At 46.4% G+C, this 273125-nt stretch overlaps 49 protein-coding genes across 58 annotated transcripts in view; 21 read left to right on the top strand and 28 right to left on the bottom strand.

The window, feature by feature from the left end:
• Window positions 1-593, bottom strand: part of LOC141737741 (retinoic acid-induced protein 3-like) — a 6815-nt gene extending 6222 nt beyond the window's left edge. Inside the window, exon 1 of the mRNA XM_074572692.1 lies at window positions 431-593. The gene's annotated coding sequence lies outside the window, so the exon portion shown is untranslated. The remainder of the gene's footprint in view (window positions 1-430) is intronic.
• An 18583-nt stretch (window positions 594-19176) lies between these two features.
• On the bottom strand, window positions 19177-27042 carry DDX47 (DEAD-box helicase 47). The gene is made up of 12 exons (XM_074576903.1): window positions 26926-27042; window positions 26126-26219; window positions 24999-25187; window positions 24248-24319; window positions 23592-23710; window positions 23000-23071; window positions 22758-22874; window positions 22446-22592; window positions 22001-22138; window positions 20557-20627; window positions 19881-20010; window positions 19177-19787 (listed from the first exon to the last, which is right to left on the bottom strand). The coding sequence occupies exons 1-12, from the start codon at window positions 27001-27003 to the stop codon at window positions 19668-19670; spliced, it is 1347 nt and encodes a 448-aa protein (XP_074433004.1). The 5' UTR covers window positions 27004-27042; the 3' UTR covers window positions 19177-19667.
• A 4692-nt stretch (window positions 27043-31734) lies between these two features.
• On the bottom strand, window positions 31735-36577 carry APOLD1 (apolipoprotein L domain containing 1). Its single transcript, XM_074576897.1, has 2 exons — window positions 36510-36577; window positions 31735-34364 (listed from the first exon to the last, which is right to left on the bottom strand). Exon 2 carries the CDS (start codon window positions 34357-34359, stop codon window positions 33619-33621), a length of 741 nt encoding a protein of 246 aa, XP_074432998.1. The 5' UTR covers window positions 34360-34364; window positions 36510-36577; the 3' UTR covers window positions 31735-33618.
• A 16433-nt stretch (window positions 36578-53010) lies between these two features.
• LOC141739479 (histone H1.11L-like) lies at window positions 53011-54319 on the top strand. The gene has a single exon (XM_074576829.1). The coding sequence runs from the start codon at window positions 53313-53315 to the stop codon at window positions 53973-53975; it is 663 nt and encodes a 220-aa protein (XP_074432930.1). The 5' UTR covers window positions 53011-53312; the 3' UTR covers window positions 53976-54319.
• Window positions 54320-54455: 136 nt separating this feature from the next.
• LOC141739495 (histone H2A-IV) lies at window positions 54456-55054 on the bottom strand. Its single transcript, XM_074576871.1, has one exon. It carries the CDS (start codon window positions 54964-54966, stop codon window positions 54577-54579), a length of 390 nt encoding a protein of 129 aa, XP_074432972.1. The 5' UTR covers window positions 54967-55054; the 3' UTR covers window positions 54456-54576.
• A 14-nt stretch (window positions 55055-55068) lies between these two features.
• On the top strand, window positions 55069-56000 carry LOC141739499 (histone H2B 5). The gene has a single exon (XM_074576884.1). It carries the CDS (start codon window positions 55305-55307, stop codon window positions 55683-55685), a length of 381 nt encoding a protein of 126 aa, XP_074432985.1. The 5' UTR covers window positions 55069-55304; the 3' UTR covers window positions 55686-56000.
• Window positions 56001-57472: 1472 nt separating this feature from the next.
• On the top strand, window positions 57473-58030 carry LOC141739484 (histone H3). The gene has a single exon (XM_074576843.1). It carries the CDS (start codon window positions 57507-57509, stop codon window positions 57915-57917), a length of 411 nt encoding a protein of 136 aa, XP_074432944.1. The 5' UTR covers window positions 57473-57506; the 3' UTR covers window positions 57918-58030.
• Window positions 58027-58837, bottom strand: LOC141739490 (histone H3). The gene has a single exon (XM_074576856.1). It carries the CDS (start codon window positions 58804-58806, stop codon window positions 58396-58398), a length of 411 nt encoding a protein of 136 aa, XP_074432957.1. The 5' UTR covers window positions 58807-58837; the 3' UTR covers window positions 58027-58395.
• Window positions 58838-60358: 1521 nt separating this feature from the next.
• Window positions 60359-61216, bottom strand: LOC141739471 (histone H2B 5). Its single transcript, XM_074576817.1, has one exon. It carries the CDS (start codon window positions 61006-61008, stop codon window positions 60628-60630), a length of 381 nt encoding a protein of 126 aa, XP_074432918.1. The 5' UTR covers window positions 61009-61216; the 3' UTR covers window positions 60359-60627.
• A 21-nt stretch (window positions 61217-61237) lies between these two features.
• Window positions 61238-62114, top strand: LOC141739466 (histone H2A-IV). The gene has a single exon (XM_074576805.1). It carries the CDS (start codon window positions 61366-61368, stop codon window positions 61753-61755), a length of 390 nt encoding a protein of 129 aa, XP_074432906.1. The 5' UTR covers window positions 61238-61365; the 3' UTR covers window positions 61756-62114.
• On the bottom strand, window positions 61831-63139 carry LOC141739460 (histone H1.11L-like). Its single transcript, XM_074576793.1, has one exon. It carries the CDS (start codon window positions 63137-63139, stop codon window positions 62453-62455), a length of 687 nt encoding a protein of 228 aa, XP_074432894.1. The 3' UTR covers window positions 61831-62452.
• Window positions 63140-72797: 9658 nt separating this feature from the next.
• On the bottom strand, window positions 72798-95056 carry LOC141739450 (histone H2B 1/2/3/4/6-like). Of its 4 annotated transcripts, none has more exons than XR_012585712.1 (3): window positions 94207-95056; window positions 91710-92022; window positions 90747-90963 (listed from the first exon to the last, which is right to left on the bottom strand). XR_012585712.1 is itself a non-coding variant. In XM_074576755.1 (2 exons), exons 1-2 carry the CDS (start codon window positions 94662-94664, stop codon window positions 73332-73334), a joined length of 483 nt encoding a protein of 160 aa, XP_074432856.1. In that variant the 5' UTR covers window positions 94665-95056; the 3' UTR covers window positions 72798-73331. The 4 variants fall into 4 exon arrangements, 2 of the variants coding, with proteins under 2 accessions (XP_074432856.1, XP_074432845.1); XR_012585711.1 differs by having other exon boundaries at window positions 91852-92022; XM_074576755.1 differs by lacking the exons at window positions 90747-90963; window positions 91710-92022 and adding an exon at window positions 72798-73356.
• Window positions 83018-83398, top strand: LOC141737740 (histone H2B 1/2/3/4/6). Its single transcript, XM_074572691.1, has one exon. It carries the CDS (start codon window positions 83018-83020, stop codon window positions 83396-83398), a length of 381 nt encoding a protein of 126 aa, XP_074428792.1.
• Window positions 83800-84814, bottom strand: LOC141737739 (histone H2B 1/2/3/4/6). The gene has a single exon (XM_074572690.1). The coding sequence runs from the start codon at window positions 84779-84781 to the stop codon at window positions 84401-84403; it is 381 nt and encodes a 126-aa protein (XP_074428791.1). The 5' UTR covers window positions 84782-84814; the 3' UTR covers window positions 83800-84400.
• Window positions 84962-85951, top strand: LOC141737738 (histone H2A-IV). The gene has a single exon (XM_074572689.1). The coding sequence runs from the start codon at window positions 85139-85141 to the stop codon at window positions 85526-85528; it is 390 nt and encodes a 129-aa protein (XP_074428790.1). The 5' UTR covers window positions 84962-85138; the 3' UTR covers window positions 85529-85951.
• On the top strand, window positions 92555-95509 carry LOC141739455 (histone H2A-IV). The gene has a single exon (XM_074576779.1). It carries the CDS (start codon window positions 94928-94930, stop codon window positions 95315-95317), a length of 390 nt encoding a protein of 129 aa, XP_074432880.1. The 5' UTR covers window positions 92555-94927; the 3' UTR covers window positions 95318-95509.
• On the bottom strand, window positions 95452-97012 carry LOC141739449 (histone H1.01). Its single transcript, XM_074576728.1, has one exon. The coding sequence runs from the start codon at window positions 96989-96991 to the stop codon at window positions 96332-96334; it is 660 nt and encodes a 219-aa protein (XP_074432829.1). The 5' UTR covers window positions 96992-97012; the 3' UTR covers window positions 95452-96331.
• Window positions 97013-105587: 8575 nt separating this feature from the next.
• Window positions 105588-106784, top strand: LOC141739448 (histone H4). Its single transcript, XM_074576712.1, has one exon. It carries the CDS (start codon window positions 105614-105616, stop codon window positions 105923-105925), a length of 312 nt encoding a protein of 103 aa, XP_074432813.1. The 5' UTR covers window positions 105588-105613; the 3' UTR covers window positions 105926-106784.
• Window positions 106785-107011: 227 nt separating this feature from the next.
• Window positions 107012-107442, bottom strand: LOC141739443 (histone H2A type 2-C). Its single transcript, XM_074576698.1, has one exon. The coding sequence runs from the start codon at window positions 107399-107401 to the stop codon at window positions 107012-107014; it is 390 nt and encodes a 129-aa protein (XP_074432799.1). The 5' UTR covers window positions 107402-107442.
• Window positions 107443-108153: 711 nt separating this feature from the next.
• On the bottom strand, window positions 108154-108985 carry LOC141739438 (histone H3). The gene has a single exon (XM_074576686.1). The coding sequence runs from the start codon at window positions 108983-108985 to the stop codon at window positions 108575-108577; it is 411 nt and encodes a 136-aa protein (XP_074432787.1). The 3' UTR covers window positions 108154-108574.
• A 1415-nt stretch (window positions 108986-110400) lies between these two features.
• On the top strand, window positions 110401-110801 carry LOC141737737 (histone H2A type 2-C). The gene has a single exon (XM_074572688.1). The coding sequence runs from the start codon at window positions 110412-110414 to the stop codon at window positions 110799-110801; it is 390 nt and encodes a 129-aa protein (XP_074428789.1). The 5' UTR covers window positions 110401-110411.
• A 225-nt stretch (window positions 110802-111026) lies between these two features.
• LOC141737736 (histone H4) lies at window positions 111027-112199 on the bottom strand. The gene has a single exon (XM_074572685.1). The coding sequence runs from the start codon at window positions 112197-112199 to the stop codon at window positions 111888-111890; it is 312 nt and encodes a 103-aa protein (XP_074428786.1). The 3' UTR covers window positions 111027-111887.
• A 10465-nt stretch (window positions 112200-122664) lies between these two features.
• LOC141737735 (histone H1.03-like) lies at window positions 122665-127461 on the top strand. Its single transcript, XM_074572684.1, has one exon. The coding sequence runs from the start codon at window positions 122665-122667 to the stop codon at window positions 123346-123348; it is 684 nt and encodes a 227-aa protein (XP_074428785.1). The 3' UTR covers window positions 123349-127461.
• A 4766-nt stretch (window positions 127462-132227) lies between these two features.
• Window positions 132228-133119, top strand: LOC141737734 (histone H4). Its single transcript, XM_074572683.1, has one exon. It carries the CDS (start codon window positions 132252-132254, stop codon window positions 132561-132563), a length of 312 nt encoding a protein of 103 aa, XP_074428784.1. The 5' UTR covers window positions 132228-132251; the 3' UTR covers window positions 132564-133119.
• A 1100-nt stretch (window positions 133120-134219) lies between these two features.
• LOC141737733 (histone H3) lies at window positions 134220-136243 on the top strand. The gene has a single exon (XM_074572682.1). It carries the CDS (start codon window positions 134281-134283, stop codon window positions 134689-134691), a length of 411 nt encoding a protein of 136 aa, XP_074428783.1. The 5' UTR covers window positions 134220-134280; the 3' UTR covers window positions 134692-136243.
• A 3188-nt stretch (window positions 136244-139431) lies between these two features.
• On the bottom strand, window positions 139432-139842 carry LOC141737732 (histone H3). Its single transcript, XM_074572681.1, has one exon. The coding sequence runs from the start codon at window positions 139840-139842 to the stop codon at window positions 139432-139434; it is 411 nt and encodes a 136-aa protein (XP_074428782.1).
• Window positions 139843-141111: 1269 nt separating this feature from the next.
• On the bottom strand, window positions 141112-141622 carry LOC141737731 (histone H4). The gene has a single exon (XM_074572680.1). The coding sequence runs from the start codon at window positions 141606-141608 to the stop codon at window positions 141297-141299; it is 312 nt and encodes a 103-aa protein (XP_074428781.1). The 5' UTR covers window positions 141609-141622; the 3' UTR covers window positions 141112-141296.
• Window positions 141623-153661: 12039 nt separating this feature from the next.
• On the top strand, window positions 153662-156344 carry LOC141737730 (histone H1.01-like). The gene has a single exon (XM_074572679.1). It carries the CDS (start codon window positions 155092-155094, stop codon window positions 155755-155757), a length of 666 nt encoding a protein of 221 aa, XP_074428780.1. The 5' UTR covers window positions 153662-155091; the 3' UTR covers window positions 155758-156344.
• A 434-nt stretch (window positions 156345-156778) lies between these two features.
• LOC141737729 (histone H2B 1/2/3/4/6) lies at window positions 156779-157586 on the bottom strand. The gene has a single exon (XM_074572677.1). It carries the CDS (start codon window positions 157531-157533, stop codon window positions 157153-157155), a length of 381 nt encoding a protein of 126 aa, XP_074428778.1. The 5' UTR covers window positions 157534-157586; the 3' UTR covers window positions 156779-157152.
• Window positions 157587-157814: 228 nt separating this feature from the next.
• LOC141737728 (histone H2A.J) lies at window positions 157815-161918 on the top strand. Its single transcript, XM_074572676.1, has one exon. It carries the CDS (start codon window positions 157865-157867, stop codon window positions 158252-158254), a length of 390 nt encoding a protein of 129 aa, XP_074428777.1. The 5' UTR covers window positions 157815-157864; the 3' UTR covers window positions 158255-161918.
• A 1881-nt stretch (window positions 161919-163799) lies between these two features.
• On the top strand, window positions 163800-164286 carry LOC141737727 (histone H4). The gene has a single exon (XM_074572675.1). It carries the CDS (start codon window positions 163800-163802, stop codon window positions 164109-164111), a length of 312 nt encoding a protein of 103 aa, XP_074428776.1. The 3' UTR covers window positions 164112-164286.
• A 379-nt stretch (window positions 164287-164665) lies between these two features.
• Window positions 164666-165082, top strand: LOC141737726 (histone H2B 7). The gene has a single exon (XM_074572674.1). The coding sequence runs from the start codon at window positions 164702-164704 to the stop codon at window positions 165080-165082; it is 381 nt and encodes a 126-aa protein (XP_074428775.1). The 5' UTR covers window positions 164666-164701.
• A 202-nt stretch (window positions 165083-165284) lies between these two features.
• LOC141737725 (histone H4) lies at window positions 165285-165740 on the bottom strand. Its single transcript, XM_074572673.1, has one exon. It carries the CDS (start codon window positions 165719-165721, stop codon window positions 165410-165412), a length of 312 nt encoding a protein of 103 aa, XP_074428774.1. The 5' UTR covers window positions 165722-165740; the 3' UTR covers window positions 165285-165409.
• Window positions 165741-170247: 4507 nt separating this feature from the next.
• Window positions 170248-177625, bottom strand: LOC141739432 (histone H3). Its single transcript, XM_074576655.1, has 2 exons — window positions 173925-177625; window positions 170248-170627 (listed from the first exon to the last, which is right to left on the bottom strand). The coding sequence occupies exon 1, from the start codon at window positions 177504-177506 to the stop codon at window positions 177096-177098; it is 411 nt and encodes a 136-aa protein (XP_074432756.1). The 5' UTR covers window positions 177507-177625; the 3' UTR covers window positions 170248-170627; window positions 173925-177095.
• A 100-nt stretch (window positions 177626-177725) lies between these two features.
• Window positions 177726-179249, bottom strand: LOC141739434 (histone H2B 8). The gene has a single exon (XM_074576671.1). It carries the CDS (start codon window positions 179212-179214, stop codon window positions 178834-178836), a length of 381 nt encoding a protein of 126 aa, XP_074432772.1. The 5' UTR covers window positions 179215-179249; the 3' UTR covers window positions 177726-178833.
• A 280-nt stretch (window positions 179250-179529) lies between these two features.
• On the top strand, window positions 179530-180042 carry LOC141737724 (histone H2A-IV). The gene has a single exon (XM_074572672.1). The coding sequence runs from the start codon at window positions 179584-179586 to the stop codon at window positions 179971-179973; it is 390 nt and encodes a 129-aa protein (XP_074428773.1). The 5' UTR covers window positions 179530-179583; the 3' UTR covers window positions 179974-180042.
• A 10310-nt stretch (window positions 180043-190352) lies between these two features.
• On the top strand, window positions 190353-191576 carry LOC141737723 (histone H4). The gene has a single exon (XM_074572670.1). The coding sequence runs from the start codon at window positions 190366-190368 to the stop codon at window positions 190675-190677; it is 312 nt and encodes a 103-aa protein (XP_074428771.1). The 5' UTR covers window positions 190353-190365; the 3' UTR covers window positions 190678-191576.
• A 53-nt stretch (window positions 191577-191629) lies between these two features.
• LOC141737722 (histone H3) lies at window positions 191630-192181 on the bottom strand. The gene has a single exon (XM_074572669.1). The coding sequence runs from the start codon at window positions 192169-192171 to the stop codon at window positions 191761-191763; it is 411 nt and encodes a 136-aa protein (XP_074428770.1). The 5' UTR covers window positions 192172-192181; the 3' UTR covers window positions 191630-191760.
• Window positions 192182-193070: 889 nt separating this feature from the next.
• On the top strand, window positions 193071-193612 carry LOC141739422 (histone H3). The gene has a single exon (XM_074576632.1). The coding sequence runs from the start codon at window positions 193071-193073 to the stop codon at window positions 193479-193481; it is 411 nt and encodes a 136-aa protein (XP_074432733.1). The 3' UTR covers window positions 193482-193612.
• Window positions 193613-193665: 53 nt separating this feature from the next.
• On the top strand, window positions 193666-200620 carry LOC141739417 (histone H2B 1/2/3/4/6-like). Its single transcript, XM_074576618.1, has 3 exons — window positions 193666-194155; window positions 196489-196627; window positions 198776-200620. Exon 3 carries the CDS (start codon window positions 198975-198977, stop codon window positions 199521-199523), a length of 549 nt encoding a protein of 182 aa, XP_074432719.1. The 5' UTR covers window positions 193666-194155; window positions 196489-196627; window positions 198776-198974; the 3' UTR covers window positions 199524-200620.
• LOC141739428 (histone H4) lies at window positions 194143-194889 on the bottom strand. Its single transcript, XM_074576646.1, has one exon. It carries the CDS (start codon window positions 194874-194876, stop codon window positions 194565-194567), a length of 312 nt encoding a protein of 103 aa, XP_074432747.1. The 5' UTR covers window positions 194877-194889; the 3' UTR covers window positions 194143-194564.
• Window positions 200621-200689: 69 nt separating the features above from the next.
• On the bottom strand, window positions 200690-203406 carry LOC141739415 (histone H1). The gene has a single exon (XM_074576604.1). The coding sequence runs from the start codon at window positions 201889-201891 to the stop codon at window positions 201085-201087; it is 807 nt and encodes a 268-aa protein (XP_074432705.1). The 5' UTR covers window positions 201892-203406; the 3' UTR covers window positions 200690-201084.
• Window positions 203407-203640: 234 nt separating this feature from the next.
• On the bottom strand, window positions 203641-204281 carry LOC141739407 (histone H2A type 2-C). The gene has a single exon (XM_074576591.1). It carries the CDS (start codon window positions 204262-204264, stop codon window positions 203875-203877), a length of 390 nt encoding a protein of 129 aa, XP_074432692.1. The 5' UTR covers window positions 204265-204281; the 3' UTR covers window positions 203641-203874.
• A 5089-nt stretch (window positions 204282-209370) lies between these two features.
• WBP11 (WW domain binding protein 11) lies at window positions 209371-222922 on the bottom strand. 2 transcript variants are annotated; one of them, XM_074576577.1, is made up of 13 exons: window positions 222629-222896; window positions 220852-220968; window positions 219985-220016; window positions 219300-219393; window positions 218727-218923; window positions 218086-218212; window positions 217700-217833; window positions 216163-216362; window positions 214375-214569; window positions 213645-213746; window positions 212430-212750; window positions 211133-211315; window positions 209371-210481 (listed from the first exon to the last, which is right to left on the bottom strand). In XM_074576577.1, exons 6-13 carry the CDS (start codon window positions 218122-218124, stop codon window positions 210048-210050), a joined length of 1608 nt encoding a protein of 535 aa, XP_074432678.1. In that variant the 5' UTR covers window positions 218125-218212; window positions 218727-218923; window positions 219300-219393; window positions 219985-220016; window positions 220852-220968; window positions 222629-222896; the 3' UTR covers window positions 209371-210047. The 2 variants fall into 2 exon arrangements, with proteins under 2 accessions (XP_074432678.1, XP_074432668.1); XM_074576567.1 differs by lacking the exon at window positions 218086-218212 and having other exon boundaries at window positions 222629-222922.
• Window positions 222923-226136: 3214 nt separating this feature from the next.
• Window positions 226137-228004, bottom strand: SMCO3 (single-pass membrane protein with coiled-coil domains 3). The gene has a single exon (XM_074576542.1). The coding sequence runs from the start codon at window positions 228002-228004 to the stop codon at window positions 227327-227329; it is 678 nt and encodes a 225-aa protein (XP_074432643.1). The 3' UTR covers window positions 226137-227326.
• ART4 (ADP-ribosyltransferase 4 (inactive) (Dombrock blood group)) lies at window positions 226137-243908 on the bottom strand. Of its 5 annotated transcripts, XM_074576505.1 has the most exons (7): window positions 238413-239643; window positions 236398-237124; window positions 235323-235604; window positions 230960-232981; window positions 230351-230643; window positions 229794-229848; window positions 226137-227976 (listed from the first exon to the last, which is right to left on the bottom strand). In XM_074576505.1, exons 1-3 carry the CDS (start codon window positions 238494-238496, stop codon window positions 235510-235512), a joined length of 906 nt encoding a protein of 301 aa, XP_074432606.1. In that variant the 5' UTR covers window positions 238497-239643; the 3' UTR covers window positions 226137-227976; window positions 229794-229848; window positions 230351-230643; window positions 230960-232981; window positions 235323-235509. The 5 variants fall into 5 exon arrangements, with proteins under 5 accessions (XP_074432606.1, XP_074432632.1, XP_074432597.1 ...); XM_074576531.1 differs by lacking the exons at window positions 230960-232981; window positions 238413-239643 and adding an exon at window positions 243839-243908 and having other exon boundaries at window positions 226137-228021; XM_074576496.1 differs by lacking the exon at window positions 230960-232981 and having other exon boundaries at window positions 226137-228021.
• On the top strand, window positions 230664-233556 carry C1H12orf60 (chromosome 1 C12orf60 homolog). Its single transcript, XM_074572527.1, has 2 exons — window positions 230664-230700; window positions 232739-233556. The coding sequence occupies exons 1-2, from the start codon at window positions 230664-230666 to the stop codon at window positions 233554-233556; spliced, it is 855 nt and encodes a 284-aa protein (XP_074428628.1).
• LOC141739394 (osteocalcin-like) lies at window positions 241115-248070 on the bottom strand. Its single transcript, XM_074576554.1, has 4 exons — window positions 247688-248070; window positions 245921-245956; window positions 243861-243930; window positions 241115-242270 (listed from the first exon to the last, which is right to left on the bottom strand). The coding sequence occupies exons 1-4, from the start codon at window positions 247752-247754 to the stop codon at window positions 242141-242143; spliced, it is 303 nt and encodes a 100-aa protein (XP_074432655.1). The 5' UTR covers window positions 247755-248070; the 3' UTR covers window positions 241115-242140.
• Window positions 248071-250594: 2524 nt separating this feature from the next.
• On the bottom strand, window positions 250595-257157 carry MGP (matrix Gla protein). 2 transcript variants are annotated; one of them, XM_074576483.1, is made up of 6 exons: window positions 256919-257157; window positions 256754-256826; window positions 253999-254149; window positions 253186-253221; window positions 251854-251929; window positions 250595-250970 (listed from the first exon to the last, which is right to left on the bottom strand). In XM_074576483.1, the coding sequence occupies exons 3-6, from the start codon at window positions 254057-254059 to the stop codon at window positions 250832-250834; spliced, it is 312 nt and encodes a 103-aa protein (XP_074432584.1). In that variant the 5' UTR covers window positions 254060-254149; window positions 256754-256826; window positions 256919-257157; the 3' UTR covers window positions 250595-250831. The 2 variants fall into 2 exon arrangements, with proteins under 2 accessions (XP_074432584.1, XP_074432578.1); XM_074576477.1 differs by lacking the exon at window positions 256919-257157 and having other exon boundaries at window positions 251854-251944.
• Between the last annotated feature and the right edge of the window lie 15968 nt (window positions 257158-273125).

The following is a 273125-nucleotide window of genomic DNA, read 5'->3' as shown; positions in this document are numbered from 1 at the left end:
CAGAAGCCGAATCTGCTCATCCAGCCCCTACAGAAGTCTCTGGGATTTCCAAGGGGCTCTGCAGTCTGTGCAAGGGCGCCTGTGCTGTGGTAACTTCACAGCTCACCCCAAATCACCGTTCTCGCTTCAGTGCTGAGTTTTCTCCCTCCAGCCTGAGCCTCCTCTCTCATTGATACCTGTGCATAAAATACACCCATCCAGCCACAAATCTCAAATAATTTCCCCGGAAAGTCTGCTGTAACGCCCCCAGCTCCAGCTGGCAATCCCAATGTTCGAGTCAAGGATGGGAGGCATTCTGTTCGCCGTGGCACCCCATGTCCCTGCTCTCCCACCCCCACAGCCTGCACGCCACGTGGTCCCGCACACCATCCTGCCCCAGACACAGAAGGCAGGTCTGCCCTGGATCCTGGAGGACATTGCCTTGAATTACCTTTTCGAGTCTCAGGGCACCGGTAACGCCGTCACCTCCGCCGCTTCTGCAACCCCGGCCGAGCAGCAGCAGCCCAGTTCTCGCCCTCCTTGGGAGCTTTAACAGCTGGAGGGCTGGGGAGGTGTGGCTGAGCACGCCTATTCCAGTTCCACCGCCTCTCCTCCCTCCTCTCGGACAGGACACGGCTATGAAAATATATGGGGGGGTGTGTGTGTGTGTCCCCCGCCAGGAAATGAAGTAAGGCCTCCCTGACGTCAGCGGGGCACTCACCTCTGCACCGGGGTGGAGATGGAGCCGCTGCCTGTCCCAGCCCTGGGAGCGGACCGAACGCTGCTCAGCCAAGCACCAGATAAGGTGCTCAGCCAAGCGCCAGATAAGGTGCTCCCCTGTCTGGCTCTTGGCACCCATGGGTGGGGACCGTGGCTATCAATAGCAGTGCGTCCCCTCCCTGCTTCCAAGCCTTTTGTCTCTTTTGAATGCTTTTATTGCCAGATAACTGCTCGGAAGGTGGGAGAGGAGGAGGCTGTGGGATGCAAATGGACCCAGGGCTCCTGGAGGGAGAACGGCTGCCAGCCCGGCTCCAGACACGGTTTCCTCGGGGCTCTTTTTGCTGGGTGCTGAGTCTGTGCTGAGGGGACAGGTCTGCTCCGCTCATCCCTTCCACCTGTGCCAGTGAGAGCCATGGGATCCTTTCCTGAAAAGGGCACTTTGCCTTTCCTGGTGTCCCGCTCAGCCCAGCCCTGCTCTCCGAAGGTGCAGTTCTGTCTGCTCGCGAGCACTGAGTCACTTTGTCCAAATTGCTGGCCCAAATGGTTAATGAATGAAGGCCATGACAAATTCCCCCTTGTTCTACATTGTGCCTCTGGCCTGACACACCTATCGGCGCAATCCCATCCAAAGCCCTGGGTATCTCCAACATGTTCATGACTTCATCTGTTGTTTTAAATATTACTCACTGGGAGTATTTTATTATTCTGATTAAGGAATTGGCATCAGGGCCTACCCACACTAAGCACTCGGTCCCTACACACAGCCCCATAACCTGGAAATCCCTCCCACCCTGTGGAGGTTGTGCTTCTTCCCAAAACTGGAGGAGCAGCTGTATGTGCCTGTGCTGAAGTTTAACTGCCCATGGTTGTCTCATCTGCATTAATTTTGTCTGTTTGTTTTAGGGTCCCTGGTTTATTTCTGGGTGCTGATCTCTTTTGACTGTCACATGTGGAGACAGCCACAAAACGCATCCAAGAGTCCTCTCCTGCACATTCCCTAGAAGTCCACGAGGGCCTCCAGGGACGAGTGGCTCACCAAGTGAAAGGCAATGCTCGGTCCAGTCACTGCGGGGTGGGCCATGCTGAGCCCTAGGACAGTCCCTCATGTTCTTCCTACTTTCATTTCAGCATAAAATCCTGAGGCTTCTTAGGAAAGGACATGCCAGGTTTCTTTGCATGAAATTAACCTTAACTTTAAAGTAGGTCCAGGGCATAAGGAACCAGCGAAGGAGGCAGCAGTTGTCAAAAATGAGAGTAGGAAAGAAGGAGTGATGGAGAGGACTTTAGCATCAGCTCAGAGGGACCCAACCTGTCTAGGAAGACATTCCAGGAAGGTTTCAAAGGTCACCGGTCATTGTCAGCCCATTTGCATCTTGTCAGAGCACATTATCAACTGCCAGCCATTTGCCTACATTTACACAGACACAGAAAAACCCATGGAAGACAGCACATCAAATTATATCAGGGGGAAAAAAGAAGAAAAGGTAAGAAGAGTAACAGTGATGTTTTACAGAATGACTGAGAAATCCCTGAGAGTCAGTCATCAAACACACCCTGTACTTTCAAAAGGCTAATAAATGGGCCTATGTTTAAAAAAAACATCTCAAGTGACTTAGGAGTCCAAGTGCTGCTGACTCATGGTAGGTAGCCTGAGAAATGGTGCCCACGGCCCTCATGCTGTGCCAAGGAGGATGGAGAAGCATTGCTGGGCTACATGGGCGAGTACAAACGGCACAACGATCACATCAGAAAGGTGAGATGACTGTCACCTTGCTTTAGGGATGGGATGCAATTTGGAGATAAAGGCACCTATATTTAGCTGTTAGATGTTTAGATGGTTATTACCTAAATGTGAGCTGGGTGTCTCAGCTCCCAAACAGCCAAAGGACTAGCCCGGCTGATTGGATGCAGATGCCTATTTCTGTGTGGACTGAAATGCTCCTAGGTGTGGTTGGCTGGATTGCCTGGGACCTCACCTTAGTTGCTTGCACATAGGCATATAGTGTCGTTTGAGATGCGACAGGGTATCCTGCTCAGCTTCCAGGGTCCACTCCAGGAGCAGATGGGTCTCCCATACTTCTTGTATCAGATCTGGCAGTCCTGTGCAGATGTTTTGGATACCCTCAGGCATCTCAAATCACCTTTGTAAGGGCAAATGGATTGAGCGCTGGATCTCCACTGGCTATTTCAGAGGTGAGATGCCCAGCTTATATGTAGGTACCTAGATGTAGATGTCCACCAGATGGTCTTCATTCAATCGACAAATAGTCCATTGAAGGTACTGTAGCTCAGCCACCTGTAGCTCAGCCACCTGTAACTCAGTCATCAGCACAGGGATGGCATACAGGACACAAGAGCTGTGGGAAACTACGCTTGTGGAGCATCATCTCACACTGAGTAACCCAAGGGATCTCAAATGGTCCTAAGCACCAGTCTGTGGGCAATTAAATTAACTCCTATGTGTCTACAGACCAGACTTCATCAGAGGCAGTCATCCGGATTCCCACCATAGTTGGTGGAAAGAGGCACCTCCATGGGAGTTTCAGTTGACCTGCTTCATGACAAACCAAATCACACCTGAGAGCATCTGTTCTCTCCAGCAGAGGTGAAGGGAGACAAGACAATGAATTCAGATGCAGATCTTTACACTTGTCAGCTGAACTACATAGCAAGTCTGCAAAATCATTTCAATGCAATCCAGTAGCAAAATACTGGTAACGTTGGAAGTTCCTTTGGGTGGGAGGCTGTTGGTAGCAAAACAGCTTGCTTTGGCCATACCGCAGCCCTCGGAAAGCAAGCCGGCTGCTGGTGAATGGGAAGGAGCGGTGGCTACAGCTGACAAGGAGAGGCAGGAATGGCAGCAGGGACCGATCCCTTCGGGCAGCAGGCACCCACACCTCCCCTTCCAGTCTGGGGGCAGCAGGACCAGGCGGAGGAGGAAGGCTGGCTTATCCCTCTGTGGTGGCTCTGCTCCTTTCCCTTTCTGGCCCTGCTCCCTCCTGTGGGGTGCCGATGCCCAATGCTGCCTGCGGTGCCCTGGGCCAGCCCTGCTCCACCAGCTTCGGTGTCACGGGGCTGAGCTGCCAGCAAAGGGCTGAGCACTGCAGCCGCTCTAAGCTCAGCCAGGTCTCTGGGAGAGAGCATGACTGGGAGGTTCAGGAACTGAGTTAGTATCTTTTATTAAGCCAAGTCATAAAGCAAGTAGATGCCTGGGGAGAATCGGTGCTTGGCGCTCTGGAATGTGTCTAAATAACATGTTTATTTTTGGTCGCTGATGTTGGCTGCGTCGTAAATATGCTTGTGTCATTCCTTCTGCTTAGCTACCTGTGCAGTACATTGACAACTCAAGAACAGCATCGTTCCCTGAAAAAATCCCTGCTGGCAGCACTTATCACAGTCATACTGAGCTAACATTACAGCAGTCTCCACCCTGTCCTGCCCCGCCCATTTTCTTCGTCTTTAAATCAGTTCAGGTATAAACATTACGACACCCTTGGAAACAGCCTGGCAGTGAGGTGACTGGTCTTCAGGTCAGACAGCCAGCTTGGAGCACCTCTGCCTTAGACAGGAGCGAAGACAGGGACAAGGGGTGACACTTCTGGAAAGGGACACGTGGCACCTCCGCATAACACTGGGTTTTTTCCATTTTTCTTGAGGGTCTTATCCCTGAATCCCCTGTCCTCTGGCTCTGAAAGCATATATGCAAGGATTACCAAAACCCCCATCGAAGAGTCACACCCTTTTCCTTTGGAAATGAAAAGTGTGGCACCAAAAAGTAAATGTTTTCTAAAAAAATTGTAAAAGAAACCCATACTGGTGTCCTTCAGAGCTGTCACTTGTCTCGGTAGCCATCCGCTCTTCCAGACTGCGTGCTCTGCTCCCAGCCATTTTCAGTCTCAGGAGCAAAATAAAAATTTCCAGTGCATAACAGTGATGTGCTGCTTTGCCAGAGAGTGTTGATTTCTGCCTCCTCTCAAAGAAGCTTCCTTCTTTAAATTAGTAGGTTTTGGCCAACCCCTTTCTCTTCCTGGCTCCTGAATACCCAGATTCCAGGTACAGGGCATTCATTTACTAGGAGGGGAAGAGATTTGGGCAAGAAAAGGGCAAGAAGACTTGTTAAAATATTGAAATCAGTGCTACTGAGTACGTCCTATAAACAGAGACTTTCAAACGTGTGAATTATCTGCCAGAGCATCACTAATTGGTGAGAAGACACTGCTTCTGGAAAAGTAATGGAAATGGACTGTTTGGCCCTCCACTAGGAACATAATGCTCTGCTGTGCTGCAGACAGGATCACTTCTTTATGCAATCCCAGGTACGGCCAGCCTAGTACCTGGAAACCAAGGTGGGGGGGGGGTGGCTCCTGGAGCACCTGATGAAACTGTGCCAAGTTCATGCCTTAGACTTGCTCCTATCCCACAGAGGCAGGTGTCACACGGTCTTTCGTACTCCACAAGTGTGGAAACTGGAGCAAGAACAGGCAGAAATAAGTGGAGAGCAGCTAAGAGCACCCGTGGCTGTGATCACTTTGGCTAGGAAGAGCCTTTTCATACAACATAACTGGTACTCTTGAAGGCTGTGAGCAAGTTAAAAAAAAAAAGTAATTAGATTTATCACCTCCTTTAGGACTTTCAACAGTATGCTGATAAACATTTTATTCACGCCAGCTGATGTAGTTTCCTGGAGGTATCCTGTGCCCAGCCACTTACCAGAGCAGCTAAGAAGGCTCCAGTCCTCACTTACAGCACTCATCTGCTTTTGTGCTGATGTGTTCCCAAAGCAGCAAGTTGCACTAATATGGACGAGTGTAGACAGACATTTGGGGAGAAGTGCATAAAACTCAGGAAACAAAGGATTTGAAAACATACCACCTGGTGAGGATGTTGCCTGATACCCCCAGAAAGGAAGACATGCCAAGGGAGATCCAGGAGAACTTGCATTTTCTCTCTCCCAGAAAGGATGATCCCAAGGCTGGGGAAATAAGTTAGGAGAGAGGGAATGCTGCATCTTTAGCTGGTGAAGCCTGACAGAGAGACTCTCAGCAAAGCACTCCAAGAGGAGTCAGCCTTTGCTTTCCTTGTGTGCTAGTCCTTGATTTGGTACCCTTGCCTGGCCCCTAATGGTGTTCCCTTCAGTATCCCTTCCCCACTGTGCCTGGAGTAGTTTTCCCTTTTCCCTCCTTTTTCCACTCCACACCGCGGGGTTGAGATGACTGGCTGGGATTCTCGCTGGGAGAGGATTAGGCCCTCTCTTGCACGGGTGGCTGTTGGCAATAGATGTTCTGAGGCAGCCAGCCTGCCCTGGAGCCTGAGGCTGACTTCTCCCGCCAGCAGTGCCTGGGGTAAGAGGCTCTGCTTCCCTGCAAGAAGCATTCCTGGGAATCAGGTTGCACACAAAAACTCCCTGCTCAACGATACAGAAAATTCTGCTTTACTGCTCCTGGATCAAACACCACCGCAATGACACAAAGCAAAGCTGAGATGCAGCATAAATCACTCCTCCCTTTTTGACTTCATCAGAAAAAAAAAAAAGCGTTGATAGATTTTCTTTTATTAGTTATCAACATGCTTCCTTCTGGTACAGATCTGTGTCCCCACACAGCCAGCATAAATGCTGGCATAGACTCAATATTGTCTGTCCTGGCTAAATTATCAAAAATGCGATTGTATTTACATGTTTAATCCTAATCAGACACATCCTATTGAGCGATATGGCTGTGCACAAATCTGCTATTGACTGCAGAACCATGGCCTGGGATCACCCAGCAGTTTTGGTCAGTGTGTGTTATCCAACCAAAGCTAATCATTAATCAACGCTTTGATTTTTCTTGAAGGAAATGGGCAGCAAGGGAGAAAAATATAAGAAACAATTGTAAGGTAAGGTCAAGTGATTGAATTCACAGCCTGTTGCTCCTGAACGTTTTCTTGCAGTTTAGAGCAGGTCCCCAGGGCAGGCAGTTCTTGATATCTGGGTGCCACAAATACCGGTGTCACCCCTTGCAGCTGGAGAGCTGCTCAGGAGCCATGTAGGTCCCTGGGAATCCCAGTCAGGCTTCAGGGAAATATAGCCAAGGAACATGATAACACACAAGGCTTAGGCTCTAGCCCTGATGAAGAATGTCTTACTGCAGCCCCGGGAGAAGGAGCTTCTCTTCTGTGCAATTTCATCTTCTGGGGTGTCAGGTGCTTGGCAGTAAAGCCCAGGCAGGTGGAGGTTGGGGCTTCTAGCATTGGCCTGCTCCATAGACGCAGCCATTTCCCAGCAGTCATGGGCATTGCAGTCTGCAGGTCCCTGTGATTTGAGGGGAGGTGGTTTGCATTCCTCTGTTCTTGAACTGGAGACTGCTGAAAGTGTCATGCCAGTGCTGACCTGGCAAAAATGACAGTGAGTTTTAGTTGCCAGATTATACATATAAATGGTTTATAAAGCCAGTTCCTCAGTTCTGCTTGCTAGTTCACCCTAGGTAAAGTTTGTTGCTTGACCATGGTTATATAGGACGACAAAACTCCTCAGGTGCCTTTCAGGGCAGCTCAAGGACTCCTATGTCAGCAATCATGAGGGGACCCCTAGCTCAACGCATACTGCAGTCCTTCCCCAGCTCAGCGTGTGTGTGCCAAAAAGGCTGATGCAGCCTTGCAAGTGCTCAGAGAGATGGGATGGGAGTAAAACAGAATGTGCATTTCATCAAGGCAGGGCTAGGGCCATGCTTTCAGCATGGACAATATGCCTTTTCACTCAAATCCTGAAGACTGCCCTCTCTTTAGCAACACGGGATCCAGGGGAATTGCTCTGCAGACAGCAACAACCTGGAAGCAGTTGGTTTCTGGCAGTGGTAGATGGCGTGCCCTGGGAGCCTGGAGGTCTGGTGCTCCTCAGGCATGCACAGGCAGCAGTGGGTCTCATCGTCTCAGGGGGAGTGCAGGTGGTAGCCCAGGACCATTATGCTAGGTGGAGGTTATGGAGCTGGTTGGGCAACAGAGCTTGGTATCCTCCATTTAAAAAGCCAGCAGATTTCTGGGCACCTGGCACAAGACAAGGCATGTAGGCCTTCTTCCACCACTTCTTCCATCATGTCGTACATTAATGGGAGTGGGTTGCTCTTCTAACTTTGAGGACAGCACAGGCACATAAGTATCCCCAGATACCGCCTCACTAGAGGCCCAGGACTGCAGTTCAGCTCTTCACTTCTGCCTCCAAAATCCTTTATTGAATGATTCTCCTGGTGCAACATTTGCCAGGAGTGATCAACAGTTGCATCAACATGAAGGTCTTTTGAATTTCATCCTGTCCTACCTGCTAATCACAACTGGTGCTCTATGAGATCTCCAACTTCCTAGTATCATCACTGACATTAAGCTCCCTGAGGGACATAGCAGTGTTCATCTGGTGCATGCCTGCTGCATCTGGTAGTTAAGCAGCATAAAAATCTATGACATAATGACACACATTCGAGTAGCCACACTTAGGGAAAACGAGGGGGAAACAGTTCTCTATTCTATCGGCTTAACTAAAGCAGAAATTTCAGTGGGTGTGTTTAAGAGGCCTGATAGCATTCCTGCTCCATCTGCTTGCGTCTGTAAAACGATGCCCCTTCTCTGCAGTTTCTACCTAATCTCGGTGGGCGCACAACCACACACAAACATGTGTACTTTTGCACAAGCACGCACACACAACAGCCCGTCCACACCCAGCCTCCCACGCTTTTGCCTCTGTTGTTGCAATATCTATTAAAACTAGATAAAAATGCAGGACTTGCAAGGTGTTAGGATGCTGTTGGTGGAAGCGGTAATCAGGCAGGTTGAGAGAGAGAGAGAAAGAGCGAGCACGATCCCAAGCCAGGAGCACCACTGAAAATAGTTTTCCGTGGAAAATTCACTGCAGGATGTTTAGCATGTGCTGCACTACGATAGGATCCTCTGCTTGCTTTGTGAAGCCAGACCTGAAAGATTTGCGTGCTTTAAATGCTGTCTAGTTTAGTGGCTGCACTTTGTAAAGATGAAGCACTTGAGGCCATAGATTTGAATCCTATCCAGAGATATTAAGTACTTGAAAGCTGAAGACCTAATGTAATCCATTTCATTATTCTCCCTTTAATTCTATCATGATAAAGAGTGGAAATCTCAAAGGGAGAGCTGACTGGACAATGCAGTCTGTGCATAAAATTCCTACTCTTAACTGTTTTGAGTCTTCTGATAAATGCAAAGAAAAAAAACCAACCTTGTTCAAATACACAGTCTTAAACACACTGTCGCGCACATACAGATGAACACATGCACATGCTCTTCCTCACTCCTTTAACCAAAAATCCATCATTCCATAGAAAGTTCAAACGGAAATTTTTGCTGATGATTCAGAGCAGCTGGCAGGACTCAAAGTGTCTCTTGATCCGCGGCTGGGATAGTTTCTCTGTCTCTCCTCACGCCTCCATTTTAACTCCTCTCCTGATTTCAGATAAGCCTGTGGGGATGTGCCATCTCACTTGACGGTCACTAAAGATATTGTAAACTCCCTGTGTTTGCAGGGATCTAAACAAGCAGCAATGCTGGGCTGGGTTAGAAAAGAGCATTACACTGCTGAATCCGAAGTAGAAGCTTCTGTACTCCAGGCGCTTCCAGCCTGGATGCTGTGCCTGGGGCTGGGAGGAGGCAAGGTCTGGACTAGACAGAAAATACAGCCTGTTGCCAAGTCTCTGGCCTTGATTATTTTTCTTCCAATCTTCTTGACAACCCAGGAGCTCCCCTAAGCCAGGGGGAAGAACATCTGTGCGCAGCCGTTGTTAGTAGCCAAATGGAGAGAACTTAGCTGGGAGGAAGGAGCTTCTGGCTTGCAGTATGGAGAGAAAGAGAGCATATACTTCAATTTGGACCAGTAATATCAACCTAAGGAACCCCTTTCTGGCCCTGCTGTGCTCCTTTCCTCCCATTTAACAGGCCCCTGGGTGGAAAGGATGAGCAAGCTCTCCCATGGGAGCCCCTGGGCTTCCTGCTGCTCTCCAGACTCAGCAGCCCTGGCTGTTTTCCTCAGTATACAAAAGTGACACCCCCTAAGTGACAGCCATAGCCCAGGGAAGGGTTTAGTGAAGGTTTATTTGCCAATTAACCTCTTCAGAAATGCAGACGCAGCTTCAGCTAATGGCATGAGCAAACCAGGGAAGTGGCAGAGATGAGGGACTGCTCTTGGTGTGTGCATGGTATGGCAAAGGGAAGCTTCAGCCTCCCTGCAGCAGCTTCTTCCCCTTTTCCAGGGTCGTTGCATTGCCCAGTATCCCTTCTTTGTTCATTATTAGCAAACTGCCATAACAGACATTCATTTGCAGTAACAAAATACGAACTGACACATGAGCAGCTGTCCTGAAAAGGCTGTAAAGTGCTTTTTCCAGGAATCCCTGGCTGCAGATGAGACCTTACCCCAGGGTAAAACCCAGCAGCTGTTGGTCACCAGACAGTGCTGCTGAATTTCAGCAAGCACATGATACTCCATCGCCAGGACCTGCAGGGAGATTCATTTAACCAGGCAGAAAATTCATTGCCTTTGTGCTTACATTTCAAAAAGCAAAAGTAATCACTATAAATTTTGGCTCTGACCTTCTCCCTGGCACACAACATGTCCCATCGTGCGTGAGATAAGATAAGGTATATTCTTGGGGAAAAAAAAGAAAGAAAAAGCCTATGCTGTATGTGAATGAAGAGATCCCACATATGCTATGGATTTTAGCAATATTATTGCCGACTCCAAGGGCTTTAGGAAGTTACAGGGCCATGATGTACACAGGGGTGAAGTTACCATGAAATCTTAAATTACATGGGGTTAATTCTGGCTTTTCCTCAGCCAGAACTGAACTCACACAGTAGATCTGAAGCTGTGTTGAACTGGAACCGAACTAAACCAACTTCAGTTCTTACCTGACAACCCAAATAAGAACTAAATCCAACCTATAATGATTCATCTGGCTGATCAGAGCGTGTTTTTACTAGAGGTAAAGGCAAAGAAAAGTGGCAATCCACGTACATCATTCTGCCAAACAAAACACATTCTGGATGTATTACATGACAGTCTGGCTTCTTTAGCAAACACAGCATCTGTGGCAGTCCTGTTCCAATTAAAGAAATGTCTGCTATTACATAACAGTTGATAATCCCCAATCTCCGGAGTGGTTAATCTAGATGTACACATGGTTAAAACCTCTGCTGGCCAATTGAAATCTGACTTTTTCTAACTACTCATTTATAATCATCAGACAGAGAAATGACACTGTTGAGTCTGTTACTGGTTAGGACATATCCTGACCTTCCAGGACAGCACAAAGTTTTGATAGGTTTGCTCTAAATCCAACCATCCTTCTCTTTACTCATCAAAGGGTTTTAAGACTAATATGATTAATGAGTTTAAAGAAGTTGTTGAATATAAATGAACCATCTCTTCCTAACAAGCAGTCCTACATTATTAAGCAACGAGAGACTTGCCCCAGAGACCCCAGCAGGATTTCCATTGCTTTTTACCATTTATCTCACCGCTTTGTGTCTTCTAGAGCATCTGTGAACACAGACCCCAGTCAACCCCTGAATGGCTGAGTTGGGATACGCCTGCAGGTGTGCAGTGGAAGGACCTCTGCTTGCATAGGGGTCATAGGAGCTTCCTCTGGCAAGAGGCTTCAAAGCAAAGAGGTGTCTCCTAAAACGCTATCAAGATGGGGAGAGCTATGTGGGAACTGCTGAGGCAGCTCACATCTCCCCCGCACCCTGAAAAACACAAAGAAAGCAGTGCTGGAAGCAACCAGCTTGGGCAGGCACCTGTCCATCAGTGGGGAGAAGAGCCTGCAGGACCACACTGCAGTGCAGCATGAACAGCAAAGCAAAGAACCAGCCCTGGGGCAGTTTAGGGACCTGGTTGCAGGCTGCTTGGTGGGACAAGGCTGGGGAGAAGTGAGCAGGGGAGAGTGCAGAAGGTGCTTAGAAAGGGGGATGCACATGTGAGACCACCTTGCTGAAGGCAGGGAGTCAGATAGGTAGGAATGGCTGAAGGTGGGGGGAGAAGATGGGAAGTCCAAAAAAAAAAAAAAAAAGCACCAAATAATGGAGGCTTAATAATGCAACACATTCTAGGGCATGCTGAGGAAATCTTGCTCAGGGAGGATCTCAGCAGAACTCAGCAGGCCTGTCCCAGGTGCAGGAGCAAAGCACAGGGTTGCCAGTTAATTATGTGAAGGGAGGCCTTGGCTGATGCTTCCAAAGGAATAAGTCAATCCACCCGGAGAGGCCTGAAGGCAGGGAGGGTGGCTGCACCCAGGCATTTGTGGGCGGAGGGGCTCCCCTACCCCAGGCCACGCGGGGAGATTCCCTCAGCCACAGGAGAGGTGGCTCCCCAGCTGCATGCCCCTGCAGGCACCACCGCCCCAAGATCTCCCTCACTTGAACGCTTCCAGGGGTTAGTGGTGTCCCTTGGTCAGCTTTATCTGATCAAATGATGGGAGTGGACTGGGTAATGATGCAAGCCTGCAGACAAGTGCAGGAGAGCAGAAAGATGTGAACTCTGCCTATCTGGGCAGCGAGATTTTGCTGACATGCTGAGAAGGCAGAATAACCTGCTCTGGTGTACCAGCACAGCCTTGCGTGTCAGACATGACATATATGACAGAAGCCCCTGGCTTCTGCCACGGGGCTCAGCCCATTGCCAGCTTCAGTCACAGAGAAAAGCCTTCCAGCTGAAGCAGGTGCTGGGGCACGGCACAGGCTCACAAGCTGCTTCCTTCTATCCAGGATTCATTTTAAGGCTCAGCATGGCTTCCAGCACAAAGTTACCTTACTTTAGCAAAACAGGCAGAAGTTTACATATTTGTCCTTGCCTCTGAGAAGGCCAGGGAGATGAGCATCCAGATCACAGAAGCCACTTCAAGGCAAGGTCACCCAGCCATGATTGGCTTCAGATCTCTACTTGTCAAAGTCTTTCCCCACCAAGAGAGAATACAGCTCCATGCAACTCATCATACAGCTTCCCCCACACCAGTCCTCATCTTTATCCCTACATCTTCACGTGTCAATAACTACTGCACAGACCTTTCCACAGACTTCAGCATATTTTTGGATGTTAACCCACAAGCTCTTTGAGGCAGAAAAGCAACTCCCCCGTGCATTTTCTGTGCTACCTGGGTAAATTGGTAATACGTGGTCCTGTACATCTCAGGTGATCGGGGAAGCAAAGGGCTGACATGGCTCACAAAGCTGAGCACTTCCACCAGGAGGCTGTCCCTGCTCAAGCAGGAGAGGCTAAAGAACGTGGCAAAGGGGGAGAGCTCTCAAAGTTTTTTATCCGTGTGTCCTGCTTGGCACAGGATAAGCAAACATTGCTGCTTCAGGGGCTCTCCCTTTCCAGGAAAGAACAGAGCAATTAGCTTTCCAAAGGGCTTGTTGTGTTTAAAAAAAAAAAAAAAAGAGAAAGAAAAGAAAGAAAGCCTTATTTGCTATGTGTGTAAGATACAAAGATAAAGACACTCACCAAAGATTTCATTGATACTATGCCCTCCAGCAAGCCGTCTTCCCATTGCAGGTTTATCAACAACAGAAGGCTAACGGGTCCCTGTACTAGCCACATCATCTTCTACATCTGCTGCTTCTACTGAATTCAAGAGCGCCACAACTGTCTGCTATAGGATTTTCAAAGGAACACAGCAGTCACATACTCAAAAACAGCTCATGCAAACGCAAGACCAAGACTAGGGACAGCAAATCCAGCAATTCCCCTTCCCTCAGCTTAACACAACCCTGGTGGAAAGGGAGAGTCCTCACTAATCACAAAGAGCTGCTCATCAGCCAGACCAAGTAGCAGCATCTGACCTGTGAAAGCAGCGCCGGCATTTTCAAAGAGGGGAGGTAGCCTGGCAGTCGGAGGATGGATCTTCAAAAAAGTCACCCTCTGAAATAGATAAAGGCAGCGCAACTGGCATAAAAGAAGTCATATCTGAGTGGGAGCCTTGAAAGGACTGAAGAGTCACAAAACACTAGCATGCTTTGCGAGGAAGGGCTCTCTTAAACTCAGCTGAGATGAGCAAACCTGGCTGCAGCCAGCCAGCTGAACGCCAGAAGAAGCGAGACTATCTCTAAATTTTATTTTAGAGAGAGCAGACTAGCAAATCCATTTCGGACATTTCTTCCATAGATCTTTTATAAACACATGTCACTATGTTATCTACTTCGGAGAGCATAGCCAATACTTCATTTGCATTTTTTAAAGTTCGCGTTTTTATCTAACCTTTTCTTGAAAACTGGAAAGGTGACTCCAAAATTCCTAGTTAACACTAAAGCCATCCTCACCAACACATGGAGAGAGCCTAAGCTAAGATACACATATGAGTTGAGTGTATCCAATGGAAAATAGTCCATAGCTCTGCAGAATTGTGCCTAGGCTCTGTCAAAGAAGTCTATTAGGCTGTATGCTTCATATTGTTGATTGTGTTTGGAGAAGACCAGTCCTTAACAACCAAAGAGAGCCTCTGGCATTCATAAAGATAAAGATTTAACACACCTGTAAGCGTGCACATGAGCAGCAGTAATAAGAAATCACTCACTAGTGGCAAATTTCTCATTCTGAATACATATTGAGGGAGAAGTAGTATTACTTTCCTGCTGATGATACATCAAGCACAGAAGCTGGCAAGGACAGATCAGGCTGGGTATCTCCCGTTATAAATTCCCTTCAACTCAGCTAAAATAAAGATGACCAAGTATATCCAATTACATGCTTGACTGGGGTACCTTAAGTTCTGTTGCTTTAAATAAAATTGAACGAGCCTCCACGCATTGTCTCCCAGGCTTGCTCCAGGGATCCTTTGCCCCCTTACATTGCTACTGCAGGAAAGAAGGTGCTTTTTTGACTCCAACTCTCATTCTGCAAAAAATGTTTTTTTCCTACATCAAAGCCAAGAAATTTAATTTTTTAGCCCTGTTCATGGGATGGAGCAGATGTAGAAGAAAAATTACACAAAGGAATTATTTTCTTCTGAAAAGCCAGCATTGTCCAAGCCATTCAACCTTATCATGCAACACTTCTCTACCTCACACAGATGACTTGCAGAGCAAGTTTTGCTATTTGCCTTTCTTTACACAGAGATGCACTTGTGGGTGAAAATCTTGAGGAGGATTAAAGGGGACTTAGATCAGCCCAAATGGGAAACACGTGCCAAAAAACCTGCCTTCCTTGACAATAGCAAAATAGGGAGGCAGAATTGATGGAAAGAAGTAGTCACTGTGAGAGGCCTGTCAACAGGGTTCTTTTTCTGCCTTTGCTAGGATTTGAATGAAAGACAAAACATTTCTGCACAGAAAGCCCCCATTGCATTTCCCTTTCCTCAGGAACTCTTAGCAATCACCAAGCCCAAGGGAAGGCAGGAACTTTTATCAGAGTCCTATCCCTATTTTAGGGAGAGGCAACAGAGAGCAGCCTGTACATCTCTGCAATTATGAGGATCCTCCAGCAGAGAAGGCAAAGATAAAAATAGTCATCTTCCCTTTGGGCACGCAAAATTACCCAGTGTTAACCTCCAGTAAACACAGCTTCAGGTTTCTAGATGCTGCAAAAGTGCTGACCCAGCTCCAAGGGCATCCACCCCTCCCTGAAGACCTACAGTGTCAACAGCTGAAGACTGCACAGTGCCACTGTCTCCTCTTGCACAACTGGGCATGACCTTGGCACAGTCCAACACGCATCCTACCATGAAACATGACATATACTGGATTAGAGAAAGTACTATTATCATCATTACAAGTTTTCATATCTGAAGCGTTCTCAGGAAGAGATACAGCACTGGAGGCATGGCTGTATTCATCCCTGTGCCAGAAAGCAAGCAACTATTCCCATTTCTTAGGTGCCAGAGGAATGAAACATCCTTAGCTCTCCCTTTTAAAATACTGTTATTCAGAAGGAGCTTTCATAGTCTGACCGGGGAAAAAAGCCACCTGAAGACTAAGAAAGTGTCCTGTAACTTTTTTTTTTTTTGGGGGGGGGGGGGGGGGGGAAGCTCAGGAGTTAACCACAAAGCTTGGAATTCTGTCAGAAACCCATATTTGGATTCTCCATGATTACACAGTGATAGTTCCCCCCACCCCCCAAATCTACTGGTAAGCGCATAAGCAAGAGCAGTAAGAATTCAGAATGACTACATGGACTACTACTGGCACCAAAGCTGGATTTTTACAGCATTCGCTCTGCAACATTTACAAGAATTAATTGCTCACTTGAATGTTTACAGAAGCTCCTTACATGCCATTGCAAGGAAACCACAAATTCATATTTATGTAACATCAAAATGCTTGATACACGCCTGTGTCTTTCGCAGGTCATGCAATTGATTTCATTCCTTCTTAAGTACTTCCAAGGGCTTTTATAAGTATGCTGGATATTTTCCTTCTTCACTGCTTGGCTAAAGTGGGAATGTTTACTAATTTCAGTCCTGCTTTGTAAACTAAGGCCCTCAAGATTCCAAATCACTTTGTACTCAGAGTTCCCTCCTAAATGGAGTCTCTTCTCAGCTCAAGTTAATGGTCTTGCTAGAAAGTCATCATATGTAACTCTTCCCCCTTGGTCATCACTACTTTTTTTTTTTTTTTGGAAGGTGGGCTGCCAGGTCCTCAGAACAGGCTGTGTTCCTCATGATTATTTTAAGCACACTTACGCTCAGGCTGCCACCACAGAAAACACCCAGGATTCCCCATCCTGGTTCCCAGCTGTGCTTTTCTGCCCACATGTTCCCTTGCAGTGCCTGGGCAGCAGGTGCATGGCACTGGGGAACCGAGATAGCCAAATCCATTTCAGACAGGTCGGTTCATCACAGGACCTGCTCTGGACCACTGTGTGGTTGCAGGGACTGCTACTTTTTGCAGCGATCCTCACTTATCACACTGACATCAATGTTTAATTTTACTCCTCCCCTCCAAAGGATTGTTCCACTTCTGCTAGCTCTGGAACACTTAAATGAAAGACACTATAACCCCATTTTTTACTGACCAAGATAGTCACCTATGCAGTATTAAAAAATCAAAACTCTAAAGCATTATTTAAAATATGTATTACAAGTATATAAACAATCACCTTCTCATTATGGACTTGGGCAGTGCAGAATTGTTTCAAACTGCAAACATCCCCCCGAACATCTTTCAGGAACACAGCTTTTGTTGAAACTTCACTTGAGTTTCAACCACAAAAAAAAAAAGTCAGGTTGTGTTAGTCCGATACTACCTTACAGTAGATTAACCCTCCACTTCAGCTCCCTGCTGTGCAAAGCCTGGAGAGGCGTGCTTCAGAACCGCCCCTCAAGAGTCCTCTTGACTGAACAAACACACTGGAATCAGTTCTTGTACGAAAGTATGCAGCCACACACATACCAGCGCTGGTATTTTCTGAACTGTGTTTTACCCAGAGAGAGACAGGTCTCACTCCATTCTTTTGCCCTCACGTTTCATCAGAACAGCTACGGATTTTGCTTTAGTCTGGCTGCAAATTCTGTTTTGACCAAATCCATCTTTAGACACTCCCTATTCCGCTTCAGTTATACAAACACCCTCCGACCTAGCCCTCATGGTGTAGTCACAGTAAGAAACTATTTCCTGCCCCCTCCAACCTGTTGAGATATTTTTAGTTGAAATTGAATGCACATACCTGTGGCAGGTGAGGCACCAGTGAGAATGTGGGTGTGGCGAGACCTTTGCTTTTCTAATGCCAAATGTTTCTACAGCTTGTCATTCCACATCAAGGGAGGTGGCCAGCTGTCTAGGAGTCACTCCTCTCAAGGTGGCTCTGCACCCTTTTACAAGGAGCAGCTCGACTTCTCTCTTCTGTTCCTCTTGCAACTGCAGAGGAAGAATAGAGAACCTTTGACCCCAGCAAGGGGCAAGACAGATCCGCCTGGCTGTTGCAGACTTCCACAAAGGAAATAATACATCAAGATGCTTAGATACTCCACCAATCCATTAAAGAAAGCCTCATACTACTTCCGAAAGGAATGACCATGCCCTACCTCCTCCAGCAGTAAAAACTGCCCTTCACAAGATTGGCTCAGAACTGACTCTGCATGCCACCCGTTACATAGCTGGGAATAACACTAAGTGGTTTTCCAGAGACCCAGGAGCCTCAGAGGGATTTAATCTTCATTTGCTGATAGCGGCACCAACCCTGTCCCACTTGTGAAGGGTAAGAGATTTTGTTCAAGCATCAGGAGGACAGAAAACCAGTTGCGAGAGTTCCCTTGCTCCGTGAGGAATAAGCATTTGCGTCTGCACCCATATGCTCACTCATTTTATTTTTTGATTTCTGGTGCATTCTCAGGCTGTTTCCTCTTACCTGTGGGGATCCCTACAAAAGGCCCCATAGAATGAACTTGTTACAGGGCTTCCACCCCAGCCTCTCTCCACTAGGACCATGGAAGACACACACTCTCTTCCTGCTTTGTAAGAATACTCTTCGCAGTCAACATACCCTTACTTATCTGCCGCTGATCTTACACTGCTTTAGAGCTATCAAACTTGAATGCAAGTATTCAGGGCATTTGAGTAAGTTGCTACAAAAAAAAAAAAACCAAACAAGGACAAAGCGAGAACACTGGCACTCTTCTCACACCAGACAGTATGTTTGTTCCTGATGAGAAGACAACAGAGCTGTTTTAAATAAAAAACATGTTCCCCATAGTTTTAACCATGCTGTATTTCTTGCAGTTTTGCAAAATGTGCTGCCCCAAACGGAAGTATAAGAGTATTCTGACAAGCATGCATGTTTATACTGGATTTATGTTGACACTATGAAGCAAGCGTTGTGCTTATCTTGACTACTTCCATTTAGATCTAAAAAGTAATCTTTTGAACATTGTTTTTCATTTTGCAGAAAATCTAGTCTATAAGTGGTTATAACGGACATTATATTTTCACATTCAGTGATCATGAAGAAGCTTCTCACCCTTCTCTGCCCACCAGCAGAAACGCCCAGTGTGAAAATTTTTTTGCCAATGGGAACTAGCACTAGCCTTCTGGTTTGATATGAAGGTAAGTACATTTACCCCATTCTTGCAAGACTCTACTTACACAGCACTGAACTCTGCCTAAAAAAGGGAAATAAATAGGGAAACACAGAAAGAGCCTGTTGGTATCCGTTTTTCTTCACCACCCAGCTCGTTGAGCTGCTTCCCTATGTAAATACCACCCTCTTGCGTTGGTTTGCAAGTACTACAAGAACTAGCCACAAAACCAAATGCAAACCAAACCCCAGACCTCCTTGAGCTTGCCAATCGTTACAGATTCCGGATAGAATTTCAGGTAGTGAATAACCTGATCCTGCTGAAACAGGTTCTCTCTGTGCTGGGCCACTCTTCAGCTGACACCTCTAAGGCACTCGTGTCACATCTGAATCGCTAAGATTGACCTAAGAAGAAAACCTTCTGGCAGAACCAATATTCAAAATGAGGAGACCAGGTCAGTGATAAGACAAGGAAAACCAGGTATCTTTAAAATTAAGCAAAATATATTTGGAGTTCTGCATGTCACATGGACGTAGTCACTAAGGCAAGGGCATCACAGCTGTGCTGTGGAAATTCAGTTGCTTCTTTTTAACTTTTTCCTCTCTTTCTTCTGATGGACCTATCTGACCCCAGATGCACTCAGTTTGGGTAGTGAGACAGGCTGCAGCACTGGGAAAGCTGCGCTCACACCGCACCTCTTTGTGAATGAGCAGGGCCAGACCACAGCTGCTTTCTGGTCCAGAGGTGATAGTCTCGTGTCTCTGAAAGGAAGACCGTTCTCATGGTACCACAATGGGCCAAGCTCGGTCTTTAACTGGTGAAGCAGAAGAGAGGAAGTCGCTTTCCAGGTGGACTGCCCAATTTCATAAGTAGTTAAAAAAAAATATCCACTGGAGATGGCTTGGTAGACTGTTTTTGTCGAGCTCAAGTAGCCATAAAGAGAAAAATAAAAAAGTCTGTCCGAATACTGAACTAGAAGGCTTTCCTTTTCTTCTTTTTCCCACCTGCCACCTTATTCCTGACACCAATAGCTTCTTCTGTATCATCATCATCATTCCGAGATCGCTTCTTCTCTCCCTGCTCCCGTAGCTCCTGCAATGCAATCAAGAGATTGACCCTGAGTTCTGGCAGATGAGGAAATTCAGACTGCAACAGCGAGTAGAGGGACAAAAAGCCAGCACCCACCATTCGAGCAAATCTCTGGGCCTCAGCCACACGCTCTGTCAGCATCATAACTTCTTCTTCTTGCATGGGGAATGCTGGCAGCTTCTTGCCAATCAGGTGTTCAATGCGCTGGAACAACTCTACATCATACCTGAGAAAAGCCAAGACACCAGCTTGAATCAGCCCTCCTGAGAGTGCTTCAAGCTGTCACCACCCACAGATATCATCCCTTATCTTCAGCCCACAGATATGGTTAGCTTGTGCTGATGGTCTCACAAGCAACTCTTAATTGCATCCGAATGATGCTATCGTCTGGGATGCCCTCACTGATTTATTCACCTCATCTCTGCTCAGAAGTATTTGGCAAAGACTTTTCTTTTTTTAGACAAATACTTCAGTACTTATAAAAAAAATTCCCACATTTACTTAACCTGCATCATATATTGTAAAAATATATGTATATTATACAATCAAGTTATAAACGCTTCTGCTCACTACATACCTGCTTCTAGAATTTATCCTAAGATCTTTCTCTCTCCCCACCCTGGAGCTTGAATTCTCTTCCCTTTAACTAAATAAATCCAAGCACCAACTCAAAATGAAAAGTAGTATTTTCTTCTCACCCAGGATAAGGTCAGATGTTTTCTGCTCTGAAACACAGCTGGGAAGAATAAGGCTGCCACTTTTTAACACTTACTGTGTGACAAAGGTGATAGATTTGCCAGATCTCCCAGCTCGAGCTGTTCTCCCAACACGATGAATGTAATCCTGAAAACAGTTTTCTTGATAAGCAATAAGATATGTGCACCAAACACAGAAGTTATGGGAAATTCACCCTTATTATTTTTCTTTAGAAAAGAACAAGAAAATAGTGAGAAAATACAGCTATGTGCAGCACTGGGATTTGAGAAGATACTGGCTTGTGGAGGCATGTATTTTAACATTTGAATGCTTCTCTTTCTAAAGGAGAAAACCACCTTCAATTATTGAAGGCTGCAGGATAAAAGCTGTGATACATGACTTTGCTAATGAACTACCACTTCCTTGTAAAGCTAATATTTAAAGCTTTGCCAATGCCTGCATTTTCAGTCTTGGAATCTAGCGCTCTCCATAGCCTGTCTTCCAGACAAACTCTCTGGCAAGTAGATTTAAGTTTGGCAAGCACAGCGAAAGGGAGGATGAATGAGAAAAATTTGGAAGCGTCTGATCTACTGAATGGCTTCTGTTTATATGGTTCTAGGCTGTTTTCCAGGTTTTATACTGCATTATGAAATTACAATACTCCCTTCTCCATGCAGTATCTGTAGAGAAAGAAAGCATCATGAGAAAGGATGTGTTCCATGACCTGGTTAGCCAAGAGGGAGGGAAGGGCACAAAAACTGTAACGATGTAATTCAAGCTGCTGCACCTTTTTTTTTTTTTTTAAACTTTCGTCCTTTTACAGTGTCAAAAGCAGTGTCATCAAAAGAACCACCATATTTCTTTCTGTTTGCAATGGGTAGTATTCTTTGATCATTATAAGGAACAACAGCAATTCCTGAAATGCATGTTAATGGTATGTTTTCTGAAACTAGGCTGGGAAACAAAGTCACACCCCTAAGATAATACTATACTTCCTATAAAGTAGAGAGTTAGTAACTCACTTTTTTCAGTTTGCTGTACTTTTGTGGTATGAAGGTGAAAGAGATTAAAGACATCTTTCTTGATCAAATCCTCATTGAACATAACCGGACAATTTTAACTTTTTTTTTTTTAAACACAGTTTAAAATGTGAACTCAGACCTGGATTACAGGAACAGAGATGACTACCTGAAACTAGCAATACCTTAAAACCATTTTCAAAGTCTAGAAATCCTTTAATGTAATATGACAAAACACATACTCTGAGCAGAAATACAAAGACACAGAATGTCCCTCACTTCCTCTCTTCACTTATGGGATCAGCTCTACAATCCAGATGAGGCCACCCAAACAGAGATAACAACTCAATTGCAGCGGCTGAACCACAGCTTTTGATCTACAGAAGTGTGAACTAGACTTCCAGTCAGCAGAACAGAGAAAAGGTGTCTTTGTTCCTTTGTCTAGCTTCACTATGCCTCCCAGTGACCAGAAGCTCTCAGCTGGCACACAGACTAGCTTACCTTAGAGTGCGTAGGAATATCAAAGTTTATCACCACATCTACATGTGGGATGTCCAGACCTCTGCTTGCAACATCAGTAGCCAGCAGAATAGAACGTGCCTTTGCCTTGAACTTGTTTAGAGCGCCCAAGCGTTTATTCTGGAAGAGAGGAGAACAAAAAGGGAATGAGAGAATAATGCTCATCATGGTTAATATGCTCTGGTTGAAATACTGGTACAGAAGAACTGGGGGAGAAACTATTCAAAAAAATCTCACTTCTCTAATTTCTTTCTGAACTATTACAGAATCAGTGGCAGTATTCATATTAGTTAAAGTTCTTAGGATCAGTCCTATCCACTGTTTGTGAAAAACTCCTCCTGCAAGGTAGTTGTGAGTCAGTATACTGCAGCCCACTTCCCAAGCAACAGGTCTCCTCTCTGCTCCATTCTGTGGGGTATGCCCTTACCTGACTCATCTGCCCATGGAGAGGAATGGCAGTGAACCCCAGGTTGCGAAGCAGTAGAGCAGTCCTCTGCGTATTGTTACACGTGCTACAGAATATCATGAAAGAGTTTCCAGCTAGTTCATTCAAGATATAAACCAGGTAGCTGTCCTGTAAAGAAATAGACAGAGAAAAAAAAGAAAAAAGAAGATATAATCACGTATGCCACATTGAAGAGTAAGTAAAAGCCAGAGAAGATGACAAGATATTGGGCAGACATGGGAACAGCAAGACAAGACACAATCAGATAAGGGAAGAAAACAGAAGTGGCATTACCTTGAATTTGGAGGGGATGAAAATGTAGTATTGCTGCAGTTTCTCAACTGTCTGATATTTGGAAGAAACAGCACATTTAACAGGATTCTTCAGAGCAGCACGTTGGAGTTTTTGAACCTGGGAAGATCAATGTAAGTTAGTACTAGATGGACAGAGATCTTGTCAGAAACCTGTATCATACGGTCTAGTCAACAATATAACCTGATGAAAGGAGAACTAAAGCAGAGTAACTCCGCTCTCACCTTCTTGGTCATGGTAGCAGAAAACAGGAATGTCTTTCTGTCTCGAGGAATCACTTTTAATATCTTATCCACCTGTAAAAATAGAAAGGAAATGGAAATGCTGAATACAACAGCAATCAAGACATAAGCCTCCTACAAATACAATGATCATCCAAATGAAGAGTAATACATGTGTGCAACTCAGACTCACAGTAGGACCACACTTCCCCTCTTCTACAAGGAAGGTGTAGGCTGATAGCTTGTTAACACTTAGGCAGTGAGAATACCAGAAGTCCAACAGCAGTGCAAATATAAGGCAATATTCCTACAGGAACGCGTGTGTGATCACATTCTACAGTAACTGCGTCAATGTCAGGTGCTCCAGAGAAACCAGTAGGTTTCAGAGATAAAATGCCTCCTACTGTCTTGCTAGTGCTCTGCAGAACTCTGCTAAATTCTACTGCCACCATAGACTTTTGTGCAATTATTAGATCTTAGTTACCATTTGCTATTAATTTCTACAGAACAGCTCAGTGTTTACTACGTGACCGTATGAAGCAATTTTAAAGGGACTAATCTGGTGTTCCAAACTCTTCTTTTACTAGATTCCTACCTCTGTCTCAAAATCCATGTTAAGGATCCGGTCAGCCTCATCCATCACTAGGAATTTCAGAGCTCGTAAGTTGAAGCCCTTTGTGTTCTCCAGATGGTCAACTAGACGGCCAGGGGTAGCTACCAACAAAATCATGACAGCAAATTTAGAATGAAAGCAAAGGAAAAGATCCAAAGAGACAAGAGTCATCCGTTACAGAAACTGGATTTTTTGCCCAAGAGAAGTAAAGGTAGATTGCTTTGTGGGAAGGATTCTTTCATAGGATATCTTCAGAGTGTTTTGAAATAAGACTAATGGAGTCAGACTCTCTGAACAATGCCCTCCTTTCCCCTCTCCCCCTAAACGAGACCACAGAATAGACTGTAGACGAGCTGTACTAAGAAGGATGAGATCAGCATTTTGAATACTTGAGCAGAATGAAAAACTAAGCCAAAAGTGGTCTTAGCAGGAATGCTTTGGAATGAGCTTGTAGCAGCCAGGCTACTGGCGTGTACTTTAGAAATATTAACAAGCCAGTACTCAGATCTCAGGATGAAAACAAATGAAGGATGTACTCTCACTTCTCCTTCAAATGCACAAAACTTTTTGGCACTCTTTCTTTGGACTGCTGCAGTTTGATAATATTCATACCCCATATCCCCAGTACATTAACTTACCAATTATAACATGGGGTTTCTTGGCTAAGGCCAGAGATTGAGACATCGTGTCAATTCCACCCACAATAACCGCTGCAGGACAAATAGAATATAATGAATCTCTCGGTGTAGCACCAGCCAGCCCCTGGCATCTTAGTGTTTCTTCCTACTCCCTGCCACCCACAACAACTTTGTGCAAATGAAAGGCTACTTATCTTTACAAGAATTCACTTTACTTTAGCACACCTGACTTTCTGAGGCCTCTTAAGCCATACGATTAAGTCCTTCCTGGCCCTGGGTATTTAACTTTCACAGCTGAAGAGCTACAGGCAGAATCTATTCCTTGCAGCTTAACTCAGCTGCAAAAATCCAGGAATCCTCAAAATACCCACAAAGCTTTTATGTTTGTAGCTAATATCTAAAGAACCAATATAGAGAGTCTGAAGGAAAAATTAAACTACATCATACTACATAGAGTGGAGTTCTGTTCAATTTCACTGGACACAAACTTACTATTGAGAAGATTCTCTTCTATTTCCATCTTTAACTTTTAGACATAAAATACAGAAGAGCTGCAGACTACTGCATGAGGAAAGACCATACAGTCTTTCTTTCCCAAAGCTGGTACCAGATCTCTGTCTTCAGGCAACACAAGTTTTCTCACCTTTTGTTCAACCCTCCATACAAATACTCTCTACTTCTTCCTTTGCAATTTAAAGCTAACAAACTTCAGTCTTCAGGAAAACTGCTTCAATATCACAAAGCTACTTACTAGTGTGGACACCAATGGAGGACCCAAGAGCTTCAAACTGCTCTGAGATTTGGAAGGCCAGCTCCCTTGTTGGTGTGAGGACAAGAGCAAATAATCGCTGAGGTGTTTCCAGCAGTGCTTGAAGAATTGGCAAAGCAAAGGCTCCTGTTTTTCCAGAGCCAGTTTCTGCCAGTCCAATGATATCTCTGCCTACAAGGAGCAGCAAGGAGGTCAAAAACTGTTACAAGTCTAGACCAGAGAAAGAAGCAGGCAACAGGGTAGAATTCATCAGTAGAATCCATTCTGACCTCCTAAATTGCTAAAGCTGAGAAGAACACGCTGCCAACAGGTTTTAAACTGGAGAAGACTTCTCAGGAATGCAATTTTACTTTTTCCCCCCCCCCCAAGAGAATCATGGAGTAAAAGAGTCTGACAACAGTTAAGTACTAGGACAGAGTAGACACTGAAAGTTTATTCCCTGTCACTACATTGTTCTGTTCCTGCTTCATGGTGTTTGCTTTTTTTTTTTAAAATAAAACCACAACCAAATATTCTAGAAGCAGAAACGTTTGACGATTCAGTGATTTATTTTCCTGTAATTCCAGGATGTTTACAGAAAGTCACTGTGGTTTGGTTATTACTCACTCCAGAAATCTAATTTCAAAAAATTGCCTGCTCACAGCAAAGCAGATTATACAAGCTTTGTAATCAATCAAGGCATCTCCAATTTCAGACACACAGCTATCTACCAGAAGAGTCACAGTCCTAAATCTATCAGAAGTTTCCTGTGTATTCCTGAGTATTTCAGAAGAAAATGGTTGATGCGAACTAGCAGCTCAAATGATTGACAATAATTCTATTTACCAGGAAGTGTCAGAACCACAGAACAATAGCGAACACTCAAGAACTTGTTTGTACCCATTTGAAAGTTTACACTTGCAGGCAGTGTTACAGAAGAAATTAGTATTCCAAACTCCACCTAGGAAGTACACAAGAATGAAAACAGACACTACTTCTAAACAGAGCTCTTCAACAATGAAGAAGTGAGAACACTCTCATCCCTGCCACTTACTTCTCACTCAGCAAAATTAATTCACATAGAGCTCCTAGGGCATCCCGATTCAGGATCACAGAAGCATACTGCTCACCTTGGAGAGCCACTGGAATAGCCTCAACTTGGATCTTTGTTGGAACCTTCCATCCTAACTGGTCACAAGCTTCACACAGGACATCTGTCACTCCCTGAACATTAGTGAAAAGAGAAAAGGGAAACAGACATCACCAAGGAGACCTAAATTAAATCATAGAGTTACGTTACATACATGCTGCAACACAGCCAAGCTTCTCTCTAGCAGTGACAAACCCCATCAGCCCCTCAACGGAACTACATAAAAAGTCAGGCTGCTCACAGAGATCCCCATCTCTGTCAAGTCACTTCATGGGTTTGTTCAAAACTGTTGGAGGTGAGTGTCATCAGTAAGAAACTAGTCATTTTTCCCTAGTTTACACAAGGAGCTTTCCACACACAGTCTCTCTTCCCCTCTGTGAGTATGCCATGAACATGGAAAAACACCTGGGCAAGGTAAGACAATTGGAAATACATGTAGCCGGCCGAGGAGCACAGATCGGGGCAGCAACGCCATCCTCACCGGGGCACAGGCCCAAAGCCCCCAGACCTCCCGCCCGGGCACAGCGCCGCGCCCGCCGAGGCCCACGTATCTGCCCCCCCCCCGCGCACCGGCGGCTCCGCCGGGCCTAGGGCCGCTTGCAGACGCGGAGAGCCGCAGCCCAGGGGCGAGCACGACGAGGCGGCGTGGGGCACGGCCTGGCACATGGCGCTGTGCGAGGAGCTGCCCTCCGGCCTGACATGCGGGGCGAGGGCAGGAGGGTGCTCCGCGGGGCGGGGGAGGGAACAGCGGGGCAAGAAGCGGTTCCAGCCCAGCCTCACCAGGTCCTTGAAACTCCGTGGCTCTTCCACCGCCGCCTCCGGCTCCACCGCCTGCCCTTCCTCCTCTCCTGCCGCCATTTTGGACTGCCCCCTTCTGAAGCAGCGCAGAGCATTGTGGGAGTTGCAGTCCGCCTCCCCTTGGGGTGTTATGGGATTTGTAGTTCGGAGGAACGAGCCAATCGGAGCGGGTGGGGCGGGGCTCGCGGGGCCTCGCGCGGCGGCCGTTGACCGGCGGGTAACGTGGAGGAGCCGACGTCGGCGGAGTTACTGTGTGTGTGGCAGCGTCCTGGCTCTGCATGTTGCGGGATGTCAGTTGTTTAGCGTAAATAATTAAGTTTTAATTAGAATAATTTATTTAGGATTATGATACGGCATTATTTGTGCTCTTTGCCTGGCTTCGCTTGGCATGAGTGGCTAGATTTGCTGAAGCCTTTAGGCCGCAATATTTTTCTTAGTAATTTTCCTAGCAGCCGGTACAGTGCTGTGTTTAGTCTTTTAGTATGGGAAAGATGTTGATAGCACGCTGATGTTTTGGTAGTGTTTTTCCCAAGCCTGGCGCTCTTCAGTTCTCCATGTTCTGCCAGCGAGGGCAGGTGCACAAGGAGCGTAAACCACAAGATAAGGAGGCTACAACCATCAGCTGAAACTGCAAATCAGCAAGATAAAGAGCCTGCCTGCCTGGACACGGAAACAAGAACCCAATAAGATGTTAGAAGACCCCAGACCAAAAGTCACCATTGGACTAAAAGACGCATGGACAGCGTGTGAAGAGCGTGTGAGGGCTGGGTGTATGGTTCACAAGGGTATAATTGCCCAGGATTTCTTTGTTCAGGGCCCCTCTCTTCAGAGGCATCCAGCCTGACCTGTCATTACTACCGTACCTTTAAATTAAATTAATTATTTTATAAAATCCAATGCCTGAGACTCTACTATGGGAAACTTACGGCCTTGCCTGAAGAAGGAGAAGGCATGCCTGAGGGAAAGTGTGTGTGTGTGTGACACCATGAATGGTGTGTGGGTGCTCGGGCAGTGGCTTCTCCTTTAACACTGTGCAAGGTTATTAAGCAGCACAGTGTGTCATTAAGCAGAAGGTGTTTCTTCTCAACATGTGCAAGGCATGTTTTCTTTAAACTTAATTGGGCTTATGCTTCTGCAAGGGGGGTGTTGTTTTATGTGGCAAGGGCTTTGCTTTTCTAAATTAGAAGCTGTGTGTGGATTTTCACTGAAGTCCAGAGAGGCCTCCAGGGAAGGGGGAGTTACCGATCTATAGCCACCTGTATTGGGGTAAGAGTATACTGAATTGGCTGCTTTAAAACCTGCCTGCTTGGCATTAACCACAAATGGCTAGGCCTCTGGCCTGCAGCTCAACATTTGCATTGCTTAGGCAGTGTGTGATGGTGTTCTGTATTCATAAATTCTACAGTTGTGAAAGAACAAGACAAAATGAGCTAGCCAGGCACAAGAATACAAGAATATATATGAACTTGCATATATAATACCTATAAAGAGCAAATTAACTTTTTCAGAAGTGTTGGCATGAAACATTTTGAATTACTAGGGAAGAGAAGAAAAAAAGAAAAGAAGTGTCATTGTTCTGCCTTGTTTTCCTGTTTATGGTAATTGCCAATGTGCAACTTTGAAGTGCCAGAAATACATAAAATAAACTGAACTGTGGGAACTCACAGCATGAAATGAGAGAAGAGAGGATGGGAATAGATGCAAACATTCCTCCAGCTCACTTGATTGCGGCTGTTGTGACTCAGGCAGGGAGCATGCAAGTGCAGAGTGAGAGGTGAAAATGGTGAAGGATTTAGTGTCTTTCCAGGGGAAAGCAGCATCAGAATACCATGTCATGATGGTAGTTCTGAGCTCGTTGGTTTCCATCTGGTCTGGGTATGGCCTCTCTGACCTGTAGTCCCACTGCTGATTGCAGCAGGGCAACCTTGCAGCTAGGTGAACATCCTTTGTTTTAGGGAAAAGGATGCTAATGTACCCAAGAGCTTGGGCTTTGAAAGGACAGCAGAGCTGACTGCAAAATGAAACTCGTGACTGCGTTTCTGAGCAGACCTCCCTCTCTCGTGCTCTTTGGGAAGCTCAGCTGGGTGTGCTCGCAGTGGAAATGCTGACGTACCTGAGCATCTGTCACTGGATTCCGAGCGTGCCATTTCCTCTGCTCCCAGAACAATGAGGAAAGTGAGAGGAAATCCGAACAAACTCTCTGCGTGACAGAGAAAGGAGAGGAAACCTGAAACAATTCACTGGGCAGCAGTGGAAATGAAACTGCTGCATCCCACTGTGCTCAGGAGCAATGATTTTAAAATAAATTAAAAAAAAAAAACAACAAAAAATCCTAACAAGAAACATCTAATGTAGGTACTACTTATGGCCATATGTTTCAAAAATTACAGCAGCCTGAGCCACGAGCTTGCTATATATCATTAGTGCTAAAGGTTAAGCCTGGCCAGTGCTTAGATGTGAACCCTTGTATGGGTCACTGGGATGCCTCAGGAAATGGAGCCAGGGACGTGATGGGAATTCACTGCTTGTGATTCTTTGTTGAACTCATTGTCCATATAATATGATAGGTGCTGTTTTGGTGGGGAGCAGGGTGGAGCAATTCTATTCTGGTGAAATTCCAGTTTGGGTAATTTGTCAGTAGATGTATTTGAATAAAAGTTCCCTCCTGTCTTAAACTGCTGTTGGAAGCACTCGTGTGATAAAACAAGCACCGCTTCTAAATGATGATTGCCTTTTTGTACTTTTCAGCACAGGACACTGCAGATTGTACTGGATTTAGAAATTTTCACTCCGTGGCTTTTAGACTTGGCTTCTGGCCAAAAATGTTCCTAGCCCTACTGCGTGTTGCATTCTCGGTCTTCCTTAGAGCTGGCAGGGTGGGAGCATCCACAGCAGATGAATTTTAGTGCAGGTATAATGCCCGCTATTTAATAGGGGATGCATAATAAGACAAGATGGACTGTGTGTATAGTAGGTCACAGTTAATGGTAAATGGTCTTGTCTACCCACTGGGATGCCCAGAGGTAGGCTATTGGGATCTGCTGACTCTGACAGTACGTGGGCTCCTTTGTCATAGACACCTTTTATTATGCTTTCAAAACATACTATGTGACTTTGTGTTAAAATTATGTTTATATTCCTGCTTCACCATTGAATCATTCCTCCCTGCAGCAGTTTCCATAAAAGAGGAGTAAAAATGGTATCAGGAGACAAGGCTTCATAACTGCCAGCCCAGGCTAAATGTCAAATCACACACATACCCTCCTCCCCCCGCTGTCTAGCTACCAAAGGAAAGGTTCCACCAGCACATCTATTACTTCGAAGGCTAAATAACATAACTACTAGCAAAAAAGCTGCTTATCAAAGATACTGCCCCCAAATGTTGCTTGTAACTCTAAGGGAGTCACAATATTGCAACTAAGCCAATACTAATACTAGGGTAGGTGCACCCTTGTGGCAGCCCAGGTCACTCGCTTCTGGTGCTTTCTTGATACCAGCTCTGGTGCTCATCTGACCCAGCAGTGAGCAGGAAGAAGTAGGAAACCAATCTTACTCACAAATATGATAAATTGCTGCCAGCACAGCTCCCAGAGCTGTCTCCCCAGTGTACCACATAAGACACAGTGCTGACTGCATGGGAGGAGAGAGGATGGCATACCTGGAGCTGGGTGGAGAGGACCTGACACCTCCTGCCCTGCCTGCTAGCTGCTAGATCAAGTGTAGCTGAGGTGTGAGGGCGCAGACTGAAGATTCACAGGACCACCTGGCTTAAAAGGTGTCCAAGAACACTGGGTGGGTTTTGGAGCAAAGTCACACAGCTCGTCTGTCTTGTGTAGGATTACAGATCTTCCAGCCTGTGGGCCTCACTCTCTGCCTGAGCCTCCCTTTGCGTTCCTGGCAAACAAACCCGGAGAGGGAAGTAGCTGAGACCTGGCCAGCAGAATGTGGTACCTTGCACTCAATCATACTCACACAGCAGCACTGTGCAACAACCCAAATCCTGACCTCAAGTGAAGGGTTAATCTAGGGAAAAACAGAACAGAAGCAGGGCTGGGTTTTTTTTTTTGCCTGTATGGCTGAAAATGGAAGCAAAAATTTCTAATTTGTCCCAGCTGCTGAAACTGGCTGTGATTGCAGTGCAGGACTGTTCTGAGCAGAGCAAATCAGCCCTTGTGAAGTTCTAGGCTATCAAATGCAGATCCTTCTGCCAGTGGGATTAGTCCATTCAGAGCTGTTGTTTTTCCTAGGTTGTTCCCTATGTGTGGACATGTGGACAAAGCTGCATTACTAGAAAACCGAGGAGGAGGTAGGAAAACTATATAGGTTGTATAATTTTCTCTGTGATGGTAAAACCAGCCATCTCAGAAGCATGGTGAAGTCGGAACTGATCTGGTAGAGTTAGCTGGTGATATGCTGGATATACTAAGAAAAATTTAGCATCGTGTCTGCCTTTGCATAGTTTGCAGTTCACACTCCAAAAACATGCTTACGTGCTCACATGAACGCACCTCAGTGTTTGCATGTCAGAGATCAGCATCTACAGTGTACGTGGACTAATTTGCACATCAGGGTATGCACTCACACAGGCATAAACGCATGCACTCATACAGAAATGCCAGCTGTCTGGCGTGGAGCTGATGACTTCACTTTTCATTCTCCCCTTTTGAACGCATCCAGCTGCTCCTATCGATTCCCTGGCTCCAGTGCCTGGAGCGTGAAATTGAGGAGGGTGAACCAAGGGGACAGGAATGTGATCACATGCAGGTGTGCAGAGAGACACTGACACAGAAGTGCTTCATATTAATTTAATCGAACCAACAGTGTACTTGTTTGTTTCTGGCAAACAGGCAAGGGCATTACAGGCATCTGAGTCACACTCTGAGGGACCAAAGCTTTTTTTCTTCTTATGTGTAAAAACAAATGTTGATGTCATTGAGAGGAAGAGACAAAAGGGACAAGGATTCAAGCTTTGTGAGATGTTTTGCCCTTCCTAAGATTTTGTTCAGCATTACAGAATTACAGAGTGGGTTTTCTGACCATTTTGATTCATGCCTCTGGAGGGAAGTTTCCCTTATCCACTGAGGCCTACTTGTGGAGGTGGAACTATCCTTGCATTAACTCCTCAAGTTGTCTCAAGCTAGTTTCCGGGGTCTCTTCCTTGTACCTCTTCAAGGTACCGACATGATCCCCATCATCACAGTTGCTTGAGTACTTTGCAATATTTGTCCCAGAAACATCCTTGTGAGGTAGGGAAGTGCTCCTATCCCCTATTTTTAAACAGAGAACTGGGGCACTGAGGGGTCAAAAATCACAAAGGGCATGGTTAGCAGAACAGTCACTTGAAACAGGGTCCCAGTCCTTCCTCCTGTTTTGTAAGTGCTCTGCCACTGAATCATCCTACTCCTCTGCACCCCTCTTGACTATTAGTACCAGTATGTATATATTGCCAATGTTAAGCTTACCCCGGGAAGCATTGCTAGGAGTATGTGTAGCTCTCTGTGAGTGCTGCCTCCACCCTCCTAGACAAACCACTGTGGGTCTCACAGGCTGCTTGACTGCACAGACAGCGGCACTTCCACCTCTTAGGTGTGCTCCCATCACAGCTGGGCTCCAGCTCAGACCAGTAACACCAACCTACTCTTCCCTCCCTGCTGCAAGAGATATAACTGCTTTCTTCCACCAGTGCCCTGAGGCAGGCTCCAGTCCCAGGGTCACTGACCTGTCCTTCTTCCTCTTTTGGTTCCTAAGATCTGTCACCAGTTGACTGTGTTTCACCTATTTTAAAACTCCTAGCATTCAGGCCATACTTGCCTTTTCCTACGGGGACTTGCCCTCCCTCACATCCAAAGAATGGGTAACTTTCTCCCACATGCCACAGACTTGCTTTGCCTCCAAGAACAACTGCTTTCCTTTGGAGCAGAGGCCTCCTTTTTAAAAGAAAAAAAAAATATATATATACATCTTTAAATACAGTATCAAAAGCTTAAAATAATCCTGTGTAAATAAATAGAATACAAACATCACAGTTCTCAGCCTGGAGAGGTTTCTTCAAAAGGGATAACAATTTCTGGCCCTGTTATTTCACCCTGGGATGATGAGCCATCTGTACAGTCTGACATATCTGGACGTGCTTCCTTCAACAGCCTTTCCAGATGTACCTTGGTAATGGGACTGTACTCTACTGGAAATTGGCAGCTGCTGGCTTTTTGAGGGTACCCCAGCCCTTTTACTACCCATAGATTCATAAGTCTTGATAGGATTCATAAGACCAGGACTGCAGGGATTCCATCAGCCTTCTCACCCGCTTCTTTTTGCTGCCTCGGGGAAGCAGAGCTCGGGGGAGGGCTGGGGAAACATGGGTCTGAGGAACAGCCACCTACCCCTGCCTTGAGGCTCTGGAATCTGCTGCTGTGTACACAGCAGTCCACATGTCTGTCACAACCTCCAACCTGAATCAGGTGGCTACTGGCAGTTGGCGGTGTGTGTGTCTGGAAGCTTTAGCTTCCTGTCAGGAAGGAGTTTGTGTTCAGATATAGACAAGGCACATGAGAGGTGTGTGCACCTGTGTGGATTAGCACTATCAATATTACAATAGCAACAGGTAGCAGTGCTAATGGTGACAATTAATAGTATAATGTCTCCAAGCCCGGTTTTAAGTATGGGTCAAACATTGTTTCAGCTGGATGGTCTCAGGATCTCAGCAGTGGTTTTAGCACTCACGTTGAGTCTCCTCGTGCGTGGGGAAACCTCTGTCCTGGACTCAAGAAGTTCACAGACTTCATCCATCGCCTTGGTGCAGGTCTCAAGGTTGGCAGCCAGCTTCTGGATTTTGGCCTTCAGGACAGCCTGGCTCACTTTTGTGACCTCCTTTGTGTATTCTGGCACGAGGAAGCTGTGGGAGCCGCAGAAGACCATGAAGCAGATGGAGTTGTACAGTGAGATGGAGGCCCTCTTCTCCGACTGGCGCAGTGTGGGGTCCCCTGGGCCCTGCCCCCGGCGGAGGAACTCCAGGCAGCCGAGGATTTCCCTCATCTGTTTCCGACAAGTTGTTGCAATTTCCTGCACCTTCCTCACCTCTCGGGAATTGCAGAGCACTAAGGAGAGATCAGAGGTGATGCTCACAGCCCCCCCTGCAGTGGCCAGACCCAGACCCACAGCTGATGCCAGGAGAGAGGCTCCCAGGGTTGCCGGGCTCAGGGATAGCCCCACGATGGCCGTGACTGCTCCTGCGGCGGTCAGGGTGCTCCCGCTGACATTGGCAATCAGGGACCTTTTGCGGAGCTTGTTGAGTTTACGAGCCGCCTTGTGAAGGTGAGCAATTTGTCCACGCAGCCTCCGTCTCTGATCCAGCAGCTCTATGTGGAAGTGGTGTGTAGGGTCTAGAGTTTGCGGAGGGGCAGCACCGTTTCTTTCCATGGCCTCTGTCCAGAAAAAGAAAAGGCTGGGTTGGGATTTATGTTAAAAAAGAACACAAGACATGCTCAGCCTGGACCACTGCTTCAGACGTGGCACCCAGCCAATATTTTTTTTTTTGCTTCACCCAGCTACATGAAAGGTTTGCTCTCTGCACACACATACACGCTCACGTACACACACATACACACACGTACACAGAGGAACTTTTTCAGACAGAGGAATTTCTAAAAGTTTTTCTTGTTCCCTGAGAAGACTAAAATATCTTAAGGGCTGGGGTCAGAGGTGCTGTTCTTATTACCTCTCTGAAGACACAAAACGTCCCTTTCAACCCTGGGGACAGAAATTCCCTTGAGATTGACTCAGTGCCCAGAGCAGTAATGCTGCCAGAACTGATGTATTTTCCCCACAATGGGATTCAGAGGATCTGCAACATTCAAGGGCATCTTTCACAGGAAAGGCGAGACTCTGAGGAGGTGAAAGCCACCCGTCCCAGGTTGCTATTTAGGGGTCATTTCCCATTAAAGGAGGACAGAGGGAAGCTGCTGAGGGGAGTCAAGGTCTGGCTTTTCCATCTAGGAGGTGAGAAGCTCATTGACGCCTCAGATGGGTATTGTGAACATCCTTCCTTTCTTTAAGCCTAAGCAGCTCAAGGTCCTGCAGCATTTTTTTCCTATTGTAACCTGGCGTCAGGGTCTGGACAAAGATGGGAAAAATTGTTCTGTGGTGCTTAGTCCAACCTGTGGTGGTAGATCCCCAGTGAGAGGGGCAGCGAGGCCCGTAGACCTTGTTTAAAAGGTACATCAGAAAAGCGAGCCCAGCTTCAGTACTCACTCCCTTAGGCATGGGGGAACAGAGGAAATACAGGGATCTGTGAATAGAAAAGGCTTGAAAACTGCTGTCTATGGCAACCTCCCTTGGCAAGATGGCAGGAGAGTGTCTTCCCTTCTAGAGGGTGAATCTTCAGGGTTTCAGTGTTAGGCAATCTGTTTGCTCTCTCTGTTCTTTGTCACAAGGGTAGAAAGAAAAGTTCCAATAAGCATTTGCAGGTTGCTCTAGGGGTGCAAAGTGCTTTGCAAAGGAAGCCAGCGTCCTTAACCCTGCTTACATATACAGCAACTGGAACAAGGGAGGTGAGAGGAGTGATGTAGCATCACCAGTTGTCTGGTGGGAGCAGAGCTTTTGTGCTCCACAACACTGCACTGTGCACAAGCCTGTGCTGCCTCTGCACCTGGCAAGGTCTGGCCACAGAGCTAAGAAGCTGTTTGCAGTCCATAATGGCCTCATAGCCAAAAGAAATCTCTGTAGCAGAAAGACCCTGTCCTAGGGCCAACTAAGCAAAACTATTCATTGCTGCAGGCACCTTTTCACTTCTAAGGCTTCTGTACTGTTTGAACTGGAGGTGCCTGGTCCCTCACATGGGCAAACTATACAGTTAGGATCCTTGGGGCTTTCATTCTGCAGAATCTCTGTGTTTTGGAAGGAGGAAAACTCCTGCCATAAAGAGTCTTTCCATCCTGAAGTGTGTAAGTAAATAATTATTACTGTAATTTTTTTTCCCTTCTACTTGTCCTAATACATCTCACACAGAATCCTTTAGGATCCACCCCTGTGCCCTTCAAAACAACGACCTCAGTCTCTCTTGGTATCATCGGGCCATTTGACCCACTTAGTACATTGTGCTTTTCTCAACTGGAGGCAGTGTCCTCTTATTTTTTACACTATAGTCAGAGATGAAGCTGAAAACACAAGGACTAACATGAAGCTGAACGGATACCAGCATTGAAATGAACAATGAGCATATCATCAACAACCGAACAACAGATCAATATGATGATTATTAAATATATCCATTCCTGTAGCCTCTTAACAATTTGTTCTGCAGATTTTCTCACTGAGAACAATCTCGGGTAATAACAGCAGCCATCTCACTGCAGTTAGTAGAACAGTCATTCAATATATAGCATAAAGCACACAGTGAGGCATGTCTTTTGAATGCACTTATTTATGCCAGCATAAAGGAAAATGAAACCAATTCCTGCTCTTAGAGAAAATTCTCCCCGGCAATAAAAGTATACATTAGTCCAAAACCTGCAAAAGCTTTCCTAATACAGTACTCAGAGACACTCCAAAAAATACTGGTTCAAACTTACCTTGAGTTTCCAGCCGACCTCCCCAAAGACAAATTTTGATCTGTTTCTGGAGGAGACCAATTTATAGCTCCTGTGGACCAATTGCTGCGGTGGGAATGCTTTGCCTCATACTGGGAGTTTGCCATTTCCTGCTCTCCCTTGTGCAGAAGGATGTGACACACTGGAAAGTGACCTGCGGGACAGCGAACACACATCATGTTCAGGAAACGATCCCTGCGAATGAACATTGTGTGTTCGCTTTTCCTGAAATGTAGGGGGAAAAGTTTTTTTTTTAAAATCTCAGCCTATTCCTGGTGCTGAGCTAGTGCAGTCATTCCCCCCAGGGAACAGTTGCCTTTCCTTTCCCTGAAATAGCAACTGACTTTACTCTCTGCTGGAGCCGCCAATTGCTTGGTGACTGAAGTTTCCCCCCACCACACGTCTAGAGCCAGTGGAGCACCAGCCAGCCAGTGTACTTACTTCATTCAAGGCCAGAATACTTTTAAAATCCCAGCTCTTTGGGACAATCGTGTGTGTGACTGGCTGGAGCACTGTGTGAGTGCTGGAGCGGTGCTCTGCTCCATAAAAGGGAAGGAGCTCCACAGCAAGACGATTGCTCTGAATTCCCATCCCTTCTCCTTCTGAGGAGATAAAACCATGCAGCTTCCTGCAAAAGGAGTGATCTCCCTATGGTTTTGCTCTGTTTCTTAACCATGGGCACTGTGATGGTTGAGAAACAACCATGTTGTTTTCCCAAGGTGCCTGCCCAGCAATCAATGGTCAGAAAGAAAGGTCATTGGGATCCCCTCCTTTGCTGCCTGCTGTTACCTGGCAGTTGTGCCCAAATACAGACGTGGCCAGAGGGAGGAGATGACGAAGGTGTTGGGGAGGAACAGCCTAAGTGACATTCCTGGCACTGCCCTTCACTCTGAGCCAGGGCCAGCGTTAGTCAAAGACAGATTCCTCGCATGGGTTCAGGAAAAAAGGATTTTTTCCCTAAGGCAGCCCACCTTAGACCAAAGTGGCATGTGCCCCTATTGACACAGGGCCTGTAGTGCCAGGGGCATCTGTTTTGAGCAGTTGTCCTTGAAGACGGAGCATTGGATGGTGGATTCTTACTCTTCAGGGCTTTTTGTTATCAGGGAACCTCAGATTATGCCCTAGTGTCCCCCTGGCCTGGCTAATCTGAAAGCTACTTAGCTGTCACTGAGTGGCGAGGCTTTACTGTTGAATGTGTGAGATGTGTAACCGTGCAAAAGCTGACCTTAGGAAGGGACAAGGACTGAGAGGCAGCAGGCAGGGAGAGGAGAAGGCTGGGATTATTAATTTCTATGGCAGCTTAGTTTTAGATCATCTTAAAATGACTGTGAAACAGTATGCCAAGTGTTTTTGGCAGGGGTGGACCTGCGTGAGATGGGACATGAACAAGTAAATAAATACCATTGAAGAGCTACTTCAACCTGTCACAGACCTGAAAAGAGAAAACATTGTTTTGAAGATGCTTAAACAAGCAATCTGAGTCTGTTACACTTTGTACATGTTGCACGTTAACAGGAAGGTGAGTTTTGACACTGAAGGAAACTGTGCTTTAGCCCTTCCCTTTGTTTTAGCAAACATGTGCTTGAATTTGAGCCCATTTGCCTTGGTGAAGGTTTGCAGTTGATAGACACAAGAGTTTTTTCCCACATTCCCGAAAAAGAATAGGCTTTTTTGTGCAACTGCATCTGCATTAGGACTTGTGCAAGCAGAGATATCCTTGTTGGGACAGTGAGTTTTGCTAAAAATGAATTAATGAAGAAAAGATAAAACAAAGTCTAGAATGCGCCTGAGAAGATGACACAGTTTTGGTTGCTCTTCTTCCTTTCCCAGCACCCTTCTTTCAACATACTCAGCTGCAAAATGTTGTCAGAAACCCCTGCGATGCTCAGTGCGTGGGTGAAGAGGTGATTAGAGTGCGGAAGAGAGAATCCATTTTTTTTTTTTTATAGTACTCCCTCACAGAGTTTCCTACACACTGAAAGACCTGCACTTCAAACAAGACAGATGTTGGTCTTAGCCTAGGGTGGTTTCTCACAGGGATCATCCCTGGGCTTCTTCACCATCTGAAGAGAATGTTTCCTCCTAACCGACCCCAGTGATGAGGTGTATACCCAGAAAGTAAGGGCTTCCCATGAGGAGCTACAGATGTCAAGTTGATTTTTAAAAAGAAATGTGTATTACAATAAGAAACATTATTTCTTAGGGAGTTGCCCTATGGCAGTATGTTGTGATTTGTTTTTGTCCCTGCTGACACTCACAAAAGCATCCCTTTGGTGAGGTTGCTGGTCTTCTCTCCCACCCATAATTAGAAAGACCGCTTCCAGCAAAGGTCAGTAGGTGGGAATTGGAGCAGGATGGGAGAGGAACGTCTTCTCTGAGCATGTCCCAGGAACTGAAAGGCTTTCACTGCTATTAGCACACCTGCCTAGATGTGAGCACATCTGCTAAGTCACCAAATAGGTCCCAGGGGCCTGCTTGGAGTGAGTCTTACCTACCAGGGATCTCAAGACTTGTTGGGTAGGTCTGACCTTCTCTGGGCAGTCCTGCAAGCTAGCAGAGGCCTCACCATCCTGCCAGCTGCATGTTTTCACCCAACCCCTCTGCTCTCTCTTCATTCTTGGCCTGTGAAGCGCTTGGGCTTGAGTATGGAACGGGCACAGCAGGTGTTTCACAACTACCCTGGCCAAAAATGGTCCCTCTGCTCCACCCTTTCCTGTCTAGCCACATCCTTTTGAAATGGGCAGAAGCCAGACCCATGCAAAATCTGCCCTGAAGGCATTTTATGGGAGCAGATGACCAGCAAGGGGAAGGAAGGACGTTTTATTGCCTCAGTTCGCTTCCTTCCAGTGGATTTTGGCAGAAAGGGCTGGTCTTTCTGCTCTGCTTCTCTCCAGATGAAGGGATATGTAGCAGAAGTGTTTATTCTGAAGCTGTTTGGAGCTATTGCAATGTAGCATGAGACTGTCTAACACTTGAAGCTGGATTTTCAAACATACGCTTCCCTTATTAGCATTATTTTGATCAAATAATTGAGTAAACTTGAGTAAGTTTACATTCAAATACAATCTTTTTAACAGGGGATTTCTGTCACACTTGGTACTTTCAACCTTAACTGCTGGATAGTGGAGCTAAAAGTTGTCCTTTTTTTTCTTTTCTTTTTCCTGTGGTTAACCGAATCAATGACATATTGCAACTCTTCACAGCAGGACATTCATTTAGATTCAGTGGGAACTTGAATAGGCCAAAACTAAAACAAATAAAGCAAATTAGATCAAAAAGAGCTGCATCAGCTTTTAGTAACCTCACCAGTAGATCCAAATTAACTTTTTGAAAGCGTTCCAGAATGGGACAGGCTGCTCTGGGCTGTGGTTACTCGTGTGTGTGGGACTTGGTATCATCCTGTATTTGCACAATGAAAATTTCCTGATCCTGGCTCTGTCCTTGTCACTAACCAAGGCCAGAAAGCTGTAGTGACTGTGTTCACTCCACATCCCCGTGCGTTTCCCTACCAGCTACCTGGGCAGTGGTTGGCCAATGCAATTTCAAATGTGCTAAAAAACCAGCTGCTCTGATATTAAACCAAGAATGTAAAAAAAACAAAACCAAAAAAATCACAAGATGATATGGGTTCTCAGTACATTGACATTGTCTGACTTAAATTTTGTGAAGAAAACTTAACTTTTTTTACTATTTTTATGAACTCTATTATTTTTTTAATATATGAATGAAAAAGAGTATGTTTTTAGAATTTGTGCTTTTATTTAGTCTTAATTCTTCTCTTCTGTCTTCAAATTAACCAGCTGTTCTATTGTACATCATTTGCAGCTAGTCAAGAGAGATATTTAATATCCATAACAATACCCAAGCATTTAATTGAAAAATAACTTAGATAAGAGAAAGTATAATCAAATTTAGGTATTGTAGATGAAGTGATTTGAATAGATTGAGGCTGCATTGCAGGTCTTCATGTTAATTCCATAGCAGTTTTACCAATGATGCTGACTTTGTGTTGGGAATATTCAGCTTGAAAACCTCAAATTTCATTAAGGGGGATATGACTTGTCCTGGAATGGTCACAGTCATGTGTCACTGTTGCATTCCTTCATCATAAAATAAGAGAGTTTATCCACAGTCCTGCTGCTACATTTGAAGAAGATAAACCAAAAGCTGAGAGGTTTGGACTGCGATGGAAGACCAAATTCTGGACTCCTCTAAATTTTTCAGGTCTCCTCTCAGGTTTTTTAAAACATTTGCAAGACATTTTTTTTTTGGGGGGGGGAGGTTGTTTTAAATCATTATTAATTACATATTGTTAAGCTTTTGCTAACAGGATTAAGATTCAGCAGGAAACATTCCATATAAAACATGCACTGTGAATAAAATAAAATAATGAAATTCATTACGCTGAAATTCAACCCTCCCATCTGGCACTGTAGAAACATGACAGACACACAAGGGCCTACAGAAGTCCAGGAGAAGTTAAAAACTGTTACCTTCAACTTCAGACAGGGATGCACCTCACCTAATTTCAGCTCTCTTCAGAGGTTCACATGCATCCAGTTTATTTGCTTTCCGAAGCTCCCTCTAGAGCCAGGAGAAGGAACAGCCATCCCCAAAGGCTGGTTCAGTCCACCTCTTTCAGGCACCTGCTCGGTAATATGTGATTTATTACAGACAGCAATTCTTTATCCCCCTCCAGCCCCGTTTGATGTCCCCCAGGCTCGTTAGGTTTATGTTCCAATTTCAAATGTCCTGTCCGACAGGGACTGCTCTGGGCCAGAGACGGTCCCTGTAACCCAGCACTTGGTGTCCTGCAGTGCTAGTAGGAGACGCCATTGTGGAAGAGTGCAGGTGGCAGTGGTACATCCCTGACGGACCCCTTCAATAACAGGCCCCTCTTGCCCACGGATTTATCTGGTGCCTTTTGACCCTGCTGATGCCAGCTGCCTCTGCTGCCTCCTGGGACGGTAAAGTCCAGAAGTTCCCAGTTATTCATGGCATAAAGTATTTTCTTTTACCTGCTTTCAGCTAGTGTACTCCTTTCATAGAGAGATCCTTATGCTAGCTGTGTGGGATCAGGGAAAGAAAAGTCCATGGGTTTGGTGATCCTGCCCTGCACGGTGCGTGGCATGTGGTTCCCCCTCATGCTCATGAGTGACAAGTTGTCAGTCACAATCTCAGGATTAGCAGAGGACATGTAAAAGCCAGACACGTACAGAAGAACACAGGGCTTTGCAGAGCTGCACTTGGGAATGTAAAGAAAGCACGTGATGGATAATATCACTGCATCACAGTCCTAATGGGTTCTTCTAGGTCCAGGGAGAGTTAAGATTCAGTTTTAAATGGCTGAACCCGCCCTGAAAAAAACAACCCAATCCAAATCATTATTATTTTTGTCAAGCCAGGACTCTTATTTTCAGGTCAGGTCTTCCATTCTTAAAATATGGTAGCTGCAAGGTGATTCATCTTGGTAACCCTCCAGGGTTGGGAAAAATAATCAGAAACCTTTTGTCCTATTGCCAGTGTGCTTAGAGGGAGGGAGGAAGGGAAATGCTTCCACACCAGATAGGTCTTTTTGTACCTTTGTTAGCATTAATATTAAGGCATAACCCAGTGTGAGGGCCTCAGACACTACTTATTACACATTCCCCAGACCTGATCAGAAAGAATAACTTTCAGCAATATAAAACTCTTCGAAGGGAAATTTATGAAGAGGGGGTGGTAGGCTCATGAAGGAGCTGAGAGCATCTTTCAGTCATAGTACCAAATCTGTTAATGGGAGATCTGGCAAGAGCAAGTCACCTTTTCCGTGAGGCCTGGGAGCCTGCGCTTCCAGAAGAGGGGAAGCTGGCCAGCTGCAGAGACAGGACATGATGGGGACGGGAGCTTGGCATTTCTCCCAGGCTCCTAGTTCAGATGTGTGCTGTGCCTGAGTGCTCTGCTGAAGCAATTTCATGAGACTACAGGGATGATCAGCAGATGCTCTTGGCCCGGGTGGATTCTGCCCACTTCCTGCACCCTCCCGAATAAATGATCAGGACATGGGAGGGAGGAAAGGAAACCTGGGAGAGAATGCCCTTCCCTGCATCTGCAGATACGCCCTGCACGATTAGCAGAAGCCATAAGGGCAGGGCATGGTTGAGTGACCCAGTGGTTTGCAAACACATGCAGTTTTAAAAAATATTTTCTAAAAGTGGCATCATTCTGGGAGGTACAAAGGCTTGGAGGGGTAGTAAACCTCTCTGGTAGTGTTTGATCAAAATGCAGCCCTTGAAAAGATCAGGTAACACATCTTTTTTACCAGTCTGGTAATACAAAAAAACACAGCCAACCCCGAAACCAAACAAAGTAAGCAAACAAACAAAAATGAAAAAAAAAAAAAGGTATTTCCTTAGCTATTATTTGATTTTGTCTAACCCACCTGAAACACAAGCAGTAAAGAGAGACATGGCTTTTGGGTCTAGCTGGGCTGGGCCTAGGACAAGACTTTTAGAGGATGGTTAAGCTGTTTGTATCTCCCCAGGTTGGATGGAGCCAAAATAAACCCTGTTGTCACTGAGGGCAACCCAGAACAGGTTCTACCTTACACTTTGCTTCTCACTGCTGGAAGATGCTCTGCAATGCTAGTAGGAGAGGAGTGGAGTGCAAGGCAGCTGGAAATTTCTGGGGTGAGATGAGGAGATTCTCCTCTGAAATACCCAAAAAAGTATTTTCAAGGAAGATTCTGTAAAAAAAACCATCTTATCAATAGGATTTCCTTTGAGCTCCATGACGTTTGGAACTCTGGGAAAAGGGAAACCCTAAGCTGCACCGGGGAAGAATTAGATTACCAAGGACCACTCTTCTGACTTGTGCTTACATCAGGATCATGGTCCATACAAGTACTATGCAGAAGAGAGGCTTGTATAGAAGACAATCTCCTCTTTATTTCCTCACAGGCTATATGTGCTTACATGTTTAGTTTAGCTGTTAAGATAGCTTTTCCCAGATTATTTTGTAGCCTGTCTCCTTGCCATATGAGCTCTTGCATTCAGTATCCCTACCCCGTTCCTGATTAAAGGACACGTCCGTGTGGTTTGGGAAGACTGCTCCAGAGGACGACCCTGGAGTAAGCTGCCAGACTGAAGTACGCCATTCCCACCTGCATACGGGGTCTTGTGGCTCATGCTTGCTCCACACCATTTACACAGAACCCTCTTCTACAACACATGTTCCTTGCAGTATCCCCAACAGGGCCCTTTTAGTACTCATCCGGGGTTCCCTTTGTGCACACTTACTAGATCCGCCATCCAGCTTTCCAGCCTAACTCCCTGTTTTGAGACATAGATGGGGAAAAACTGGGGCTAGAGGGCCAGAGAAGTTTCCCACTACTCTGGGGAAGGACATGAAGATGAGAAACTTCCTAGGGCACATGGGTGGCTCCTGGGATAAGCCAGAGAGGGATGCATTGTCATGGTCTGCTTCAGTACCTGTGTCACAGGAAAAGGAAGGAGAAAAGCTCTGGATGCAATGTGTAAGCTCCTGCGAAAGATGAAAACCAGAATGTCTGTGCTTGCCTCGTGCTGAAAAGCTCCCAGTATGCCTCTTGGGACCAGGGAGGGCGTTTTCACAACCTGGCTGAGCATAAGGTTTCAGCAGGAGTTGGGAACAGTTCTGTACTACAGAGCGCTTGCACAGGAGGGATGGACCTCATCTGGATCAAAAGAGAAATGGGCTTCTGGCTACGAGCATGCAGGAGGTTGTCAGTGAGCTTTTTAACTGAGGACTGGGGAAAGCTAACCAGTGGCGACATTTTTCAGGATGGTGTTCCCAAAGACAAGACATAGCAAATTCTGTAGCCTCTAGGGAAGGATATATCAGGGATAGTATAAAACAAGAGGGCTAGCATTCAAAGAGAAGGCCAGGAAACCAAATCAGTGCTGTGATTGTCTCAACATCAGGGTTTGAAGCCTGGGGAGCAAGACAGGAGCAATGGCACATTTTTTCTGATATGTTAGGCACTTTGGAAACCTTGAGCTTGTTAAAAAGAAGTTCAAAGGAACAGCTGGGGGGATTAAATCCTCACAGCTGAGTGGAGATGGCTGAAGTGACCTTGCTGGGAACATACTGGTAGGGCTACCACCCACCAAGAAAGGCCTGAAAAAGGGAAGGAGGCTGGTTCTGGTAACAGGAGGGAGGGTTGAGAGTAAGAAAGCTTAATTCAGAAAGCTGCCGGGTGTGTCTGAGTGAAAAATACAGAAAAGAACATAGACTCTAGCAGATTAAGCATAAAAATGTAACAGAGCTGTCCAAAAAGGGATTAGAAGATCATCTAGTTAAAAATTCAAAACTGGTACTAAATCCTCCAACTGTCACAGCAGCAGCAAAAGTCCTGCCTGAGAGCCTGTCAGACCATAGGACTCTTGGTCTATAAGCCTACTGGCTGTGACAGACACACTAGTGGCACTGTAATGAGGGTCAGAACAGCCTTTTCAATTATGTCAGCATAGTTTCAGCAAAGGGAGGTCCTGTCTTACGAACACCTTGGAGTTTTTTTTACAAGGTCAAGTAGTACGTGGAGAAGGGTGACCTGGTTGCTGTGGTCTGCCTATATTTCCAAAGGCTGTCGACAAAGCCTCTCTGAAAAAGCCTTAGAGAAAAGTCAACAGCAGCAGGATAAAAGGGGAAATCTCACATGGATAGTTATTTGATAGAAGATTGAAAAAAGCATAGGTAGGACTAAATAGAGGAAGGTCACCAGTGAGTTCTCCAGGAGTTTGCACTAGGATCTGTGCTTTTTAACAAGTTCCTAAATGGTATGGAAAAAGGGGTGAACAATGAGATGATGGGGTTTGCTGACAATATGACTGGTCAAAGCACTGGTGCAGTTGTTTGTTTAGATAAGCTTTTGTTCCAATGAATATCAACATAACTGCAATGTGATGTTGATTTCCACTATCCTCTCAGTCCATGTTTGCTCTTAGAGCTTAGCGGGGGGGATAATTAAAAAAGATCATTTGGAACCTTGACCCATAGATCACATAACTCTAACTGGAGCCTTTTATTGTTATCGGTGGTCCTAGACCTCATTCAAGCTGAGAATCTTTGCAATGGGTTAACATGAGAGGCAGCAGAGCTGCAGTGTGGAGGGCAGTCACTGGTCTGCCATTTGCTGCTGCTGCTGAGAGCAAGGGCACTTTTGCCTGGAGCATCCTCACCTCCAGACACCCCAGACCTCCTTAGACTGGTGCTGTGCACTGTGATAGTGCCATCAGATGGCCATGATCTTAGGGAAAGTTTCCTTCTTTATCTCCCAAACATTGCTCATACAGGCACCACTGCTCTCATCCGCGATGAACTTGGTGTTTGGCAGGGGATACTTAGCTGTTGGGATGGTCTTTATGTCCTTCTTGAATCAAGAAGCTGAGTTTGACAAACCTACTTTGAAGACGGGTTGTGGGCTCTGCCTTTAAGGACAAATTGTGTTCTTGATACCTAGATCAGATTTTAATACAAATCCATGACACTAAAATAATGCATGCTAATATCTCTTGGAGTATCCTAGGGCTCCCCTCTGGGCTGGGTATTATTTGGTATTTGCAGCACGTCAGAGATTGAGTGACTGTACAGATCAGATGGCAACATTTTGTACTGAACTGGTAGAGCTCTAGAAAAATGTTTTTATGCTTGAAGCAGCTCCTTAGCGTGGTAGTAGGCATTGGTAATCAGGCTGCCTACTTCTCACCACCTTCTATATTCAGGAAGGACACGGTGGCTGACACATTTCCTGATATACACTCAAAAATCACATCAGTTTGGATACAGGACCTCTGATTACCAATATGAAGACAACTCATACTTTTTCTTTGTCTTCTGCAGCAACCTCAACAAAGCCTGTTATTACCTGATATGTGGGGAAACAGGGGTACGGAGGAAGCTGGTGATTTGCTTATTGCCTCGTGGCCAGAACCAAATGGTGAATGTAGGTGGCCTCAGTTTGAGGAGAGCGTTTGCTCCCTGAGGCTACCTTGTGACCTAGCACAGCTTAGTTTTGGCACCTTGAATACATCCATGTCAGTTTTGGCATCCTGAATACATACATGATGGGACAGCGGTCCCATCACTTCCATATTCAGAAAAAAAAAAAAAAGAAAGAAACTTTGTCCCAGGGGCCTTACAAGGGAAAGATTCCTCAAATTCCCTTGTCCTGAGCCTCTTCAAGACCGGAGGGTGAGACTTTCACATTTTTAAGTGTATATCATACTTCTTATTCTAGACAGTTTGAGGTGAGGTATACTAATTCAGCCTTCAAGGCCACAGCATTCTTTTCTTTATATTTCTTGGAAAAGAAAAGGCAGCAGTAGGCCAACAGGAATCTTTCCCTTATAAGGCCCCTGGGACAAAATTTCATTTTTTTCTGAATATGGAAGTGATGGGACAGCTGTCATAGGAATTCTCATTTGAATACATGCCAGCAATAAGGCAAGAATATCGCTTCATGCAGGTAATTTTTAAAAACCTCTTAGAAGCTGTTCACCAGTTCAAAACTAGTGGAGAAGTCTAGTGGAAAAGGAATGAGAGACACGGATGTATTCAGGGTCCCAAAACTAAGCACTTTACATAACACACCTTACATATGCTCAAAAAGAAGGTGGCAAAACAACCCACCAGAAGTATCCCTCCTCCTCCAGCTCTTCCCCAAAGACGTCTGCTTGCCCAGCTCCATGCAGCTCCCCTGTTTTCACAGGTGCACTGATGCCAGCAGCTATTTTTGCACTCAGCAAAAATAAGCTGGACCTCTGTGTCCATCCACTCCTTTCCTTTGCAGACTCTGCATCCCAGTGGCCTCTAGGAAAAGTGCAGGGAACGCTATCTTCCATCCCTGCCCTCCAGCAACAGAGGGAGAGGGACCGATCTCTTTTCCCTCAGGGACGTTTGTCCACCCGTGCTGAGCCACTGTGAGCTTCTTTTTGTGAGGTGGCAGCTTGTCTCCCTGGCTTCTCTGCAGAAAGCGGAGGGGTTGCAGGTTGTATTTGGGCACCGTGGGTCACTGGTGGTGGAATACGGGAAGTGAGGAGAGTCAAAGCTATCAATTAGTAAAGGAGGAACAAAACTAGTAATTCAGGATCTTTCCATGGAGGCTGCAGAGGTGCCTAAATGCAGTGAGTGCTCTTCTGCAAACAGGTCTTTTCCCAAGCCATGGGTCACAGCACTTGAGACGTGAAACAGGTCCCAAAGGCAGCTCTTAAGGGTCTAGATTAAACAGAGAACAGCTAATGTGCTTGGCTGCTTATAGCAACTAAAGGCGGTTATCTTCTTCTTGGCCAGGGTGGGCATCAGTGGGGAGCAGATGAGCCCCAAGGGCTGCACGCCAGCCAGAAGTTGGAGATCAGCTGCCTTAGAGGAAACAAAACTGGCTGAGGCACCACTGTGAGGTGAGTGTCATGGTTCAGAGTGGGACAGGAAAGGACGGGAGTACCCACCCACAGGTAGTAGGGAGACCTGTACATTGCCACCCAGACCAAAACTGTGGGTCAGCATTTTCTCCAGATCACAGCTAAAAGGTGAAAAAAAGGGCTCTTTCTACTGGGCCCTTTTGGGTTTTGTGCCTGTGCTAGAGAGGATGGAAATGCTGTTATCTAGAAGGACAATTTCACAACTGAAGCTGGCTCCTGATAGTCCAAAACCTCTTGAGATGTTTCCCTGTGAGGGTCAAAGAAATGAACGTGAGAGGGTGAGTCTGATCCAACTGACCCCTGTGAGTCCTATACAAGGTCAGCCAAGCCATTCCCACATTTTGATGTGTTTGATGACAAAAGAGGTGGGAATCACTAAACTGAGGTGCAGGAACTGTTGTTCTTAGACATCTTGAACCTAAAGCTGAAGGTGACCTAAAGGTGACTATATCCAATATCAATGATAAGTGCAAGTGGCAGTAGAGTTTTGTTATAACTGAAATCTACTTCTCTGTCCACTAGGACTGTAATCAAACACTTGTGTGCAACTTGGCCAGAATTGCTTTTTGTTTGTGTGGATCTAGAGGGATGCTGAAGCAGTAGCTTTGAGACCCTTTTATAATCCCTGCTACACCAAGGAGGGGACCTGTCAGGGCACCACCAGCCCTGCTTGTCCCTGCCCAGCATCTCCTGGGGTTCCCCCCACCCCGCCCAGGTGCCAGGACCTCATTTCAGGCCCCCAGGGCTGTCCGTCCCTGCCCCGAGTGATGCCACAGCAGGGCCGGTCTCCAGCTCCCCACAGCCCTGCCCTGCCTGGCCATGGCCCCACCGCACCAGGGAGGTGTCCGATACCCAGCACTGGGGTTGTGTATGATCCCAGATCCCTTCACCAAGCCTGATCCTGACCCCACCTGCAGATGGACATCCTGGTCTGGCCTGTGTGTGTACGGGAAGAGGGAGCTGAGGTTTGTGACAAATTAAAAGTTAAAATGAGCAAAGTCACTGAATTTCGAACAGGTTTTTGGTTTTTCCCCTGTGAAATTAGATGAATCATCTCTGAACTGTTTTTTCTCCTGACAGGAAATGGTGATAATTAGTATGTATAGCTGGGCCTCGGCAGGAGGAGGGTGGAAAACCTGAACGAGACAAAAATTGGAGGATCCAAGTAACTGCATCTTTAAGAAATGTGGATAAGTGACTCTCAGTTCTCCCATTTGCAAAATGGGGATGGGCTTTAAGTGTTTGGGAAAGGTGTGGCAATATGAAATGAATAAATGCAGTGCAGTTAGATACTGATGTGGAAAAGTCATGAGGAAGGGGAGGAAAAGGAGCAAACAGTTTTCAGGAAGAATTATGCTCCGTATGTGTAGAAACAACTGAACACTGAACCTCTGTGAGGTGCTCTTCCTAGGACTTGTAATGTCAGCTATGGTGGCCACTATGCTTTGTCACCTAGTGCCAGGTTAAGTGTCAGAAAAGAGACATGCAAAATAGGAAAATTACCCTAAACTTGCAAAAATTGCTTGCTGTCTTGCAGGGATTAAGTTTGGATTACTATGTATTTTTTCAAGTTAGTAGGTTGTCGTGGTTTTGGCCGGATTGGCCAATCAGAACAACAGATGCCCCCCCTCCGCAGAGAGGAGAGGAAGAGATAAGGAGATTTACGAGTTTAGAAAAAGAACTAAACTACTTTAATGAAAATAATAATAAATAAGAAAATAGTAAATAATAATAGAATAATACAAATTAAAGAATAAAAAAGTATACAATATATACAAAACCGTATCCAGCTCCCAGGATGACGATCGCATCACCAGCAGACACAGGGAAAGTCCCAGACTGGAGTCAGCGATGGACAGGAGCTGAATTCTGGAACGAGAGTCAGGAATGCTCAGATCGGGATCAAAGGCAGATGAACAGCCAGGGTCCTCCTCAGACGTTGGCCATTGAAGAAAACGCGAGCCAGCGCAGCCTTGCCCCTTTGATCCCTCAGCTTTTATACTGAGCGTGATGCAGATGGGATGGAATACCCTGTTGGTCAGTTTTGGGTCACCTGTCCCGTCCGCTCCTCCCTGCAGGTGGGACCCCTCTACGCTTCTCTGCTTCCAACCCTCTAACAGGGCAAACAGCGAAGTTATCTGACCTCGGTTGTTATAGCAATAAACATAAGCAAGAGCCTCTGTGCATACCATCCCTTGGTATAATCAGGTCTTATCACTCTGAGAATGAACAGTTTCTGAACAATATGCCGTTAATTTCAGGCTTTAGTCAGTTAGAAGAGGCCCAGCTAAAAAGTAAAATTACAAATCAGAAAATTGGTTCTGTTTTACCTCAAACCAGGACATAGGCATATGTTACTGATTATGACAATCTATACTTTTCATGCTGGCTGGGAAGTGCTCTGAGGAGACTTTCAGATCCAGCCCTGCAGCCTGAGCTGGCTCACATCAATAGCAGCAGTAAAAAACTTTCTGTAGGATTTTCTGGCAGATCTTTTTTACTCTACCAGTATCTCTGACCACACCAACAGAGCATCTAGAGGCCAAGTATGAAATACCACTGAGATCCTGTTGTTCTTGATGGTTCACCTCTCCTAAGGTGAGGCAGCAAAGTTTGCTGTAATTGTGATGGCAAATGTGTAAGAGGGAGGGAGAATCTCTCCCAGTGAGTGTCCTCCCTATCTGCTCCTTTTGTGTGTCTGCATTGCAGGGAAACATACACTTCTTCCATGTATCCTAGTTAAGCTTCATCATGGCTAGACTAATGACCTCTGGTGCGTAACTGCAGGCTTTTTGTGCTGCTAATTACACAAATAATAGCAGTATTTGGGAGAGGAGGACGAAACACGGTCCTTATGTATTCACTACTGAATGAGGTGACACTGGATTCAGCTCTCCTTGTATGCCTTGATTTTCCTCTGGTACTTCTGCATCCTCCCCCTAATACACATGGTCTGACTGCTTGTTTGTGAGATGGTCATGAGAATATAGTGCCTTCTTAACAATAAGAGAAGGGAATAATGGAGAAAACACATGAGTGGAAAATCAAATATGTAAAAGCATTTAAAATGACTACAAAAAAATAGCTTCAAGTTGCAAAAGGGCCATTTGACATTTGATGGAGATTGATAGCCTCAAAAGTGGAGTAAGGCAAGGACTACAACAGTGCGCTGCAGTGTTGCTCTGGCACATACTGAGAGGCTTTTCCTCTGCAGATGGTTGGTGTTGCAGTTATCACTGCTATACAGGATTTAGATATACATCTGTATTCCATATAACTATGTGCGTGCAATGAAAACGGTCCTGAGAATATCAAATTACAGACTGGAGGAAAACGCGCTATTGTGATGCATATTACTCTTGCAAAATAAGCATTGTGGAGAATGGGGGGAATTGGTTTATGGTGAGATAGAAAGGCCTCTGTCTCAACCCCAGTATTGACATTTCAATGTGAGAAGAGCTGGTGAGTATAAAAAGATGCAGCTTACAGGCACTGTAATAAGTTTAGTTTTTAAAGGATACCAGCACTTTTACCAAACCTAGGTGGGTTGGAGCAGACATACGGTCATCCATCTGACTTCAGGAAACTTTAGGAGATGTTAAGAATTTCACTACTCAGTTCTTTATGCCCCCTGTTATTATGTGAAGTAAATCTGTCTTACAGTCCGGTTGTCTTGCATTTGTAAAATTCATAATGAACTCTATGAACCATCCCGCTCCCAACACAGCTTGGATAGCCCAGATACAGATTTGGTGAATTTGCCATCTTATTTGCCCTCCCAGCCTCAGGGATAGCTTCTCAGCTATGAGACCACAATGATGAGGAAGAGTTAGAAAGAAAACATAAGTGGGAGAGAAGAATATGTTTATTTTCCTGAAGTCCTTTTTACCATAAGGATACAAGAAAAGGTCAAACTGCCTATGCAAATATTTAAACAATGGGACTTTGTGAATTAATTGAAGATGAAGAGTCACCCAGAATCTTCAAGAGGTTCATTTTCCTTCTCTGTAGTGGAATGAGAGAGGGGAGTGAGGTGATATTTTTGCACTCGCAGCTCCTGCATTTCATTGAAATAGTGAAGTTGATCATCTGGTCAGCACTGTATGTAAACTACGCAAGTGCAGTTTGTATACATGAGGTGGGAATGCAACAGTATGACAGTGCTAAACTGGGTGATGGCTATTAAACTTCAGATTAAATAAATTAGGAACTCCTGCTAGAGACACAAAAATATATGCAATGTTTTAGCTAATAAGGTGGTATGCATGCTAATAGGGTAGTCACCACATAGTGGACAGAGCTTTGCATCATCTTGTGTTGCAGCCAAAGGTTTTATGTAGAGAAGCTGCTGTGACTTGATCTGTAACCTGGCAAAAGAGCAGCAAACAAAAATTGCGATTTGTCTTCCTAGCTGGGCATCAAAATATGAATAAAATGATGCTTTCACATCTCTTGCAGACTCAGTCTGCCAAATTTTTTCCATGTTACTGAATCATACCAACAGATTTTACAGAAATAGCACTGTGTGCTTTATTTAGAGTATGGTCTGTTTCTGTATGCCTTCCAAGACTTCCATGAAGCTCAGTGATTCGACGCAAACCTTCTCATCTTCGGTCTTCATGCCCCAATTTGTTCCATCAACATCAGAGAGCGTTTTGCTGTGTTAACAACAGCAGAGAGTTGCAGAGAAAGTAGCCCGTTCTGAGGTAAATAAAGTATATGCTGTCTATTATTTCACATGTAGCCTCTGGAAACTTTAGCTTTGGAAGTAAGGGGGGGGGAAAAAATCCCCTATTGAGTGTTTCGCAGTAGCCAGAGGTACAAACATCGCTAAGAGAAGTGGAGGCATGGCTTCTGGGAGTTTGTGCTACCTGAGACTCTTTGAAACCATTTTTTTTTAAAGAATGAGATTCTAACTCTTCGCTTTCTTCTCTAATGTGAAGAAGACCCTCTGAAGATTAACACTGCATTTCCCGTCTCACATTAACTGTAAAGGAGAATTCCTAATTCACAAAGAAAAACAAAACTTTCACTCTCTCCAGGTCTGTTGGCTTCCAGGACTCGGGATTTATCGTCCCCTCTCTGCCCAAACTCCCCTCTTTTCGCGACAAGGCACGGACAGGCGACAACAGGGACTCACACGGCCTCCCAGGCGCAGAAAAAGGGCAATTTCATGGAAGATAAAGTAGCCAAAAACCCCTTTTATCCCCCCAGAAGAAACACAAGCCGGAGCGCGGATCGCCAGGAGGGGGCGGGGGCGGGGCGGGGCGGGCGCCACCAATCAGCGCGGGCCGCGCTGCTATAAATAGGAGCGCCGCCAGCACCACCGCCCAGAGCGTCCCGCGTCGCCATGGCCGAGACAGCCCCAGCTGCAGCGCCTGCCGCAGCCGCCCCGGCCCCCGCCGCTAAGAAGCCGAAGAAAGCGGCGGGCGGCTCCAAAGCCCGCAAACCCGCCGGCCCCAGCGTCACCGAGCTGATCACCAAGGCCGTCTCCGCCTCCAAGGAGCGCAAGGGGCTCTCTCTCGCCGCGCTCAAGAAGGCGCTGGCTGCCGGTGGCTACGATGTGGAGAAGAACAACAGCCGCATCAAGCTAGGGCTCAAGAGTCTTGTCAGCAAGGGCACCTTGGTGCAGACTAAGGGTATTGGTGCATCTGGGTCTTTCCGCCTCAGTAAGAAGCCCGGAGAAATGAAGGAAAAAGCCCCCAAGAAACGGGCAGCTGTGGTCAAGTCCAAGAAGCCGGCAGCCAAGAAGCCCGCCAGCACTGCCAAGAAGCCCAAGAAAGCGGTGACAGCGAAGAAGAGCCCCAAGAAAGTTAAGAAGCCGGCGGCTGCTGCTGCCAAGAAAGCAGCCAAGAGCCCCAAGAAGGTGATCAAGGCGGCGAAGCCCAAGAAGGCGGCGGCAGCAGCGAAGAGCCCGGCCAAAGCGAAGGCGGTGAAGCCCAAAGCAACCAAGCCCAAGGCGGCCAAGCCGAAAGCGGCCAAGGCAAAGAAGGCGGCGCTTAAGAAGAAGTGAACCCGTGTGGGAGAAAACTTTTCGTCCGCACTTAAACCCAACGGCTCTTTTAAGAGCCACCCACTTTCTCTTGAAAGAGCTGAAACGCTGTGGCTGCCACCCGTTCTGGGGAAGCGGGCAAAGGGGAGGTGGTCATGGGACTGGCGGTCTGCTGGCGAGAGCGCTTTTGGTTCGTGTGCAGGCAGAAGAGGGTCAGAGCAGCGAAGTTGGGAGGTGCTGTTGTGCCTCCGCTCACCGGGGAGAGCAGAGCCGGGCGCTGGAGGCGTTGGGAAGCTCCAAGTGCGCAGGGATTGGCTGCGGCTTCGGAAGGGCGGAGCTACGGGTTCTCGGGAACCCTGTCGGCACCGCCCAGCTCCGCCCCGGAGCGGCGCAGAGACACAATGTTGGGTCGGGGCTGTGTGGAAGAGGCTGCGTCTTCCCCACTGAAGTGCAGATGTTCCACGGCTGGCTTCAGCCGATCTTTTTAAAAGGCACTGATGCTTCTTGTTAATTTTATTTTGTGAAATTCAAGCTCCTTTTCTGAGTTCGTTGGTGGCTCTGAAAAGAGCCTTTGGGTTTCTGTGGGAAAGGGCTTCCCTGGCGCTGTTCTTCGTCAGTGCATTCACTTGGCTTTAGCCTTGTGGCTGTCGGTCTTCTTGGGCAGCAGCACGGCCTGGATGTTGGGCAGCACCCCGCCCTGCGCGATCGTCACCTTGCCCAGCAGCTTGTTGAGCTCCTCGTCGTTGCGGATGGCCAGCTGCAGGTGGCGGGGGATGATGCGCGTCTTCTTGTTGTCGCGGGCCGCGTTGCCCGCCAGCTCCAGGATCTCGGCCGTCAGGTACTCCAGCACGGCCGCCAGGTACACCGGCGCGCCGGCGCCCACCCGCTCCGCGTAGTTGCCCTTGCGCAGCAGACGGTGCACGCGGCCCACGGGGAACTGCAGCCCGGCCCGCGACGAGCGCGACTTGGCCTTGGCCCGCGCCTTCCCGCCCTGCTTCCCGCGGCCGGACATGTCGCAGCGACTCACTGAACCAAGAGTTAGAGCCGTAGAACAAATGGAATGAGCTCCGCCACTCGGGCTTATATCCCTTCTCAGCGAAAGGCGCGAATTTCGATAGGCTGAGAAGGGAACATTGCGAAGGCAGCCAATGGAAACGCGGATCGAGTTCTAACCAATGACGATGAAGTACGGAGAGCTAGCTGCGTAAAACAATCCCTCAGCCAATAAAAGTTCAGGCTAAAAGAATCCGTAATTTGCATACGCTGCCTATAAAAGTAGTGCGCTGAGGCTGAGTTTGCATCCGCGTTAGTGGGTTTCTTCGGAGTTAGTGTGGTTAAAGATTGATTAAAATGCCTGAGCCGGCCAAGTCCGCTCCCGCGCCCAAGAAGGGCTCCAAGAAAGCGGTGACCAAGACGCAGAAGAAGGGCGACAAGAAGCGGCGTAAGAGCCGCAAGGAGAGCTACTCCATCTACGTGTACAAGGTGCTGAAGCAGGTGCACCCCGACACGGGCATCTCGTCCAAGGCCATGGGCATCATGAACTCCTTCGTCAACGACATCTTCGAGCGCATCGCCGGCGAGGCCTCGCGCCTGGCGCACTACAACAAGCGCTCTACCATCACCTCGCGGGAGATCCAGACGGCCGTGCGGCTCCTGCTGCCCGGCGAGCTGGCCAAGCACGCCGTCTCCGAGGGCACCAAGGCCGTCACCAAGTACACCAGCTCCAAGTAAGCTGCTGCTGTGCCCTGTGCCAGACCTGCTCGACCCAAAGGCTCTTTTAAGAGCCACCCACCTTCTCAGTAAAAGAGCTGATGCTGCGGTGATTTGTACGTAGCTTAGGTTCATTTTGGAAAAAGAGGAATAACTGTGTGACAGTGCTGTCTGTTTTAAGAAATGCGGAATATGTGGGTGTTCACGGTAAACGGTGTTCTCCGAGTCTGCCTTGCTGGAGCAGGGAACGCTTGCGATTCACTCTAGTTACCCCGGGAACCGGCTTCACTTCCGCGTACAGTTGCGGGTGTGGGGGGTGGAGAGGGGGCATTAAACAATAACCGAACGGTGTAGGTGTTCTCTTTAAATGCCCGAAACAAGCATATTGCCGATAGGCGATACTTGCTCTCTTTCCCCGTGAGGCACTTAAGCGGAATGGGGAACATCGAAAGCACGGACGGTTCAGGAGGACCGTCTGCCTTTGGTTTTCTTAATCAGCAAAAAGCTCCAGGCTCGATCCCCCCCACCCACACCGCTAGCGTTCTCGCGGGCGACTGGAAGAAGCAAAGCAGATCGCTTCACGGCGTTCTCGACCCTCAGCCGCGCAGCCCTGCCTGTGTGCCCGAGCGCGATCTAACCCGCAGCGCTCTTCCGCGGCTCTCGCCCTCTTTCTGCCTGCACCGCTCTGTTCCCCCGCGTCCCGAAAATCCTGCAGCCGAGCAGCCCGCGGGAGCAGGGGCGGGCCGGGGCAGCGGGAGAGGCACCACTGCCGGGCTCGAACCGACCTGAGTGAGGACTGCATGGCGCGCGGCCCTGCGCGGCGCTGCTCCCGAGAGGGCGGGGATTGGTCGCGGTGGCGCTCGCGGCTCCGACCCCGTCCCCGCTCCGCCGAGGAGCGACGGGCCTTAAACCGGGGCGGGGGAGCAGCCGGGAAACGTTCGCGCGCCTACCGCGTTCCTGCTCCGGCTCTGAACCGAGCGCCGTTACCGAGTGTGAGGAAATGGCGAGTGCTGGGGAGAGACGGAGGCTGCCGACAGAGGAGGTTCGGCCAGCAGACCCGATGCTTCAGGTTTTGGGGGCGGGTTGGGAAGAGCATGCTAGAATCGTCTGGGTCGGAATGAACCTTTAAAGGTCGTCCAGTCCAACATCCCCTGCAAGTAGCGGGGATAGGGTCAACTAGATCAGATTGCTCAGAGCCCCGTCCAACCTGACCTTGAATATCTCCAGGGATGGGGCATCTACCACCTCTCTGGGCAACTTGTTCCAGTGTTTCACCACTCTCAGCGTAAAACACTTCTTTGTGGTATCTGGTCTAAATCTACCCTCTTCTAGTTTAAAACCATTACCCTTTCGCAACAAGCCCCGCAAAAAAGTTTGCCCCCATCTTTACTACAAGTCCCTTAAAAAGCCAAGGCCGAGACAGTGGACAGAAAGGGGCTCCTACACCAGCCACCTACGGTAGTTCCTGCCACCTCCCCGCCGCCGAAACCGGTTTTTCTGGGGACAGTCCACGCATATGCCTCCTTAGACCCCGGGGGAGCCTGTGCTAAAGCGGCCTAGAGAGTCGGAAAAGAGCAAGCGGCCGTGGCGGAGCCGGCCGTGGAGGGAGGGGGACGGTCGAGCCCGGTCGGCGGGTCCGGAAACGGCGGGGGCGGGGCGGCGAAGGGGCGGGTTTCCCGCCGGCGAGGCGCGCGCTTTTCGAATGCTGTTGTCGCCCAATGGCAGCCGGCCTCCAGCGGGCGGCCAATCGGCGGGCGGCTGCGGCTATAAATAGCGGCGCGGCAGAGCCGCTGCCACGGCCCGTTTTTTCTAGAGCGAGAGGGTAGTGGTGAGTGTGGAGCGATGGCGCGTACGAAGCAGACAGCGCGTAAGTCGACAGGCGGGAAGGCGCCCCGCAAGCAGCTGGCCACCAAGGCGGCCCGCAAGAGCGCGCCGGCCACGGGCGGCGTGAAGAAGCCGCACCGCTACCGGCCCGGCACGGTGGCGCTGCGCGAGATCCGGCGCTACCAGAAGTCGACGGAGCTGCTGATCCGCAAGCTGCCCTTCCAGCGCCTGGTGCGCGAGATCGCGCAGGACTTCAAGACCGACCTGCGCTTCCAGAGCTCGGCCGTCATGGCGCTGCAGGAGGCCAGCGAGGCCTACCTGGTGGGGCTCTTCGAGGACACCAACCTCTGCGCCATCCACGCCAAGCGTGTCACCATCATGCCCAAGGACATCCAGCTGGCCCGACGCATCCGCGGAGAGCGCGCCTGAGGCTCCTCCCCCCCCCCCCCCAACCCAAAGGCTCTTTTAAGAGCCACCACATGCGCAATAAAGGAGCTGTTAAAAGCTTTTCTTCTGACTTCAAAAAATAGTAATAAAAGTAATCATGCCTTTTTAAAGTTTCATTTCGTATAGTTTAATATAAGTGGTCTTTCTAGTTTTACTTCATTACCCCATTCCCTTAAAAAAGCAAATTCAGCTTTAAATCCTGTTACATCACTGCATGCTAGTTTTATGCAACTGAATATGGGGAACCCCGAGTGACGTTTTTTTGGTTTTATTGGATATGGTAAATAGCATTAATTTATATATTGATAAATTCGATACGACACAACACGCAACTTCACCTAATTTCAACAGTGTTACAGCTCCTTTTATTGTTCATGTAGTGGCTCTTAAAAGAGCCTTTGGGTCTGTGTGGGCCCCCTCGGTGTCTACCAGAAGTGGGGAAAGAGTGGCAGCAAGAGCCTCAGGCGCGCTCTCCGCGGATGCGTCGGGCCAGCTGGATGTCCTTGGGCATGATGGTGACACGCTTGGCGTGGATGGCGCAGAGGTTGGTGTCCTCGAAGAGCCCCACCAGGTAGGCCTCGCTGGCCTCCTGCAGCGCCATGACGGCCGAGCTCTGGAAGCGCAGGTCGGTCTTGAAGTCCTGCGCGATCTCGCGCACCAGGCGCTGGAAGGGCAGCTTGCGGATCAGCAGCTCCGTCGACTTCTGGTAGCGCCGGATCTCGCGCAGCGCCACCGTGCCGGGCCGGTAGCGGTGCGGCTTCTTCACGCCGCCCGTGGCCGGCGCGCTCTTGCGGGCCGCCTTGGTAGCCAGCTGCTTGCGGGGCGCCTTCCCGCCTGTCGACTTACGCGCTGTCTGCTTCGTACGCGCCATCGCTCCACACTCACCACTACCCTCTCGCTCTAGAAAAAACGGGCCGTGGCAGCGGCTCTGCCGCGCCGCTATTTATAGCCGCAGCCGCCCGCCGATTGGCCGCCCGCTGGAGGCCGGCTGCCATTGGGCGACAACAGCATTCGAAAAGCGCGCGCCTCGCCGGCGGGAAACCCGCCCCTTCGCCGCCCCGCCCCCGCCGTTTCCGGACCCGCCGACCGGGCTCGACCGTCCCCCTCCCTCCACGGCCGGCTCCGCCACGGCCGCTTGCTCTTTTCCGACTCTCTAGGCCGCTTTAGCACAGGCTCCCCCGGGGTCTAAGGAGGCATATGCGTGGACTGTCCCCAGAAAAACCGGTTTCGGCGGCGGGGAGGTGGCAGGAACTACCGTAGGTGGCTGGTGTAGGAGCCCCTTTCTGTCCACTGTCTCGGCCTTGGCTTTTTAAGGGACTTGTAGTAAAGATGGGGGCAAACTTTTTTGCGGGGCTTGTTGCGAAAGGGTAATGGTTTTAAACTAGAAGAGGGTAGATTTAGACCAGATACCACAAAGAAGTGTTTTACGCTGAGAGTGGTGAAACACTGGAACAAGTTGCCCAGAGAGGTGGTAGATGCCCCATCCCTGGAGATATTCAAGGTCAGGTTGGACGGGGCTCTGAGCAATCTGATCTAGTTGACCCTATCCCCGCTACTTGCAGGGGATGTTGGACTGGACGACCTTTAAAGGTTCATTCCGACCCAGACGATTCTAGCATGCTCTTCCCAACCCGCCCCCAAAACCTGAAGCATCGGGTCTGCTGGCCGAACCTCCTCTGTCGGCAGCCTCCGTCTCTCCCCAGCACTCGCCATTTCCTCACACTCGGTAACGGCGCTCGGTTCAGAGCCGGAGCAGGAACGCGGTAGGCGCGCGAACGTTTCCCGGCTGCTCCCCCGCCCCGGTTTAAGGCCCGTCGCTCCTCGGCGGAGCGGGGACGGGGTCGGAGCCGCGAGCGCCACCGCGACCAATCCCCGCCCTCTCGGGAGCAGCGCCGCGCAGGGCCGCGCGCCATGCAGTCCTCACTCAGGTCGGTTCGAGCCCGGCAGTGGTGCCTCTCCCGCTGCCCCGGCCCGCCCCTGCTCCCGCGGGCTGCTCGGCTGCAGGATTTTCGGGACGCGGGGGAACAGAGCGGTGCAGGCAGAAAGAGGGCGAGAGCCGCGGAAGAGCGCTGCGGGTTAGATCGCGCTCGGGCGCACAGGCAGGGCTGCGCGGCTGAGGGTCGAGAACGCCGTGAAGCGATCTGCTTTGCTTCTTCCAGTCGCCCGCGAGAACGCTAGCGGTGTGGGTGGGGAGGATCGAGCCTGGAGCTTTTTGCTGATTAAGAAAACCAAAGGCAGACGGTCCTCCTGAACCGTCCGTGCTTTCGATGTTCCCCATTCCGCTTAAGTGCCTCACGGGGAAAGAGAGCAAGTATCGCCTATCGGCAATATGCTTGTTTCGGGCATTTAAAGAGAACACCTACACCGTTCGGTTATTGTTTAATGCCCCCTCTCCACCCCCCACACCCGCAACTGTACGCGGAAGTGAAGCCGGTTCCCGGGGTAACTAGAGTGAATCGCAAGCGTTCCCTGCTCCAGCAAGGCAGACTCGGAGAACACCGTTTACCGTGAACACCCACATATTCCGCATTTCTTAAAACAGACAGCACTGTCACACAGTTATTCCTCTTTTTCCAAAATGAACCTAAGCTACGTACAAGTCACCGCAACATCAGCTCTTTTACTGAGAAGGTGGGTGGCTCTTAAAAGAGCCTTTGGGTCGAGCAGGTCTGGCACAGGGCACAGCAGCAGCTTACTTGGAGCTGGTGTACTTGGTGACGGCCTTGGTGCCCTCGGAGACGGCGTGCTTGGCCAGCTCGCCGGGCAGCAGGAGCCGCACGGCCGTCTGGATCTCCCGCGAGGTGATGGTGGAGCGCTTGTTGTAGTGCGCCAGGCGCGAGGCCTCGCCAGCGATGCGCTCGAAGATGTCGTTGACGAAGGAGTTCATGATGCCCATGGCCTTGGACGAGATGCCCGTGTCGGGGTGCACCTGCTTCAGCACCTTGTACACGTAGATGGAGTAGCTTTCCTTACGGCTCTTACGCCGCTTCTTGTCACCTTTTTTCTGCGTCTTGGTCACCGCTTTCTTGGAGCCCTTCTTGGGCGCGGGAGCGGACTTGGCCGGCTCAGGCATCGCAGCAAACGCAAGTGCCTCAGCCACCCACACAGAGCGTTCACCAACCACCGGTAACGCCGCTGCCCCCGGGAGCTTCTTTTATAGCGTCACTGTGCAAAGCAGCCTCTCCACAGTGTCGCATCGCCATTGGCTGGAAGTTCTATCTTAGATAGTCGCGCCGCGCTGAGCTTTGCTATTGGACACCTCTCGATTCGCGCTCCCATTGGCTGCCGAAACAACGCTTTCTTCACAGCCTATCAGCGCACGCGCCGCCGCTCCACCCGAGCAGTATATAAATGGCCGGAGGGAGCGGCCGGGAGCGCATCTACTGCCTGCAGAGCTGTTGCGTGTCTTGTTTGGCTGAGTCGCTGCGACATGTCCGGCCGCGGGAAGCAGGGCGGGAAGGCGCGGGCCAAGGCCAAGTCGCGCTCGTCGCGGGCCGGGCTGCAGTTCCCCGTGGGCCGCGTGCACCGTCTGCTGCGCAAGGGCAACTACGCGGAGCGGGTGGGCGCCGGCGCGCCGGTGTACCTGGCGGCCGTGCTGGAGTACCTGACGGCCGAGATCCTGGAGCTGGCGGGCAACGCGGCCCGCGACAACAAGAAGACGCGCATCATCCCCCGCCACCTGCAGCTGGCCATCCGCAACGACGAGGAGCTCAACAAGCTGCTGGGCAAGGTGACGATCGCGCAGGGCGGGGTGTTGCCCAACATCCAGGCCGTGCTGCTGCCCAAGAAGACCGACAGCCACAAGGCTAAAGCCAAGTGAATGCACTGACGAAGAACAGCGCCAGGGAAACCCTTTCGCACAGAAACCCAAAGGCTCTTTTCAGAGCCACCCACTAGATCACTGAAGAGCTGAATTACTTTAAGCGTGCTCGTAAGCCTTTAGGAAACTGGGATTGTATTGTGTGTTATCCTAAACCAACAGTCTTACGTTAACTATTTTGCCATCTATACGTTATAGTTTTTTTTAAAGCATGTCTTTGGTGGGCAGGGGAGATTTATTTTTTGATGTTCGAGTGAGTCGTCTTAGATGCTGACGTGTTTCACGGTGTTATTATAGCCGAAAATAATAAAAGTTTTTACTATCTGGTAGCCACGGAAAACCGTCCCCTCCGCTTCCCCTCCCGCGTAGCTGCACACATGGATGGGGAAAGGAAAGCGTTAAATACCAGCTACAAGGCTGTGTTTAAACAACAAAGGAATTGCAAGTCCCTAAGTACTTAACTGTCTCAAAAGAGTGAAGCATCTCCCCGTTACTGCAGCATCCAGGGCTGTTCCTGAAGTTCTTCCCTGTCACAGCGCCTACTGAATAGATTTTGAAAACTATAAAGCCTTTCCAGCATTTACCCAGAACTTAAAATGACAACATCCTTATTTCAGCTCTTTTTGAGAGAAAGTGGGTGGCTCTTAAAAGAGCCGTTGGGTTTAAGTGCGGAGCAAAAGTTTTCTCCAACAGAGGCTTACTTTTTCTTGGGCGCCGCCTTCTTTGCCTTGGCCGCTTTCGGCTTAGCCGCCTTGGGCTTTGCTGCTTTAGGCTTCACCGCCTTCGCTTTGGCCGGGCTCTTCGCTGCTGCTGCCGCCTTCTTGGGCTTCGCAGCCTTTGTCGCCTTCTTAGGGCTCTTGGCTGCTTTCTTGGCAGCAGCAGCCGCCGGCTTCTTAACTTTCTTGGGGCTCTTCTTTGCTGTCACCGCTTTCTTGGGCTTCTTGGCAGCACTGGTGGGCTTCTTAGCCGCCGGCTTCTTGGGCTTGGCCACAGCTGTCCGCTTCTTGGGGGCTTTTTCCTTCACTTCTCCGGGCTTCTTGTTGAGGCGGAAGGATCCAGAGGCGCCGGTGCCCTTGGTCTGCACCAGCGTGCCCTTACTGACGAGGCTCTTGAGCCCCAGCTTGATGCGGCTGTTGTTCTTCTCCACATCGTAGCCGCCGGCAGCCAGCGCCTTCTTGAGCGCGGCGAGGGAGAGCCCCTTGCGCTCCTTGGAGGCGGAGACGGCCTTGGTGATCAGCTCGGTGACGCTGGGGCCGGCAGGTTTGCGGGCTTTGGAGCCGCCCGCCGCTTTCTTCGGCTTCTTGGCGGCAGCCTTAGCGGCGGGGGCCGGGGCAGTGGCGGCAGCACCTGCCTCAGCAGCCGGGGCGGGAGCTGTCTCGGACATGTCGCTGCTGCTCGATCGGAGCACTACGGCTACCGTGGCGGCGCCCCCATTTATAGTAGCTCGCGGGCGCTGATTGGTGCGTTGCCGAGCCCGCCCCGCCCTCTCCCGGCGGTTCCGCCGCGCTCTGCCTCTCGGATTGTGTTTCTTCCGCCTCAAAAAAGTGTTTTTTTCGTAAAAAAAAAGTCACCGCGGCATCCCGTTTCTTAGCGATGTTGCTGGGGAGAGAGGATATTTTTGTCTTGCGGCGTTTCTTTCAGCTGGGGGTTGAAATGATTTTCAAGGCGGCCAATAATCCCTGGGTTTGGGGATTGCACGCAGAGCTGGACAGTGAGATTTTGATTTTTCCTTTTGAATTAAAAATTTGCTTCTGACAGAACTGTCACAGTGACAGCGGATTCATGCTTCTGAGACGGTTTTTCATGAAGTTAGCGCAAAACGGAGGTGATGTCGAGACATTTTCTTAGCGTAAATTAGCTTTGAAAAGAAGCAAGTAACACAAAGTAGCCACTCAGCTCTGTATCTGGGTTATGATTTGTCTTCCGTAATACGGCTTTATCTCTTAAAAATAAGGAAACCTTTGGACATAGTGCCCTATTTAGCTCTACTCGGAGCTATTAAAAAGTAAAAGAAAGACGGTTTTCACTAGAAACGTTAATGTGAACAAACATCTCTCTCAAATCATCAGGTACCTTCAACATCTCGTAAGAACATAGAGAAGTTCTTTTACTGTTTCCCTCAGTTTTCTGCGCCCTTGTGTCAATACTTTGATGAACTATATTCCCATATATTTCTCAAAAATACTTATTTTGACTAAGCCCAACAGGTAAACACATTCATTTGTATCTTCTTATTTCGAGATAGTATTTATTTTAGTGCTTACTTTCACACTGTACTTCAGGCATTTTGTCCACCAGAATCAGCAGTTGTGCAAAAAAAAACCTAATCAAAATATCATATGCACGTTTTATTTATGAAAAACAGAGGTAATGATGCAGGCATTTCTTTAATAAAATGATATAATTTAAATATATTTTATTTACATTGAAGTAAATATAATTTCTTTAATAAAATTATATAAATCAAGTGGCTTAATCAAACAATTATGTCCTCAGAACTGCTGAGATAAACTAGGGCACAGTTTTTTCCAACCCATGAGTTTTCTGATGTGGCCTAAACTGAACACACAAAAAAATCATTTTTTCTTGGGATAAGTTGGACAGAGGAGTGTCATGTCATTCAAAAATATGTAGTACAATGTGGGAAAGGAGACCCTGGTGATTATTTCACATATGTTTGGAAATGCAGTCATTTGGCTTCTTTCACTTTTTATTTTGATAATATAATATCACGCACCATCTTGTGGAGTTTTGGCAGTGGGGGGGGTGTCAGTTTTAAAAGGATGTCAGCAGTGCTGGTTTAATATGACTAAGGTGTACCTGAAGTGTGAGAAACTACCAAAAGATGTAATAGCATTCCAGAGGGGCTTCTGTCTACAGAAGACAAACAGCAGAATAAATCACATGCAAGAATATAAAACCAGAAGATCATGTGGATTTGGAGCTACCATCTGTACTGATGCTTTATTTTATGGTAGATTCACAAGCTGACTGAACTGTAGATTGTGGGTTATGAACTACATTGTCACAGAAGTTAAGCTGTTGGGACAGCCACATACCATTGAGGAGAAATTTCTGGGAGTTAGTTCTGTAGCACACATATTTCCTTCAAATTCTGCGTCTGACTCCCTTCTATTCACTCCTATCAGAATCAGTCCACTGTTAGCTTTAACTCTACATTTTTTTGCTCCTCTGCAAATATATTTTCCTAGGTTTAGACTAGGTCTCTATCCTTCTTCCAAACACCTGCTGTAGCAGCACAATCCTGGAGCAATCTATACACTCTCCAAAAAGCTCCTTTTTCTGGCTCTACAATATTTTGACCATATATCTGGACTTTGTGGTTTTTTGCAGTCATAGACAGTTTTAGGGTCAGCAAAGGAAGAAATGGAATGAGATCTTGCAAATGTTATCAGGTGGAGGAGAGGAAGAAAAAAATAATTTTGCAAGTGCCCTCTAGTTGCTTTAATTTAATGGACAATCTTATTTTTTTAAAAAAATTATTTATTTTAAATATTATCTTAACCTTTTTTTTCTGATAGAAAGCTTTGTAAAATGATATATTCAGTAAAAGACAGACTTACTTCCACCTCTTATTTTTCCCTGAATATAATAGCCAATCAAACAGAATATTTAATAAAATAAAAAATATTTTTTGAAAGGTAGAAGGTAGTACTCCCAGTGGACTGTGATATTTGGATGTGACAGAAATTTCTCAAGACTTCAGAAATACGAGGACTCATTTTTCTGCTACTCTGATGTTGGATAAATACTTTCGTGAAGGTCCTTTTGAGCCTAAGTGACGGTAGAATCATAGAACAGTTTGGATCAGAAGGGACATACAGAGATCAGCGAGTCCAGCCTCATTGCCAGGGGAAGGGACATCTACCACTAGATCAGGTTGCTCAAAGCCCCGACCAACCTGACCTTGAACACTTCCAATGATGGAGAATCCACAACTTATCTGGGAAACCTGTTCCTGTGTCCCACCACCCTCATTGTAAAAGATTTCTTCCGTATGTCCCATCTAAATCTACCCTCTTTCAGTTTAAACTGCTGCCTCTTGTCCTGTCTCTACAGGCCTTGGTGAAAAATCTCCATCTTTTTTATAAGTCCCCTTTACATACTGAAAGACCACAATAGGGTCTCACCGCATCATTCTCTTCTCCAGGCTGAACAATCCCAAGTCTCTCTGTCTTTCTTCATGGGAGAGGTGTTCCAGCCCTCTGATCATTTTTGTGGTCCTGCTATGGACTCACTCCAACAGGTCCATGTCTTCGTTGTGCTGGGGACCCTAGATCTGTCTGCAATACTACAGGTGGGGTCTCATGAGAGCAGAGCAAAGAGGGAGAATCAACTCTCTCAACCTGCTGGCTATGCTTCTTTTGATGCAGCCCAGGATATACTTGGCTTTCTGGGCTGCAAGTGCGTATTGCCAGCTCATATCCAATTTTTCATTCATCGGTATCCCGAAGTCCTTCTCAGCAGAACTGCTCTTAATTTAGTCATCCCCCAGCCTGTACTGATATTGGAGATGGCCCAAACCCAGGTGCAGGACCTTGCATTTGGCCTTGTTGAACTTCATGGTGCTCACATGGGCCTACTCCTCAAGCCTTTCAAAGTCCCTCTAGATGGCATCCTTTCCCTCAGGCATGTCAACTGCACCACTCAGTTTGGTGTCATCTGCAAACTTGCTGAGCATATACTCAGATAGTCCTTCTATCTATGTCCTTAATGAAGGTTTTAAACAGTATCGGTCCCAGCACTGACCCCTGACGGTCACTACTTGTTACTGGTTTCCACTTGGACATTGAGTTGTGAGCTGTACCTCTTTGGTTGCAGCCATCCAGCCAATTAATTATCAATTTTATAGTCCATCCATCAAATTCATACGTCCCCTCAGTCACCTTTCTGTCTTCCATATGCTTCAACATAGCTTCCAGGATCTTACCAGGCACCGAGGTAAGGCTGACTGGTCAGAAGTCCCCAGGACCCTCCTTTTTATCCTTTTTTTAAAAAATACTTGTGATATTCTCTTTTCTTCGGTCACTGGGGATTTCACCTGACTGCTGCGACTTTTCAAATATGATAGAGTATGGCTTAGCATCTACGTCTGCCAGTTCCCTTGGGACCCCAGGCTGCATCTTTCTAAGTCCCACATACTTGTGTATGTTCATGTTCCTCAGATGGTGTCAAATACGATTTTTCCTATGGTGGGAGGGACTTTGTTCCCCCAGTCCCTGCCTTCAGGTTCAAGGACTTGAGAGATGTGGGTAGAGAGACTAGCAGTGAAAACTAAGGCAAAAAATTTGTTGAATACCTCAGCCTTCTCCATGTCGATTGTCACCAGTTCTCCTGTCTTATTTGTTGGGGGGTTCATTTTCTTTAGTCCTCCCTTTCTGATCAACGTACCTGCAGAAGCCCTTCTTATTATTCTTCACATCCCTTGCCAACTTCAGGTCCAGACGTGCCTTATTTTTCCTGATCCAATCCCTAGACACCTGGACAGCATCCCTATATTCTTCCCAGGATGCATGTCCCTGCTTCCACTGCCTGTGCATTTCCTTCTTGCCCTTCAGTTCGACCGGAATATCCTTACTCAGCCATGTTGGTTTCCCACCTTCCTTGCCTGATTTCTTACATGTGGGAAAATAAACTTTATTCTAACCAAAATTGTTTAGCAGAGAATTACCTGTAAATGAGGTGTACCAAAATTGTTTAAGACTCCAACAGCATTAGAGGAAATTAATGCTGCATGACTGAAGAATTCTTAAGCTTTAGAAACGATGATTCAAAATGTGCACAATCATGCACCGATAAGACGAGGGCTCTCAACCTATACAGGAGATGAACCGTGAAATGGCATCTCAGCCCATAGGAAGAGTCCTCGACCACAGACCTGCTGCTCTGAGGACCATCTCTAAATGGCTCTTACCAGGGGGTCTGTTTTATACCCTATTCAAATCTGATCTGTGGTCATATATGGTCGTGTAGCCCCTGCATTGGCTGGAGACCCCAGCTTCCTCAACTTTCAACCACAATGTGTATGTGCTGACCACCACCATGTGGGAGTAACAGGAACTGTGTTTTCATGGGCTTTTGCCAGTTCTTTGTTAGGCCTTTAGCAGATCTTTGTCAGGGCAGGTGCATCTCCCACACAATCTATCCCTTGACCTCACGGTCACAATTTGCCTGGTTTCCTGGAAGCAGTGGCAGAGTCATCTCTTGCCTCCAAAGTTGAAAGAGAGAGCAGTTTTGCTGAGTCTTAATGTTCACTGTGGATCATCATTTCTCAATTATTTTTCTATGGTTCTACTGGGATATCAATTGCATGAACAGGTTCTAAGGAAGCATATCTCACAACCAACACAGATCTTACTATTGCACGTTTAATACAATTTATCATAATACATATTACAACTATCATAACTACAATAATTTTTAAAGATTGAAGGAGGCTGGTTAGCCACACAGAAAGAGAAAATCCAAACATGTCAAAAACTTTCCCAAACCAGTTCTTTCCTAGCTCACCAACGATCGCTTCTGAATCTCTGGCTACCTTATCCATCTTGTTGATTTGGTCTTGAAGCAGCATTGATAACGTTCAAGATGCAGATTCAGTGCTCCTCTGCCAGCAGATTCAGGACTCTGCATATGCTTTTCTCTTTTAACAGCATCAAGTCTAATATGGCTTGGTTTTGAATGATCATCTTACTAGTATGTTGTAATTGATCACTTAAAAGCTCCAGACTATCAGAAGTGGCATTGGCTAAAGCCGATAGCTCTAGGCCTATTTCCAAAATGGCTTGTTGGTTTTGTACCGGGGCAATTCCTACTCCAAATAATAATTCCATCCACCACCCAATTCATGCTGGGACTTCTTGCCATCCCTTCCATAAATTGCATAGTCTAGGATCCCACCACTTGCGTGACATGGGCCCTTCTGGATAAATGGGGCAGAAGGAGAGCGCGGCCAGTGTAACAGGTTGGCCCAGGCATAGTTGAATATAATCCAGAATATAAGTGGCCATCGGAGCATGCCCATACTAAATCAAGGGGTGCATGGACGGTGGATGTTTGGCATGAACCTGGTATGGTAGTAAGAGGAGGACAATAACCTTTCTTACTACAGTCTAAGACAGAGGGTTGTGAATAACTGGTATTACTGCACAAACAGCCCTGTATCAGAGCTTTCTTAACAGAACAGTATAACCATGGCAATGGCATCCTTTTAATATTTTTGCATCTGATTTCTACTTGGCAGTTCCAGAGAGGAGATTTCCTCATGGGAGGTCTCTTATCCTTTTCCCTGTCCCAAGTAAGCATATAGGTATATATGGCCCACGTGCAGTTTAGAGGTCAATCGAACGAGTTTTGATTACATGCGCTGGGACACTCATTGTTATCCCTTTCAGGGTGTTTAATACACCATGAGGCTTTTAATGGTTTTGTATATTGTAGGAAATGATCATCAGTGCTCCATTGAGTATTATATTCGATAGTTCCCCATAGAATATTGGGTCATGGTCAACATTGAAGAAGGCCGACTGTATCCTGGGCTGCATCAAGAGAAGCGTGGCCAGCAGATCAAGACAGGTGATCCTCCACCTCTACTGCACTCTGGTGAGACCCCACCTTGAGTACTACATCCATCTTTGGAGTCCTCAGCACAAGAAGGACATGGACCTGTTGGAGATGGTTCAGAGGAGGGCCACAAAGATGATCAGAGGGCTGGAGCACCTCTCCTATGAAGAGAGGTTGAGAGAGCTGGGTTTGTCCAGCCTGGAGAAGAGAAGGCTCCAGGGAGACCTTATAGCAGCCTTACAGTATCTGAAGGGTGCCTACAAGAAAGATGGAGAGGGACTTTTTACAGGGTCATGTAGTGATAGGATGAAGGGTAATGGCTTCAAACTGGAAGAGGGTAGACTTGGATTATATATCAGGCAGACATTTTTCACCATGAGGGTGATGAGACACTGGCCTAGGTTGCCCAGAGAAGTTGTGGATGCCCCGTCCCGGGAAGCGTTCAAGGCCAGGCTGGATGGGGATTTGGGCAACCTGGTCTAGTGTGAAGTGTCCCAGCCCATGGCAGGGGGGTTGGAACTAGATGATCTTTAAGGTCCCTTCCAACCTAAATCATTCTATGATTCTATGATTCTATGGTTGAGTACCCTTTACAATCCACCCCATGGCCACATTGGTGGACAGTAAAAGTGTAATTACAGTTTGCATCCCATACATAGATAGTATTTATCATGTCGGATGACCAGTTAACTATGTATCTTCCGGATCCCTCACTCTTCCAGCTATAGCTATTATACTGTTCCCATGTAAGTTCAAGAACCAGACATATGTTAACCTCCTGCATAAAGACTGGCAAAGAGTCTCCTGCTGCCTTGGGTGTGGGTAGACAAACTGTTACAATGGGCAAATCCCACTATCATTTTTGTTATCATATTGTCATCCAGGTCCTGGTCATTTCTGTTGGTTACTGTCACCTTTGCCAGTATGAGCACCAAGGTGGTCTGCTTTTTCATTGTCCTGTAAGAAAACACAGAACTGGCCTCTGGTTTTGAAACCGGGCTTCAGGGTTAGAATTCAGGGATTACCTACTGAGCACTAATATGGTGAGTTTTTCGTTTCCCTTCCAGGGCTTCCCGGGCATATGAGACCCTTGGTTTTGCCAGGGTCATGTGTCAATGCCAATAGAAGGTAGTTTCACCATGACAGGTTGGCCTACGCATATCCTCAATAGGAACTGGCCCTTTTGATCATCAACTATTGGGAGCATTGCCTGTCAATGGTTCTGCAGGACAAAATGCTCAAATCTTTGGGCTTCCATAATTTCCCCACTGGTTATTAACAGTAAAGACTGCTTGTGGCAATTGTATGTTCTAGTTATGGTATGAGACATCAGCATGTCTTTTAATCAAACCTTTGGCTCACTCAACTATACCATTAACCTGGGGATAATATGGTGTGTGAAACACCCATTTGATAGCTTCTCCCATACACAGTCTTACACCACTATCGCTGTGAAATGCGACCTGTTGTCACTTTGAATGCACTCAGGAAGGGGTAAAATTTAAACCACTAAACCACTTTCTTAGTGCTTAGACTGTCTGATCTCTGGTGGACGTGCTAACAGCTGATGGGACACTTTTCTGTTGCACCTATCACACCTATTACGTTTATAGCTTTCTCGATGGTTTAATCCCCATCTCAGCAGCGTGTTGCTTATTTAAAACACTAATTTGGGCCCCTGTATCAATTAAAAAATCTGAAGTTATTCCCTTTACGCCCACAGTGATATGTATATAAGGTTCCCTATCAGTGGACCATTGACAGGGATTCACCATGCAGAGTAGGCAGCCCGAACCCCAACCCCCGGTTTCCAGTTTTTTAACTCCTTCAGTTCCCTTCGCAGGGACGCGAAAGGTTAAGAAGTTTCCCTTCCTGAGGGGGCAAGGTTGACGGCCCTTTTGTTCCCTAGTTTTCACCACTAGCACTTACACCAGTTTCCGGATGTGAACGGTGGGCTGTCCGCGCAGCATTGTTCGGGGTATTCCCTTAGTGCTAATGCTTTTCGCCGAAGACTACTTCTTTCTAAATCGCGCTCATAAATCACAATATTGTGTAGCGTCCCCGCCCAAGTCAAAACGTGCGGGGGAACGGGGGGGGGGGGGTGGGGAGCGGGAGGCGGAGGGCGGGCGCTTCTGTGGGTCTTTCCAATAGCGCTCAGTGGGTCTCTGAATCGTTTATCTCGGGGATTGAACGTGTGTTTCCAAAGCACCCGTCAATCCCCTAATAAGAAGTTAAAGGTGGCTGGAGTCCACCGCTGCAGCCATCGGTATCCCTTGGTGCCTTCTTTCATACAGTGCTTGAATTCCAGAGGCTTTTCCCATTCCTTCCGCTAGCTCCGACAATCTTTTTACGCAGAGAGTAATAGGCGCCACCCTAATTTGGGGTCCGCACCCCCAGCCTCGGCATCACTCAACAGAATCCCACCACCCCCGGTTAAAGAAACTCTCCGCAAATATTCCTTTTCCCTCTCTCCAGGTTTTTGCGGGAATTTAGCTTACTATTCACGGCGCTGGGGTCCCGCCCAGGGGGCGGTACGGAGGGTGGTGCGGGTATTCCCGCCATGCGGCCCCCTACCCCTCTCTGTTTTAATAAGAGGTTGCAATTTCTTTTTCTCCAGTTCCTCCATTTCCTCAGAACTATTTTCGTCAGCGTCTCCCCAGATGTCCCTATCCTTGGGGCCTGTGCCCTCAATTAATTTTCGGCTTTAGATAATACCGGGGGGTCTTTCCGCTTGTGTTAGCATGATCTCAATTTTTTGTTCTAAATGAAATGTCCGCTCTCTTTCTCTTTTCAATTACGCTTTTAAACAAACTATTTCTAATTGCATCTTTAAATTATCCTTCTCTAACATTCCGGAATATTTATAATGATCTTGCCCTGGAATTTAACAGGCATCCAGGGTGGCATACATAGTCCTTTTATCTCTGCCATCTCAATTATTTCCGCGGCACCGTTCTACTCTTTTTACTGCCGCCTCCGGACCAAACCACTTCTCCTTTGCCCAGGGGATACCTGGGGGAGGACTAGAACCATGGCTCTGTAATAATTCCTCTAGGGACATTATCCTGCCAACTATGCAAATTTAATGTCGCAGACATTCACAAAATCAAGTTTAGACATGTCGTAAATTCAAAATAAACTTTATTCTAACAAAATTGCTTAGCAGAGAACTAACTGGAAATGAGGTGTATCAAAATCGTTTAACACTCCGACAACATTCGTAAACCACAGGTTCAGAATGTATGAGGAAATTAATACTGCACGACCTAAGAATTCATAAGCTTTAGAAACGATGATTCAAAATGTGCACAATCACACACTGAGAGTATGTGCACTCCTGCGTGTACAGGAGGTGAACCGTGGAATGGCATCCCAGCCCACCGGTAGAGTCACTGACCGCAGCCCCGCTGTCCCAAAGAGAACCATCTCTAAACGGCCTCTCGAGGGAGCTCCGTTTATACCCTATTCGAATATGATCTGTCATGTAGCCACCCCAATAGTCTGCCGACGACATCAACTTCTTTACCTTTCGACAAAAATGCATATGTGGTAGCCACCACCGAGCGGACGTAACAATAGTCGTCACAGGAAGTTTTCGTGGGCTTTTGCCAGGTTTTTATTAGGTCTCTATCAGATCTTTATCGGGGAGGGTGCATCTGCCACATCCACCCACTAGTGTCTTAAATATCTGAAAGTCCACTCTATTAAAATTCAAGGTCTTGATTTTACTTTTTGCCTGGCCCATATCCATCACGTTCATGATGGGCCTGGACCCAGGCTGCAGCCCAGGCTGACAGCAACCTTGACCTCTCTACTTAGTTTATTTGTGTTGGTGAGCAACAGGTCCAGTAGTGCTTCTTCTCTGGTTGGGCTGGCTTTTGTCTGGGTTAAAAAATTATCCTCAACGTGCACCAGGATTCTCCTGGACCAGTTACAGCTTGCTGTGCTGCTTTTCCATCAGTTGTCAGGTTCATTGAAGTCCCACAGCAGGATCAGGGCCTGCAAGCGTGATGCTTCCTGTAGTTGAGGTAAGAAAGCTTCATCAACCCCCTCCCCTCGATCGAGTAGCCTGTAGTAAATACCAACCATTAGGTTTCCCATGTTGGCTTGGCCTCTAATTTTTAGCTATAAACTCTCAAGTGTTAATCACTCTTTTTCAAAGGAGAGTCTGTGCAATCAATTCTTTTTTCTTTTTTTTTGAGATAGAGGGTAACCCACATAAACATACCCCTCTCCTTCCTTGATTGTCCCTTCTGAAATATTTATACTCATCGATTACAACATTCCAGTCTTGTGATTCATCCCACCAAGTGAACTACGACTGTGCTGGACTTTTACTGTTTGCGCAGGAGGATGTATAGAAGCAGCCATCTCACAGATGCAGCTGAGGAGGCAGGACTACAGCATCCTTAGGCATACTTCAAACAGGGTGATCAAGGTCATGCATTAAGGCTGTAGCTGAGAAGCCCCATTAACATGTTTTTCACCTTGGGCTGCATAAGGCTGCATGGCATCTGCAATATTTTCTCAAGCAAGTAGCTCTTCCTGATGCCTGTGCTGCTGAACATTCACACTTTGTATACGTGACCCAGTGAAATTCATTCTGACTTATGGGTGTTCCGGACACATAAGAAACATAAATGAAGTCACAGAGTCACTCAAGGCAATTGAAATCTGCTCTTGATGTAATTGCAGACTTTGGATGATCTGGGAGATAGGGAGATATCTTTTTGTCTGTGGATGATGGATTTTATTTAAGAACTGATTTATCATGGTGTCCTACATCATAACACATCGTTACACAAGTAAGAAAACTTCATGTCTCGATAGGGAAGGGGTTACAGCTGCATACTATTGGGTCTCCAGCAAAGGACTCTTCCCCATGATAAAAGTGTTTTGTATTCATATAGATTTAAAATCCCCAGATAGATCATTAATTTCTTAAATTAAGAAATCCATGACCAGAGGTATGTAGGCATTAGGCAGAAAATGCAGTTGTTATAAGGGGATCCATAGCTACAGTTTTCTTAGTTTTTCTTAAAGTTATCTCCCTGCAAAAATATTCAGATTTTTTAAAAAGATCCATTTTTGTTCAAAGCAAGAGAGAAATAGCTCCTTGATCATTTCAGACCACAGTTATCTGTTACTTCCAAACTCAGTTAAGGGATAATTCCAAGAATCAGTTCAGATCAAGCAATCAGCAATCAGTCAGTGAAATTGTAAAGTTTCTTGTTCAGTATTTAGTGTTGATATAAATACAATATGTATGAAAATGTTATTGTACTGGATGATTTATACGTGTATAATAATGGTTTAATAAAAAAACCTAATTTTTCCAGAAGTGAATGTGAACTCAGTGATAAAGTAGCCAGTCATCACTCTTCCTTTCTCCTTAACCCATTCCTTTAATAAGCTGGGAGGGTCAGACGGTACACAGAAAACATGATGTGTCTGGAAAATGTGTCCACAAGCTAGAGAAAAGAAGGCTGTGTAGAATGGAAACTCTGGGTCTAGGCCAACCACAGAGATGTTCAGTACATTCCTTGTTTGACTTGGTACAGCACAAAACCACAATTCAACACCACAAATCAGGAATTGGGACATTTGATGAGGCAGGGAAGAGGTGGATGCTACATGTTCAGTAAAGACAGGTATTGCTTGCATGATGTAAGGGAGGAATGGTCCTTCCCTAGGAGAAGGGGTGAGGATGAGAGAATGCTAGTATATAGCAACTTCCAGGGAATAACTTCCTGGGAACAAGAGGAATAATGAACAGGAGGCACATTAAGATGGGTTCAGTGGATAGGAAGAAGGACAGGAGAAGAAAAGAGGAAGGAAAGACAAAACAGGCCGATGGCCACTACTATTGACATGTACGATACTTTGCAGCCAATATTCATAGAAGTAGAAGCAATATCAAACTGTGTCATTCCAAGTCAGCAATAGGTCATCTTTAAGCAAACCAAGGGGAGCCTGCATCAGGCTATTATCCCAGCATCAGGTATCTGAGAAAATGATGGCATATTGAGCTAGAAAAAGTTAACTGTGCAGGATCAACAGGGAAGGCTGCTGTCTCAGGAACTACTTGGAAGTGTCTGAATTTTTACTTCAATCCTCATATCTGTGCTACCATCACTAACACGCTAGATGGGGGCAGATGTGTAAGTGATGGCTATTTGAAAGGGGAGGAGATTCTGCATTAAGTCTAATTTAACTTCAGTAAATACCTTCCTTGGTGGTCAAACAAGTTAAAAAAAGTTTGTGGGGGACCAGCAGGAGGGGGCTGCCCCATAAGGGCAGGTATGCTGGGAGATGAGTGGGGACAGCGGGGCAGGCAGGGCCCACACATGGCGAATGAGTCAGGGATGGTGGCAGTGACTAGGGACAGCCACAGCCCTGGATCACTGGGCAAGTCCGAGGGGACGAGGCTGGGACGAGGTCAACCCAAAAAAAGCACAGCCAGTGGAATCAGGGATGTACAGACAACAGCGTGTAAGGTAACGCCTGAGCCTAAATGCGACCCCAAAGCCAAGAAGTGGAGGGCAAGATCCTGAAAAATCCTCAAACAAGTGACCTTCAAGTCTGCCAAAGGGAAAGGGTGAAAGAAGGTCCTAACAACAATAAGCATGTTTTCCTTATGGGAACAGAGTCCGATTGGATGCAGAAGTTCAAGCAGAACTGAAATGAAATCTGCCTGTACACAGTTGATGCAATGAACGAAAGCATTTTTGTTCTGCAATGCCGGCGCACAGTGGGATTTTCCATCGCATGGAACCGATGCCCAGAACCCCCCTTCCAAACGTCAGTCTGTGTTCTTCCATAAGATCTAAAACCGCACAAAAAGTTAGGAGAGGGACAGGCTGGCCAAATATCTCTGTGGGCTGTTCCTGCGGGAAAGACTGTGCTTTACAATAACAAAAGGTTGCTAAAGCTCCTGTCTTCAGATGTGCAAATTTTTTTCTTTATCTTAGATACTTTTCCATTTCCTTTGACATCGGGTTTGTGGATCCACCCTGAGCAATGAGTTCAGTTTACTTTTTTTCAGCTCTCCGTACAATTTAGTTCGTGTCTAGAAAGACATCAAACTAACCTTTGTGAGTTGTATGCTTTTGTTTCCTTACGCTTGTGGCTGCTGGGCGAAGTTTGATAAGAAACTCCCAAAGGAAAACTGATTTATACTGCCTAAGTTTTTTGTTTTTTCGATTGTTTGTTTTTACTGCACCTTCTGATGCTGATTCCATCTCTTTCTACTTAGCTTTCTCTCCCAGACAATATGCAATACACACCAGACTCTATTAGCGAGAAGATTTTGGCAGGCGATAAATGGCAGAGAGGTAACACGTCTGCAAAAATTTCAACGAGAAGAGTGTTTTAATTTAGATTCTCTTAATTTCAAGAAAAAAAAATAATCCTGGAACCATGCGACTTTATAAAGGCACAGACCATATGCAAGCGAAAGTGTTGTTTGGTAAAAATATTTGTTTATGTCGGTGACGGTTGCCATAGTTTTGAGGAGAGAAGGCACCTCAATCCACCACTGTGAAGAGGGACTTTATCCCCACCTCACGCCAAAATATTCTCACCGCTGTTGTTAACTATTCCACACTAAAGGGGCCGCATGAAGCTGTTCTTGGAAGCTAAAGATAACACAGAAAATCAATTAGTGATAACTAATGTGTAGCTCTTAATTAGGCGAAGGGTGACTTCCCTGCCAAACCTGTGCACATGAGTATGTGCTACTTAAGGAAAGAAAGGGGGGCGGAGTGTGCTCCTCCCTGATAATCTGCCTCTCGTGTAGGCTGGGAGGAGAGTTTGGTCTGCAGAATGGCACAGTGTCGGGCTGCCACGGGCGCTGCCCATGCAGACTCCCCCATGACACAAGGACCGAGGGGACGCTGAGGACTCCGCGCCGCCCTTTCGCTGCGGTGTCTGATGCACTCTCCCTCCCGCCGCGGCCGGGGATCCCTCCCGTGGCCGTGTGTGTGCCCGGGGCTCGGAACCGTGGAGAGGCGATGGAGTGTGCCGGCCTAATGTTCAAGACAATCGTGGTGGAACCAGCGTGGGGAAATGGATGGAGAGGAAGGGGGCCAGGGTGTGTGTGTGGAGCGGTGTGGGGGAGGGGGTGGGTGGGCGGTGTTGTGTAAGCAGTCAGTGCCCTGCTGTGACTCAGCCCCGACCCGCGGGCTCTGGTCTCCTATTTCTCCACTCGTGACTATTTCCCGTATGAGCGAGCTCCGCCACAAGTCTGGGCACCAGCAAACGGAGGGACTGGGGACTGGGGACGGGCGTTCTGGGAAGAGAGATTCTGGGGACTTGTGCAATACTTCCATTCGGGACAAAACACGGATTTTACCTCAGCAGTTCCCGCACTTAGAAAACTTCCACGTATGATCTTTTTTTCCCTCAACACACAGCCAAGACAGAGCCTCAGCAGTCAGAGGAGAAGCAGGGCAGGATTGCTTTCGGCCTCGCCAGGTCCCTCCTGGACAGGGTCGGGGGGAGGTGGGTTGCAGCGGATGGGGAGAGGAGCTGCTCCGCGACACGGCTGGGAATGTGCGCAACCCCCTCTGTTTCCGCACTTACCGCTGAAGCCGGATAAGGGTTAATTTGAGGCTCGTGAGTACGATAGCTCCGTTCAAGGGCTTCCGGCAGCCATGCAAGAAGCGGAAGGTAAATGAATCTCCAACACGTATGTTTCCAGAAAGAAAGAGCCAGATGAGACGAATGCAAATTCTTTACAGGACTGTGTTTAATTAACATCTCAATCACAAGGCCGGGCCAGGAGAGGAACCGGAGAGGAACGAGCCGCTGCTTTACACTGGGCGCAGAGGGCACCTTCGCGACCATCTCGTCTTACCTAGGCTGAGCAGGGATGGGGGGAATCCCACCGCCGAGTGAGCCTCGGGCAGGGCGGAGAGCAGGGTAGCGCCTTGCTCGGCAAACGGGAACGCGGAAATCCACGAGTGGGAAAGAATTCCCCGCGCTGTGCTGTGCTGGTTTGCACAAGTCCGACCGGTTAAACTCGAAGTGAAACTAGTAACAGATGATATTCCTGAAGTGCACAATACACTCACTCCCATGTCGTCAAGCAGCAGGACAAGGAAGATCGGATGTCCCGTCCAAAGTGGTCGGGCGTCCCGAGCCTCGTAACCCGTAACACAGAGCGCTTGTTACAGTGACTTTAGAGACCGCTTCTCTCAACAGCCCACTCCTGTGTTCAGGTACATGGCTTTGTTCTGGGAACAGCCCTTCACTTCCTTAACGTTCCGTAACCTGTTTACCATAAAATGTTATGCAAACACACACAGAGTGTGTCCCCGACACACACATCGCACTGTGCTCCCGAAAAAAGACGGCACACCCCGAAACACACATTGGATTTTCACTCCCCGACGCAAAAACCACCGTGCACCGACTGACATACGCATCGCTCCGCGCCGATGGCGCACACATTGCCCTGCGTACAGCACAGCCATCGGTCAGCGCCCGACAGCGCACACATCGCAGTTCTCCCGGTGACACACACAACGCTCCGCCCCTCCCCTACACAAGCATCGCTCCCTCCCCGAAGACGCTCACATCGGTCTGCACCGGCTGACAAACCCATCGCCCAGGGTACCATAGTCCCATCGCTCTGAGCCTCCCGAAACACACATCGCTCTGCGCCGAAGGACACACACACTGCTCAGCGATTCGCCGCGCACACATTCCCCTATGTACGACACAACCGTCGTTCTGAGTTCTCCCGAAACACAGCGCTCTGCACCCCGCAAACATCCGCTACGTCCTGAGCCCAAAAAAACCCACACCGTTCTGCGCCCCATGACAGACACACCGTTCCGCTCCCCCCCCTACACAGGCATCGCTTCGCTCCCCGACGGACACACACATCGCTCCGCTCCTCCGCTACACAGGCATCTCTCCGCTCCCCCCGCCCCGTACTCCTGTCACTCCGCTCCCCGAAGACACTCCCATCGCTCTGCACCGCCTGACAAACATATCGCCCATCGTACCATAGCCTCCCGAAACACACCTCGTTCTGCGGCGTCGGCGCCCCTCCTCCCCGACCCCCTTCCCCGAAACACATCGCTCTCCGCCGACGGATACACACATCGCTCAGCGCTCCGCCACGCACACATTCCCTTGCGGACGACACAGCCATCGCTCTGCGTCCGCCCCCCCGCCCCACTCCCAACTACCCTTGTTCTGCGTCCTCCCGAAACACAGCGCTCTGCTCCCCACAAACATCCGCTGTGCCCTGAGCCCCACACCGCACACACCGCTCTGCGCCCGATGACACACATCGTTCCGCTCCTCCCCTACACAGGCATCGCTTCGCTCCCCGACGGACACACACGTCGCTGCGCTCCCCGAGGACACTCCCATCGCTCTGAACCGGCTGACAGACACTTCACCCAGCGTCCCAGCGCTCCGCGCCTCCCGAAACACCCATCGCCCTGCGGCGGCGTCGCCATCCCCATCTTCCCCCTTTCCCCGAAACACATCGCTCTGCGCCTCAGCGACACACACGTCGCTCTGCTCCACCAACGCTCGCTACACCCTGAGTGCAACGACACACACATCGCTCCGCTCCGCTTCTGCCCCGCACACACATCACTCCGCTCCCCGAAGACACTCCCTTCGCTCAGCGCCCCACAACGCGTACATCGCTCATCGTCCCATCTCTTTGAGCCTCAAGAAACACACATCGCACTGCGGCGTCGGCGTTCCTCCCTCCCCGACTCCTTTCGCGGAACACATCGCTGAGCGCCCCGCCACGCATACATCGTCCTGCGGACGACACAGTCACTGTTCTAGCGCGGCACCCCCGCCCCCCGCAAACAACCGTCGTTCTACGGCCTCCCGGAACACATCGCTCTGCCTTCCCCGTCCCCAAACACCCGTCGTTCTGCATCCTCCCCGAAACACATCGCGCTGCTCCCCACGAACCACACTGCCCTTATGTCCTGACACACACAGAGCTCTGCTCCCCACAAACGTCCGCTACACCCCGAGCCCAACCACACACACATCGATCTGAACTGACGGACACATCGCTCCGCTGTGCTCCGATGGACAAACACATCGCTCAGCGCCTGACGGCACACACATCGCTCTTACGATGACACACACTTCGCTCCGCTCCTCCCCTACGCAGGCATCGCTCCGCTCCCCGCCCCGTACTAATGTCACTCCGCTCCCCGAAGACACTCCCTTCGCTCTGCACCGCCTGACAAAGACATCGCCCATCGTCCTATCGTTCCGAGCCTCCCGAAAAACACATCGCTCTGCGGCGTCGGCGTCTCCCCCACCCCCCCTTCCCCGAAACACATCGCTCTGCACCGACGGACGCACACATCGTTCAGTGCCCCGCCACGCACACATTCCCCTGCGGACGACACAGCCATCGCTCTGCCTCCCTCCCCAAACGCCCGTCGTTCTGCATCCTCCCCGAAATACATCGCTCTGCTCCCCACGAACCACACTGCCCTTATGTCCCGACACACACACAGCTCTGCTCCCCACAAGCATCCGCTACGCCCGGAGCCCAACAACACACATATCGTTCTGCACCGACGGACACACGCCGCCGTGCCCCGATGGACAAACACATCGCTCAGCGCCCGACAGCGCACACATCGCTCTGCTCCTCCCCTACACAGGCATGGCTCCCTCCCCGAAGACAATCCCATCGCTCTGCACCGGCTGACAAACACATCGCCTATCGTACCACTGTTCTGAGCCTTCCGAAAAACAAATCGCTCTGCTTCGGTGTCGTCGTCCCCCTCTTCCCCGAAACACAGCGCTCTGCACCGACGGGCACTCCGATCGCTCCGCTCCCCGAAGACACTCCCATCTCTTTGCACCGTGACGGACACTTCGCCCAACGTATCATAGTCCCATCGCTCTGCGCCTTCCGAAACACACATCGCTCTGCGGCGTCCGCGTTCCTCCCCGCTCCCCTTTCGCGTATCACATCGCTCTGCTCCCCGACGGACACACACATCGCTGAACGCCCAGCCACGCACACATCCCCCTGCAGACGACACAGTCATTGTTCTAGCGCGGCCCCCCCCCCGCCCCCAAACAACCGTCGTTCTGTGTCCACCACGAAACATACCGCTCTGCGCCCCCCAAACCGCATTACACTTATGTCCCGACACACACATCGCTCCCTCGCTCCCTCGCCAAAGACACTCCCATCGCTCTGCACCGCCTGACAAAGACATCGCCCATCGTACCATAGTCCCATCGCACTGCGCTTCCCGGAAAACACATCGCTCTGCGGCGTCGGCGTCCCTCACTCCCACCCCCCATTTACCCAGACACATCGCTCTGCACCGACGGACGCACACATCGTTCAGTGCCCCGCCACGCACACATTCCAATGTGAACGACACAGCCATCGCTCTGCCTCCCCGTCCAAACGCCCGTCGTTCTGCATCCTCCCCGAAACACCTCGCTCTGCGCCCCCCGAACCACACTGCCCTTATGCCCCGACACACACAGCGCTCTGCTCCCCACAAACATCCGCTGTGCCCTCAGCCCGACAACACACACATCATTCTGCACCGACGGACACTCCCATCGCTCTGCTCCGATGAGAGACACATCGCCGCGCGCCCGATGACACACACCTCGCACCGCTCCTAGCCCCACACAGCTATCGCTCCGCTCCCCGAAGACACTCCCACGGCTCTGCACGGAGGGACAGACACTTCCCCCTTCGTACCATCGTCCCGTCGCTCTGCAGCTCGCGAAACACACATCGTTCGTCGGCGTTCCCCTCACTTCCCCGAAACACATCACTCCGCTCCCGCAACGCTGCCATCGCTCTGCACCGGCGGCGAAACATATCGTTCCGTACCCCGCGACGAACCAGTAGCCCTGCGCCCCACGAAAAGCACTACACACGCAGCGCGCATACGGCGATGTAACGATGACAAACACATCGCTCCGAGCCCCACAACACCACACAGGTCCCTCTGAGCCCCCCCACAACACGCATCGTCCTGCGCCCCTAAGACACACGAATGGGTCCGCGCCCCACCACCATCGTCCTGCGTACGACAGCTGTTGTTCTGCACCTCCAGAAACACACGTTCCCCACAAAATACATAGATTTGGGACCCCCAAAACTCATTACCACTATGCCCCGACACAGTTATTGTCCTTTGCCTCCCCGAAACTTGTCACCCTGAGGCCAGCGACACACACATCGCCGTGCTCGACGTCGGCGAAGCACATCGCTCCGCTCCTCTCCTACACACACACACGCCGACGGACACACCGTTGCACCATCGCCTCGTTCCCCGAAAACACTCCCATCGCTCTGCAGCGATGCAGCGATGCCTCTACGCGCGCCCCGCGGTATTGCAGCCTCTCGGCGCTACCACCGCGCCACCGCTTCCTCCACAGGACACAGAAGTCACCGCACCGGTGTCTCTGAGACGATGGCAAACATAATCGTGTTCACCGTAGGACTATACACATCGTGCAGTACACCGAACAAAAGCGCACACTTCGCTGCGAATCTTTTCAATGAGTCATGCGGTTCATGGAGGCGGGGCTTTCTCTACTGGTATTTACCTGCTATAAAAGGAGCTCCCGCGAGCGCTCTGTTATCCGGCGCTTTGTGAGCCCTGCCCGTGGGTGAGAGAGATGCTCGTTTGCTGCGATGCCTGAGCCGGCCAAGTCCGCTCCCGCGCCCAAGAAGGGCTCCAAGAAAGCGGTGACCAAGACGCAGAAGAAGGGCGACAAGAAGCGCAAGAAGAGCCGCAAGGAGAGCTACTCCATCTACGTGTACAAGGTGCTGAAGCAGGTGCACCCCGACACGGGCATCTCGTCCAAGGCCATGGGCATCATGAACTCCTTCGTCAACGACATCTTCGAGCGCATCGCCGGCGAGGCCTCGCGCCTGGCGCACTACAACAAGCGCTCCACCATCACCTCGCGGGAGATCCAGACGGCCGTGCGGCTCCTGCTGCCCGGCGAGCTGGCCAAGCACGCCGTCTCCGAGGGCACCAAGGCTGTCACCAAGTACACCAGCTCCAAGTAAGCTGCTGTTGCGCCCTGTGCCAGACCTGCTCGAACCAAAGGCTCTTTTAAGAACCGCCAGTTCTTTCACTTGAAGAGCTTTGTCACTGGTGTTTTCCGACCGTTATTTAACTTCACTGTCTTCTGAGCCTTGCTTGCATAGGGACCAGTTTTTCATCGGTTATTGCAGTTTTTCCTGTGTCTCTGAGCCTGAGGTCTTAACCCGATGCTATAAAACACATCTACGTAATGAAACTTCAGAAACGCCCATCGGGGGGCATCAGCGGCTAAAGAATCGCGATCGTGAATTTGCGATTAGACCTCACCTATTTGGATGTTAGTCCTTTCTGAAATCATTAAGGATTTTGTATTAGGAACCTTAGAATAAAGAAAAACTAGGAAATAGCTCAATTAATCATTTAAGATGTACACTTTGAACGGAGGATTTTTTCCTACAGGGAAGACGAATGGAACGTCTCTACTACTTATTAAAGTCTTTAAGGAACTTTAAAGCTATATTGGTATATGTCTATGACTGATAACAGAAGTTCATGGTATAAGAAGAGTGAGAAGGAATAGAACAGTGCTGAAATCGGCCCGACTCGGGGAAAGTAAGCACCGTAACCACTTCCCCTTTCTCTCATTTCAGACGACAGTGACTTTTGAGTGATGGCACACAGGAAGCAGACAGCACAGGGAAGGTGCCCTGCAAAGAGCTGGTAATCGAAGCAGTCTGCAAGAGAGCACACACAACAGGCAGTGTGAAGGCTCAACGGTAACCGCTGCGTTCAGCAGGGCAGAGAAAGCTGTTAAAGAGGTAAGTGCACTGACCACAAGTAGGGACCAGAAATAGGCGTTTGTGTTCCGAATGGTAAATTATACTAGGGCTTTTCAACCATTTGGATTGAACGCTTGTCACAATTATCAAGAACATGCTATCAATAAAACAGAAATCAAAGCTCTTTTACTGAGAAAGTGGGTGGCTCTTAAAAGAGCCTTTGGGTTAAGTCTTTAAAACGGATATTTACTTGGAACTGGTGTATTTTGTGACAGCTTTGGTGCCCTCAGAGACGGCGTGCTTGGCCAGCTCGCCAGGCAGCAGGAGCCGCACGGCCGTCTGGATCTCCCGCGAGGTGATGGTGGAGCGCTTGTTGTAGTGCGCCAGGCGCGAGGCCTCGCCGGCGATGCGCTCGAAGATGTCGTTGACGAAGGAGTTCATGATGCCCATGGCCTTGGACGAGATGCCCGTGTCGGGGTGCACCTGCTTCAGCACCTTGTACACGTAGATGGAGTAGCTCTCCTTGCGGCTCTTCTTGCGCTTCTTGTCGCCCTTCTTCTGCGTCTTGGTCACCGCTTTCTTGGAGCCCTTCTTGGGCGCGGGAGCGGACTTGGCCGGCTCAGGCATCGCAGCAAACGCAAGTGCCTCAGCCACCCACACGGAGCGTTCACCAACCACCGGTAACGCCGCTGCCCGCGGGAGCTTCTTTTATAGCGTCGCTGTGCAAAGCAGCCTCTCCACAGTGTCGCATCGCCATTGGCTGGAAGTTCTATCTTAGATAGTCGCGCCGCGCTGAGCTTTGCTATTGGACACCTCTCGATTCGCGCTCCCATTGGCTGCCGAAACAACGCTTTCTTCACAGCCTATCAGCGCACGCGCCGCCGCTCCACCCGAGCAGTATATAAATGGCCGGAGGGAGCGGCCGGGAGCGCATCTACTGCCTGCAGAGCTGTTGCGTGTCTTGTTTGGCTGAGTCGCTGCGACATGTCCGGCCGCGGGAAGCAGGGCGGGAAGGCGCGGGCCAAGGCCAAGTCGCGCTCGTCGCGGGCCGGGCTGCAGTTCCCCGTGGGCCGCGTGCACCGTCTGCTGCGCAAGGGCAACTACGCGGAGCGGGTGGGCGCCGGCGCGCCGGTGTACCTGGCGGCCGTGCTGGAGTACCTGACGGCCGAGATCCTGGAGCTGGCGGGCAACGCGGCCCGCGACAACAAGAAGACGCGCATCATCCCCCGCCACCTGCAGCTGGCCATCCGCAACGACGAGGAGCTCAACAAGCTGCTGGGCAAGGTGACGATCGCGCAGGGCGGGGTGCTGCCCAACATCCAGGCCGTGCTGCTGCCCAAGAAGACCGACAGCCACAAGGCTAAAGCCAAGTGAACGCCCCGAAGACTAATCAGGATACTAAACAAACAAAAGGCTCTTTTCAGAGCCGCCCACAATAGTCATAAAGAGTTGAGTCGCTCTCTGCGGTTTCGGTTCTTCTCATGAACGCAAGCAGAAATTTGTAAGCCTCTCTTTCTTGAACGTGTTTGCCTTAACTATGCTCTTCTCCGTTCCTGCCTGCCTACTTTTTTTCGTAGGGACGTTGTATAATTAATACTAATGTTACTTTCTTAAAAAAAAAAAAATAATAGGCTGTTCTAGTGAGAGGTTCCGTTTAGTTGCTCTGCTGCTTTTTTTGCAATTGCTTCCTATTTTTTTAATAAAATATTTCAATAAAAAGTTTTTGTTCTTGAAAAAGTCTATGCACTTGTAACTGCATTTTTTATGGTACTGGAGTAAACGTTGGAGTAAACATTGTGCCCGCTAATAGGTGAACTCTGCCTTTGCTGTAAGTGCTCTATGCAGTGTATGTCAAAGGACGATACAACCCGAAGTCTTCATATACATTCAGAGTCTTCATAGATTATTTCTTTTTCCCTTAGAGAGTATCAGAAGGTCGCCGATCGATGTTGCAGCTCCGGGCAACGCAGAGTTTTACAACTCGGAGAGATCTGTGGGGGCAGGGGCAAGGAAAGCACAGACAGGAAAAAAAAAAAAATCCCTGAAGAAGTCATGCGTCCCGGCAGCGACTCTGACCCGATTCTTTCGCAACCGGAGGGGCGTTCCCTGCCTCGGGCCCCTTGTTGATTTCCATTTTTAACGGGCTCGTGTGGGAGGGTCCCGCTGGCTTTCCTTGGTAGAGTTAACTCTTGAGAGCACTCGGGAAGGCTATCGGGCAGGGTTACCAGTGTTCTCAGTGAGCTGCCTGATGCGACGCGCCACCACGGTGACAGCCGCCGTGTAACACTGGGAAGAGCACTATTACTTTTAATTTCATTTTTCTGGTAGTACGGGCTAGATTCTACTCCCCGCCCCCGTTCTCCATGAGGTAGGTGGAGTTCCGAGTTCCCCCCCCGCCTTGTCTTGTGTGAAGGCGAATAGTTCTTAGAAGAGCTGCTGCTGTTCCAGCAGGGCACAGTGTTGTCCTAAAGTCGTTCCTCTGTTTTGCTGCCGCCCTGCTTTCTTTCGATTTCCTTCTTACTTTAGAGGGGGTTCTCGCTGTTTTTTTGTTTTTTTTTTTTTTTTTTTTTAGCCTCACAGCCTTGTGCAGGCCCTTGGCCGCAGAAGCCGCCATCTTCATGATTTTACCGGGGCTCTTTTTTTTTTTTTTTTTTTTTTCTTTTTTTCCCCCCTCGCTGTGCGGAGGCAAAAATCACGGCCCTGGTGATCAGCTCGGTGGCACTGGAGCAACAGGAGAGGTTTTCAACATGACCACAGTTTTCCCCGTCTCTATCCCCCAGTATAGGGGAAAGACATGTAGGCTGACATATCTCCGGATTTGGTTGGTGTTCACTGAGTTTAGCTTTCCTAAAATTGAGTCGGTAATAAGTTCGCCCATTTACAGAGGAGGGAAGTCTCCTCCCCTCTGTGTCTGTGTTTCTTTCACATAATTAAATTGTCATCTGCACCTCGGAACCACTGGGAATTGTAACAAAAATAGGGAAGGGTCCCGTGAACCCCCCTGGGTACACATACATCACCTCGGTGTTGTATGAGAGGATTTACATTCCAGTTTCTAGGCAATAGGAACTTTCAAGAGGACATTTTTTATTATTATTATTTCTTTCCCTTATAAATGAATGCTCTGGTATCAACAGTACAAATACCATAGTACAGAAGATATAGTATTCGTTATTATTCTTATAGCTATTCCTCTTACTTCCCTGCTGCAGAATGTGTTTAGGCATTATGTAGCTCTAGTTTCAAATCGTCATCTGGGAAACAAAGCCTTAAAAAAACGATAGGGTTACGTGAGGTCTAAAGTGTGAAGGGCCACAAGGCCTCAAAAGTATATTGTACGGTCACACACTTTCATGAAGATGTTTCACAGATGTGGTTTACCAAAACTGGGGTAACTGGGGTAAGATTGGTTTTGAAAACATGTATATATTTCTTAACAAGGGGAGTGTGAAAGCTTACGATCTCCTAGAAGCGGCACAGACGGATTCCTCGTTATTTCTTTATATATTAACTCGGTTTTGCAACAGCAGAATGGGAGAGGGAGGCGAAAAAGCGGTGATGAAGAGACAAAGAGCAACCTGCCTCCTCCAGCCCTTGTGAATGGGGACCGCTTGGCGACCCTGTCGAGCCGGCGCTCGGGGCGGCAAAGGGCAGCGCGTCCCCCGCGGCGGGTCCCGCTCCCGGACCCCTCCCGAGCAGGTCGGCGGATGATGGGGCAGCCACCCCAACCCATCCTATCCCTTCTTCACGCGCCAAGCTTGAGGAAAAGGGGGGAAGCTTACGCTGTTTTGGCACCCAGATTGAAGAGCTGGCCGTACACTGAAACGAATTGATTTTGTATGAATTTGGTTCTTTCTTCGCTGTGCGCGTTATTCCTTGAGGGAGGGAAGCAGAAAAAGAACCAAAGCGCTCAAAGTTGGTTTATATCTAATAAGCACTATTGGCTTTACTGTGTGATTTAATCCCACGAGTTTAATTTGGCTAGGTTAACGGAGGAAAGCTCAGGCTGAAGGCCAGTTACCTCGTCGCTGGGTAAATGCGGCGGGCGGGCAGACAACGGAGTGACAGCTCATCCTCGCTGGAGGGCGAGTCCCGCCAGGATCCCTCATTTCTCCAGCGACAACAAAACCCTACGGGTTTGTCGGTCCGGCCGTAGCAAGTGGAGATTTTCCTCTTCCCCGCGCCGGTGCCAGAGACGGGGGTTTAAGGACTGACTCGGCTCCAGGGGAGGGGGGAGCCGGGATCCATTGCGGACGAGGGGAAGGAGTGGGGAGTGCGGTGTATCACGGGCTGATTCAAGAAAAGAAGCGGGGAAGGAAGACAAAGAGGAGACAGGGGCGTTGCGGGGGTTTGAAAGGGCTCCTCTGCCAGAGGTGGCTGGAAACAGCGGGGAGAAGAGCCAAAAAAAAAAAAAAAGGTCAGGTATCTCTGGGAAGGGCAGAGGGTCCCGCATTTTTAAACCCAGACTCACGACACTTTAATTTCCGTTTCTAAACAATTAAAGTTTAAATTCTCTTCTGTTGTCAAGAAGTAAACCTTGTAGTGTAAGCAGAAGAGTCCACGCTATTCAGTTCAGATAAATGCTGTTAATGAACCCCCGTTCTTATGAAACTTCCTGATGCCCCCTGTTGTTTGTGATCTGTGCCATTTCCTGCTGAGAAATATGGTCTGTCGTGCAAATGCTCTTAGGTGGAAAACAATGTAAAAATGAAAAAATGGGTTAAAGACTTATCTGCCTTCATGGTCTTACAAAAAGTGTTAATCGTTCTGATTGTCTCTATCAATGTTTTAGAAACCCTCAATGTTTGATTTTTGTCCCGTCAATAAACGCGCCATTAGAAGCTGCTATTTTAAGTCTGAAGTGCAACTCGCACGCATCCCGTGAACTTTTCCGTGACATTTAAGTATCGGTTAAGGCTAAAACTCCAGGATTTTTAAACCCGTGTGAGCCTTTCCCTTCTTCCATGGGATTTGTACCAGCGATTTCAAAAGGCAGCGTTTAAAAGCCCCTGCATGTAAGGAGTTGAACCGATTCAGCTACATTGTCTGGGCTTCCTGCGGCAGCTGGCTGAGCCCAGGCACCCGGCTTTGCCGGCCGTGCTGTCAGCCCTGTCTACTGGTGCTTGGAGCACAGGAGGCGGCAGCCCTATTAAAAGACGTATTTCGATGTGTAGAAAGATTGGGGCTTCTATGCTTCCTGTGGTAATTCTTGCCCCGTTTTCTATGCAGGATGATCAAAGACCTTGCTGTGTCCCAAGTGCACAAGGCACGCATTTCTTCATAGCTCTGACGCTGCACAAATGTAGTGCAAGATCCTTTGCACTCTCTGAAGTAAAAAATTCAGCTGTAAGTCTTCATCTGTGCCCTCTTCTTATTTTGGGAATTGTTCTTCCATTTTGCTGTGACCCTTTCAAGTACAAAATCTACAGGCAATGCAAATAGGACTACAAGTACAAAAAGGTGGTGGATTTGACCAGCGATGAAAATTCCAAGCTGTCCTGATGCTCCTTTCACACACAAACTGCTTATTTTCTAGTTTTAAAATGCAAGTATGTCCAGAATTACTCCCTGAGGTTTTCTGTGTTAAAAAATGAATGGAAGAACCTTTGTGATTAATACAAAATTAATCATTCTTGACAAGGAATGCTTTTAGAAGAACTTTTGCATTAGGATGGGTCATCAAACAATATAGTTCTTTGCAGCCACCAAGGAAACCCAAAACAAAACCTAAAAAATCCTTTCCACCAACCTAGGCTTATGGTATGTGACCCCAGTCCCTGAGGAAAGAGCTGCCCTTGCTCATTGTAATGCTTCTTCCTTCCTTGTAGGGTATGTGAGCTGGGAAGAGAGAAAAGGTGTTGCCAGCTGCATTACCCTCTACTTTCAGCCCCCTCCTCCAGTGAGTTTTGTGTCACTGTGCTCTGATATAGCACAACCCCGAGCCCAAGCACTCCATTTTTTTCCTTTGCAGTCTGAACCAGACACATTTTCATTACTGGCCAAAAGCATTACATCAAGGCATATATAAGGCCAAATCTTTTTCCCCAGCTGCAGTTAATACTTTCTCCTTCAATCCTAATTATTTTGAAATATATTATTTTCCATTAGAACTGGAAAAGAAAGTCTCTGGAAAACTAACATAGTAGCAATTTGCCCTGTGTGTTGAATAATTATAATCTCCGGTCGTTAGAAAAAACAATTTGATTTCATAAGTGGGTGAGCAGATATTGATTTACTCCATTAAAAAAAAGAACAGGAAGTAGTGTAAAATTGTTATAGTCAGTGTCCAATTTTTCCAGGTTTTGGATCAGGCGTATGGCATCTATTTCTTGTTTCTGATTCACTGTCTGGTCAGGGGACTAGAGAATAAAGTTATTTGTTTACCCAGCTGTGGTTTCACCCCTGGGGCAGTCGATTCCAAGTCTACTGGACGCCCCTCCACATGAAAGCAAACTGTGGCCTGCACTCTGCTGCTAAAGGGATTGAGAAAAATGCATTAGAGACATCAATTGTGGCACAACACTTGGCTGCCTTGGACCCCAGTTCTTATAGAAGTTCTAGCATGTCCGGCACAGCAGCACTCAGTGGTGGTATGACTTCATTCAGGCCACAACAGTCTATCGTTAGTCTCCACTCTCCATTAGACTTTTTGGGGAGCCCAGACCTTGATGCAGTACTCCAGGTGGGGTCTCACCAGAATGGAGTAGAGGGGCAGAATCACCTCCCTTGACCTGCTGGCCACACTTCTTTTGATTCAGCCCAGGATATGGTTGGCTTTCTGGGCTGTGAGCGCACATTGCTGGCAAGACCTGAAACATATTCAGAATGAAGCACCTAGCAATAGAAGCATGCTGGTTTGAGCATCACAAGCGTACTCAAAAGTCTTGAAAACCATTGCAACTAGCTTGGAGGAGAAGAGGGAGATGAAGGAAGTTGTCTCCTCCACAGATTAATTCTCAGAGGAGAGAAGTTAAAGGTGTAGTAACTAAAAGTTACTGGATACTAAAAGTTTCCACTAAATATCTCCTGAAATACAGAGATGAATGTGCCGCTTCTGTTTTGCCTTGTTCATCACACTTAATCATTAATGAGTACAGCCACAGCACACACAATTTCATCATATCATAAGCCCACACTACAAAGCACAGCAAAATGATAATCTTGACCCATGACCCAAGGATGATAAACAGCACAACAGGGAGCAGATACAGCAAATAAGGTATTGCAAGATGCAGCCCCAAGAGCAACATTGTGACTATTGATCCCATACGATGAACACTCATGTCAAATTTGTTCTAATGCACTCTTATCAGGTTTGTCATTATCTTAACCCACCAAGCTCCCCCCGTTTGGCACCAAAAAGGCCACAAAAGCTGACCCCGAGTAAACTTTTTGATAAAACTAATGCTGCAAACAGAACTACCTGAAACCAGCAAATGCAAGCAAAACAAAAAAGATAAGGACCAAGGAAACAATTCCAAGAGAATGAGGTAACGTCAGAAGAAGGCCAGCCCAGCTACCAAGAAAACCAGTAAGAAATCAAGAGACCACTGACCAGAATTAAGTGATTGGACCTAGGGATCAGGTGCTGAGTGGTACGGGTATAACTGGGGGACATGATCTGGGATAGTGATCCCTCTTTGGAGGCACCTAGCTGGAACTGCTCTGTATGTCAGATAAATAAACCACTTATTTACTCAGCAGATTGGAGACTCATCATCTTTGAGCAGAACCTAGGGCCTTGAACGCTGTTCAGGTTGCATCCGCGTGATTCCTACCATAGTCTAGGTGGCAGCGGCATAAATCCTGCTACACCGGGATGATGTGTTTGAACACTGTGCCACCTTAGTGTTGCTGGGTGATGTCACCTGGGTAAGATGGATTTAAGAATACAAAGAAAACTGCTTTGAACTGAATAGGAAAGAACATAAAAGATGAAAGAATATGCTGACATATTATTTTATATTCACACTATTTGCTTTATTAATTTTGAATGTTCATCCTCCTGTGGAATGAAATTGTTATGTTTGCTATTCTTGCTGACACTAAATCCTACTATTTTTACCTTTGGTGGAAAGAATAAGTACACAAAATTTTCCAAAGTAGTTGCTTTTTACCATTTCAGAAACTTTGGTCTCAGCACTGATGGAAAAATAAAGGATGTGCTAGAATCAGAGAATCAGCTCTAATCACATGTGTGTGCAGGTAGAAATGCTACTTTCACATTGTACCCCCTAATATTGCCTCATCATAGATACTGAGATTGGAAGAAGCAATCATAAACAACATTTTATTTTCTGTTGAGTGAAGTGTCTCATGAGCCTAGAAATAATCTCATATACTGAAACATCCTTTCAAAATAAAATCCACTGAAATTTCTGTGGAAGCTATGTTAATGAAGCATGCAGCATGGAGCATACAAAGTCAGGAAAGGCAAAGAGAATGCTTATGGATTCCTGAACTGAGAGGCCAAAAGACACCACCAAGCTCCTACTCTAGGGCTGCCCTATGATAGCTGCAGTTTGAACCAAGGTCTTTTTTTTTTTTTTTTTTTCCCAAACAACATAACTGACTTTGACATTTACGTCACTGATTTTTCAGAATAATAGCCACTGACAAATTGTTCAAGTGATCACCACCACGGCCAAAATCTGAACACTTTTAGTGTATGATATTTTCTAGAGTCCCTTTCTAGCAAGTCATACATGCCCTTACACAAACACCTAGAGACTTGAATATACTGTGTTTTCTTCATCTTCTTAGGTACTGGACAAATCTCTTAACTCCATTTGAAGCTGCTGGAGAACTGAGTATGAAGGATGCCTCTTACAATTGGATTTCTGAAATCCAATGAGAGCCATCCATCAGCCTTCAAACTGAAATTAACTTTGATAAATTAGTGGCTCATTTAAGAGAGACCTGGTGCCTGCCTTTGTACCTGTACTATCAAACAAATATGCAGTCAGTACTAGAGAGATTGACTTTTGTGATTCTGTGGTACCTGTATGGACTAATTGTGCTCACAAATCCACAGAATATGCTTGGAATTCAGAATTATTCCGATTTAGTTTGAGAGAAGGTAATAATGGCTTGGATCTGCAATTACAGAAGTGTCTAATTGCCTCAGAATGTGATGGGACATATCAGCCCTTGGTCTGATGATGAAAGACTTAGGGCTGGTTATTACCTAAATGATAAACTCTGGTAGTTTAAGAAGTCATCCCACGGGGGCTAGTTTCTTAGTTTTTAATAGTTTTAATACAAATAATGATATATAAACACGGGAAAAGGTCGAGTAGGTATGAAATAATATCAGTTTTCTTTGTGTGTTTTTAGTTACAATGGGAATATTCTCTCCCTAAAGCAGTCCTAGGGAGAAGCTGCCCAACTTACTGTAAAAATCACATGCACAGCAGAATTATTGGGAAAGTTAATGAAGATAGTTTCAGAAAGGACTTGTGTGTTTATTAATCACTGGGCTATTGGTAACAGCTTATTAAGATAAATATCACTTGCTACTCTACAAATTCTTTTACAGTACAGTGCACTGTAGACCTCTCACTTTACTAGGAAAAAAGACCGAGCACCATCTAGTGGTAGATGTTACTACAGCAGTTACTGCGATGTACGTAGATAAGTTCCCATTAGCAACAATATTGATTCTTTCCTGACTAGAAAACCACAGAAGCCGTTTTTTCCTTCAATTTACAACACATATAACATAAACGTACTTAGAGCTTAAAAAGAAATGCAACAGAACTATAAATTAAAGAAACCAGCATCACCTAGAAAGAAAATACAACAAAAAACTTTGGCTACAAAAACTTTAGTTAGCAAATCCTTTGTTGCCTGCATAAACTGTTTGTTCCCCGATAGAGAACTGAGTAACACTATTTTATGAAAATTAATTTTTAGTAGAACTTAAAAAACGAAGTTATGAACCCATTTTTACCCCGTATTTGTCTGCACAGCTCTTTTACTGAGAAGGTGGGTGGCTCTTAAAAGAGCCTTTGGGTCGAGTAGGTCTGGCACAGGGCACAGCAGCAGCTTACTTGGAGCTGGTGTACTTGGTGACGGCCTTGGTGCCCTCGGAGACGGCGTGCTTGGCCAGCTCGCCGGGCAGCAGGAGCCGCACGGCCGTCTGGATCTCCCGCGAGGTGATGGTGGAGCGCTTGTTGTAGTGCGCCAGGCGCGAGGCCTCGCCGGCGATGCGCTCGAAGATGTCGTTGACGAAGGAGTTCATGATGCCCATGGCCTTGGACGAGATGCCCGTGTCGGGGTGCACCTGCTTCAGCACCTTGTACACGTAGATGGAATAGCTCTCCTTGCGGCTCTTCTTGCGCTTCTTGTCGCCCTTCTTCTGCGTCTTGGTCACCGCTTTCTTGGAGCCCTTCTTGGGCGCGGGAGCGGACTTGGCCGGCTCAGGCATCGCAACAAATGCAAGGCTCTCACGAACGCCGCAAAGGCAACAAACAGCTACCGACGTCGAAGTGAGAAGCGCTACCCCCATGCCACGTATTTATAGCTCCCTTATGCAAATGAGAAGTATTACTTCTGCGTACTTTCATTGGTCAGAACACATAAACGCGTCATAGCTCCCCTTTAGCCGTTTTTTATTGGTCGGAATTCGATTCGCCACCTCATTGGCTGCCCAGCGGAGACCTACTTCTCAGCCTATCAGTGAAGGGGCGAGGTAGCAAAGCGAGGCTATAGCTGAGCAGCACCGGGTCTTTTCTCCGTTCTGCTGCTGGTTGCTCTTAGAAGCGAGCGAAGATGTCCGGCCGCGGGAAGCAGGGCGGGAAGGCGCGGGCCAAGGCCAAGTCGCGCTCGTCGCGGGCCGGGCTGCAGTTCCCCGTGGGCCGCGTGCACCGTCTGCTGCGCAAGGGCAACTACGCGGAGCGGGTGGGCGCCGGCGCGCCGGTGTACCTGGCGGCCGTGCTGGAGTACCTGACGGCCGAGATCCTGGAGCTGGCGGGCAACGCGGCCCGCGACAACAAGAAGACGCGCATCATCCCCCGCCACCTGCAGCTGGCCATCCGCAACGACGAGGAGCTCAACAAGCTGCTGGGCAAGGTGACGATCGCGCAGGGCGGGGTGCTGCCCAACATCCAGGCCGTGCTGCTGCCCAAGAAGACCGACAGCCACAAGGCTAAAGCCAAGTGAATGCAACGGAAAGCCAGCACGTTGTCTTTTCTGGAGAACATAATCTTAAGGCTCTTTTCAGAGCCACCCACAAAATCATAAGAGAGCTCAGTTATCCCTACTTATGCCCTTTTACATGAATTACTCCACCCGTGTTTTGTCTTTTTTTTTCTCCATGTTTATTAACAGTATTTTTGGCTTGGTAATATTAGCAACGCTTTCCACGTTTCTGTTAACACAATGTCGTGCCAAATGTCCTTCCAAAGCAAGTTCTTCCGGAGAGGGGGTGTTTTCCGGTTAGTTCTTAAGCCAGAGATCACGGGAACGGTGTGTTTCGGTGAGAGCTCCCGTCCCTCCGGCTCTCCCTCCCCCCTCTTCCGCGTTTTTCTTCTCCGAGAGTGGCTGCAACAGCACTAGAGATACGAGGCGAAGGGGGGGAAGGGGCAGCGGGCCGGGCTCTCCGCTGGCCAATCCTTGGTCAGGGCGGGCTTTTTCAATACTTAAAGCTCCTTTTCTTTCTCATCGAGAACAAAAGGAAGGGAAGAGCTCAGGGCCATTTTCGGGTCAGTAAGCAAATCCTCCCCTCCTCCCCCAAAACAGACAAAACCATTTAAGACGACACCTTAAGAGAAATACAACAGATTAGATATGGCTCAGTAGTAGCGTGCCCGACAATTGCATTGCTTTTCTTACAAAATATATTCTTAAAAAAAACGTACGTCCGATTTTTATCAAATCATTACTACAAAACATTGCTTCCTGGTAGTCAAACCAATTACTCGTCAAAAAGATGTAAAAGTCTACACTTCCCTAAAGCCGCCTCGTTATACCGTGCTCGTTAGCGTTTCTTTCGGTAATCGTAGGGGGGGGGGGAGGAAAAGACACAATTGACCTCTGTCGACTTACGAATTACTGGATCCTTGCTGCAGATTACTGACGACCTCGGTGCCTCAGCTCCTTTAGGGAAAGTGTGGGTGGCTCTTAAAAGAGCCGTTGGATAACAAAATATGTAGAGCAAGACTCTTCTGGTATAATTTACTTCTTTTTGGGTGCTGCTTTCTTCGCCTTGGCTGCTTTGGGCTTGGCCGCCTTCGGCTTGGCTGCTTTTGGCTTCACCGCCTTCGCCTTGGCCGGGCTCTTTGCTGCCTTTTTGGGGCGACCTGCTTTGGCTGCTTTCTTGGGGCTCTTGGCCGCCTTCTTAGCCGCGGTAGCCGCCGGTTTCTTGGCCTTTTTGGGGCTTTTCTTCACGGCTGCAGCTTTCTTGGGCTTCTTGGCAGCGCTGGCGGGCTTCTTAGCCGCCGGCTTCTTGGACTTGGCCGCAGCTGTCCGCTTCTTGGGGGCTTTTTCCTTCACTTCTCCGGGCTTCTTGTTGAGGCGGAAGGAGCCGGAGGCGCCGGTGCCCTTGGTCTGCACCAGCGTGCCCTTACTGACGAGGCTCTTGAGCCCCAGCTTGATACGGCTGTTGTTCTTCTCCACATCGTAGCCGCCGGCGGCCAGCGCCTTCTTGAGCGCGGCGAGAGAGAGCCCCTTGCGCTCCTTGGAGGCGGAGACGGCCTTGGTGATCAGCTCGGTGACGCTGGGGCCGGCGGGTTTGCGGGCTTTGGAGCCGCCCGCCGCTTTCTTCGGCTTCTTGGCGGCGGCCTTGGCGCCGGGCGCGGGCGCATCGGGGGCGGCGGCGGGAGCGGTCTCGGACATCGCGGCGGCGTCCTCTGCGGAGCAGGCGAACACAATTGGGCTGGCGCGGGTCAGATGCTCGTATTTTTAGAGAGGAGCCGCGCGGTGATTGGTGCGTTGCAGAGCCCGCCCCGCTGCACGGCCGGGGAGCCCTTCGGTGTGCTCGATTTGTGTTTCTTTGGACTAACAAAAGTGTGTTTTCCTCGGAATTTCTGCCACCAAATCGCCCCATTTCCCCGGTGAGGGAGGAGAAGAGCAGGTACTTGCGTTCGGGAGAGTTTCCAGCCGCAAAGGCGCGGGCTGAGTTAAAGGAGAGGCGATAAATCCCGTGTGCTGCTGCTGGAGAGACCTCTGAAGAGAGAAACTTTTGTTTTTCCTTGCAAATTAAAAATTTCCTTTTGACATAAATGTTACAGCAACGACTCAGTCTGATTCTTTAGAGGGTTTTCTTGGGGTCAAAGTCGAAATCTGCCGATTTAAAGCTATTTTGACAGTTTAAATTGATTTTGAAGAGGAGGAAGTAACACAAACTCCTCTTTCAGCTCTGAATATGGATTAAGAACCGGTTCCTTTGACCATGTGTTTTACCTCCGAAAACGCTAAAGTCCAGTGAAATAGTGTCTCGTACAACCTCCTATTGCACTTATTATAGATCCATAAGCATATTGTTAATATCTGGTGATTTATGAACACACAGTTGTTTTATTTCGTCTTCCTGGAATTTCTGTAGATGGGAGGCAAACTTGCCCTGCTGCCTTGCGTTGGGTGTTTTCTTTCTTTTGTTTGTTTTCCACACGATTTTCTGTACCAATTATTAAGTAAATCAAGCTACTTGCTTTTCACGTTGCATGTTACTTTCAAGGAAACAGTAATTTAATAGATGATGTTACAAAAACTGCAGCTTTGTAACAGAAAGCAAGCTCCTAAACTTCTGGGATATTTACTGGAATTATCTTTGTCTCTCTAGTAATTTAAGATGTGCAAGGGCTAGTGTAGCAGTTTAGTAATTATGTTTTTCCTTCCCAGGGAGTATTACCATGTTATCTATATCTCAAATAGCAGCAGAATTTAAAATCATATTACTGTTTGGGATTTTTTTAATACATCTCACCCAGTATGTCTACACAAAGGTTTATCTAAAGATTATTGTGAATCCTCTTCCCATTTTAAATAAAATCCACCTAATTCTTTCTTATGCATTTTACAGCCATTACTGAAATGAGGAAATGCTTTCAGGACAAAAACCAGAGCACTTTGTGATAACCTGACTTTTAACAAGGGGAGGGGTAGGCCATAGGTCATTCCTAAAGAACCAGGAAGAATTCAATCAATATTGATATCTGCTTAAAGATGATGTAATATGCTGAACAGAACAGAGCCCTGGAATAATATTTCATTAATCTCTACCTGATTATAAAGAAACGTATTATCCATTGCCTTTTGTAGCTATTTAAGAATCACAAAGACTACACTTCAGTCCTGCCCTCTGATTTCCCTTGATATAACCAAATATAACTTATACGGTGAACAGAGTATTTAAGTAGGTATTAAAAACTAAAATTTCAGATTATATGAATAAGTAGTTTTAGATAAGTGTAATCTTATTTCCACCTCATTAGTTCATTTACATCAGCTATTTTGTAAATACTAAATGTGCATATAACATGAAAACATTTTAATTTGCTGTAAAATTGTGTTTCAGTGAATATGAAACTGCATCAATGCAATGAACAGAAAAATTGCAACCCACACCCTAGAAGAAAAAAATGTCAGAAAAAAAGGTTGCAGGTAAAGTGCATATGGGTTCTGTAATGGTTCAACGGGAAGATAATTGAGATAAGTGCTAATCAAATTGGGATTTCAGGGTCTTGTTTTTAAAAGTTAGGTAGCATAAAATAAGGATATAGGAATGAAATAAATTGGGGTGGATGTGGGTATTGAATACACACCTTCACAAATTAAAAAAACCCCAACAAACTGGAGTAAAATAAATATATATGTATTTTAAGCCTATATCCTACATGCGTTTGTAAATAAATGAATGAGACTTGCTATTAACTTTACTGCAAAGTCAAATAAAGTAGCAATGCTGTGACGAGATGTCATTTAGCAGCTACCAAGACATTTCATAGCACATAGAGGAAAAATGTAGGCTATGAGTGACATGTCAGCAAAATGAATACTCACTTTGCCTACTCTTGTTATTTTGAACTCATATGCATTTACTTCGGTAACCTTCACTGGAGGAGATCTAAATACTCCAGCCCTCAGTTGTGGCTTCACAGAGTGTTGATTCACATTTATTGGTGGCTGAAACTGAGGTGGCTAAAATGGTCGCCATCCCAGTTGTCTGCCTGGCTTTTCTCCCAGCAGTTGCTACCCTTTCCCTGTTCCCGACATGCATAGCTAATAATATGTGTAGTAGCTTCTGATCTCCGACAGTTACAGTCTACTATCTTAAAATAAACTGAAGTAACTTCAGAAATTTCATGACACAGAGAGAAGCTCTGATCTTCCTTTTTTTAATGGCTTTGCAGCAAAGACATAAAATAACTTTAGTGATGTACAACTGCTGCTTGGAACACGTGTTCTTCTGTACATGAAACACACACATGCAGGAACCAAATTTTTGAAAATCAACTTCCATTTGGCAATTTTTTAAAGAGTTTCCTCTGCAGTCAGAGCAGATAGTTTAGAAGGAATGGACAGATGCACTCTGGCAAAGAAAAAATGTGGTGAAGGATTATATAAAAGGCAGGAATTGTAGTTTCACCTCCAGCTGAGCAAATGAGAAAAGGAAATACTCCTGGTTTAGGCATAGGATGTTGTAGAAAGACTTCATGAAGAAGGTGCCACGTAGACTCTGACATGCAGTTTGGCTTTCCCAATGAGACTGGAGGGAGGTAGACCTCAGCATTCATTAAAAGAGGAGGGGAGTGATATCAGGATCTCCAGAGATACTTTTTGGGAAAGCATTATTGTAATGTCTGTGACATCTGACTGACTTCAATCCTTCTCACCTCATGGGCACCCCAGCAGGCCACACTACATCACAAACCTGCAAGAGATTGCAATCTGAACCCTGCAAGTCACTTCCCTTCAGATACCCAGATCTGTCCAACTTTTGCAGTTCTCTATTAAGACCTCTTGGCGTAAGCAAGGAGACACATGAACCGCAGCCAAGGGCTGGCACTACACCTGAGAGCTATCAAACATTCCCATCTCCAGTTTAGGACCTGCCAGTACTTGTTCCTAAAAAAATGAGCTCTGAGTTATATTTAGATGTTTTTGCAATAATGAGAGGTGGCACGGTAGTTGTTCTTCTCAAGCAATTTTGTTAGGAGGCATTAGCATGAGAGCTAGCCACACTAACGTGGTTAATGGGCTGCTCTACCTGCTGTAGGCGAGTGCCGTGGCCAGTTGCTCTTAGAGAGCTGGAGGAAATACAGCTGATATGCCTGGACACCACAGCCCCTCTCCTTCCTTCCAGTGCCAATTTCCAGAGAGATTTAGGTGAGGGCCTTTATGTTAAGTGCTGCGCTCCCGCATACGTGTTCCACAGGAAAGAGGTGTAAATACTCCCTGCAACCGTGATTACACTCTTATTACAGTGTTACACCCATGTCTGTCTTGCCCTCAGTGACTTCATCCTTCGTCTGAGTTACAAATGTAACAACTTGTGTGATCAAACCAGCCAGCACAGTTTAACAGCTTTTACCCCTTAGCCAAGCAATTTTAAAGTGGTACCTACCAAACTACAAACTCGTTGCAGCTCAGCAAACAAGTCTCATCCTACATAATACTAATATTGCTGCTGCTGCTGTTGTTAAGACTTAGTGTAAATGAGGCCACACAAGGCCTTTTAAATCCAGTGTATGGCTGAGCATCTATAGTGGGCAGGACAAATAGGGTAGGGCAACGGATGGCTGTCCCCATAGACTCAGCTTCCTGGAATGTTGCATGCTCCTCCCTGTACTCTTGGTTAAAGGTTGGGGCACCTATTGTGGCCTCCCTTCATCATTGCCATGGCACGTCATTTGGCAATTGAAAACCTCTAGTACAAAACTTGGATATGTCCATAGTTAGGAGGTGCTTAGAAAGGTGCCCTTCCTGGGAAAGGGGGTGGGGGAGTGGGTGTGTGGGGCAGAACCAGCAAAAATGCAGGGGGCCAAAATCCTTCCCAGAACAGCTAATGAGCAAAAAAAAGGTGCACTTTGTTCTCTACTGTACAGGAGTTTACCAGTCTAACACATTTTCACTTTTCTCACACACAGGCAAAGAAAAGATCCTCACTGTCAGTCAGATACCAAAGAACAGAATTATTTATGTCTTAAAGTACTTTGGTCTTCTAAAACTAAACTAAGGCACTTGACAAACTGTCTTCTGGAGCATGCTGGCACGCTTTGAATGTAGTCATCAACCCACGATTGTGGACATCAGGCCCTGAGACAAATTCTTCATGAAAGGTAAGCAACGTTAACAGAAGCTCCACCAACCATGGCTCCCCAAAGAAATCATCTTCTCCTGAATCAACAGTGCCTCTCTTTCACCTGCATTTAATAGTGAATTCCACTAAGGAAGGGTGGCACCACACTGTCCTTTCAGAGCAGCCTCTCCATCAGCACTGAAGCCTGGCTGCGCAGAGAAATGTGCAGCCCACACAGAGCAATGCTGAGCAACCCACCCTTCCTCCCCACAACACCCCGACTCTCCTGCATGATTTCTGCCCTCCACTCTTTCCTATTTGTGTGCCAGTGCTCCCTGTGAATGCTGGTAAGAGGGAGGGAGCAATGTGACCAATCCACGCGGTCCCTCCAACCACAGCCGTGTTTGGTACCTATGGGGGACAAATTGTCCTTGGGACATAGTGCGTGCACAGCTGGTCTGCAATCCGCCATCTCCCAGGCTGGTGACACCCCAGGCGCTGATGTGACAGGCTTCCAGGTACCTCTGGTTTGGCAGGCAATGCATTTTTTTTTTGCCATGCAGGCAGTGGTGCTGGCACCCAGAGACTGTGTAAGCTGGACTTCTGCCATCAATGGCAGCCAAAGCACTGTGTCACACACCACGTAAAGTTACTCTCATTAAGTGATGCTGCCTTGCCGGTTTTCCTCAGAGGTGTGGGGGTGAAGCAGGTACTGGCTCCAGATAAGGCTGTTTGTGCCATCTTTCTAGAGCAGGAGTATTGCAAGCATTTGGGTGTCTGTCTTCTCATAGAAGGGAGCAAAAAGGTATTGAGTTGTTCAGCACTTGAGGGTGCTGTGCTGTAGCTTACGTTTTTTACAGTACATGCTTTGTAGCTGCACAGTCCATGGGCTGGTGCCAGCGTGGCACTGTCGCCAATGAGGAGGTTATCCAGACTGCTAGGGGCAGTGGAAGGGCTGGTGGTGCCCAGATTTCCCCACAATATACACGAGGCCAGTCAGCCAGCACTCCTGCTCTCAGACAGTTAGGAAGTCAGGAATTTGGCTTCACAGGCTCAGGAGAGTATGTGTATACAGTGTAGGTACATTCAAGAAGAATATATTTCACCTATTTTTTCTGCAAACTGCCTTGTATGAACTGGTTTCAGAAGGAAGGATTGGATTCTATGTTAAGTGTATTAAATCTAAATCTTGGTCTTCCTGACATCCTTTTTTTTTCTGTTTTGCACACTGAAAATGCAAATTTTGGTTGCTTCGTGCATGAGATGAGGAGTAGAATAACAAGTTTAACTTTTGTGTGCTGTTTGAGGTTAGTAGTTTGTAACATCTTACATTTATTTGCATGGTGAACAAGACTAGCACACAAGCCAGCACTGAGCAGTTAGGAGCAGGGAGCAGCCTGTGTCCAGCTATTTAGAGGTGGTAAGTGCAGAGAAATCAGCTGGGATTTTGGTTTTACCCAAACTGAAATAGGAGGCACGTACAAGAAAGGAAACTTAATAGTCCCAATTACCCAAAGCTGTTGAGAAAAGGGCCTGCTGAATAATAAGGTAAACATTTGAGTCATTCTGATATTAACTGTCCAGATCTAATGCATGCCCATTTATATAAACATCTTCCTGGGGAAGGAGGGGGAAGAAAAAAGGAAAAAAAGAGAAAAGGCAAAAAAAGGGTTTAGGCTCAACAGTTGAACCAAAACTGAAGTGGAGGCAAAGGTATGATCTCTGCTTTTTTTATTAATTCTTTAGAATAACACAGGCCTTGGCATGTTGAGTACATGGAAAGGTTTTCAAGGGTTACCACTGTCAGCAACATCACTGAAAGACGATGGAAATGTTTGTCTGCATTTAATACTAATGAAAAGAAAAAGTTCTTATACTTGAAAACTGTTAGGCTTTAGTTTGTTTTTTTTTTTTCATTTTACAACATGTGATTACTTCAGTAACATGGTGAATAGTCTTAGCTCTTGTTTGTGTTGTTTTGAGATTTTTTATCACCTGGTTATCATCTCTTCAGTGTCGAGGGAGACCATGCTCTGTTGGGCTAGTATCAGAGGGACAAAAGCCCTAACTTTGGGAGAGGACAGAGCCAGAGTACAGAGTGTAGTAGCAGAACTTTTTTCTCAGCAGGGATCCAGAATGGGGAGAAATTAATGGGTAATATGAGTGGGACAGCCTTGAGATAGTGCTGTGCTTTGAATTTCTTTCTGGACAGACATTTATCAACATAACACTGGAAGAACTGAGGGACTCACAGGAAACTTCCATCTGGGCCAATATCCCATCTCTGACAGAGGTCAGTAAAAAAAGTGGGTAAGAACAATAACTAGTGTTTCATCAAAATGATGTCTTGGGTCCTAGTGATTTGTAGGCCAGGGACTCACGAAGTCATGGGGGTTGTCTTTGAATTGGAGATGCTTGAATGGATTTTTCTCCTGTGTTTTTATTGATTGCTTTCTCTGGATATAGCAGCTCTCATTTTTCATGTTTCAGGATGTGGCTTTAGCATGACAAAATATGAAAGGCTGAGGAACACATACAGTGGGAGTGGGAGATGGACAAATAGGTGATGGACGTGTATACTACATGGTGTGTATCCCTTTCATAGAGGAGAATCTCATTTATGTACAGTTAAGTGTTCTCTGTGTGTGTGACAAAATGGTGCTGGAAAACATGCTTTCTATGGTGTAGATGAAGTGGGACAAAGTGTCAACCAGCAGAGAGTGAACTGAACCCCCTTTCCTGTAGATGAAGAAAGGTGAAAAGAATTTGAAGCAAAGGGAATGACAAGTCATTTGAAAGAACAAAGAAAAAGAAATCAGGGAGGGCCAGGCAAAGGCATTCCTATATAAAATATCAGAACTGAAAGATACTGGGGATGAATTATATTTTTATATATATATAAACACCATTATATTTTTAGATCCCATCACTCATGCAGATCTTCCCTCTTGGGGTCACTGTGACTAAGGAAAAAACAAATGCCAATGTCAGTGAGACAAAGGGGTTGTCAAGAGTTCACAAAGATCTCCCTGAGCCCTTCATCTTGAAAGGATTTCCTGTGTGTCTATGTGGATAACGATGCATGTATTTGGCTACAATGAGCACAGGCAAACCCTTCATATTGGAATTATGCTAATCTCATAGCCCCAGTAGGTCCTAAGCTACAAAAAGGAGGACTGCAAGGATAGCCAGGAGAAATGAGGTATAGCTTTAACAGTTATGATGACTGATTTTCAGTCATGAAGTCATACCAAAATAACAAAGAGAAATTGTGTCACTGGCAATGTACACTGGTGAGAGGAAAACGTATTACATGAAAGAAAAAATATCTATACACTCAGAGTGATGTAAGGCCTTTGAAAACATGGAGGTACACATGCACGTAGCTGACAGCCATTTCTGTTGTACATTTGACATGCATGACTAATATTCATCCAGGTAGTATCAGTGATCTAAATGGAAAAATAATGCTTTTTGAATGTGACCAGGATGTCTGGGACTTAATGTGAAGCAACATTCCACACACAACCTAGCAAATAAAGGGCCTTCTCCAGTTCTACGCTGAAAATGCCCTTTACAGACTGACCAGTGCTACAATAGTTTGAAATAAAGGCATAGCCAGCTTCTAGAAAAACATGCACACTTCTTTCTGGGCTGAGATGAAGGCATAGATGTAGTTTTCCTGATTCTTCACAGCATAAGGCAAAACCTAGCAAAAAGCCACGGAGGAGATCTGTTAGTTTGTACATTTAGCAAACGGTTCTCAATACTATAACTGAGTCATTGCGATGTGACCTCAGAACTGTTGAGACTTGGTTAGTATGACCTTAAAAACGGTCCGCGGGGGCCGCAAGGCCAGCGGTTCCCTGCTGAAGGGCACACTCGGCTTGTCGTAAAAGGAAGGCCCGTGCGCCGGCGCCAGGCCGGGAGGGAAATATGCCGGGTAAGAGTCGCGTCAGGGCCACCGGGACTTACGGAAGGCGAGCGAGGCCTAGGCCCAGACGGAGGCGGGGACTGGCCGGGGCCCCGGGGAGTCTCTCGAGAGCAGCGAAGGGCGAAAGCCGCGCCGCGCGCGCGCGCGCGAAAGAGAGGGAGACCCAGGCCCCGCCCCTGCCGGCCGTGCCCGCCCCTGCTCCCAATCAGGTCGGCTCCCAGGATATAAAAAGCCGCGCGCGGCCACAGAGCATTCACAGCTCGGTAGAGACAACAAAACCAGGATGTCTGGCAGAGGTAAAGGCGGGAAGGGGCTCGGCAAGGGGGGCGCCAAGCGCCACCGCAAGGTGCTGCGCGACAACATCCAGGGCATCACCAAGCCGGCCATCCGCCGCCTGGCTCGGCGCGGCGGCGTCAAGCGCATCTCGGGGCTCATCTACGAGGAGACGCGCGGCGTTCTCAAGGTCTTTCTGGAGAACGTGATCCGCGACGCCGTCACCTACACCGAGCACGCTAAGAGGAAGACGGTCACGGCCATGGACGTGGTGTACGCTCTCAAGCGACAGGGGCGCACCCTCTACGGCTTCGGCGGCTAAAGCTTCTTGCCTCCCCCCAGACCATCTCGAGAACCCAAAGGCTCTTTTAAGAGCCACCCACTTTTTCTTTTGAAGGAGCTGTTTCGCGTTATTTGTACGTGTTCGGTGATCGCCGCATTTCTGTTCTTCTGATGTTCACACTCGCGTATTTCCCCTCTCCCCCTTTCCCTTGCCGACTTGCAGCCCCGCTGGCAAGCCTTGCCCTTCGGCTCTGGGCGCCTCTCTAGGTCTAGGCACCTGCTGCTGCTGTATCGTTATGCTTCACAGTTCTGCCGCCTGCTTCTCTCCCGGCAGCCGCTTTGGGAAGAGCTTGCTGAGGCGCTCTGCGAGTTTGTGACTGGCGTGTACTGATACCACAAAGTCCTAGAAGCTGCCTGGGGTCTGGAGAGCGAACCTGCTGCCTCCCCTTCAGGGGCTTTGCTTGGAAAAAAAAAAACGCGGCCCAACGGGAACAGTCTGTCTGCACCAACCAAATAAAAAGAAGGAAAAAGGTAAAACCCGACTGTGTCTCGCCAAAGGGCGGTGGGTCTTTCGTTTCCTCACGCCCACAGGGGGAAGGCGTAGCAGCTACACCGGGTTCGCTTCAGCCGGCGGGGCGCGGGGGCCAGCGGTCGCCCCGGGGAGGGCCCATCCCTCCCCGGCCGCGAGCGGGCTGAGCACCCGCGCTCTTTCGAAAAGCCCGCGCAGGCGGCGATTGGCTCCGGGCGATTCCGCGCCCGGCAGAACCCGCGCTCCGCTCCCCGGCACAGCGCCCGCCCTGGGCACTGCCCGGCCGGGAGAGTGGCACCATCCTCCAACCGACCACTGGCCGGGGCAGAGGTGCGGAGCCCCTAAGGAAAGCGCAGAGTACTCGGCACAGCCCGAGCGCTCTCCGCCAAAGCAACTGAGCCAGGGCCACCCAAAAAGAAAGATCCTCTTTTAACGAGCCAGCCCTCCCCTCCCTCCCTTGGACAAACACACACACACCACTTCCCCGGCCGCCCGCTCCCAGTAGCGTCTCAAGCTCCTTTTCTCGACACTGTGGGTGGCTCTGAAAAGAGCCTTTGGGTTTCGTTTCCGTGCTCGGGACGCTTCTCCCGGCCCGGTTTACTTGCTCTTGGCCTTGTGACTCTCGGTCTTCTTGGGCAGCAGCACGGCCTGGATGTTGGGCAGCACCCCGCCCTGCGCGATCGTCACCTTGCCCAGCAGCTTGTTGAGCTCCTCGTCGTTGCGGATGGCCAGCTGCAGGTGGCGGGGGATGATGCGCGTCTTCTTGTTGTCGCGGGCCGCGTTGCCCGCCAGCTCCAGGATCTCGGCCGTTAGGTACTCCAGCACGGCCGCCAGGTACACCGGCGCGCCGGCGCCCACCCGCTCCGCGTAGTTGCCCTTGCGCAGCAGACGGTGCACGCGGCCCACGGGGAACTGCAGCCCGGCCCGCGACGAGCGCGACTTGGCCTTGGCCCGCGCCTTCCCGCCCTGCTTCCCGCGGCCGGACATCCTCAAGCGATCACTCGCTGCTAAACACCCGCTACCACAGAAAGAAGCTGCTGAGTTCCCCCCGCGCCCTCGGGACCGCCCTTATATCCCTTCCCTTGCGCGCGCGCGGCTCCTGATAGGCCGAGGCGCCTCTCGGCGAACGCGCACCCAATGGCGGAGCGAATCTCGTCCTGACCAATAGCGAGGGGCGCAGTGCGGAAAGGCCTCCGCCCGCCCTCCCCGACGACCAATCACGAGCCGGGGAGGCGGGCTCCAGCACGCGGCTCCGCCCGGGCGGGAATGAACGATCTCGCCACCGCCCGGACTCAGGGGGCGCCCCGATTTCCCTTGTATCTTCGCATTTCTTGATTGTTTGAAGCAGACGGGTCGGCAAAGCGCGGGCTGGGCGGGCGCAGTTGAGAAGGTAGAGAGGAAGAGAGTCAGTGAGCAGGAGCAAAGCCGGCGGCGTTACCGGGGCCGTGGAAAGGCGGCACACTCCCTGTATTGTTTCATGTGGGGTCTTTTCCCGTCGGGAAGGGTTCCCCTCTTTACAATACCGGGACACCCCAAAGCTGTATACACTTGCTTGCATCGTCAAACCCCCGCTGCTCGCTCCATTCTTTTCCCACCACCCCGAAATGCACAGAGGGGAACACTAGTTGTACACGGCTTCTGCACTCACGAAAGGCAAAAGGCCAATACAGAGTACAGAGAAAAGGCAGCATCCAAGCAACAGAGAAAAGCAGCACACTTTTATTCATGTAGTTCTGCTTAGGTTAATACAATAAAATGTATTTGTTTGAAGAAACAGGAATACAAATTACAGGCAGAAAAAGTTTCAAAGATTTTCACGTACATGCTAAAATTAGGGTGCCATTTGGTATTCAGTTTGATGTCAGCTCAGTCTCTTCATGCAACTCAGAGGGAAACTGAGGAAGTTTCAGTGTACTCACCACACAGCCCAATGCGATCCACAGTGCTGGTTGCCCTGATCATGTGTAACAGTTCTGAAAAATTTATTGCTTAACCCATCAACCTGAATAAAGTAAAGCATAGGAATATTTTCAAGCAACACAAATGTCAATAAAATAATTGCAATGTTACAGCTCTTTTTATGGTGGATGTAGTGGCTCTTAAAAGAGCCTTTGTGTTGGTTAAAATGTTCTTAAATACACAGTAATGTTTTAAACCAGTTTATGCACGTTCACCGCGGATGCGTCGGGCCAGCTGGATGTCCTTGGGCATGATGGTGACACGCTTGGCGTGGATGGCGCAGAGGTTGGTGTCCTCGAAGAGCCCCACCAGGTAGGCCTCGCTGGCCTCCTGCAGCGCCATGACGGCCGAGCTCTGGAAGCGCAGGTCGGTCTTGAAGTCCTGCGCGATCTCGCGCACCAGGCGCTGGAAGGGCAGCTTGCGGATCAGCAGCTCCGTCGACTTCTGGTAGCGCCGGATCTCGCGCAGCGCCACCGTGCCGGGCCGGTAGCGGTGCGGCTTCTTCACGCCGCCCGTGGCCGGCGCGCTCTTGCGGGCCGCCTTGGTGGCCAGCTGCTTGCGGGGCGCCTTCCCGCCTGTCGACTTACGCGCTGTCTGCTTTGTGCGTGCCATCGCTCTCACACGAACAGCTTAAGTCGTAACGACCAGAAGCACTGATAACCCGGCCCTCTTCGAGGAGTATATATAGCAGTAGTCCCTTCCCTGATAGGTGGATGGGCACATGTTGAGTCTCATTGGTGGATTCAAATTCGAAAAATGCCGCCAGTGGTAGGTACCGCCTACCCTTTTTCGTCTTTGTTCTTTTATACTACATATCGCCTAAAGAAGCCACTCTGTTTATAACCGTATGTTTTTTCAGTTTCTATAAACGCTTCATGTATTATCGATTTAAAAAACAATAGATAATGTTTGAGTTTATAACTAACACTTCGTTTTTTAAAAGTTTTTTGTTGCTTTTTTTTCTGGTGAAATTTTCCTCTTTTCGATGCAGAGTTAACAGGAAGAAAAATACACTGAAAGATACGTGACATTTTATTTAAATACGTTGCAGGATTGCAGAAACGTACAGAATATAAGAAGAAAACAGAGGGGAATAAAAGATGACAGTTGAAAAAAGTTTAATAGATTGGAAAGAATAATGAAAACCGGGATATTAGAAAACGTAAGTTTAATCAAAGAAAGGAAAAGATCCGCGCTTTTTAGTCGCTTTTTAATCTTTGAAACTTTTCCCGCCTGTAATTTGTATTCCTGTTTCTTCAAACAAATACATTTTATTGTATTAACCTAAGCAGAACTACATGAATAAAAGTGTGCTGCTTTTCTCTGTTGCTTGGATGCTGCCTTTTCTCTGTACTCTGTATTGGCCTTTTGCCTTTCGTGAGTGCAGAAGCCGTGTACAACTAGTGTTCCCCTCTGTGCATTTCGGGGTGGTGGGAAAAGAATGGAGCGAGCAGCGGGGGTTTGACGATGCAAGCAAGTGTATACAGCTTTGGGGTGTCCCGGTATTGTAAAGAGGGGAACCCTTCCCGACGGGAAAAGACCCCACATGAAACAATACAGGGAGTGTGCCGCCTTTCCACGGCCCCGGTAACGCCGCCGGCTTTGCTCCTGCTCACTGACTCTCTTCCTCTCTACCTTCTCAACTGCGCCCGCCCAGCCCGCGCTTTGCCGACCCGTCTGCTTCAAACAATCAAGAAATGCGAAGATACAAGGGAAATCGGGGCGCCCCCTGAGTCCGGGCGGTGGCGAGATCGTTCATTCCCGCCCGGGCGGAGCCGCGTGCTGGAGCCCGCCTCCCCGGCTCGTGATTGGTCGTCGGGGAGGGCGGGCGGAGGCCTTTCCGCACTGCGCCCCTCGCTATTGGTCAGGACGAGATTCGCTCCGCCATTGGGTGCGCGTTCGCCGAGAGGCGCCTCGGCCTATCAGGAGCCGCGCGCGCGCAAGGGAAGGGATATAAGGGCGGTCCCGAGGGCGCGGGGGGAACTCAGCAGCTTCTTTCTGTGGTAGCGGGTGTTTAGCAGCGAGTGATCGCTTGAGGATGTCCGGCCGCGGGAAGCAGGGCGGGAAGGCGCGGGCCAAGGCCAAGTCGCGCTCGTCGCGGGCCGGGCTGCAGTTCCCCGTGGGCCGCGTGCACCGTCTGCTGCGCAAGGGCAACTACGCGGAGCGGGTGGGCGCCGGCGCGCCGGTGTACCTGGCGGCCGTGCTGGAGTACCTGACGGCCGAGATCCTGGAGCTGGCGGGCAACGCGGCCCGCGACAACAAGAAGACGCGCATCATCCCCCGCCACCTGCAGCTGGCCATCCGCAACGACGAGGAGCTCAACAAGCTGCTGGGCAAGGTGACGATCGCGCAGGGCGGGGTGCTGCCCAACATCCAGGCCGTGCTGCTGCCCAAGAAGACCGAGAGTCACAAGGCCAAGAGCAAGTAAACCGGGCCGGGAGAAGCGTCCCGAGCACGGAAACGAAACCCAAAGGCTCTTTTCAGAGCCACCCACAGTGTCGAGAAAAGGAGCTTGAGACGCTACTGGGAGCGGGCGGCCGGGGAAGTGGTGTGTGTGTGTTTGTCCAAGGGAGGGAGGGGAGGGCTGGCTCGTTAAAAGAGGATCTTTCTTTTTGGGTGGCCCTGGCTCAGTTGCTTTGGCGGAGAGCGCTCGGGCTGTGCCGAGTACTCTGCGCTTTCCTTAGGGGCTCCGCACCTCTGCCCCGGCCAGTGGTCGGTTGGAGGATGGTGCCACTCTCCCGGCCGGGCAGTGCCCAGGGCGGGCGCTGTGCCGGGGAGCGGAGCGCGGGTTCTGCCGGGCGCGGAATCGCCCGGAGCCAATCGCCGCCTGCGCGGGCTTTTCGAAAGAGCGCGGGTGCTCAGCCCGCTCGCGGCCGGGGAGGGATGGGCCCTCCCCGGGGCGACCGCTGGCCCCCGCGCCCCGCCGGCTGAAGCGAACCCGGTGTAGCTGCTACGCCTTCCCCCTGTGGGCGTGAGGAAACGAAAGACCCACCGCCCTTTGGCGAGACACAGTCGGGTTTTACCTTTTTCCTTCTTTTTATTTGGTTGGTGCAGACAGACTGTTCCCGTTGGGCCGCGTTTTTTTTTTTCCAAGCAAAGCCCCTGAAGGGGAGGCAGCAGGTTCGCTCTCCAGACCCCAGGCAGCTTCTAGGACTTTGTGGTATCAGTACACGCCAGTCACAAACTCGCAGAGCGCCTCAGCAAGCTCTTCCCAAAGCGGCTGCCGGGAGAGAAGCAGGCGGCAGAACTGTGAAGCATAACGATACAGCAGCAGCAGGTGCCTAGACCTAGAGAGGCGCCCAGAGCCGAAGGGCAAGGCTTGCCAGCGGGGCTGCAAGTCGGCAAGGGAAAGGGGGAGAGGGGAAATACGCGAGTGTGAACATCAGAAGAACAGAAATGCGGCGATCACCGAACACGTACAAATAACGCGAAACAGCTCCTTCAAAAGAAAAAGTGGGTGGCTCTTAAAAGAGCCTTTGGGTTCTCGAGATGGTCTGGGGGGAGGCAAGAAGCTTTAGCCGCCGAAGCCGTAGAGGGTGCGCCCCTGTCGCTTGAGAGCGTACACCACGTCCATGGCCGTGACCGTCTTCCTCTTAGCGTGCTCGGTGTAGGTGACGGCGTCGCGGATCACGTTCTCCAGAAAGACCTTGAGAACGCCGCGCGTCTCCTCGTAGATGAGCCCCGAGATGCGCTTGACGCCGCCGCGCCGAGCCAGGCGGCGGATGGCCGGCTTGGTGATGCCCTGGATGTTGTCGCGCAGCACCTTGCGGTGGCGCTTGGCGCCCCCCTTGCCGAGCCCCTTCCCGCCCTTGCCTCTGCCAGACATCCTGGTTTTGTTGTCTCTACCGAGCTGTGAATGCTCTGTGGCCGCGCGCGGCTTTTTATATCCTGGGAGCCGACCTGATTGGGAGCAGGGGCGGGCACGGCCGGCAGGGGCGGGGCCTGGGTCTCCGTCGCAGCGCGGCCTTCGCCCTTTGCTGCTCTCGAGCAACTCTCCGGGCCCCGGCCGGCTTCTTCGCGACACGCCCCGCCTGCGTCTGGTCCTCCCGGCGGGGCTGCGGCTCACGAACCCTCCTTTTACGAGAGGCCGAGGGCGCCTCCGGGGCTGCCTCCCTCTGGGGGCCGTGTGGCCCCGTCTCAAGTGCCTCGGTGGGTCGCGGCCGAGGAGTCAGCGCTCTTGCGTTCCCTGCGGACCTTTCGAGCCGGTTGTTGGAGTGCTCGCCCAGGACAGCGGTGGCGAAATGGTTTGGGAGCTACTTTTACTGACTTCGCCGGTTTTTTCTCTCCTGCCATCTGCTGGGCATCATCCCATTTTCTTCAAATATTTTCTCATTACTTTTTCGACAAGATACCAGAAGTGTTAGGAGCATCTATCGGTCTTTCAATTCTTCTTGCTCTTTTTCACAGTGTTAACATTAATGTTTTGAATATTATTGTATATCTCTACTTGCAGATCTACTTATTTATCTTTTGCATATTGACATTTGTGTATAAATTACTATATTGCTTGCAAGAACTAATTATTTCCAAGAATGAACACGGATCTTATGGTTTGAGTTTGTTTTATTTTACTTTGTGTGTAGCACTAAATCCTTGAACTCTCAGTCTCTAATTCTTTTGATGCCGGGTACTGTATACAGAGAATAAACATGACAATACACGATAAACCACCTGAAACAGGTAGAGTTTACAGTGAATGTGACAATCAAAAACAATACCTTGAGTTTATTTTCCTTTCTCCTGTGTTGCCTTTTTTAGATATGGATTTGAGGCCTACATACGCCCCTGAACTATTTCAAGTATCATTCCATTTGAAAAGATATATACATTGTCTAGAAGATAATGAACAACTCTTAATAATCTATAAGGCAATAGGGCAACTGTAGGAATGTGTCTGAGAGAAAATGGTCACGTGAGCCAGCCTCCCTACTATGAGAGATTAGATTAAGGGCAAAACAGGTGGTAGAAGATGGAATTAGTACATGGGAAAAACGGGGACTGAGAAGGTAGAAAACATGTTGTGCTAATGACTAAGCAATTTACTATGTGAATTCTTGTAACCAACCTGATCTGTGAATGAACTGCATGGACAGCGCGTGAACAGAGACTGTAAGCCAATCATATAGCTGCCGCTAGCGCGTGCTCTTATTGCCTGTCTATATATACTCTGTGAAAACTTGAATAAAGGGAGAACGATCATACTCATATTGAGATTCCATCGTTACTCCGGGTCCGTCTCCCACTCCGACATCCTCCGACATCTGGTAGCAGAGGATGGTTCAGCGCGACTGAGTTCTCCGAGACTGCGGTAAGCAGCTAGAGGAGGGGAGTGGGAAACTTCGGCTGGGAGACGTGCTGCTTGGGCGCATCAGCGGGAGCAGACAACGGCGTGAGGTCGCTCCTCACCTCCCAGGCGCAGCTATGGAAACAGAAGCTGCGGCCACGCTACTCGCTGGGATCCTCTCTAAGAGAGGGATTGAAACACCAGCGAAACTGTTGCTCAAACTGATTAAGCCATGGCAGGAGATGGGGCAACAAGTAACAAAAGAAGAAGGGGCTATATTAAGACTTCTCCTGCATATCCTCTCTAAGAGAGGGGTGAAATACGATGAGCGTATGCTCCGAAGGTTGTTAACCTGGTGCAGAGAGAACGGATTCGCACCAGAGCCCCAGACAGCTTTTAAACCAGAAATATGGGAGGCTGTTGGGAAAAAACTGTGGGAAGTGATAAGTAAAGGAGACAAAGAGGCATCACCGTTAGCGACGACATGGTGGTTGGTGTTATCGACCTTACAAGATATGAACGCGGAGCGAGCCACAGCAGCCGGGGCTTTTGCAGCATTACAACCCACGGGAGGGGGATCGAACAGGCCAGGTCCGAAGGTCTGGGACGATCCCCTGCTGATCCCCTCTGCTCCACCTGAGGCCGATGGAGGAGGCAGAATGTCAGCAGAGAAGGACAGAGCCGGAGCTGTTTGCTCCTGACATTGCCCGCCTCACCCCCTCCCCTCCCCAGTCGTCTCCCTGAGATAACAGTGCTGTTTTTGTATGTCTGCTGTGTAAGTGTGTGTGGGCGCCGGCTTATACCTGCTGATCAGCATGTGTGCTACTGTTTGCTTTTTGTTGTGTGCAGTGTCGTTAGGTGACTCCACTTGAGCAGGTGTGCTGCCCGGTGTGGTACTGTTTTCGTATGCAACTAGGGCTGACACTCCGTCAAGTGAAGAAGTTTGTGTATACACAATGTTTAGACATAAGGCGAGTGCGCCCCAGGTAGATACACCAGGATGGGCTGTAGAACCGATGGAAGTCCTGAAATATTGGGGGAGTTTTCATGAGCCGACACGTTTACACTCTCGGGAACGGCTTGCCCGTGCAGGGCGTATCGCTGGTTGTTTGTTGTTTGTCTATAAGATCGTGGTTGGTTGGGAAAAGGAGTTGAGACAAAATCTATAGGATGCTCTGTATGAAAATGAGAAACTTAAGGAAAAATGAGAAACTGAGCTCTTGTTGCAAAGGCAGACTTTTATGTCAGTTGTAAGTGATGGAAAAAAAAAAAGAGAGAGAAAAAAAAGAAAAAAGAAAAAAAAGAAAAAGGAAAAAAGAAAAAAAAGAAAAAAAAGAAAAAAGAAAAAAAAGAAAAAAAAGGAAAAAAGAGAAAGAAAAAAAAGAAAAAATGAAAAAGAGAAAAAAAAAGAAAGGAAAAAAAAAAAAAAAAAAGAAACCAAACAGGAACAATTAGATGGGAAATGTGCCATGTTAGCACAAAAGTATGCCATAAGCATTATGAGAAAGCATCAGAAAAAGAGAAATAGGACACCTGATTCAAAGCAGTACCATAGAGATATGGTTTTGGTTTTTTTCTATATGTGTATATGTTATTGCATGCCTTAGTAGATTGCTCTGTGTTATACCCTGCGAGACTAAAATGAACCCCAGCAGAAGCGGTCTCTTGAGCAAGGGGGTGGAATATGGGAAAGCAACGGAAAATCGGCGAGGAGGACTGTAAATACACGCAAGGGACTCGCACCTGGGTGCTGGAAAACACATATATCACACCAATTGTTATTCATTCTCAGGCGCTTGCAAGAAAAACATTTGGATGACATAAGCCTGTAATGGACTCACAGACACCTTATCTAGCTGCTTGAGAATCTTGGCCTGTTGTGGAAGAAGATCAAAGCACAGTACCAGCAAGAACAGGGAGTCCGCATGCACTCTTGCTGACAAGGACTCTTTTGCTGCCAAGGATTTATGATAACAAGGACTCTCTTGCTGCCAAGGATAAGTTCAACAATGCTACTAGTACCGCTATTTCTGAGTTATTGCTAGATGTAGATAGTATTCGATATGCGATGTTGCAAAAAAGAACTGCTACTGATTTTTTGCTTTCAGCTCACAGACATGGTTGTCAAGATTTTAAAGGACTGTATTGTGTGAATCTAAGTGACCACTCCAAATCCATCCATGCCCAGCTGCAGGAACTGCACCGACCGAACCAGCAACTTGTGGAGACCACTGGGTGAAATCTCTTTGCTGGATGGACTTGGGGGTGGGGTTGGTTGAAGCAAATTATACTCATCGCCTGTGTGGAAGGAATTTGTCTGTTATGTTTAGTATGCTGTTTGCTGTGTTTAATAAGCATTATACGATCAGCTGTAAATGCCGCTTTGCATCGTACCCTTGAACAAGTTGTAGAATATGTTGCTCTAAAAACTATGTGTGTATCCATGAGAACCTGACCTTCACAGAAGAAGATAACAAGAAGGGATTACAACAATGTAGACACGTATCAGACAGCTGCTGTTAGCGAAGCTGGATCATGAGTTTGGTGAGACTCGCTGCATACGCTGGCCACGTGTGCAGCGACTCTAGCCTGTACTTTTCTACTCGATCCAGCGCAGGAGAGTCTGGTGGGACTCGCTGCGTGCACTGGCCATGCATGCAGCGACTCTAGCCTGTACTTCTCCAGTCAATCCAGTGCAGGATATAAGGAGGCTGTCTCGCGTCAGAGAGGGGGAGAGAGACATGAGCACACTTTGAAGGTACAGGGGATGCCCTGAAGCACTGTGTCTGCCCCCCCCCCCCCCCCCCCATAAGTTTTATGTTCATTAACCCCAACAGCTCAGAAGGCATCACAGTATGTTGCAAGATAAGATATAGTCTACTACTGCTGCAAGACGCACTGAACACCTTCCTACAAGAATTTCAACTTTATGCCCTGATAGGACAGTGGGATGATGCACTCGCAAAGAGCCTGACTGCATTAGAGTGGGTATTTTTGCCACATACCTTTTCAAAACCAGTAATTATGATGATTGAAATGTTACCACGATTGTTTTTCCAGGGTCGCTTGTGCTGTCAGCAACCGCAATGTATTTGAAATATTACAAAAGGATTTCTCGTGGGTAAATCCAAAGAAATTGGCTTTCTGGGCTAAATTTAGGAATCTGGGTATTTATTGCCTTAGCAGGGTTCTTTTTGATTCTGTTTTTAATTGTGTTTAGTATATGACCTGCTAAGAGCGTCACAACAAGGATAACATGTCCAAATTAAAAGCGGTCAAAAATGGTTTCGATGATTGGTCAAACTCATGGGGTATAACGGGATGGTTATCAGACTTACTAAAGCAAGGCCTCATGCTACTGTTGGTTATATTATTATTGATTATGGTAGCCTCGTGTGTTCTCCGCAAAGTGACTGACATGATAGAAAATGCCATGCATAAGGTCTGGCTGGCTCAAGAAGAAAAAGGGGGGATTGTAGGAATGTGTCTGAGAGAAAATGGTCACGTGAGCCAGCCTCCCTACTATGAGAGATTAGATTAAGGGCAAAACAGGTGGTAGAAGATGGAATTAGTACATGGGAAAAACGGGGACTGAGAAGGTAGAAAACATGTTGTGCTAATGACTAAGCAATTTACTATGTGAATTCTTGTAACCAACCTGATCTGTGAATGAACTGCATGGACAGCGCGTGAACAGAGACTGTAAGCCAATCATATAGCTGCCGCTAGCGCGTGCTCTTATTGCCTGTCTATATATACTCTGTGAAAACTTGAATAAAGGGAGAACGATCATACTCATATTGAGATTCCATCGTTACTCCGGGTCCATCTCCCACTCCGACATCCTCCGACAGGCAACCATAGCAAATATGGTATTAAGTATCTGTGAAAATTCTGAAAGCATTTCTTACAGTTTTTCTTATTTTTGTTCCCTCATCTGTTAGGTTATCTCCATTTACGTTGTTGTTACGATTTTCTTCTTAGCAGGTTCTTACCTTCATAACTCATTAGCCTAGAGACCACAGTTTGTGGGTTTGGTTTTTGAAGGTTTTTTGTTAGGTTGGTTTTTTTCCACAAAATCACCTCAAAAATATTTTCATACACAGACGAAATTCTGAACTATATGTTACAAACACAAAATTGACCTCTTTCTATGTCATCAATGAGGACCAGCTTCAAAGATGCGATGTGAGCATGTCAGCTGTAAACTGAATTTCAAAATTACTCCTAACCGTAGACAACCATAGAAAACACTTTGAAAGGACTTCCCTGGCCTTTCTTCCTGTATATGTGTCTAAACACTTTCAAATTTGTGGAGCCTTAGAAAGCAATATTTCACCCATGTCATAATTGACACTTTTTTGAATTACATTTCCACTCAGTTATGACTTGTCTGATTATCTTCCCTCACTATCTCTACTTCAGTACATGCTGAAGAATTCACCTGAATATCTACTTATATGTGCAAGGGTTAAAATCTTCACAAAATAACAAAGCAGCAGGGTTTGGGCTGCTGACACACACAGTCCCCTGAATTCTGTGGGTTTACTCACAAATTCAAAGTGCCAAAAACTGCGTGGAAGCTTTCTTGACAGCTTTGCCCCTTTCCAGTGTCAGCTTGCACCCATTAGGTTATAGGTAAATTGTTATCTTGTGTTATGTAAATGGTCAGTAAAAAGATTCATCACCTTGGTAGTAAAGGACAAAAGGAGCTTCAAGAATTAAAGGAGGAATATAAGTCTCTCTTTTCACAGAAGAGGCAATCTACATTTTATGTAAGCATGATAGAAAATGAAATAAAAGTCCCGGTATGTTCTTATGTTACAATTTATTTATTTTATTTTTTATGTTGAATCTACAGCATTGATTTAATAGGCTTTGAAGCAGGCAGAGAAACGTTCCTTTCAGTGTAAAAATACCTAGAGATTGATCTAAAGTAGCCCTCAGAGCTTGGTCTGTTACACAGTAACAGGAATTTGGCAAACTGGTATCAATGGAGTTGGGGAACCCCAAGTAACGCTTTTGCCACATGAAGGAAAAGAAAAAAAAAAAAAAAAAAAAAGAATTCCAAGTGCATTGGAAGTTTCACAAGCATCCTTAACTTCCTGCACTGCTATACCAAAACTTTATCTGCTTGTGTCATGTCTGGAGCTTCCAAAGGGAAAACTGCCAGTGGGGAAGAAGGCCCTGTTCACATCCTAACCCTGCAATTCTGGAAGGAGCACTAATACGACTTTTAGAAAAACACCGTAGGTAACCTTATTCTTCAATCAGCTTTGGGAATTTGAGACCTGGAAAATTATTCTTTCTAGGCTTTACTTGTTATTAGATCTATACTGTTGACTAAGCGCAAATTGTTCCTTCTTATCATTCTCATCCTTGTGCCGCTGAGCCAGCTCCAGCAGCAGCCATTAAGTCTAATGCTGTGTCAGAAACTGCTCTTGCTCCACACGAGAGAAAAAGAGAAATTAAAAGTTCCAGTTCATTGGAGCTTCTGCATGATGAGCAGCAGGGTTTCTGTCCTCTCAGGTGTGCTAGTAGACAAAGGCTGGAAGTAAGAGAAGTAGTTTTCATCTGTATTTGAATGGTGTTTCTCTGATTTAAAAAATGGATCCATTTTGTGACAATAAGCCATGTTCTGTTGTATGAAAAAAAAATGATTTTAAGATGTCTTTCAAATGTGGAATATATAATTTTTCAAATATTTTGTAGTGCATATCTTACTATGAACTACGGCCTATATCCATAAATTTGTCAGAAGAAAAAATAAGATTGCCCTACAACCAAGCCAAAAGCCTCACCATTGTGGAAGCCACAATTCGTGGTGAAGGAATTGGTGGTTGTTGATTTGTGGGTGGTGCCAATGAAAATACTGCATCAACATTTATTGTACGACATTTTTATTTTCCTAGTAATTCAGGAAAATAAATGTTAATAGGCACAGAGGAAAACAGTGGGAGCCTATGACTCTTTTAAGCAGAAGGAAGCAGGGATTCATGATTTACTGAACATTATGACACCTGTGTTTGGCATCATCTTTGAAAGAGGGCATTAAAATGCAGGGCAACAATAATTTGGTACTATTTATCCCACTTTTCCTTGAAATAGGAGCAAGGGTAGATGTCCAGTTTCAGTAAGCAGTCTGCATAAAGTTGAATAAATCCACAGCAAGTGTGGGGGTTTGATGCAGAACCAAACCCATCACATTCTTCTGACAATGGTTCATTTTTTTCCCTAGTAACCTCTTCAAGAATTTCTAGGTAGAATCTTTCCATAGGCCTAAGCTAATTCATAAAAGTGGTTATTTCCTGGAAGGAAAGTAACAACATTTTAGTAAAATATTTCAGTATTTTTATTGACACTTGCTGATTCTAAAAACAAAGGAAAGGTGGATGGAGTGGTGATACTCAAATAAAACTGAGGAAATAATGGAATATCAAGGCCTGGGGAAGGCTTCCTGCTGTACCTGCATAACTGCACCAAGTTCCTGTGTTGAGCACATGCTCTCTGTTTTGGATTATATTCTACAGTGGGTGAAAAAAAATAAATTTTGGTCTACAGTGGCTGAGAAATTAAAATCCACTTACTGGATTACAATGCAAATACTTGTATAGTTCTAGGATATTATGCTTGAACATACAAAAGCAAAAAGTAAACGAATAAAAGAGCCAGAGGGAAGCAAATGATCTGTGATTTGCTTCAACACTCAGGTCTGCCCTTCCTGTCCTCTGGTTTATGCCTGCCTTTGCTCTGACCTACATTGTAGGGGAGATCATAATCTTGTTTTCCGATGAGAATCCACAGCCTGATACTAAATCTGTCTTGGTCATAAATCTCTCCATAGTGGATGGGGACAATCTCCCATGTACAGAAATATATGTTACATGGAGCAATGACGGGCTCGAGAGATTAGAATGAAATCTCTAAACACTTTCTCGTTTCCAAGTAAGTCCAGAAACAATCATGGCAATGAAAGCAAAAAATGAATACTCTCTTTCTATTTCCAGGAATCTCAGAGTCTGTTTCTGCCTTAAAGAATTTGGGAGAAATCAAAAGATTACTAGGAAACTTCCAAAGACTGATAAGAATTACAATATTCCTTGTTGTACAAGTCTAGAGAATTGTCAGAAAGCTGCCATTAGATGTGAATAGCTTGAAACAAACAAGTCATTTATATACAGATATCAATGGACTAGAGAGTTAAAAAATGTTATCTCCACTGCCTCTGGGAGGACTTGAAATCTCCGTTCTCCATTACAGGAAATAATCATCAGATAAAATGGGTATAAAAATTAGTTTCCACTTTCTGTGTTTAATCAACACACAATGCACATTTCTGCAGTCTCACACTTTGCAGTTCTGTCAGGCTCGTTATCGCAGCCAGATCACTCAAAACACGCACTTACCTTCTTTTTACAGGCTGAAATATATTCGCTAGGAGAACTCACAAAGCTGTGTTTCTTCCCACATTTTACCTCCAAGGAGACAATAAGACCTGGTATGTTAAATTACTAGAATAACTCTAGTCCTTGCATTGATTGTAGCCCTTTAACATCTTTAGTTAAACACGTGTAATCAGAAAAGAACATTTCTCAGATGTCACATGGAGATTCAAGTCAGAAAATTTGTACCTTTTCACAGTCCCAGGCAGCGGGAACTCTACATTGTACCGTCATTTCATTCACCCTGTTATACTTTCTTTTAGCCCTGAATAGATCTGCTTATGCGTTTTTAGAAGCTGATGATAGCCTGTTATTTAGCGTATGAAACAAAATATTATTGCAGACAGGCTGTTAACTGTTTCGTATGAAAAAGAAAGCAACACACCATTGAAAAAGAAGGAAGAAAGTGACAATTCATCCATTGTTTCGAATACGGAGCTGCCACTGACCCGGGGAAGGAACGCCCTTGAAAAAGCGTGAATTATTACCTTACTTCTGAAAGGTGCAAAACGGTGAATCACCAAATGCTGTTATCAAAGCAAAACACTTAACAGCGTCAACATCCATACATTAGAACAGAGAAATAAGTTTTGCTTAGTAAAGTGTCCCGCTTACCGAATATACCCTCAAAGGATCGATTTTTCAGCTTCAGCGCCTCGTCCAGATCAATTTTCATTACACCCCAGACTCTATTTACCAATCAATTTTAACAAATCGCGATGCAAAGACAAGTTCTTTTATACGTTTTAAGACTAAAACCCGATATATTGCAATGTCCTGACTGCTGAATTTAACAGACGAAAGCGACTTCGTTGAGGTTACACGGAAAGTGCAATGACAGGAACATCAACCTTCAGAGGGGCACGTCGGTGCTTTGTTCCACTGAAATACTTGAGCTGATGTAGAGTAACATCGACTTTCACAAACGCTGTTGAGGCACAAACGTCTCCCTAAAAGGCGGTAGCTAAGACACGGTGGTCGCTGAAGGCAGACTGATCGGGGTGATGCGATTTCGGAGGGAAGCGGCTCGGCCGAAGGAGCCAGTTCTGCACCCGCGTCCGGAACGACGGGGCGAAGCTGTGTTACTTGCTCGGCATTAATATCAATTTACCCTGAGAACAACGGGTCAAACGGCGCTGGGTTTTGCCTTAATGTGGAGAGGACCTTCTAAAGAATAAGTCTGCACGCCGGCTGTGCCCATTTAGCCGATGGTATAGTTTTAATTTACAAGAAAAAACGAAAGTTTCTCCCTCTCTAGGTCTCTGTGGCTCCAAGCCGCGGAGTTTCTGCGGCCGCTTTTCCCTCCTTTCTCCTCCTTCCGACGGGAAACTCCATTAGCTGGTCGGACAGACGTCCCCCTCCCGGCTCGAGAAGAAACGGGGCGCGCCGGCTGTAAATTTCGGGAGGAAAAAGCCCTTTTTGGATCGGGAAGAAACACAGCGGGCGCGGCGGCGGGGAGGGGCGGGGCGGGGCGGGACGCACCAATCAGGGCGCGCGGCGCCGCTATAAAAGAGGGCGGCGGCAGCAGCGCCGCTATTGTTTGTCTGGACTCCGCACGAGGCGCCATGTCCGAGACTGCGCCCGTTGCCGCGCCCGACGTCGCCGCCGCTCCGGCTGCGGCCCCAGCGAAAGCTACGGCCGCTAAGAAACCGAAGAAAGCGGCGGGTGGCTCTAAAGCCCGCAAACCCACCGGCCCCAGCGTCACCGAGCTGATCACCAAGGCCGTCTCCGCCTCCAAGGAGCGCAAGGGGCTCTCCCTCGCCGCGCTCAAGAAGGCGCTGGCTGCCGGCGGCTATGATGTTGAAAAGAGTAATAGCCGCATCAAGCTGGGGCTCAAGAGCCTCGTCAGCAAGGGCACGCTGGTGCAGACTAAGGGCACCGGCGCCTCTGGCTCCTTCCGCCTCAGCAAGAAACCCGGAGAAGTGAAGGAAAAAGCCCCCAAGAAACGGGCAGCCCCGGCCAAGCCCAAGAAGCCGGCAGCCAAGAAGCCCGCCAGCACTGCCAAGAAGCCCAAGAAAGCGGTGACGGCAAAGAAGAGCCCCAAGAAAGTTAAGAAGCCGGTGGTTGCTGCTGCCAAGAAAGCAGCTAAGAGCCCCAAGAAGGTAGCGAAGGCTGCCAAGCCCAAGAAGGTGGTGGCAGCAGCGAAGAGCCCGGCCAAAGCGAAGGCGGTGAAGCCGAAAGCGGCCAAGCCCAAGGCGGCCAAGCCGAAAGCGGCCAAGGCGAAGAAGGCGGCGCCCAAGAAGAAATAAATGATCCCGAAAACGTCCCGTCTGCCTTGCAGATAAACCCAACGGCTCTTTTAAGAGCCACCCAAGCTTTCCTAGGAAGAGCTGAAACACTTTGTTTTACGTCTCTGTTGTGCGTGTGTGCGCGCGCGCGCAATTTTAACTTTTAGCGCTGCTTTTGTTACCGGACCGACCGTAAACTGCAAACTTCCTCCCTTTTGTTCTCTATAGCTGCCGGGCAGTACCGCAGCGGCGTTCACTGCGGTACGGCTCGTTTCAGCTTCCCGTGAGCCGCAAGAAACTGGTGCGAGCCCAAAGTCCCCGTGTGAGTCGGGCAGCGCTCACGGCACCGCGGCTCGGCGAGGGGCGACGGGGAGGGTGTGTGTGTGTGAAGTGTAGCGGCTCCCCGTAGTTTCTCTCCGATCGGTGGGGGGATGGAGGGCTGTGGTCGGCAGCACTCCCGCCCGCCCCGCCCCCCCCGGCGCTCTACCGATTTCGAAAAGCCCGCGCTGCTCACAGATTGGCCGCGACTCTTCGGGCTTTTGTGGTCCGTAGCAGTTTTCGGGTTAAACAAGACGTGCCACTTCCTCGGCGGAAGAGGCTTATGAGCTTCCTGGGTCGGTTCCCCTCCTCTCTTAGGGGCTTTTTTTATTCCTGGTCCGTTCTGTCCCTTACGAGATCGTCCCTGTCCTGGAAACCGTCGGGCGAGCGGGTTCCGAGAGGCACGGGCGATTCGAGCCGCCCTTGGTGTCCCGCGCCGGTCCTCGGCTTCCGTGATGAACCTCTTGCACCCTTGGGGCTGCCGGGCTGGTTTCTTACCCGCATGCCGGGGCGTTTGTTTCGGGAGCGGAGCCGCTCGGAGGCAGCGCTGGGCGCGATAGGAAACAGCGGGCACCGGAGCCTCCCCCGCCTAAACCCCGCAGCGGCCTCCTGTACCCAATGACCCGACCGCCCCCTCCTTCTGTCGCCTTTTCTGCGCTCAAGGGATGCCCTTCGCTCCGCTGAGGCTCTGCCTGGGCGCCAGCAGTGAGAAGCACCCGGGGAGAAGGGGGGCGCTGGGGCGGGGGGGCGCTTTCCCAGCGGGCAGGAGAATGGGGAATTTCATGGAACTACCCGTTCAACTCTTAAAAAAAGATGGTTGATCTCAGGTCTGTAGCTGTTAACCCCGTATATCTGAAGAGATTACCCGGAAACGGGGTCACGGCGGTTTGGAGGAGAAATGGTGGGGTTGGATTTCGCGGGGTATCGGTGTTTTTGCCAAGACTGTCCACGTTCTAAATTAATGTACTAAGAGTGAAAGAAATACAAAACAGAGCCTTTATTTTTAATCCCTGCTCCTAAAATGCTGGTTTACTCTTCCTCTGAATTGCCTGTTAGGGTGCATCTGACTGTCGGTCCTTCCTTGTGTTCATGACCTCTTCCTCTGTATAACTTACACACCTGTATACACATCCCACTTTTCTTTTTCTGAAATTGTCGGGGCCAGAGCCCTGGCTCCTGACAGTCTGAAATCCTGAGCTGACATGCCTGTGCCCCTGTTTGGGATGGAGATGTGCATACCAGGCTCTCATAGTTACCGTAACATAGGGGTGTTGGGAGTCACACCCACTAATTCTCAAAAGGTTTCACCCAACTATGTGCTCTGACCTGAGGGGAGCGGGTCAATGGCGATTTTCCAGCCCAGTTGTAGAACAACTAGTTGGAAAGGAGTAGATTTTGACTGTCAAACTGGTACACTGCTGTAGCAAACGTGGTATTTGTGCTTTTTTTTCTTTTTCTTTACAGCTTAGCCCGAAAAGATAAAACTGAAACAGTTGCAGTAGCATGGGCAAAATTGTATCACACACATCCCTGCTAATTGAATTGATCTCGGCAGGACTGCGCTGGAATAAATATTTCAGCCTCTGGAATGAGTCTGGGTAATTAAAGCATTTCACTTGGCCTGTTGCAATTTACCCTCCCTGCATGCTTGCAGGAGGCATCAGGGCACTTCTTTCCCTTTTCTGAGAGGTAAGAGGGAAAACTCAAATTACTATAACGGTTTTTTTGTTTGGTTTGGTTTGGTTTTGGGTTTTTTCTTGATGATGTTGTTGTTGTGAGAAAATTCAGTTGGAGCAGTTACCCAGCTCAGATATTGCAGCAGTTGGGATTTAGAAGAATAGCACATCACTGACCACAAATGGTGTTGGGCAACACCAGCTTAAGTACAATGATACAGGTCTAAAATACCTTTATAGGCAGAGTATATAGCTGTGGGTTCATCTGAATAGATTTTATAGTCCTTAGCTGGAGATAACTGCCAAATAATATAAGAGATTGTTCCACACAACAGAAAGGAAGCGCATGTGTATGCAGGAACACTGAATGGACTAGCTGTATAGGCTCCACTGGATATACTGCCAAGTACAGGGACAAAACCAACATTAAAAAAACCTAAAACAATCCTGTTTAACTTGCAAAGCTGAGCTGGGCAATGTAGCGTAGGTACCTACTGGAGATTGTTTTTCCCATCTGGAAAAGGGGAGTACGGTGATAAAAGAACAAGAGTGGCCTGAGGAAAATGAGTTTGCAGGGTTGAGGGTAATGTCATGTTAATGCCAATTGAACCACAGGCCTAACAATCAGTACCCCTAATTCCTCCTCCTTCCCCTCAGGTGTGAAAAGTCAAACCTCAAAACAACTAGGAGGGCCTTACGTTGTTTTGTTTTGTTTTGTCCTTGAAATGCTGATGATCTGTTCAGTTTCTGGAACTTGGTACATTTTTTGCAAGGACCGTCTTCCTTGCCCATCATGTCCTTATTTCCATCTCTCTCTCTCTTCTAGCTGGGTGTCCTTTTCTAGGAACCAATGAGCAGAAACTTCCCCAGACAGTTCCTATCACATCCAGGGATTCTATTGCTATCCCAAAATAAGATTCCAACAAGACTTTTGTATTGTATGAGGGGACATCCCATGGCCAAGGAGCATCTATTTATTGAACTTTTTATATAGGTTTTGTCATGTCCTTATCCTGTTCCACATTGGCAAAGTGCTCAGACTAATGCATATTTTGAGATGAATAGTGGATTTCTTAAATTTCTACAATGCACTCACTGCATGGAAATTTCCCCACACTATGGACTCTAAAGAATGTGAATACCACTGTCTAAAACACAAGAAATATGTCAAGAAGAGCTTTAGGAACTCAGGTACAAAACACGTTCTGTCTTTTGTGAATAGTTCTGACCTGGGAACTGGATTGGAATCAGATTTATCAGTGATTCTGTGCAACTATTTGATATGGAGAGCTGAGCTGCTGGTGGCCCAAGAGGAGGTGGCCAAAGATCTGGTGGCTTAATAGGAGGCAAAAATAGGCTGGTGTTTAGTGAGTAGACATACTGAGATAGAAAACCTAAGTATTCACTTTTTTATTTTAAACGCTGACCAAGATGCTCAAAAATTAGGAGTAAGGTAAAAAAATGGGTTCAGAATTGCAAGTTATTACAAGGAAGAGCTGCTTTCATTTGTTTTCTCTTCCACAGAGTCAACTTTTTTATCACATATTTACTTAAGTAAATGGTGATATCAAACGTCTGTGAAGTTTCTGCACTGGAGGTAGAAATGGCAAAAGAAAATAAAGGTGAAAGAATCCATGAGTTAAAATTCTCCATATAGTAGCACAGACTCTCAGCAGCCTGGCAAGAATTCTGTTGAAGTCAAGTTACTCCCTCACAGAATAATAAATTGCTTTGTACTGATGGACAATTTTGATTAAGGGGTTACAGGATTTTTAATTGACATTAGTCCCCACAAAGTCAGATTACCACAAAACCTGGTAATTCCTGTAGGTGTATTTCTTTATCTCTTCATTCTCTGCCAGTGGGTTCTGTTACTCCTGTACCTTTTTATGTATCTTTCTGTCTTTTACCGTAGTTGTTTCATGTAAGAGTTTATTCTTCATGGCCTCAGTGTGGCTTTGAAAAATAATAAAGGTCTCTTAGAGGCTCACTTTTTAAAAACATCAAAGATGGAATTTTATTTCAAGCTAACCTGTTCCAATGCTAACATAAAAAATAAAATCTTCTGCGATTGTTAGAGAAAATGGGAAGCTAGATAAAAGGCTGAACCATGTTAGATCATGCACAAGATGTTTAAAATAGGGATATGCTGCTGTGGCACATCCTCAGTAATAGTGAGCACCCTGAGCTGAATAAAGCAGGGAATAAATATTAAAAAACCCCTATGTAGTATCTTGGGCTGAACAAATGAATAAAGCCCTGTGTAGCATCTTGGGCTGAACAAATGGCGAGATGTAAATATGTACATTTCAAGACTAAGTTTACAGGTTCTCAAAAGGAAGGAGCTGAGTGGGGAGACAGCTATAGCGTATGGACAGGAAGGTAGGGACAGCCAGCATGGAGTCCCCAAAAGCAAGAGTACAATATGAGTGCCACCAATGCAAAACCTGTTCTCTGCTCCTGACATGGCAGTACAGATTTGGGCCAACTTGAGTTCAGATACAAAGCCACTTTTCACCTAGACACCTTTGACTTAGCAAAGATACACAACAGAGGTTTTCTGCCACAAGTTTCTTTTTTACTATCTAGATCACAATGCATCCAGTCCAGTGCTGGCCACTGGGGGATGCCAGCCATGTTTCTCCATGGGGATTTGAGATCCCTCTTCTCCAGAACATGTTGCCAAGGCACAACAAAGTCATTGGTGTAATGCCTCATGGAATCCCCGTTAATTCTCCGTATTCAGTTTTGGACAACTCATTCTAGATTTGAAGTTGTGTTTCGTTCTGATTTTCACATTGCAGATTGTTTTTTGGGATCTCTTTGCACTTCCATTGCCTTGCAAGCTTTGTTCATCACTCCTGCAGGCCTTCTGCTGGAACATCAGTGAAACCCCAGTGCTTGGTTTTCCCAAGGACTGCAGGGTTTGCTTTTCAATGATTTCAGGATTGGGCTGCCAGGACCCATGGGAAAAATGAAATGTAGAAAAATTATAATAGGATTATTGGTCTCAACAAACACTGAAAACAATAAAGCTAAACAAAGCATAGGTCAGGACCTGCACCAGCCATAAAAACAGGAGTTCCTGTTGTTCTTTCAGCAACCAGTGTATGCTGGTATTCCTTAAAAGGGGGTGTGTTTTGGACATACTTCCTCTCCTCCAGTGTCAAAGAAAAGCTGACTAAGTATTCCATTTTATAACTATCCCCAAAATCCTAACCGCATGGGCAGAAAAAGCAAGCCTCACAAGGGCAGTAAAGATTATTTTTTTTCCCCTCAGAAAAGGAAAATTAAAGAAAACGTGTTCCCTCCCTCTCTGATAAACAAGACAGGAGAACTGGTGAAAACTGACATGGAGAAGGCTGAGGTACTCAAAATTTTTTTTGCCTCAGTTTTCACTGGCAATTTCTCTTCCCACGTCTCTCAAGTCCCTGAACCTCAAGGCAGGGACTCAGGGAACGAAGTCCCTCCCATTACAGAAGACCAGGTTTGAGTCCATCTGAAGAACATGAACGTATACAAGTCTATGGGGCCATATAAGATGCATCCCAGGGTACTGAGGGAATTGGCAGATGTAGTTCCTACACCACTCTCCATCACATTTGATAAGGTATTGCAGTCAGGTGAAGTTCCTAGAGTCTGGAGAAAAGGGAATATCACATCCATTTAAAAAATAATAATAAAGAGAACCCTGGGACCTACAGGTCAGTAAGCCTCACCTCAGTGCCTGGTGGGAAATCAGGGGGAAATCATGCCTGACTAATTTAGTGACTTTCTGGATCCATACCAGTGGATAAGGGAAGAGCAACTGATGTCATCTCCTTGGGCTTCTGCAACGCCTTTGAAATGGTCCTCCACAACATTCTAACCTCTAAATTGGAGAAGTGGATTTGATGGATGTGTTGATACATGGATAAGGAATTGGCTGGATAGCTGTATCAAAAGAATTACATCCAAAGGTTCAATGTCTAAATGGGAAACAGGAATGCATGGTGTCCCTCAGGGGTCTGTGCTGGGACTAATATTGATTAATATCTTCATCAGTGACATAAATAGTGGGATTGAGTGCACCCTCAGCAAGTCTGTGGATGACACCAAGCTGAGTGGTGCAGCTGGTTCTCTAGAAGGGAGGGATGCCATCCAGAAGAACCTTGAAAGGCTTGAGAAGTGGGCCCATGTGAACTCCATGAAGGTGCTGGAACACCTCTCCCGTGACAAAAGGCTGAGAGAGTTGGAGTTGTTCAGCCTGGAGAAGGGAAGGCCGAGGCAAGACCTTATTGTGGCCTTTCAATATATGGAGGAGGCTTACAAGAAAGACAGAGAAAGACTTTTAAGAAGGGCCTGTAGTGATAGGACAAGGCACAATGGTTTTAAACTTAAAGAGGGTGGATTTGTATTAGACAAGAGGAAGACATTTTTGATGAGGAAGGTGGTGGGACACTGGACCAGATTGCCCAGAGAAGCTGTGGATGCCCCATCCCTGGAAGTGGTCAAAGTCAGGTTGGACGAGGCTTTCCCTTGATTGAGTGGAAGATACCACTACCCACAGCAGTGCAGCGGGTGGGGGTGTCAGTCTAGATAATCTTTGAACGTCCCTTCCAATGCAAATGATTCTATGAATCTTAGCAGCTTTCGAGAGGATGTTACATTTCTAACTCTGTTTACAGTTTAGTTTTGTCAGAGAGACCTAAGAGACCAGATGAAATGTGATGTATAATTTGGAATCATCTGGGAGGGAAGAAGAGGGGGAACTTGGCTCAAACCTTGCTTCACTTTATTAGATGAATTTCTGTCATGAGTTAAAAAACAGGGCTATGAACTTACTACATAAGTATGTGTCTACTTATTTTTTAAAAATCCATTTTTAAATGGGTTCTGACATTTTGCCAAGGAGAGCCTGAAGACAAGGAGACAGACAGCAAAAGACAGGGGTAAATATTATATGTAGTCACAGATTCCTAGGCAGAAGTAGCTAATTATGGAGCAGGGTTACAGCAAGAAGCTCTAACAATTTTATCTAATGAAGAAAAGCAGAAACAAAAACTCAGCTTTCCAGAGCTGGACAACTCATCAGGGACTGCATGGGGATGTCATTTGATGAAGCCCAGGATTGTCCAGTAACTTCATGGCAGAGGGTCTGCAAGTGGTAATAACTCCCAGGGGAGGCTGTGATACAGTCAGGTTCCCAAGGACTGAACAGACTGAAGAACTGGATTTTCATGGCAAAACAGGTTCAGGGAGCTCTGCAGCAGGTAGTGCTAAACTGCCCTTTTAGTAAGATCCTGGGCACTTGCCTGTGTACTCAGAGAGTGATAAAGCCAGCAGCAAATGCTACACCAAGTGTCTTTCCTTACCAATGCAGGATGCAACTTCCTTACTCTCAAAATCTCCTGGAAATGACAGAGGACCTGCCTACAGAGTGCCCAGTTTCTCACGATATCCCACAACAGTTCAGTCATGGGCCCTGAACTTCCCTCCCTGGAAGGACCAAATCGGCCTTAGGAAAGGGAAAAGCATAAATTCAGCCGTGTCTTCCCCACTGTACTCCAGAATTATCTTCATAGCCCAACATAGGATACTGTCAAGTTCCTTGTGAGACAGGACACTTGTTACTGGTTTGAGCCTTTAGGATGTCTTCTTCAGAGTCTTGGTGTTTTCCTTGCCTCATTTGGGTTTCCTTTAGTCCTATGCTGAAAACACTGCGCATGAAGAACACGGCAGACTACAATACTTCCATCTGCCAGTGAAGGGCTGCTGAAACAGTGATTTCTCTGCTAGCAAACGCAACATCTGTATCTGTGGCCTGTGCAAAAATAGAAACTGATTATTGATTAATCTTTTGTTGACTCTTTATGAAAAAATTACATTATATATAGCCACTCAGCTTGTAAGGGGGGGGAAACTCAAACACAACAAACAGCGTCCATGAGAGGGCAGCAAACGCTCAATACTGGAAACTTTTTCAACTTTTGTAATCATACTCAGGTCGAACACCAGCTACCGAATGATTTTTGTTGAATACTGTTTCTTGTTTTAAACAGTAAAACTTCAGAAGATTTTCCTCCCCAAAAGAAGGCAAAACCAGAGCTGAATACCTTCCCATGAAGGAAAAAACCCTCTTCTTTTTACATACTTAATTTTTCACTCTCTAAAAAAAGTAGCCACATTATTGTCTATGCTATGACATGAACAGAAAGTACTGTAAAAATAATATTTTTCTAAAAGAACAGTTTTACCTTAAAAAAAAATAAAGTGGAGCATGTAAGGGTTAAACTGTCGATTAGTGTCCCTTTCCTGCTAAACTCTCCTTGAGAGAACATTCAGAAAGGGCGAGAAATGGAGACGAGAAAGAAATTCAAGGAGGGGTGGAATTTCTCAGAAACACGATTGGACAGATTTTGCTGCATGATGATCCATTAAAAAAACATGAGAAGCAGCTGTTTAAAATACTCAAGCCATACAGTGAGAATCAATGCAACCCAGTGAAACTGCAATACATTACACATACCCATATTTTAAAATTACAATTGCGGTAAAAAAATCAAAGAATTATTTGGGAGATTCCGTAACCCGGATACCTTTCTGTGATCGAGGTTTTATTTCTAAATGATCACGACGTATCAAAGGCTTTGAAAAATATATAAACTGTCGTATAGAAAGGCCTAATGCCTTTGCTATCAGAAAAACCCGAACGTACCGAAAAAGGGCAGAAACACGTAATCACTTGTGCGGCGGAAAGGGAAACTCGCCCGAAACTCGCATCTTTGTGCTAGAGCGGGGCGGGCGATGGGGAAAGCGGGGGGATCTCCAAGCCCCGCCCCTCCTCGCGGCAGTCCCCAATCAGGTCGGCTCCTAACATATAAAAGACCACACGCCGCCTCATTCTCGCCATTTTCCGAGCTTAGCAGCAGCAGTGCTAGTATTGCCGTCATGTCTGGCAGAGGCAAGGGCGGGAAGGGGCTCGGCAAGGGGGGCGCCAAGCGCCACCGCAAGGTGCTGCGCGACAACATCCAGGGCATCACCAAGCCGGCCATCCGCCGCCTGGCTCGGCGCGGCGGCGTCAAGCGCATCTCGGGGCTCATCTACGAGGAGACGCGCGGCGTTCTCAAGGTCTTTCTGGAGAACGTGATCCGCGACGCCGTCACCTACACCGAGCACGCTAAGAGGAAGACGGTCACGGCCATGGACGTGGTGTACGCTCTCAAGCGACAGGGGCGCACCCTCTACGGCTTCGGCGGCTAAAGCTTCTTGCCTCCCCCCAGACTATCTCGAGAACCCAAAGGCTCTTCTAAGAGCCACCCATTTCCTCTTAAGAAGAGCTGTAACACGTTCCATGAAAGGATACCTGAAACGTCTACTATTCGATTTCCAAAACTTAACGAAAACTGACGCTATACAGTAGGACTAAAAGGCTTTAATATTGGATAAGCGCAGACTAATGTTTATTTTTGCTGGTTTTTGTGAAGTTATTTTGTGCGTGCATGAGATACATGCTTTTTTCTTTGTGTATTCCTTAAGCTCCCTTGCAAATCTTGTACCTCACTAAAAATTCCTTTAAGTGCCCTCTGTAATCAAAATAATGTTGCTTTATTTTTTTTTTTGGAAAAAAAAACCCCAATCTTCACTGATTTAAGCAGAATTGCCTGGAATGTTCAATGTCTTGTACTTTAAAATTTTCATTTAACTGAGTTAACCACTGCAAGGACAGAAGGGAAACCCAGGGAAAAATATAAAAGTCTCCGATATGAATATTTTCTTTTGAACATTTCTAAATAAACACTTTTTTTTGTTATTATAAGCTGTCCTCAGTTCCTTGTCTTTTTTTTAAATTTTATTTTTAAAAGCAATGTCGGGAGTAAATCTAATATAGTTTTCTAGAGTAGATATTGGGGGAGGGGGGAGCATGACAAAATTCTGCTCCTGGCAACACATTTTAAGAAAATGTATCAAAGGGAGTCCTGTGCAAAGGCTTTTCTCATTCTCGCAATTCTCCTGCATTCTCATCCGAGGAGCCCTTCCAAAGTATTGGTGTTCTCTTTCATCGTGGGAGGAAAAACCTGCAAAAAACACTTTTCAGGTTTATATAATACTATTGATAGTCATTGACCACTCACAAACAACAGCGATCAACAAATACTCGCGGTGGCTTCTGGTTTTCTCACAGCCTTAGCGAGTAAGGGTAAATTAAATAATAAAGTAGTTCCACATTTCTTTTAAGCTCTTAGTTTCACAAGTTCATTTTCCAAGTATTCTCAAAGTCGTGAGTTTACTTGACTACTTATGATCTCTCATGCCAATTTTCCTGGAGAAAAGAAAATAACATGAGAAAAATTGCTTAGAAGATGCATCTCGATTGTTACATCTTGTTACGTATTTGTTAACAGCTACAAACTTGCATTATAGCATTTCTTAAGCGTCTGTCTCTCTGTGTTGAGGTAGCAGGCGATCTTTCACTTGTGACTTTGGGGATGGTGTGCATTTACTGCGAGAGAGAGCTCTGTACGGCATTGAAGGAACTTTTTTCCCTTTTTAATCAGCCCGTAAAAAAAAAAAAAATCGATTAAAACAATTTGCGGTTTTAAGAACAGCTCCTGAATTTGAGCCTCCACAAGGCTTTTAGTCTGCCAGGAGCCTGGCGGAGAAGGAAAGCCGGGGAAGCAGAAGAGAGGCGAGGGCTGTGTCTGAAAATCCCCCCCCAGGCCTCGGACTCGCCCCGAGGGAGTCGCGGCTCGGAGCCGGGGGGGGACGGGGACGGGACGACACAGCGGGGGCGCGGGCAGCGACGGATTCGGCTTTTCCTTGGGCCCAGGCGGGGATTTGCACGGTAGCCAATGAGGTCTCGCTTCCTGCCGTCCAATCAGAGACGAGGCAGCCCTATAAATAACGGCACTGCGCAGCTTGTTTCACTCGCTCCTTTGGTTTTTAAGGAGGGAGAGCAGTACCCGATTGCCTGAGAGCGATGGCGCGTACGAAGCAGACAGCGCGTAAGTCGACAGGCGGGAAGGCGCCCCGCAAGCAGCTGGCCACCAAGGCGGCCCGCAAGAGCGCGCCGGCCACGGGCGGCGTGAAGAAGCCGCACCGCTACCGGCCCGGCACGGTGGCGCTGCGCGAGATCCGGCGCTACCAGAAGTCGACGGAGCTGCTGATCCGCAAGCTGCCCTTCCAGCGCCTGGTGCGCGAGATCGCGCAGGACTTCAAGACCGACCTGCGCTTCCAGAGCTCGGCCGTCATGGCGCTGCAGGAGGCCAGCGAGGCCTACCTGGTGGGGCTCTTCGAGGACACCAACCTCTGCGCCATCCACGCCAAGCGTGTCACCATCATGCCCAAGGACATCCAGCTGGCCCGACGCATCCGCGGAGAGCGCGCCTGAGGCTCTTGCTGCCACCCTTCCCCCGGTTCTGGTAGACGCCGAGGGAGCCCACACAGACCCAAAGGCTCTTTTAAGAGCCACTACATGAACAATAAAAGGAGCTGTAACGCTGTTTTTAAGTGGGTGCGCTTTAGAAATAAACACTGTTTCCTTAAAATTTTAGATTTTATTATTTTGTTTTATGATCCCAGCTATCTTTTTTTTTTTTCAGTATTTTGCTACATTTCCTCCGTATAAACTTTCATCTTTCATAAATCCCACCAGGCTCTTAAATTTCCTGCTCTGTAATTCGCCGGGATGTTTTGCAAATACTGAAGGGCAGAAACGGGCACTTCATGAACACTGGGCGGGGCAGGAGATACAAAATTGGAGGGGTGTGGCAAATATGTTAGTTTAAGGGCGGTGAGCAGAAAAGGTCAGGCAGAATGGAGGTTTGTACATCGCTGTGACTACGCCGGACTCGAAACAGCTTTGAGGGAGAACGGATGGGCGTGGGGGAGGTGGGCCGGGGCATGGCTCTGTCTGGGATGGGCCTGGACTCAGGAACTCCGCGCCTTAAACTCTCCCGGCCGGCTGGGGCTAGGCAAGAGCAGAAATTTCCCGCTGCTCACTGGGACCGTGTTACTGTTGAACCTAACTAAAGAGGTCTACAGGGGGCAGCCCCCTTTCTCCAATGTTTGTTAATGGCAGGAGCAAGAATATCTGTGTCAAAATGATGTATGACCACGCTGGTGAGATGTGGCGTGAGAGGCTTCTTTCTCACAGCACAGAGATATACCTAAAGAGGCCAAGAAACTCTGATCGAAATGTACTGTACGCAGGAATAACTATCAAGTTTGTCCGGATTTCTTAATATTGAGAATAAAAAAACATTCATGTATTAACCGAGTTTGGCTTTTGTTTTTTTTTGGTTTGGTGTTTGTTTTTTTTTTTTGATGGTTTGTTTTGTTTTTTTGGTTGTTTGGGATGTTGGGTTTTTTCTTTGGGGGGGGAGGGGTATTTTTATTAAGAGTTTTATAAAAATCTTGGAGTGGAAATTTGTGTATTCTTCCAATACTGAGTGAACACGTATTTGTCTTTGAATTTGTACTTCCCCACTTAGTGATCACAACCTTTTATGCAGTCAGAAAACATGTTGAGTTGTCAGCTTTCTGCAGTAAGATTTCTAGTATTCAGAAGATACCGGCAGGATATATCTATACATGCATGTAACTTTTAACGTTCCTTTGCTTGAATCGTTACGGAGATATGCACACAGCAGTGACCAGTCTAACGAGAATGTGAGCATTAAAACAAGGAAGTTAAAAATTAGGCCTCAGCTTCATATCAGAGAGTAGTTGTTGTTTCTCCCATTATTTTGAGAAACACCTTCCCGTCTTCTCCCTGTCTGCCAAAGCTCATAGTTACTACCTGGGATGTACCAGCCCTGAGTGCTGGGTAGCACTGAGGGAAGCTATTAGGAGGCAGGGTGGTCACTTGTTGTCATTAGAAGCTCCTGAGACCCATTTGCACACTTTCTCTTAGCCATTTCTTGCTGCATTATAGACGCAATCTGTCAGAGACAGCACTTGGATAAGAAAAAAAAAGGTGCAAATACTTGGCAATACTTGCAAATCAGCCAAAATTAAGGTTTGTTTGGGGGTTTCTTTCCCCTCCTTTTTTTCTCCTTTCCTTTCTTTTTCCCCTCCCACATAAATCCTCTCTACAAGTTTGCTGATCGTCATGGCCTTATTTTGAAACCAGGTTGAGTTGGAAGTAGAGAGGTGCAATGTTACCAAGTGATGAATGCAACAGCTGTGCCGTCTGTGGTGAACAAAGGAGCTAGTCCATTTTTTGATTTTTTGCCTTTCAAACACAATGTATACTTTTTTATTTTTTTAAGATAGATTCCACCTCTAGTTATTTGGACGTAAATTAAACATTTTTCTGAGTTTGCAGTGAATCAGAATAAAAGAAACTCAAATGATACAGAAAGGAAATATTGGCAGGTTTGCAAACTGAAGTTTTATACTATAGCATAACTAAGGTTTCTCCTTGTTTTCAGAGGCAGCATGATGTGAGAAGAGACTTCGCATTTAGAGCTTGGGGAGTGAAGGAAACCTTCCAATAGGCCATAAAGGTTCTGTGTTCTCTTAAAAATCAGATGACAAAAGCATAACCTCAGTTCTTGCTTCTATTGCTGCCGTTGTCCTAGAGGATATTGAATGTTAAGTAGACAGAGAAAAAAAAAAAAAAGGAAGAAAAAAAGGAGAAAAGAGGAAAAAGAAAGAAAAAAAGGAAAAGAGGGGGAAAAGGGGGTAAACAGTCTTATTTCTAACAAGTACCACCTTGTTAATGTGGTAAGATGCTACCCAGTCCTTTTTATCAATTTTACTGGATAGCACTGAAGCATTGATACATGACCTGGGAACACAGACAAGATATTGACTACTTATCAATCACGATGAATAATTTCCTCATTCGCTTTTGAGAACACATTCCCCAGACTGGTAACAGTGAGGGCGCCTGTGTGTTCACGGAATATGGTTGGTTTTCTTCACCCCTTGACCTTACTCTTTATTTAATTACAATTGTAACAAGTCTGAGGTTTTAGCAATTTTAACCTCTGCTAACCTCAGTGGTGCCTAGCTACAAACTTTCATTATAGTCAATAATACACTGCCAACGTGGACAACAATTAGGGTACTGAAAACTTACAATGTAGCCAGACATACAGTTAACTTTTTTAATTATAATCATGTAATTTCTTTCAAATTAAATTTATAGGCATAGTCTCTGTGCTATTCCAGCAGGAGCACTTCCACTTTCGACTTCTTAAAAATTATCACCCCTTACTCTGCAAATGGTGATGGATAGGATAGGATAGGATAGGATAGGATAGGATAGGATAGGATAGGATAGGATAGGATAGGATAGGATAGGATAGGATAGGATAGGATAGTTCAGGGCACTACAATAATCATCGAGTCCAACTGCAAAGCAGCTTCCTTTATTTAATCTACCATATCGTATTGTTGGAACCACAAAAAAAATAAAGCCAGATGGATAAAGCCGGATGGTGCTGGGGCAGAGAGGACTGGGAAAGAGACAGATGTGGATGGATACTGAGAGGAATTAAAATTTGTGAGTGAAGGAAAAGCATATATAAGTGTGTTTATACATATGGAATGTGTACATATATGTGTGTATATACGTTCATACCTACATCATTATGCTATGAATATTTCTTGTACCTACCATGTTTTACCTCCTGTGTAGTGATTCTGAAACACCTATGAAACTCCTTTGTGCCACACTCAAATACGTGAATTTTCAGTTCAGACTGATTTGTCTGGTAACGTTTACAGAAGTGTATTGGACTAGCCAGACTCCATTATCAAGGGCAGAGGAAAAGATGCTATGACAACACAGAAGCAAAAACAATAGGAATCTGCATGTTTTATTTGTGAATGCATAGAAAAGATGACTTCTGAAATACTAGAATAGCAAGACTCTGCAAGACTTGACACCATCAAGCAAGAAGTTAAAGTGAATTTTAATTTCCCAACTAGAAAACTTCATTGAATCAACTAAATTCTAGTTATTTTTGACCTCCTAACCCCCCTCATGTGTATTCCTCTACAGATTCCACCTTCTTTGTATCATCAAACACAAAATGCTTGTCCTTAAATTCCTCAAACCATACAAGCATGTTTCCTACAGGCATCTCGCCGGTTACAAAGCTGCCCCAGCCTGACAGCCGCTCCTTTTCCCCCAGCTGTTTTAGTCCCCCAAAAACTCCAGGAAACTTTCCCCGAGATTCTCTTTGCTTTTTCCAAGCTCTCCATCATCCTCTACTCCAGGCTTTCCTCAAATTCATAAAGCAAACAAGGAAAATTAAGAATGTAAATGACAATTAAACAAATTTATTAAATATCCTATTTTTATGCCATGCATCAGGCTTATCTTCTTAGCACTTTTGGTTTATTCATCTCATACTTACAGAGGTAGGGCTCTCAGATATCTAATACAGTATTAGGATTTTTAGAGTATATCCTAGTAAGACCAATGACAGAGTATATTAACATCACTTCTTTAATAAAAGGCTCTTCAAAGCTTATCTTTGAATACTAACTCAGGTTCCGCCTTCCACATTTCTTAAAAGTAAAAACCTGCAGTATTCCATAAAAGCATTACAAAATAAACTATTTTACTGGAAATACCAAGTCGAGGGAGGGGGAAAAATTATTATAGGCTGTCTTGTTTTGTTTTTTAAGATTATAGGTCTTGTGATTAGTTTTAAATGAAAGCTTTATTTACCTTAGCAGAGCCTTTTTTCTGATTTGTGCAGTTACTTCTTCTATAAAGTCAATTCATAAGCCCCTCATTATAACAGCATGTAACAGACTGCTTACAACACGTAGTTTAAGAGGAAGGCTTGTAAAGCTGTTTCCACTGGAATTGCAGTATCTGATTGCTAAGGCCTCTTGACAAGTGTCCAGAGGAATCAGCACACAGAGCTGGGGAAGAGCAGGAGAGAAAGAATTTAAATACTAAAAAAAAATATTAAATGCTAAGAGTATTAGCACTTACAAAACAGTCCAAAAAAACTACACTACCTTAAAAGAACTTCAGGATAATTTAGTCTTTATCAAAAAAGAATGTGTCACAGCTCTCTTGTGCAATGTGGTGGCTCTTAAAAGAGCCTTTAGGGTGCAGGGATGAAGGATCACTGAGGGGTGGGTCCCTGTAGCAGAAACCTCAGGCGCGCTCTCCGCGGATGCGTCGGGCCAGCTGGATGTCCTTGGGCATGATGGTGACACGCTTGGCGTGGATGGCGCAGAGGTTGGTGTCCTCGAAGAGCCCCACCAGGTAGGCCTCGCTGGCCTCCTGCAGCGCCATGACGGCCGAGCTCTGGAAGCGCAGGTCGGTCTTGAAGTCCTGCGCGATCTCGCGCACCAGGCGCTGGAAGGGCAGCTTGCGGATCAGCAGCTCCGTCGACTTCTGGTAGCGCCGGATCTCGCGCAGCGCCACCGTGCCGGGCCGGTAGCGGTGCGGCTTCTTCACGCCGCCCGTGGCCGGCGCGCTCTTGCGGGCCGCCTTGGTGGCCAGCTGCTTGCGGGGCGCCTTCCCGCCTGTCGACTTACGCGCTGTCTGCTTCGTACGCGCCATCGCTCTCAGGCAGCAGAGCCGCTTCCTAAGACCTGTACAGTGCAATGACACCGCTCCGCAGCCGTGGCGGCTTTTATAGCATGTTCTCCTCTCTGATTGGCTGGCAGCAACGCTCCTTTGTTAATTGGATGCTTTCAAATTCGAAAAGCCCGCCTCGAAAGCGCGCGTTTTCGCCAAGCGCACAACGGCCCTCCCCCCCCGCCCCCCTCCTTGCACCCACCGCTCTCCTTTTCGGTTTTATCTCTTTCTTATGGCGATTTTCGTAGCCTGTCTTGAAATTGAATAACGTTAGGGAAAATTATTCAAAAGGGAAACGGGTAATTGCAAAGTTACCCTGTCCTGAATGCGTGTAAGAGTTATTGTTTATTTTGTTGTAATTCCCCAATACTTGAGCTTTGAAAAACAAACGTTGTATGTTTTTTCCTCAGTAGAAGTCCTTGTAACCGTATTTTGGGTTTTGTTTTTTTTTTTTAACGGAGTAATTTTCATTTGGAAAGAGTAGAAAGTAATACCGTAGCTGGTACAGTAAATGCGTTTGGATTGAGATGAATCACACGTGAAAATGCTCTAATTCAAGAGTTGGTGTTTTCAACGACTCTGAATTTCTTTTGCCGTAAGAAGCATTCCCAGGCTGTAGCTTGCTGAAACACAAACTTTGTCGTCTGCGAGTTTTCCGTTTTTTCCCCTACTACAGATTTCTGCTGTGTTTTCCTAGCCAGGAGCTAGGAAAGCTAGAGCCCAAGTAGGAAAAAGCTTTGGGGTGAGGGGAGGAGTGGTGCTGACGCTAGGTAAGAACTGCTCCAGCTTCAGGAGCTCTGAGCTTCAAACACCCAGCATATACACAAAGAATAATAGACAACTCTGTAAAAAACACACTTTTAAAGGACAGATTTAGGATCATCCCAGCATTTAAAGTTCTATGAGACAGGGACTCAGGGGGCGACCAGCTGTGACACCTACCGCTCCTATATGTTTCCACGGGCTAAGCATAATTACAGGGATTAACATAGTTTAAAAACCAATATGTATTTATTTCTGTTACTGTTAATTCAATTAGTGAAAAACAGGCCAACGAGAGATGCCCGCAGGGCGATGCATAGCTGCCTGAGCCGGGCCAGCTCGAAACAGGAGTGTAAGTTTAGGGTGTTTTACTCATTGGATTTTAATTACGCTGATACTGACATCAATAGCATTTTGTTTCCTAACCTACTTGTCTAGGATAGCCCCCCCAACCATAGTAGCAATACACACATAGCTAGTTATCAAACGTGTAACGGTCTTAAGAACTACCTGTAAAGCAACTTAATAAAATACGTGATTAACGAAAACTAAGTTATTAACATTTACTTTCATTTTACCGATTTTGCAGCAATACAGCTCTTTTCTAGTTCAAGTGGGTGGCTCTTAGAAGAGCCTTTGGGTTCTCGAGATAGTCTGGGGGGAGGCAAGAAGCTTTAGCCGCCGAAGCCGTAGAGGGTGCGCCCCTGTCGCTTGAGAGCGTACACCACGTCCATGGCCGTGACCGTCTTCCTCTTAGCGTGCTCGGTGTAGGTGACGGCGTCGCGGATCACGTTCTCCAGAAAGACCTTGAGAACGCCGCGCGTCTCCTCGTAGATGAGCCCCGAGATGCGCTTGACGCCGCCGCGCCGAGCCAGGCGGCGGATGGCCGGCTTGGTGATGCCCTGAATGTTGTCGCGCAGCACCTTGCGGTGGCGCTTGGCACCACCCTTGCCGAGCCCCTTCCCGCCCTTGCCTCTGCCAGACATGACGGCAGTACTAGCACGGCTGCTGCTAAGGTCGGAAAGTGGCGAGAATGAGGCGGCGTGTGGTCTTTTATATGTTAGGAGCCGACCTGATTGGGGACTGCCGCGAGGAGGGGCGGGGTTCCCGCCATTTTTTTCTGCTTCCGTCACAAGAACGTGACGATACATCTCTTGCCGTTACCTGTTAAACAGCGCTGTACAGTCTACAAAGTAAACAAAAAAATTACACGCCCCGAAAAAAAAAATAAATTCCAACGACGTACACGTGCGGAACAATTGTAAAGCTTTTTTTCTCTCTTCTGGCGTTTGTATAAACCCGTTTGCTGGGCGCGTGTGTGTGTATTTTATTTTCTTGCAATGGGCTGAGGCTTGTTTGGATTACTTTAAATTCTCATAATTTTCATGCTGCTCTTCATTAACCGTTCAGTTTTATTTGTATTCAAAGTTCTGTCGTTTTTTTCTTCAGAAGTTTTAATGTTCTTAAGTCTCTTACTGGCTCTAGGGAGTTTTCCACAATATCTGTGCTGTCAGGTTTTCTAATATATTGGTTTTGTATTTTGCTTTCCACCTCCTCTTTCTTTAATGGGAAGTTTGATACTCTTTTCTGATTTTTATATGAGCAATTTTGAATCTGTAAACACATATTAACCAGAAGGTGGAATATAATCTTTTTTTATAGTGTTACCTTTGTATTAGATTGAGACTTTTAATAATTTTGCTCATTTTGAGTTACTGCTGTGGGACTTTTTTCCTTATTTTTTACAAAATGTCCTTTAGTATAACCATAGATTTACATTTTGCTACCCTAATTAGTAAGAAAATAGCCTTTCTCTTGTACTGCAGATCAAGCTTTTCAAGCTTTAGCTGTTGTTTTATGGGTCTAAATGTACACTGGAAACAGGCAAGGTTCTGAATTAGTATTTATGAAAGAAAGGCGCAATGCTTGTCTAAGGATGTTACAAATGTCACAGTGTAAGAACAGCCCTAGCCGGAATAACTGCTAGATTAATAGATAAAGAATGATTTCATTTATTTCGGGGGGGGGGGGAAAGGAAGAAAAAAAAAACTGTAATTTGATTTTCTTCTGTTCTTTTATATAGGAAATGCAAGCGTAATTCCTACATACTCTTTTAAACTGTGCCGTATTAGAACATATAGCAAGTAGTTTATCTCTGTTGTTTTACTAAACTGGGAAGGAGTAGCTTCCCTCAGTCTATTTAATAATTAGTTCAACCATAAAACCAAAGGAGTGTTTTGCTCTCTATGGTCATATTAAAAGCTTAAAATAGGAGCTCATTATTCTGACATCTCACTATTGGTTTTAGTACTGTCTCTAGATGTTTTCATGGTCAAATTATATCTTTTTGGGTGTCGGGTTTGGGGGTTAGGTTATTGTTTCGGTTTTGGTAGGGGTTTTTTTTGAGAAGAGGATAACAAATATGACTTAGATGAAAATTTTCTTTTCCCTAGCTAATCTGCATCACTTCAGAAAAGTAATATATTAATAAACATGGGAATGATCTTTGCATTTTCATTCTTCCACTAGGAAGCAGCCCTCATCAAACTCTTATCCTTCTCCTGGCAGAGGCATTCACAGCTTTACCTCGGCTGTAGCAACTGTGCTTCCTGTTGCAGAGCTGCAAATAAATGAATGCATAGGTATAACGGGGAATCTCCTTAGATTTGGTGAAGTCCTAAGCATTCCTCCTTCCTCTTCCTGGGAGGAGTGAACGTGTGAGCTGAGTATGATACCTGGGCTTTAAAAATTTGTTATGCTTGCTACAGTTGTTGCTTATATAGAACTTTCAGTTCACAAAGCAGTACACAAACTCAATCCTTTTCTGCTGTAACTAGCCTAAAGAAGGATTTCAGAATAGTTTTGGAGTTTTTTTTAAATTATTACTTTCTTTTCTTCACTTACTGGTATCTCACTAAAGGCAGAACACCAAATTCCAATACCCCTCTCTTTCTGCTCCCCAGCCCCTGCCATACTTATTAGTGACAGTGCTCAAGCAAGGGCACTTAAAATTTTGTTTAGTTGGAACTTTGCATTATGGGCTAAGGACAGATTCACAACAAGGTGGAACCAAGGCAGATTTAATGCTGCGACACAGAGGCAAATGACTAAGCCTCTAATGTACTGAGAACACTTGCTGTCCATCCCCATGATTTTTAGACTCAGCTTGGGGTTTCCATTTGTATGTTTTCGGATGCCTTGCTTATATTCTGGTTTTGCATCCTCTAGGTAACTAAGATGATGTTTTTTCAGATGTGTTTAAAGTCTGGTACAATAAGATAGGGCTCTTGTAGGGTATTGGGTCTGTATCAAAAATCTCAGGGTAATTAAAATACACAGTTATTAATTTAATCCTGACTTTAAAAACTTCATTAATTAAATTAAATGCTAATACAAATTCAGGCTTCAAGTTTTAGATCAATAGTAGCAAAAAAAATTACTGACAGACATTGTATTGTAAGAATATACAAATGAAATTCTGGAACGATATTAATATTTTTCAAACTAGTAGTTTTGAATTTTGTATGAGTATTGGACAGGTTTTCATATTCCTTGTGCTTTCCACTCACTGGCAGCCGGTGCATCATTCTCTGTTCAAAATATTCTCTCTCACTTTCAAAGGAAAAATGGAATCTGTCCTTTGTAAATGAGACAGGTTGTTCAGACCCCTGCTCTGCAATGTTATCATGCTCCTGTGATCTGCCATGCTGAAAACATAGCAGATCTCATCTGAACTATCTGGGGGAAAGAAACAAACTGTTCCCTTCTACTGGGCATTTTTGACAGAGCAGCAGACTCCCACAGTGGAGGAAAGCTCAGAGGAGAAGGGTAAAAAGACAATGAGTTGAGGAAAAATGTACTGTGAAGAAAGCTGTGCTTATCTCAGCACCAGGGAGACTGCAGGGTTACCATGGTTTTAGATAAGACAGACGCACCAGTGAATCATCGGGTTCCCTTAGACAACTAACAAATAACAATGTCTTCCTGATCAAGCCAGGCCAGCATGAGGGGCAGGGGGCACAGTGTAGATGCGGCTTGGCCCAAAATAAAGTATAAAAGCTGGACAACAAATAAAACAAAGTTTGAAGGAGCAATGGGCTTGAGATGGTTTCAACCAGCATATTCCTTCCCAGCAACAGGGGAGGCCCAGCATTGTGATGATGAGCATACAGAGACCAGTAATGAGAATCATGTCTGCACTGGGATTCAACTGTATATTGCAAACGTTACGTTATGCTTGTGATGCGGTTTCAGCACATTGCTGTATCACTCCACAAAATCAAAATCCCATGTAATGGCAAATATGTTCGATAAGAAAAAAAAAATATTAAACATTAAAATCTCCTTATGTGTAATACATAAAAGAACCTGGCTGGGCAGTATTCAACTCTTGACAGCATGGAGATGTGATCGACTGGGACCTGTTTTTCCGTGTGGGTAAGACTGTAAACTGCACAATATCTGACTTGTTTGGCACACTTTGGGCTTCTATATCTACCCTGGTGGTCCTCATTCTCTGTATCCCTGTGGCCACATACCCCGCTGTCAGTTCAGCATATAAGCCACGCTACAAAGCTGTGCTTACTGAGATCAAGTAGACCACATGGTTCTTAGTACGAAATGTCTTAAGCACCGAAAGCTTTTCTCTTGAGACTCTGAGGCCCAGGTCAACATTTGCATGTGTGGATTTGACATTTGGAAGGAGCCTCCTGGCAGTAGCATAGTTGCAGAAGTGGTTTCTGTTGCTTAAGTAAAACTAGCAAACAATGTCACCTAAAGTTTAAATATTTGAACGTTACAGCTATCAGCTTCTCAGACTGTTGATCATATCTATCTATTTGATAGGTATGATGAGATATGGGGGGACTGTGATAATGAATTTAGTTTGATGATTGGTGCTTTGATAACATCTCTCCCCTGCCCCCTCCCTGCCAGCTGAGACAGTCAAAGGTGGAGACCCCCATTCTCACCTTTTTATTTAAAGGCTTCTGTCAGGCAGAGATACAAGAGGTTGGACTGTTTCCAACCTTCTTCTTTCTGCCAAGTTCAGAAGCTACACAGGGACTGATAAATCAAGAAAAGACCTCTGTCCTGGTCCAGCAGCCCGGGCTGCCCTTTGAAGAAGGCAGTTTTCCATGCACAGAGAGCGGCTTCTTACAGATCAGAAGATGATCTGTTCAGCGGCAAAATCTTCCAGAAGTCGTCTTGCTTCCCCTGCGCCATGCCAGCTGCAGGCAAGGGCGAGTGTGTGTTGTCTGAGTCACTGCTGTGTTGCCCTGCAAACCAGCAGGAGCTGGATGCCATTTCCTCATGGAAAACAACATCACGGGATTAGTCTCCAAAACAGCAGATAGCAGGAAGGGACATGGCGCACGCACTTCTGAAGGAATGTTGTGCTTGGCAGGCACCGACACCCAAGTAACTCGCATGGCCCTGCCACCACTCACACCTCCTCCTCACCAGGCCAGATGTTTCAGGGTTCCTTTCAAAGCAATGCTGTTTGTGCTAGAATTGCAAAAACACACTTTCTGGGGTGTTTCTCTTACACAACAATGTACCAACTGCCAGGATAGCTGTTCATGGCCAGCCAAGCACGGCTCCAGAGTAGTGAGTGCGATATGTCTCCCTCCACCTTGGAAGGAGAAGGCCGGCACGGGCCTCATCCCCACCACCCCGTGCACAAGCTGCAGCCTTGATGAGATACGTAGGTCTCTCTTTTCCCCATCAACATGGCTTTAGGAAACATCCACTCATGACTTCCGAATGCAGCCTGGCAGCTCCCCCCACCTACAGCCCGTCTGCTCCCTCGTCATGGGCAGGATGCTGGCAGGCTCACTGAATTGCTCGTGTAGCTGAATAGGTCTAGGAAGAAAGGCTGGAGGAACTCCTACACCAGTTTTAAGGTCTTGGGAAGATAGTAATATACCCAGTTCCTCATGTGAAGCTGTTTTAGGACATGGAAGAGAAGGGACAGGGTCAATAACCTGCAACTGGGGGCAGCGCACCCCTTTGCCCATGTTGGTTTCCTCCCTGTGCTCTGGGCTTCTCCCAGGTCGACAATGAAGGATTAAGCATAGTCAAACCCCTCCAGCCGGCATTCCAGGTGGTTTCCCAGGAACAGGGTAATCCATGGAATTCGTAGCACTGTAGCACACCATGCGAATCTGCTCCTGCATACAGGTAAGGGACAGCAAACAGTAAACCAGCTACTCAGCAACTTGACTGCTTCTCTTAAATCCTTTCTCTGCTTTCTAAACAGGCATTTGAATCAGCACAGGTCTGCTGATACATTATTAACCATTGATTAAGCTAGACATCTCATTAAAGCATTGTAAGCACAATGTCTCCTGCACAGCTGAGACTGATCAGCTCCTCCCCTTGCCCAGGCTCCTGCAGAGCTGCACTGGGTACTAAGTTTTCCCGTCAAACTCTGCCAACTCTTACAGAGTTGTAAGTACTTAACAGCAGCTGAAGTACTGCCCTGTCCAAACAGTCTCTCTAGGGCATAGTTTTCCAAGTAGTGAATCTGCTGTGGGCATCCCTGTAGGAATGTATTGAATTTTGTCTTGGACTGTGTTTCTGGAGGAAGCCAAGTCTGGAAAATGGTGACGTGCGTTGTGTCGGTTTCTCCAGACACTACTGCTGTGCTTTGTCTTTGTTACAGTAATACTTGGTTGGAAAACCAAATACTTTGGTTGGAAACCCCAGCTGCTTACAGGGTGTTATTTATGCTTAGGCTCCGGACATCAGCAGGCTGGCCTTTAAGGATCCAGCAGTTGAGAAAACTACCACAACCCGCAGGTTCCATCCAGGTCAGACCAGTCATTTCCCAGCCCGTCCAAGCAGCTGTTCTGTTTCTTGTGCAGCAGAACCTCTCTTTGCACCTCTCTGACAAAATGCACGAGATTTCCTCTGGCTTATACCTCAGGATTATTAAACTACCTTTTAATTGAGTGTCTTGCTTTTAGCTCTGTCTGCCCTCCCTAACACAGTATCATCCCCACATGCTAAGGGTACATTCTCTCTTGTCATCCAAGTTGTTATTGAAAATACCAATTAATATCAAATATTCATTCAGCCCTGCGGCATTCTTTTCTTTTCTGAGGGTCTACAGTCACTAAATTGTTAACTACAGCCCTTTGACACTGTTCTACAGTCAATTTTCAAATATTTAACAGCCTGATGATCCTGCCCATGCTCCCTCAGATCGCAAAGGAGAATGCTGTGTCAGATGGTACCAAAAACCTTACTAAATGCCATGCGTGTTGCATCCTGCACTCCTCCCCTGTCTGCACAGATTCTGTCCAATCTGTAGTTCTATGACAATTACCAGTACCTAGACATCAGAAATTTGTGTTGCTTTCCACCCATCATCAGGAGTCAAATGAACACATTTTGTTTCTGATAGTTGCTCAGTCTCATGGATTCTTAGAGACCCCACTGTCTTCCCAAGTAACATTTTCAAGTATGTCACTTTACTCCGTATTAGAAATTATTTCCTGACTGCTAACTTGCTGCAGCAAAGCACACTGGTTCTTGTATTTCCTATAATGTATACTGAGGAAAGATGAATTCCTTCCTCTTTGTGTTTTAAGCGTTTGAGAAGAAACTTCAGGTTTTCAGTCTTCTCTTTGTGTCAGGGAACTCCAAGAGTATGTGCCTTTCCATTAGGGAATAGTTCTTAGACCTCTCTGATAGTTACGGTTGCTCTCTTCTGTGTATTCTCTTATTGTTCACTTCTCATTACTTGAAGTTCAGTACTAAAAACTAGGCCTAAAACTCCAGGTGAGAATATACCATTCCTGACTACAGAGTAAGACCTTCTTCATCTGTGTTGTAGATGTTGTCACTGTGTTCCTTTCCTAATACCCAGCAACATACTGTTGCTGATTCATTGTCAACTTATAACTATAACCTGAAGGTCCAGATCTACCAGGTGCTAATCAACTGCTACTGTCCAAAATTTATAAAACTTATATATTTCTTTCCAGGTGAAGTAACCTACACATTTTGGAAGACAGCGTCTCAAATTTATCAGGCATTTTTCAATACACAACCTCTCCTCCATCATTCCAGCATTTCTTTCCTTGTTGATACCCATCGCAATTCTATACATGCCCTGTAGACAATAATTCAGACCATAAATAACGTTATACCAGGCCGAGGACCGATCCTGGCAGAACTCTGTTTGACACAGAATTTTAATTTCATAGTTGACAATCATAAACATTTAAGCATGATTTTCTAGCCTGGGCAGGTAAGGGAGGGAGGGGTTGCACCAGACCAGGTTTTCCTGCTTATTAGTTTCACTTCCAGTATTTTTCTAAAATGAGATAAAATGAATCAGAGAGAAAATCTGCAGCGTATCTGCCAGGTCTAGAAAAACATTACATCCTCTACTGAGACTCTTTCTAAAGTTAATTTTGGAGCAAGCCAGTTAAACATGGTTTCAATTTCTTCCCTTATGTCTTACAAAAAAATGTCTGTTTTGAGTACTGTAAATTCTTGCTTTTATTCATATCTTCCTTGAATTTGGCTGAGCTGGTAATTAGTACAACTCAATATCAATGAGGTATTCCTTCTTCAGGGTGTGCTGAGTCTGTAAGCTTGAGCAATGCATAAATCCATAACCCAGAATGTCATATCACGTGCTTAGTTCTTGCCCATATTTTTCAGATACTTTAAGGGCAACAGAGTGGCTGCATAGGCTGGGTCTACTGTGTATTATTAGAGATAAGCTTTCAGCATCCTTTTTCCCTTTCACTCAGCATGAAGGGCTAGAACTACCTTTGATAGCTTAGGAAATGGCATCTAATAACATGTACATCCTGAGTGTCACTGAAGGGGTAGGACGTAGATTTTCTATATTGCTGGCCTAGTTTCAATTTACAACTCTGACTGAATCAGTATTTGCAGTCTGACTCACAGAAAAAAAAAAAAAAAAATTGCCATTTGTCTTGTGGTGGACCTGGGAGAATAGACAGCATGTGAGAGTTACAGATAGGGTTACTTTTTCACGCTTTTGCATATAGGTCCCTAGCATTTCTTTCTTTGTCTTTCTGTATTTACCTGCTTCCTCTTTGTCTTCAACTGAACAAACCCCAAAATTTATAGTCTACATAACTCAGTAGAACAAAATCCTGGTCATAACTGGGATTCCTGTGTTTAATACTACTAATGATAGTTCTCAGTCCCAGAGATGGGTGGAGAGAAAAAAAAAGTTGGTTACAAGAGGATCTCTGATCCACGAGCTTTCAGAAGCTGGAGAGAATATTTCCATGCTGTCATTTTCTGACAGGCAAGGGGATGTTGATTCATTGAAATGCACAGCCCTTGTTTTGCTTTTTAGCAACTATTTAACAGTTATGGCAGGCAGGGGAGTCACCTCTTCCCCACCTTTTGATCACCCCAGTATGTAGGGTGGTTTGGTTTTTTTTTTAAAGTGGCAGTTTTGCTGAGACTCCAACTAGCCTTATCGAGTCCTACAGGCATGGACAACAGGATCACTGAGACAAATCAGGGTAGCTCAAACTGGTCTCAACAAGCCTTGGAACTAAAGACTGTGTGAGAGGTAACGATGTTTTTTGAAGCTACTTTTAACTAACTACCAAAATTCAAGAAGTGGTGGGAGTGTCATTCAGGGTCAATCTGTACACAGGTTTCACAACTTAACCTGAAGAAGTATTATTTGCAAAATAGTCCAGATGGAAATGATTGTTTCCCTCCAGTCAGCACCGGTGAGACCCATCTGGAGTGCTGTGTCCAGTTCTGGGCTTCCCAAGTGCAACAGAGACACGGACATAATTGGAGTGAAACCAGTGAAGGGCCACAAAGATAATTAAGGGACTGGAGCATCTCTCATATGAGGAAAGGCTGAAAGAGCTGAGACTGTTCACTTAGGAGAAGACTCAGAGAAGTCTTATCCGTGTGTTCAGATACCTGATGGGGGGAATAAAGAGGACAAAACCAGAATCTTCTCAGTACTCAGTACAGGAGGCAATGGGCACAAACTGAAACACAGGAAATTCTACTTAAACATGAGAAATAACTTTTTTGGAACAGGCTTTCCAGAGAGGCTGTAGTGTCTCCCTGCTCCAGCTAAGCCTTCTTTGAGTATGGGGGTAGGACCTATTAGCTGTTAGATTAAAAGGAAAGATAGGGGTTTCTTCAGGAGGTATGATTACCCTAACCCTTAAATATTTGTCAGTACATTTTTGTTAGCTTAGTTGAAGTATATATCTGAAAAGATACAGGCTTCTTTACAGTCCTTTGTCATGTTAACTCTTCCCTACTATATAAACTTTGGAATTGCTGAATCAGTATCGTCAATATAGTTGAAGCACGCGAGAAACTTGACTAACATCTTTTGATCTTGGTATGATGTTTTTATTACTAATATTGAGAGTGATTACTTGAATGTCTGCAAAATCATTCTTTGTCAAGAAGATAGCATGTTTCAATTAAAAGATCATAATTTCTCTGGGTCTTCACCATGCTAACAATAGTAATTATAATTAAATGAGTGTAGGCTTTCAGATAAATTTGGCTAATCAGTTTATCTGGATTGTTCTCCTCCTGCAGTCTGAATGTCTAATCTGTCTCTATTTATCTAATGTCTAATCTGTTTCTCCTCCAAGTGGAGCTTCTGTCTTGATAAGAAAAAAATCAAGTGTTTTCTTTGCTACACAGTTTTAGGAATGACTTCTTATATTACTTGTGAGCTATTTCTATTTTGAAGACCATTGCATTAGAAAATGCACTAGCGTTTTGTAGGATCTTCTGTAATCTGCACTAGAACCTACTCTGCTAGACAAGGAAGTTAGTCAGGGCATGTTATGTGATGAAGCATGGAAATTAAATTTTAAATTTTGTCTTGGGGAAGTAAGGGTATGTATTTTAAGGAGGCATAAGAAATTGGTTTGACGTTTTGCATATGAGATAAACAGAGCCTGCATTTGGACAGGGTGCTTGGAAAGGAAAAACAGGAGAACTTTCAGTCTTTACAGTTTGATTGAAATTTAGCATAAAAGGAGTCACATTTAAATATTTGCCTCTTCACATGGCAACTGCAAACAATTTTTATTACCAGCTCACTCTCAAAACCTTTTTTTTCCCAGGTAATGTTTCTTGGCAGTAAGAAAATTTCTCTGTCAGGTTGAAAACTTCTACCGCTGATTTTCTGAGTTATGTGGTGGGATGTTTCCTTTGCTTTGTCTTTTCCCCTTATCTGTAAAGCACCCAGGGTAATATCAATCCTATTTCTAAGGTTGATTGTGATTGGTCTCTCTAAAAACTGACAATTGTTATTTTGATTCACTGTTGCATTTAACAGGTATTTCCAGCAATGCAAACCTGAAAATTGTTCAGAGCTGTTAGCAAGTTTATCCAATTAACTAGCAAATGCCTTTACTGGGGTGAGGGAAGGAAATAACCCTAGAAAAAACTCGCCTTTTCACACCACCTCATATCTCTAAATTCCCTCTGTTTAAAAAAAAAAAGATCGCCTTTTGCAAAAATGGTTGCTAAGGCCAGGAAAATCCTCAGCGCTCAGAAGTAGGCCAGGAATAGTGCTCTATGCAGAACAGGGCCAGTTTGATGTTGAGGAATAGGTACAATGAAGGATGCTGACACATAATGCCGCAGGCCAGCTGCCAGGCCTTCCAGTGTCTCAGACTATTAGGGAAAAAAAAAGAACTTCACAAAGGCAACTCAAAATAGTCAGCACCTGGAGGAAGAAACTGGTTAAAAGACATGTAGATTTACCCGAACCCATCCAGAACTAAAAGTGTGAGAAGTTCTAAATTCTGCTCCTTGAAATCCTCACATCACAACCTTCTTCATCTGCTTTCTTTACAAAAATGGAGATGCTCTTGTCCCTTTAAAACTTGTCACAGAGTAGGCACAGCAATGCCTATGGGCTGTGGACGGAGTTAAGTGACTGCCGCTACTTAGGGAGCAAGATCTGAGAGCTCTGCTCCCATCTCTTTCTTCCTCCCTGTCTTTAACCTGCTGCCTGTTTGTGGGGGAGGGGAAGGAAATCTCTCCTCTCCTGGTGGGCCGAGAACAGGTTTACAAAGAGCAAGCTTGAAGGGAAACTTGCCCAAATGTGTGGATGTGAGGGATGGAGCTGGTGAAGAGGATTCACCCCTGGGGCTACAGCTGCTCTCTTCCACCAGCGGTTACTGTTCACTCACAGTTGCTCCCAGCTTCCCAGCCAGTTTCAAGTGTAATAAACTAGATTTATAGAGATCTAACACTAAATCGCCAAAGCTACAGAGATTAAGGCACATTAAGCTTCTTTCAGTCCTTATTCCCAGAAGAATGTACATAAAGCAGACCTGGATAGATGACAACCCATCCCGGCTCTGTCTTTTGTATCACTCAGTTTGATTCTGCTTATGCCCATCTCCACCCACTTAACCTGGAAAATAAGCATAATGCCCTCATCTTGCTATCACCTACTGCATTTTTACCTCTCAGAAAAATATTCCTATGGTTCATTTGTTTTACCAGCCTGAGCTTTCAAACTCTATGTCTACTGTGGATTTGGTCTAGTTGCTTATGTGGGAATGATGCCGCATTCACATGAGAAGTGTGGCATATTTCACAGCCCACTTTGATATGCCTTACAGTCTAGTTTTTACTGTGGAGTACTAAAAAGCCTAATTTTTCCCTTTCTCTGCTTTTCCCTTCCTGTCCTTCTCTCCTTCAAAGTATTTATTAGCTGGGCTGCTTGCAGACACAACAAAATAAAAATAGAACTAAAAGAGAATATGAAAAAGTGACAGTACATTGTATTCACTTTTGTTATTCTAATATATGTCATTTATTCTTGTCATTTTAACCTATCTCATGTCAGCTAAAACTACTTACTATTAAGTATCACTTAATTCTGTCTTCTACATTTAATGTATGAAAATAAATGTCAGGGCCTTTTGCAACATACTGCTTGTCTTCTAGAATCTCAGATGCAGCCATGCTAGAACAGATGCTCCTTTGCTGAAAGAGCCCACTGATGCTTTGCATGACAAGTTTTACAAAGTACGATGGGGGAAAATACTAGGTTTGGGCCTAATTCGTTCTTTTCAGCCAAGGAAAATAAAATATTCAGGCTGTTTTGTGATTAGAAGCCGATCGAGGCTTTTGTCTTCTGATTTAATCAAAAATTATCCAATAACAATTCATAGCAGCCCTCAAAAAAAATAATTAATTTCTGTTGTCACTGTGTGAGACTTAATAATTAAGTGGGATCGTAATAATTAAAGTTGATTCCGGTTTATGAGGATTGTCTGAAAATTATTTCAGTATTCTGAGGATTTGGATGAAAACCTAAGTTGACAAATGTTTTCCTTTTCCTTTAAAAAAGAGAATGGCAGATTTTATTAAACCTATGGGGAAAAAAAAAAAAAAAGAAAAAAAAAAATCTGCGTCCAAATATTTATAGGTAATATTGAGGCTTAAGTATTCTCTTCACACAGGCCAGATTTCCATATTATTTAATTTATTTGGGGAGAATCGAGGTTTCAGCTGGCTCTATTAATGTTTAAGTAGTATGCGATACATATTAGTGTATATATACCTGTTTGACATTTTCCCCCTACAAATGTGCTTCTGATTTCTACAAGCCTTAAGTAATAATAATATACACTACTATATCTAAGAAAACGTTAAACTAGCAGCTTATCCCAAATTTATATACATTAACTAGGCATTGACAGATTCATTTTATAAACAGAAACTATTAAAAAAAAAATAAAACCTTGCTATTCACTTACAGAACACCACGAAAAATGCAGAGCCCTAGCAAGTTCCAGACACTTTTCAACAGTATATATATTCCTCCGAAGGTCTCTTATTTTCCCAAAACACGAAAATCTGTGGAAATACCGTGTCCTTAATAGTTAAAGATATGGTTAAGGGAGTCGAATCTTTATCCATATTCAAAGCTAAGCCATGAAATTGTGTTACTTCCTTTTCTTTGAAATCAATTTACGTCAAAAATACTGAAGCTGTCCCCTCGATTTCTGTCACAATCTGAAGAGAACCCCCTAAAGAATAAGCCTGTATTACGGGGGAGACTTTTTATCTACGGGTTTTATTTTAATTTAGAAGGAAAAACAAAAGTTTGCCGTTCCCGGGGTCTGTCTGGCTTCACAACGCGGGGTTAAACACGTCTTTTCTCTCTCATCTGGGGTCCCAACAGTAAGAAATTCCCCCGAATGAAAGTCCACCGTCTTCTCTTCCTTCCCCGAAGAAACTGGGGTGATTTCGTGGCACGCATTTTACAAAAAATATGAATTTATAACTCCGAAGAAACACAGACTCGGAGGACGAAAAGCTCTTCCTGGCTAACAGTTAGGCGGGCTCTGGAAAGCACCAATCACAGATCACCGCTTCGCTATAAATTCAGGCATCGGGGTTACTGTAGCCCAATTACTTTCTTTTGATTAGGAAGAAGTCTCTGCAGCGATGTCGGAGACCGCTCCCGCCGCCGCTCCCACCGTCGCGGCCCCCGCCGCTAAGGCCGCCGCCAAGAAGCCGAAGAAAGCGGCGGGCGGCTCCAAAGCCCGCAAACCCGCCGGCCCCAGCGTCACCGAGCTGATCACCAAGGCCGTCTCCGCCTCCAAGGAGCGCAAGGGGCTCTCCCTCGCCGCGCTCAAGAAGGCGCTGGCCGCCGGCGGCTACGATGTGGAGAAGAACAACAGCCGCATCAAGCTGGGGCTCAAGAGTCTCGTCAGCAAGGGCACGCTGGTGCAGACCAAGGGCACCGGCGCCTCCGGCTCCTTCCGCCTCAGTAAGAAGCCCGGAGAAGTGAAGGAAAAAGCCCCCAAGAAGCGGGCGACTGCGGCCAAGCCCAAGAAGCCGGCAGCCAAGAAGCCCGCCAGCGCCGCCAAGAAGCCCAAGAAGGCGGCGGCCGTGAAGAAGAGCCCCAAGAAAGCCAAGAAGCCGGCGGCCACCGCGACCAAGAAAGCGGCCAAGAGCCCCAAGAAGGCGACCAAGGCTGCCAAGCCCAAGAAGGCGGCGGCAGCAGCGAAGAGCCCGGCTAAGGCGAAGGCAGTGAAGCCCAAAGCAGCCAAGCCCAAGGCGGCCAAGCCGAAAGCAGCCAAGGCAAAGAAGGCGGCGCCCAAGAAGTGAAGTGTTGAAGTGGAAATACTTAAACCCAACGGCTCTTTTAAGAGCCACCCACTATTGTCCGAAAAAGGGCTGATACACTCCGTCGCCGAGCTCTGTGCCTGCAGCAGAGGTAACCACACGCCACTATCCGTGTGGGACGTTCGTCTGTGGAGTGGATGGGACGCTAAACTTCCGGCCGTGGTTGCGCTAAGACTTGGAAAAATAAAGTTTACATTCCCTGCGAAAACGCTTTCTAGAGGCTGACTTTTTTTTTTTTTTTTTTTTTTTTTTGAGCACAGCGAAAGGGTGTTTGTGTTAAAGGGACTGCTTGGGGCGTGGAGGTTTCTTTCGGTGCTTTAACCAGCGCGGTTCCTAACGAGCCTGGGTGCGACTGCCACACCTCTTAGCGACCGTAGCCGGGAACTGTCACAGCACGGCTCCTCCGCTTCCTTGGCAATGACCTTTCCGCTTGGCAGCGCTGCCTTTGGGGCAGCTTTTAATTTCTGCCTGACTTCACCGACCTGCCTTTTTGAGAAGGCGATTGCCGGGGCGGGAGGTCGGGTCGGAGCTACCAGCGATCCTCTCCCGCACCCTGCCGGCCGGGTGGCGGTGCAGCGGGAGCTCTGCCGGGCAGCCTGTGCGGACCCGCTGCGGGCAAGGAGTTTTGCCCCTGGTGGGGGCGCGGAGGCGGAGCGGCGCGGAGCTACCCGCGGCTCCGCCTAGGGTCGGTTGTGATTGGCTGATGGGAGAAGCCGCAGCCACTTATTGGGCGATTGGAGCATTTCGAAAAGCCCGCGCTGCCTCCGCGTCCGGCGGGGGGCCCGGCTCCCGCGCGTCCCCGGGCGGCTCGTCCTTTCAGAGCGCCTACCCCGCCTCAGAGGTGGCAACGCTTATCCCAGGCTGTTTTCTGTCCTCTCACATAGAAGGGAAAATATTTAAGCCTGAACTGTCGCGGGACCCCTGTGCAAAAAAGTGATCAGGGCCCTTAATTAACCCCACATGCTCATTTTTTGGGCTGGGTGTGTTAATGTAGGTAGTAGAAGAGGTGTAAATTTATTAATGATGGAACATGTATAATGTCCTGCGTCTCTCAGATCTCTAATGTAAAGGAACTTAACAGTAATCCCTACATATATTGGAAAAGGTATTTGAACGTTAAGATTTATGAGGTAATAATTAATACATTTTTATTTGCTTTAAGCTATGAAACATCAAGGATTTCAGACAGATTACTAATCATTGCAAGCTCCAACGACTGTCATTTAACAGATTTATTGCAAATTTTATTTACCATTTCGTATTACATTTTCACACATAAAAAGACATAGCAGTGTTAAAGCTCTTTCAGGGATTCTGTGGGTGGCTCTTAAAAGAGCCTTTGGGTTAACAGGTTAAAACTGACAGGTCCGAGATGCTCTACTTGGAGCTGGTGTACTTGGTGACAGCCTTGGTGCCCTCGGAGACAGCGTGCTTGGCCAGCTCGCCGGGCAGCAGGAGCCGCACGGCCGTCTGGATCTCCCGCGAGGTGATGGTGGAGCGCTTGTTGTAGTGCGCCAGGCGCGAGGCCTCGCCGGCGATGCGCTCGAAGATGTCGTTGACGAACGAGTTCATGATGCCCATGGCCTTGGACGAGATGCCCGTGTCGGGGTGCACCTGCTTCAGCACCTTGTACACGTAGATGGAGTAGCTCTCCTTGCGGCTCTTCTTGCGCTTCTTGTCGCCCTTCTTCTGCGTCTTGGTCACCGCTTTCTTGGAGCCCTTCTTGGGCGCGGGAGCGGACTTGGCCGGCTCAGGCATCTTAACAGGTGTCTTGCTCCTTTAGAGAACCGAAGCAACAGCTAAAATGGCCGCGGCGCCCTCTATTTATAGGGCGGTTATGCAAATATCAAGCCTCTAACTCCTACACTTTGATTGGCCGTTCTCCCACCAGGGGGTGCGGCTTTCTCTCTGATTGGTCACAATACGATCCGTCTTCTCATTGGCTGTATAAGCAGCGACGGCTTCTAGCCAATCACCGAGCGCTAATCCCGCCCAGGGAAGGAATAAAAAGGGAAGAGCCGTTGCGTCAGTTTGATTTTCTCTGTGTTGTTTAGCGGGGGGGAGATCGTCGCTCTTCAGTGCCTCCGTCATGTCGGGCCGCGGGAAGCAGGGAGGTAAAGTCCGAGCCAAGGCCAAGTCGCGCTCGTCGCGGGCCGGGCTGCAGTTCCCCGTGGGCCGCGTCCATCGTCTCCTCCGGAAAGGTAACTATGCCGAGCGGGTGGGCGCTGGAGCGCCCGTCTACATGGCGGCTGTGCTGGAGTACCTGACGGCCGAGATCCTGGAGCTGGCGGGCAACGCGGCCCGCGACAACAAGAAGACGCGCATCATCCCCCGCCACCTGCAGCTGGCCATCCGCAACGACGAGGAGCTCAACAAGCTGCTGGGCAAGGTGACGATCGCGCAGGGCGGGGTGCTGCCCAACATCCAGGCCGTGCTGCTGCCCAAGAAGACCGAGAGTCACAAGGCCAAGAGCAAATAAGCCCAGCGAGCAAAAGCTGCTCAGACTTTTCCTAACATAACATTACAACCCAAAGGCTCTTTTCAGAGCCACCCACACAAATCAGAAAAAGAGTTGTGTTGCTTTCTTTATACAAGTGCTTTGGTGCTAAGTGTTTATTATGCTGCTGTTGTGACGGAGCTAACACCGTATTTTGTGGCAATATCTTAAAGCTTTTGGTTTCTCCCAAGGAAAAGTGATATGTTTGCCTTCCAGCTCCTCATACTTTTTAATAGAAGAGTGCCAGTTGTATTTGTAGTGATTTATTGATTGTTTTGTTTCTTGTAGGAGGATCAGTAAAACACTTCTTAATATTGAATCTGCTCAACTTCCATGATTTCACAGGCTACTAAGTGTGAAAAGGGAGTGGGTGGGTGGGGGTGGATAAGGCTATGCAGCATGAAGATAAATAGGAGGCCCTCCCAAACTCATATAGCTACATCTAAGAATGAAGAAAGGCTTCATTTGCAGGTCTTTGTTCTTTAAAAGATGTAAAGCCTCCCTGTGACTTTGTTTAGAAATAAAATGAGAAATGCTTTAGGGGAAATGGCTCATTTTGATCTAGATACTTAACTAGTCAGACCTGCACTGTAAAGCAACAATGTAGCATCTTTCCATTCAGAAGAAACTCCTTCCCCTGCAGGTATATTCCTGTTTTAAGCGGGATTTTCACACTTGCCATTTTTAAATTCCCTTACTGTGCATAGTTATTCCTGCTCTTCCATCAGTTTACAGTGGGTGATATTTGAGTTAGCCTTCTACGGTGTTGGCACAAGTATCATGCAAAAGCACAATGTTACAACTCTTTAGAGTCACTGTTACAAATTCTGAGAGAAAGTGTCTAGTTGATCCCTCTTGCTAGGATGCTCCCAAAAGCTGCTCCTGATGGCCTGCAGTGCACTGCGTTTGGTCCATAGCTCCCACTTTTGCAGTACCTCTGCCGTCTCCATCCCCTGGGGAGGAAGAGGAGGAATGCTCTGGGCCTGGAGGAAGGGAAATACCACCTATAGCAAGGTACCACCCCCTGTGCATTTCATTTCTCCCCCTGTCCAAGCTGTAGCAGAGAGGTTTTTTAGGTAGGACTGTGTCATGGCCAAAGTGGGGTATCAGGGGTCACTTGTGGAGAGAAACATCGAGAGATCTGTCTAGAGCACCAGACTATTCTGATACAGTGACAGTATCTGTGCCTAAGGGTTTCGTTTGCAAGTGGATACATTTAGAGTTGTGATGTTTTCATTATGCTGTTTTATTGATCATCATTAGCTGTAGCTACATGTCTCCTGGCACTCATGCTTTTCTTTAAGAATTGCAATGATGTGTTTTAACATGCACAATTCTTCTATATTTAATTTCCAGAACAGATCCCGGCATAAGTGTTGTCAGTAGACAGCGATCATAAACAGCTTGAGTTGGAAGAGACCATGAAAACGGATCTAGTCTAACCCCCCTGCCATGGGCAGGGACACCTTCCACTAGACCAGGTTGTTCATTGCCCCATCCAACCTGATTTTGCATACTTCCAGGGATGAAGCATCCACAGCCTCTCTGGGCAACCTGTTCCGGTGTCTCATCACCCTCCTTGCCAAAAAAATTCTTCTTTATATCCAATCTAAATCTACCCTCTTTTAGTTTAAAACTGTCTTCTTACCTGCCTTGGTAAAAAGTCTCTCTCCATCTTTCTATATTGAAAGGCTGCAATAACACCAACTGTCTCAGCCTTTCTTCTTAGGAGAGGTGCTCCAGCCCTCTGATCATTTTTGGGGCCCTCCTCTGGATCTGCTCCAGCAGGTCCATGTCTTCCTTGTGCTGGCAGCCCCAGAGCTGGATGCAGTATTACAGGTGGGGTCTCACCAGAGTGGAGTAGAAGGGTCAGTCACCTCCCTCGACCTGCTGTCCCTGATGCTTTTTATGCAGCCCAGGATATGATGGGATTTCTGGGCTGCAAGCATGCAACTCTAGATCAAAGCACTGGAATTCCAGAGAAAGACCAGGGAGGTGGGGGTATCTGTATCCAGGAGTGGGATTTCTCCATGAACAAATTCCTAGATGTGGAAATCAAAGTTGGTACCACAGGAGAAGGCCCTGCCCTTTACTGTGTGTGGAAGCAAATTCAGCACCTCCCTCCAAATTTTTCTGGTCATCTGACCAGAAACTCATTATTTTCTTCAGAGTTTCATTCCAAACGCCTCCTATTTCACACACTACCCTGCTCACCCCATTTACTCAAGTTTCGTCCTCTGTGACACTGAGGTCCACTTCTTAGCATTTGCTAGTTTTTCTTCTTAGTCACTACTGGTTGTACCAGTTGTGAAGCCTGTGCTGCCATCACACTGGTGAGGCCTCAGATATAAATTTCCTATAAATCAGATGGATTATATGATAAGATTGCTAGCAAATCTACCGTTTTTAAAGACTCATGGCTTTCAAGCAAATCCCACTGGATGAAGGAGAGTAGCAAAGCAAGTTTAAATAAATGAGTTTTCTCTCATTTGCATATACAACAAACAGTAGTAATGAGGAAATCCACACCATATGGTGCCTCAGCTGTATCACTGGGTTCCAATACATCATCAGGTTCTAAAGAACTTGTGATGCAAAAAAACCCAAAACATTCCAACCAAGCTCCCTCAAATGTTATAGATCACAGTTATGTTTAGGGATAACTCAATAATATCAGTCTGCATATCAAAAGTCTTAGGATTGTCTAGTTAAAAAGTAAGACGAAAAGATTTTCTAGCCCTTTTCACCTTTAATTTTTTTGCGATGTTAGAAATAATGTACTCTATTAAAAAGATCTTACATGACTTTAGTTTGCATATTGTTATTACACTTGTACCAGATACAGATATGGTTTTAAATTGCCATATAACCTCTCAAGAAAATTAAGATCAACTTTGCAGTTGGATATAATACACTGAGATGATGATTCTTTTACTTATTAGGTACTTTCTTGCGCAGTCATGGTGAGATGTTGCCTTACTGCATCAAATGCTATTTCCTCACTATAGTTTAATGAGGAAATAGAGCAACTGTCCTAATTAAAGCACACTTGGAAAGCTACAGGTTCTTTTTTGGTTGTTTTTTGGTTTGGATTTTTTGTTAGTTTTTTTTGGGGGGGGGTTGTTTTTATGTTTTCGTTTGGGGTTTTTTGGGGGGGGGGGTTGTGTTTTTTTTTTTTTTTTTTTAATGCAGCAGAGTTTTGCAGAGGTTTCCTTTCTCATTTGCCTCCTAATACTATGTGTCCAAACTCCTGAGCAAAATGTAGTTCCTATAATCTGAGGATTGGATCCTAAACTTTGATCCAAATAATAATTATTGACTCCAATCCACAGTAAAAGCAACTTAATTAGGCATTATACACAGCAGCAAAATTTTCTTTCTGCTTTAATTGTGTTTGTCTCAGAACACCCTCTGGTCCATGAGAGAACCAACTATGGTGCTAACAGAAACATTTGGAAAATACATCGTGGCCACTGGTAGCAACTTTCATGCAAGGCAGACTTCTAGAAAGCACGATATTAAATTATATCAAATGTGCTCCACATTTTGGGGAAAGGTGTTTGCTGTTAATTAATCTATAAGCTACTGGTCTCAGTTTCTGCATCAGCCATTTCTGCCAGGACGCTTTGGAAAGTGATTTTCCAAGTCTTCTAGTGGTTATACAGCTAGAGGGAAAAGTTATACTAGGATACTCATCCTGCGCTTAGGAAAAGTTTTAAAGAAATTATGACTTTTGACATGCTAAAAGATTTTGTGTAATTCCTTTAGGCTTCCTTTAGCATTCAGAAGGCTGTTTATAACTGCCTCAGGAAACATATCTAGATGCAGGTCTTCAGGTATAAAGAACAAAGCAGACTTTGTGGAGCCAAATGGTGATTTTAGATACCAGCCTGGCAGGCCCACTGTTTATAGATAAACCTTCCAGTTAGTCTATAAACAGTCTTAGTTCATTCTGTTCTGTCAATAAGTGAACGTAATTAAATTAAAGCTAGTTTTGCCTGCTCATGTCATATATATTTGTGTGACACTTTTTTCACTTCAATATGTTTAAAATAACCGTTGGAATGAAAATGGAATTCACAGTTAAAATCATAGAAAAGACTTGTACTTTTTTGGACTCCTGTAATTTAATACATCCCCCTTCTCCCCTGAATTTAGGGAATATATTCTGCAAAGAAATATTCTGGAGATGTTGCCTAAATTCTGTAAATTATGTTCAGGAATGAAATTACGTAAACAACTGTACAAATTTAAAAAAAAAAAAAAATTCTTTTTAAAAGGTAGACATGTTTGAAGTGTGCAAAACACTAATAATATAAAAATTGGCAAATACAATAGCCACATTAATTCTATTTGGAGTAAGTACCATTTAAAATTTTAATAATTTAAATTAAAAATATAGCCCCATAACTCTTCCAGTGTTTATTCGTCCACTTTACAAATGCTGTCCCACCTACTGCAAGAGGCAAGTATGCGAGGTTTGTTAGCAAAAGCGTGAAAAACACAGCAAAATTTTTTGATTGCCCATTTAAAGGAAAAAACAAAAAAAAGTATGTTTTCTTTCGCTTGTTGGATCAAGCCGCAAACCAGCGAGCACTTCTCTCTTCCGGGGACCGGCTCTGGCGCCCTGCGGCCTGCGCTGCCCGTGGGACTGCGCTCCGGGGCTGGGGGCGGCTGAGGAGGAAGACGGACGGTTCCCCCTGCGCTCCTAAGCAGTCGGCCCGAGTTGCCTTCAAGGGAGCCTCAAGATCTAAGCGTCTCCCACCGGAGCCACTCACTGACCATTTTCCCTGCTGCTTAGGGCCTCCCTCCCTCTCGCACTGACACGAAAGTTCTGAACGCCCGGCGTCCGGCCCCCAAGGCTGCACAGAGGACTGGGCCGCGTTCTGGAGCGCGGTATGCGGGTAGACAAAGAAAACGCGGAGCCGCCATGGCCGAAGCGAACAAAGAGAGCGCGGCCCAGGAAAAGTCCCACCGCGGGCTGCCGGCGAGCAGAAGCGGGGACGGGCGGCGGGGCGGGGCGGCAACGCCCAGCGCGGACACGGATTGGTCGGATTTTGCCGCAGACCCGCGCGCAGCAGCGAGGCACGGGCCCGGCACGGCGACGGGCGCGCCGCCGCCCCCTGCTCCCGCCACCGACGGAGACACGGAGCCGCCTCGGAACCGTCACCCGCGCAAAGTGGGGGGGGCAGGGACGGGGCGGGAGAGGAAAGAAGGGGAAAGGCGCACCGGCTGAGAGCGGGCAGGGGCCGGGCGGGGCGGGAGCCCGGGGCCGCTGGCCACAGGCGGAGCCGACGGAGGCGTCCCGGGGGCCAGCGGCGGGGCAAGCGCCTGTGCCGCCGCCTCGCGGGAAGCCCGTGCCGAGGCGCGCGGGGGCCGCCCGGGGGCGGTGGGCGGGGGAAAGGGCGGAGACGGCGTCCGAGTGCCCGCCTCCCGCCGCAGTCCTCAACCAGGTCGGCTCCCGGGGAATATACCGCGGCTCCGCCGCGCTGTCGGCGTGCAGTGTGAAGCTGCGGGAGGTACTACCATGTCTGGAAGAGGCAAGGGCGGGAAGGGGCTCGGCAAGGGGGGCGCCAAGCGCCACCGCAAGGTGCTGCGCGACAACATCCAGGGCATCACCAAGCCGGCCATCCGCCGCCTGGCTCGGCGCGGCGGCGTCAAGCGCATCTCGGGGCTCATCTACGAGGAGACGCGCGGCGTTCTCAAGGTCTTTCTGGAGAACGTGATCCGCGACGCCGTCACCTACACCGAGCACGCCAAGAGGAAGACGGTCACGGCCATGGACGTGGTGTACGCTCTCAAGCGACAGGGGCGCACCCTCTACGGCTTCGGCGGCTAAACTCGAATCGCAGACCTTGCACTGTCAAAACACAAAGGCTCTTTTCAGAGCCACCCACAAACTTCACAATGAGAGCTGTTGATTACTGCAAAAAATACTAAAAAATTAACAGAAGCAAAGCTATGAAAATGCATAACTCAGTTGTGCAGTGTATTGTATTTTAGTCAATGTGCATTATTTGCTATGTGTATAAAAATATAATTCAGAAATCTGATAGAATACCTTTAGGTTTTCATTTGCAATTGCAGCTCTTTTTAGGAAAGCGTGGGAACCAGAAGTTCTTAATAATCTCATTAGTAAGTGTAACCTCAGTGTACCTTTTACTATGTATTTAGATACATTGTTCTTCCTAGTGAGGATGATACCACCATTAGTGTCAGCTGCAAAGCACAATGATTGTGTAGATGCAGCGCCTAAACTGACAAGTAACAGGACGGAAGTGCCTATAATTACGTTGATATTTTTTACTCCAATAGGAATGGAAAGATTACAATCCTCTAATTTGCATAACGCCCTTATAAATAGGGGTGGCAGTCGCCATTTTCGATGTTGTGAGGTACAGTGAAGATCTTGGAAATAAACTTTCAAGGATGCCTGAGCCGGCCAAATCTGCCCCAGCACCGAAGAAGGGCTCTAAGAAAGCTGTCACTAAGACGCAGAAGAAGGGTGACAAGAAGCGAAAGAGAGCAAGGAAGGAGAGCTACTCCATCTACGTGTACAAGGTGCTGAAGCAGGTGCACCCCGACACGGGCATCTCGTCCAAGGCCATGAGCATTATGAACTCCTTCGTCAACGACATCTTCGAGCGCATCGCCGGCGAGGCCTCGCGCCTGGCGCACTACAACAAGCGCTCCACCATCACCTCGCGGGAGATCCAGACGGCCGTGCGGCTCCTGCTGCCCGGCGAGCTGGCCAAGCACGCTGTCTCCGAGGGCACCAAGGCCGTCACCAAGTACACCAGCTCCAAGTAAAAACGGTTTAAAAATCTAACCCAAAGGCTCTTTTAAGAGCCCCCACGCTTTCCTAAAAAGAGCTGTAATTGCAAACTAAAACCTAAGGGTATTCTATCAGATTTCTGAATTATATTTTTATATACATAGTAAATAATGCACATTGACTAAAATACAATACACTGAACAACTTTTGAGTTATGCATTTTCATAGCTTTGTTTCTGTTAATTTTTTAGTATTTTTTGTAGCAATATTTTTGTAATAATCAACAGCTCTCATTGTGAAATTTGTGGGTGGCTCTGAAAAGAGCCTTTGTGTTTTGACAGTGCAAGGTCTGCGATCCGAGTTTAGCCGCCGAAGCCGTAGAGGGTGCGCCCCTGTCGCTTGAGAGCGTACACCACGTCCATGGCCGTGACCGTCTTCCTCTTGGCGTGCTCGGTGTAGGTGACGGCATCGCGGATCACGTTCTCCAGAAAGACCTTGAGAACGCCGCGCGTCTCCTCGTAGATGAGCCCCGAGATGCGCTTGACGCCGCCGCGCCGAGCCAGGCGGCGGATGGCCGGCTTGGTGATGCCCTGGATGTTGTCGCGCAGCACCTTGCGGTGGCGCTTGGCGCCCCCCTTGCCGAGCCCCTTCCCGCCCTTGCCTCTTCCAGACATGGTAGTACCTCCCGCAGCTTCACACTGCACGCCGACAGCGCGGCGGAGCCGCGGTATATTCCCCGGGAGCCGACCTGGTTGAGGACTGCGGCGGGAGGCGGGCACTCGGACGCCGTCTCCGCCCTTTCCCCCGCCCACCGCCCCCGGGCGGCCCCCGCGCGCCTCGGCACGGGCTTCCCGCGAGGCGGCGGCACAGGCGCTTGCCCCGCCGCTGGCCCCCGGGACGCCTCCGTCGGCTCCGCCTGTGGCCAGCGGCCCCGGGCTCCCGCCCCGCCCGGCCCCTGCCCGCTCTCAGCCGGTGCGCCTTTCCCCTTCTTTCCTCTCCCGCCCCGTCCCTGCCCCCCCCACTTTGCGCGGGTGACGGTTCCGAGGCGGCTCCGTGTCTCCGTCGGTGGCAGGAGCAGGGGGCGGCGGCGCGCCCGTCGCCGTGCCGGGCCCGTGCCTCACTGCTGCGCGCGGGTCTGCGGCAAAATCCGACCAATCCGTGTCCGCGCTGGGCGTTGCCGCCCCGCCCCGCCCCGCCGCCCGTCCCCGCTCCCGCTTACGCTTCGGACACTTCCTATGCTGTTTTTTTAGGTATTTATTGTTAGTATTTGCCTGCATAAAGACCTTCCTCGGGTGTATTTAAATAATCTCTGCCAGCCTAGTCCTCCTCGACCTACAGCTTCTTTCTGGTACTAAGTCCTTCCACGTCTTGCTTAAAAGAGGAGGGGAAGGAAACGCTCTAGCCGCGTGATAAGAGGAATGTTTTTATCCCTTTTTTAAGTGTAACTTGGGATTTCCTCCGTGTGGATTAAAACGTGATCGGGTTTTAGTAGGTTTTTTTTTATTTGTTTCTTTTTTTCCTCGCAGCACATGCACACAAACACACAGATACATACTTAAATCCGTGTTACCCGTACCTATCAAGCATATTTTTTGACCATTGAAAGAAAATCTGAAAGCCTAAAGAATTCTTCTGAGAGAACAGACTGTAACCAAGCAGCACAAATTGCAACTTTGTGTTCAGGGAATGCTTCCAACTGGCGAAGCAAGAGCCCTGTTCTTGCTCATCACCTTAATGGAGACAAAAAACTGTTACAACACTCTGATACTAATGCTTGATATAACTAACTCCTTGCTAAACATGTGCTATTTAAATAGGAATGCTACTCATATTTTTAATGGTTAAAACCAAAATACTAATATTAGAACACTAACTTTCCTGGGTTGAGGCAGACTTGCTCAAACTAATAAACTTTACTTCCTGACAAAGATAATATTCAACTCATTTGTACTGAGGTCAAACACAATTTCACAATTAAAAAAAAAAAAAAAGTTTCAGGCAACCTGGTGTTTTTCTTTTCTTCTTTTTCACAGCACATATTTTCACAAATTTCTAGTGATTTTGTCAATAAGAAATAATTTTTCCATTTAACAGAGCAATATTTAAATAAACATAAATAAGTTTTTAAGAAATGTGAAAAATAGAATTTTCTTAAAAACTTTTCAGGTATTTTGTTTCGGTGTGGTTTCTGTTTTAATTTGCATTTAGTCTTCCTATTATGATAACTCATAACATTATGCAAGTCCTTCACTAGCATAATTTCGTGGAACTTCTGTGGAAATGAGAAAAAAGAAGTATTTTAGTGCAAACAGCCCCACCCCCTTGCATTTTTCTTATTTATTATTCATAATGGCTCACACATTTTTAGGGTAAGAAATGTACCTAGTTCTTTCCCTTTACCATTTCTCCCTCATCCCCCAGAAAGTGTACTAGATACATGTGCAAAAAGAAAATTGCTGTCCTTTTAGAGGATATATACCTATATTTGTGTATTTCTTTATATAGATTACTTTTTCCAAACACAGAAATAAAAAGCAGCAGGGTTTTCTTCTTTAAATATATACCGTTATCTTTTAACTCTTTTTCCAGACCACCTTGTTCAAAATTCTTATGCCTTCTTTTACGAAATTATGTAAATGTATTGATAGAATCTGTTTTATGATACAAGCAATCGCCTGCTTTGGAATTGTGAGTACCTCACTTAGGGAAGTGTCATAGCCTGTTTGGTTGGGTTTTTTTTTCCTTGATATGAGGCCCTCTTGGCTTTTCTGCTTAGTCACCTTCTTACAAACAGCTTTCTATTTGATTCCTACATTTGTGAAAAATAGTGAAGGTATTGTTGGCTTTCACCATAATAACAAGGCTATAAATCTTTGACTTATAAGGATAACTAACCTTTAGTAAATTAGGAAACATGAGAAACCTCAAAGATAACAACTAACAGCAACTATGAAGAAAAACATCCTGAAGAAAAACACCCGAGAGAAACAAAAGAGAACTCCAAAAGTCTCCACAAGTGATTAACAGAAGGAAACAGACACATAGGAGAAGGGAGTTGATGATAATCGATCCTACCAGAAGGAAACACATGCATGGGAAGAGGGAGCTGAAGATCATCGATCCTCAGGAACAATTCAGAAGGAAACACACAAATAGAAGAGAAAAAGGACTAATAATAATCAATCATTATAAACAATTACTCTGTCTAAAATAGTGAATACATATGCAATATTGAATGTATATAAGACATGGTTGAAGTGTTAGCTGGGGTGCCTCTGACTTGAGTCATGCACCCGGCGCTGTGCTTTTGCTTTATTGACTTTGTCCCTATAATAAAATAAGTGCCATTTCTGTTTAAGGGATCTGGCTATTTATTACACATTTTAACTAGTCTCTTCTACAATTAAATCATAGATCTATTAGCACGTGTGTATCAGCCTCCAGTCAGATAAACCCCTTATATTTAAAAAGCAAAAGCAATTAACAACTCCAAAGCCCAAATCAGGATTTAAGTAAAGACATCTATAGGATTGATGGATAAATTAAACGGTTATGGAAAGATATCTCAAGGAGGAAAAAGGGTAAAATACCATCCCTTTTGCCACAACCAACACCTGGAGGAGCCTCATGGAGGGTCTCGGGGAAACTCTGGGAGCTCTGCTTTGCATTTCCGGGGGACAAGGCTGAGGGTGGCTGTGCTATATAGTAAAGTAGTGGAGTTCCACGCCTATATTGGGACAGTGTAATAACTAGTGGGAACTTTAAATTGTGCTTTTAGTTAAATAGCTGATAAGCAGGAACTCTTAAATGTTCTTTCTAATGCAACAAAAATAAAAACAAACCAAACCCCAAGTACTCTTGAGGATACAAACTATCAGTATTTGGAAGTATTCCTAAAATACAATGTATACAAGCATTCAAAAAAATACAATGTATTTTGAAGTACCTCTAATGTGGTTTTAGCACCATTCATTCCAGGGCCATCAAGCCATATAAATTTTATAGGGATAAGTTAAGAACTTCCTATTTGGCCTAAGTCTAAAGATCCCAGCAGTTACAGATGTCTGGAAATGTATAACAACTGCATATACACACACATATATATTCATATAACAATTGCTATTCAGTCCTCATAGCATGCAACCAGTGTTGACTACCTCACATTAAACTGGCTGTTCATTTTATTTCCGTGTAGACCGCACTTGTGCTGCCACAAGGTGAACTCAAACTCTGCACCCACCTGCCTAAACGATGGGTGAAACAGCAAGAACTGGTAACGCTGCTGACTCTGCTGCGCTTCTCGGGCATTGTGTGCTGAGGTGGGGTGACACATTTGGTCTGGTGAAACTTCTGTGTTGTGTTGGCCTGGAGATTACCAAAGTAGTCTGAGAGTGCCAGACAAGGGCAATACATATATTTTTTTTGGTGTCTGTATAGTTTACCTCTCTTAGACTTTTAAAATAATCTCTCCTGAAAGTGGACTAGTCCATATCCATGTAAATGAGCTTCATTTTTTTTTTTTCCTCATTGTGTTCCTTTTCCCTAAAAACAAACCACCACCAACAAAAATCTACCCGGTGACCCTGCTTGGGGAAAACTGATGGGAAGGTCAAAACTGGCACAACTAAGGAAAATAATATTCCATTTCAACAACCAGCACCATACTTAATTTAAAAGGGGGGTGGGGGGGGGGAAGCTTTCTTAATGTTTTATTCCACTATATAACTACACTGAATTGTAGATAGCATGGTTATTTGCTTAGAAGTTTTTTAATCTCAGTGTGACCATGATTTTTGACAATAAGCTGGTTGGCTGCAGCAAAGCACACGGAAATTCTCAAATGTTACTTATCATCACAGTGGGGATCTTACCTACATTTCATGGACTACCAGTAGTCTGAATTAATTCTGCTCCTTGAACTGGCATCTGAAACACACACAAAGTTTTGCATTTGATTTTTGGCTGTTCCTGAAAAGCTGTGTGCCAGAAAGCACCCTTCTTTCCCTTTCCATTATGCTTCTTACATCATGTTTTAAGCTCTGCATCCTCATTCATGTTGCAACATTGGCACATTGTGCTAAAATCCATGGGAGCATATTGAACATCTATTGAAAATCATTTCATGTTCCCTCTGGAACAATTTCTTATTAATGGCCTCACAGATAGAAGCTCTTACAGGCCAGCATTTAGTATAGCTTTACCAATTTGTCCTGATGGGTCAGTGATGTGCTTGGGATAATACACAAAACCACAGATGCAGAGAGAATGGGGGTGCTCATAACTACCTCAAATACTCATGACATGGGGCAGGCATGCAAGGAAATGTTGGAAGGTCTTCGCAAATGTATGGTGATGGGTCAGGAGAAAGGTTAAAGAGAGCAGTGAAAAGGATACAGAGGAGATTTGAGCAGCTTTTTGAATATCTTGACTACATTTAATCTCCACATGTGCAACAGAACAGATGACACAGCACAGCACAGTCTTTGCTGATGTACAAAGGTGGGGTCATCAAGCCCAGTAACGTATTTTCTTTCCAGTCCTCTGCTGGCAACTTGTCACAGTGCTTCGGGGTAAAACAGCCTGTAAAACAGGGAATTATTTCTTGAACTGAAGCCATACTGTAGGAAAGGCAGCTATTGCTTTTGCAGAGGAGAAAAGCCATTTCCATCAGAGGTGACAAGACAAGGGAATGACTAAGACAAAGAGGCTCCAGCAAAGGCTTGTAGAACATTTCTTATCACACAGACAAAAGGACAAACTGATTCATACTGCATTAGTGTCTAGAAGGGTAGTCAAACATTTAACCAGGGCTAATGACATTGAGCAATTTTTTTTTTACCCAAAAGAAAATAAAAAAAACTAGTCAGATAATCCCTTTAGGTGTAGCATAAAGAGAAGTAAACAGAGGCAAGACATCTGGGAAGAATTTTAGGTGCCTTGGAAAGACTGTGAACCCTGGAATACCCAACCAATGGGAAACAGGGGAGGGAAAAATTCGGCCGGGATTAGGGAATAAAAAGGTGCATTTCAAGAACTGAAAGTGTGCCTACTTGCTAGGTCACCCGCTCTTGCAAGAACGTGAATAAAAACGTGTTTCACAGAGGATTCTGCCTGAGCCTATTTCATTCAGACCGAAATTTATTTCTCACAATATGCTACCACTGCCTGGAAGCTGGATAACAAATAGTACTTTCTCTATGATTAACTTTTAATTGATGTTAAGAAAAAGGAGAAGAAGAAAAAAAAACAGCAAACAAACAAACAAAAAAAAAAAACAAAAACACCCCTACACAACATCTAAACACTGATGTGCTGCAGCAAAGCTCAGTGCAAGAACGGGAAGGCATTTTTATTTCAAAGCAAAAGCGATTTCACTCGTGCAGTCACACTCACACTCGAGAGACCAAATTTGCAAGTGGGCAGGCCAGCATTGCTTGCAGGGACAGGCAGGACAAGGAATGCTTGCTATGAGCCCTCAGCAGGTCTCCAGGGCGGGGGAGGTGTTGGCTACAACGTGCTTGTCTTTGGGTGGCCTCTTGTGCAGCTTAGCAGCTAACAGCAATCCTATTCTTCTGTCTCTCCAACTCCAACGCTTCTGTGACCGTTGGAATTTACTCACCAACTGTTCTCTCCGTAGCTGAATGCCTTATTGGTCCAGGACTGATCGTTATCTTCCTCTCATCTTCTCTCAATTGCTTTAGTTTATACTGTCCCTTGTTTTATCCTGGGCTTTGTTTTCACAGCCAGACAAGCTGCAGGTAGATACTTTGGGATCCTGATTACCTGCTATCTAGGGGCAATTGACACCCTCCACAATTACAGCTATTGTGCTCTTCTTTCTGATGCTTGCATATACTACGTATTTCCAGATATCTGTGAATACGCGGGTTTTTTTTTCCCCACATTTCTGGGCAAATGTGAATTTTTCACAGCTCACTATTTCAGTTGTTAGCGTTGTATGAGTAGTCATCAGAGTGGTAAAGGCCACCACTCTTTTCTCAGAGAAATTAAGGCTTCAGAGTTTAGCAGTTGCAGAATAGTGAAGTGTTCACCAAAAGTCAGGAAAGTGGCCTTTGTAACTCTGCTGGACGCTGGAGCTCCGTACTGTCGCCTAGGATGTTCCTAGAGTGGGAGGTGAGAGTTTCCACACAGGCTGCAGCCTGGATGCCTCAGCACTTTGCCACAGTGATGTCCCATAAGTAATAACTGGCTGTGGATAAAGGAGATTGAAAGTCCAGGAGATGAGACATTCCTAGCAAGCAGTACATGCTACATTTCTTCGTGGTCTATACCATGTTATGTTTTCCTCCTAACTTTTAAAAAGTTGTAGAAATATTTGCCAGACACAGTTTTAGAACTTCTAGGGCAACACATCTTTTACGATATACAGAACACTATAACACCACCATTTTATAGTTAGAAGAGTTTGCCTCCCAAAGCCAAGGTATCAAATTGAGCTTACAGTTTTCAACTACTAGCTGTTTTTATCAAATTTGTCTCTTTGTTTGCATTGTTTTAAATACTACATTCCTTCGGTGGTTGCCTTTTTACTATTAGTCATTTTTACTTCAGTCACAGCTTTGCTGAGAATAGAGCTTGCCTTTTGACTATTGCTTCATGGTAGCCGACAAGCAGTACTTCCTAAAGCTCACCTATATATAATATAAAAACTTAGCAAATGATCACACTGTTGTGACAGCGATGTTTGTACATGTACAGTCTGAAAGATGTTTATACTCAGCTGAAGATACAACACGCCCTGAAAGTGAGAGAGAAGAAAGGTTGCAGCAAGGCAGTACTGCCCAGGCCGGTAGGAAACCTGAGGCTGGCTGAGATCCGACTTCACTCTTTCTGGTTACTAAAGACCGTAACCAACAGGTGATTCACTTGTGAGGCAGCCCTGAAGAGGGATTTGCAAATGAAAAGAATGTGGTAGGATGTTTAGGATTTATCTTTACATACTGGTTTGCCTGGAAACAACCATATCCCTTTTACTAAGTTTTTACGTTACAATAGCCAATTCAAATGAAAACCTCACTTCTTTTTCATGTGAATAGATCTGTTTAGAGCTTTTCAGAAACTTAAAAATGTCAAGAAGGGCTGATACAAATATTTTTGTTGCAGAAAAAATGCTTTCAATCAGACCTTGTTTTATATATTCCTGATGAAAGGAAGTATTTCACAAGGACCTCGGTGGTTATACTCTAGTTTATCCATTGGATTTATAGGGAGTACATTCTTCCAAGCAGTCATTTGAGCCAGATTATACTATGAGTGATCTGGCAGTGTTGGAGGATGACCAAACAGCCAGGAACAATCTTAACTGTGAGAAATAAATTTCGGTCCAAATGAAACAGGCTCAGGCAGAATCCTCTGTGAAGCACATTTTTATTCACGTTCTTGCAAGAGCGGGTGACCTAGCACACTTTCAGTTCTTGAAATGCACCTTTTTATTCCCTAATCCCGGCCGAATTTTTCCCTCCCCTGTTTCCCATTGGTTGGGTACTCCAGGGTTCACAGTCTTTCCAAGGCACCTAAAATTCTTCCCAGATGTCTTGCCTCTGTTTAATTCTCTTTATGCTACACCTAAAGGGATTATCTGACTAGTTTATTTCTTTCCCTTTTGGTAAAAAAATTGCTCTATGTCATTAGCCCTGCTTAAATGTTTGACTACCCTTCTAGACACTAATGCAGTATGAATCAGTTTGTCCTTTTGTCTGTGTGATAAGAGATGTTCTACAAGCCTTTGCTGGAGCCTCTTTGCCTTAGTCATTCCTTTATCATGTCACCTCTGATGGAAACGGCTTTTCTCCTCTGCAAAAGCAATACCTGCCTTTCTTACATTAACTCAATATCTCACCGAGCATCTAAAGTCACCTGCAAAAGCACCTTACAGGATGGCCAACAGCCGCGCAGGGAAAAGTACCATCAACTCCAAGCCAGTCCTCAGCCACTCAGCAAACTGGTCTTGTGGAGAGCCAGCTCCTGCCTGGCAGCATTCATCAGCTCAGCCCCTCCTGCAAAAAGCACAGGAATGCTCTTGGACCTTGCTGGTACCAGAGCACTCTCCACTTCCACTCTTGTTTTGAGTTAGGAAATCTTGCACTAAGTTACCCATGAGTGCCTCAGACTAAAGAAGTCTTATGTCACGTAATCTCTCTATGGCAAATCCAGTTTTATTTCTTATTCCTGTTGTTTGAGGTTTTTATTTTGTTTTAGCAAATATTTTCCACAATCTATTCTGTATCAGACTTAACAGATATTCAGATTTTCTGAATTTTATAGAAAGTGCAAGATATTTTTTAAATCCCTTAAGTAATTTATCTTTGTTCAAGTAAAACCAATAAATCTAATGAAATACTCTTGATATCAGTTCTTATTCATATCTTGCAAAAGGATTTTTTCCCCCCTCCCCCAACCTACATCCGTTTTGGCATTTTTGCTGCTGCTCTTTTATAAGTGATTCAAACCATATGCAAACTGATAGGATTCCAGATAGGATTTATCACTTGTGTAAGGAGAAAAGAGCAAAGCCCAGTGTTTCAACTGCAATCAGTCTGCCACTGTTCAACATATCACTACTACAACCATCTGCAGCTCTACAGACTTCAAAATCCACACAGTAAATTCTTCCTAACTGCTAGCCTGGTCCGATAGGACAAGCTACGATAGATTACTATTAGTGCCCTTTCATAATATATTACGGTCCAAAACTACTTCAGACACTACAATTTAGCTCACCCTTCCTGCAAAAAAAAACACAAACACAAACCAAAAAGCACACAACTCTCAGAACGAGTCCAAGCAATACTATAGTTATTAAAACAGTCCAAGGTCTTCAATAGACTAGAAGAAAAATGATAGAGATTAAGACCGATAAAAACTGTTTCTCTTTCTCACTCCTCAAAAATCATTTATTTCTTGAGCATAAGAGCATAAAAAAAAAAAAGACCATAATTTCTGACCCCAAATCCTGCTGAAACGTAAGTATTCTGACCCTTGGCTTACATAAGTTACTAAATATCCATTATATAAAATATTAAAACTGGCTATTTTACTTGATTTAATTATTACATATTTTATCGCAAATGCACATAAACAGGTTTAGAGAAATAAATAGACCTCTCGCTATCACAGACAGTTACCGGGAAACGAGTTTGCTTTCACTAATCTCATTTCTGCAACACACTGGTAAATCATTTACTCAAAAAAAAAAAAATCTGAAAAATCCAAATCCTATGACAATGAAAAAAATGGGGGGGGGGGGAAATCACATAGACTATCTTAATTCCCAAAGTACTATTCCCGATACTTTCCCTCCTCCCTTTTACCCTTCCGATGTTAAGTAACAGAAAATGGCTGAAAGTGAGAAAAACAAGGGAAAGAAAATGGTGTATCGAGGCACTTGATTGGTCAGATTTTGCTGCAGAGTCCAAGTTCCTGACACAGAGAAAGGAAGATTTCCCAAGACGAAGCGTATCAGCCCTTAACAGAAAACCCGAGAGTCTTACAGTTTTCGGCTTCCCAAAAGAAATATTCCCTCTAAGCAATTCCTGGGGCTCCTTGTTTCGGAGCGTTGATGAAAGCTCTATTCAACTCAATCCAACCGCTTCTTAAAGGCACAGCTGCACATTTGTAGCGTTGAAAAAACAATTATAATCACATTGTATTTACATTATATTACATTGTTTCCAATACTTCAATAGAACAGCAAGATCTTCAAATTACATGAAACGGCCTGCACTATATATATATATATAAAAGTTAAAGGCGATATAAGTGACAGATAATTTTAGAAATCTAGATTTTTCAGGAACTTATTACTGATCTATTGAGTAGGAAGGCAAAGGGTTGTGCAGCTGAACTCACAGTCAGGGAGAGACCCCTTTTTCCAGGTATGTTCACGAAAAAAAAATTAAAATCACCGAATACGACGGATAGAGAAGAGTATCCGTTTAACAATAATTCTGATCTCGATGTCAAGTTTTTAATCACAAATACTCCTTGGAAAACAGTTCCCCTGTGCTCAGTTCAGCAAATATTTCTGGGAGCCTAAACTCAGATGGAGAAAATTTATCTAAATGGTCGTCTGTAATCATTCAGAGGGGGCGATTACGGTATTATCGTACTCAGAAGCATGAAGGATGCCCCGAGTGTGCCCCAGAGAAGACACCTCTTTGAAAACGGGAGTGGCAGAAATTACCCTTGTCACCCCCCTACTCCCAGCTTTGCCTGGAAATACAACGTTTATCTCAGGAATGAAGAAGTGCTTCAGAAGGGCTGAAGCTGCCCGGGGGAGGTCGTTCACGACAGGGACACTCAGACCACGAGTGACAAAAGCACCGAGAAAACTACCGACCCTGCGCATTTCCTGCAACGGCGGGAAAAGACTTTATGCTCCTTCAGAAAAAAGAAACACCTCTCTCCGCCAAAAAAAAGGGGGGGGGGCTGTTGGAAAACAGTACTTCTGTCGGGATAATAAAATGTAATGTTGTTAAATACAGGAAGTAAACGCAGCATAGGCAGAAGCATTTACATTAGCCTTCCACTGAATAAATCTTCTCTAATCGAGAACACAGAGTTCTATAGTCACGTTTATAAATTAAACGAGTTTGTAGGATTAATTTTAAAACACAATCAGATAGAAAATACATTTACAAACCTCAAGGTAGGCATCTTAAAAGAAAAGCCCAAAATTAGACTTTAAGAGTTAAAAAGGCCCGAGAAAAAGCGCAGAAAGCAATTTTCACTTCAATTCTAGAGACTTACGCTAGCACGACCCCCGGAACAGGAATTACCACACCGCACTGTTCCACTACAGAGGACTTTTTCGACCCCTTTGAAACGTGACCCACTCATCTTCGTTTGGTACTTACTTGATGGGATACGGGGATCTTGATCACTGTAAAACTACCTGAAAAGCGCAAAGAAACGCATCGCTTCCTACACAGAAGTCAAGAATTTACAGCTCTCTTTAGTGGCCGTGTGGTGGCTCTTAAAAGAGCCTTTGGGTTTGCGATAGTCAGGAAGATCCGTTTTGCTAGGAGCTTAAGCGCGCTCGCCGCGGATGCGTCGGGCCAGCTGGATGTCCTTGGGCATGATGGTGACACGCTTGGCGTGGATGGCGCAGAGGTTGGTGTCCTCGAAGAGCCCCACCAGGTAGGCCTCACTGGCCTCCTGCAGCGCCATGACGGCCGAGCTCTGGAAGCGCAGGTCGGTCTTGAAGTCCTGCGCAATCTCGCGCACCAGGCGCTGGAAGGGCAGCTTGCGGATCAGCAGCTCCGTCGACTTCTGGTAGCGCCGGATCTCGCGCAGCGCCACCGTACCGGGCCGGTAGCGGTGCGGCTTCTTCACGCCGCCCGTGGCCGGCGCGCTCTTGCGGGCCGCCTTGGTGGCCAGCTGCTTGCGGGGCGCCTTCCCGCCCGTTGACTTACGCGCTGTCTGCTTCGTACGCGCCATCTTCCACAAATCAACTGCCTGACGCCGAGCGACAAGACTCTGCAGAGAAGTCAGCCGCGGGGCCCGCTATTTATAGCCACCACAGCCCTGTGATTGGCTGGCGGGACGGCGCGCATTCCATTGGACTATGGGAGGGATTTGAAAAGCCCGCCGTGGCGCGCGGGGCTGGGGGGGGGGGGGGCAGTGGGGGGGGGTGCGTGTGTTAACGGCCGCTTTCCCGCTCCGCAGTTCCCGCCAGTGCTGAAGGCGGCGGTGGCGCTTTCGCTTCTCGCATCCCCCCGCTCTGCCCCATCGAGAGGGGCCGGCGGCAGCAGCAGCGGTATCTGCCGCGGCGCCAAGCAGCCAGCGGACGCGGGGTTATTACTCTGGCTCCGCCACAGACTCTCTTATGGCAGCCTCCTTCCCCAGCAGCCGGGATTTCAGCCCCCTCGCAGAAGGCTTTTTCGAAAAAAAAAAACAACACCAAAAACCCAACCAAAAACCCAACCTTACCTAAACATCCTGCGCCACTTCAAGTTCGATAAAGCCCTCCTTTTTTTTTTTTTAAGTACCCCTTATTTTTTATTTGTATTTTCCTATTACATCGTCACTTAGAGGAATCTATTCTGCCGTGTTTACCCTGCATCAACGAGAGATGACAAAAATGCCTGCGCCACTTCCATATGAAATCTCTATGGGACTAATGAAAAGATACTTTTCTCTACACCCTTTTACTGCCGCTGTGTGTGGTGTGATAGATTTCATCAAACATCGTCTTCTAAATGTCATGCAGAAACAGACTAATCCCTATGGAGACCTCCAAGTAAACAAGCTGCTCTGGCTTGCGGCCAAGTCGTGTGAGAAGGGCACCTAATGTTTAAAGGGGACGACATTTTATTAGAAAAGGTATAAAGTGCCTCGGAATAAGGCTGCTATTGTAAAAAACAACCCGGCTTATTTCATATCAGAAAGACAGGAAAAAAAAAAAAACCAACACCCTAAGCACTACCATGCATATTTATTTGCACTTAAAAAGTAGATAGTTATCTAAAATGAGGAAGGAAAGCTTTAATAGCTTTAAGAGCTGATAAGGTGCTTAATTCTTTTTATATACCTGCCTACTGAACTGTCACGGTAGGTCACACGCAAGACAATCAAAATCATACCCTGTACTTCACATGAGAAACGTTGTCTCTGCTAAATGCTACATCCTAGTCTGGGAACTAAAGCGGTGCTAAATATAAGTACCACTCACCGAAGAAAATCAGCGTGAACGACTCTTTTAGTGAAAGTGTGGGTGGCTCTTAAAAGAGCCTTTTGGGTTAAAAACTGACGGGTCCGAGACGCTCTACTTGGAGCTGGTGTACTTGGTGACAGCCTTGGTGCCCTCGGAGACGGCATGCTTGGCCAGCTCGCCGGGCAGCAGGAGCCGCACGGCCGTCTGGATCTCCCGCGAGGTGATGGTGGAGCGCTTGTTGTAGTGCGCCAGGCGCGAGGCCTCGCCGGCGATGCGCTCGAAGATGTCGTTGACGAAGGAGTTCATGATGCCCATGGCCTTGGACGAGATGCCCGTGTCGGGGTGCACCTGCTTCAGCACCTTGTACACGTAGATGGAGTAGCTCTCCTTCCTTGTCTTTCTACGTTTCTTGTCACCCTTCTTCTGCGTCTTGGTAACAGCTTTCTTGGAGCCCTTCTTCGGAGCAGGAGCGGATTTGGCTGGTTCCGGCATTTTACCAGAGTGTCACTACCTGTCTAGCACAGGAACGACGTAAATACAATAGCGGCGACACCCGTATTTATAGGGGCGGTATGCAAATGAGATGACTCAAGGCTTCTCTTGCCTATTGGACAATAAGGGATGTTGATGTCAAACCACCCAGTGCCTTCAATTGGTCGCTCTTTCATCTGCCTTCCTATTGGTTAACTTCACAATCGCAGCCTCCGCCAATCACAAGTCCCACCGAGCCCTAGCAGGAAGGGATAAAAAGGCAGGGTGGCAGCTCCGCCGGCATTTCTCCTGTTATTGTGGCTTTTTATATCTTTAGTGTCGGTTTTTATTTTGTACTTTGTTTTTCATCTTTTAAAGTTCATCTGCGACATGTCTGGCCGCGGGAAGCAGGGCGGGAAGGCGCGGGCCAAGGCCAAGTCGCGCTCGTCGCGGGCCGGGCTGCAGTTCCCCGTGGGCCGCGTGCACCGTCTGCTGCGCAAGGGCAACTACGCGGAGCGGGTGGGCGCCGGCGCGCCGGTGTACCTGGCGGCCGTGCTGGAGTACCTGACGGCCGAGATCCTGGAGCTGGCGGGCAACGCGGCCCGCGACAACAAGAAGACGCGCATCATCCCCCGCCACCTGCAGCTGGCCATCCGCAACGACGAGGAGCTCAACAAGCTGCTGGGCAAGGTGACGATCGCGCAGGGCGGGGTGCTGCCCAACATCCAGGCCGTGCTGCTGCCCAAGAAGACCGACAGCCACAAGGCTAAAGCCAAGTAAAAAAAAATCTTACCAACCGACAACCCAAAGGCTCTTTTCAGAGCCACCCACATGTTCCCAGAAAGAGCAGGAGCACTCGAGCCTCCAAGTACTCACTTCTCCAGTGTGTTTTGATATATCTGGAAACTGTTGAGGGAAGGTTCCTGAAGTACAAAAGTGTATGTATTTTTAACTTTATTTTCCTCGTCAGCATAGTTGCCTGCATTTATCTTTTTTATAGGAAGTTAAAGTATTTATGTAAAGGCTTCTCAGTTTCACTTTTTTGGAAAAAAGTCAATAAAAAGCTGTAGCTTACGGTTGATGACATCAGTCACCGCAGCACAGTGGATGGAGAGGAGATGAGAACACAGCAAGGGGTAGTGGGGCGTCTCTGCTCCTCGCTCCGTGGTTCTAGCGGGGGAAAGCACCGTGAACCCCAGCAGAGGAGGGGGTGGGCTGGGAAGGGGGCGGGGTTTCTGTGCCCACCCGCGGCGAGGGGCGGGGCCGCCGCCCACCAATCCAGGGGAAGCGCGCTGTTTTCAAAAGCGGGTCCGGTTTCGCGCGTGGAAAGGGGGACTTTAAGCGCCTTGTGCGTGGTGGCTGCTTTTTGTTTTCTGCCTCATGAAGTTATTTTCTGGGCTTGTTTGCAATTTACGTCTTCCAGGCATTATTGATAGAGTTATAAGTGTTCCCGTAATTCAGCCAGTGCTGTTTCCCAAGGACAGTGTCAGCTATTCCGAGTACGTGGTGGGGGCGGCGGCGGTGGTGATGATGGAAATCATCAGGGAGGATCATGTTTTGAAACAAAACAGGCTTAAGTGTACTTTTCCATAGCGTTCGCGTTCCTACTGAAGCTCTACTGACAGTCACATACAACATATACTTGCTTGCCAGGGATCATCATGTACCAGTCTGGACTCGAACTGATTTTTCAGTTCATTCTTTTTCATTCTGATAGCGTGCCTGGCGTTTAAGAGCGCTGTAGGGTTTATCCGCAAAATTTTCCTTTCCTTTTACAGTATGGTCTCCTGGGTGCTGCCTCCCTGGGCTTGGCAGCGCCCTTTGGTGCCGCCTCCTCGGGGCTCTCGGCCGCGGGCGGCTGCCGGCTTGTTAGGGCTCTTCACCTCTGCCTTGGCCTTTTTGAGCGTGGGAGCTCCTTGGGCTCCGTGGAGGCAGTCACGGCCTCGGAGACCAGCTCGGTGATGGTGGGGCCCGCGGGCTTTGGAGCCGCCCGCGGCCTCCGCCTTCGGCTTCTTGGAGGTCGGGGCTGGAGCGATTGGCAGTTTTGGACGTGATCAGAGACAGCTTTGAACAAGGGGGGCTGGGAGGGTGTCAGGGTGACACAAATCAAGATAATCAGCGAGAGTATTTTTAGGGAGGAGCCTCTCCGACGTTGATGTATCGGGGAGTCCGCCCCGCTCAAAGCTGGCAAAGGCTCCTGTCCCCTCTGCATTTCCTCGGAACTGTTGAAATAGTTAGGTTTTTCTTCCACTGTGAGGGACACTGTATTCCTTCCGTTGTTAGGCACATATAAGTAAAACAGAGTTTTATCTCTTCTCCACATTCTTCACGCGGAAAAAAAACAAAAGGGTCAGAAGGAGAGCCAGGAATGCATTGCCGGGGGTTGGGTGCCTCCCAGTGAGGCTGCCTGAGGGCAGGGGTGGGTGTTTTTTCTTTGTTCTTTAAAAGTGCCCCTTGAGAAATAAAGCAAGGAAAACCGTACTGCATTTTGCAGTGTTCTCCCTCAGGAGGCAGAGGAGTGAGTCATTGTGGCAATGTGTTAATCGAAAATGCTTTTCAAGGAGAGGGAGGTAACACAGGAATTCCCGGTTGAAGTGTTGCTTGGAAACAAGATGAGAATCACGGGACTTGTTTTAAACGGTACTTGCTTCTTACACAATTTTCAAGTCGGTGGGGTTTTTTTGGTTGTGTTTTTCTTTTTTTTTCCTCCGAAATAGGTAGTACTTTTTTTTTTCCTCCTTTTCATAAGCCCTGTCTTGTTGAAAGAAATTGCATTAGATATTAATCATTTACCATTCAGAGTTGAATTTTAAAACTATATTAACTGCAGGACTTATTAGTAGCCTGCTGAAACTTGAGGCTAGAACTAGATTTAAAACACTTGAGGATTATTTTTTTTCTTTGTTTAATAATCTCAGTTTCTTGAAAAAATCACCTTGTGCTGGTGGATATTCGGGGGGGGGGGTGTGGGGTGTGGAAATTGCGTCGATCTGAAGCACAGCGCTCGTTCGCAGAAGGTCCTGATTGGGCCATTTGAAAAATCCTGTATTTTGAAACAGAGGCCTCCCGGGTTTCATTTTTGCCCTCGGAAACACGCTGTGAGGAGGGAGCGTTTCTCTCTTTTTCAAGAGGAATGCTCACACTGAAGTGCCTGAGAAGGAAGTATCTCTGTTCTGCTTCTCTTGGAAATTAGGAAAGATGTTGTTTGTTGTTTTTTTTTTTTTTTTCCCCCATTGAGATTTGAAAAATCACTTGAAAACACAAGTATTCTAACATTTTTTATTTTTTTTTCAAATGAGATATGGGTAGATTTAAATCTAAAGTATTTTTTTTCTATTATCTTCTTCACTATAAGCTAGTTACATTCAGTAATGGTAGTTCATTAAATTTACCATTTCTAGATGTGTTTCCCCCTTGCATATAAGTGCATATAGCTTGGTTTCTTTTCATAGCAGTGACTACTGTTCTCTTTACCACCAATATTATCACAGTGTTCTTAAAGATGTTTTTATTAGTACCAGCAAACTGAGGAGTTCTGTATAACAAATCCTCTTCTTCTTCAGTTAAAATATGACTGGAATATTTTCCTGCAGTTACTGCATATAGTTCCTCTTCCTTGTTTCTTCTAACCAGCCATCCATATGTAATGTAGAATGGCAATATATTTTTCTACCTCATGTCACTATGTTTGTTACAAATGAACACATCTTGTCTGCATACCATAGTTAAACAAAAGTCCTATGTATACTAAAATAGACAGGAGAAGTGGAGTATAACACCTATTAACTTGTGTGACAGGTGGGACAAAGTTTTCTTTAAGAACAAGTATCTTATTTCAGTTCAGATGCTGAATTTCTAATTAATCCCTATCCTTCCCCAAAATTATTTCCAACTATTCTGCCTAAATTTTCCAACAGATTTCTACATAAAGGAGGAAGGGTTTAGATTTAAGAACAGTACATCACAGATGCTGGTGGTCATGAAAAGAAACAAAAACCATTTAGTGTCATAGATGACCTAAACTACTTTTCACCTTTAAGTCCACACTTAAGCCTTTAACTACTAGCTATGGCATAGGTAGTACAATCTCTCAGATAGTCTGGCTTTAAATAATGTTATTCGACCTGTAGTTACTTCATAGTTCTCTGTTTTTTTCCATAAAGCACTAGAAGATAATATGCAAGGTGATATACTAAAAGAAAAACAAAAACAACCCAAACAAAAAGCAAACAAAGAAACAAAAAACCCATCCACACAACAACACCAGTGCTCACCTGCAGAAACATTCCCAAGTATACAGACAGACAAGTAAAACATAGTGAAGTAATAATAAACATTGACACTAATGTCAATTCCTTGAATGTCTTTGCATCTTCACAGATTCTCTTCACATATTACTGTGGCACAACTGAGTAACGCGGGGGGTGGGGGGGAAGGATCGATGCGTTTGGGGGAAGCCCCCCAACACCGCACACGGGCCGCAGCTGCCGGGGAGGGGCGACCCCGGGGCGATCCCAAGCACCGCCCGGGGCCGCTGCAGCAATTTCTGACCAATCCTGCATGGAAAGGAGCTTCCTTCCCTTCCTCCTTCTCCTCCTCACCCTCCCTTCCCCTCTCCCTCCCTGCCGTTCCCTTCTCCGCCGCAGATGTTATTTTGATTCCTCAGACTTCACCGCTGAGAGAGCAACAGACCATCCTGCTTGGCTAAACTCTTTCTATAAGGAGTCCGTGATCATCAGAGCATTTCCCCCCTTGTCCATTCTGCCCTAGAAAACTTGCTGCATGACTGTGTGGTACCGAAACGCCACCATACTCGCTAGGCTGATGCGGACAAACCTTTCTCCTCTGCAGATGGCAATTCTATATATCACCTCTTTAAGCATTGGATTATTTCAAGTCTCTACACTTTGCATGTGAACGATATGGCTCTTGACATGTGGGGAGGGATTTCAAATAGAAGCCAAGTCCTTCCCTCATCCTACAGGCGCTGCAGCTTTTTTCTGCCAAGGAATTTCCTCTATTGCCTCCCCAAGTAGTCTGTGAGATAATCATGAAAATAACTACACAAACCAGGACACTAAGTAACTTGTAATCCCTTAAAAAAAAAAGTTAATGAATAGGAGATTGGGGGCGGTGGCATTTGTTTTGGGGGGTTGTTTGATGGAGATTTTCTTGACCTTATGAGAAAAACAAAACTGATCCTCAGTGTGTGAGCTGACAGAGGCACGACGCAGGAACAACCACAAAACCATGGATTAAATGCAAAGAACTAATTTAATCTTGATACCTCACAGATCAGGGAATCTCTGAAGCAACACCTGGGCAGAAGCATGCAAGCAGAGGACGCAGGCACTGCAGAGCAAGAGAGAGTCCTTACTAGCAAGAGAGGCCTTGTTAGCAACAGAGTGAGAGCGCAAGAGCTCAGACTTACTGTTCTCACCTGTATTTCAAGGATTCAGGCGTGGTTTTCCACTGTGCTTTGATCTTCTTCAACTGCAGGGCAGGAATCTTGGGCATGTTCGATAAGGTGCCCTTGAGTCTATCACAGGCCTACGTTATCTAAGTGTAGATGTTCTACTTGTCAAGCATATAAGACTAAACAACAGTTAGTGTGATGTGTTTTTTCCAGCACCCCACTTGCAAGTCACTTGAGCATGTTTACAGTCCTCCTCGCTGATCTTCTCTTACTTTCCCACACTCAACAAGTGAATGTAATTGAATGGCAGTTGGTACCTCCAGGGATCAGTGTAGAAGTCTTTAAGAGACAAGAACTATTTAACAGCAGTGTCAAAAAATGCTCAGTTACGCAAGCAGCTGTGCTCTCCAGAATTCATGTCTATAGAGGAGAGAGATGGCTCCATCCTCACCTTTTCACTCATCATCTTCCTCTCTTCTCTAGCATTTTGAAAAATGCTATAGAGATTAGGAGTCTGTCTACTTCACAAAGCCACCTGTGGTGATATTTAGGCAGCTCTCCTTGCCTCATTAACCTTTTGGTTGGTAACTAATTTTATAATTAGATTGGACCTCACTAAATTTGATAGACTTAGCCACTGACCTTATAGATAGTAAAGAAGATAAGTAAGAACATCTTCACCTAGTAGTTATCTCTGCTCTGAAAGCATCCTAGTATCCTCAGTAGGGAAGGCATTTTAAACCTTTAATCATTTTATCACCTTTCTCAGAACTTTCTTTTCCAGTTGCACTACATCTTTTTTTTTTTATTTAGAGGCCAGAAATATGCACAGTACTCAAGGTGCAACTATTTCACACAGTGCTACAAAGATACAATATCCTCTCTTTTGTTCTCCATGTGTCTTGTGGTGATTCTTGGCATTCATATTATTTTCATTTTGGTACTTCTAACCATTGAAAAAAATTATGTATTTATTTATTTATTATTTTCTGTTGTGGAAGTATCTTTTTATTAGGATCAACCTGGAGGTTTCAGTGAAGGTGGAAGATGGTGGTGAGACAGTTCTGAAGACTGAGTTAGGGTCAGGAGGACAGGCAGTGAAACTGAAAACTATGGTCAAAAGAAAGTGATGAATAAATGAGAATAGTGAAGTTTATTTTCAGTTAATGACATACGAAATGCTTAAAGTTTGGAGAGCCTCAAGACATCTATGCCATAAACTGTCTTCAGTTTCCTGACAGATGGCCTTGTGCAGAGCTGTAAGTTGGTGACCTGGGCAGAGATTGACAGGTTGGAGTCTCCATATGAGTAGGATGCACAGAGCATTAACTTTTCTTGTGCTTTAATTAAGAAATTTGTGGCATAACTTACAAAATAATTTCATGGAATTGGACAACTTCTGTAATATTTTCATCATGGCAATTGCCACTCTAGGCAAAAATCTATCTCCACGCTTATCTGGATTTCACATTTCCTGTGATTATGCTTTGAGAACACTTAGATTTCCCTGAGAAAATTCCCTCACAAATTTCTCACATAAGTAAAATAGCACTTTTACCGCAAGCGTCTGCTTTAGGAGGTGAAGCAAATCTCTACCTCCAAATAACAACATTTCTATCACAATACTTTGGGATGGTTTAAAAAATACACCACAGAGACTTTCTATGTTGATATTAATTCTCCTATTGAACTGAAAACACATGGTGGCAGATCTACTGAGACATCAGCAAGCAGCTTCTTCAAATAACTAAGCAGTTTTCCTCAAAACGCCAAAGAAAAGTAGGTCACTGAAGAGAAAACAAATTTTGAAATTCACATTATTCACCAGCCTCCTCAAGGGGACAGTTATCTTCTCGGAAGGCCAGGAATATTAGCAGGAATGGCAGGATGGGAGATTGAAAGCTGATGCAGAAGGGAAGAGCGCTGCGATCTGCTATGACATACCTAGAATGGGAAGAGGAATAGAATTATTTCCTCGCTCCTTCACTCTGGTGTGCCCTGGCTGCCTTCCCACACCACAGGAGACAGCTCAAGACTCTTCCAACTAATGCTGCTTGATCAGGAAGAGCAAAACAGAGCTTTCCACCCTCCCCATACTGTCTTGAGTAATGAGAAAAGATGAGTTGTAAAAAAAAATAATAAATGATTAATGGGTGGTTCATATATTCACTTGTTTGTTCTTAGTAACAATATCCATGTAAACGAACCACCAAGAGTGAAGGATGAACACTGGCAACAAAATATGAGACCAAGGTGTTACATTAGGAAATGAACTGTTACCCCAGAATTCAATCAATGCAAATTGCTCAGTGCTCCTTCCTTCTTTTCCAGAATATAGAAAGGTTTGAGCTCCTGTAAACAGGCTGTAGGCCCCTCCTTTTGGTTTAATTTTGTCTATTTTTCAGAAGTTCCCCCCTTCAATAGTTCCACTTCAATAATAATTGAAGTTCCACTTCAATAGTATACACAATGTTATTTTATATCTACAGCTGCCAGTGAAAAGTTTAGAAAGATACCACACACCTGCATTATGCTAAAATAAAACCAAGAAAACTAAACTATTGTTTGGTGTGGAAAAGATAAAATTGGGTAAGCGTAACTTGGCTTTAACAATCATGAAATATAGAATAATATTTCCTCAAATAACCCAAGCACACTGTAATAGAGATCTGTTCTATCTGCCTGTACATTGCTATCATATCTATAAAGATTCTGTGCAAAATCGGTCATAGTAAAAATTCATGCTTCAGACCATCTGCAGTTTTTATCACTTTTGAAGTTAAGATATTGCTTCGGTCAGGAACAAATCACACTGTTAGCTGTTTCAGTTCTTCAGCTGGGTTGTTACTCTTAAGAAGTAACAGACCTCAGATAAGGATGAAAAGTTGATTATTTAAGGAAGTCTAATATAAAGAGGATCAAGACAGTATGACGCAAAAATAAGCAAAGGTTAAATTTCACCGGGAAAAAAAAATTAACCGCACAACAAATACCACAAAAAGAGATCTAGTGAACTAAAAAGCAGCAAGGAATGGATGCTAAAAGAGATTGCAACTTTTTGACGAAGTGCAAATCAACACTAGGGATGGGAGGCGAATAGGGCAACTTGCAAGGCAGAGTACCTATTCCCACTAAACTACATAAAGAGAATTAAATTGTTAAAGTGGATAATCTACAAGAATATTAACACCTACACAATTGAAGTCATTAGGTGAAATGAAAGCAAAGCTCTAGAAAAGATGTGCAAAAACTTGCATGATTAAAAACAAATACGCCAGATGAAAAGGGCAAAATAATTCTTCCAGCAGCTCTGAAGAGAACAAAAGGGGTCTTTTGAACCTAGACAAACAGAGGGGAAAATCACACTAATCACTATCATGGAAAAGGCGTATGATATTAATTAAATACTGAGAGAAGTAATAGGCAGGGTAGAATACACTCTATAGTTATGCAGAAGCTTCACTGAGCTCTCTGTTGTATTCGATTCATGCTTGTCCTGGTTTGAGCAACACAGGACTAACATCTTCTAATGCTTGGGAAAACTGCACTTTTAGAAAGCTAGTGTCTGAATTTGTGAAAATATTTACTTTGTAGCCAGCTAGGCTGTGTGGGATTCAAGGTCTCTGTGTTTTCGAGCCTTGCCAGGTGCAGGGGTGAGGAGGAGCAAGGCCCGGGCACTCGACCCAAGCTGGCCGACTTGATTATTCCACACAATGAATGCCACATTCAATATAAGTTAGAAAGTCTGGTGTGTAGTTTCTCTCTCCCTTGATGGCAGTGGTCCTGAGAACCTTTTGCCCTGCTGCCAGACCCCTGAGCCCTTCCCTCCCTCCCAAAGCCGTAGTGCTTGCAATGTCCGACATTTGCTGTCCAGTGCTGGGAGTGCACAGCTCCCTGCTGATAGAATGGGCTGAATATAATCCTTGTATATTTTTTATTGGTATCGGGATCAATACTGGTCCTTTAATATTATTATTAATTATTTAGTCTTATTCTATTAAATCTATTTATATTTCAAACCCTTGTGTTTCCTTATTTTCTCCAATTCCCCTTCCCAAATGGGGAGGGGTCATCAGGTGAGAGAATAATTGTTTAAACGACAAAAAGTTGTTATGAGTTTCTCAAACCATAACAATGCTGTAACCTGTAAACATGGGAGAAAAAAAGGCTGCATATCAATTCATTTTTCGTCCTCAAACACTAAGTGAACTGATAAACAGTTTGAGAAGACATAGTGATTCTAACATAAACCGAGGAGCTTCATCTGTGCCAATAGCACCATCAAGGTTGGTATGCAAAGATAAATATGCTATTTCTGTACAACTAAATCAGGAGATATTATTAAAGGCTAGTATCAACACTACAAAACTGGCTATCTATACATGAAAATAGACACGTCAAAATGGTCTCCAAACATAAACCGAATTACCGAGCATACATATTAGAAGGCTACAGAGAGCAAGGAAAAAAAATAATCCCAAAACAATCCCCAAAGCAGCAAAGTAAGAGAAAATTCTTTCAAGACAAAGGGATGACAAAGGACAAATAATGGGAAAAAAAAAAAAAAAAAAAAAAGAGTGACAGCTCAAAGGGAAAGGGCTGTGAAATTACCAAGCAAAAACTTTTCAGAACCAGGAAACAGTATAGTAATGGGGACCCACTAGGAAACAGGGAAAAAATAGGGAGGATCAAACAAAATGACAAATACTTGACGAACCAAACACAAAAAAAACACCAAAACCTGTGTCTTGCAGAGATGTAACTAACCAGGGAAAAAATCATGACAAGAAAAAGATGGTAAATAGCAAATGTTTGGAATAGAATTTATTTGATACCCCTTCAAGCGCTAAGTAAAAATGCCCTCAAATATATATTTACTGTAAATTTAAATGCTAAACAAGACAGGAAAAGTAAAACACTCTGTCCACGCAAGGTTTGAGGGCTTTCTACACGGGTCGTGCCTCCAGGAGGCACCGCAGCAGCTCCCGCGGACTCGTGGTGCCGAGAGAGACCCTCAGCAAAGCCCGGCATCTTCTCCTGGAACGATAAAGCCGCTAAATCAGGACACGGGAACCGCTCAAGGCTCCAAAGATATTCCTACGGGAAGGGGCTCAGCCAAGGGGACCATTCCCCCACCGTGACCTCCCCTAAGCCGAAAACACCGACCGACCAGAAGGCCACAACGGCGGCCCTGGAGATCACCCCACTCCCCATCCCGTCCCCGTTGGAGCCCTTTGTGGAAGTGGCGGGAAATGGCGGCGGCGGCGCGCGAGCAGGGCGGGGCGGGCCCGCGCGCCGGCGGGAAGCAGCACTCGCGGCCCCGCCGCCCCCATTGGCTGGATTTTGCTGCAGACCCGCGCCCGCGCACCACCCGACCCCACGCATCGTGTCGCCGTCCCCCCCCGCGCCCCGCAACGGGCACCCGGCGCCGCAGCGACGGGGCCGGGACGTGCGCAGTGAGACGAAGGGTGCCCCCTGCGGGGCAGCGCCTCCCGCCGTGCTCAGCCCCAGCCGGCGGCGGGGCCGGCGGCCTCCCGGGGCCGGGGACGAGACTGGCACGGGGCCGACCGCCCGCCCCCGCCCCCCATCGGAGGCGATGGCGCGAACGGCCCTGCCCTCAGGGGGAAGGGCGCGCAGAAGAGCCCGCCCTGGCCCTGCCCCGTCGCAGTCCTCAAACAGGTCGGACCCAGGGCAATATACACCGGCGCGGGCGGCCCTTCCCGCCACACGGTGTTGGGGTCGATCAGAGCGGAAGCATGTCTGGCAGAGGCAAGGGCGGGAAGGGGCTCGGCAAAGGGGGTGCTAAACGCCACCGTAAGGTGCTGCGCGACAACATCCAGGGCATCACTAAGCCGGCCATCCGCCGCCTGGCTCGGCGCGGCGGCGTCAAGCGCATCTCGGGGCTCATCTACGAGGAGACGCGCGGCGTTCTCAAGGTCTTTCTGGAGAACGTGATCCGCGACGCCGTCACCTACACCGAGCACGCCAAGAGGAAGACGGTCACGGCCATGGACGTGGTGTACGCTCTCAAGCGACAGGGGCGCACCCTCTATGGCTTTGGCGGCTAAGCTCTGATTCCTGGGATAGGTCACGATTTTAAAAACACAAAGGCTCTTTTCAGAGCCACCCACAAATTTCAAAGAAAGAGCCGTAATCGCTATTAGTTCCTTGCATGCGTCTTGTTTTCAAAGTTGCGATAAAATTACAATGGGGGGTTCCGGGGCGGGATACTGGTGTTGGTCTTTTGCTGTTGCTGCTCAGAGTCCCCGCTACCCCCAGTGCCTCTCTCAAGCCTCTGTTAAGCAACAGGCGAGTTTCAAATCGGCAAAAAACGATGAGCCTCCATTGCTCATTGGGAAAAATACCGGGGGAGCCACTCCTAGGGATCTACTCGTGGGGTTCCCTGGGCTCGAGAGAAAAGCATTCAGGTTAGGAAAGATAGGTACGTCTTTCATTCCCCTCCCACCGCATGCTTACCCATTCTCCTTCCCCTCTTTGTCCCCCGTCATACACCTTCCCTGTCCTGCTTCGAACCGGGAATGGAAGGGAATTTGCCCGCAAGGAAACCGGGATGCCGAGCACAAAGCCCTATAGCGAGAGCCGCTCCCCGGCCACCGGCTTCAGAGCAGCGCCCGCAAACAGGAAGCTCATGAAATGGCGGCACGCTCGTCCCGGCCGCTCGGGGGCGGGACAAAGCGGGAAGGCGCAGGAATGAGAAACAGCCCAGAGCGCTCGTAGCGCCCCAGGGACGGCGGCAGAAAGAGGCTGCGAGCCCTCTGCCAGAACGCCTGCCCTTACTCCGCCTCCCCCTGCTGAAAGGCTGCCCGTTCTCTGGATGCCGCTCTCGGCCACACTCCCGTTACCCTGAGCGGGCAGCTTTAAACAGGGAACCTCGGAACTGCCAACACACAGAGGCCGAGGAAGGGGCGGGGCGGGGCGGCGCGGGGGAAAGAGAGGTACCCCACGCTTCCTTCAGCCCAAACCTCCCTGCTGTCCCAAAAACGGCGCTGCCTCGAGCACGGAAAACAGCGCTCGGCACAGGCCGCCCGCGCCTGCTCCATAAAAAACAGAGACACAGCTCTCTCCCCTGGCCATGTGGTGGCTCTTAAAAGAGCCTTTGGGTTTGGTCGTGGCGGGGCAGGAGCCGCAGCTCAGGCGCGCTCGCCGCGGATGCGTCGGGCCAGCTGGATGTCCTTGGGCATGATGGTGACACGCTTGGCGTGGATGGCGCAGAGGTTGGTGTCCTCGAAGAGCCCCACCAGGTAGGCCTCGCTGGCCTCCTGCAGCGCCATGACGGCCGAGCTCTGGAAGCGCAGGTCGGTCTTGAAGTCCTGCGCGATCTCGCGCACCAGGCGCTGGAAGGGCAGCTTGCGGATCAGCAGCTCCGTCGACTTCTGGTAGCGCCGGATCTCGCGCAGCGCCACCGTGCCGGGCCGGTAGCGGTGCGGCTTCTTCACGCCGCCCGTGGCCGGCGCGCTCTTGCGGGCCGCCTTGGTGGCCAGCTGCTTGCGGGGCGCCTTCCCGCCTGTCGACTTACGCGCTGTCTGCTTTGTGCGCGCCATTCTAGTTCCCTGCGTCTACTCGTCAGAGAAAGAAAGCGATGAGCCCCGCGGCTCCTATTTACAGGGAATGGCGACCCCGCCTTCCCGCCTCTGATTGGTCGAAAAAGCCAGGAATTTAATTGGTTAGTTCGAAACACCCTGTGAGCAGGGCGGTAGGTGAAGGTGCCCCGAGCCTCAGCCCTTTCCAAAACAGGGTACTGTCCTTTGTTTTTCCTTTTTTTTTCTTTTATCTCCAGAAGATCTGAAAGCGTTTTAAAGTTTTATTTCTCTAGTGTCTACTTCTCTTATTTGTTTTTTTTTTTTTTTTTTTTTTTTTACTGAGTTGTTTGTGAGTTTTAATGGTGCTTATAGGGTCTATGTTATGTGACAATGTGTACCGCTTTAGTTGCTAAAAAGCACTCTAATAGGTCAATTTTGGATTCAAATTCAAATTGTTGTCAAAGTATTTTATTTTTCCAGAAATACTTCCCTAAAGTAACCTAGTACAATAAAGTATAAATGAACGGGTTTTTACGTACTTAGATTTTACTAATTAGACCAAAAAAACCCAAACATATATATCCTTCTGTAAACCTTACCCGTTTGCTATCAGAGTCTTTCTGCGGGTTGTATGAGAAGTACATTGATGAAGGAAATAATTAATAAAGACAAGTTGTAAAAAAAAACAGCTTCCGAGAAAGCGGAAGATTAAAAGATTAAGTCTGTGATTTAACTACTGAAGTACACGTTTCAGCACAGAGGGGGTTAACGCGGGATTTTCAAATTAGCCCAATGAGATCGGCTCTTTCCATCAGCCAATGAGCAGCCAAAGCTCGGATATAAAAAGGAGTCGCTGTCGGTTGAGCTTAACAAATTTCTGTTGTTAGTTCTAAGCTACTAAGAGTCGGAGGAGTATACCGATGGCGCGTACGAAGCAGACAGCGCGTAAGTCGACAGGCGGGAAGGCGCCCCGCAAGCAGCTGGCCACCAAGGCGGCCCGCAAGAGCGCGCCGGCCACGGGCGGCGTGAAGAAGCCGCACCGCTACCGGCCCGGCACGGTGGCGCTGCGCGAGATCCGGCGCTACCAGAAGTCGACGGAGCTGCTGATCCGCAAGCTGCCCTTCCAGCGCCTGGTGCGCGAGATCGCGCAGGACTTCAAGACCGACCTGCGCTTCCAGAGCTCGGCCGTCATGGCGCTGCAGGAGGCCAGCGAGGCCTACCTGGTGGGGCTCTTCGAGGACACCAACCTCTGCGCCATCCACGCCAAGCGTGTCACCATCATGCCCAAGGACATCCAGCTGGCCCGACGCATCCGCGGCGAGCGCGCCTGAGCTGCGGCTCCTGCCCCGCCACGACCAAACCCAAAGGCTCTTTTAAGAGCCACCACATGGCCAGGGGAGAGAGCTGTGTCTCTGTTTTTTATGGAGCAGGCGCGGGCGGCCTGTGCCGAGCGCTGTTTTCCGTGCTCGAGGCAGCGCCGTTTTTGGGACAGCAGGGAGGTTTGGGCTGAAGGAAGCGTGGGGTACCTCTCTTTCCCCCGCGCCGCCCCGCCCCGCCCCTTCCTCGGCCTCTGTGTGTTGGCAGTTCCGAGGTTCCCTGTTTAAAGCTGCCCGCTCAGGGTAACGGGAGTGTGGCCGAGAGCGGCATCCAGAGAACGGGCAGCCTTTCAGCAGGGGGAGGCGGAGTAAGGGCAGGCGTTCTGGCAGAGGGCTCGCAGCCTCTTTCTGCCGCCGTCCCTGGGGCGCTACGAGCGCTCTGGGCTGTTTCTCATTCCTGCGCCTTCCCGCTTTGTCCCGCCCCCGAGCGGCCGGGACGAGCGTGCCGCCATTTCATGAGCTTCCTGTTTGCGGGCGCTGCTCTGAAGCCGGTGGCCGGGGAGCGGCTCTCGCTATAGGGCTTTGTGCTCGGCATCCCGGTTTCCTTGCGGGCAAATTCCCTTCCATTCCCGGTTCGAAGCAGGACAGGGAAGGTGTATGACGGGGGACAAAGAGGGGAAGGAGAATGGGTAAGCATGCGGTGGGAGGGGAATGAAAGACGTACCTATCTTTCCTAACCTGAATGCTTTTCTCTCGAGCCCAGGGAACCCCACGAGTAGATCCCTAGGAGTGGCTCCCCCGGTATTTTTCCCAATGAGCAATGGAGGCTCATCGTTTTTTGCCGATTTGAAACTCGCCTGTTGCTTAACAGAGGCTTGAGAGAGGCACTGGGGGTAGCGGGGACTCTGAGCAGCAACAGCAAAAGACCAACACCAGTATCCCGCCCCGGAACCCCCCATTGTAATTTTATCGCAACTTTGAAAACAAGACGCATGCAAGGAACTAATAGCGATTACGGCTCTTTCTTTGAAATTTGTGGGTGGCTCTGAAAAGAGCCTTTGTGTTTTTAAAATCGTGACCTATCCCAGGAATCAGAGCTTAGCCGCCAAAGCCATAGAGGGTGCGCCCCTGTCGCTTGAGAGCGTACACCACGTCCATGGCTGTGACCGTCTTCCTCTTGGCGTGCTCGGTGTAGGTGACGGCGTCGCGGATCACGTTCTCCAGAAAGACCTTGAGAACGCCGCGCGTCTCCTCGTAGATGAGCCCCGAGATGCGCTTGACGCCGCCGCGCCGAGCCAGGCGGCGGATGGCCGGCTTAGTGATGCCCTGGATGTTGTCGCGCAGCACCTTACGGTGGCGTTTAGCACCCCCTTTGCCGAGCCCCTTCCCGCCCTTGCCTCTGCCAGACATGCTTCCGCTCTGATCGACCCCAACACCGTGTGGCGGGAAGGGCCGCCCGCGCCGGTGTATATTGCCCTGGGTCCGACCTGTTTGAGGACTGCGACGGGGCAGGGCCAGGGCGGGCTCTTCTGCGCGCCCTTCCCCCTGAGGGCAGGGCCGTTCGCGCCATCGCCTCCGATGGGGGGCGGGGGCGGGCGGTCGGCCCCGTGCCAGTCTCGTCCCCGGCCCCGGGAGGCCGCCGGCCCCGCCGCCGGCTGGGGCTGAGCACGGCGGGAGGCGCTGCCCCGCAGGGGGCACCCTTCGTCTCACTGCGCACGTCCCGGCCCCGTCGCTGCGGCGCCGGGTGCCCGTTGCGGGGCGCGGGGGGGGACGGCGACACGATGCGTGGGGTCGGGTGGTGCGCGGGCGCGGGTCTGCAGCAAAATCCAGCCAATGGGGGCGGCGGAGCCGCGAGTGCTGCTTCCCGCCCGCGCGCCGCCATTTCCGTGCGCTTCCACAAAGGGCTCCAACGGGGATCGGGATGGAGAGGGAGATGGGCGGGCGCGGTGGTGTCTGTGCTCGGGTAAATCCACTGTGTCATAGCGAGTGCTGAGTAACGCGATTAATGCGTTTTATTTTTATTTGTTTCATGGAGACACGTTCCCTTTTTGTAGGCGTTTTAAGTCAGTTGCACGTCCCGGGTCTCCTAACTGCGTGATCACGCGGCTTTTTTTGTGTTTATGGGACTGAGGTGCTGTTGAAGGAACTGATCTATTTATCTTGTTAGTGTATGCATGAAAAAAAAACCTAGATTGCTTCTAAAAATTTGGTGTGTTTCTCATTTTCACTGTCCTACCCTTCATTGATAAGTAATATCTCAAAGCATTCCTTTTGCTGTTTTTTTTCTTCCCTTTTTTGGACACAAAACATAACATTTGTCTAAGTTGTAGTTCTACATCTGCTCTTAGAGGGAAGAAAACATCATTTTAATGGATTGCCTCCTCTTAATCATGTTTAGTAATCTCAAGTTTCCAAATGTCATTTTATTTCAGAAAATGGACGGCAACTTTCTCTCCCCTCCCCCCCCTCCCCTTTATGCTTTACTTTCATCTGGTGGCTTTTCCAGTACATTTATTTTATGCTTACTCTTTCTGTAATTAGTTATAAGTCTTCAGCTGATAATGACAGCAATTTACAAAGCTAGAAAACTTGCAGGTATAGATGGCCGTCTGCAGCATTTAATACAATTGTGTTTAATATTCCAGTCTTGTTGTCTAAAAGATTTACAGTAGCTACTCATAACCTTAAAACCAGACGTCTCACATGTGATTCTTGGATGCATCACGCACTTTAGAATTTTTCCAAAATAATCAGAACCGCTAGACAGCTGCGTTTCATCATCAATGCATTTGTAATAACCCCTAATTCTATGTGCTACGATCTTGTTGTTCTGTAACTTCTCGTGAGAATTACCATTGGTTCTTTTCTCTGTATTACCACAGTGGAATACACCAGACCAAAATTAAATGACATTTAGAAACCAATCTAAATCTCTAACATTTGTCCTACTACTATTAAAATTTTGTATTTTTGTCTCTGCTTCTTTGTTTTGGTTAATTTTTTCTGTTTGTTTGCTTTTCAGGAGCTTTTGGCATTGCCAAAGTGTACTCTGTAAGCCCAAAATAATGCACAGGTGTCTGACTTTCCCTCATTAGACAAGCAGCGCTCCAGCACTTCTGGTTGAAGAGGCTGCAGAAGGTGGGATACAGCAGAAGGCCAAGGTACTACTAAAAAATCCCATTTTTTCCCTTGAAACCCATTTAAGCAATAAGCATAGACAGAAAAGGATTATCTTTCTGACTTGAGATTTCAGAATAAGAAAGGGCATTTTCCAGAAAAATCCATGCAGAGCTCACACGGGAGCTGTAGTGGCAAAACACTAACAGCAGATTTGCCTTTATGTCTTCCCGTTGCCTCATAGAAACTTCCAGATGGTGCAATTACCTGAGCAGGAGAAAGCTGCCAGCTTGCAGCACAATGTGTTCACATGCAGGAAATACCCCAATGAGGGGAAAAAGAGAGTCCCACAGTTCATACTGTTTGGTAACCTGCAGTAGGCTGGTGACTCCTTCAAACTCTGACATCCTTGAGTTGTTCTTGAAGCCTTTTCTCTGTTCCCTCCCATCAGACTTAGGTTTCCTGACTCTGAAGGATTATTTCTTTTGGATACTCCAAAGCCTCGGTCAGACACTGGGAACTCCACTGTTATTGAAGTGACTGGATGTCAATAAATTGCCATCTATTTCCTTTACTGACAATGAGGTTTTTTAGGCTGTTGAGAGAAATATGAGTGTCTAGATTCCTTTTCCATATACCTTGTCTAAACAGTGCAATAAACTCAGCTCATCTGGCATCACTGATAAGGTTTCCACAATCAGTTCTTTCCAAGAATGTGTGTTCCCTTTATAAATATCTTCTAACCCTCTCCCTACTCCCCTCCCCAATTATTTTGCCTTCATCACTCTCCAGTTGTACCCCCTTGTGAAGGGGCACCACGCACAACCACACTACATCAGGAACAACTGGCCTTCAGTTATTATTCAGCTGCTGGTTTTGCAGGGGCAGGTTGTGTTTTGAGGTTTTTTTAACAGATTTTTTTTATCTGGAAGGCTAAAAACAAGCAGTAGTTGTTCAAGTTCACAGTAGCCACCTTTCCTCAATGGAGGCTCTAACGTGGATTTCTTTCTACTCCGTAGCTGATTTTTATAAAACTTGTTAGAACTGAGAATCTCCGAGACCTGAATCAACTGCCATTTTTGTTGGAACTGATCAACAGACTTGAAAGGATTAACATGGGGAGGGAGGTGTTTGCAGAAGCTGGGTTTGTTTGGTGGCAAAAAAAAAACAACAACAAAAAACCAAACCAGCCTGGTAAGGTGAGAGGTCTTTTTATCGCTTGCCCAGAATGTCTCTTACTGTCCCTACAAATCTGCCTGAAGAATTAGTTTTGTTGTGATTTTAGCAGTCTCGCTCACCTTAAGCAACATTTACCCATGCCGGATGGGTTCCTTGTGTAGGCCCGTGCCATCCATCTCCTCTGATACCAACAAAGTCTAGATTTTGAATGGCCCTTAAGGGGTCCAAAAGGAAATAGCATCATTATAGCACTGGCTATATCATACCAAGTTATCCAGTCCTAGCATCATTCAACAAAAAAATTAACTTGATTGCTTTCAAAGCGGATCATAGGGCTCTCATTTACCAATTAATGAATTTATAATTGTAACTTATAATGTGGCCACACATAATTTTAATTTTTAAAAAAATCATGGTTACCCCTTTTCTAAACATACAGATTAATACTATATTAAAGAACATTTCCCCATCACATATTAAGAAAAAAAACACAAACAACAAAACTATGCCAGAATTCTTAATATCATTAATCATGTTAGACTATTTAAACAATTATATTTTCTTCTTGAACAATTAAGTCAACTTAACAAGAAAACAGCCAGAATTTCTGATTCACAATAAATTCAAAATTCAGTTTGAAATCCACGATTCACCTGTATTACCAGGAATATCTTGCTTTAACTTAAACAAATTCATCCAACATTTATTACATCCCAAAAGAAGTCCACATTCTTTCAACTTAGACATTAAATCAGAACCTCCATCTCACTTACAGTGCTGAAAAACAAGCCGTGTTCTGCGGGCCGGAAGAATTAATTTCAAACACAATACTAAGAAAGCTTAGTGTTCCGTATCTTACTGCTCCATATCTTTTCTGGTTGCATTTTTTTCCCTTTTACACATAACTCGTGGCTGTTACATGCAGTATGCAGGTACACGTTTTGAAGGGGAAAAAAAGAAAAAGAAGAGTAGCAAAACCCCTTGTAATTTCCTCTATATTTTTTTTTTCCTAGAGAAATTACCGATAACGACATTTTGTACGTGCAGATCCGCCCGAGCTGCAGGGGACAGAGGGGCCCGGATGCTGCGGGGTGACCCCGGGGGCCGGAGAGCAGGGGACGAGCTTCACCACCGCGCCGTGCGATTGAAAGTGTTCGTTGTGATTGGCTGGTTGGATTCGAATTATTAACCAATGCGAGCGTGGGATTTAAAATGGGCCAATTACAAAGCCGTTCGTACGAGGCCGGACGTCAGCGGCCCCGTTACCCAATAGAAGCGCTGATAGCGGAGGCCAGAAATTTGCATAAGGCCCCTATAAATAGGGGAGTAATCGCATTAGCAGGTATTCCGGTGCTGCTGAGCCACCAGAGACTTCTCATCATGCCTGAGCCGGCCAAGTCCGCTCCCGCGCCCAAGAAGGGCTCCAAGAAAGCGGTGACCAAGACGCAGAAGAAGGGCGACAAGAAGCGCAAGAAGAGCCGCAAGGAGAGCTACTCCATCTACGTGTACAAGGTGCTGAAGCAGGTGCACCCCGACACGGGCATCTCGTCCAAGGCCATGGGCATCATGAACTCGTTCGTCAACGACATCTTCGAGCGCATCGCCGGCGAGGCCTCGCGCCTGGCGCACTACAACAAGCGCTCCACCATCACCTCGCGGGAGATCCAGACGGCCGTGCGGCTCCTGCTGCCCGGCGAGCTGGCCAAGCACGCCGTCTCCGAGGGCACCAAGGCTGTCACCAAGTACACCAGCTCCAAGTAGAGCGTCTTGGACCCGTCAGTTTTTAACCCAAAAGGCTCTTTTAAGAGCCACCAATTTTTTCATGTGGAAGAGCTGAATTACTGGGGTTTTTTCTTTGGAAGGTATGTGTGTAGCCTGTTTATTTTCATATCACTGGAAAGTTAAGTATTTCTCTTTTCAGGTAGCTGAAATGCAATCACTTAATTTTTGTGCTGCGTGCTCCTAGTTAGCAGCCCGTACTTGGTATGTGGAGTTATAGTTGGTTGTTTAAAACTTGTTTCTGGGTATGCGGTATTAGCTCTAGACTTGATCTATGTCTAAAAAGCAGCGGCAACTTTGTCTTGTTTTACCAGCTGTCCGTTTTCAGAACTCGGAAGTCCCACGGGCGTAAGGTAGGTCGTTATTTATTTTATTTTCTAAGCGGTTTAATGCCTTTTACTGGATAGGTCCGGTAGAAAATGCCGGCTGCTATTCAGAACTCGCTCTCTGTGCCATATATCTGCAACATAAAAAGTTTATTTCTGCCTCTTTCAGTAACTAATAAATACTCTGAAAGCAGTTTCTGAAGTGAGCCTTCTAGTTGTGCTTGTAGCTTTCTTTCTGGTTGGGGTGGGCTTTTTTTTCCTCGATAACGTTTCAGTACCCCCCCACCCCTCCTCCAATACCACCGCTTTCTTCAGTGAAATAATGTCCCTACTCGATTGAAAATAGTGATTTTTTTCTTTACAGAAAAGTTTTCTGGTTTAAAACACCAACAACAAACTTGCGTTAGGAGTTGGTTCTCTTTTTAAAAAAAAAAAAAATATATATATATAAAAATGACAAACAGGGACGCGGATGTGGGGGCGGCCGGTGCTGCGCAGGGCACGCGGGGCGGAGGGGGCTGGCAGTATTGGAGCGTGGGTCCGCAGATCTTCCTACCCCGCCGCGCTGTTGCGAAAGTCGAGTTCCGTCCGCCGAAGCTGCGCTGCCGGGGGGAGCTGCCCTCTGCGGGGACAAAGGCGGAGCCGGGGCGCGGCACACGCAGCTTTTCCCCATTCCCGATCCGTCCGTGCTCCCCCCACCGCCACCTCCGGGGAAGGGGAAGGAGGGGCCGCCGCGGAGCCTCGAAAGGGAGGGGGAGGAGTCACCGCCCCGAGGGGCGGGGCCTGGAGGGCTGGGCTGGGCTGGGTGGGCGGAATGGACCAATCCCGGACCAGCGCGGGACTTTTAAACTGGGCCGGGAGCCGCTCCCCTGGCTCAGGGGTCGCCGCCGCCGCCTCCCGCAGCCGCTCTCGGCTGCGCCGGTCATTAACGAGAGGGGCGGAGTAAGCGTCGGGCTCCCGAATTGCACGTAGGAAAAACGTTTCCCCTTTAAGGAAGGCCCGTGGCTGCCCGGCAGGCCGCACGGAACGCGCACGTTTTGAACATGGTAACTTTCGTCATTCCGGTATAAAATCCTACTAAAATCTGTGCAGGATTTGGTCTGGCTGCTGCGATTTACTATAGTGTTCCAGCTCCTTTTAAGAGAAAGTGGGTGGCTCTTAAAAGAGCCTTTGGGTTTATTTAAATGAGGAGACTCTATAGTTTTTTCTCAGACGTTTCACTTCTTTTTGGGCGCCGCCTTCTTTGCCTTGGCCGCTTTCGGCTTGGCTGCCTTGGGCTTGGCTGCCTTGGGCTTTACTGCCTTTGCCTTGGCCGGGCTCTTTGCTGCCTTTTTGGGGCGGCCTGCTTTGGCTGCTTTCTTGGGGCTCTTGGCTGCTTTCTTGGCCGCGGTAGCAGCCGGCTTCTTGGCTTTCTTGGGGCTCTTCTTCACGGCTGCAGCTTTCTTGGGCTTCTTGGCGGCACTGGCGGGCTTCTTAGCCGCTGGCTTCTTGGGCTTAGCCGCTGGCTTTTTCTTGGTTGCTTTCTCCTTTGTCTCACCAGGTTTCTTGTTCAGTTTGAAAGACCCGGAGGCGCCGGTGCCCTTAGTCTGCACCAGAGTGCCCTTGCTGACGAGGCTCTTGAGCCCCAGCTTGATGCGGCTGTTGTTCTTCTCCACATCGTAGCCGCCGGCGGCCAGCGCCTTCTTGAGCGCGGCGAGGGAGAGCCCCTTGCGCTCCTTGGAGGCGGAGACGGCCTTGGTGATCAGCTCGGTGACGCTGGGGCCGGCGGGTTTGCGGGCTTTGGAGCCGCCCGCCGCTTTCTTCGGCTTCTTGGCGGCGGCCTTGGCACCGGGCGCAGAGACAGCGGGAGCGGCAACAGGCGCGGTCTCCGACATGGTGGCAGCCGTTCGTCCACGGATCGGGGGGAACCACTGGGCCTGTACCAAGTCGGCGGCCTCGTATTTATAGAGCGGAGCCGCGCGGTGATTGGTGCGTTGCAGCGCCCGCCCCGCTGCACGGCAGAAAGGTCTCTTCTCCCCGCTCATTTTGTGTTTCTTAGGAGCCGAAAAAGCCCGTTTTTATCCGAATTTCCGCCCCCGAGCTCCCCCCGGGTGGCAGCGGCGTGGAAAAGACAGATTGTTGTTCCCCTGGGCGAAGTTTCCCTTCGAAGAGGCAAAGGGTGAGTTAAAAAAGAGGCGATAAACCCCGAGTCCTGGACCTGGGCAGACCTCGGGAGGCAGAAACTTTTGTTTTTCCTTCTAAATAAAATCCGCGACGTGGGCAACTAAATCTCCAAAGTAATTAATTAGTATTCTTTAAAGGGTCTTCTCTTAATCTGAACTGAAAACCGGGGATTTGAATGGATATTTTAATCGCAAATTGATTTCAAAGAGGAGGAAGTAACACAGGCTCATCTCGAGCACTGAATATGGATTAGAAATTAGCTTCTCTGTCCAAAATCCTTTACCCCTTTCAAAATAATTAAAATAAATTAAATTAGTGCATCATGCGACAAGGCCAGAGGCAGATTAAAGTCCTGCGAAGGGCTGTTTGTGCCCCAGAGGAGAGGACTTTTTGCAGCATAGCAGCTTGGACTGTGTTGCTCAGTGAGCACAATACAGACATGGTTCCCTAGCGCTCGGCTACAGAAATCTTTATTTTCCTAATAAATTAGGCGACATAAGAACTTAACACGGCCAGTTTTTGTTACCACTTTTAATTAGTACCCCGTCGCTCTATAATTGAGCGTTGTTTTTATACAGTTTGATCGGTGAAAATCTGAGTCATCGTTGTCTAAGGAGACACCACTGCAACTGATTTTTCCATACTTCTGCACAATAAAACTTGCACAAGTTATCAGTTCGGGCTCCCCTTTCACAGCAGATTGCAAAATATTCAGTTTTTTTACTGTTCAGTGACCGATTCTTGCATTGGAAGTGATATTAAAATTAACTTATCCAGCTGATGTATCTGCTATGCTAAAATGACTGGCTGCTAGCAAAAGGTGGACATTCTTCATCTGCACTTTATCAAGACCACACTTCAACAAATTAAAAATAAACGCATTTTATTTTTCATAACACAGAGAATTAAAACAAGTATTCTCTGACATCTTCATTGTTGCCTACAACCCTTTTGTTTGCCAAAGGCCTGTCAGGTGTTTGTTACCGCTTGTGGCTGTAACTGGAGGTCAAACTAAAATTTAGTACAATGTTATGATTCAAATAATTTATGTTTGTGAATGCATAATTATTAAAATGTGTTTATTGACCGATAAGCCCTGATTTTCTGGCTTTATTTCAACATTACGGTAACATTCAGCACTATATATATGTATATAAGGTAAAAAATCAGAACTGGCAACGCTCCATTTTACCTCAAATCTCCTGCCATTTCCAATTTCTCTCCAGCCCAGTCAGCCTTCGGACAGGACACGGGCACGGCCGCTCAGATGAAGCCACGAGAAAACTGTGTTAAAAATTAATAATTCAGAATGCTTCTTGTTACGAGAAAAAAAAAAAGACAACTTCTCTAGGTCAAAAGGTTGTTTGGGGGCTTAGGGCGTGGTGGTGGTTGTTTTTAAAGACATCGGTGGGTTACCTCCACTTCACGCAGGGCTGAGCCGACACAGGCGGGGCCAGGGGGGAGTGAGGGAAAGGTGTGGGGGCTGGGGGCTACCTCCTGGAGTAGCCTCCGGCTCTGTGTGCTTCTCATCCCACACGGAGCGAAACGATTCCTTCTATATGGAAGAAACCTCATTTTTAGTACGTATTAATCAGCAATTAATGGGCTTTTTTACCAATATTGAAGTCGAACTGTTTAAAAAAATCTTTAAAAATATCCAATTTTTCTTGGCTTTTTTTAACGCTAAAACCAGAAACATCTGATTTTTAACAGAAAAAACAACAGGTTCTCTTGGCTGTCTTTGGGTATTTTTAGGATCTGCAGCTCCTTTTATGAGGAAGTGGGTGGCTCTAAAAAGAGCCTTTAGGTTACTTTTGAGATACGAGCGCTCCCACAGGTCTGCTTCACTTGCTTTTGGCCTTGTGACTCTCGGTCTTCTTGGGCAGCAGCACGGCCTGGATGTTGGGCAGCACCCCGCCCTGCGCGATCGTCACCTTGCCCAGCAGCTTGTTGAGCTCCTCGTCGTTGCGGATGGCCAGCTGCAGGTGGCGGGGGATGATGCGCGTCTTCTTGTTGTCGCGGGCCGCGTTGCCCGCCAGCTCCAGGATCTCGGCCGTCAGGTACTCCAGCACGGCCGCCAGGTACACCGGCGCGCCGGCGCCCACCCGCTCCGCGTAGTTGCCCTTGCGCAGCAGACGGTGCACGCGGCCCACGGGGAACTGCAGCCCGGCCCGCGACGAGCGCGACTTGGCCTTGGCCCGCGCCTTCCCGCCCTGCTTCCCGCGGCCAGACATAGCACCCGACGCTCTTCCGCAGCCGCCACCCACCGAACACCGACGAGACACGCGCGTCGCACCGCCTCTGCGCCCGGCCCCCTTTTATAGCTTCCCCGCGCGCCCCGGCCCGCTTTGCGATTGGCTGCGGAGCGCTCGCCCTCGCGCCGACCAATGGCGCTGCGGATCCAAATCCACCCAATGGGGGAGCGGGCGGCTGGCCCCGCCCTGCGGCTGTCCCGCCTAGCAGCGGGGGTGTAGGGAAGAGCACGGGACGGGCGCTCCCGGCGCAGCGGCGTTGTGGGGGGGGACGGGGTACAACCCGCCGCCCCTCGGCTCCGATTGTGGCTCGTTTCGGCCGAACAGCCCCCGCCGCGGCTGCCCCCGTCCCCGGGACGTGCTCCAGAACTCCGTCCTACAGGGAAACGTGTTCCCGCGGGCCTGAGGAGAGCAGCGGTGTGCAGCGGCCTCCCAGGAACAGGGGGAGCCTCTGCTAGTGCGGTGGCTGTCGTTTTAGAAATGGTCCTGTATTTAGAACCTCGGAAATGCTACTACAGGATTTCCTTTTTTGAAAAATTATTATTATTACAAAATAGACACGTTCCTTTTTGTAGGGACATCTGCCACCCAGCAGATGGTATGTGCAGAAACCAGGCAGGAACTTCTAACAGAGGAAATCTCTCCCATTTTGGAGATAAATCACTCAAGAATTACTTTAATCAAACTATTTGCAATGCTATTCTGCAGAGCATTGGAAAGACACGCTGTGATGGTTTTATTCAGACTAGAGAATATCTCAGTGTGCCAATAAGCTGAATTGACTTGCAGATTGAGGATGTTTGTCTGGTACGTTCGGGGCTTGTCTTGTGGACAGAGAGATTCCTGTTCATTGTTGCTCCTTTGCTTTAATTATCCATGGTTTCTCTTTATGCCTTGACATATTTTTCTCTTTCTTCCATGCTTTTCTGGCAAGGGCAGACACCATCCTTGTGTAAACCAATGAAGGAGCCTCCAGCCTGGACAGCCACATCCTGCTACCCCAGTGCTGTGCGGCTCACTCTTCCTCCATTTTCCCCATAACCTGGGATTCTGCTCATTTCTGTGTCATTTTTTTTGTTACCATCCTCATTCCTTGATGCTTTTATACTCTAACACGTGGTTGTTTGTAATGCAACCCAGATCCTATGACATGGATCTCACGAAATTACAGTGAAGTAGTGCAAATGCCAGACTATGCTGCTTACCCTGGACACCAGCATTGACATATTTCAGGGAAAGACAAAGACATGACTCCCACCAGGCCAACCATTACAGCCTAGCAAAAAAAAAAAAAAAAAAAACAAACAAAAGAAACAGCAAAAACAAAAACAAAAAAAAAAACAACAAAAAACACCCAAACAACACCCACCCACCCACCACCAAACCAGCCAAAACCCCCAAAAGAACACATTTCATCTAAATTCTGCAGGTCAGAGAGCAACAGAGAACTAACTGTCACGCTTCAACATCCTTCTTTCCAGAAGGGTACAACAGTAGGAATTCTGATCTAAACTGTTCAGCATATGCAGGTCATGGCAGAATTACAAACAAAGCAAAATAAAATATGTGACAAAGTATGGTCACAACTTGTTTATGTCTGGCCAACCAAGACCAGCTCATCCAGTGACCTTTAGAAAGCATCTTTCCTTAGTGGTGTGATTAAGTGGATTATGCCAAATTAACTAATCCCAAGAATCTTTCTATTTTTCCATTTTTACGCCATCACTAATCTTCACTGATGCATTGGGCAAGTCACATCACTTCTCCATGCCCCTTTCCTCCCCATGATCATTTCTTCTTCTGTGAAGACTACACAGGGCCACAGGTGAAATACATGACCACAAGATGGTGGTGGTATTACAGAGATGAATCGCAGAGTTCTGTATGACCACCATGCAAAGACGAGGACAAATTGGTCTGGTTTTATGTTACCAGTTGTCCAGAGCTGAGAACATCTGTTCTGGAGTCATAGAGAAGATGGCATTACAGGACTGTGTCCACAACTAGCGTCATCATAAGGTAAATACATAATTGTTTGCACATAATTGTTCTTGAATATGCCACAAGCTTTCTGTTATGTTTTCTCCCTTTTAACAAAACAATTTCGATTTAAATATTAAATGCGAATTCAACTCTCCCTCAATAAATAAACAGTAGCAATTTGATATATCAAATTGAACAGTATTCCATTTGTTTTTTTGACCAGTGTCAGGGTATTGAGACACAGTACAGGTACTAAGGAGCTTTTTCCTATTTTCACTTGATAGAAGTGTTAGCACAAAACCTTATGTAATTCAATGGATGTCCAGCCAAATGTCCATGTCATTGATCTGTTTATTTTTAAGGATTCCACTCAGAGTCATTACCAGAGACCAAAGATAACACACGTATAAAGGGGAAAAACTTATTTAGCTCATGGAAGTATAGTCAATTTAGCAAGGAAATTGCTTTACAATCGTTTCTGATGCTGGAGTAGAAAGGGTTGTCAGCAGTCCTCAAAGCTGGATTTGATATTTCTGCCACAGCCCATGATTTGTGTGGCTGGTGAACAACCAGGTGTTTACCTGAGCACATAGACTGAAGTCAGGGCATCCAGATATTCCATTGCTTTCATAAAAAGGAAAGCTTTTACTACTTTGTGCCCTTTCATAAAACAGGAAGAGTTTACTACTTTGTGCCCTTTCCACTTAGAATCACAGAATGGCAGGGCTTGGAAGGGACCTTCAGAGACCATCTAGTCCAACCCCCCTGCCAAAGCAGGCTCATCGAGAGCAGGTTGCACACGAAAGCATGTCCTTTGAATATTTCCAGAGAAGGAGATTCCACAGCCTCTCTGGGCAGCCTGTTCCAGTGCTCTGTCACCCTTTATTAAACGCAAGAAAGGAAGAAAATCCCCCATATTAAATGAACTGAAGACAAACCGCAGTTCTAGACAACGAGATGAAGTATCAGTCCCACATGCAGACAGTTTCCACACACACAGTCCCACCTAGTCATACAGCTCCCAACCTCACAGGTTTATCAAAAAAAAAAAAATAAAATACCACAAGAGAATGCAAGAAGCCTTCTGTACAAGAGCCAGACAAAACAGTAGACATCCTAGATTTGGACTAGTCCTAGGAAAAAAAAAATAAATTATATATAATCTTGCAGCTCCTGGATGACTTGCATTGTCAAATCCAGCATTTCCATGTGGCCTCAACACCCGTTCCAGGGGCACTTTCCCTCCCCTCTGCCTTTCCCTAAGCCATCTGAGAGGTCTATCAGTTGTAGGAACTACCTGCCTCCTTTACAACCCCACTTCACCCCAGGCAGGGTGAGGAAATCACTCTTCTCATATTATGCACATTCCTTGTGCATGAAATTTACCTTTTTGTGCCTATTTAAACATCTAGCAAATTCAAATGCTTTTGACTCAGTCTGAAGAGGAATAGGTTCAGCAACGGGCAAGCGTTCACGCTGTCCCAAGAGAAGTAAAGGTGGTTCACCTACATGAGAATATGGCCAAAGGAATATAAAAAAAAAAAAAAAAATTAAAAAAATTCCAGACCGGAGGAGCAGAATGAATCAAGCGACTCCTGCAGGTTACTAATGTAATCACAGGGCTGCCAGGGAGATTTTCTCAACCTTGAACATGACAGAGAGGGAGGTCCTCAGCCTGCAACACAGTTGTTCTCCTCAGGCTGCTTCCTGGGAGGAAGAGTCAATAAAATTAACTTGAGGGTCGTAGGTACCACAATGATGCCTTCCCCCCCGCAAAATGGCCATTCACACGTTCTACTTATTAAAGAATAATGACAAAATTGGCGTTTTTTAAAAGCTAAAATATAAAGATGATATCCCATAAATGTAACTAAAAGAAAGATTTAAGATACTACTGACACAACTGCAATTAACTCTTGAACCAGGAAGGGAACTGTTGTAAAAACCTGTTTGTGTCCAGAATTTGTGAAAACAGAATCGAGGTTTACAAGTGTAAATTTGGGTAGCTAATAATTTTGTCTCCTTAAAACAGATTTAACCTCAAAATATCAAATATACACCTATGTGTGACGCTTATAGCCAACTAAAGGTGTTGCTTGGTATATCTACAGGTCTGGCAGCTTGACATAAATTCTTTTCAGTAAAAATCTAAAAACCCACCAGAGTCTGAATACACTCACCTAGAAATCGATGTATTCTTAGAGGACTCATTCTTAAATCCACTAAACACACACTACAAGGTCTTCAACAGGAACACAGAATTTTCTCAATTTCTTTTATGTCTGTCACACAACACTAACTCACTTTTTTTTTTTTAAAACAGGATGAAGACACCGACATAAATAGCTAAGTACTGCTACTAGCCTTGTACTCCAATTCAGCATTTCAGACAAAACTGAAATATCCCAAAAATGCAATTATCTCTCTGAAGCAGCAGCTCATTTGGGAAAGACATATTACCCACACAACTGATCCCATTGGTCTTAAAACTGATTTGTTTACAAGATCCCTGGAGATTTTGCAGTCTGTTTCAAATGAGAATAAAGATTCATTTCTTGCATGCAGTAAGGGTTACGGGAATATTTGTCTCTGTCAGCATAGTCAATAAAGCTAAAGGAATACTTCCACCAAAATAGAAGAAGAATGCTTTAAGCTGGAAATGTGATATCTGCACTTTAAAAATGACTAACTTCAGAGAGTTTGAAATCAGACATTTTCCACAACCAAAATTACCTGTCAAGCTCTTAGAATTAAAATTGTTTACCAATTTTTGCGTAAGATAGTCCATCCAAGATGCATCCAGTGTGTATCCAAGACTTGATATGACATAAACCCTTCAGTAAGAGTATGTAAAAAGTTGCTTTGTACTTCAGGACAAGTTTCTACCAGCTACCAGCAAAGGCTGAAAGAGATGTTTAGGAACTTAAAAACAAGAATATAGCCAAACTTTGGCTAAAAAAAAAAAAAAAAAGTATGTTATAAATAACATAGCTATTGCTGTTCTTTTTTGAGGTTCAGAAAGCCTCTACCTTCCCCCAAGGCCAGCAAAGAATCTCCCCCCTTTCCACCTACACACTACTTTTAGACAGATCACAAGGAAACCAGTATTTTGATACACTGAACATTTATTGTCTTTCACAAGACAAAATGAAGTTTCCCCTGTCGATGAAAAGCCATCAAGATGACCATAAAGGGGACAGGGTGCAGAATTCCAGTGTACAGTATACGCAACAAATTACCTCCCTGACTACCCTGGAAGAAAGATGATTGATCAATCTCACTGCAACTAAAAAACAGGATTATAAAATATTTACAGAAAAGAACAGTACAGAAAATAAAAACTGGACAACCATATGCGTATGAAATGCCACCAACACTTCTCCGTCTCCTTAAAAACCTGTTCCACTACCCTCCCAGAGCATTCAGGATGTGCAAGGATTCAGGCAGAGCATAGTCACCTCCCCACTCCCACACTCCCCCTCCCCAGAGTACCATTATCTCCCTCCAAGGAAGGGGGAGGACTTGAGGAAAGCAGCGTCACCTTCTTGACAGTAATTTCCTCCCACCGAGTGGACACGCCACCTCTGAAAGGAGGTTCTCAGCCACACTTCATCTGCAGCAGTCTCTACTCAGAGCATACTGGCAAGTTAACCTGTGGGTAGGGAACTATTCCCTGTCATGCGAGCCCTTTCATTGCTTGCAGGAGGACCTTTCCTTCTCCTCCCTCCGCGGTGGTCTGATCTGTGTTGAGGGGCAGGAAAGCTAACTAGGACTATGACAGGTCACAGGAGACCTTCCATTTCTTTCATGAAGGCTTCATACACATCATCCTTTGTCTGTACAGAGATAGGGGCAGATGATCCAGCCTTAGGGGCAGCTTTGGTTAATGGGAGAGCAGGCTCATCATCCTGTTTTCTCTGGGAGGCAGCAGAAGCCCCTTTATTTTCCCGGCGCACTCGCAAGGCAGTGGGCACAAAGCGAGTGATCTCTGCCTTGGGGTTAGTGATCTGCGGCTTGGCACTGATAGTGGCCGTAGCTTTCTTCTCAATGGTGGCCGCACTGGTGTCATCCGCCTTGGGGCGCTGAATCAAGCTGGGTGGGGCACTCAGTACTCCAGGATTTGGAATGGGAGCTGGTGGGAAGAGACCAGGTGGGGCAGGTCCTAATGGAGGCACCAGAGGTGGCCGTAACATACCTGGTCGAGGAGGAGGGATACCTGTGAGAAGAAGAAAAAGCATGAGCTGACTCCACACCTGGGAGTCTTAAAATCTTTGGTCAAAAAAGTGCAAAGGCTCAGAAAGCCAAGAAGGAAAAACAAAACAAAAAAACACCCGACAAAATGCAGCAGGACTGTCTTTAAAAAATAAAAATGTCTTCAACCCTGCACCAAACGCTGGGTTGAAAATGATGCTGATCCTCACGTTTTGAAAGCTACAGGAGCCTGTGTATTGCTCCCTTTCAAATTTTAAAGTTATAATCTGAAAATAAATGTTCTTGATGACCCATCTCATTGGAATTTCAGGGTCATCTGAAATGTCTGACCAGGCAGAAAAAATAAATATCCCTATCTCCAACTCATTAAGTGTAGCACTATTATAGCACCCAGGGGTTACACAGAAACAGTCCAGCAGAAGTTCAAATTCTGAAATTCCCTTTTTGAGGACAGAATTCTTGCCACCAAACTACGCGGGACAGTATGGAATTACTTCTTCTTATTACACAGAAAAAGACACAGCCCAATGTAGCCACACAGACAGGAACAACGGCAAACTGGTAACCACTTCTACTTCTGGCTTTGTCACCGCATCAAAAACTAGGAAACTAAAGCAGGGAGAGACTTGGTGCTGAAGCAAACAGAATACTTTACCTGGCGGGGCAGGTGGGGGCAGTCGAGGAGGAGGCCCACGTGGAGGAGGACCTGGGGGCAAACCTGGTGGCGGGCCTGGGGGAGGGCCAGGTGGTCGCCCAGGTGGAGGGCCCGGTGGTAGAAGTCGAGGTAAAGGCCCACGCAGTCCTGGTAAGCCAGGAGGCCTCAGGAAAGGAGGAGCTCCTGAAAGCACACACACAAATGAAGAGAAATTTAGGTCATGGTTAAGAAAACCCCAAACTATTCATCAACTAATATTAAAGATCCTCAACAGGCACTTGAAAGCTGTTCTAATGCTAGCCAGCTGCCAGGTTAAACTAACCTTCTAAAGGGCTCTTCCCCATGTAATGAAACAATAGCAGAGAACAACTACTGAACTGAGGTTGCTGGAATTCAAACAGCTAAAATTGGAAGAATTTTTCACTCTGGCATTTGATGGCCCTTCTGGCCTGGGAAGTAATAAGTAGTTTTGCTCTACTGAAAGTAACTCTTTTGAGGCAATGTAAAGTAAGAATTCAAGAGACAGATTTACACACTTTTTTTAATCACAAAAAAGCTTATTACTGTTGTCCAGTTCAGCTATACGGTAACCCCATTAACTTATAGAAAATAAGCTGCTGTCTTCCTCTAAATTAAAAACACCTCAAGCGTTTGCCCTCAAAAACCTCCACACACTATAAAAAAAGAGAGTCACTGATTGGCCCCATTGCTAGTAGTCTCCAGGCAGTCTAATATTGACATATATTCAAATTTAGTACTTATTTCATCTGAGGACAGTTTTCTTCCCTAACAAGGCTGAAATACATTCAGGTGGTAGAAGCCTTCACAACACAGCTTGTTAAAAAATACCGAAAAAAAAAAAAAACCAACATCAAAGCCCATAACTAGGCCAGTGGCTCCCAAGCCTCTTTAGCATGTCTTGTTCAGCATAGGGTTTGAGGGCAACAACACAAGAAAGGAAAAAAAAACAACCAACAACACTGGAGAGGTACATGGCACCAGGCCTTGGTCTTCTTACTCCAACACTGGCTCTGCAGCTGCCTCACAGTGTTACTGATAACAAATAAGCCAATGCCCATCAGGCCGACTACAGCTACAGGTGCCTGATGCATCAAAAGCACAGTACAGCAACAACAGACTGACCAGAGAAGAGCTCACACAGGTCTCAGCAAGTACCACATCAGGCTCCTGTACCTCATCTGCAACACGTTCTGAAGCTTAAAAACTCCCAAACTGATACTCTGTCTGTAGTACTGAGAGCTTGCATCCTTCAAACCAGAGTAAGTCAAGTATTCACCTGGTGGAGGGCCAGGAGGAAGGCCAGTGGGTGGGCCTGGAGGCCTCAGTGGAGGGGCTGGAGGTGGTCCTAGCGGAGGTGGCCCAGGCATAGGAGGTGCCTGTATCTGAGTTGGAGGAACAGGCTGTGGAGGCGGTTGCTGCTGTTGTGCCTGGGAGGTTGCAGTAGATGACCCACTCTCTGCAAGAGCATCCTCACTGAGTTGCTGCTGCTGCTGCTGCTGTTGTTGTGATGTCTCTTCAGATTCTGAGTCCTCTTCCTCCTCCTCCTCTTCTTCTGAATATTCCTCCACTTCTCTCCCTTCTTCTGGGATTTCCTGACCTGGAAATGGAGATATACTTATAAAATCAGTTCACAGGTAGTACCTTTGTGAATTATCAGAGAGCAGAGAACTTGAGCACACAGAATAAAATAGAAAGAAGAAAAAGAAAGATAAACCAAATAAAAAGAAGAAAAAGATAAACCTTACTTAAAGGAAAGAAAACCAACCACATCTTATTGTTAAACAGAAAAAGAAAAAAAAGAAAGGAAAAAAAATAATAAAAAAAAATCACTGTTCTAGATAGAGCTCTGCCACTAAGAGCAATGTGTTCTTGTGGGTGCTGAAACTTCTACTACCAACCCGAACTGCACCTATTTCAATCTATGGTTTATGGAGTTTTTGGGGAGAGAGGAGAATGGGGACATGACCTCAAAATAAGCACAACGCCCATGTCCAAGAAAGTCCAGCAGCTTTGAAAGATACTGGGGTGTCTTTCCAAACCAACCAAACAAAAAGTGTCTTTACTTTATTGGTTAACTTATTTCTGCAAAAAGATATTTTTAGGGAGCACAAATCCTTACAGGTTACAGACTGAGCCCATAGACAATCTCACCCTTTCTTTTTCGCTAAGAGGTTCATATTTCGTTTGAGAAATAGTTTAGAAGTTAAGCTAGATAAAATTTAGACAAAAAAGAAATCTCGGTACCTCAAAAAACCCCGTAAGTTGCCACTGTAACTTTAACTCTGCTATGAAAAACACACACACTACTAGACCAAAAAGAATTTAAAAAAACCCAAATACCTAACCACAGCTTATACTCTTAGCAGATCCTACATTATGACAGTAAAATATTTACTCTATAAAATAAAAACTGTGCAAAGTAAGTTCACCAGAGAAACCTTAACTGGAAGCCTAATGGCATATCTCCACTTAATACATCCACCTCACTCACCTGCCATTCGTAACATCATGGCTTGAAGCGGAGTCAGTTCTTTCATGTTCTTTTTCTTTTTTCGTGACTTCCCAGGCATGTCTGCAAACCGTACGCTATGACCTGGGGAAAGCAAAGCATAGGCAAGGGTGGTAAGAGAAATATAATAAAATAGAGAAAACAATAAAAATCAGATAGATTTAAGTCTTCTACCTGATATGGGTAATGTATCATTGTAACATAACAATGCTCCTTATATAAGGGTTAATATTGGTGTTATTGATTATTTGAAGCTTTGCTAAGATAGTATTCACTATCAATTGGTCTACCCTAAGCAAGAAAGAAAATATTGTCAAAAAGCATTAGCAGCATGCAATTTAGTTGTCTTAGTTGTTCATGTCACCAAAGAGTGAGCGTATTTTACACTGAGGCTTAATCTTTATAGGGTACCCTGCCAATTCAATGCTTCAGGTGAAAAATGGCTTGCAACCTTACTAAACTAACGCAACTGCTAAGAAAACAGGTCCATCTGAAAAAGATGCTTCACTTCCAAATAGCTTCTGATTAATTTACTAATAAAAATTCTTCAGCTGGGATTTCGGTAAGTTAGAACAATTAGCTGGCTACACAAATTACTTTCCCTGCCAGTCAGGAAAACAGACAACAGACACAAACTCTATTAAGTACTGTTTCTCTTTTGGGAAAGAAAAAAAAAAAAAAACAGCCCCCAATCTATAACTTTACATCTTACCTGATTTCTTTTCTTCGCCACCTTCCCTCTCCTTATCATTATCACGATGCAGGAAGTCCTCGCCTTCACTGTCTGCATCTGACCTATCGCTGTCACTATCATCACTACTCTCATCGTGCTTGTCTTGATCCATATCCTCAGGATAACCTTCGTCTTCGCTGGTACTGGACATATCATCATCGTGCCCTCGCTGTCCTGCAGGAAACAAAGTATCAGGAAATGCATTAACTACAAATACACTGGTTTGAAAGACAAACTATTTTGTATTTCTACAGTTAGCAAAATCCCCCTAGCAACAGCACAGACATATTGTCAAGCCTTTACTGTTTAGCACATATTCTGAAAGAATATTCCAGGGAGTTTATTTATAAGATTTCCTATTAACCAGCTGGTTAACTTGCACAGCAAACAAGTGAAGGCAACTCCTATCTGCAACTCATTAGTTCATTTCTATTCACCAATGACCCACCATTGAAATACTTTGATGCTTTCTGGTATGCAATAAAGCTGATCTACCCATTAACAAAAAATTCTAAGGATGATACAGTAACTGTGTGACAAGGAGGACCTAGTTTCCCCCCACAAAAGCATATCCAGGGTCAGTTGGTGTTTTTGTTATTGGTCTGGTGGTTTGGGGTTTTTTTTTTTTGTGTCCTGGTTTGAGGTAAAACAGAACCAATTTTCTGATTTGTAATTTTACTTTTTAGCTGGGCCTCTTCTAACTGACTAAAGCCTGAAATTAACGGCATATTGTTCAGAAACTGTTCACTCTCAGAGTGATAAGACCTGATTACACCAGGGAATGGTATGCAGAGGCTCTTGCTTATACTTATTGCTATAACAACCGAGGTCAGCTAACTTCACCGTTTGCCCCATTAGAGGGTCGGAAGCAGAGAAGCGTAGAGGGGTCCCATCTGCAGGGAGGAGCGGACGGGACAGATGACCCAAAACTGACGAACAGGGTATTCCATCCCATATGCATCACGCTCAGTATAAAAGCTGAGGGATCAAAGGGACAAGGCTGCTCTGGATCGTTTTTTTTTTTTTTCTTCAATGGCCAACGTCTGAGGAGGACCCTGTCTGTTCGTCTGCCTTTGATCCTGATCTGAGCATTCCTGACTCTAGTGCCAGAATTCAGCTCCTGTCCGTCGCTGACTCCAGTCTGGGACTTTCCCTGTGTCTGCTGGTGACGCGATCGTCATCCCAGGAGCTGGATACGGTTTTGTATAAATTGTACACTTTTTTTTTATTTTATTATTATTTCTTATTTCCTTATTTATTATTATTTTCATTAAAGTAGTTTAGTTCTTTTTTCTAAACTCGTAAATCTCCTTATTTCTTCCTCTGCTCTCTGAGGATAGACAGGGGGGAGGGCCATCTGTCATTCTGATTGGCCAATCCGGCCAAAACCATGACATTTTGAAAAAGGAAGACTTCCTTGAGAATAGCTGGGGTTTTTTAAGGGATAGTATGTGCAATGTTTCAACACTGTTAAGACTACGTGGGAAAATATCCAATCTGTGAAACCTAACAAAAAAAAAATCTGAAAGTTGTAATTAGACGTTACAACATTTAAAAATAGAGCTGATACCAAAATTGCAGATATTATGAAATATAGCGGAATCACCTCAGAGGTGCAGTCACTTAAGAAGAGTCCTTCAAGTACTATTAACACCCGTATTGCCCAGAGAATGCCTTATCTAGGCCACACTATGTTCACAGCAGTATTATCCATAGCAAAATAGAGAGGTCAAGGAAAACCCCAGACAGTAATAGGAAAGCCCTTACCTGCTTCAGAACTGTAAGAAATCTCCTCTTCTCGCCTTCGAGGAGCCATCTCCAAGGTGAAACCCACTTTACGGCCATACATCTGTAGGACTTGAGGTGGGGGTGGCCCTGGAGGAGGTCCAGGGGGCTTCCTGCCTGGAGGTAAACGTGGAACACCAAGCCCAGGAGGAGGAAGTACAGAGATGGACCGAACTGGTGGTCTGGAAATAAAAAAGTAAATTAGAAATGTAGGAACACAAACATGCAAACACGCACTTAATAAAATTCTTTATCCTTCTCTCCTACACAGCTTCTAAAAAGAAACATGAGCATTTATAAAGTATAGATTTTTCCCAAGGAGTTTACAGCCTCGTACAAAGACACGACTGCTGAAGATCAGACAAAAGCAAGGTTCTCAGAAGGCAACCACAGAGGAGACTGGAAAAAAAGGCAAGGATTGAATCCCACCACTGAAGCGGAATGAAGTAGCCACAAAGTTGATGAAAATAGAAGGCCATTCATAAAGAAATAGGAAGAACTAGTAGCAGAACAAGAAAACTGATAAACAAGTTGTTATGGTTTGAGAAAACCCATAACAATTTATTGTTGTTTAGACAATTATTCTATCACCCGATGACCACTCTCCACCCGAGAGGGGGAATTGTGGAAAACAAGGAAACACAAGGGTTGAAATATAAATAGATTTTATAGGATAAGAGTAAATAATTAAAATTAATGCTAAAGAACCAGTATCGATCCCGATACCAACATAAAATACACAAGGATTATACTCAGCCCATTCTATCAGTAGGGAGCTGTGCACTCCCAGCACTGGACAGCAAATGTCAGACACTGCAAGCACTACGGCTTCAGGAGGAAGGGAAGGGCTCAGGGGTCCGGTACCAGGCCAAAAAGTTCTCTGGACCACTGCCATCAAGGGAGAGACAAAACTACGCAGCAAACTTTCTAATTTATATTGAATGTGACATTCATGGTATGAAATAATCCTGTCATCCAGCCTGGGTCAAGTGCTCAGGCCTCACTCCTCCTCACCCCTGCACTTGGCAAAGCTCAAAAACACTGAGACCTTGAATACCACACAGCCTAGGTGGCTATAAAGTAAATATTTTCACAAATTCAGACACTAAAGTCTTCTAAAAGGGCAGTTTTCCCAAGCATTAGAAGATAAATTAGTCCTATGTTGCTCAACCCAGGACACAAGTAAACTAGGAGCTTAAACTGAATATACTAGCATGACAAAATAACACATATACCTCAATTTAAGGAGAACTTATGTTCAAACTGGCAGGGCTTTAAGTTTTACTGATATGCAGAAAGACAAATGCGAGAAGACATAGCTTATTACTCAAAGCAATTTAAACAAAAGCCAGTAATAGTAGGGAAAGATTAAAGGGCTTTGGTTAAAAGAAAGTGCAATTCATTTGCACAGGATTCCCGATTTCTGCTAGTCAATATTACCTCTGCTTCTACCCCTAGCTCCTCCCCAGTAATGAGTGCTCTTTTTTTACTTCCCCTTCAAGTTTCTTTTTCCACTTACCCATAGGCTGATGTCTTCTTGAGAATAGAAGGTGGTTGAGCCCCTGGAAGGGGAATGTCCTGTATGAGAATGTTGGAGGGAGCATGCGGCATATCTGGTAAGGGGATACTTTCCACTTCAACGTGTTGAGCATTCTGGGGAAAAAAGAACAAAATATAATAATATTAATATTGTATTAATAATAATATTATTATAATTAGTTATTCCCACAGAAACTACCACACAACCTTATGACCTTTCAGAGTACAGAACACACGGGACGTGCCATCACTTGCCAAAGGTGTCTGTTCTTAGGGCATGTTATTTTGCAGCAGTTCATGAAAGACATTTGGGAGAAAAGTCAACAGTAAAAGCTCTCAACACAAAACAAAGCACACACAGCGCACCCATGAAAGGCTTTGGTCAAAATCCAGTTGGGTTTCCATCTCCACTTAGACCTTCAGTCCCCAAAACGGACTGCAGACACATACACCTGTATTTTATGAGTATCCAGAAGGCACACATCACAGGCTGCTGCATATTCCAAACAAAGACAAAAAAAAAAAAAAGAAAAAAAAGAAAAATCTTACAGATACTTGCACTTGGAAAACATTATGTTCTCCAATATGGTAGGGAAAAATGTCAAAGAAACCTCTTTAAAGGAAAGCCAAAAGATTCTCACTATTTCCAGAAACAGATTTAGAAGAAATTCACAGAAATATCAACTGCACACTCACTGGCTCACTCTCTTTGACACAGAAAAATTCTCACATTGTTAATTTAAAACATAAACTTCCCTTTCCCTTGTAATTTCTTGTTGAATTAAATCAATATCAGATAAATACAGACTTGACAACCCTCATGCTGTCCTCACTAAAATGCTGTAACCAGAGATACTATGACAATTAACGCAAGTACTTAATATGGGCCACACAACATATACACTTGCCTCTTATAAAGTTCCCTTCCTTTGTAACTGTCACACCTAAAGAGCAGACAAATAGTATACACTGCCACAGTCACAAGTCTGAAATACAATAAGCATTACCTTGACAGCATCAAAATACTGGCTGAGTTGTGATCTCTTTTGCTCATACTCCACTTCCAATTTGCGCAGTTCTTTGTAGATGTCAGGATTCTCCTTCTCGTAGAGCCGCAAGATGCGCTCAAAAGTCTCACGGAGTTTTTTGCGTTTATCCTTTAGTACTTTTTCATTAAGTTGTGGCTGCTGTACTGGGTTAAACTCTAATCCAAGACAGCAAAAAATAACCCAAAAATTCATAAGTTACTCTACTGCACAACTGCGAAGAATCAAAACAACTTCAAAGCAAACAATGTCCAACCCTTATCTTCAGGAAGTCTTCAGCTTTATGACAATCCCCTCCAACTTCCAAGTTACTACTCATGCTTTTTATCAGCCACCTTCTCAGAAAAAAAGTCATCTTTGATGGCACCACATCACCTTAAATCACAATCAATCCCCAATTATTCATTGAATCTCCCCTTCTAACAGGAAAGGAAAAAGGTTACTCTATTTTAGTCTCCCAGTCATCCCTTAAAATTATGTTATGTGTCTACATAAGCCATTGCCTAAGTCCAACACCTGGTACATCTCACTCACCCATCTCATCCAATTTCTCCATGTCCCGGATAATCTGCTTTGGATCTTTCATCTTCAGTACAGCTGCTCGTACCATCATTCGTTGCTTTTTGTTCTAAAAAAATCAGAGATCAAGCAGATCAGAAGAGTGTCACAAGAGAGACAGAACATTTGTACCACATACTCCCCTCCCAATATTCCCAGTCTGCAGAAAAAAAATGTCTCAAAATGCCCTGCAAATATTCACCACAGCACAAATCAGCATCAAACAGATCCACTATCTTGCTATTTACAAATGCTCCTATAATTCAGTCGCTCCAATTAAGACACATACAATCAACAAGATAACAAACTGACAAAAGGTATACAGTAAAACACACTAAAAGGTATGCGAGTCTTGGGTAATTGATTTGTTGTTTGGTTGGGTTTTTTTAATTCCCAAATACTTAAAATAATGTTTCAGAAAGCTGCAATCATCACAAGTTAAAAAAATAGTAGATGATGAGATATAGTTACTCAAAACAAGATTTCTATTTTTTTTTTTTTTTTTTAAAAACTACTTGTTTGGACAGTGTTTGCCAAAGTCAATCTTAGGATATCAACCAAAACATCTGTAGTCTCCCCATCAGCCATGGCCCATTACAATCACAAACATGATACATAGTACAGAGAATGCCAAGTAAACATTTCTGATCTCTTTATTTACCTTCTTTAGCTCTCTCTTCCGAGCTTCCTTACCTAGAGAGGAGGGGTAAAGAGAAAATAACAACTTGAAAGAGACAACCAAATTCATGAAGAACCTTTCCTTCATCAAGATTAGTACTGTTTCTCAACAGTTCACTCATTTTAGAGAGTGTGTAACTTTTGCACTCATCTTCCCAGTGAGAGTGAAACACAGCATGAAATAGATTTCTATCTCATGTGTGTTATACAGAAAAGAAAGGAGACAAAGCAGTCTTTGTGTCTCCAGAAGCAGGGGTGTTTCTACACAGAAAAGAACAATAGGCAGCAAGTGTCATAGCATGTGTGTGCAGTCATGAAAGGATTGCTGCCTAGAAGCTGTAACAGAGCCATCTGACAACGCACTTTAAAAATATGTCGGCTTTGAACACACATCTGACATAAAGCATAATCACCATGGAAGTCTGGATTTTCTTTATCTGCTTAGCATTGACAATATCTGGCATGTTACCAAAAGGAAAAACACAGTGTGACGACTCCCTCAACTAACAAGACCACTTGCAAAATTTGACTTGTTCCTCAAATTCTAGCTTCAGACAGATTAACACTGTCCCAAGCAGCAGTCTTCAGTTTAACCAACAACTAAGTACAAAGACCTTTGAACGCTGATAATTACAGTAAAAATTAAGAGGTAAATACTGCAGAGAAACAACAGCATGCAAGCAAGCAGCCTTCTCAGGAAGTTTCTACATCAGTCAAAGCCAAGATATTTTTTAAATTAGGGAAACTCAGTTCTGATTCACAAGTGAGCTTCTTATCTTCAGAGAAAACTTTTTACCTGCTTCCCTAGGACCCCCCCTTTCCCACTTGCTTAGCTTTTATAGATACTTACGGGCCTGATCCGTGGGATTCATAAACTTCCCACTCTTGGTGGATGATGTAGATCTTCGCCCCATTTTGACTTTTTTCCTTCCACCTCAAAAAAGAAATTTTAAAACGAGGGAGAGACCTAGAAAAGATAACATGGTTTCAGGTCCTATGTACCAGTAGCTTGAGTATGCTTATTTCTTGAGAGAAGAAATACATGCAGGTTGCTCCCTCAAAAAACTTAAATACTCGTGAGGTCCTCAAACACTACTAAAAGCTCAGACATTCACATAAAAAACACCCTAGTTTAACTAAGCACTACTATTTAATTAAGTACCTAGTTACTACTATTTTGCTAAGTACCTACTTTAAACATCAACTAGATTGTTATTCATTCCAAGAGGAAAACCAAGAACCTTCTTTGCTTACACTACAGAGTGCACAGGGGAAGGAGAAAAACACATCCTATTTTCCTAAGACCATATCAGAGTCCTTCTAGCTTTTCCTTTACTCTCATAAAAGCTCTTCAATTTTTACCTTTCCATTCCTCTCTATTTAAAATGTTTCCCACAAATTTTCTCCTTTCCTCAGACTTTTAACCTGTCCTTGATTTCTCCCCCCAGCAACAATTTTATCCGTCAGCAAATGTTCTGCACACACACGCATGTCGTCTTCTCTTCTCCATAGACCAATGCTATCCCAACTGCCCTTATGCTCTCTACCTCCACCAGTATTATTTCAAACTGTGTTATGATTATCAGAGAAGGTTATTCTGGAAATAATTACTTCCTGACTTTAGACATTTCTTCAACTTACAGATGACTACGTAAGTGTCCAAACTACAGCCAGTCATGTTGCCTCTCTCACAGCTATAATCTCCCTCCACCTCCACCCCTACTTCCTTGCCAAAACACCATCCAAAAAAGAAAAAAAAAGAAGACACAGCACACAACAGATTCCACCCGAAAATCTAAAACACCCTCTGAAATTTGGGAGTTGATGGGATACAGCTTTCTAGTCACCACACTGCATCCAAACGTATCCCGACCAAAGTGAAAGTATTCACAAGTTAAGTCCAAAGTTCTCCGCTGCCTCACTGCAGTCGCCAAATGTGCATCCTTCTTCCTAATTACAGAAGATGCCACTTTTAAAACACTAAATGATGTGCCTCCCCTTAACCCCGAAGAAGAAATTCAAGCAGCGTCTTATTTAGTACTTCAAGGCCTCATAAAAGGGGTTCCTAATGAGCTCCAGTAACTGACCACATTCATTGTACTGACTAGTAAAAATCTACAGAGCTTTGCTCATGACTCATACTACCGGGCTATGCTCACAGTTGGCCTGATGTTTTCAAGAGCACCCCACAATTTCTGATCACCGATAACATATTTCCTACTTATAAGATTCCACTGACTTTATTGCAAGACACTATCATTTCTTTAGGTGCGAGCCTCACTGAACAGGAGTTTCATGTGCACCCCGCATTTCCCAGATTTCTAACATGTAAAGGGAAAAAGAATAAACTTCTGAAGCCTCGATCCCAAATCCTTTCAAGACACAAAGCAAAGAGCTCCAACAAGTTAACAGACGATGGGGGGGACACCAACCACTAAACTTAAGATTTTTTTGGCCACTGGGGAACGAGGCGGAAAGTCTCCCATGAGGCACCCGAAAGCCTCCCCTCCTCCCCCGACGGAGGGAGGAAGAGAAGGCGGTAGAGCAAACCGCCACCGCCTTCTTCTCCTCGCTTCCCTTCCCCTTCTCTTTCCCCGCCCAGCCCCGTCCCGTCCCGCTCCTCTCACCCCTCCGCCCGGCCGGGGCGGCCCGGCTCCCTCCCGCTGCAGCGGCCTCTATAACCCCCTCGCTCCTTGCCGCCGCGGCCCCACCGCCATCTTGAACAGGGACCGAGTGGCGCGCCGCCGTAAAGCGCGACTGCCGCGCCGCGCAGAACTGCGCTCCGGAAGCGAGGCCTTTACCGCGCCGTCCCCCGATTCTATAATTCCGCGGCTCTTTTCTGCCCCGCTCGGAGGTTCCTCTATGGTCGGGCCGGCGGGTGAGCCGGAGGAGGGCGTGGCTCGAGGCCCCGCGCGCGTGCCGGGGATCACGTGAGCGGCGTGGGCCGTTGCGGGCGGCCGTTGAGCCCGGCCCCTCAGGCGGCCGGAGCTGGAACGGGGATTGGGGGCTGGTGGCTCCCTGCCGGCCCCAGGGGCGGTGGAAGGCGCACTCAGGGAGGGGTATGGGAACTAGGACGCCTTTGAAGGGGGGGAGCGCTACGGCCGGTGCTGGAAATTGGCTGGGATAGAAAGGAAGCGCTTCAGTGCGGCCGCTGTTCCCCCGCGTCCTCCTGGGGAGAGCCTGCAAAATGGCCTCCTGCCCCGTCCTGGAACAAAGTGGAGCTGAGGAGCGTGTGAGAAGTCTCTATTTGTGGGGAATAAAGGCAGAGAGCTGAAGGAGCGGGAGTTCCGGGTAAACTCGGATGTTACATGTGTTTCTGGTTGGGTTTGGCTCCCCTATCAGCACGGCTGGCATCCCCTGTTAGGCTCATGTGCCAGCTGCTGTTTCAGGGGAGTGCTAGAGAAAAGCGTGTGGATGATGTTCATTGGGCAGTTCAGGCCATACAAAGAGAACAGGAGAGCTAGTTTGGTCCCAGGAGGCAGTATAGGATCTGCTCTGTTACTTGTCTTTTCCTGCAGCCCGCCCTGATGTGGAAGCGCCTGCAGCAAACTGGTGAGCACCTTTGCAGAGGCTGGTGGACAGTTGGTGGGAACTGTTCTGCTTAAAGTGCCTCTCCTAGCAAAAGTCCCCAGGCACGTGAAGAGCCACAATAAGGATACATGAAACATCTCCTTGGATACCAGTTGCATCACAATGAATAAGGAGGGAGCACGCAATAACGTGTGGGTGCAGGCTTAAAAAGTTGCAGTGCTGGAGTGAGGTGTAGGAAGGACATTTTTGCTATGTGCAGATGCACCTGGGAGCAGAGATGGTCTGGTCTCTGAGCTGAATGTGTAGACCCCCTGGCTCTGGGTGGACCCCTTGTGCAACACAACGTTCTTACAGTTTTTCAAATATTGGAGACTTAATTAGCAAACTTGGAACTTTATGAAGGATCATTGCAGGGTGGGTAAAAGCAAGACTATGAGCTGCACGTTGCATTAACACCAACATTACTTGCAAACTGCACAAAATCCATGTTAGCGGATGGCCCAGCCCAGGGGCATCCTCAGAGCCAGGGCTTTGGAAGCTCTCAGTGCTCTCAGGGAGTCTTGCTCACTGCCACACAGCAGAGTCATCCCCACCTTGTGCCTCTTTGGCCTCTTCTTTTGTATTGTGCTTGTTACTAGAAAGAATTTGCTGCAGGGCAGATTTTGGTTGCAACCATCCAGTGTTTCTACAGGGGTTTGAAAGCAGCTTAGACTGGTTTTGGCTGGTTTACAATTTCTTTTCTTCTTTGGGGCTGTTATTTGGAACACACACATTATACATTTTTAATTCTTAATCCTTCGTCCACAACAACCAACTGAGCAGAGGGAGAATGCTTGAAGGGGTGTGATGGGAACGCTATGGCCATGGCACATCCCTGCTGTGTACCATGTCACTGGAGAGGGGGACAGCTGAGGCTTTGCAGATTGGCCTCTCCTCACAGGGTTTGGGGTCTTCTGTCACGACAGTACAGCTCAGTGGGGACAGTGGTACTGACACAGCCCTAACTGCTTTCTCCCAGCAATGTCTGCTGACTTGGAGGACAATAGTCCTCTCACATTTTTCACTTGGTACTTCTGTCACACCAAGAGGCAGCTCCAGGGAGTCTAGAGGATAAACGTCATCAGACCGGTTAACCCCAGACTGGTTATGACATCTCTGGAGGACCAAGTGTAAGACTGGCTAGAGAGAGCAGGAATTATTTCTTATTTCGTGGGACAGAGTTTCAGTTCCCAAGCAGAAACAGAGCTAAGCTGTTTCTGCTCCACTGGGTGCCCTCCCTTGCATCTAGCCGGTTAGATGCATGCCGCATGCAGTTCAAGCGTGTAACTGTTAGTAATGCAAGTAAATCCCATTGATTTTCTTATTGCTAGAATTGGGGGAAAGAGTTTGGGAAGGTCCCATGCTGCTCCGCAGATTTTTTACCTCAGAACCACCTTGTTACAGCTGGATGTTGCTATACCTCTCTATGAGGTCACAGGCAGCTCTCCTAGCTGACAGGGGATGCTGCCCTGGCCTCTGTGAGCTCACAACCTCCTACCTCATAAGCAGAGGGACAGACTGCTGCCAACCAGCCTCCAACAGCTTCAATGTCTTCCACCGTCTCGTGGGCATGAGGCCACCTACCACACCTGCTGTTGCGGGCAAGCCGGCTTTCCTTTAAGCCCACCAGGAACAAGGATCTATCAAGAGGTGAATAGGAATTGTGTACCTTTATGTTCTTTATTGTGTATCCCACTTCCCCTGACACTGCTTGGAATTTGCTTTCAAGAAAACATGGACAAACTGCCTGAAAAGTACAACAGATTTGGTTTTGTTTGACTCTGTTATTCTCGTACAGCAGTGGTTGGCAATCTTGCAAAGAAACATACAGAGCTGGTAGGTTTTCTTGCTAAATTAAAAACGTACATTTGCACAGAGAAAGTCAGCAGGAGCCAGGGACTCCTGCCACTTCAACACTCAAATATAGCTGTTCCACTGATTGACAGTCTCTTGCCTCTAAACAAGTACCTCTAAACTGAGTGCCACTTCTGTCAGGAGAAGGGAGATGTCACATCTTGGAGAAACGATGCCTCGGGTCACCATGTCACCCACCACAATACCTCGTGTGAGGCAAGGCAGTGCTTTTTCCCTCATCTGAATTGCCTCTCCTGACCCATATCGCCCAGTCTGCAGCTTGTACTGGTCCCAGTTTGTCAGTTCCTAGCACCCATCCATGCTCCGGAACCCTGGGCTTTCTGTGCGATGGCTGGCAGAGCTGCTTGGGAGCCGACAGCTGCATTGCCATCTAGTGGCTTTTGAACACAAAGGCAAAGAGGAGTCAAAAAAAGATGATTAAAAGTGGGAACAGTATGGAAAAAACAAACCAAAACCCGGAATGGAAGGGTTATGAAGCCAATGGAGAGCTTCCCTGTTGTAATGTCACCCAACTCTTTACAGGCACGATCTAGTTATTAATATAATAATCTAATATTGCTAATATTGAATATTAATTAAAAGTATGAATTCGGGTATGCCTTTAGTATGAGAGAAGGTGGTACTAAAAAAGGAAGCTATACACAATCCTACTAGATTAGTCTATCATGGGTATTAAAAAGAATTTATATATTGCAGCTATATTGAAGATTTTAATCTTTTTTTCATGATTTGGTTTAAGATTGTTTTTTCAGACAGAACCAAAAAAAAACCCAAACCAAGTACAGGAAAGAGAAATCTTACAATATTCAGGTACATTTTTATTAATTCTTAAATTAGCTTTTTTTTTTCTCCAAAGATCAAAGCAAAAAAAGCAAACCACAGCAAATCAGAGCAAGAGACTGTAAATCCTGTTCTTGCTTCCAGCTTTGTTTTTAAAATCTGAAAAATAAGGACATTTGGTAGCTCATTGTGAAATGCAGACTCTGAGCATGCTCTTGGCAGTCCCACGTTGGTGGGACTGGGTAAAGCACGTGAAAATAAATTTAGTGCATTAATAGGGCTGTAATCCTACAGACACTTGTATGTGTGTATAATCCTAGTTCAATCAACAGAGCAGCGACTCTGCACAGAAATATTTACCTGTGGGTTGGCAAGAGGGCAGCATTACTGAGCACAGGAGGTTATTCATGCCTAGAACACTATAAATGGTTTCTCTCAGTTGTGGGGCAGTGTTGTACGTGTTTGCTTCTGAGACCATGCTTCTCTTGCCTTCTAATCTACTGGGATTAGAGTTTATTTAAAGATGATCTCTGTCTGGCTCCTTAGGGAGGGATGGGACAGGAAATCGCAGTTAAATATGCTTCAGCTAGTCCTTGTAAGGAGTTCAATGAAGAGGGAATTCAGCCTATCAGATTTAGTACTAAACCGCACTAAGAGTTTAGCAGCCACAGCTGTCCTGATGAGCCCCCCAGATGATGACATGGACTGGCTTGCTGAAATTGTTTTTCTCCCATGATGTTGTCATCTTTGATATAGAACAACATAAAAAGATAAATCACACCTTCTCACCACTGCTGCTCCAGCAGTGAATGTTATTGTCACTAGGATGTATTACAGTTCAAGGTTATCTAAAATAAATTCCAAAAAACAGCTGAAGGAAAGGTACGAAGTATTTGAAGTGTTGCCTCCCAGAAGCACTTATAAGCCCTTTCCCTATATTATATTTCAGTGCCAGTTTCTGGATCCGTCACATCTCTTGCTCTGCTACCACTAATAAGAAAAGCCATCAGTAGTTCATTTACCATAATGAATCAAAAAGGTTTCTGCGGGCATAGCTGCTGCAGTCGCTGTCACAGCAGGAGAGAGAACTCTGACTTCATTCACTGAACCTGCTGTCTCACTGAAGAAGTCACTTCACGTATGGCACGCTGGTACTTTTCTGAAGCTGCTTTAAACTCAGCCAGATGCTTCTCGTAGCTTTTCACAGCCGTCAGAAGCTGATTCCTCTCCACAGCTCCCAGGATGGCGTGGAGGATCATTTCAATGCCAAGCCCGAGAACAGTGATGCTGATTCCCCCAAGAACAGATGCCCCAATCTGCGCAAGGAGACTGACGAGCTTGCTCACAGTGAGAGTCATAAGATTGGAGCCAAGCAGTTTGATAGCTACCATCCCAGCTGTTGAGGTTGCTTCTCCGAGAACAATTGAAAAAACTTTATGGGCTATTGCAATTTTCTCCAGCTCAGGCTCTTTGATGTCATAGAGCTTCTGGTACAGCACAGGCTCCAGCTTTTCCTTCATGTCACTATCAATCTTCTGTACCTGATGCTGAATCTCACTCATTGCTTGAATGATAATGTCACAGTTTTCCTTGACGGTGCTGCTCTCTCTCATCTGAATGTGGGTGATGGTACAGCCCAGGTGTTCATTTAGCACTCCAGCCAGCTCATTTGTTGCACGGAAATTTGTGGACATGCAATCGAGCAATTCCTGGTGCAGATGGATCAATTCTTGCCTTCTCTTGGGGTTATCTGGGTACAGGAGGTCGCTCAGCATCATTCTTCAGAAATGGGTTACTTTAAGAGAGAAAAGAAATCTCCTACTCTGTTCAACACCCAGAACCCTAGCCCTTAAAAAGCAGTGAAACATCCTTTGTCTCAGCCTCGCTGCTACTTTTTATACTCGGCACGTCAAATCCCAAGGCATAGCTTGTAAATACAGAAATCTTAAGTCTTGTTTTGGATCTTTAGCCAAATTATTAGAAAAGGACCTCATGAGACATTGGACGTGCTCAGAGCAACAAAAATAGCTAAAAAATATGTCATTAGCACATTGGTAAAATGAACATAGGTCATTCTTCACCTTGGAAACTGAATATGGTAGAAGCTGAACTAGTTCACTAAAAGACAGAACAATTAATCAGGAAAATCTAAAATAAGCTGTGGAAATGAAAGGCATTTTCTAGACACACTTTTGTATCAGCCTATTTTTTTCAGTTAGTGGCATGGGATTTTTAAACAACTATGATGACTGGTGGATTGGGCAGGGTCTGTACCTCCATAACGGTGTTTTGTGCCAGTGTAGCTTATTTCTCCTCACATTCAAGAGAAAATGTGACTATATAAGCACTTCATGCTTAGTCTAATAAACTCACGCTTGGGAATTCATAGAGAATAGTAAAATTATCTATAATAAACCCATCCTAACCTATGTCACCTTACACACATCTCCCTCTGTGTTTCCTTTGCTGATATTTAGCCCCTGTTCCCTCATTGTTTATTCGCCTCCCTAATGCTGTAATCAATTACCCATTGTTTTTTTTAACCGTGAACATCAAGCAGCTGCAGACAGCCCCACGATAAGCATCGTGAGGTGCACCTACTCCAGCTGGATGTCTGTGATGGCAGACTGCCTTGGAGCACCATGCACAGGTTTGCAGAGACAGCCCCGCTAGTGCAGCCACACTCCCTCCGTACCCTGGGTGTCCTGTGTGGAGCTTGCACCAGCAGGTGCTCACCAAGCTCCTAGGACATGGCTGGGCAGAATCTGGCCCTCCCTTCTTGCTGTACAGACCAGAGCACAAAATTTAACTACTACTTTTCTTTTTTTACCCCCCTCTAAACACTTGTGGCTAATCCTTATGGTCATTATTCTCCTCTGAGCTGTTATTGCTTTGCCAGCAAAAGGACATATTTAATGCATTTTTCTTCATCACCTGCCTGTCAATATGCAGAGTCCAAAAGTGACTGAGTTACTAGTGAGCATGGAGTTACTCCTCATCACTAAGCTTCTGTAAACAAGTCTGTGCCGCTTCCTTTTAACCCATCACCAGCTGCAAAGTAAAAATGCTTTAGCATGATTTTCACTTAAATGCACGTGTCTGTCTTTGCAGCAGGGGCAAACTATGAATGAGTAGGATGACTCATTTCTTTGTTGGTACTTTGGTGTTCTTGGCCCTCTTATTGCAAATCTGGGCCACTTTTATGCAGTGCTTCGCATTTTTTCCAAGATAAACAACTTCTTGCTGTGGGTGCCTACATATCAGTTATAGCTACAAATAGTTTTGTGTAGGAGACTAGCTAGATTTTTCTTCTTAAATGATATCTTTGTGCTGTTTTGGTCCTTTGTAATTCTTGCATTATCTGCTAACTGCAAATCATCTGACACTGACCCAGCTGTATTTTACTCAACACACCCTCCCCCATAACATCGCTGTAGAAAAACAGAATGATTTCAACAGTCCCTTAGCCAACTTTTAGTCTCAGTGTTGAAATACCAGCCAGTCTGAAGAGATTTTTTTTTCCCCAATATTATTGCACAGTACTGTACATTTCTTCCAGCCACTTACCTTGTAGCTCTGTCAAGAGAATAAACTCTTTAACACATCTTTCTTTTTCTTCAAGCTGGAGGGAGCAAAGTACATATACAGTAAAGGTTTGGGATTTTCAGGAAACATGAAGCATGTCAATACAAGGTATGAATTCATATCAGTCCTGCCTCAGGGAAGCTGCTGGCTTGCTCTCTGACTCAGTGTGATATTAGAACCTTTCCAGTTCAGTGATGTTTTGTTGAAAGGTCATTTGTTTTTCCTTATTTGTAGAAACTGAGAGGACAAAATGTTGTAAGAGGAATAGCACTTAAACAAACATTTTGCATACTAGACAGGTGTGGAGGAGACTTTTAGCATCTATTCTTTAAGCATGATTATTTCAGCTTCCAATAACTGCTCTAGATTTTGTCTCTTAATGCTAAAATTACCTCGTACTCTCCACATTAATACTTTTGCTAGTTTTTACAGTTGCTTCCTAGAGTTAGGCAGGCCACATATATTTCCATATTTCTGACTATTTCTCCAGGGAAGATTTTCTCCATGAGCTTTTCTAATTAAACATTTAGACTACCTACCTGATTTTGTCGGAGTGCTCCTGCAATCAGCTGAATGTGTACGGGACAGTGACTCCATCCTCTTTCCCTTTGTTCCTCTGGTGGTTTCCAGCAGCATGTGATGAGTTAGGGATCCAGAGGCTGGGCTTCAGCTGGGTCCTGTGGCCTGACTGCTTGTCATTAATTCTATTGTGTGATGTTTACCCAGATTCCTTTTATTTTCTTCCTCCTTTCTCCTTCCCTCCAATTTTAACACATTTCAGTTTATTTCATGCTAGTTCCCATTTGTTAGGTCCTCCAAAGGCCTTCTGTTCCTGGAGAGAATACGCACAGCATGAAACCCTCTGCCTGTGACAAAGATACAATCACAGGTACGTACAGCCATGGCTGAAAGGGAATATTACTTGCTGTTCTCAGAACATGAAACATGTAGGACACTGCTTTTCGTTTGTACAGATACAGGATTAGGTTTTGTACTGGGATTTATAAATTTCTATTGTTTATAACCAAAAACCACTAGTGCTTGCAGCTATTCCTTGAAATAATGAATTGTAGCCATGACTGGTTTTGTACACCTGCGAATTATGGATGAAAAGTTGAACAATCCCACACAAATAGAAAAATAGATACCACAGACAGTGAAAACAGGTTTTTTCGGTCCCACCAAGACAGGCTTGCACTTCTGCATTCATCCAAGCTAGACATCTTCCATGCTCTGATCCTTAGAAAATGGGCTGCTGCCCACTAGGCTCTGGTCATGAATGCTGCCTCCCTAGTAAAGAGTGGTTGACTTCTCAGATGAAACTCAAAGATCAAGCATAAAATGAGTACTCTGCAACTGACAGCTTGTTTTCCCCCCAAAGCTGAGATATTATGTTCAATCCAGAGCCAGAGTGCCAAGCTCCCCTTGTCTTCAGAGCTGTAGGCATGAGAAGATGAGCTGAGAGAGAGAACACTAATGATTTAACTATTACATTTCTGCAATGGTCAATTGATTGTGACTCCTGTTATTAACTGAGAATGCCATGTAGTCCTGAAATACTTCTTCCAATATTGGACTGAACTGAATTAATTAGACTGGCAACTGCCTCTTTGTCACATTCTGTAGGCTGAAAACTGATTTCAGGTCTTCAAGGTTTACAGTGGATGCAAATTCTTCTCCTCTGGAGTCCCTACTCTATTGTTTGGAACATGGCAGAAAATCATTTAAACAACAAGCAAGCAGTTTTGTTCCTGTTTTACTCCAGGCCTTTAGGGAAGATTAACAGCTATTGTTTCAGACCTATTAAGTTTGAGGAAAGGACTTCATCTGGAGTGTCTGTCATCCTCCTTTGTTGCAGCTTCCCAGGTCCTCCCCTCTGATGCCATGAGAGTGGAAGAATTGGTGTGAGCCTCAGAGACAGCTCTGGCTGAACAGCAGCGGAGACTAAAATCAATTTTGCCATTTCACACAATTTCAGATCACTTTTGTCATGGGAAGGGAAAGGAGGAAGAGGCAGAGGGCTGAGCTGAAAATGAGAGAGAAGTATGCAGTGGGCTGGGAAGTTGCAACTGCTTGGACACATCTAACCACAGCAATAGCTGATGAAACATGTCTGCTGCAACCAGTCTGGCTTTCCAGGGCTCTGGCAGAAGCAAAGGCAACATCAGGAGCGGTCCCTCAACCATGTGCTGTCCCAGGATTGTACCTGCAGTTGGCCTTGGGAGACCTCTCAGGTGCAAGCGGAAGGACGTAACTTCCTTAGTAGTCCAAATGTAAGCAAGACAGGAGCCCAAGCAAGGAGAAAGTTTTGTGCTTCCACCTATCAAGGGATGCTTGCAACACCTAGTCACTCTATGAACTGACAGATATGGGTCATTCCACAGGAAACTGTAGCCTGACAAAACATTGCATTACTCAGTCTTCAGTTGCTTTGTCTCTTCAATGCAGACGTCTGATGCATTTGACTTTACTATGTCTATTCCTCCCTCCCCAGCATAGGAGTTTAATTCTGTCTAGACCCACAGTATATACAAACTGAAAGATTATAATTCTAAGGATGATGTAAAGTAGATTGTTTGCTAGGACTCATGTAAATTTACCAATAAACATCAAAAGGTAAGAATAATTCACTTAGAGCCACTTCCATTGCTTTTGAGATTTCATGCTGAAGGTCAGAGTCATACTTCCTGCAGCCATAAGAGTAACGATACTTGCAGCTGTTTACACCGTATTTTGCTGGCCTGCTTGGCAAGACCCCTGCAAAGGCTGATAAAGAGCTTTTTCTGTGTTTTCTTCTAACTGTAGTGTCTTGGGGGAGGCTGGGTTGTCAATTTGCAATGCTGGTTTCAGAAGTGTAACATTCTAGATGCAAATATATCCGTTTTTATTCCCCTGTGTCTTCTGGATTTCTTCTGTTTGCTTTTCAGAGTCAGACCTCACTCGAGAAATGTTAGCCCGCCTTGGTATGAAGAGTGATAAAGAAAGGCTAATCGGGGCCTGCCAGAATTTGCATGACTTAGTGTACATCTATGTCTCTTCAACCAACACAATATTCCGACTCCTCAATGCGCATCTGGGCACCAACTTCCCCATCATGCCAGTAAAAGAACATTTCAGCATTCGAGAGAATCTGCAGCTCATAGTCAGTGCTTTGAAAGAGATGCAAGCCACTGTGGAAACAAAAGACAAAGATGTACGGGGACGCATCAGCCACAGTTTGTATGGTATGATTGCTGATCCCACCACCTCCCTGCAGGACAAGATTGCTGCAGTAAAGGAAATTTATGAGAATTACAAGGAGGTTGCAGAAAGTATCATGGGGGCACTCATTGCAGTGATGTTGAAACATGGCAATTTGCCTGACACAGTAGAGTCTGCTTTTCATCAATTATTGACTTCACCTGCCTTATCCCTCCAAGTATCAGAACTTCTCGTGGAGTATGCTGATATTTTGAAGATACTGCAACAATATGAGACACCAAGTACCACAGAAGGCAACTCCTCCTTGAGTGGAACATCACAACAGTTCAGGCTTCACTCTCCACCCTCCTCCTCTTCACTTCTTGTTTTCCTACAGACTATCCTTCAAGGACAAAGATCCATAAAGAAAAGCCAGAAAATAGCAGCTGACTACTTAGAGGAGGCCTTCAGCGTGCTGAAGCCACCTTGTGAAGGATTCCAAACCTTTGTTAAAATGGTTGAAACCTGTGTCCTAGCGATAACAGATAAGCAGAAAGAGACATAAATGTGCTGATGTATCAGAAATCCATCTTGATTCCTGTCATTCTCACATAGGAAGGAGTTTAAACATGTTTGAACACACATACAAAAGCTATCTGCAGCAGCTGCTTCTAATCTTTTCATTCTTTTTTGAAATCTGGGCTCAGTATCTGTCAGCATTTAGGGGTGAAAATCAAGTTCTGACAACATACTTGAAATCGCTGGTAAACCAAGAGCAACAAGAAAGTAACGTGAAATATAGATAGAAAACAAGCTAATAGTAAGATAGTTTTGTATTAAACCTGTTTTATCTGCCTGGATAAGCACGTCTCAGGATTTCATGGGCAGCAGTTCAGTTTCAGAGACCATGTTACTAGATTTTAGATGGTGAGCCCTGCCATTACAGACATCTAAATCTGATACACAAGGTGCTGAGCCTCAAACTCCTCCATTTAATCTGCTAAAACCTGAAGACACCCAAATTCCTTAAGTGCCTACATTTCTAATGCTAATATTTCTTGTGTGCTTAAGTTCTGCATTCCTTGCCACGGGATTTCCAAGGGAATGGCAGGACCAAGCTTATATGGAGCTACTCTGAGAGGCAAGCAGTTCACACGGGTGCTTTTGGCTGTCCTTACTTTTGACCAACCAGCTGATCAGTAGCTTGTGCGCTCCTCTCATATTCAGATCTCTTTTGGATAGCTAACTTGTGGCTTACCATTTCAGACAGGGGATGATGAATACAGAACCCCAGCTTTCTGCGAAGATCAGCAGTCACTGAAAGCTGGGGTCATTTGTGAAATGGGTCAGTGAGTTTCAGTTCAATTATTTGATGACTCCACTGCAAAGTTAAATCACCATGACTAGTGTCCTTGGGCTAGTGAGATAATCTCTCTGATCGTAGCCTCAGCCCAGGGCTAGTGCCAGTGGGGGGGAGGGATCAGGGGTAAAGAAGCAAGTAAGGCATGCTGGAAAGGGGAATTGCAGGCAGAAAATGTTTCTTATCATTTCCACACTGTTATTTTTTGGAGATGGGACAACTTCATAGCTGTTATGGATTGGGTGTCTAAGGCTCCTGAAGAGCTAAATGAACACATAAAAGTGAGAGGAATCTGCGGCTAAATTGGAAGTTCCAATTCCAATTTGTGATGTTGATTCAACCTCCAGCAGTACACATTGCAGACCAGAAAAGTAGAAAGGCATGTAACACCCAACACTCATGAAGACAGCAGTGGGTTTCACAGGCTCTCCTTCTTTTCAGCGTAAAATGACCAGCATGTATTCATCAGCCACTAGAGAACTGTTACGAGCACAGCATCTGCCTGAGTTTTTCAAAAGAAAGCTAAAGTCAAACATGAAAGCTGAAGGCAGGCCTGAGAAGTCTTGGGATCCTCTGCTGCTAAATTCATGTCTCAAGGCAGCTTTACGCTTCTGTCCCCCATGTGTGAGAGGCAGACAGTCAGCTTGAGGTGATAGCTATGGCATTGGTGCATGGGGTCAGGCAGTGCGGAAAGACTGCTGTGCTGCAACCACAGGCTTTGCTGTCCACTGGGACCCTGCGCTCAAAGGAGATATGCAAGGCTGCACAGTTACTCACTTGACTTTACCACCATGGTGCCTTTTGCATCCCACAGACAGGGTCTTTCTCACTAAAAGTGAAGATACTGAGAGATCTGTAAAGAATCCGAAGTCTACGTGTGTCTTTCCCAAATGCCTAAGGGAAAAGCTACCTACGGTGAAGGGTGTCACTGCCCCACTCTTCAGAAAGGCCATAGATAACTGCCCTCCTACCTGAATGGGTCCAGGGAACGTCTGTTTTCATGAACTAGGCTGAATGGTCCAATCTCAGCTGGAGAGCTGCAGCTGAAAGCAAAGGGAAGGTTGAACCGTCTGTAACAACAGGAACTCCAGATACTGATTTCCTATGAATCGTTCTTGCCTGCTCTTCAATTTTATATATCTGGATGCAGACGGAGAATCAGTCATTGTGGGCCAAGCACAATAAAACTCCAAGTACACTAGGCAGAACAACAGAGGCGAGGGCATTGGAACCGCTGTTCTTGCTTCTTGAAGCTGAAAGAAAGATGAGAGTAGTCATTTAGACCTCTTTTGGCCACCTAAAGCTTCCTGCACGTACTAACACAACTTTTGCCCAAATGAGCCATCCTTCAGTCTACCTACTACTTTGTCTTAGGTCCGGACAAAAACTCTCATTCCTGAATGACTATTTTATGCTCAAAGGTTGCATTCACACACTTTCTCAGAGAGGCAAAAGCAAGAGTCCTGTATTGGTGGTGGACTCTCAGAAGGACAGGACTGTGGAACAGGCCCAGTGAGGTCTTCCAGCACAGAACGGTTATTTCTGTAGCCAGGATACTCACAGTGTGTGCCTTGACAAAGGATACCTTTCCTCTCTTCTGCCACAGGCGAGAGAACATGACTAAAGCAGCAGCAGTTTTGTCCTGAGGCTTGATGTGTAGCAACCTTGCAAGCCACCAGAATGAATATCTGAATTTAAGCTGCCTGCAAATCTCATCTGCCCTTGCAGCAGGAATTCTAGGGACCCAAACACTTTTGTCCTATGACATCCTTGCAATGGCAGATGGGATAAATGGAGGCTGCAGAGAACCCTGAGACCTGCCGTATATGAGATGGATTAATCTCTAGTGAGATGCTGGGTGCTGCCAGGTTTCACAGCAACCATATGAAAACTGGATCATGTGGCTCTTGTAGGCGAACACAGCGGAGAAGCTACAGATTTGGCCTTGAGTGTGGTCCCATGTAGGTGCAACTGGTGAGGGCTGCTTGGAGTACTTGAGACCAGACTGTCCTGTGCCCCCCTTGCATGAACAGCTATGTACAATACCTTCCACAAGCTGGCAGCGGTACTTGCTGTAGTTCCCCACAGAGTGCAGATGCAGCCGGTTACCATGCTGTGTCCGAAAGAAGCTTTTGACAAGGAATATCTCATAAGGAGGAATAAGGACTTCCTTCTCAGATGTGTAGTAAGAAAAGCCTTGCACAGCTGCTCCCAGGCAAGTGGTCACTGTGAACAAAGTTTCATTCCCAAACTTCTGGGCTTCATTCCAGAGGCGGGAGGTGGAGGTGAAACGGCCAAATCGCACCCTGCTACCTACTGTGGCCTCGATATATATGTCTTTTACACCCCTGTGCACCCGGTAGCACTTATGTTTTCCCACGCTCTCCTTGCTGTTCTGCCATTCCTTCATTATCTGGATAGCAGTCGTTAGGTAAAAGTGAAAATATTTGAAACTGAAGTTGTGTCTGTAGTGCTCTGGAGAGCTTCCTGCTGTAGATGTGGCCCAGTTCAGCTGAGAGTGCAGGGAAGAGTTCATGGTGTGAGCCATGAGGACTATGGCATGGCTCTCATGCATCTCCCTCAGGAGACCTACCGGGCTCTTTAAAAAAGCCTCCTGAGCCTTCTTCCAGAGACTCAAATAGTCCTTGTTAGCAGCTATTTCCTTTCGGAAATAGTCTCCTCGCTCCAGTTCTTCCATCACCTGATCTCTGCACCCCAGATACTGATCGTCAAAGGAATGCAGAGCCATATCCATCATGAGGTGGGACACAGCCTGCAACATAAAAGCAAATGAATATTAACATCAGAAGTGTGAACTTTTTGTGTATCTCTATGGATGCAAGTCAGGTTTTTTCCCTACCTCTTCTTGCTTCTTTTTCATTATTGGCAGAGCAAGCAGAGCAGGTAGGCATCTTTGAAAAGACCCTCCTGAGCAGCCTCGGGGTATTGTCCAAGCTCCACCCCAGGCAAATGCCAGCCAGGATACCAGAGTTATTTTATGTGGATCAGTGGCATTAAAAACTTCAGGAGAGCTTGCTCTTCAGAGGGTGAGGGTGTAGAGCCTGCAGGACAGACTCACAGTCCATTTATTTCAATATTCTGCTCATGATTAGTAAGTGGTTTTGCAGAGGGAGTAAGCAAAACAATGTGCTTGGGGCAGTGCAGCCTGAACACATCTCAGAGGTGAATTTCTTCTTCCTGTCTTGTAGTACCTCTTGGACAAGTTTTGGCTCTAGTGCATGATGTTCAGTAAAGAGCAATATAGTAGCACTGTGCAAAAACTTTTATTCATCCAGCTTGTTTCAGTGAGGCCAGCTGGACCTGTCATGCAAATAAACATTAAACACATGAGTAAGGATTTACACAGCTGGATGCTGTAACAGGAAAATAACCTCTAATATATCCTGACTATGAAATGGCACACTAATTGCCTGCTTTTACCATTTCTAATGAGTAAAAAACTTATGTGATAAGACGTAAGAAATGGTTTGAGTTATGACATTGTTCTTTTTGCTTTTTGGTCTCCTAGGAGACTAGTCAAGTACTGTAGTCAGTTGACAGTTAGTTGAGCTCTACAAGTACATATTCACTTCATCTCTACTATTCATCCTGGACACATAACCAAATCGGTACCTTTCTTAGCCTCTGAAGTTATATTGGCCCATAAAGTTTATTTCTCCATGATACAGTAATTGCTTTAACAGAAAGCTAAAAGGCAGTCACAAGGAATAGAGCAATATTGTCACTGTCCCATCCAACAACACACTGCTTTTGTCAGAGCCTCAGCTGAGACAGACTGGAAAAGGAGAGGAACATGAGATCAACTCACAAACACAACCTGGGAAACCATCTGTCTCCAAAGGAAGGAAATTTCCAACCAAGTAGTTAAAAGGAATTAGGACAGGTAAGAAATGGAACAGAGCAATTGAAAGCAGAAGAGTTTAAGATGAATCCAAAGCTCCTTAAAGAACAGGTTTCAAATGAAAAAAATAAAGGGGTTCTTTCAGTGGAATGAGCAATTTCACCATTTCAAATAAAGAACAATGCTTCTCCCCTCTTACCAGCCTTTGCAAGGAGATCAGCAACAGAAGGCTGGCCAGCAGCACTGGCATCCTAGAGTCCACCCAAGACACTGTAGAGAACATTGAGCTCAAGTAGAGGTTGTTTACATCTGCTCCTTTCCCTTTTTTTCTTGAACTGGGAAATTCTGCAGTTCATAATTTGCACTCAGGTTTTGGTGGCGATTCTTCAACCAAAGAGTCACCATACTCTACAGCAATTCAGAAGTCATTAATCAAACCAAACAGACAATTTACTGGTAGAAGTGTGCCCATAATCCATAAGGAAGGATCTGGTTGCACGAACTCCAGCTGGTGTGGATGTTCTTTGCCTTGGTAATTCTCTTATTTCCAAGGTACCTGGTGTTCTTGTTCTTGCAAAAAGGAAGAAAACTCCAGCTTGGAGAAGTCTAAGGCTGTTCTCTCCAGAGGAGTGATATGTCAGAATGAGGTGAAGAGCACTCCTTGATCAGACCTTAAAAAGCCCTTTTAAAGAAGTGCAGAGCTCTGATAAAGCCAACACAGAAATGCAGGGTAGGTTGGGATCCCATCTGGAAGCAAAGATAACGTAGCTGTCCCTCTCCTCCTTAGCTTCCCCTGGTTTCTAATAAAGTGCTGCCAGTTCTACCCGTACACCACTGCAGAGTGGCACCTTGTTGACCATTTCCATTAAAAACACTCGGAATGAGTGTGTAAATAAAGATTCTATACTGAGACTAACCCGTCTCTAGAAGCTGCTTTCCAGTCACCCTTCCCAATAAAGGGCAGTGAGTTACTCCCCTGCGGAGCCCCCATGGCCTCTGATAACCCTTCTGCATGGAAAAACAGCCAAGAGGAGGTGTCAGACCACAGAGAAGTGAAGTCCATTTTCCATTGCCTGTTAGTGATAGGCTGGGGGAGGGGGACACTTGCAGTCACGGGATTTGCAGTCCCAGATTCCCTGGGAAAAGGGACGTTTGTTGCAGCTGCGGGGATTCTGTGGACAGAAAGCATTTGCTGAATATTGCTGAAACAGGGTGAGAGATGACATAAAGGTCTCACACTGGGTTCCCTTCAAAGTGGTCTATAACACTTTACCAGCTGATGCTGCTGACAGTATCTGCAGCCACTGGTGATAGGAGATGATGACGTGAAGGATGATGCAAACTGATAAATGCAGCCCATCTGCTTCTCCTTCTTGGAATTGCTCTGTCATCTTGGGCTTTATTTTGACTGCTAAAAGTGAGTCCAGAGAAGAGGTTGTGAATTTATTCAAAGGCATCTCCTCTTTTATTCATGTAGAGATAAAAGGGAGCTAAAGTGTGTCAGGCTCCATCAGGAACTTGAAAACCAAGATAAACAGCCCCACTAGAATGTCAATTCACCTGTATATAATCCAGTTGCAGATTATGTCCCTATTTTTCCCTTCAGGCTTCTTAGCATATGTTGCAATATGAGGTGAATGAGGAAGAAAGCCCACTGAATATGCATTTTCAAACACTTCTAAAGCGATGTATTTATCGCATGGCGGTAAAAATAATGTCCATAAGATGGCAGCAGAGGATTCATAATGGTACTTAAATCTGCATCGATCAGGTGAAAATCGAGCTTCCCCAGTCCAGCAGTAAATTTGTAATCTCATTTGTGCACTCAGATCCTCAAAGGCCATAATGACTTCAGCTCATATAAAGATCTGTCGACGCAGGGTAGATGACATGATCAAGGCCTTTGTGTGCAACTTCCCAGAAAAAAATATTTACTGAAAGGGAATATATACAGAAACATGCAAATATAGACAGGAAGCTTGACTTTCTTGTTTAGCAAATAAAACCATACAACAGCAAAACCCCTAACTTGTTAGTACAGCAGATACTAGGATTTCCCTAATCTTTCTAGTATTTTTCCTGGCAAAATTTTCATTCCTTTCAATGAGCACTTTGTCATTTTTACTAGATGGTGTTCAGAGGAGAGTTCCGTTATGAGCAGTGAAGCCCCATCAGTTCATGCCAATAAGGGAACTAGTCCCAGGTGTTTGACCAAGACAAGCAGAGGTACTTATTAACTGCTTATTATTAACTTATTAACTTCTTGGCCAAGGTCAGCATAGCCGGTGCAAGTCACAGCAGTTTGCCAAACAAGAGATGCTCATGCTCACGCTGGTGGCCATCCCTGTGGACTTATCCCACGTCCTTACTTCAGGGCAAGGTCTTTTCGAGAAATGCTGAATTCAGTAGATGGTGAATCAGGAAAAGCCTGGCCCTCCTCTCCCTCACTGTCACTGTGTACTGGGATCATGACCTGAATTTCAATGTAGTCACCTCTGGTTCACACTGGGGCACAGGAGGGGAGAAAGAAATCTCATGAACCTGGATCCTGCTCCTCAGGGTTCACAGGAGCAGGCTTTACCTTCCAGGCATGTCTTTAACTGCAGATAAAGGTGTGCAGAGGAACAGAGAGAAGCAGCACACCAACCTGCTTTATGTAAGCAGTATTTATTGCAGTCAGCAGCTGGGGATGGCTGCACCAGCTCACACACAGCCAGAGAGATTCAGTCTTTCTCAGTCTCCTGAGGCTCAGCACTCCCTGACCTTGGAAATGGGATCTGCCATCTACCTCTCAGGGAAGGAAAGCTGACACAGCACATCAAGGGAGGCTGTGCAGAAAGTTGCTAGGCTATAATATTCATACAGGGAGATAGAATTAAATAGTGCACTAGAAAGAGGATATGTATATAAATGCGCACATATGTATTTTATGTGTATTTATACCAGAGAGATACAAGCTGCCTTGAATAAACCAAATGCTGACCCAACTTGAATCCATTCTTGAACTGATGTTCTTTTTGTTTATTTCATAAAGTTTATCGCTTTCTTTTTGTTTGCTTGCTTTTTTTTGGAGCTGTTTAGACACTTCTAGTTTCAAGCATAAGTGCTAAAGCATTAGAGAGGAACAGGTTATTTTTTGTTCTTCTTGGGTATATTCAGTTTCACCAGAAACCAATTGTAACAAAGACAATAAGAAATTTCCAAGTTGCTGTTTACAGACAGTCAGTGAATGCACCATACAAACGGAAGAGCTCATCTGAAAGGACTCCTCAAAAACACCTTTAGGTATTTATCTGTTATTGATATACAGGGAAATTTTGTGACAGAATAATCAGAAGAGTGTACCGGAACTAGATTTCTGTCTATATGGTAGTATTTCCACACTTCTAACCTAACAAAATGATCCCACATTGGCACATGTTTATAGTGATTATTCCACCTGAAAATATTGAACTTTCCCGCTCATTGTACCAGGAGGTAGCTGTTCCACCTTCTTCCCAGTGAGTACCTCAGGATCAGATCCATCACATTTACATCATTGTGACATTCTCCTACAACCCTCCTGCATTTTGTAGAAGCGGACAAAAAGTCTTGCTATGTTTCTAAGGCGTACATTGATTTTCTTGAGAGGAATCAGCTTTTTCACCTGCTGCATCATGAGCATTCAAATAGAAGGAGGTCTTCTCAATCATTTCTGGTGAAGCTCAAAATACCACAGAAGACAACTGAAGAGAAACATTTTTGATGAAAGGAAGAAAGCTAATGAAAGCTAAACAAGTGGGATAATTATTGCCTTGTTGTTCTAGCTGGTTAGGGAGACTACTGAAGTCTAGATGGTTTTTTCCCCTCCTTCCCACCCGCAATCTTCTTTCTCCTGTGGGGTTCAGAATGGTCCCAAGCAAAATGAGCGAAGTCACCATCCCATCCTTAGTATCTCCCGAAGAAATGGTTGTAGGCCATGGAAAATCCTATTTGGTCAGAAAGATAGTCACAGGGCGGGTAGTTTTCACAACGCTCATGCATCTGCTCCATTGGGCTTTTGTAATACTCAAAGTACCTGGAGTAGACAGAGAGAGAGATGCCATTCTGCAGATTCAGTTGATGTGGCTGGAGAGGTTTCACACCCCAGACACTGGCATGAGAAGAGTGCTTCCCCTGGGTGTGACAACAGGGGACTTCTCATGGAGAGTTAAACATCTATTGTCACGGGGATGGACTACTTGAGTAATGGGAAAAGTTGGAATTGAGCCCAATATGAAGCAATTGCTCTTGAGATTCTATAAGCAAAGGAGACCACAGAAGCAGCTGGGGTTTTTTTGTCCCCAATCCTATTTCCCAGCTACCCAGGAATCTTTTTGTTGTTGTTGTTAATATTATTTATTTTTTTATATCTTTATTTTATTATTTCTGCTTACCCTTATTTGCACCCGGTTTCTGCTCACCTTCCCCCTAGCCACTAGTTTCCTTTAGCTTAAACACTTTCTTCTCATCATCCTCACTTCTCTCATTGGCAGCAATACTATCCCCACTCAGCTTTTGTTTTGCCAGGCTAAGCAAGCCCAAATCTTCTGGTCTCAGCTATACACTCTGGATGGCCTTCTCAGCTCCTCTTCTAGGTTTGGTTAATTTTTCCTGAAGACTGTACACACCGCTGCAGGAGTCCCACCAGTATCTCATTAATTGTTATTTTATTCCTGTATTGGAAATCCCTGCAGTGCCCTTGAATTCCATTTGTTTCATCCATATTTCCGGACTAACTTTACCTCATGATCAAATAATACGCCAGGCTGTCTGTCTACTGCAGTCCTTCTTGATTAATGCTTATAGTAGATGCTACTTTAACGATGCCCCACCTGTAAGGGGTTGGTCAGTACAGACAATAGAGATGCTGCTACTGATTTTCATCTTGTTTTTAATCACTGCAGGTTTCAACATCAGCCAGTTCCTCTGCTACCATACTCTGCTCCTCTCCTGTACAGATGGGGCCTCCCGATCCTCTGTTACCTAAAAACAACATTGTCCTCCCAGACCAAAGATGGATTGAATAAAAATTCTTTTTGCACAGGCCTACGTGGGACAGTGGCTTAGCAACCACCTCCAGGAAATTCATGAAGAACATTCTTGCATGACCTCAAATTTCTCCAAATGTTTATATCTAGGATTTCTCCAATTCTTTGTGCTTAGGATTTCTGCACAAAGGTATGTAGGATCTATAGCTTCAGACAGAACAGCTATTCTGATCTAGCCTCACCCCTGCAACAGAGCTGTGCCTCCTTTGTAGGGAGACAGAGGCAATGACCAAGGCTCTGTGATGCTCATTATCCTGGAAACCATCTTTGATGACTCTGCAGATTAGCGCAGCTTCTAACTTATATCCTGCTGTCCCAATGGCTAGCCTGGACAGCTTGTACTGTCTCGCTCCCTGGGAGGAATATCAGAGTCCAGCTATGAGCTCTCAAAAGGGTATCTATGAAAAAAGAACCATTATCTATCAATAAGTATCTCCTGTAACCTTTTTGCTTCAACACATGAAGGCTATAACATAGATGTACAACAAATTAATGCCTTGTCATGTCCTGTTGCCTTCCCACCCACTCTTCAGAACAGGTCCAGAGTCCAGCTCACAGCCTGAATCATGAGTTGTTACCGTTCATACAGGGTGGACCTCTTCTGCCTCTTCACAAAGGCATTGGCAACTTCCTTTGTAATCTTGATGCCTACCAAAAGAGAACACAGCAGGTTAAAGATGCAGTGCCATGGTCTATGAAAAACAGAGACTAGTCTAACCTCTGCAAATGGACAGTCTACTCTTTTCACAAGACTGCCACGAACCATCCCAATTGCCCACTCATCTCTCCCCACCCTGCTCTCCACTCAAAGCCCAACAGCTGGACTCCCTCCTCACTCCAACCTGCACATCTACATGGAGCAATCTACATTTCTGTCATTAACTCAACTTCCTTATCACACAGCGTGATCTGAGTCCACAGCAAATGTGCAGAAGGCAAAGTCATGATTGCATAAAATATGAATAAGGAGAAAATTAAGGGAGTGATGAAGGGAATGGCACCTTCTCTCCCTAGCCTGCTTAACTTCAGAGTCTTAGCTTCCTTTCTATATTTTGACTCAGACTGTGTGATGTGAGATACCAACCACCAGGCCTTAAAAATGCCTGTAATGCACCATGAGCAACAGGTGGCACATGGAAATACCAATGCTCACATGTGCAGAGTTCCATGAAAGATGAAGGGTATAAAATAATGAGAGTAAACAGCACTCAGGGAGAAATGCACCCAGGAGGTGCAAAGATCCTGGTGTTCAGCCACCTAGAGAACATGAGGGGTCTTTCTGCCATGACAGCAAGTAGCCGCTGGTCTCCGCTAACACACCGTGTCAACACAGTTGCTTATTTGTTCCCTTGCGCTTGTGGTTGTGCAAACACGGGGGTGCTGTGGAGCATCCCACAAAGAGCAGGTAGAGCCCCTTTGCCCCCCAGTCCCAGTCAGTGCTCAGCACAGCACAGCCTTGCTCCATGGGAGCATCAGCAGAGGTGTGCATGGATGCCAGCACACCAGCAACACAGGGAGCTGCACACCAATACGTGTTTCAGCAGAGAAACTGACAAACTGTCACTGGGGGAACACAGTTTCTAAGACCTCTGTGTGTGAGGAGACGGTGGCATTCGTGCCCTTTCCTCATCACCATGGGGTGCTTGACCATGTTTCTGTTTGGCAGGTGAGAGATGCCCCCTCTCTAGCAAGCTGGGATTTAGTCTGGATCAAAACACTGACTGCTCAGAAACTGCCAATTAATGAGCTGTCAGAAATCACCACCTTTCCCTGAACACTCTGCTTTTTTTTTTTTTTTTTTTTTTCTCTTTCCCAATCTATTTGCATTGGCTCACTGGAGAAATACCAGCTTTCGTGCTCCCCAGCAGCAATGTTATTCTTTAAGGTGTGAGAAAGGAGAGACAGGGAAAAACGAGGGGGATTTTCCATACAGATTTTCTGCCAGAATCAGCTTGCTGCAAAAGGTGTGGACATCCCAAGGTGTGCAAATCCCTGTGTCCCAGCTGACCCAACAAAGGAGCAACTGCAGCCCCCAGGAGCAGCCAAGGAAGGTGCTTGCTTTCAAGCTCTCCAGGTTGTGGGATTTGGCAGGGATGTCACAGCTTGTTGCTGTGTGGCACCAAACCTTTCTGCTCTGTGATCCTGCACATCAGACTGGCTACACAGCAGATCAAAAGACCAGTGCCTGGAGGCCCTGGGGCAGGTTCTGCTCTCTCAACAGCCTGGGGTTGCAGCAGTCACTTTGGATAGGTCTCTGAGGCCAGCTCAGAGAAGACGGGAGACTGGCTGTGTTGCTCCACTCACATCACCCTGTTTCACAGAAGGCAGATGCATCCAGCTGCTAACAACCTGCAGGACCCACGTCTTGCCTGGGGGCTGCTCAAGGGTTGTGGAGATGCAGGCCAGTGCAGGGAGGCCGACCTCCCTGTTGTCTCCTGCTCCCATGGCTGTGAAAGGCAGCCCCTCTGTTTGCTGCAGGTGTTCCTGCACCTCAGGGACTGCAGTGCTGAGGGAGCAAAAAGGGAGCAGCAAGAGGGACTCGACATGGTTCTTGTTCATCCCTTGGACCTATCAAAGGGAAGAAAGGAAGTAGATGCAGGAGAATGGAGCTGAGCATCGGTCACAACGATGTACTCACTGGCAGCATTGGGAGATCCTGGGGGGTCTTTGGGATCTGGAAGACAGACAGACAGAGAGGAGTTTGCTTGTGAGTCGTCTTCATCTGCTCCACTCTGGCTGAATCCCTCTGCCTACTGGGTGAATCCAGCTCCCCGGCTTTCCCAGAAAGTCGGTTCCTCCCAAAAAAGGGTCTTATTAACACCCACCATTTAGGGATAGACTTCTTCATCACAGCAAAATTCACCCATTATGCCTGGATTTGTTTAATTTCAACTTCCTCTAAGACAGATTAAATGACACAATAATCATCTAACCACTGTGGAAGATGGAGGAAGACCTTCCTCCTTCTCCCTCCCCACCCTTGCTAAGAGCAGGAAGAGCTAGAGCCAGAGGACCATTTGAGCAAAACCCCACATTTGGAGAGAACCTGAAGATATCTGAACATCTCCTCTATCTTTGGAAAGAGATGTTTCCTTAATTCTAGGGAGAAATCACAAACTATTGATAGGGAAGGGAACTAGGGCCAAAAATTAGTAACAACTCTACCCTCACAGCTTTGTGTCTCATAGTTGAGGTACCTGGCTCACCAGCCCTCCCAAAAGGAATTTACACACTATATTTCTCTATTCAGTCCTAATCTTAATCCTTAATGCTCCCTGCAAACACGCAAGGAAAGCATCCTCTAAGCGAAATGGTAAGTCTCCTCATTTTTGCTCTCCCTCACTGCCCTATTTCACAATTTTTTTCTTCCAATATTTCACCATATTTTTTTTCAACAGTGTCAGTTCCACCCAAGTCACCATGTATTTGGCATAAGTGTATTTATGGGCAGAAAAGAGGACTCTAGAGACCAAAAAAAACCAACAACTCTGCTTAAACAAAAACTTTTTGTGAAAAGGGTTATGTGTAGTTCTATTTTTAAGCTATGTATACATTCCTTGCATTTAAAAAATAAATAAATTAGAAGTTACTCCAAGACCGTTAAGCAATCTGGAATAATAATAATGATTTAAAAAAAAAGCAAATATCTACTCAAGAGTGAAAAAGTGAGAGAGAGGCTAACAGATCCAACAAAATATATTTGCCAATATTGAATCATGACATATCTGATGCCAAGGACTGAATGAAATTTAACTCTGAATGGGATAATACAAGAAAAGACAGGGCCCTCTCCTGCTCGGCTTCTCTTTCCCTGCTGTAAAGGGAAAACACTTGCTCTTCTGATCTTCCTCCCCTTCCCTCTCGATCAACTAAGAGCTGCCACTGCATTACTGTCTCTTGTTTATGAAGTCACTGTGGATAAATCACCTCCAAATGGGATGTGCTCTTATTTCAATGGGACAACTCCGTGTTTTTTTAACCATTGCTAGGAGTTGTTTTCCCTTCAGAAATTCTCCACATCCCACATTTCTCAGCAGGTGTAGGCTTGACTCAGTGCTTATCTCTGTGATCCTACAGCATTCCGTGGCTGAGAGGCACAAAAACCCTCTCCCTGTGGTCAACACAACTCTGCCTGCAGCTCAACCCTCTTACTCAAAAGTGAGCATCCAGCATACCTTTGCCAGTTCACCTAAATGCTAAATGCAAGAGATGAGGCTCTCATTCCCCAAGCCCTCTCTCACCCATGACTCTCTCTAGCCGATAGAGATCTGAAGTTGTGCAATGACCGGCGATGCACCTCCTCCCCCTGAAGCTGTGCGTCTCTCCCACACCGAAAGGAGGCTGATGGCAAGCTGCAGGGCTGAGCAGCATTCCCGGGAGCCTTTTTGGGAAGACATTTCCTTACCTTTCTCACAATAGCAGAGCGTTGCCAGGGCCAGAGTCACAATCAGCAGTGCCAGCAGACTCCGCATGTCTTCTTTGGCTGCGATAGCCTCCCTAACCTCAGAGCTTTCCTGGAGGTTACTGAAGTTCTCCGGAGTTTGCTTTCGGGCAGCAGTTTATATCCTGTGGTGGCCTGGAGAGACCGGGGCTCTGGCTTGTGTTCCTGTGTCTGAGCTCCAAAACAAAGCCCCTCCTTTGGGCCAGGAGATATCAGGTCCTGGCAACCATTTTGACATCCATCTCAGGGCTCGTGGCATTTCCAGAAGATTTTATCTGAGGTTTTGAATGGGACTGTTGAAGAAAAACAACTGGATAAAAAAAAAATCAGTTTTATTATAAACATGAAAGTCATTCAGCTTCTTGCCAGAAAGCCAGGGGAGAGACCAGCATACCCTGAAGTAGAGCAGCTCTTTTTGTGTGAAGTGACTCTCTCGTGTGGAAAATCAAATGAGACTGAACCCATTGGTGATACTTTTCCCCCACCCCACCCTGACCCATTCCCCTGAAGGTAATGAAACCCATGAAACAGTTTGCATAGGGGAAACACACAGTAGATTTTTGCTTCAGACAGTTTCATCAAAACACTTTGGAGAGCTGAGATTTCTATATTGTTGGGATCTTTGGTAGCTAATTTGGGGGAGGGTCTTTCTTTTTTTCTTCCTGGAAATCTTCCTAGTATGGAGGCTATTCGTTTGGCTTGTCTTGCCTAAAAATCAAATAAACCTTAAAACTCCAGAAGTGTTTTATTCTTCAGGACTTGAGTAGCTGTGGTTGCTTGGTATGTCAAGAGCCCTGCATGGGCTCTTCTACAGCCTATCTGCCAATAACCCCACACAGCCCAAACCCACCAGCCAAGTTCCCAAAGCCATGTCCCAAACACAGCACATGGATCACATTTTCCTGCACCTCACATCCAGTCCTCCTCAGACCCACATGGAGGGGAAACATCCAAGGGTTACAGAATTAAAGCCTAAAAGGCTCCCAAGGGCAGTCAGAGCCATTAGGGATTGTGCCAATCCCTAGAAACATTGCCTCTTATCTTAGAGAAATTTCAAGGTTACAAAAAAAAGAAAAAAAAGTTTAACTGTTCTATAGTCCAGGAAAGACTGAGTATATATACTAACAACTTCCAGCAAAAGTATCTTAAAGATCAATGGTTTAAAAATAAATAAATGTCTAAAAATAACAGGTATTCTAGGAAATTTATGCTTCCAAAAGAAAACTTGAAATAATATAAATAACTAATTCTAGCAATCCAAACAGCCTTACTTCTCTTCCCAACTTTTCCCAAGCTTTCTAACCAGCATGTAGGCTCTTAAACATGTTTGTTTATTGCTTACACTAAAGAAATCCCACAGAAATCTCTGGTATTATTCATTATTTATACTGGTAAACCAGAGGTTGGAATCGCCAGATATTTCTGGACACCAGACTCAGACAGCACTAACCCCGTGCCTTCCATTTTGGTCATGTCACAGTGTCAAGTCAAACCCAGACACTGCAGACTTGTTGACTTTAGGGTGTGAAAGTTTTGCCCTGGTTTGTGATCATAAGTTTTGCTTAATTGGGAACATGCAGAACAAGCGTGGGTGCAAATATACCTAATCCGTATGGCTTTTTTTCCTTAAACTCATTTATCTCTCACTTTTTCCTTTAGACAAAACTTCAGCAGCTGTCAGGGTGGAGTTTCCTATCGTAAGTGTTTTCGATAAATAAATCACATTTCTTTCCAGAAGTTCATCTTCAAAGCTGGCAAAGCCTTGAAGCATATGTTGCAAGAAGATGTGTGTTTCTAATGTGGTAGGTAGATTTGGCTCTAGACTTAATTTCACAGAACAGTCAACAAATTGCTACTTTATACCTCATAGCCTTTGATAGCGTGCCATGAATCTTTCCCACTTCTATAATTTGCAGGTGCCTCTAGAAGCCTGGAGATGTGAATATTGAAACCAGCTGTGCTGAGCTGAGATAGAAGATGTTATGTCTCCTGTACACCCCACACCAAAGTGGTCTTCGAGCTGCTGTGGCTGATGACCAGCCCAGAGTAGTATTGAATTATTGGGCATGTCAGCACTGGTGCTTCTTGGCCTGAGGACAGGCTCTGCGAGGTGCCCTGGTGCCGGTGCTGGTGACACCCCCACAGCAGTGACGCTCACTCCTCAATGGGCCGAGAGGTGCTCAGCAACCGGTGTACAGGGTCAGGCCACGTCTTGATTTTGAATGAGTTATGAACCATAAAATAAAATTGTTCTAGGTGAACAAAGTTGGGCTTAACCCCAAACACTGGGTTTCTTTTATTTTTTTTATTTACCACCTGGAGGGCCTTTTCATGTTTGGTTTCTGCATCTTTCTAGCACTACTAGAATCATTCCAAGTGGAAGATAACTGCATGAAAGGAGATTCCAGAAGGAACTATGAGTAAAGTCCAGATCACACACTCCTTTCTACAGGAGCACCCTACATCAGGACCTGAGGGTAGCTGGATAGACAAGATGCAACTTACAGGCATTTTCTGTCACTAACTCTTGCCCTAACTTTGTTTTTAATATTAAACAGGCACCTTCTAAATTTTGTTTCCCTAACTGAGGAAAGATACTATAGATTTAATTTGCAAAAAGTGTTTCTCGCCCTGCTTTCTGAACACCATGCCATTTTAAGATGTCTTAAGGCTGGGAACTGAAATTTGCCTGTGACCTCTAAAAGAAGCCATTTACGGACATTGTAGTTCCTTTCAAACTTGTATGATTGCAAGGTAGTGACTTTTTTCCATAATCTGCACCAGATTATATGATAAACGAACTCAGGTTCTTCGTGGAAATCTGCACACCCCACCACCCCACCCCCCAAAACACTGTGACTCATGAGAAGATAGTATCAAACCAGCCATTTATTGTGTAGTAAACACCCACATCCTGAACTCTCTCTGATCTCTGCTACATCAGCTCAGCACTAGTTAACACAGTGTAGGAATCCATGGCTACATGGGAGAGAAGCAGCAGGCAGGATAACATACAGGGACACAAGCAACTGAATATGTTTCAGAGCCATTGCATTTTTGGGGAGGATACCCTGGGCTCCAGGCCCCAGGATGGGGACAGGTCATCCTTTACTTAGTCCTCCTCCTCCCAAAATAGTGCTTGTAAGCAGCAGCATAGCCATGGTTAAAAGCGTACAGTTCACAGGGGTAGTAGTCCTCGCAGATCTCCCTCTGGTGTTCCTGAGGCCCCTTGTTACGGTCCCTGATCCTGCAAAAGTAGGAGAGAGGAGTGGTAAGTGCTGTCAACTTAAATATCTGTCTACAGCCCTTTTTTCCTGCCCCACAATCCCCCACCAGGATTAAGGGTCCATCGCCCGAGTCCATCATCCAGCTACCAAGACGTTAGCATACCAGCTTCTGCGTTCACCCCACCCAGGGGAGCGACACGACTACAACAAGAGCATTTTGCCTCCCCAGGTAACCTTTTATTTCGGGACTAAGTAGGACGATGGGGAAAGAGGGATGGTTTCTGCCTCAACTTCAGGAAGAGTCCTCCTTCCGCAGCCCCCCAGGCTTGCTGCCTTCAGCTCTTTTGCTCTTTCCCAAAGCCACACATGGAACAAAGACCTGAAACATCCTGCAAAGGGGCCACCTGCTACTGTGGAGAAGGCTTGCCTTGACACCTCACTAGGAGATGATTTCTGTGCTTCAGCCTTTATTATCACAAGCCCTGCATGAGGCATGAAACTGCCTATATCTGCTTTTTACAGATGAGGCAAGGAGGCTCCCAGATGGCCCTGTGATTTAGAAAAGGTCATACAAATTCTGCATGAGAGCTGAGGACTAGAACAAGATCTCAAACTGAGCTCCTTTTTTGGCAATCCCACTCTGATTGCCTCTCCTTCTGTTGGTGTTACCTTACAAAAAATTAAGCAGAGTCCTCCCAGCATATGCGTGTCCTCAAATGCAAGGACTTGCTCTCTGCTACCTGAGTTCTGGTTTCTCCCACGGTTGGGGACTTCATGGGCACCTCACACCGAGAGAGGACTTCTCAGAAGTCATAATGGCTTCCTCCCCTGGCACCAGCCAATGCCTGGCAAGGAGAGACCTCTCCGCACTCCCATCCTCAGTGTCCTGAGGCTATAACATACCTGCTCCAAGGGATGGCTCCATGGTTCCTGTCAGCTTGTATGAAGCCATTGGCCCTTCGCCTGTTGAGGAAGGGATCTGGGAAGGCAAGGGCTTGTTCAGAGTAGATAGATAGACACTTTTTCAAGTCCAGATTTCAACAAAAGCTAGCTTCCACATTTATAACAGCCTCCTTGCCCGCCCTCCCAGTCACAGTGAAACCCAGGACCTTTTAAAATTCCCTGCTGCCCACCCCACCGGTTCGTGCCCAGGCTCCCCCTCTGGCTTGTGCAGCCTGTATGGAAGTGCACGTGCTGCTCTTGCTCTGCTGTTACTCAAGTCACCCGGGGTAAAGCTACTGTGATTTTGCTGCCACAGCCCCTCTGAGTGAGTGGAGCTTGGCCAAGAGGTATGTGCCAAGCTGCACAGACCATGGGAGGCCTGGGCACGCTCAGCAGAATTAGCAGAACCGTGAAATTACAGGTAAAACCAGGAAGGGCCTGAGCAAGTCTATCTGCCTCCAAGGTTAGGCGGTCACTGAGCAGTCTCTGTGGCAATTTTGGACTGAGGTGCCTGAAGGTCCCTTCTGTCCTTTTTGAGAAATGTCACAGTCCTATTGCAGAGTTCAGGAGACTGTGGGTATCTTTGGTATTGTCTCCAACATGTGCCTTTGTGCTTCTGACTAGCTGCTTTGTGAAGTCCTTTTCCCAGATGGTCTAATTTCTTTTTAGTTCGGATCCATCTGTTCTCTAACCTCTCCAGGATATTGTTTGTTCCAGAGCGAAGCTCTCTACCCTTTCATGCTTTTCCTGTGACACTAACTCTCTCTTCCAGCCAAAGGATCCCTCCTGCCCACACGTCCCACCTGCTTCTTCCGAGGTGCTGAAGGTAAGGCTCTCACTGTCCTTTGGGGAAAACAAATGATGTCACTGGCTTCTGCAGTACCTCTTTCCATGCTCATCCCAGAGCTTTTTGGGCAGTGTCCTTTTCTAGTGTCACTTAACCTGTTTTAGGTGCACGCATAAGGGACCTAAGATCATGACTCTTTGTTTTCCAATTCTCATTATATTCCTTGCAAAACAGTAGTATGCACTTGTGCCCAAACATGTGAAGTCTTTTTTTAGCTCTCTCCCTTTTCATCCTGAAAAATCATCTTTTTTCATCCTTTTTTTATCCCTTTTTTTTCATCTTTTTTTCACCCTTTTCAACCTTTTTCATCCATCAGCCAGTAAATTTAAATTCGCTGGGCAGAGTGGTTCTGCCTTTTTAATCCCTACAGTAAAGTACAAGGAAATGCTCTTGGAGATGTCTGTAGCACACTTCAAATTCAAGAAAATAGTAAAGCAGTCTCTTACTGAGATACTCGTGGGATTCCATGCTTTCACGGGACTCTGGGGAAAGGAAGATTAAAACACGCAGTAAGACACTGAAACACTATATTGATGGGATTCAGTTTTTCACACGCCACAGTTCAATAGAACACACACAAATAAGAGAAGCCAGGTTTTAAGGCACTCATTTAAAAGGAAGAGAAAGGCATCAGTGGTGTGACCTAGCATTTATATGAGGAGTTTAGGGTGTTCAGGAGTTTAGAACGGAGCTACCCCATGTCTTAGCCAGGACTTCCAGGCTCGTGCTTGGTCTTCCAGTGTGTGATTCTCACCTTCATGTTCCTGACACTACAGTGGATATGGTACCTGCTTACCTTCAAAGCCTGCGTGTGTGCTCAGGGGATGGATTAGCACAGTGAGATGTGCTTGACTCTTGCAGGAAACAGCATCTTAATTCCATCACTATGGAACCGTGTGCCTCACAGGAAAAGGGGGCTGATATTACAAAAGGAGAAAGGGAATCCTCCCCATTAACAAGGAAGAATTAAGAATACAAACTCATAGTGCAGATAACAGAGGGGCAGAAAGAGAAGCAGTCTGTGAGGTGAGCTGGAACAGAGAGGAAGGGGCTGAAGCACCCTGGGCCACAAACTACAATGACTGAAGCTGACAGCCCTGGAGCAGGGCTAGGAGGACCTGACACACGGGCAGGAAAGCAGGCAAGAGGTCAAATTAAGGGGAAAGAAGACACAAAGTTGAATAAAAAACATCTGAACAGACCCAAAGATGTCTGCAGGTTTGGAGTTATCACTCTGCCCGGTAAAAAAGGTCACCTACCATAGCAAGTAGCAGCCATCACCAAGACAGCCAGGAGCGTCAGGATGATGAGAGTGCGCATGGTGCCAGCGCAGGGAGGAATCTCTCACTCTGTCTCTCTCGCAGTGTCTTGTTCTCTTCCCACTGAGGGCAGCTGGAGAGCCTGGGCTGCCTGCAAAATTAGCAGTGGAATGTTTGTTATGAAAACAGAGCCAGGAGGGGGCCCATGAAAGAGCCTGGGGAAGGCGACGGCTGGCTGGTACACACTCTTTATGGAGCCATTACAAAACATCCTCTATTAGCAGATTGAGCCAAGTTTCGGGAAGGAGGGGGCATGCCCCCTTCCTCTCCCAGTTCAGGGCTGGGGGCCATAATTCACAGGCAAGCATGTCACTAGCACTCCATGCTCAGAAAAGCTGGCCTGCACAAGTGGAAGGAATTTCAGGGGCTGCCACGGGCCCGGAGGGAGAGGTGTGTGCTGATCCCAAATGAAAATGTTTGCCTTTCTAATTTTTCTTCTGATCTGCCCTCTTTGCCCTCACCATCCTCTGTCTGGATACACCCAGCCCAGACGGTTCTGTAAGCTTTGCCGATGGAGACATGGAGAATGAGGCTTCAAATAGTCCCTCTCCACTTGACCCCCCTCCCTCCAGCTGGACAGTCATCAGAGGAGGAATTCAACCCTACTGCCCCTTCCCCTCTCCTATTTTACTGCTCCAGGAGTGACAAGCAGCAACCTAGAAGGATTCCTTCTGCTGGAAGGATCACAATTTTTGCCTTGAGATGACAGCACCACCCAGAATGCTATCCCTGCAGGTCCTCACTGTGGTCCTGCCCCTACACTACTCTTCCAGCCCAAGGAACAACATCTTGGTGGGGGAAGAGGTAACCGTATATTTCAGGACTGCTGCCTCTTTGGTCCTGGCCTCACTGGGCACCAAAGTCAGATGTCAATGCAAGGCTTTTCAGCTGAGATGCATCTCCCAGACCAGTCTCTAGGAGCCTCACCTCCTAGCACCTAAAGAGCTTGTCTGGGACCAATGTCATGGACAGCAGTGATGGACAAAAGATGGGGCGTTCCCCTCTCCAGTTCTGTGGTACACCTGCTGAGTGAAAAGCAAAGGGAAGTAGTTTGCTAGAGGCAAGGCAGGGAGGGAAGGTGCTGGTGCCTGCCAGACCTCTCTCATGGCAGTGGTGGGGCTGGGACCATGCACACTGCCTGGGGATGAGCCTAGAGCACAGTAATCATTGTTATGTCTGATTCAAGCTGTGGTGACCGCCTTTTTTGGGACTGTTTTGTCCATGCATACATGCAGGCATCAGGATTTCTCACTAACCGGGTGCAGGCTGAATGCACTCTGGGTGCAGACCATTGCCCCCAAGCCAGTGAGGTGTTGTCACTGCTGGCACCTGCAGCGGCCAGTCTGGGAAGCCATGCTGCAGGTGACACAGCCAAGAACTACAGGGACAGCTAGCCAGAGCCTAACACTTTCCCAGCGGAGAGTGAAACTTCAGTGGAATAAGATTATTCTGGGCTTTACAACTTACCCTTTCAATGACAAACTCATGGCCCTTGCCTGAAGCCTGTGGTCTCTGGGAAAGAAACTGAGCAGGGCCTTCAACTTCAGACCAAAGAGAAAGAATTGTTTTTCTTCCCCATTATCCCACCACACGCTGAGAGCAGCTCAGTCCTGCACCATCAATGCCCCCCATACCATCCACGTCCTGCCTGTTCAGTGCTCAGCCTGAGGTGAGGAGGTTGTGCTGGGGCAAAAGCCAGAAGTCTGCTGTTGACACAAGGGCAGAGAAGAAATGAGACTTTTCTGCTGTCCCTCTGTGCCTGTGCCCCGCCACTCCAGGCTCTCTAAGGGAATTCTCTGCTCTGGGATTTCTTGCATTCCTTAGAGCCCACAGTTTTGGAGTTAGTATTGAATGTGGATTTCATAGGTTTCCTGAATGTTTTGTACACTCTGGGAGCTGCCAAGACAGGGAGGCCTGAGGGAGAGGCTGGAGGAGAGAGAGAGCCCAGAGGGAAAGCAGTGGGGCACAGAGAGGAAGATGCTGTGAGTACTTTGGAATGAAGGTAAGGCTGCACAGCAGGAAACTCCAACACACTTTACAGCCAAACCCTCTTTATTTATCTATATTCACTCCGGGCAGTGCCCTCTGCTCCCTGGAAGACTCTGCTCCCATTTCAGAGGACTCTGATCCCAGAATGCCTGGAGCATCCCCTGCCATCAACCACAGAAGAGCCACAAACACCACTTTAACCCAAACGTTTCATTTTTCACCACAGAGGCAATGCATTTTCCAAGGGATGAAAGAACACACCGGCTACACAGCCCTATACCAACAAATCTCCTTTGGGGAACACTTTCCCTTGCAAAAGTACATCTCCTTTCTACTCCCCCTGCACTCCGTACTTCTCCAGCACACATCTCCCCTCCCCAGAATCAGTGGGCTGCCCCAGAGGTAACACACTACAGCACAGTGAGCCCCAATCCCCTTGCTTTCTAGCAGCATCCACTGGTTAGAAACACAGAAAGAGGAGCTAAGATGAATTGCCTGCAAATGCCAAGGAAATCTCCGAAATCCCCCAAAAAAAGGGGAGACCAGAAAAACAGCCCTCTGACCTGCCTCTCCTGCTGGAGTGGAGAACCACAACGTTACACACGCCATAGCAACCACTCCTAACATTTTGCAGCTGTGAAGCACCAGCAAGGCATTAATAGCGAGCAGCCGTCCAGGAAAAGCAAAGCGGTCTCCGCATACTCACTAAGCCGTCACTTCCCCGCCAGCCTGCAGCTCCTGTCTGAGGGGGCAGCTCTCCCGGCGTCCTGGACCCTGGACTGAAGAAGAGGGGCCTTTTATTTATTAGCATTGATTCGGTGACTCCTCCCCTCTTCTGTCTCCCACTCACGATCCACCCCCAGGCTACCACCTTCTCCGTCAAAAAACACCTTCTGCCCAGAGCCAGGAAACCAACAACCCCAAGGAACTGAGCCAGGAGGGAGAGAGAGCCACAGCAGACACCAGGGGCTAGTCGGGGCACAGCCACGTCCTGGCTGCCTTTCTGTGCCCAGGAGCAGTGAGTGGGTAGAGGTCTGAGCACAAGCTCCAGTCTCCCTCTTTGCAGTAAGACCCACACACAAACACACCCTCCTTTCCCAGCTGTGCTCTAACTAGAGACGCGCTGTTGGCCAGGTCACCTGTTCTTCCACGGGGAGCAGGAGGCCGGAAGCCTTCTCCCATCTCCTTTCATGCACCTTTTGCAACTCTCTGATCCCCCCTCCTAACGGCAGGCTAATGTCAGACTGAAAACTCACATAACAAAGGTGTCTGCTTTTGGAGGCAGCTCTGAAAAATCCAAAAGTGACAAACCCTATGAGGCAAAGAGCTGCCTTACACAAACCCAAGCCCCTGAGATGCAACCTCGCTGCTCACACCAGGCCCACGACAGTGCTGGACAACACATCAGACAACCCAGGACACATGCTGGCTGGACTGGGCTGTTGGGCTTCTGGCCCTGCCTGCACCCGAGCCAAGAGAACACATTTACCATGTTGGGATGCTGAACCCATGCAAGTAGTAACCCTCAGCAGCATTCCCTCACCCAGCAGAGGTCCACACCTGGTACATGCTCAGCATGGGTCCTTAAGTAAGGGTAGGCACAGCCTGAGGGACTGAGCCCAGCAGAGGTGAGATGGAGGGGAAGACCAGCTGCAGAATCAGTGCTTCAGAAGGTTAAGAAAGAAAACCCTTCACATCTATTCACTAACCAAGTATAGGGCACACAGTCATGAGGCACCTTTGAAAAGCAGGGCAAAGAGGAGGACACTTCTTGCCCTCTTCTACCACCCTTCAGGGACAGATGAATATTCAGCTCTGTGACATTCTGAACCCTGAAATAAATCAGGACCCAGAAGATCTGGTCATCCTCATCTACCCAGATATTGTAAAAGCTTTGGCCCCGGTGCCATCTGGCAAGTTTTTAGTTAAGTTGGAGAAAATGGGCGTTAAAGCCAAAATTGTGAGATGGTAAGGAACCAGACAAACGGGGTAGAAGCTTAAGCAGTGTAAAGGAGAAATGTTGAGAAATTACTAATTTAATTTCTCTTGGGACTAGTTTTACTGAATGCTTCCATTAATGACTGGCTTAAAAAGGGAATACTTGTTGAGGAGGTTTGTTGATAACATAAAGCAAGAAAGCAGCATTAGTGTAAAGGAGGCCTGAGAGCTCATACAGGAGGAAAAGAATGACCTTGAAAGCTGGAATGACAGAAACAGAGTAATATGCAATAGTGCAAAGGCAAGGTCTTCCATAGGGATTAGCAGTAACTATCCTGCTGTAAATTAAGAGCTCACAAACTGGAATTGAATGGGGAACAAAAAGAACAACTAAGAATCAACAATCATAAAGGTCATCACAGAATACTGATTCTGAGATGTCTAGTGATATTGTGGCAGCAGAGATGGGCACCTGTTAGTGCCACTGGATAAAATACCAGTGAGATGTCAACAGGAGTCCTCTGTGTGGCCTAGGCCACCCATGTTCATGGAAGAAGAAGAACTCCTGTGGGAAGTGGTGTAGATGAGGACTAACAAGGCGAGGTGATTTGCAGTCACCTCCAAAATGACAGACCTTTTCACCATAGCCTGTGGGAGTCACCATCTTTTCCTTCCCTGTGCTGTCCATGAGGCTTCTCCAGCAAGACAGTGGACAAGCAATTAGGTTTTGTTTCCAGCACTCCTCCAGGGGCTGCTTCACAACCCATAGCTTTCATGATTAGGAGAAGTCCCATTTCCAGCCTCCGTGTCTTTAGGGCCATAATCCATATCCACGTGTCCCTCACCAAGTGCCTAACTCATGCCAGGAAGGCTTCAGCAGAACCACTGAGCACTTCAGCAAGGGAATAAACCCCGTCACTTCTGCGACAGAGCAGGGTTTCCAAACCCAGGTTACCCAGAGTATCAAGTAGCTGGACTCACCGATCTGGACAGCCCTTTCCAAGCTTGCTCCTGTGTTTCAGGATGTAAATTAGTCAACCACCACATGGTCTATGGCTTAGGAAGTGATTTCTCAACATGATAAACAAGTGCTTTTTGGAACAACTAGTTCTACAGCACATGAGAAAACAAGACTTTATTTTTACTTTTTCATTTAGTCCTAAGTAATACCTAGGAACTGATCCAAGAAGCAAGTATAATTGAGCCACTAAGTAACAGTGTCCGAGTATCCACAATATAATTAAAGTCAACAACCTCATGGAATAAATCGTGCTGAAAACTAGCATACTGACACTAAGCTTTAGAAAGGGAGATGTTTTTTAAACACAGGAGTTAGTCAAAAGACTATGAAATAAAAATAAACGGAACACATTTCAGACATTTAAAGAACTTGATATACATATCTAAATGTGTGTTAGCTCTGGCAGCAAACTCGCTCAGCTACCCGAAATTAACCCTAAAACTAGTTCAAAAGCTAGTTCAACCTGGGAAAAACACAGATTTAAACATTTCAAGACTAGATTTAAAAAGTTCCAAAGGTTAAAAGAAAGTTGCAGTACATAAACAGGAGAAATCTAGTTTCACAGCAATCAAACACTTTTTTTCAAAATAACTGAAGTTATTCATTTCCACTTCAGTGGTGGGGTGGGGAGAAAAGAGTAATTTCATAACAAATAAGTAGAGGGTTTTTCCCAATAATATTTAAACACATATCTTTGAAATCTGTTTCCACCTTTCCCCTGAGAATGATTTTGCCCCCAGCACTACAACTTTGTGCAAAAATAAAAGTTTCTAATGCAAAAATATGAATTGTTTCTGATTGAAACTTCTTCTAACAAAGTGAATCTACGTATAGTCTTAGGAGCATTGTGGCAATCACCGGCTGAAGCTTATAGACAGTGTCAGTCTCCTATTGGGGAGGAAGGTTCCCATGCCGGCTCACGGCTATTTTCTTTCATGCTTCCTCCAATGTTTTGGGCCAGGGTGCATTTTAGAAACTGCCCTTTCCATCCCACGTGATGACTTCCAGCGACTTTCTCCTGCCTCTGGATGTGGAGCACACCTGCACATTCAACCTGAGGGGTGTCACTCTGGACTCTGGGACAACTGGTTGCTCAGTATCCCAGTGCCAAGGAGCAGGACTGAAATTAAATGCTGTGAAAAGGCCTGTGATCCTGTGATCCTGCCTCCCTGACCAAATCCAGAGGGTGAGATGATAATTCTTCTTTCACCTGTATTGACCTACAGAATGTGGTCCTGATTCCACATTAAACACTGCCATAAGAAGAGGTCTCTAATTGGTGAGCTGTGGGGTGTGTTTGCCTGGTTGGTTGGTAGGTTGGGTCTTTTTTTAGCCACTGTATTCTGTTGTTGCTGGACAATCTTTAAACTATTTAAATTCAGAGATTAGTGGCCAGACACAACCTCACAGCCACAGCCTATGGAGTTGTGATCCTCGAAGTTATTCTTTGTAATCCATCAGATTTCAAAATGAAGCCCAGTGTCCTGGAAAAATCTCTGTCTGGGTATAAACACAAGAGCATTTGGGGTCAGCAGTACAGTTCAATGGGAACTCATTGCTCTCCATTTCTGCTTGCTGCAAAAAGTGAGCGTGGCTCAAGGCTTTGACTTCAATACTCATCACACTCCATGGGATATCACTGGGTTACTTTAAAGACCGACTCTCTCTCTTTGGCCAGCACTTCCCAGAACAGCTGTGTTTGGCTGAAACAATGAAAAAAAGATTACTGGTAACGGGAAGTTCATGAGCACAGAAGACTAAAATTTCACAGAAGCCAGATCAAGGTTATTTAATTCACTGAATAAAGCAACCAAAGCTTTCAGAGCTAAGAGCTAACTCTGTCGCTTCCTTTGGCTTCACCCCCCCGACACCCACACATGTCCACATACACTGATCAGCCTGTTTCTCCTGTTGTCTGGGAAGGAAGGGAGAGGATAAAGTTAATATCATTTGGATGTTGAAAAAATTGGCAGAGGTTGCTGCGTAGGCACTAAATAATCCATATAAGTAACTGGAATTGTTTGCACTTCAAGTATCCTATGAAAAACCGAGCAAGGAAAAAGTTTGGCTATAAAAATAGAGCATGCTTCTGGGTTGCAGTCTTGTGGGAAAAGGGAGCAGAAATCTCTCTTCCTTTTCCACCCCCATCCCCCTCACTTCACCACATGAGCACAAAAATGTCCTGACCTGATTCATTCTTTGGGATCAGATGAGATTTACCCCCCTTATTTCCTGTCCAGACATGCCGAGTGATAAGAAAGCAGCTGTGGTTTCACTCTTCTCATCCTGGTAAATAAAAAATAACAATAATGCCTCTTTTTTCAACAACGAACTTAGATAGCATCTTAGATCCAAAATCTGCCAGTCCTTGTGAAGCCAAGATTGGACTAAAACATTTCTGTTCTGTCTGTCATGAAGGCAGGAGGCCACTGAAATATTTACAAGCATCCCTATAATGTTATATATCTTTCTTTGTTCTATCTCGGGTTCAGTATCTATAGTATCATAAATTTTGTCTGTAGTAAGTAAATAACTTTTTCTGTGGCACACCAAGCCCCTGGTCTTGGCCTCTGTTGTCAATATCTGATAAAGTTCAAAGGATGTCTTGGAGCAGGGGGAGGAAATGCACGATACCCAGCTAATTGTGAAATGCTGTTTGTGGCAAGAAGAAAGACATTCTTATTCCTTGAAGCATGAAATCTGATTACTCTTATCTTCCTGTACATAACTACAAATTATATTAATGTTCCTAACATCATATGCTAGCCAAGTCATTTGACTTGATGACCTTCCTTAGTAATGAATTTCACACACTAATTGTATGCTCTTTGGATAGATATTTATTGTTTATTTGTATTAAAATTGACAATTTATTATTTTTATCAACAAATTTAGTGTTCTTATAAAGCAGGAAAGAATTTTCAAAGGAGAAGGAAAGACAAATCAGATAAATTTTTATTGCTTTTCAATTAGTTTTTCCTTTTTCCTAAAATGGCACTGTACTCCAGGAGTCACAATTTTATCAGCAATGTCTTTGTCACTAGTGGTCATAATTTTCTGTAAATTATAAAAGAAACAATAAGAATAATATAAATAAAGAACAAAGGAGAGGTTTGGGTGTGGAAGCACTGGGAAGAAAGGCATACGAAGGGCTACAGAGACAGCACATATTGATGGCACCTAGAGAAGCAGATCATTACGATCCCAGCATATTGACACACAGATCCTCTGGACATCCAGACCGGGAAAAACAAAGCACACTTTAAAACAATGTATGTCCTAAAACAAGGGACAGAGTACACCTAAGACTTAATAAAAGGAAAAATTCAAACCACTAGAGATGATGGTGCTAAAGAACAAGAACTGAACCATAGGATACTTAGATGAGGAGACAAAAGACAATGAGACCTAACGATACTTGGAGGTGGGAAAAGATGGAGAGACAAAAGACCACAGTCGCTGCCCATTCCTGAAGGATGCAAAAGATGCATCTAAAATGAGCATAGGGTGGTCAAACTAAGAGAAAGCCAGGAGACATGATGAGGACTCCAGAGCCTGTGCCTTGAATCTTCTGTGTGATTGCAAGAAAACCAAATAGTATGAACAAATGCATCTTGATGCTTGTGAATATGTGGTTATGAGAGTGTCAGCCTGAGTGAGTGAAATCATTGTGGCTTAAAATAAAAAACACTTTCCTTTCTATAGTGTATCATATTGACCTCTCTTACTCCAATATTGCAACAGTGTTTACTACAAAATGAAGTACCAAAAGGTAACAAGAAGACCTTTTATGATGTTCTCGGTATGAAAAAGTCTTCATCCAAAAAACATCTCACAACATTCTGCAGCTTTGGCAGTGGTCTGTGTGGTAAGAAGCTTCTTTCAGAGCTCTTTGCACTTCGCCTTGTGGTCCTTCTAACCAGACACCGGGAGGAAACCTGGGACAGATGCACAAGAAAAAGAGGAAGACACCAGTGCTGTAGGCATGAGGTGACATTCTTGGATTCAACGTTCTCCCTCACTTGGTTTGGTCAATGTTGATTGGGGTTTCCTGTGCTGAAACTATCTGCCCTTTTTTCTCTCCGTACATGATAAAGTATGTCATTTTAACACTCAATACAGTTGCCAAAAATCACATAAAATCACACATATGACTTATAGCAAATATCAGTCCTAGAAATTGCATAGAGCTTTTTCCATAGCAGGACTTTTCCTTAAAGGCTCATGCCAACAAAGACATTCTTGTATTTCATGGGCTTTAACTGATGCTTTTTCCCCTCTGTTCCAGTAATAGGACATGTTTACAATGCTTTCTGGCACCAACTGGGCTGTATTATTTGGGATTTCTCTTCCCACTGTCTCCCATTTACAACCATGCCTGCACTGGAAAATGTTGTTGTGCATTTATCAGCAAAATACACCGCATGAGTCACATCTTGGGTACACAAGCATTTGCAACGCTGCTGGCTGGCTAAGCCTAAGAATAATGAGGACATTGTTTAGTACCATACCTTTTCCTAAAGCAGACATTGTATGAGAATCTCTGCTGTGCACATATTATTTACCAAACATCTGTACACATCTGTAGATCAAGCCTTCCCCCATGTTACTTAGCCAGACAGCTACTACTTTAGCACTTTGAGGTAGGTGCCTGCCTTTCTTGACGGTCATTTCACTAGCGAACCTGTTGGAGGACACAATAAATAAAATAGCAATACCACCCAATAAATAAAACATACTCACTAGCTCCTAAAAAGACCCTTGTCTATTTTGAGACCTGAGTGTATACCTGAAATGAACAACTAACTCCGGTAAGGACTGCAGTCAGGACAGTCATTTCATTATAGTCCCCCGGGGACCTCATTAAGAGTAAGTGCTGTACAAACCCCAGAAGGGAGAGATGTATGGTTACGTGCCTGTCCTCACCCATCCATAGAAGAGCCCTCTCTGGCAGGAGCACCTTCCTCAGCCAAGGACTCCCTTATCACTGCTTGGCCTTCCCCAGCCTGGGGCTTGGTGTTGACAGATGATACACAGGCATCCCAAAGGCTCAGATGTCAAGTTCACCCTCTTTTTCAGCCCCTGGAGCTCTTCTGCGTTATCTGGTCTCTCTGGCCCCCTCTGCACTATTGCTCTAATGATGATGAGAACTTTTTTCTGTCCCCCAGAAACTATCACAGGTACTGGGCTGCTAAACAGAAGCCTGCTGTCATTATACCTTAGCTGGGGAGATCATGAGATAGTAAGAACATAAGAAAATAATTTATCACAGTGGGTTTGCGCTTCCAGAGAGGGGCACCATCAGTAAAACTGCAACACAGGAGTGTTACAAGGAGCTCTGTACGGCCACTGAAGAGTGAGATCTGCAAGGCTGGAGTGACAGCTGAGAGCTTGGCTTTAGCTCCTTCTCCCCTGCGCAAAAGCAAGCACCTGGGATTGCTTTGGTCAAGTTTCTGCCTCCTCCATGCAATACTTAGCACTGAGGCACAAGGCTGACCTTAACCTGCTCCTGAGGAAAAGGCTCCTGCTGGCTTGTTGCTTAAGCTGTTTCCTGCCCATCTCGCGTTGCCCAATGGCTGCTATTCTTCATTCCTGCAGTCTGCTGAATCGTGTGAGCTCCCTGAGTAGATGCTGGGCCCCAGGAAGAGGTTCTTCTGTGCTGCTATCCTGCAGCTGTTCCTGTGGTGACACGAAAACCCAGCACCTGAGCTGATGTCCAGCAGTTGCAGTGGAGAAAAGTGGCTCAGGAGAGGAGGGAAAAGGACACAGGGACTTTCTTTACAGCCACCAGGTTGGGATGACCACCATAAGGTAACTCACACCTGTGTCTCTGAGCTCCACTTGCTTTCAGCAGGCTTTGATTTTGTTGGGAAATTAAGTTGCTAAATGGGAAGGAAGTAATAAAATATCTTCGTGAGCCTGAACAGGTAGCAGAAGACGTGGATTCCAGCTGACTAGCTAGACCTAAACCCTGTATCAAGGTCTCCCAAGGTATCAGAGGAAAAGGAGATGCAAGCAGGACACTGAGGGCTGCACACAGCAGCAGGGCCATTCCCCAGGCTAAGGCCAGCTGTGTTCCCAGGGTGGAAGGAAGAAGGACAGACCCAGCAGTGACCTTGTGCTTACAGCAAATGCAAAACAAGGTGACTGCCCAGATGAGCAACTCTGGGCGAGGCAAGGACGTTAACACCAGCCACAGGGACCAGCTTGCCTGCCCCAGGCTGCAGAATGGATGGGTCCATGACCTGCCTTCAGCTGCAGGGTGTCAGGGGACCTGCCCCAACTGTCACATCACGGGTCCCCTGTGCCTCCCCTCACAACTCACTCCAGCACCACAGCTTCTCCAGCAATAGCTGCATGTCTATGTGTCCTCCTGAGCCTGCATTTCTTTTACCTTATCTGCCTTGCTGTCCAGAATCTGAACCAAAAGGCAGAGGGACACCCGGGGTCCACCTCCAGCCCTTTTCTGTCTTTAGGGTTGCCGATGATCATGGTGAAGTTGAGCCTACGACTGTGCTGGCTCCAGGACTGGGTTCCCACTGCTGCAGGGAGACTCAGTGTAACACGGGAACAGCAGCCCTGGGCAAGAGAGGGGGTCAGGCTCCTCACTCGGCACCTGCCCACCGCGATCCAGCCATGGAGCTGAACAACAGCAGCTGTAAAACATAGTCCACAGCCAGCCTCAGCTCCCCCCATCCTTCTCTGCTTCCTCTCCTCTCCATCCTCGCCCCACTTGGCCAGTGGGACACACCATGGCACCAGCCCCGTCCCCTTCTCCAGGCTGTCTGTCCCCTCCACCACAGATATGGCACTGCCACCTCTCACTTGCTCCAGGCCCTGGAGAAGAGCCTGCAGGAGGGTGCCACAGCCAGGGGAGTGTGATGGAGAGGGGCCACGGCTGCTGGGGAGTGGGGCAGGGGGACCGTGAACAACCAAGCCCAAATGACAGAGCAAAGCAGAGGCCAATAGCAGCTGCATAACCAACGAGGAAGCAAACTGAGGTCTCGATACCCTGGGGCTCATCTCAGGACTCTGTCATCTCCACTTTTCATTTGGGAGCGTTTGGGGGCAGATAACTGTGTCATTCCTCCCAGCCCCCTCCTCCTCCTCCTTGCTGTTAGTGGGAGCTTTTGCTGCTTTTGGCAGTGATCTGGGGAACGGGCTCCCTGGGAATTCACCAAGTGGGTGGTGGGGCTCGAGGAGAAGCAGAGGAGGAGGGTGCTCATCCAGAAACGGAGACCCCTCCCACTCACACTGCCCACCCATGGCATGTCTGTCTGTCACAGCGAAATTTGCAGAGACAGATTTAATGTATTAAACATAAACAAACCTGCGCCAAGCCTTTGGCTGATCGTCACGGCTAGAAATCGAAGCCAGCCACTTCAGGGGCTTCGGGTTTGCACACTTGATGGATTCCCATCACAAGGACAGATGTTCAGCTAACCCAAGCCCAAATAAAAGTAAACACTCCTGCCTGGATTTTCAAGAAGGGGCATGGAGATGAGTCAGAGAACATCAGTGCCATTCAAGGCAATGGGCAAGGAGCAAGGAGCAGCTCCCAGGCAGCACATCTTGGGGCGGGGGGGTTGAAGGTCCCAGCAGGGGTGTGAGGCCGTGTTATGAGCAGGACCACGGTACCTGTCACAACAAAGATGACGATGCAGCTTTTGGGACTTTCCTCTGCTCAACACCTAGTCTCACAAAACCAATAGCACCATAATACCTTAGAGACTACTGCCCTTCTTCCATGTGTGTCTGAGCATTTGGAAGAGGGGACAGGACAAGCAGACACACAGACCCCTAGGAACAGCCACAGAAATAATGCCGCCCTATCATGGGAAATGCTGGTAAACCAGTTTGTCAGGTTCTAAATATCCTGGATACAGTTATCTTTATTATTAAAAGAAGGAGGGTTTTATTGGCCTAGATCACAGAGCCAGACCTGCCAAGGACTCCACTGAAACATCAGTTGCAGGACTCAGAGACCAAACAGAATCCTGTGGGTGAATAAGGGCCTCCAGGGTAAAGCAGCTAATCCAGTCCCTTGTGGTGTTAAAGTCTTGCTTCATCACCACTCTGATGGAGGGTACCTGGTGGGGTCTCTTTGTTCTCCCTTTGTGGGGGATATTTGTTCTTTTTAAAAGGGAGTGCCTGGGGCACGTGAAACATGGCAGACACCTTCCCTTGGGAGCAGCAAGGCTATTCTTGGGACAGAGCTGCCTCCAGAGCATGGAGTGAGCAAAAAGAGAAATAAAATCATAGCAAGGGTCAGAGGGCCTGTCACTAGCACAGAGACAAGGAGTCAGCAGGGAGGAGGAGGGTCCGGTTACAGCCAGCCCTGTTCTGGTGACTGAGAGGGGCCATGTGGAGCGGTTTGTACCCTTGAAAGTCTCCACACTGCTTAACAGACAGCAAGGCAGAGAGACCCTGGTTTGGGATACTGAGGACAACCCCAATGGGATGATTCTTAGGTCACCCTGCTCCTGCCTGCTTCTCTGTGGTAGGAGTGCATCTTTCTAGAGTGCCTTGTATCTCTGTGCAATGGCAGTGAGTTATCAGGTCACAGGAGAGACACCAAAGACATGCTGCTTCCATGCCAGGGAACTGCAAGATGGAAGCGGTTGGAAGATACATTATCTGCTTGAGCATCCAGACTCCTGGAGGACAGAACAGATATGTGAAAAGAAGACTAATGACCATTTGAGATGGATGATCCTTTGATACAAGCACCGCTATGTCAGTTATAGCATCAAAAATAGCCATAATCTATTTACCTTTCACATTAAGACTCCCTTCCTCTCTGCAATGCTACTGGCTTCCCAAAACAAAAATGTACCAAGCAGGGATTCATTTACATTTTCCTCTAACCTGCCATAGATCTTTTCTTAATATGCAAAGATATCTTCTTAATAAAATATTTTAAATAAAACAATATTTAAAGAATTATTTATTCTTTAAAAATAATATTAAAATATTTAATATGCAAATATATCTTCTTAATAAAATATGTTCTTTACTGACAGAATCTCAACAGGGGAGAAAGCCTGAACATATTGCTGCCAGATGGGGTCTGAAATCCAGGATGCCCAGGGATCCGAGAGAGCACTACAACTGCATTGGGAAAGTCACATGGCAAGGGAGTACATTACCCATTGGCCTCCACAAGGACAAGGCAGTTGCTCCAGGAGGAAAGCTCTCACTGGCAAGGAGGGAGAGATAGAGAGAGCAAGCAGTGATCCAGAACTGTTCAGCTTCAGCTGTCCAAACCAGAGCAACAAAAAAAGGCAGCCTTTGATTCATGGTGAAAAACCGCTATTTCAACTTAAAAAATAGCCATTGGGAGTCACAGGGAGATGGAGGCTGAAGAGAAAGTGTGGCCATGTGGCTCAGGCTCAGGAGATCTGCATGCAGGAGATCTGGGTTCTCTCCAGCTCTGCCCACAGGCTTCCTCAACAATCTGGGGAAAGTTACTGTCTGTCTCTTCTGTTTCTCAGCCAAAGAATAGAAATAATTGGCCAAGGAAAATAAGGTCTTGATTACAATGGGAAGTCATGAAATAGCCTAGGGTCAACACCCACATTGAATTCCAAAATGCCAAAGAACTCAGAGCACAACAGATTCATAATGAAAGTATCCCATCTTTATTTTAAAACACAATCTTTTGGGCATACAGCCCTGTATTATTCAGTGGACAAAAAAACCCAGATGAAGAGTCTTTCTTGGGGTGATTATTCCATTGATTTTAGTGATTAATAGCTACAAAACAAAACCCAGGAAAACTGCAAGATCCTATCCTTCTCCCCAAGAGATGATTAGCAGACTCAAGGACTTGACATTTCTTTGTAGTTGCCCACAGATCAAGGAACCAGAAGTGGACTGCACCAATGCTAACTATGTCTTCTGGTACCTATGGAAGCAATGACACGCTATCTCAGTCCTCTCTGAGAAAGTTACAAATAGCAATACTACAAATGCTTCAGCTGCTAGATTGTTGCTAGCTGCAAGAAATGATGCCAGTGATGTGGACATTATACAAACCACATGACACGGGTGGGATAGAGCTGCACAAAGCCCCTAACAAGATGATGAAATGTGGGTTCTGTCCTAGGAAGAGAGGGAGGTGGGAGACATGGAGGGTATATAACACAAGGGCACACACAGCCCATGAGTTTAGGCTGGAAAGTGGACGGGTCTGACTTTTTACCCTGTACATGGACAGGATGTGGGGGGTTCCGGGGAATGCTGTGATGCTTGGAGTAATCACAGGCTTGAGACCTGGTGAGCACATGGGGAGGAAGACACAGTGCTGGTCGCAGCCATGATACAAAAGGCAACTCTGCGCAGCTGACGTATGTGGAGACCTGGTACAGGCAGGGAGGCTGTTATCTATGAGCCTTTTCTCTAGCCTGAAGAAATGTGCTGCTTTGCAGCTCATGGGACTAGCCTGCCTGCCTGGATTCATAGGTACATTAGCAGAGAAAGAAGAAATTCAAAGGGGAGAACAAGTACTTTCTTCTTCAATGTGCATCTTGTGGCTTCACAGGTTTTTCCACTGAGAATATTCCTCTGAAGTTTCCTTAGTGACTGAGCCAAAATGGGTCAAAGAGGTACTTGATTTGCAGCCCTAGAAAAAACACTGCTATGTTTTCCTCTCCATCATTATCAGTTCCCTGTGGTACCCACCCAGCACCTTCCCTCACTGACCCTTTGCCTGCCCCCTGGCCACATCACTCCCTCAGCGAGTCCTTTCCTCCTCCCAGATCAGCCTCTGGCTCTTCCCTGCCCTCCTCCTTCACACTCCTGCAAACCACTTCCCCAGTCGCATCCTTCAGACAACATCTCCCCATCCTGTGTCAACTGCCCCCACCTCTTCACCAGCCCGTGGGCTGCCGTTGGTGGTACTGAGGGGAAGCCATCCTGTGTGGAGGTGCAGACTGACTAAGCCCTGCGGTCTGTCCACCTGCAAGAGAGGGTTTGCTTCTACTATTGCTGCCCAGATTTATTGATTCAGCGTCCTTCCAGATGAACAGAGGTGTCAGACAGCCATGACCTTCCTCCTTTTATTATAAGGAGGACAACAGTTCCTACCGTATCTTACTCTAAATCTTCACTATCTCTTTCCCCCTCCTGGGAATCCAGGCCCAGCTCAGTGCTGGACTTCTGTGCGTGAGATGGGATCTGACTTGAGCACCATAAAGTTCATGCTGTGATTGGTATTCTGGTATGTAACAGAGACATTTTTAAAATTTTTATTCAAAGTGGGCAGGGCCCTGGTGCCTAGCACGGTCCCTAGAACAAAGGCAGGATCTTCAGTCCTGCCTGGGAAGCAAGCCAGGCAGCCTCGCTGTGTTGGTGGTTGTCCTGTGCACGCATAAGGCACTGGGGCCACATGCCCTGGGAGGTATCGCTTCCCTTCATGCTGGCAGTCAGAGGCCTCCCAGTATCTCCCAAGCACGGCCAAGAGGAGGAGCAATCCTGAGCAGGCAGACTCACGTGCAGGAGCCAGGACCCGCTCTTCTTCTTCAGAGTAGGTGCAAAGATTGTTCTGGTCATTCTCCTGCCAGCCAGACCCTCTGCAGCTCGGCAGTCACTCATGGCTAGACCCAGTCCTCTGTGTGCAGGCAAACTGGAGAGACAAAGCCGAGGCACAGAAATGTTCATATTGAAAGTCTTGGTTCACCCTGCAGCAGATGGGGGCTCATTCAGAAGTCTAATTCCCTTGCATCCATTCCATCCTTGCATTCAGACTTTGGTTTTGGGCCCACACTAAACAAAAAGGAGGAAACAAATTCTGTGCTCAAGAACAGAAGTAAGCAGAGATGGCAACCCCAACAGTTGATGCACCACACGTACCATGTTGAACTCCCCCTTTGCCAAACAGCCTTGCCCAAGTTGATATTCAGTATAATTTACATTAAGATAGCACTGTAGCAGCTGCTGGAAAAGAGGAGGAAAAAAAGCAACAGAGAGCCTTGACCTGTAGACTTCTGGAGAGAAGAGCAGCAACTCTCAGCACCAGCTCATCCCTCAAGTCTCTTGCTGCCCGGTGGCATCCCTAACCCAGAGTCAGAGCCCTGAGGGATGTGTGTACTCAGGAGAGGCACTGATGAAAGCTGAACACTGCATGGGGAAACACCTTGCCAATGAGTAGGAAATGCCAAGCAAAGGGCTGTAACATAAACCTCTGCATCCCCAGGGCACTTGAAAGTACCAAAGGGAAGTACCCAAGAGAGCTGAAAGGTGCCACCAGGACTTGGCAGCTGGTTTCTGCCTGAGCAGGGTACGTGAAGAGTGCTCCCAGGACTCCGTCCTCACCTCTAAGGAACGTTTACTTATTTTATGCCACATGCAGCAGTTCGGCTCCTAGAGGCATTCAAATCCTTTCTCGCCAAGGATGAATGCAAAGTTGCATCTCCCACTGTGCAACCCAATTTGCTGCTCCCTGGAGTAAAGATGGCAGCTCTCACACACCTCTGCAGCCTCACTTTGCTGTCAGGCAGGCTCAGCTGCCAGCTTAGCCATTTTGAATGTCCCTTGAGTTTAGGCGCTCCTGCAGAGCAGGGGGTGTCACGCCACGGTATCTCCACAACACTGAGGGGAAAGGGAACCCCCTCATCCTGCCCTCTTGTCAGCTCCCCTTGAAAACAAGCCCAGCCTCCCCCAGCCAGCTCAAAACATCTGGGCTGAGTACGTCACAAACTCAATTCAGAGACAACACAATGGGGAACAAGACCCGAAATAAAACAAGGAACAAGAGGTTGCCCCTCCACAAGACTGCCTCTGGTTTCTACCTCGGATTCCCACAGCCTTGGCTAGGCCCACCAAAGCTGCATTGCAGAAGCCTTTGAGCACAGGGATTAAGGCAGACTCCCTGGCTCCCCTGCCATCTGTGCCCAGGGCATCCTGAGTGCAGCTCTCCAGGGCTGTCCATGCTGCTGGAGAGTAGTGCAGAGCAGCTGGAGGAGGAGGAGGAGGAGGAGGAGAAGGAGGAGGAGGCTTTTCCTGTGGCTGCCTTGTGGCTCCCAAAGTCGTTGGTTAGGTGCAGAGCTCTGGAAGGTGCAGAGGGAATTAAACTCCCCAGTGTACATAATGAAGCTCCTGAAAAGCTGTCCCTATAATTAGCTGTGTACACAGCGAACACAGACACCAGGGGCACTGCTTTTGCTCCCAGGCTTGTTTGCAGAACCAGAGCTTCATTCATGTCCTGATTTGTTTCCCTCCAGCACTGAGGAAGAGTCACGTCGCTGTGCCCCATTCCTGCAGCTGTGTCCGCACAGGGCCAAGACACGAACCTCAGACACCCATGCAGCTGGCTGGATCCCCTCACACTGTTTGGTCTGGACCACAGAGGTGCGTGACACTGGAAACATCTACGACGCCAAGGCTCCTCGCAGATGTCTCCACAAAAGACCTTCCCACCTTACTGCAGAGAAAGCAGTACAACCCTTCCTAGGGAGAAACGAGCTACAGCCATAAAAAGGAGCAATTTTCCCTCTGAGGGAAAGCAAGCAGGGCTTTTGCTAGGAGATACAGCCCTGCATGTTTGAGGACTGGAATAAAACCAGGAGTTCAAAACCATCGCACACCACTGAGATGGGGATGTTGGAAGGCAGGTGTCCGTCTGCTCTGCCTGCGCTCTGGGACAGTGTGAGGTGAGACATCTCTGATCCCCAAAGATGTAGTGTGTGACAGAGTCTGGGACGAAATCCTGAGGCTCCCCAGTGCTTCGGAAGGGCTGAGCCCTGTGCTCACACCTCCACACAGCCCCAGGGTCAGAGACAACTGATCGTCCCTCCACCCTGCCCCTCACAGAGGGAACACACAGGCCTGGCGAGCCATGGGCCAAACCTTATGGCCTTTAGGTTCCAGCTGATGACAGTGACATCTCCACCGCTGGGACCACATGCTAGTAGCAGAAGGTCACTGTGAAATGGCTGCTCAGAAGAGAGGACACCCAAGTAAAACAGTTTTATGGCCTGAGAGCAGGTGCCTCCACACTTACCAGCCTAAATAAAGAAATATGCAGCACGTAATGCCCCAAACTCACCCCTTCTTTGATGTCTTCAGTGTTATTATCTAGCTGTGTCCAGAAGCAATACTACAGGTTCTCATAGGCCAG

This window comes from Larus michahellis, chromosome 1 (genome assembly GCF_964199755.1).
Source record: "Larus michahellis chromosome 1, bLarMic1.1, whole genome shotgun sequence".
Classification (NCBI taxonomy): Eukaryota; Metazoa; Chordata; class Aves; order Charadriiformes; family Laridae; genus Larus; species Larus michahellis.
This window is presented reverse-complemented; position numbering and strand designations above follow the sequence as displayed.

Coding starts and splice junctions, on each gene's coding strand:
- DDX47 (XM_074576903.1), bottom strand. CDS start 27,003: ATGGCGGCAGGAGAGGAGGAAGGGCAGGCGGTGGAGCCGGAGGCGGCG. Junction 25,188..26,125: donor TATTCCAGTGGCTCTCCAAG/GTGAGCAGTATG, acceptor TGCTCCTTGTAG/GCAGAGATATCATTGGACTG. Junction 22,139..22,445: donor TCCATGGGCAGATGAGTCAG/GTAAGGGCATAC, acceptor CCTCTCTTCCAG/AATAAACGCTTGGGCGCTCT.
- APOLD1 (XM_074576897.1), bottom strand. CDS start 34,359: ATGGAAAGAAACGGTGCTGCCCCTCCGCAAACTCTAGACCCTACACAC.
- LOC141739479 (XM_074576829.1), top strand. CDS start 53,313: ATGGCCGAGACAGCCCCAGCTGCAGCGCCTGCCGCAGCCGCCCCGGCC.
- LOC141739495 (XM_074576871.1), bottom strand. CDS start 54,966: ATGTCCGGCCGCGGGAAGCAGGGCGGGAAGGCGCGGGCCAAGGCCAAG.
- LOC141739499 (XM_074576884.1), top strand. CDS start 55,305: ATGCCTGAGCCGGCCAAGTCCGCTCCCGCGCCCAAGAAGGGCTCCAAG.
- LOC141739484 (XM_074576843.1), top strand. CDS start 57,507: ATGGCGCGTACGAAGCAGACAGCGCGTAAGTCGACAGGCGGGAAGGCG.
- LOC141739490 (XM_074576856.1), bottom strand. CDS start 58,806: ATGGCGCGTACGAAGCAGACAGCGCGTAAGTCGACAGGCGGGAAGGCG.
- LOC141739471 (XM_074576817.1), bottom strand. CDS start 61,008: ATGCCTGAGCCGGCCAAGTCCGCTCCCGCGCCCAAGAAGGGCTCCAAG.
- LOC141739466 (XM_074576805.1), top strand. CDS start 61,366: ATGTCCGGCCGCGGGAAGCAGGGCGGGAAGGCGCGGGCCAAGGCCAAG.
- LOC141739460 (XM_074576793.1), bottom strand. CDS start 63,139: ATGTCCGAGACAGCTCCCGCCCCGGCTGCTGAGGCAGGTGCTGCCGCC.
- LOC141737740 (XM_074572691.1), top strand. CDS start 83,018: ATGCCTGAGCCGGCCAAGTCCGCTCCCGCGCCCAAGAAGGGCTCCAAG.
- LOC141737739 (XM_074572690.1), bottom strand. CDS start 84,781: ATGCCTGAGCCGGCCAAGTCCGCTCCCGCGCCCAAGAAGGGCTCCAAG.
- LOC141737738 (XM_074572689.1), top strand. CDS start 85,139: ATGTCCGGCCGCGGGAAGCAGGGCGGGAAGGCGCGGGCCAAGGCCAAG.
- LOC141739450 (XM_074576744.1), bottom strand. CDS start 94,664: ATGGGGGTAGCGCTTCTCACTTCGACGTCGGTAGCTGTTTGTTGCCTT. Junction 90,628..94,206: donor ACCAAGTACACCAGCTCCAA/GTAAGCTGCTGC, acceptor CAATCCCTTTAG/CAGCAGAGTGCAGGCCACAG.
- LOC141739455 (XM_074576779.1), top strand. CDS start 94,928: ATGTCCGGCCGCGGGAAGCAGGGCGGGAAGGCGCGGGCCAAGGCCAAG.
- LOC141739449 (XM_074576728.1), bottom strand. CDS start 96,991: ATGTCCGAGACCGCTCCCGCCGCCGCCCCCGATGCGCCCGCGCCCGGC.
- LOC141739448 (XM_074576712.1), top strand. CDS start 105,614: ATGTCTGGCAGAGGTAAAGGCGGGAAGGGGCTCGGCAAGGGGGGCGCC.
- LOC141739443 (XM_074576698.1), bottom strand. CDS start 107,401: ATGTCCGGCCGCGGGAAGCAGGGCGGGAAGGCGCGGGCCAAGGCCAAG.
- LOC141739438 (XM_074576686.1), bottom strand. CDS start 108,985: ATGGCACGCACAAAGCAGACAGCGCGTAAGTCGACAGGCGGGAAGGCG.
- LOC141737737 (XM_074572688.1), top strand. CDS start 110,412: ATGTCCGGCCGCGGGAAGCAGGGCGGGAAGGCGCGGGCCAAGGCCAAG.
- LOC141737736 (XM_074572685.1), bottom strand. CDS start 112,199: ATGTCTGGCAGAGGCAAGGGCGGGAAGGGGCTCGGCAAGGGGGGCGCC.
- LOC141737735 (XM_074572684.1), top strand. CDS start 122,665: ATGTCCGAGACTGCGCCCGTTGCCGCGCCCGACGTCGCCGCCGCTCCG.
- LOC141737734 (XM_074572683.1), top strand. CDS start 132,252: ATGTCTGGCAGAGGCAAGGGCGGGAAGGGGCTCGGCAAGGGGGGCGCC.
- LOC141737733 (XM_074572682.1), top strand. CDS start 134,281: ATGGCGCGTACGAAGCAGACAGCGCGTAAGTCGACAGGCGGGAAGGCG.
- LOC141737732 (XM_074572681.1), bottom strand. CDS start 139,842: ATGGCGCGTACGAAGCAGACAGCGCGTAAGTCGACAGGCGGGAAGGCG.
- LOC141737731 (XM_074572680.1), bottom strand. CDS start 141,608: ATGTCTGGCAGAGGCAAGGGCGGGAAGGGGCTCGGCAAGGGTGGTGCC.
- LOC141737730 (XM_074572679.1), top strand. CDS start 155,092: ATGTCGGAGACCGCTCCCGCCGCCGCTCCCACCGTCGCGGCCCCCGCC.
- LOC141737729 (XM_074572677.1), bottom strand. CDS start 157,533: ATGCCTGAGCCGGCCAAGTCCGCTCCCGCGCCCAAGAAGGGCTCCAAG.
- LOC141737728 (XM_074572676.1), top strand. CDS start 157,865: ATGTCGGGCCGCGGGAAGCAGGGAGGTAAAGTCCGAGCCAAGGCCAAG.
- LOC141737727 (XM_074572675.1), top strand. CDS start 163,800: ATGTCTGGAAGAGGCAAGGGCGGGAAGGGGCTCGGCAAGGGGGGCGCC.
- LOC141737726 (XM_074572674.1), top strand. CDS start 164,702: ATGCCTGAGCCGGCCAAATCTGCCCCAGCACCGAAGAAGGGCTCTAAG.
- LOC141737725 (XM_074572673.1), bottom strand. CDS start 165,721: ATGTCTGGAAGAGGCAAGGGCGGGAAGGGGCTCGGCAAGGGGGGCGCC.
- LOC141739432 (XM_074576655.1), bottom strand. CDS start 177,506: ATGGCGCGTACGAAGCAGACAGCGCGTAAGTCAACGGGCGGGAAGGCG.
- LOC141739434 (XM_074576671.1), bottom strand. CDS start 179,214: ATGCCGGAACCAGCCAAATCCGCTCCTGCTCCGAAGAAGGGCTCCAAG.
- LOC141737724 (XM_074572672.1), top strand. CDS start 179,584: ATGTCTGGCCGCGGGAAGCAGGGCGGGAAGGCGCGGGCCAAGGCCAAG.
- LOC141737723 (XM_074572670.1), top strand. CDS start 190,366: ATGTCTGGCAGAGGCAAGGGCGGGAAGGGGCTCGGCAAAGGGGGTGCT.
- LOC141737722 (XM_074572669.1), bottom strand. CDS start 192,171: ATGGCGCGCACAAAGCAGACAGCGCGTAAGTCGACAGGCGGGAAGGCG.
- LOC141739422 (XM_074576632.1), top strand. CDS start 193,071: ATGGCGCGTACGAAGCAGACAGCGCGTAAGTCGACAGGCGGGAAGGCG.
- LOC141739428 (XM_074576646.1), bottom strand. CDS start 194,876: ATGTCTGGCAGAGGCAAGGGCGGGAAGGGGCTCGGCAAAGGGGGTGCT.
- LOC141739417 (XM_074576618.1), top strand. CDS start 198,975: ATGGGCCAATTACAAAGCCGTTCGTACGAGGCCGGACGTCAGCGGCCC.
- LOC141739415 (XM_074576604.1), bottom strand. CDS start 201,891: ATGAGCGGGGAGAAGAGACCTTTCTGCCGTGCAGCGGGGCGGGCGCTG.
- LOC141739407 (XM_074576591.1), bottom strand. CDS start 204,264: ATGTCTGGCCGCGGGAAGCAGGGCGGGAAGGCGCGGGCCAAGGCCAAG.
- WBP11 (XM_074576567.1), bottom strand. CDS start 220,915: ATGGGGCGAAGATCTACATCATCCACCAAGAGTGGGAAGTTTATGAAT. Junction 216,363..217,699: donor AAGAAGACATCAGCCTATGG/GTAAGTGGAAAA, acceptor TTTTATTTCCAG/ACCACCAGTTCGGTCCATCT. Junction 211,316..212,429: donor TCCTCCTGGCCCTCCACCAG/GTGAATACTTGA, acceptor GTGTGCTTTCAG/GAGCTCCTCCTTTCCTGAGG.
- SMCO3 (XM_074576542.1), bottom strand. CDS start 228,004: ATGATGCTGAGCGACCTCCTGTACCCAGATAACCCCAAGAGAAGGCAA.
- C1H12orf60 (XM_074572527.1), top strand. CDS start 230,664: ATGAAACCCTCTGCCTGTGACAAAGATACAATCACAG. Junction 230,701..232,738: donor TGACAAAGATACAATCACAG/GTACGTACAGCC, acceptor TTTGCTTTTCAG/AGTCAGACCTCACTCGAGAA.
- ART4 (XM_074576505.1), bottom strand. CDS start 238,496: ATGTTCTCTACAGTGTCTTGGGTGGACTCTAGGATGCCAGTGCTGCTG. Junction 237,125..238,412: donor TGATCTCCTTGCAAAGGCTG/GTAAGAGGGGAG, acceptor TTTATGTTGCAG/GCTGTGTCCCACCTCATGAT. Junction 235,605..236,397: donor CCGCTGCCAGCTTGTGGAAG/GTATTGTACATA, acceptor TCTTTCTTTCAG/CTTCAAGAAGCAAGAACAGC.
- LOC141739394 (XM_074576554.1), bottom strand. CDS start 247,754: ATGCGGAGTCTGCTGGCACTGCTGATTGTGACTCTGGCCCTGGCAACG. Junction 245,957..247,687: donor GCTCTGCTATTGTGAGAAAG/GTAAGGAAATGT, acceptor TCTGTCTTCCAG/ATCCCAAAGACCCCCCAGGA. Junction 243,931..245,920: donor AGGATCTCCCAATGCTGCCA/GTGAGTACATCG, acceptor CTCTTTTGGTAG/GCATCAAGATTACAAAGGAA.
- MGP (XM_074576477.1), bottom strand. CDS start 254,059: ATGCGCACTCTCATCATCCTGACGCTCCTGGCTGTCTTGGTGATGGCT. Junction 253,222..253,998: donor GATGGCTGCTACTTGCTATG/GTAGGTGACCTT, acceptor TCCTTTCCCCAG/AGTCCCGTGAAAGCATGGAA. Junction 251,945..253,185: donor GGAATCCCACGAGTATCTCA/GTAAGAGACTGC, acceptor ACTCTGAACAAG/CCCTTGCCTTCCCAGATCCC.